The sequence below is a fragment of the Sylvia atricapilla genome, chromosome 13, assembly GCF_009819655.1.
Source record: "Sylvia atricapilla isolate bSylAtr1 chromosome 13, bSylAtr1.pri, whole genome shotgun sequence".
In the NCBI taxonomy this organism is placed as follows: domain Eukaryota; kingdom Metazoa; phylum Chordata; class Aves; order Passeriformes; family Sylviidae; genus Sylvia; species Sylvia atricapilla.
In genome coordinates, this window is record NC_089152.1 from 1,464,450 (window position 1) to 1,745,987 (window position 281,538).

Consider the following 281,538-nt stretch of genomic DNA (forward strand, 5'->3'; position numbering starts at 1 on the left):
AAATCGCTCCCCAGTTCCCTCCTTACTGAACAAAGGCATGACAGAAATTGTGATTTTGAACAAAACCAGTGAAATGTGGTCCTGGCCAGGTCTCTCTGCCTGTTCCCCAGCAGACCCTCATCCAACCAAACCACACCAACACCTCCAGCTCCACAGCCCTGCTCCAAGCCAGACTCTTTTGCTGAGACCAGAAATAATAAGTTTTAACCATTTTTCCCGACAAATCACACCAAAATTTCCACCTCCAATCCCTGCTCCAACTCAGCTTTTTTTGTTGGTACCAAAGAAGAACTTTTATCCCTTTTTTAGCCAAACCACACCAACATTTCCAGTTCCTGCTCCAGCCCAGCTTTTTTATTATTATTATTATTTCTGGTAAATCCTTAAAACCTTTGCTTGTAGATCCTTACAACCATCTCAGCAGTGAAAAGCAGTGAGCTCTGAGATGTTCCAAGCTCAGAATTGGCCTGACTTGCCTCATCTTTTCACTTCTCTCCCACCCAGAGCTCTCAGGAAGCTCCTGCCACGTGGCCCAAGGTCACTGACAGCATCACTAAAGATCCTCCTCACCCACTGACCACAGTTCCTCTGCCTACTTTTAAATAATCAACCTGAATTTGCAATCATTCTGGAACAGCAAAGGACAGCCCAAGCATCAGAGGTTGTTTCATTTTATTTTTTGGGGGAGAAAAGCAGAAAACAACAAATAAATTTATTTGCTCCACTTTTGTTTAAGGGCAGAGTGGGTCAGCCCAGGTTTGTTGTGACAGAAAGTTGTGGATAATGCTAAATATCAGAAAAATGAAATCTGGAATTCCTGTAATATCTCCAGGCCCAACACTGAACATTTCCCAGCAAATCACCCCCTGAATGCCCACGTGTAGCATCAATACCTGCAAAATCCCCCTCCAGTGTCACAACAGGAGTCAAAATTGAACACGTGGGTAAGGGAAGGTTTTCTCTGGAGAAACAGGGGCACACTGAGCCCTGTGGATGTGCCGGGAGGAGATCCAGGAGGGGATGCTGCAGAAATCCTGAGCTGCACACAAACACTGAGCCCTTCTTCAGGCTAAGGATGGAGTGGGGAAAGGGGATAAACCCACTCCCATTAATGAGCAAGAGGAGACAGATAAAAAAAGACGGACAAAAAAAATCACAGCAGGAAAGGGGCTGAGGGACAGGGGGACAGAGGGGACAGAGGGGACAGCCAGAGCCCAGCCCGGGCAGGGGAAATGCCACCACCAGCCCCAGGCCAGGAGCAGAGCCCAATGCTTCTCCTGAGCAAGGAATATTCCTTTTCCTGAGCAAGGAATATTCCTTTTCCTGAGCAGGAAATATTCCTTTTCCTGAGCAGGAAATATTCTTTTTCCCGAGCAGGGAATATTCCTTTTCCCGAGCAGGGAATATTCCTTTTCCTGAGCAGGAAATATTCCTTTTCCTGAGCAAGGAATATTCCTTTTCCCGAGCAGGAAATATTCCTTTTCCCGAGCAGGAAATATTCCTTTTCCTGAGCAGGGAATATTCCTTTTCCCGAGCAGGAAATATTCCTTTTCCTGAGCAGGGAATATTCCTTTTCCTGAGCAGGAAATATTCCTTTTCCCAAGCAAAGAATATTCCTTTTCCCGAGCAGAGAATATTCCTTTTCCCGAGCAGGGAATATTCCCGTTCCCAAAGCCCGGCTGGTGCCGTGGGGCTCCCGCAGGAGGGGATGGATGCCCTGCCCTGGAGGGGAGCGGATTTGGGGACTCTGAAGGTCCCTCGGAGCCCAGCCCACGGCACCATGGCACCTGCAGCACCGCGACCCTCCGAAAGCTCCGGCGCTGCCCCGGGATTGTGCCAAGCCCGACAAAAACCACTCTTCCCTTTAAAACCTTCCACCAAAACACCCGCCACCATCGCGGGAGGGATTCGGACACCCGGCTCTGCGCACGGGGCGCGGGATGCTGCCAGCTCCTGCACCCCCGGGATGGCGCTGAGGGGTCCCGGGGACATCCCGGGGCTGGCACTGAGGGGTCCCGGGGACATCCCGGGGACATCCCGGGGACATCCCGGGGCCGGCACTGAGGGGTCCCGGGGACACCCTGGGGCTGGCAGAGAATCCCGGTGACATCCCCCAGGTTGGCACGGCGGTCAATGTGACATCCCGGGGCTGGCACGGGGGTCAATGTGACATCCCGGGGCTGGCAGAGAATCCCGGTGACATCCCGGGGCCGGCACGGGGGTCAATGTGACATCCCCAGGGCTGGCAGAGAATCCCGGTGACATCCCCCTGGCTGGCACGGGATCCCGGTGACATCCCAGGGCTGGCACAGAATCCCGGTGACATCCCGGGGCCGGCACGGGGGTCAGTGTGACATCCCGGGGCTGGCACTGAGGGGTCCCGGTGACATCCCGGGGTTGGCACGGGGGTCAGTGTGACATCCCGGTGACATCCCGGGTTGGCACGGGGTCAGTGTGACACCCCGGGGCTGGCACGGGGTCCGTGTGACATCCCGGGCCGGCACGGTGCCGCGGTCCCGCACTCACCAGCACGTCCCTGAAGAGCAGCTGCGGCGCGGAGTGCACGGTCCAGTCCACGGCGGCGCCGTCGGGGACGCGGATGCGGATGACGAGCGCCTGGCCGTCCATGGCGCCGCCGGGGCCGCAGAGCAGCCAGAGCATCCCCGCCCCAGCGCTCACATGCTGCGGCCGCGCCGGGCCGAGCCGGGCCGAGCCGGGCCGGGCACAGCCTGCACCGCCCGCCCGCAGGAAGGAGCCGCTGCCCCGGAACCAAAACGGAGCCCCGGGAGGAGGAGGAGGAGGAGGAGGAGGCGGAGGCGGTGCCAGGCGCCGGGAGGAGGCGGCCCGGGGTGGCCGCTCGGCCCCGCAGCGCTCCCGGTTTGGGTGTTTTGCTGCCGTTGTGCCGTGTTTTGGGAGGGAAAGCGCAGCCAAAGGCGGATCCCGGCCCGTCCCCGGCTGGGATTCCCGATGGCAGCGGTGCAGGTCCCCGGGGACACAGGGAGCGGCCGGGGCGGCGCCGGCTGTCCGGGGATCCACCCCGGGGTTCGCTCGGGGTGTCCCGTCACACACAGACACACACAAACAGACTGAAACACAAACACACAACACAACACACAACACAACACACAACACAGACACACACAAACAGACTGAAACACACAACACAACACACAGACACGGGCTGACACACAAACACACAACACAACACACACACACGGACTGACACACAAACACACAACACAACACACACACGGACTGACACAGAAACACAACACAACACACAGACACAGACAAACACAAACACACAACACAGACACACACGGACTGACACACAAACACACAAATACAACACAAACACACAACACAGACACAACGCAACCGCGGGGTCCTGCAGAGCACACCGGGAAGTGGCACTGGGAATGGGCACCGGGAATGGGCACCAGGAATGGCACCGGGAATGGCACTGGGAACGGGCACTGGGGAGTGGGTACTGGGAGTGGCACTGGGATTAGGCACTGGGAATGGCACTGGGAATGGGCACTGGGAATGGGCACTGGGAATGGCACTGGGAATGGGCACTGGGAATGGGCACTGGGAATGGCACTGGGAACGGGCACTGGGAACGGGCACTGGGAACGGGCACTGGGAATGGCACTGGGAATGGCACTGGGAATGGGCACTGGGAATGGGCACTGGGAATGGCACTGGGAATGGGCACTGGGAATGGCACTGGGAATGGCACTGGGAATGGGCACTGGGAATGGCACTGGGAACGGGCACTGGGAACGGGCACTGGGAACGGGCACTGGGAATGGCACTGGGAATGGGCACTGGGAATGGGCACTGGGAATGGCACTGGGAATGGCACTGGGAACGGGCACTGGGAACGGGCACTGGGAGTGGGCACTGGGAACGGGCACTGGGAATGGCACTGGGAACGGGCACTGGGAATGGCACTGGGAATGGCACTGGGAACGGGCACTGGGAATGGCACTGGGAATGGCACTGGGAACGGGCACTGGGAACGGGCACTGGGAATGGCACAGGGATGGGCACTGGGAATGGCACTGGGATTGGCAGGGATGGGCACTGGGAATGGCACAGGGAATGGCACTGGGAATGGCACTGGGAATGGCACTGGGAACGGGCACTGGGAATGGCACTGGGAATGGCACTGGGAACGGGCACTGGGAATGGGCACTGGGAATGGCACTGGGAATGGGCACTGGGAATGGCACCGGGAATGGCACTGGGAACGGGCACTGGGAATGGGCACTGGGAATGGGCACTGGGAATGGCACTGGGAACGGGCACTGGGAATGGGCACTGGGAATGGCACTGGGAACGGGCACTGGGAACGGGCACTGGGAATGGCACTGGGAATGGGCACTGGGTATGGGCACTGGGAATGGCACTGGGAATGGCACTGGGAATGGGCACCAGGAAGGGCACTGGGGCCATTGATCAGGCTCTGGGACAGCCCAACACCGCAGGAGCAGGTGGAGGAAGGCACCTGGAGCAGTTGTGCCAGCAGCTGTCTCACACTTCACTGTTCCTCCACATTCCAGATCTCCGGAGTTGATGTCCAGGTCCAATTCTGGCATCACTGAGTTTTCCCTGTCTGTCAGAGGAAACCAGCCTGCTCCAACCACGATGGACGGAAAAGAAAATCCCTGTCCACCTCAGCAGCAAAGAACGTGTTTTGACAGCTCTGCAATCACAGAACACATAATTCAGCTTTTAAAACAAGCTTTTCCCTGCCACAAGTCACAGGGAGAGCTCTGCTCTGCACAGCTCTGCAGCATAAAACAACCCACTTTTTTTTTTTTTTTTTTTTTTTAACAGCATTAATCTCAATTGTGGGCTATTGATCTGTGCATTTTATCACACTCTCTCACATTATCATCTCTGACAAACTGGACTATTTGAGTTATTTTATCAATTTAGAGGGGGGGGGGGAGAATGGGAGGTATATTTAATTCCTGAAACGTCTTCAAGCTTCTTCATATTCGACTTCTACTTTGAGCTTTAGGAAAAAAAAAAAAAATTCAATGGCCATTAACAGAGATAAATTCTCTCTCTGTTCAATAACTTTATAATTTAGTTCCTATACTAAAAATTAATAGAGCCCCAGCTCCTAAGGATCTAAGGGACTGGTGGTGCCCACACAGACATCTTTCTGCTCAAATGAACCTTTTACCTGCAGTCCCTGTGTACCTTCCACTCAGCTCCATTTCAATCAGATTCATTTTCTATTAAATTTTAAAGAATAGGCCGCGAAATGATGGCATTTCTATAGACCTGCAATTTTCCTAAAATGTCTTCTTCATTTACCAGACTATGGGGAAAACCAAGTCAATTTGCCAAATTTGCATAAATATTACGTCGATTTTCCAGGGCTAATCATAACCTTAATCCCCCATTCTGATGTGTGTAATCAAACTTGAAGGGTTTTTATACTTGAAGAAGTACAGCACATCAAGCACGAATTTATTGACACAGTTTTGGTTTTGCCACTTCTTTATAAAGACTTCTGTATAAACCTCGAGCTGGATCAGAAATTTTCATTTGAGATACACCATTTGAAATAAATCTTTGATGTTTGTTTTGTCACCCAGCAGAAGTTTTGCTGTGAGATGTCACCAACATTTATTTTTAGATATTACTCCTCAATAATATCTGTGTTGGGGGGAAAATTGCTGTTGGGGGGAAAATTGCTGTTGCGAGAACACAACCCATGATTTTTTTTTAATCCAAAACTTTCTTCAAGTTCTGCATTTGAGTAGCCCAAGAATCTCCCCTGAAAAGGTTCAAATTCCAAGTACAAAGATTCCAGAATCCCCATTAAAAAAAGAAACAACAAAGCATTTGATTTTTCCATACTGATTTCCCTAACTAAATTCAGACAACACAACGTTTACAACCCCCATCTCCAAAGTCATCATTTACCCACCCCAAATCCGTGAAGGAAAAGAAACTATCAATGCTTTAATTACAGGATGGTGAAGCCCACGACTCCTCTAAATTCTCTTTTTTTGTATTTGTGAGGGGGAAACCTCCTCCTTTGGTGGCTCCCAGCAGCTGCCACTTGCTGTGTGCTGCTGCTCTCTGCTGCTTTCCAGCGCCGCTGGAGAGGGCTCAGAGCAGCCCGAGGTGGCCACGGCAAGGAAATAAATATTTATTGATAGGCTTATATATTTATTTCCAGGGGGAAAAAAGGCAGAATGCTGACATTCAGGAGGGGTGGGAAAATTGTTCTGATCTCGCAGGAGTCTCGGTGAGGATGGGAAAATGCTGCCTCCAGGGGGTTTGCCCAGCAGGAGAATTTTGCAGGGCCCTCCGAAAGTAAGGAAAGAAGTTATTTTTGAGTTAGTTCTTATTTAATTCCCACTGCAAAGGAAGTTGCACAAGATGAGCAGTTTTCTGTCTTTGCTCTGTCACAAATATCTTGGAGTTTTGGGTGAAAGAAGAGGGAGGAAAAGCAGAGCTGAGTCCCCTGGCCCTGCTCTGGAATATTCCAGGTGTGGATTCAGGTTTTCCTTGCCCGGAGGAGGGCGGTGGGAGCTCACTCTCAGGAGTGGGTCAGGTGGAAAAAGCCCAGCAGGAGCTGCAGTGAATCAAAAGCAGCATTTGGATTCCCAGTTCCTCCAGTCCTGCTCTCACCCCCTTGGATAAAAGGGCACAGGGAAGATGCTGAGGATGGAGACAGAAAATGCTCTGATTTCATCCTGGATCCTACTCAGCATCTCCATTCACCTCATAACTACCAGAATTTTTCCAGCTGTCACCTAGGAATAATGTGTATTTCTTATGTAACAGGCTAAAAAATTCCCATTTCCCTCATAAAAATATTTTGGAATTCTGTGTTACCAGTGCTGGGCCACCTTACCTGTAATTCAGAATATAAAACACACCAAATATAAAACACAGAGGAACTGGGATCTCTTCAATTTATCACCCCTCTTCCTCCCTGCACCCGTTTCTAGGCTGGAATTATAAATAACAAAGGACAAACTCTCGTTTTTCTAGAGAAAATGGCACCTGATGCTTGTTTCTGGAGCACACATTTTCCTGTCTTTTTGGGGAGATATTAATCCCTAACTTTCTGTGCTGATAAATAACATCTCATGGCGAATTTCACTTTTTTTTTTTTTTTTTCCCTTTCAATTGCCTGTGAGTGCAGCAAACTGAATTCCCTCGGGCTTGTGAAAAATAGGTCAGGCTTGCTGAAGATATTCCTCCCTGAAATGCATCTCCTGGAAAGACTCACCAAGTGCAGCATGGGGAGATGCCGATTTCTGAAAAATGGCATTAAAACTTCCACCAAACTTCCCACTGCCCCTCCCAGGCACTCTGCAGTTTCTCTGCAATGAGAAAAGACTGGGACACAAATATCGGGAAATAAATTTATTTTCTTTACTGTTCACTGGCCTCAAACAGATCTTTTAAAGCTCTTTGTTTCACAATAAACTCACCTTGGACTGAATGAAAACGTAAGAACAGTAAACTTGATTTAGGCTAAATAAGTAAATATTTAGGTTTTGCTTTAAATTATGAATAAATTTTGAAAATAAAAGCAGATTACACGATGCACAAGGTAACCCCAGCAGTTGGGCTGTGTGTGGTTAATGATGCTCCTGTACCCCTTCAGACCAGCTCCAGGGGCTGTGTAATTGTTTTTCTGTCAACCTATAAATTCTTGAGTAACAACAAAATTATTGTGATTTTTCTTCCCTAAATAATTCATCTCTCACCAAGTCCATAAGCAGGCCCATGAATCACTGAGTGTGTAACAATCACATCTAATGGCATTTCTTCTTGGAAGGGGAAAAAAAAAACCAGGTTTGACTTTGTCATCTGTTCCAAAATCAGGGCTCTCATCTCATATTTATGTTTAAAACTCCAAAGTTCCCTTGATTGGAGGTTTTGTCTGATGGACTGCTTTTAATCATGTTTTCCACTTTTAATTCTATTAGGGTTATTAATAACACTGCAAGTAATGAATTGGTTTTATAATGAACTACAACAGGGCTCACAAACTGTGCTTAAAGTGATGCAATTACTTTCAAAATCACTCAAAGTTGTTTGTATTCTACTTGTGAGGACTTAAATGCAAAACCAACACCTCATTTTTTTTCTAGAAATAGAATAAATCCTTTAAGCAAACTTGCAATATGTGAGTGACAAGTTTTATTCTATATTCCCTGGCTGCAATGCTGAAGCTGCCACTTCTTCTCAGGTGCATTTAAACTGAAAAATACAGCCCCAAATTTGAATCATGAGTTCTATTTACAGAAACAGGGACAGAAATCAAGCTAACTCTCAGAATTATTAACTTACTTTTCTGCAGTGAACATGATTAAGGGGTTACAGCAGGAGCCAATATAAATTAAATGGCCACAGTAAATAATACATGAAGCAAAATCCCCTTTGTTTCAGGAAAAGTTGCTCTAAACCAGAGGCCTAAGGGCATTCAACTATTAAAAAACACCTAAATTTCATTCAATAGTAATAACATACATCAGGGAGATCTATAATTATGGTTTGTGAGCAGATTTAGGTCAACACACAAGGTAAGGTGAGGACAGATTTAAATTCTGCCCAAGTCAATGGAAGGTCAGCAGGAGAAAAGCTCTGGATATTGCTCCAGGGAAAGAGAGGGGAGCAGGAAAAGAGCACAAAACCTGATTTTTCAGACAATATGAGAGTGCTGATCATAAATATTTAGGAGTTCCACTCCAATCTTTAAATCCAGAATTATAGTAGGGGGGAAAAAAGTCAAGAACTTCGTGTTGAGCTGGGTCCACCTGCAGATAGTTCATCCACTGGTGACAGAAAGAGTGATGTTAAACCTCAAAACATTTAAATAAAACAGATTGCTTGGACCATGTTTGCATCACCAGCCCCAAAACTTCAGGCCAACAAACCAGCCCAGCCACGTTTGGCCACGATTTGGAGGAGACAAGAGCAGAAAAGGGCCTTTCTTGGGGCAGCTCATTAGCACTACAGAGCCTCTGCTGAAACATTTATCAACCATACAAAAAGGTCTAAAAGTGAAATATAGTAATTAAGTCTTCTGAAAAATTACTTAAGCCACGCAATTTATCGATTGTGTGGCTTAAGTAATTTTTTCAGAGGACACGTAAGATTTAATAAGTGTAAGTAGTTAAAGATCCTGCCTTGGCTCTGCCCATTAAGAGTGTAATTGAAGCGGTAAAAAAGATCAGCTGAACGTGTGTTGATTACCACCTTATCTTTGAAAGGCAATTAAGCACCTCAATCATTGCAACAAGATTTGATTGTGCAAGCCTTTTATTGGACATTGATCTTTCAGCAAAGCAGCTGCATTTCCCATTAATTTACAGGAGCAGAGTTTAAGTGGGACACCCGAGCCCGCTGACCCGGCCCAGGGGTGACAGCAGCGGCTCCTGCAGCTTCAGCTGCCCCAAGAATCATCATTATTTCAGGAGGTGCTACAACGAGCAGCCACCTGATCCTCGGAGTTTGGTTTCTCTGCAGTAGTTAAGGGAGGTGGAACAAAGCTCTGGGACCTCATCTCTCCCTCGTTTAAACATCAGCAAAGAGATAATGAAGGAGAGGCTTGGAAGGGGAAGTGAACTTTATTTCGGGTGGGAGGCGGGGCAAAATCAAACCTGGATCAATTTTGTGGATCAGTTATTCCTGGGTGCTGCAGAAAGTTTTGAGGCAGAGTGGTACAAACCTTGCTGGCCCTCAGTATCTTGCATTCAGGCCAAAACTTGAGTGATTAAAAAAAAAAATAGATGCTAAGAAGTTGGTATTTATAGCAGAACAAGAGTGAAAGTCAGATGAAATGTTTTACTTCTGAAAACAAGCAGCTGGGTTTATATTCATACATGAGAATTATTTCATCATGATTTAATAACTGAAGACATCCCTCACAGGCAGCTCATTTTCCCTCTGAAGAACTCCCACCCAAGCCTCAAAGAAAGGAAATGAGTGATCCCATATCTGCACTGTGCCCTCAGACATCTCCCAGTTCATCCTTCAGCACCATCAACTTGCCAAGAGCAAGAGGTCCATTGATTTTCATGTAATACAAGAAAATATTACATTTGCTTAATTGTTACACAGTGAGATCATTGAACAAGAGATCAGGGCTCTGTTTAATGCTGCCAGCAGCACGGGATTGCAGCAATCAATAGGGCAGTTTGTCAGGGATGTTCTCCAAGGAGCCCTGCCCATCACTGCATTTATTGGAAAACAGGTAAGCCAAGTCAGCAGTGCCCATTATCAGAAATCAAACGAGCTGCAGTGAGAGGGGCTCCAATGAAGAGCTGTATTTATGGCCTGGTAATTAAAAACCATTTGATCAACCTCGTGTTGCCTTTACAGCCCAGGTATTGATGAGCTCTTGTGGCAATGAATGAGCACTATTTGACTTTAAACTTATGGGCTGCAGTGAGAAGCAGCTCTAGAAAAATGCAATTCTTCTTATTAACGAGGGTTCTTGTAATGCCACCTCTTCATCTGGGAGACATTTAACTGGTGGCAGGAATATTCTCCAGAATTTACCAGGGCAAGCACTTCTCTGATTGAAGTGTTCAGTGCTGCTTTTAGAAAAGCCACATGTGTTGCTTCATTAAGTGGGGAACACTTCTATTATCTGGGATTAAGTTTAAAAACTATTTAAATGATTACTACACTCTAGTCACAGCTTGATCATCATTTATTGAGGGGAAGTGATTTCCCTTCAAACCAGCTCCTGCCCATTTTATCTTTATTTTTTGACTAATGAAAACTGGAATGAGCCATTTCCACCAGCAGCTGTGGGATTTGGAACTGACAGCATGAACTGCTGCCACTAAATCCCAGCACCAGCAAAGATCCTGCACAGGTCTTCCTGTTTCCATTAATTCCATATTTCCACAATCCTTCCACAATCCAAACAGTTCCCCAAAAGTTGGGGTTTTTTTGCCCAGGTTTCCAACTGATATGAAGTCATTTTGTCATTGTTTGTGCTGGGTTACAACTGGACAAATCAGTTATTTTGCATGCAAAAACTGAGATATTCTTGTAGTATTCTTCTCATTAATTAAAAACACCAGCAATTTGTGAATTAGCACGGGGGACTAAATCTTCTCAGATTTAGTCACTTAGATTTTGTACTTACCTATAAAGCAATCAAAAGAATCATACCAACACACATCTGGAGCTCGAGAATTGCAAAAGATACAGGCATCAGAAGTATTTTGGATATTTTATTTAAATATCATTTAAAGAAATGTGATACAGCCATTTTGCACTTCTTTTTGGGTGGGTTGGTTTTTTTTTTGTCCCCAAAGGCTCTTCCAGGTGACCCCTCAGTGCCATTCAGACACAGTTACACCTGTGACAATTAATTAATTATGAAATATCTAAGGAGGATCTACACCTGAGCAGCATTTATCTTTGCTGGGACATTGTGAAAATGTCAGTGGATTCACAGTTCCCTTGCCCCACAGGCTGCAATTCAGTTCTCCAAGTTGATAAATGCATCTCTTTAAATGATCACAAGTTTGTCCAGCCCCTGACCTCCAGACATACCCTGAGCAATTCCAATTCTTCAGCTTCACACACCTCTCTGCAAAAATCCATCTCTCACGACCAAAAAGTCCACGCAGCTTCCTGAAAACAGCAGAGTTTGAGAACACAGGGTAAAAAACCAAGTTTTTCTCTGCTGTTTTTAGTCAAAGGCAGCAGATATTTGAGGCACAGAACCCACCAGAGGACAGCTATTGCTCAGTACATGGCTCCTTCATCTTCTTTATTCAGGAAATAAACGGTGACTGGCCCGTGGCTGGTGTGAACAGTCTCAGTGACACGGGCAAAGAACCAGGAGCCAATTCCATACAGTAAAGTTGGGATGCCTGAGGAGAGACAAAAACACATTTTACACACGCGCAGAGCCAGCCAGGCAAACCCAAAGTGCAAGTTCAGAGCGAGGAACGATGAGTCCAAAATGAAATGGGAGGGAAATACTCCTGAAAATAGAAGTATTTTGTCTTTATTTAAATGCAGCAATCAGGGCTTTAACACCTTTCCTGTGGACACCTGGCAGGAAGCAGCAATATGCAGGAATTATCAGAAAAATAAAATAGGAGGAAAACAGCGTGAAAGAAGTAAAACATTGCCACATACACATGATTTCTACTGATTAAATACATAAATATATATATATTTGTATCTCCAAATACTAAACTGAACTCCTTGAACATCCCCTTAAGTTACAGGAGTCTATGCCAGAGCAGAAATTAAAAATATAGGCGATGAATCCAACATAAATCTGCTCTGGGGAAAATCAGATCAGCAATCAAAGCTACCAACTCCAACAGAACTGCAATGGACAAAAAGGTTTTTATATATATATATATGTATATATATATATTTTTTTTTTAAGTGACATGATATACTTCAGCCCAACCAATTTATCTATTACAGACAATATTCTATTTATTATAGAGGAGAAAAAGAGAGCTGGATTTAGGCCCTGAATTCAGAAACACCAAATTTAACATGCTTGAAGCTAAGTGCTTAAGCAGGATTCTGAGGGAAATAAATTGCCTTTTTAATCATGTTTTCCAATCATTTAAATATGAAACATGAAGGGTAGTTGTGAGAGAAACAAAGGTGTGACTGCGTGTAGGGAAATCAGATTTAAACTTGCTATTAAGAAATTAATCTTTGTGATTATATTTTCTCCCTACATTCGTTTGGAAAGGTCAGAAGATTAAGACCAGCAGACATGCTTTGAAAAAAAGTCACTGAAGACTCGTGAAGAAAAAAAAGTACATTTTTAAAAATTAAATATGGAAATAAATGATGTATGACAAATTATGGCACTGTCACTGCTGGCATTCAAACAAGCATTGACTCTGCAGCCAAAGTTTTGAAATAATATCCCTCAAAACTTCACTCTATCTACTTTCATATTAACAAGGCACTGATAAAACCTCTTTATTCTAAGGATTTATATTCCAGCAGCACAGGAGGATCACAGCAGCACATCAGACACTGCCTGAAAGAGTTTCGCTGCAGAACTGCTGAAAGGACAAAAGTTCATCCACGGCACGGCGATTTCCAGCTGGAAAATGCTCCCAACCAAAGGCAGGAGCCGCTTAAATACCAAACGTGTGATCCGGGGCTGTCACAAGGGGCGGTGAAACTCCCCCGGCCAGGATCCATTTACTGCCCTGCCCGGGAATAAATAACTGCTCCGGAATTCCTGGGCCGGGGACGGAGAGAGAGGGGAAGAGGGAAGGAGAAAGGGAGGGGAAGAGAGGAGACAGGGTGAGGGGGAAAAGAGGAGGAGGAGAAGGGAAGGGAGAGAAAGAGAGGAACAGGGCAAAGAGAGGGGAAAGGAGAGAACGAGGGGAAAGGAGAGAACGAGAGAGGAAAGGAGAGAAGATGAACAGAGGAAAAAGAGGGGAAAAGAGAGAACGAAGGGAACAGGGGAAAGAGAGAGGCAAGAAGAGGAACAGGAGAAAGAGCGGAGAAAGGAAAGAGAGGTGAAAAGAGAGAAAGAGAGAGAGAGAGAGAGAGAGAGAGAGAAGGAAAAGGAGACGCAGAGGACTCGGAGCGGAGCTGCCCGTCCCCTCAGCGCTGCCCTGGGCCTGTCCCCGTCCCCTCAGCGCTGCCCTGGGCCCGTCCCCGTCCCCTCAGCGCTGCCCTGGGCCCGTCCCCGTCCCCTCAGCGCTGCCCTGGGCCCATCCCCATGCCCTCAGCGCTGCCCTGGGCCCGTCCCCTCAGCGCTGCCCTGGGCCCGTCCCCTCAGCGCTGCCCTGGGCCCGTCCCCTCAGCGCTGCCCTGGGCCCGTCCCCTCAGCGCTGCCCTGGGCCCGTCCCCTCAGCGCTGCCCTCAGCCCGTCCCCTCAGCGCTGCCCTGGGCCCGTCCCCTCAGCGCTGCCCTGGGCCCGTCCCCTCAGCCCATCCCCGTCCCCTCAGCGCTGCCCTCGGGCAGTCCCCGTCCCCTCAGCGCTGCCCTGGGCCCGTCCCCGTCCCCTCAGCGCTGCCCTGGGCCCGTCCCCTCAGCCCATCCCCGTCCCCTCAGCGCTGCCCTCGGGCAGTCCCCGTCCCCTCAGCGCTGCCCTGGGCCCGTCCCCATCCCCTCAGCGCTGCCCTCGGGCAGTCCCCATCCCCTCAGCGCTGCCCTGGGCCCGTCCCCGTCCCCTCAGCGCTGCCCTCAGCCCGTCCCCTCAGCGCTGCCCTCAGCGCCCCGAGCCGCACTCACCGGCGTTGAGCACCTTGAGGGCAGTGAAGAAGGCGTCCTGCAGCGCCAGGTCCTGCGGCGCGGCGCGGGAGCAGTGGTATTTGATGAAGGGGAAGCAGCCGGTGCGCAGCACCAGGTAGTTGGCGCCGTCCACGGGCCAGTTGAAGTGCGAGAGGCCGAACTGGTCGTTGCGCACCGCGCTGTACTTGACGCAGAAGGAGGTCCAGTGGGGCAGGCGGCGCTGCCGCAGGTGTTGGCTCAGCACCTCGGAGGCGGCGGGCCGGGCCGGGGAAGGAGCGCGGCCCCGCCACAGCAGCAGCGCCACGGCCGCTCCGTGCAGCCGCTGCAGCAGCGCCCGCATCCCGCGGGGCCCCGCGCCCGCACTGCGCCTGCGCGGCCCGGGGGCGGGACCCGGCGGGGCCGCGCGGGAAAGGGACAGGGCCCGGGAAAGGGACAGCGGCCCGGGAATGGAACGGGAATGGGACAGCGGCCCGGGAATGGGACAGCGGGCCGGGAACGGAGAGGGAATGGGACAGGGCCCGGGAATGGGACAGCGGCCCGGGAATGGAGCGGGAATGGGACAGCGGCCCGGGAACGGAGAGGGAATGGGACAGCGGCCCGGGAATGGAACGGGCACCGAGAGGGAACGGAGCGGGACAGCGGCCCGGGAACGGGCAGGGAATGGGCCCGGAGTGGAGCGGGAATGGCCCTAGAACAGCATGGGAATCGCTCAGGAATGGAGAGGGAATGAGCCGGGGAACGGAGCCAGAATCACGAGGGAATGGCCCCGGGAATGGAGCAGCAGTCACCGGGAATGGCGAGGGAATGGAGCAGCAGTCACCGGGAATGGAGCAGCAGTCACCGGGAATGGCGAGGGAATGGAGCAGCAGTCACCGGGAATGGCCCCGGGAATGGAGCAGCAGTCACCGGGAATGGAGAGGGAATGGCCCCGGGAATGGAGCAGCAGTCACCGGGAATGGCCAGGGAATGGAGCAGCAGTCACCGGGAATGGAGCAGCAGTCACCGGGAATGGCGAGGGAATGGAGCAGCAGTCACCGGGAATGGCCAGGGAATGGCCCCGGGCCCCTCGGTTCAGGAAGGACACTGAGCGTGTCCAAGGCAGGGAGCGGAGCTGGGAAGGGGCTGGAGCCCCAGGAGAGGCTGAGGGAGCTGGGAAAGGGGCTCAGCCTGGGGAAAGGGAGGCTCGGGGGGAATTTCTGGCTCTGCACAGCTCCCTGCCAGGAGGGGACAGCCGGGGGTCGGGCTCTGCTCCCAGGGAACAGCCACAGGAGGGGGACATCGTCTGAAGCGGCACCGGGGGGGCTCAGGTTGGACAGCAGCGGGAATTTCCTCACAGAAAGGGCGGTCAGGCATTGGAAAGGGCTGCCCGGGGGGTTTGGAGTGCCCATCCCTGGACGTGTCCAAGGAATTCCTGGATGTGGCACTCAGTGCTCTGGGCTGGCCACATCGGGCACAGGTTGGACTCGATGATCCTGGAGGTCTTTTCCAACCTCAGGGATGTGGCATTCCACGACAGACACACCAAGGCTGTGCTGGAGCTGAGGGGATGGGACACCCTGAGCCCTGCACGGAGCGAGCGAGGAGGGGGACATCACAGCAAAATCACATTTTTAGAAGGGTTTTGTTGGCTCCTGAGGCAGCAGCCAGGTTCCCCTGTGCCCAGCTGCACTGGGTTCACCTGGCAGACCTCCCTAAAAATCTTCAAGTGTCAGACCCCTTCAAAGAAATATTTTAAAATCACAGCCTGTGTTCTGTTTTACTAAGTAAAAGCTAAGGTTTTGAACCATTTTTTGTTTTATTTGAGAGGAGAGTGAACTCCCCTGTGCCCAGCAGAGTGTGTCCAGCTGCACTGGGTTCACCTGGCAGACCTCCCTAAAAATCTTCAAGTGTCAGACCCCTTCAAAGAAATATTTTAAAATCACAGCCTGTGTTCTGTTTTTCTAAGTAAAAGCTAAGGTTTTGAACCATTTTTCATTCTGTTTAAGAGGGAGGGGGGAAAAGGTCCAGAAAACTGAGAAATGGAAACAGATTTTTTTTCTTTCAATAATTGCCAGCAATATCTCAAACTCAGCAATCTTAGACCATGGAGTTATCCAGTATGAATATGCTAATTAATCAATTACTACCCAACAATATGCCCTGTTTATTTACTGTACTACATGTGTGTAGAACAAGTAATTATTAATCATCACCAGCAACAAATTTCCCCTTCAAGTTCACCTCCCTATAATTAATAGAGCATAGAGTTTAGCTTTAACATCTTTCTATGGCTGAGGATAGAAAAGTCGGAATCTGGTACTGTGGTGAAGGGTTGAAATAAAGTATTGAACCTCTAGAGTGATACAATGCTGTTGTATTTCATTAATTACACTAATGAAGGTTGTCAGTGATTGGAGTTCTTCATGGGTGTAACAAAATCTGCAGTCTAAAATGACATACAGGAGATCTGTACAGTGTAACAGGGGGTGCCTCAGATCTACAGTATCCCACTGTTAAATGGGTTTGATAGGAAATTTTAGGGAAGGCCTTAAAAATCCAGGGATTTATTACCTTAACCTAGAGGGGAGGTGTTAAATTCTCCTGATCTTGAGGTACTGCAGATCTTCAGTGGAAAAAGGGAGGGTGAACGTTTCATTTCAGAAGACATCTGGGAGTGGTTGTGTTGATAAACTGCTTTTTTTCCCCCTTTTTTTCTTTGTGCTCAGAGTTGCCATTCTAAATGTGGAAATGTGGGCTAAAAGCTTTTTTTTTCCTTTTTTTCTTTTATCCAGGGCTTTAAACCCAACTACCTAAAACAGGAGACCCAGTTTCCAGTATCATCAGCTCCAGGTAGCTCTTTCAGGAGAAATGACCTGAAGTGGTCTGTGCTACACTAAATTCTTGCTGGAACAAAACCCACCAAGTGCTGCCAGTTAAACAAACATCTCCATTTCCAGCTCTGACTCCTGGGGAGCACAGAGCCTTGCTTTTAATTGTCTGCATCCTCTGCAGTGGCTGCCAAACCTGCTGTCCCTCACCTCTTTCCATGAGCATTCCTCCACTCCCTGCAGCTGTTTTTGCCCAAATCTGGCATTTTTTTGGGCAGTTTCTGATGAGAAGCCACACTTGGGCCACCTTTAATCTGCTTCACATTTCTTCTGTTTTCTTCCCATCCAGCTCACGTTATGAAATTCAATGTACACTTCACCAACTCCATTACTCCTTTAATGAGTGGGAATAAATAATCCAGTAAATGTGAACAGAATTACATTCCCGACTTTTTAACAATATTATAATCTCACTTTAAATCTGCAGCATTGCTAAAAAAACCCCACATTTTTGGCACCAGCAGCATGGGAGCTGAATGTGAGAGACTGCAAAGCAGTTTCAATCCTTCCATCAGCTCAAGCCTCAGAAGTGTTAGTAGTAATTAAAAACTTTTTTTTTTTTCCTTCCCCCCCCCCTTCAAAATACATTTCACACTTTGCACATGCTGAGAAATCTCTCTCACCACGGGAACTTTCAGGTCACTTGTTTCCTGCAAAAAACAGGTACAGTTTTCTTTTGTCAGGGTAGAACAAAGGCAGAAGGAAGTGCAGGTTTCATTTCCTCCTAGGACACTGCAGTCTATTAAGTGCCAGTGAACTAATGAGCCTCTCAGACCTTATGTTGTTCTGGCTTGGATCGAGGCTTCCTTTTCCTTAACCCTTTGGAAACCAGCTCAAGTGCAGCTCAATTCCACCACCTTGGGAATAAATTCCACCTCTGTGGGTATCCAAACCCAACGCTACGTTGATGTAAAACAGCAATATAAAACCAGGAATTTAAAATGCTCCTGTGGATTTTTATTTGAAGCAGGGATTTGTGTAAATGATTTCATCTGCAAGGAATTAATTCTGTGACCAAAGCAGAAGAGGAAAAAGAAAAAAACTCCCACCAAAAATAATGTCTCATATGCTGAGGGATCAAAGATTTGCTGTCAGAAAAACTGGCTGCTGATCTCATGCAACTGCTTGGTCCCATTCAGAAGAATTTGTGTTAAAACTGCTTTTCCCTGAGCTTTCTGGGAAGTAATCACAAAAATACTTGCCATTCCTAGGATAACAGTTTCCATTCAATGAGATCTACTCTTCCAGAGCAAAATGTGGCATGTGTTGTCTCTTGGGATACTACAGATTGGATGGATAAAGATGATTTTACAAACATAATGTTGTCCTTTGACAACACTGCACAGCAGCTGTGACCAAAAGGGTCACCAGTATCCAAAACACAGATGGACAGACCTGCAAAAGTCATGGAATTCTGGGAATCATAGTGCAAGTTGAATTCTATTGATGAATTAATGCTGTTCCTGAGCTGTTTGATAATTTGCAAATGACCATAAAAGAACTGCTGCAAAAGCCTTCAGAGAACAGAAAAAGCAGCATAACAACAGAGATGGTTCTGCAGAGGAATGTGGGTTGCTGGGATTACTGATCAAGTGGGCTTTAAATTAAGGCATTTATAGGCAAAAGAACCATGGGATAGTTTGGGTTGGGAGGGACCTTAAATCTCATTTCATCCCAGCCCCTGCCATGGCAGGGACACCTTCCACCATTCCAGGCTGCTCCAAACCCTGTTCAGCCCGGCCTTGGACACTTCCAGGGATCCAGAGACAGCCACAGCTTCTCTGGAAAATACATTCCAGGGTCTCCCCACTCTCCTAAGGAATAATTCCTTCCTAGTACCTCAACCAACCCCAATTTCCTTCAGTTTGGAGCCATTCCCCCTTGTGCAGGCACTCCAGGTCCTTCTGTGTCTCTCCATCTCTGCAGCCCCTTGAGGGTCACCCCAAAGCTGTCCAGGCTGAACAATCCCAGCCTTTCCTCCCAGCTCCATCCCTCTGCTCATCCTGGAGGCCTCTGGACTCTCTGGCAGGTCTAACCCTGCACCTCCTTTCCTGCCAGGAGCCTCTCAGTGCACACAGCCTGTTGGAAAGGGAATTGGGACTCTCAGGGCTCTTTTCAGTGGATCTGCTGCTCCTGCTCCCAGTCAGTGACAAAGGCAGCATGACCCCAATTAATGAGATTTTTAACCCACACGCTGAACTTCAGGAATGCCACAGGGACCCGAGGAGCATCAGGATGATCCTGTGCTTTTTCAAGGAGAAAGGTGGGATGTTCCCAATGCCACAGCCAGCAATCACGGAGATTTTCTGTCCCAGTTCATGTTCCTTCACACAGCAACTCAGAGGGAAAACCAAACCTGTTCTTACACATGAGGAAGCATTTCCAGAAGCATAAGGAATGAGGCACTTGAACATTTTCTGTTAACTATTCTTTCAGAGCATCTGCTTCCCAAGGTTGTTCTTCCTCCAACCTCAGTTTGTTTTCTGCTGTAACTCCTAGAATTGCTTCAATATCTCGAATTGCCATCTGTAACAGATTCCAGGAATACAAGTTATTTAATGGGCATTATAATGGCATCCAGCAGCCAGGGTGCACAGCTGGCAGTGCCTGCCTTGAACAGGTAACGGGGTTACACGGGACAGGATGCACCAATTAAATTTAATATTACTTTGGGGACACTTGGAGGAATTATTAGTAAATATGTACAAATCCCAGGTAAATAAAAATACAATTTGTGCTCCTAATTAACTAACAGGTGTTTTATTTCACATATGTTCACTCGCAATGAAGAAAAAATTCTCCTTTATAATTTTCTTCAGTGGTTGCTTTTCATTCCCTCATACTGAAAAACGGGATTTTTTTTGTTGTTGTTCTTGTTGTTTATTCTGTAACATGTTGAAATTTAATTATGTCTTCCCCAAAATCTGTCATTTCACACTCCACTTGAAAATCTAGTCAGTCAGGGTGGAAAGAATCTGCTATAAATTATGTGACACGACTGAAGATACAAATCTAACACAGCGTTCACCTTTCACAAAACACACACAGACAGGAGCTTGGAAAGTTTTTATAAGTGAAAGGTTGATGCAGCTCAGCAAAAGAGGCCCCTGTGGGAAGCTGAGCAATCCTGTGGAATCAAAAGCTTTGTGAGGAGGGCTTGTCCCAGGGCACGGGGCTGGATTCCTGATTGTTTTCCCGGCTCCTGTGGCAGGAGGTGGGGGAACCTCCCCAGGGTGAGCAGCCCCTGGGCTTTGTCCTCCCCTTTGTGCTCCCCAGGAACAGAGCAAACTGGGAACAAAATCCATTTGGGGTGAGGGAAGGGAACGGATGCGTTAGTGGCTGCCTGCTTAAAAGGAATCAGTGTTAATAATCCAAGCGGTTATTATCAGCTGAGAAATTTGTTTCTAATTTAAGATTCTTACCTTGATGGTGTCCCTTTAAAATAAAGCAGGCAATTGTGACAGAACTGTGTGAGGCAGTGCCAACAGCTCCTTTGCTCTTCCAAAGGACACTCAGGAGCATTAGATTACAAATAATTTCACGCTCAAGGATGTCTCTTTTCAAAGCAGAAAGTTTCAAACTTAAATTTAACTAACGGGTTCCGTGGGAGACCGACTACACTGACCCAGACACTGTAAACCACACACAGCCAGTGAGAAAAAAAGGAATGGTTTAGCACTTGTTTATGATCCAGCATGAGGTATTTGCAGGCCTTGTACCGAAATTAACCGGGATCGTTAGTTAATTAACACCTCACCTTAAAATTGGTCTCGCCTTGCATATTAGGTGCTGATATTTCTTGATGGATGATGAAGAGATTGCGAGCAAAGGTCAGGAGGACCCCCTGGAGATCCTCTCCAATTGTTCTGTTAATGATATCCAAACAAATGAGTTTACCAATGATTCCCTTCACATGCTTAAAAACAATCGCCCTCTCATTTGTGCCTGCCTGGTGCTGGAATTTAATGAGGATTTTCAATCTCACAAGGTGAAAATCTTCAGGGAGATATGAAAGATGAGGCTCCATTTTAACTTGTCAACGGGAAGGATTTGTGTAATAAATAATTTTTATTAATCAACTTAGCAGAAGTAGAGCAGAGAGGTTTCAGCTACTCCAAGCAAAAGGTGACTGCTGAGGTAGGACTGAGGCAGCAGAACACTTGAAACACTCGAGTTAGTTGGGAAAAACTGTTGCTTTAGCCTAAAATTGGGACAGAAATTCCAGCAGGATCGACATTTCTCAGATGGTTGCAGCTTTTGAGGCTTTGGTTTCCTGGTGGTCCATACAGACCCTCCATACCTTATGGAGCAGGGAATTACACCGAGGATAAATGTGCCTCATTTACTGGCATCGACCACAGATCTCTGATGGAATAAAATGGGTAATTCTCAGAGATGTTTCAGGTATTTTAGTTACTTTATAAGCTCCAAGTCCTAGAATCTTGAAAGTATTTCCCAATTAAGGCTATGAAATTGCACTGAAAATGTGAGGGCAAACAGAAATCCTCTCTGCTACAGGTTGAGTTTATTTCTTCTTGTCCTGCGACCAAAAATTTAGGTTTTTTTCCTTCCTGCAGAGGCTTTTTCTGTGCTGGGAGATCGTTAGCAGATCCCATCTCTGCCCTCCCTCTCCTCTGTATTCTTTCCATGTCAGTCATGCTCTCCAGAGCTCTAAACATTTTCCTTGCCTCCCTCTCACAGAACAGCAGGATTTCTTCCAGCATCTCCCAGGATACACTGTTAACCTTTTTTCACAGGATCATGACATTGTTTAAGTCACAGATCCTCTTCCCAAAACCTCCTTGTTCCTCCTGTTCATTGCTGCTCTCTAAGTGTAATTTCTTCCACCTGGTTCCAACCAAAGCTAATTCTATTTCTCATATTGTTCCTTCAATTTGTGGGGATCATTCTGAATTCTGTTGCTGCCTTCCAGAACACTTGCAGGCACATCCAGCCCTTGAAGAAGCTGTTTTGTTATCCAGGTCATTAATGAAATAGCTGCAGCATCAAAGGAATACAGAACAGGCTGAGAGCAGAACGCTTCAGCTCCTCACTTATTACAGCCTATTTTGGCAGGAAACTTGGGCAAGAACAATATAAAAAGGCATTAAACTTCACCCTCCTCTGCCTGGTGGAAGTCAGGTTTTTTAATAATGTTGCCTGTAGGAGTAAGCCTGTGCTAATCCAAGGGAGAGATTGCTCCTGACAGGGAATGCAGCTCTCCTGAAGCCAATTCCAGCAGCTCCTGAGCCTGGAGTGCCACCAGCCCTTGGGCTCAGCACATCCCTGCCCTTCTTTAATGACTGAAATGCTTAAAACAACCCTAAAACTCTCCCAAAGGCCAACCTGGGGAGCAGTCAGGGCACTTGTGTGAGCAGGAGGTGACAGGCAGGTGCTCAAGGCTCTTCATTCCCTCCCTGGCCTTTGGCAGAGCTGCTCCAGTGTCACTCCCTGCACAGCCAGAGTGTCCCCAGCTGTTTGTCACCTTGTGTTAGGGACAGCTCACATTTAGATCATCCCCAATCTGTGTCCCAGTGTCCCCAGCTGTTTGTCACCCTGGGTTAGGGACAATCCACACTCACATCATCCCCAATCTGTGTCCCAGAGTGTCACCCTGGGGTAGGGACAGCCCACACTCACATTATCCCCAATCTGTGTCCCAGAGTGTCACCCTGGGTTAGGGACAACCCACATTTAGATCATCCCCAATCTGTGTCCCAGAGTGTCACCCTGGGGTAGGGACAGCTCACATTTAGATTATTCCAAATCTGTGACCCAGAGTGTCACCCTGGGGTAGGGACACCCCACACTCACATTATCCCCAATCTGTGTCCCAGAGTGTCACCCTGGGGTAGGGACACCCCACACTTACATCATTCCCAATCTGTGTCGCTTCTGGTCTTCATACAACAAAAAAATTGTTCCTTGTTTTTCCTGTTAATTAAGACAAAATTGCTTTAGTAAGTCCTAAAAGAGTGGTAACAGTAATTAATGTGTTACAGTAAGTACACACCCAAACTAAGAAGGGCTGGTTTAGAATTGTGTGTAAGGAATTATTGCTGAGTTTAAATAGATTTTTGCTCTAACTTATTGTAGAGAATGCAATAAATACAGCAGAGTCTATTCCACATCAAATATTTGGGTTTTAAAGCAGTCAGAGGTGGTCAAAAGTATCTTAAAAATGATCTCCTTACACAGTTATTTTTATCAAGAAGCAGGTTAACTCCTGAAAGTCTTACACACAGTTAAATTTGAAGAAAAGCAGGTGTATGTGGCACTTGAGGACATGGTTTAGGGGTGAACATGTGGATTGATGGCTGGATGATCTTAAAGCCCTTCTTCAACCCTCACAACTCCACCATTTAACATCGACATCGATAGAAGTGACTTTATCACAAAAGACTTTACAAACAAAAGTTCTGCAGAACGAAGAACACATTTCCTCATCTCTCCTGTTCCTACCTGGAGGTCAAATCCAACCCCACGAGCTTGACACAGGTGGAGGAGAAGGTTGTAGGAGATCCCTGAGAGGCTGCAGTGCCTCAGCTGGCTGCTGGCCACGGCACAGCGGGGGCTGCTGGGGGCAGGCTGCAGAGAACAACCCGGGAGTCCTCGTTTGCACACCACTTTGCATCAGAACACAACGCCTAAACGCTAAATTGCTGACTTTTCAAAGGGATGGAGGCACAGGACAAGGAGAAATGGCTTCAGACTGATAGAGGGTAGGGTTAGGTGGGATATTGGGGAAGAAATTGTTCCCTGTGAGGGTGGGGAGACCCTGGAATGGATTTTCCAGAGAAGCTGTGGCTGCCCCTGGATCCCTGGAGATGTCCAAGGTTGGATAAGGCTTGGAGCACCCTGGGATAGTGGAAAATGTCCCTGCCCATGGCAGGGGGTGAAGTGGGATAAGTTTTAAGTTCCCTTCCAACCCAAACCATCCTGGGATTCTGTGATTCTTTTTGCCAGTGAACTCAGTGTGGAGTAAGACTCCATTTGGAGGAATCCAACTGAATCCAACCTGACCTTGGACACTTCCAGGGATCCAGGGCAGCCACAGCTTCTCTGGGCACCTGTGCCAGGGCCCCTCACCCTCCCAGGGAGGGATTTATTCCCAATAAATAAATCCTGACCCTGCCCTCTCTCCCCCTTGGATAAAGGGCTGTGCTGGATCAAGTTTAAACTCCCAGCAGTGCTCAGGCCAGGACAGAGAGGTTGTTTTGAGGAGCTCTGAGCAGAGCTGTTCCAAAGCAGGGCTCTCCTGGTGTTATTTTTAATGCTGGGCTGTTCCCTGGGAGCAGGGACACTGCGCATCAAAGCCTCTAATTTCCAGTATTTCCCCTAAAATGATATTTGTTTTGACATTGACTCATTTAAGTTGACATAGCTGAAATCCTGATCTAATACATCTCTGCCTGAAAATTAATCATGTTTATAATATTCTGAGAATTAATAACACCCATTGCTCAAGTCATTAACTTAAAAAAGGAGCTTCCAAAATCTCTTTCTCTGCAGTAGGGGACCACAAACAAATGAATGCTTGATAAAATAATCCAAGCAGCAGTTTAACAAGCGTAAACTTGAATGTGGCTGCAATAACACAGAACTATTGTTTAAGGGTTGGCATCAGGTTGATGAGGTGCTTATTTCAGCTACAAAGCATGCATACACATGCATAATGAACTGCAGGATGAATTATTAATGTGTTGCTTATTTAGCCTCATCTGTCTAGAAGATAATGTATCCTAACTATAATGAGTGATTGGTTTTGTACATAATTACAGGAGCAGCAGTATCTAGGAAATTTGTTCTTTCAAAGAAGGAGTTCTAAAAATAAAATCCTCGCACAAACTCCGGGGCTGCTCCGTTTTATCAAAATCAACCCCACCAGCATGGAGAATATCTCATAAATTAAAAGGGACAGAATCATTATTAACATCATAATTTTACACAAAGTGTTTTACTTAATCATTCATTACAGATCATGTGCAGTAAAAACATTTGTCTCTCGGTTTGTTTCTTTTTTTCCTCTTTTCCTGGGAGACTGCAGTCTTGTAGTTAACTCTTCAGGAGATAACAATCTCAGAAATACAGAAAGAATTAAAAATAAAGCATATGATGACAATTTATGTTAATTCTGACAGAATTTTAATTAAAAAAAAAAAGTTGCTACTTGATTACTTTTCATTTCTAAAACTTGGACTACTGGGACTAATCAGATCCAATTTATTTCTCTCCAACTAAAAGTGGTTGCTTGACGAGAACAATGGATCAAGAGCTCGTTAACCTCTAAATTACAGCTCCATGACATTTTTGGAATGGTGATACATTCCCTCCTCTGTGGATGGAAAGAAAGGGAGCTGTGAATCTTCTGTCAAAATATGGCAAACAGAAGAATTTCTATTTCTGGATAGAAATAGTTTTCTATCCAGGTGTGTACATCCACAGACACACGCTTCTCATGCTGACTTTTCTAAAGACCTTTCTTCCCATTTTATAGAATCCCAGAATATTTGGGTGGGAATTAAATCCCATCCCCTGCCATGGGCAGGGACACCTTCCACTGTCCCAGGCTGCTCCAAGCCCTGTCCAACCTGGCCTGGGATTGTTCATTCCAGGGATTGTTCCATTTAACTCCTCCTGTGCTGTTATCCCATGACTTTCTGAACCTGGTAAAATCCATATCACCAGTTTAAAACATTGCTAGTTCCATGAATGGTTATATTTGGGAACACATCAATGCTTACAGGTTTTGTCCCCTGGTGCTGAACCTGTTGGCTTTTGCTTTCCTTTGCTCCCAGAGGTCCTTGCAGGCAGCTGGAGGCACAATCCAGATTTCCATCTGTCATGTACATCAGGAGCTGAGTCAGGGCCAGCTGGTCACTGTAGCAAAGGTCAAGGTCTGTTGCCCACACCTAACCAAAACAAAGAGGGGCAATTATTTGAATTCAAATAAATTTAAAAAAGCACAACAAGAAGAGTCAAATTCAGCAATTGTGAAGGAACATCTCTGCCTGTTGGGTTTTTTTTGTCCTGTGTGATGGCATTCCTGCTTTTGGCTTCCTGGTGCTGGGGCAGGGTTGGCAGAGATAAAGATGTGAGGAAGGAATTCCTGGCTGTGAGGGTGGGCAGCCCTGGCACAGGGGGCCCAGAGAAGCTGCCCCTGGATCCTGGAATGTCCAAGGCCAGGCTGGATGGATTTGGAGCAGCCTGGGATGGTGGAAGGTGTCCCTGCCATGGCAGGGGTGGCACTGGATGGACTTTAGTCCATCCAAACCAAACCACTCTGGGATTCTGCGATTCCACAAACCGCTTCCGAACAGGAACAAACAGAACTCTTCTGTAACTTCAGGGAGAATCTTTCAGGGAGGACTCACGAGGCTGAGGGAAGCACTGTGGATTGCTCCTGCAAGGCTCCTCCACCCCAATAACCACAGCTTGCTGCTTTTCACAGGAATTTTTCCCCACTTAAAAAAAAAACCCCTGTGCCTGCCCTGCAATGTTCCCACACCCCAAGATGTGCCCTGCAGAGGAACCCTTAAAACAAACCTCCCAGAGAACCACTTGCCTCAGCCCTGGAATGGTAAATGGACTCATTATAAGGATATTAAGGGGTCAGGCAGCCAAGGCCTCTTGGAAAAGTGGAGTCAATTTCCGAATCATATGCACAGAGTAATGCCCTTTGGATAATGGGGAATAAATCACCCCAGTAACAGTTGTTAATATCTAACTGCCAAGTATCTGTTGCTGTATTAAATATCCTATTTGTCAACTTAAATATTTCCTGCTGCACGGTCTAAAATGCAAATTGGATGCTAATGGCTGGCTTTACTTAGTAATAGGGGAATGTTCCCCAATTATAATACTTAATTTTCTTCAATAATTTATTGTTTATCATCACTTCTGCAAGACAGGAAGGACTTTGCTGTCCATTTCTCCTTTTGCAGTGTGTGCTAACCTTTTCAACAAGCCAAATAATAATTATAAACTATTCATATGGTGGGAGTGTTCCATTAATTTTGATAAATATTATCAACAAATCTGCGTCAGAATGTCCTAGATCTTGTCTGAGCTGGGTTTTACACTCTCAGTTAAAACTTTGCCCTCAGAAAGAGGTGGCAGAGCTTCATGAGGGAACCAGGGACTGGAAATCTTGGATATCTGAGGGCTGATCACTGGCTCCAAGTGAAAGGTTTGCTCCTAATCCAGCCCCTGACATTACACCTGACTTCAAAATCCACACCTGAAGCTTTGCTGAGCACAAACAGAGCTGCAGGAGGCAAGCTGGACTGAAGGGGGACCATAAAAAAGGTTAAGCAAAAACATCCCTGTGACTGAAATAGTCCCAGAGCAAAATGCAGGGAAAGGGGTGAGGATTTAACAGCAGATAAAACATTTCAAAAGCAGCCTGGCAAAGCTCAGCAGCCATCAGCAGTGGATAAATTCATCCCACCCTCCCAGGGATTCACACAGAGTTACTCCCCAGATCCCACCTGGATGAAAACACGTGCAAGTGACATTGTTTTAATGTCAGATGTAGAGAAAAACCCGTTAATTACTTGTGTGATCCGTTTCACATCCCCTAAACAAAGGCCCAGCATGCCAGCCTGGCTCCAGCATCCCCTGCTCCAGGGAATGGCTCCAGCTTGCCCAAGGAAGGGGCTGGGAGAGCAGAGAAGAACAGAAAAAGCTTTTGGCAGAGCAAATTTTGATTGCTTTTCAATCATGAGATTGACCAAATATTGGTTTAAGGAGTTTCTCTTTGCATACAGAGAAGATTAAATAGTTCTTGGACGTGGTTTCATCATCTCAGCCCAATTTCTGCTGCTGCCTACAAAATGAGGAGTTTGGATCTACAGGAAGGTGTCCATCCCTGCCCTGCTCTAACAAAGGAGAGCTCCAAAACCTCCTCAAACTCCTTAGGCAAAATCATTGCGATATTTTGCATTTTCCAATGTGAGGTGTGGGGAGGGGGAGGAGGAGAAGGAGGAGGAGGAATAGGAGGAAGGCAAACATGGCTGGAAGCCACCTGTCCACCTCCTTTCATCCCTGAGCCTGGGGCTGAACCACCCCTGTTGGAACAGAGAGCAGCCAAATGGTCACTCCTTGGTGCCAGCTGGGATCACCCCCAAGGATTGTTTTCCTGGCTCAGGACTCTCTGAGAACACTTTGATTGTGGCCATGTCCCCTCCTTCCCTGGATGTGTCCCAGAACATCCCTAATGTGGGGGAGGAAGGAAGAAGGATCAGATGGCACAAGATTTTCCAGCTTTATCCTAGCAGGGGATTCCCTTTTGCCATGGAAACACAAAAATGTCCTTTAAATCCCCTTTGTGCTGCTACAGAAATGGGAGAGGCCTGGATGAGGGGGCTCTGACCAGATAAATCATCTCCTCCAGTAAATCAGGAGCTCTTAGGAGATGACCTGTGCAAAGGTGACGTTTAAATAAAGATAAAATTCTACAGATTAACAAACAGCTATTATTGAGCCCATCCCCATTTTCTGAGCACGTACCATGAGGGCACAGATGTAATTGTACACATTTCTGACTGGGGGTGTCAAATCCTCACAGAACTGCATGGAAAAATTAGCAGAACACAAGGAGTTTTCACCTGAGAAGCTGCAGAATTTATGTTCAGAAATTAAACTGGAACAGAACAGCCTAGAAGTGAGATTTGATTTTCAAAGTTCGAAGGCAGGAGGTAGAGGCAAGAAGTTAAGATTTTATAGATTTAAGACTGGTTTTAGACAAGCTAAGCAGAGAACAGATTAGGACTCTCCACAATCCCACCCATGGACAAAGAAGGAGTTAGAAATACACCCTGCAAGAACTTGCTGGCTGTTTATCCAAGGAAATATTTGCTTCCAGGGGATTCTCCTTTGGCACACACAGCTTCAGAGCCTGTGCTTGGTGCTGAAGACATCTCCAGTGAATAAAGTCACAATTATGCTGGAATTCTTTACAGCTTCCATAAAAACGCTTCAGCTTTAGAATGTAAACTTGAGAAGGGAAGGAAACATAAATTCTTAAAGAGTTACTAAATTACAGCTCGGCTCTCTCCCGTTTAACTGTTTTATCTGCAGCTGGTATCCACGGCTGCCTCATTGTAAAAGAGCACCCGTGCTATTTTTAAAGAAGTGCTTGAGCGATACTGTAAAAATGTCAATTAGTAAAATATTAATGCAACCGGGCCGTCGGGAAGAGAGTGTCTTTTATGACTTTTAAAACAGGCACGGGGATGGATTCGGGCAGGCTCTCATCCGGCTGCCATCTCGTGGCAGCTGCTGGGATGGGCTGGGGCTCACCCAAAAACTTCAGTTTCGGGGCTCTGTCCTGCTGGATGGAGGGTTGGGAGATGGATGAGGATAACGCCGTGATTCTTGTTGGAAAATGGCGCATTAAAAATGTTGTGTCCTGACCTTTGGCTGCTGTGGGGATTGTCTGAGCCCAGCAGTTTATCCAGTGTTCCCTCACCACTGCTGGGAAAGGCTGGGGCTGTGCCAAAGCCATCAGACCCACGGAAAAGGTGGATTGGGATCCTGCTTCTCCAAATTATAATGTAAGGAAGTCGATGTGTTTAAATATTCCCACCGAACCCAGGGGATTTATTTGGGTGCAGCTCCCAGCTGGGATCTGACAGCCAACACTGGCCAAGGCTTTGCTTGGAATGATCATCATGGAAAACAGAGTGGGAATCACAAGGGATTCACTCCAAATGATGCTTCTCCACTTCCTCCCCCAGACACTGAAAACAGCATCTCCATCTCCCTTCCCCTCAGACCAGGGCACAGGTGTAACTGAGATGGGAAGAGATTCCTGAGGAAAACAGGGAATTTTGTGGAGTCCCAGATTTCCCTGGCCCTTGGATCTCATGGCTCTGTTTTCTCATGGAGCTGTGTGACAACACACATTGCTCCTCATCCCTCCTCTTCTCCTAGTGCTCCAAAGATCAACAGTCTCTGTAAAACACACTTGGAAAGAATTCCTGAGTATCCTGTACTTCCAGGAAATTCATCTGAAATGAGTGAGCAAACGTTCCAAGGATCTGATAGGATTTCTTGTTTGCCAAAAAACCAGAACACAAGCCTTTGTGTGATCTCTCTCTCTCCCAAGACAGATGGCCTCATTAATTGCCTCCGCATCCAGTTAAATTTAAAATCCTGTGCTTAAATAATGTTAAAGTTGTGTTGCATGCTGATAAACGTAGGAAATGGTAAGGTAAAAATCAGCTGGGAACAAGGGAAGAAAACCAAGAGGGAACAGAGAGGAATTCTAAGGAGCCACAAGAATCACTAAATGATTTAATGTGTCCTTGTTTGTGCCAGGAAATGTCACAACCTTAATAATCCAGGAAGCATTCCTGCATTTCGGTGACCTCCTGGCTTGAGTGGAGCAATTGGCAAAACTCCCACGGACTTCCTTGGGTGAGAATGTCATCCGTTAATCTTTTTAAAGCAACTTTCCATGGAACTTGTCCAGTTTGGCTTAGCCAGAGTTGTGATGACAATGCCTGTGTACATCCATTTTGGGAGTCCAGTATAACTGGGGTTTAAATTGCAGAGCTCACAAACTGTTGTGAGGGAGAGACCCTGGCACAGACAAGCTGTGGCTGCCCCTGGATCCCTGGAGGTGTCCAAGGCCAAGCTGGAGGGAGTTTGGAGAAACCTGGGATACTGGAAGCTGTTAGAATGAGATAATTTTTAAGGTTTCTTCCTACCCAAACCGTTCCCTGATTATTCTGATTCTCTGGTTCACCACAGCCACCCTACAGTGCTGTCAGTTACCAAAAACTGAAACACTGAAAGTTCCCCAGCTCCCCACAGCCTTAAAATTCAGGGATGTTCCCTTTGACAGTCAAACACATCCTAAACACTGAGGTCCTCAGTGAAGACACCAGAAGAAAATGCCAGGAGAGTGAAAACAAGGAGCTGCATCAGGTCTGCATTTGATGCTGTTAGAATACCTTCAGCTCACATGCCCCAGAGTTTGGAAATTGTTTGTTCCAAAGGGCAAAGCTTTCTCCTGATAATTTTTGGAGTTGGAATTTGTCAGCCTCAGGGGGACAGGGGGAGGTAACAAACCTGCCCCACTCACCTGCTGCTCCCTCGTCTGGGGATGGCTGAAAGCCACAAAGTCCACGGAGAAGTAGCCGAGCACCCCTTTGGATTTACAGGCCTCCCCAATTCTCAAGCAGAGACCTTTGAGGAGCTCTGGATCCACGGAACGCTGCGGGATGGTGGTGCCTGAAGCTCTGAGGGGCCCCTCAGCGTGGAGCTGATCTCCAGATGACACCAGAGTCACCTCCCCTGTTGGCTCTATCAGCAGATCCACCGTCACGTTGGCGACGCTGGCCGAGCACGGGAAGGCTTCGATCACTCCACCTGGAATTGGAAGGGAATTATCTTGGAGTCAAACCCACAAGGGCTGCCCTTCAGAGTGCACAGGATGGAGCCACCAGCTCTGGAGGGGATTGGAGAAAGGGCAAATAAATCAGTGCAAGGGGAGCAGCAGAGCCAGAATCGTGGATCTCTTGGAGGACAAAGGAGTTTAATCAGTGGCTTTTCTATCCCACTTATTAGTGGCTTTTTAATCCCACTTCCCAACTGGATAAATCCCACAGGTGACTGGAGAAACGGGCTCTGGGGTAGCAGGAGTGAATCCAGCTCAACTCCAGGCCCAGAACAGCTGGGAAATGCAATGTTGGGATTTGAGGGATTTAAACTCCTGCTGGGAGCTCATCTTGGAGACTCCCATCCATATAATGGTCTTAGATAAGAGTCTGTCGGTGGCATTCATCCACAAGAGGCATTTGGCATGGAAATAACAACTTGCAGCATGGTTTTCCAGAGGAAAATCACCAGGAGAACTGCTTGGCATTCTGGATTTGCCTTTTTGTTGCATGTAATGCCATCACCCAATTTGTTGGCACAAACTGCTATGTAATAAAATCAGTACTAGATGTGTTAAGTGGCATTATTTAAAAAGAAAAAATACCTTCAAGGCTTTGATTCATCCTTGTCTCTTCCACAAAGAAATCCATAAAGAAATTAAATACTCTCACATTTACCTCACGTGCTGGAATTCCCCAAAACCTTTCCCCTTTTGGGGCAGCACCCAAGGATTAAGGAGTTGGTGCTTTTGAATCCAGAATCCAGGACTGATATGGATTAAAGGCTGCGATAGAACAAATGAATGACAGAACAGTGGCCTATAATTCATTGGTAAATGAACATTTGAAGCATAATGGAGAAATAAAAGGAGATAAATATTTAAATGGGCCCAAGACTAACAAGAATATGGCAGACAATATGGCATAATTACTCCTTCTAACACTTCCCAGCGACTTTGCAGTCTTATTTACCTTGAGTAAGAAATGTTTGGAGGAATTTTTCCCATGTAGGGAATCGTTTCTCATTGACTGGCTGTACGTGCTGTGCTAAAAGGCCCGGCAGCTCCTGGGAGATCTTCACCAAAGCTAGCTCCTGCAGAAACAAATTAAATAGAACCACAAGCAATTTTACTACAGAAATGAAAACTGCTTGTGGGGTGATTAAAAACCAGGCCTCCAACAGGCACAAAAAAAAAAAAAAAAATGTGGTTACTGTTTACCCACAGTCAGGAAGCCTTTTTTAATTTTTCTGCTTGGTCTTCTTCCCTCCTCCTGCAAACTGTCCTTCTCTGAAAGCCAATCCTCCCCTCCTCAGCACTGCATCTCTTGCATTATAATTTATATCAATAATTGGATCTGGCATTTGAAAATGCCTGGTACTTGGTAACTGCTTTGGGATCAATAGCAGCAGTCAATAACTTGTACATTGCTTGTATTTTGAAGCAGCATATTGAAATAGTCACATATGCCAGCAATAGTTTCATTGGTTCTGTGTTTAAGCTCTTCTATCAACCCAAATATCCTTTAGCTAGGAAAAAAAAAATAGGAATAATCAAGCAAAAGCATTTCTAAAGCAGGAGATATCCTTTTAAATCTCTAAAATATCTGTGACAAACTCCCAAGTGCCTGTGTCTTTGGTGGAATTTGATTAGTCACTCCACAGCTAAAGCAGCTTTTTTTTTCCTAGTTTTAAATTCTTTATTATCACACACACAGCCCAGCCCCATTAAATACAGCAAGTAACTGCTCTGCTTTTACTGCTCCCCAAAGCCCCAGAAGAACAGGAGCATATAAAGTGCAAGGACCCTGACTGGATTGCTTCAGGCTCCTTTTCTTGCTGCTTCACGAGCCTCCCCCTGCTCCCCTGGGGCTCTTTCCTCTCTTCTCCATCCCGTCTCCTCAGCACCCCGTGCTGCAGCAAGGACCAGCCCTCCTCTGATCCTGCCACAGTCCTCAGCCACAACCACTTCATCTCAGGCTCTGGAGGAACATGAGGAAACCTTACGGCTGACAGCTAAGAAAAGCAAATAAAAAATTAAAGCTGTTTTGGTTTTTTTTTTTTTTTTTTTTTTTTTTTCTGGAGCAATGAGTTTGTAGGGATGGGCTTTGTCATGGAGCACGTGGATGTAAAGCGACCAAAAATGGAAATTCAAAATGACTTCACTGTGATTTTCTTAGCAGAACGAGGAGGATGGAGCAATGATTAGAGTCACTGGATGGTTTGGGTGGGAAGGGAACTTAAATTCCATCCAGTCCCATCCCTGCCACAGGCAGGGACACCTTCCACCATCCCAGGCTGCTCCAAGCCCCGTCCAACCTTGGACATCTCCAGGGATGGGGCAGCCACAGCTTCTCTGGACTATTGGGGAATCTGGGATTAACTCTGCATGCAGGAAAACTGGATAAATCCTGCTCCTGGCTGCAGCCACCTTGAGACTTCAGGAAAGGGATTTTCCACCTCAGCTGCCCAGTCATGAAAAAGGGGACAATTGCTGTCCCTGCCTCACATGAGGGGAAAAATACCTTAAAAATATTGAGGTGCTTAGATGGTGGTGCTGATATGGGACAGGTGGGCTCCAATCACATAATAAGGAGAAAAGGATGTTCCTGACTCAAAAAGTATCACCAGAAAAGGGGTTAAAAATGGTTTTAGTCAGTAGATCAATACACTAAGCAAAAACAAAGGAGCACATGAAACATGAGCTCCAAGCTCAGAATTTACCCAACTTCAGCTCTTTACCCTGCTCATTTCCTCAGGATTTGAAGGAGGAATTTTGGTTTTGGATGGCTCAGCTGACTGAAACAGCAGAGCAGTGAGCAAATATCCATTGGCCTTGTGTGGGTTTGTGTTTGTGCTGAATTATTGCTGAGCCAACAAGGCACAGGCTGAGGTGGCTCATGAAAATCCCCGTGGCTTTGGAGAGAGGATGTGAGCCGTGATGGATGTGCTGGAACTGCTGCCCCACAAATCAGTTCACAGCTGGCAGTGCATCCAGCAACACCTCTGTCACTCCCATCTCATCCCTGAGACCTGCTGACTATGGCTGTTGAGCAATTTAAACAGAAATATAAAAATCAAACAAAGCAAGAGGTGTGCAGTGGCTGCCTGAAAGATTTTGATAAATCACAGGAAAAAAAAAAAAAAAACCAAACCAAAATCTCTGCTGGATGTGGAGGCATTTGGGAGTGCTGTGCCCAAGCTTGTGTGAGTAACAATTAAACTGGGACACAACTTTCCAGTGTAACAATTCCCAGCTGGTTTTCCTTTCACACAGAGCTGGAGGAGCCTCCGTGGCTGGGGAAGAAACCTCCCTAAACTGGCTGCAAAATCAGGCAGAACTTTTTCACGGGGCTTTTTCTCTGCCTTTTGAAAGTTCTTTCTTGCCCATCTAAGGCGTGGCTGCTTGAGGCTGATAAATCATGGAATCCTGGAATGGTTTGGGTTAGGAGGGAATTTAAATCCCATCCCATTCCACCTCTTCCATGGGCAGAGACACTTCCCACTATCCCAGGTTCCAACCTGGCCTTCCAGGGACACTTCCAGGGATCCAGGGGCAGCCACAGCCCTGGAGAGTGTGAAGGATGTGAGCACCCAACCTGACAGAAACAGAATTAGGATTTTGAACAAATAATCAATTCGAGAATATTTGACACACTTTCCCCTGAGCTCCAGGCACGTGGCAGTGCTTTGAACAATGCCTGGGCAATGAAGGTGTTCACCCTTGAAGGATCAGCACCTGGAATTCTGGTTGGAGGGTTTTTTTGGTTTTTTTTTTTTTTTTTTTTTTTGCAACTGTAAGCTCTAAAAAGGCAATAATCCTGATTATAGGGAGTTTTAGTAGGCAAATTCAAGCCTGCATCCAACATTCACTCATGGAGTCAAACCTTTTAAAAGGATCAGTGCTCAGCTGGCTAATTTCATTTAAATTGGACAGTATCTCCAGCAGAGCCTACCAATGTTTTATCTCTTGATGTGGCCCCAAACAATCCAGGACCACAGGCTCAACAGAAACAGGGAGCATTTGCTCAAATCTTGCAGCTGATGTTTCTTACTAGCAGCAAAAATGGGCAGCCCAAATATTGTTTACATCGTGTGGAAATCTTTACATCTCTCCAAATTGGGTTTGCACCTTTTTATAACAATGAAGGAGCAGAAAAAATAAAATAAAAATAAAATAAAATAAAATAAAATAAAATAAAATAAAATATTACAGTCTTTTTCTCACTAAATGAGAAATAATTTCTCACCCTTCTGCAAGATGAATTTTGAAAGGTTTTCTTAGGCAGCTGAAACAAAAAATTAGGACCAAGCGTGGCAGATGTTGAAGGCAGTGGTGGGAAATCTGCTGGAGACAGAGCAGTCAGCAAAGAAAAGCCTGTTGAGAAGAGAAATAAATAAATAGGAAGAAGAAATAGAACCAGGAAGAAAGATTTGGGGAAAGAAAGAGGCTGCAGAGCAGGATGCCTAAGAGCCAGGGCTTTTTAGCTAAAAACCAGATGGAAAGGAAATTATTTAGACCTTGCAAGCAAATAGGGTGAAGAAAGGAACTCCAAATAAGTAAAGCTGAGTGGGCCAGAGAGGAATAAAATCAGCAGAGAGCTCCTGAGCAATGCAAAGTGCCACGATGCTGCAGTCAATGGAGCTGTGGCAATTTATGCCACTTGGATGGCACAATGACAATCCTACCATTTAAAAGTACACCCTTTCTCTTGTGCTCAGTGGAGCTGGGCTAACTCAGTCCAATCTGGACGGGAATTGGTCCAGCCCAGCTCATTCTGATGTTGTCAGTGACACCAGCAACCATGGAAGAAGCCAGTGACTGCTGCCCAAATAACTGCCATTACTTCCTATTTTGCAAATTCAACTGATTGGACACCTTTTTTTTTGTTTGTTTCCTAATTCAGATAGGTCCACCCTGGCCAGAAGCACAGTGTACCACAGTGCACAGAATAAATGGACAGATCTACAAAACCAGGAATAGCTGTGGAAGCAACACACTGAGCACCCTCTATCTACTCAAAGTTTGCCACCTGATTTAAAGTCTGAGCTTTTCCCTGGTAACTGCATTATTCTTAAAATTAAAAAAAGTGCCAATTTTGCCTTCCCCAGAGCAGGAAAAGCATGTTCTGAGCTCGGGACCCATCATGGCAAACAGCCGTCATTACCGCCTCACACAAATGTTTTTCCTATGTAAAATTGCTTTGTAAAATATTTGCTCCATCTGCTGAAAGGAGCAAAGACAATTTTCCCTGATAGCTAATGGCCCATTTCAGCTGCCTGGCATTGAGTGGGATGCTGAACACAGAGCTCAGAAAAAATCCTGCACTTCCCTGGGCTCATAGTCGCTCGGAGCCGGACACGGGGCCGGGATTGCTCCCACTCGAGGGGGGTTTTGTGGGGGCTGAGGCACATCTGCCACGCTTCAATAAACCCCACAAACAGCCCTTTTGCCAGACTCCCAGCACAAGGAGCTGAGTTCCCTTTCAAACCTCGAGCCCTTCAAGTGCTGTTCCTTTTTTCACACCACATGGGGCCACGCTTCTCCGGCCGGCTTCGAGCTGCGCGCTGAAGGTTTGGGTACAGAAATATCAAGCACTTCTTTTAATTCTAAATTCAACCAGAGACACACACACACACAAAAAAAAAAAAACCCACAAAACCCCCTGTGCCCTGCTCCAAACCCCCTCCCAACTGCTCCTTTCATTGTGCACTTTTCCTATTTCCCATCCATTGAAAAGCACGTGTTTACGCTGTGCCCTGAACTACTTCAACATCTGCTAACAGACCAATAAAAAATAAATAAACCAGGATTGTTTAGGAAGAGAGATCCTTCCTATTCCCTGCAAACACTCCGGAGCTGGCAGCAGCAATTTGCTGCCAGATCCCTGCTCGGAGAACAATCTATGGCAGGGAAAATCAAAAGATCGAATCTGTGCTGCCAAAATTCAGGCAGAAAAAGGATTTTCAAAGCGCTGTGAACTCCTCAAAGAATTCTGCTTGTTTAGCCGCTGATTGTTAATTTAAGATTAGGATGATTTTATTAGTTAGTTTGCTCTCTAATCCAAATAAAGATTCTAAATCGTGGCTTTTGTAAGGTGCATCCTGCCTGTCAAGGTTCCCCACATCCTCCTTCAGAGCAAAGCAAATATAATTGTCATGGTCTTCAAAAAATCTCTTTTGGAAACAATAATCATATATTTATTTTAAAGGCAGCATTTGTAAATTCAGGACACTGGGATGTTAATTCTCATAGAAAATGAGATCAGGAATATTTGAAGGCATTTTCCTGTATTTTACAGAGATTTCTGCAAGTGCATTTTCCTGGATTTCAGTGAGATTTCTGCAAGTGCACAAACAATTCTGATGCTCTCAGATGAAAATTATTTTCCCAAATAATTGAGTTTTCTCTGTTTCAATCTCTATAAATTTACCACACTTCTGTGGCTTGCTCTCCTTTCTGGTTTGTATCTCCAAACAAAATATTCTAATGAATTCCAAAAATGAGGTTTCAGAAAGGAAAAAAACCTTCTATAGAAAACCCACCGTCACTTCCCAGGAATTTTATGGAAATTGCTGTAATGCTAGAGGAATCGTCAGACAAAACCTGCATTGTTTTTCACAAACAACACACACTTAAACTCCCTTTATTCCCAGACTTGCCTATGTGTTACTTTTTGGATTTTAGCAAAACAAACATTTTTAAAATAATCCAAGCAGGCATTTTATTGGCTGCACCAACATTAAGGCATTTCAGATTTCTTTAGTGCTCTTGCTTTATCCTCTCCTTCCCCACTGTTATTGCTACAAACTGGCACTTAAATTCAATTGATTCAAAATATTCTGGATCCATATGGCCTCAAACCCTGGAGCTGAAGTTCTGATATTGCCTCACTGCTGTTTTCTAGCATTTGCCTCTCCTCCAGTCCCCAGATGGTGGAAGTAACATTTAAACCTCCTTTTCCTCTGCCTTGTACAATAGACCTTGGCACCATTTCAACTGTTTACTCCGGTAATTAACAGCACTGATACCACAACAATTACAACTCCTACAATCTTAGCACAATAATGCTATGAATTAGTGAGAGCTAATGGCTGGAAGGTATAGTGGTTCCAGACTGCGAGATCTGTGCATTTTTCGAATAAAATAAAAGGTAGGAACAGCACGCTGGCGGTAGACAATGATTACCTAGTAATTAGTTTACACAAAGCTTCCTATTTAATGGCAAAACGCTGTAATTAACGCGTGACAGAAAATCAAAGGGTACTTTGTAAGCATATGAAAAATTAACACTGCAGGCCTATAGCTTTATGTACTGATTAGGAGCATATTAAATCAATAGGACACACAGCCCAACAGCTTGCAGAGCCCCTGCTTGTGGTTCAGGGATGATATCCTGCATTTCAGCGAGCCCAGGGACACAATCCTGGCTTTGTTTCACCTCACATTTGCTCATCACGGGCAGATAATCTTAATAAACGAAGGATTGTTAGTGAATATTTCAGTTTTTTGGAATAACTGCTGTGCTCACGCTAAGAAACCTCCACAGCGCTGCTCCTTTCCATCACTGAGCTCTTCCTGAAGTCTTTGGGCTCCGCTTCTCTCCCTGTTAAACATGATATCAGTGAGAAGAAACGTTTGAAATGCATTTTCCTGGGGATCTGTCAGAGCTTCTGGCCCTCTTCAGGCTGGAAAAATACCACACCTGCAATTCCACGTGCTCCTTCAGAACCCCCTCCGTGGGCTTTGGGTGTTACACGGAGATCAATTCATAAAAAAGTCAGGAAGAAAAGCAGTGTTAAGGAAGCTCTGTGTTCAAAGGAGGTCAGAAAGGAGGGTGCTGGCAGTGGCAGGTTTCTGAAATTACATTTTTTGATGGATTGGCTTTATCCTGATTTCTTTGCAAACACATCCTACCCTGAATTCCTGGAGTCAGTGAAGAAATAAGCTGTGGAAACTCCAGGTAGTGCACAGAATTCATCCAAGCAGAACACAATCTGCTCCCCACTATTCCTGATTCCCAGCTAATCCCAAAATTCATCTCTTACTTAGTACAGGAGTTTGAACAGCTGACCCAAAAATGGTTCATTTAAAGGAACATCCAGCATTTTGCATTCCTATTTTCCAACAGCAATCAATGCAAAATCCTGCAAGCAGCATCCAAATCTTGTTTTAGGTGATTCAGACCAAAAGTTGCCCAGATTTTGTCACCTTTGGAAAAGATTCTGATTTCCTCATTGTAATAAATTAACTGAATTATAGCCTGTAAGGAAAAGAGAGACAAAAATCCTCTGACTCAACTGGAGGAGTAAAATTCAAATATTTTTCTAGCAGGGGCTGCCCAAGTGCATGAAATCCCTTTTTTTCCCCCTGTGACAGATATTTAATGGAGAGTTTTGAAATGGTTGTGTAGCTATCATCAGTTTTAAGGGCTTATTCAGAGAGTATTTGTTGCTTGTTTTTCTCTGTCTTGTTCTATCCCTGGATTTTCAGCTCTTCTTTATCCCTTCTTTTTTTTTGTCTCCAGCCTGATCTTTGTTATTTTTTCAGACTTGCTGCTAGATAAACTCACATCATGTTGTTGGTCCTGGTGGTTAATTAAGTCACAGGGTAATAAAAGATCATTCTAAAATTAATTTCAGTAGTAATTTAATCTAGTGATTTACTACAACTCCAGAGTTATACAGGAGGATGGGATCCTGCAGTCCTGTGTTATTCATATCAAAGGGAATTGTTAAAAGAAGAAAAATGGCAAAGCCAACAGGAAGGTGATGTTCTCTTTGCCCTAAAATGGAAGAGCTTTGGGGAGTTTTAGTTTTAAGAAAAAGGAAAATCTGAAGACAGAGTGAGCCAATCCATTCCTTGGATACTCTCCCAGCCTCCAACAAGTCAGAATCCCTCAAAGCCAGAGACTGTGCCACCAATAATGAGAATTTTCCATGAATTTAGGGTCTCCCAGCAAGTGTCCATAAAAGTCTGGGTGAGATTTTCTGGAATCTGAGCTGCTGGCTTTGAGCAGGAGTGAGATGCCACATCTTAATAAGGCTTATGGGTATCTTTATCTAGATATTCCAAACAATTACTCACTTACTCTTACAGCAGCAAAACCACTTTTTGTGCTACGCATGGACTAACTGAAGCTTGAATTAGTACAGAAAACCTGCAGATGTTAAAAACTAATTTATTTGTTCCCTACAATCATCATTCACCCTACAAGATACAATTAATCTGATAAGGAGACTCAGCATTATTAAAGTTTTTTTGGTGCACAACTGATGTTCTTTTTCCATTCTGGAAGATGTCTCCACAAACAATCCCACAAGTGCCAAATGTCCAGCAGCTCTCTGGATTCTGGGATTCTCAGGATGAAATTTCTCTGCTGACAGGCTCGAGCAGTGCACAGGAGGCTGAGGGACTTTTTGCAGTTTATGAATTCAACCCTTCCTGCAGTTGCAAATTAATTGTTCCGATAACTCAGAGGCTGCATTAAGTTAACAAGGTGAAATCCATCCATAATCCTGTCGGGCACTTGGGGTCTGCCCCAATGTTGCATTTGCAGTGAGGAATCGAAAATCAGCCTCATTTTTAGCTGGAACAGATTTTTTACACAGTTCAAACTCACCAAGTCCATTATTTTTAATCTGTTGCCTACTCCACGCCACTGAGGAAAATCTGGGTGGCGTGTCTTGAACTGCTATGCAAATGACGCTATTTGTAAGTATTACCATAATTTAGTGCTTACAGTCATGTTCTCATTTCTAATAATTCCGTTCCAGAATGGAGAGGCTTTTCACTGTGCTCCTAGCCTGCAGGATAGTCTTTCATCAAGAAGCTGAATTTTTTTAATAACCTGCCAGCCTCCGTTTGTGTGTGGCAGCCGCCGCCGTGACACGACGTCTTCATTATCAAAGGAACCAGGTCCCCGCACTGCACCGGGACATTAAAGCACAAACTCCTGCTTTGATGTTTAAATGTGGATCATTACAATGGCGTTTCCCTGACAAAGGAGCCTTTTAATCCTCTGCTCTCCGTGCTGAGGCTCGGGGAGGCTGCAATTCCTCCTTTCAGAAGAGGGTAAACGTTCCAGGCGTTTCAAAACAGCAGCGAGTTCCACGCTTTGGAATCGCAGAAAGGTTGGGATGGGGAAGGGTTTTCAGGATCATCCCATGGGTATGGACACCTTCCACCATCCCAGGCTGCTCCAAGCCCCGTCCAGCCTCTCCTTGGACACTTCAGGGGTGAGGAACCCAGAGCTCCTCTGGACAAGACTCTGCCAAAAGCCACTTCAGCATTGGCCTGGATTTCTCTGCTGGCTCCGGGAAATGAGATCCAAGTCGTTATTCCAGGTGTAATTCCCAACTTCCAACATGTGTTTGTATTTAAGGGCTTCTCCACTGGTTTTATCCGAGCTCGAGGTGGATGGAGTAAAAAGGAAAACCAAAGGAAGTCACAGCTCACTGTGGCCTTCATGCAGAAGGAGTTAGGAAAAGAATTAAAAAGGCACAGGAACAGGGAATTGCCACTGATATCAGGGATTTAGACCAGCAAAGACCTGGAGCTGGTCACTCCTGCTTCTGTCCTGACTCAGGTGCTGGGAGCAGGACCTGGACACATCCTGAGCTTTGTGTCCCACTGGGATGGATTTCCAGGGCTCTGCTTCCATCCTGCCTGACTTGCAGATCAGAGAAATTATCCCTCCAGCTCTGTATCAGGAGCTCTGTTTTATAATGGGGAATTGTTTTGTATCTGTCAAACGCAGCAGAACCGTAATCAGCCCAATTTGAAATTTTAATATACAATATAATTCAATCAACCCCAAATTTCAAACCCGTTTTGATTGAATTAAAAAAAAATCAGAGGAGCTATAACGAGTAGTTTATGTAAATGAAACAATTTTTCTGGATACATTCCTTCTGGCTTTAAAACCATTACATTAGGAATGAATTTGGCAAGATATAGAGAAATATCAAATGCTTATTGAAATTAACGCATTTAAATACCAATGAATATTTAAACTACAAATAGTCCTTGGAATGCCAGAATAATGAAGTGTGGTTTCATATGGATTTTTCTGCAGTTAAAATGTATCATCTTCCAGCCTCTCAGGGATTCTCAGGAATCCAGGAGTGCCTGAGTTCATCCTCTAATGTTAGTTAGATTTTTATAGATGGCTCTCCTTACCTAAACACCCCTGGAAATGAAACTTGCAGGACTTTAATGATCACCAAGACCTCAAGTGTTGTCTCAAACAGGTTTAAAAGTTATTAGTGAGGCAAAACATCCAGGAAAAAAAAAAAAAACAACTCCATAGCTAAAAAAACAATCAGTTTGTATGATTTCAAATTAGTGGTGTTCAGCTGTTTTAATCCCAATCCATCTTTGTTTCAATAATTCCAAATTTCTGTGTGGAGATTGGGCTGTGCTGCCCATGAACTTTCCTTTATATGTCCCCATGTGAGCTATAAAAAAAAAAAATGCATAAAATTTATAGCAAAAAATGCATAAACCCTGCCCATTATTGCCCAGGAAGTGTTAGGACACAACTCATCCCACAGTTGGCTGCCAGGCATTCCTCTGTATTTTGGAATATTTCCCTGTTTTATTTGAATTACTGCTGCCTGCTGCTTTGTGAAGCTGGGCTGGGCTGTGACATCAACATTTACCTCCAAATGAAGCCTCAGGGAGGAGATTCCCAGCCAGGAGGGAACAGGAAAGAGCCAAGACAACGAAGAAGATGCAGTTCTGTTACTCACACGAGCCTGGCTGTCTCTCCACCCCTCTGGGCTGTGTCCCTGCCGTTCCCTCAGGATCCAGGGGTGGCATTCCAGGTGGGAAATGACATCACAGAAGGCAGTGCCGTTTCCCCCACGCTCATCATCCACCTTGAAGAGCCAGCGCTGCACTTCCAGATGCTCCAGGACGAGGTGGCCGAGGGCATGGAGCAGCTGCAGAGCAGGGACACAAAATCCTGTGCACTGGGACAGCACCAAAGTGCTCCTCAGGCTTCCAGCTCCCAGAGACTTGGGCTTTATTTCTAAAATTTCCTTTTCCTAAAATCTCATTTTTTCTAAAATTTCATTTCATATTTCTAAATTCCATTTTAGAAACCACATTTCTTTTCTAACTAGGGTTTCATCTTCTCAGAGGTGTTGGTGCTGTCACAGCTGCTTGGGGATGGATTGAAAGGAACTTTTGAAGACTCCAAGGCCTTCATCCCTGTTTTCTGCACAGGGGAATTTGCCTGCCCAGGTGTTTGGTTCTTTTTTTGTCTGAGGTTTTGGATCACCAGAACTGCTCCCTAAACGTTTGTGACAGGGAACAACGTGGGATGGACGATGCTATTTGCAAAAATGTGCCAGGGTAACACCAGCCAAAACAGCTGGGAAATTTTCCTACTGGAGAGTGCATTCCGTGGTTATAAATGCATGGAGGAGGAACCAGGCAGGCTTTATAAAAATGCTAATTATTTATTTGTGTATGTACACAGATTTAAATGGCTTTCAAATGCCTTTTGCCCAGCTGGTGCAGGATGCAATTAGCTTCTTAGAAACTGCAAATGACTTTGAACCTGGTGAAAGTATTCTCAGATCTTGTTGCATTGGCTGGAGTCTTCTACATTTTACAGAGTAATTTGAGGGATTTTTGTTCCCTTTTTTTTTTTTTTTTTTTTTTTTTTTTTTAAGATTGACCTAAAATACAATTACATGTGTTCCATTTGTGGCTTTTGAGAATCACATAAATGTGTTTTTCTTGAGGGCTCCCCCTACAGTAATGAAAAGGATCAATAATCCTGTAAGGACTGTACCAATCACAAAGAATTATGTGCTATCTTTAAGTGAAAATTGAATTGTGCTTTACCATGGTGTCACCTCCCTTTGATTATTTAACCTAAAATGTCAATATTTCATACCAGCAAACAACAGAAGGAGAAATTCCATAACCCTGTAGGATGAACCAGAAGTATTGTTAAATAATTTACGTGAATCAAATAAATCAAACAGCTGTTTTGCAGGTCATTGATCATATATTTATTTCATCTACTGGAGGAGCTGCAATGGATTTGTGTAGCTTAGATTGCTCCGTGCTAAAGGTGATTAATAAAAACCAAAGCAATGTGAAAAGCCTCTTGAAGAAGCAGGAGCACCTACAGAAAACCTTAGCAATGATTATTTTCCTGGATGAGAGGAGTAACACCACCATAAAAATGGTGGGGTTTTGAATAAATACTTAGAGGTATCATTGCAAATTGCAAAATGAGCTTAGAGAGTAAAATACTGAGGAACTGGCTGCAAAATAAACACGTACAATGGAAGTACAGGAACCTCTGGTGCATGGTAATTTTAGTTCAACAGGACTTTGTTATTTTCCTACCAAAGAAGAGACATGAATGTACAAACTAAAACTGCAAAGATGAGCAGAGAGCCTCGGTTGGAACAGGCTGATTGAGGAGATTTCTTCCCCTTAGAAAAGGTTTTTGGAAAATGTGCCTCTTCAGTTCCTGGTAAAATGGATTTATTTCATGACTTCAGCCATGAGGCAGCAGCACAAACTGTCTCAAATGTTGGACTGAACACGTTGATATCCTCAAGCCCATGAAGAACCCCAAAGTAATTGTGTTTCTTCCTGCCTTGGGCACAAACTGCATTTAATTCAGCCAAAAAAGGACCCAAGCTCACCCAAGACTTGATCAAACCCAGGAGGGTTTGGGAGTTACTACTGGAAAAATAGTTGGGAGTTACTATTGGAAAAATAATCCAGCATCCAGAGAAAAAAAACTGCTATGACTGTCAAAGGTCAGTTTAAAAAGGCAAAAAAAAAAGGCAAAAAAGAGCAACAGGGCTTTAAGTAAAGTCCCTAAATGGGCCACAAAAATCAAATCCCAGCCAAGACAATGCAGGTTTAATATTTACAATATAAAACTATTATTCACTGTGAAAAGTCTCCACTGCACTGCAGCATTTTCAGAAACACTGAACACACTGTACAGTAATTAGAATTATTATGGATTTAAACCTGACTTGAACAGGTTTGGGACTAATATTTCTCGATTATTAATTATTATTCCAGAACTACCACTTTTGTAGCATTGGAGCTAATATATCTATCTATGTGTTTAATAATTAATATTCACAGTATAAATCACTATTAATTGCTGAGAGTCTCATCAATGGAGTGACACAAATGCTCACCTGCTCCCTGCTGTGGATGTCCCACTCTCCAGGAGGGGTTGGCACTCCAGCACTGGCAAAGATCCTCTTGCTGCCTGACTTGGTGCTGTAGAGCTGAGCCACTGCTGGCTCAGAGCCCAAAAGTGGCACCTGGAGCTCGTCAGCCACAGCCAAATCATCCAGGTGAGGAAGTCCCCCAACCAGGTAAGCATCTCTGCCCTGCAGCAGAACCTGCAGCCTCTGCAGTGTCCTGGGGCTGTACTTGAGCACAGTGGCCAGGCACAGATGATGCTCCTGTAAAAAACCAGAACATTTATTCTTAGAAAAAGGGTTTTTTTTTGGAGGGGTTTTATTCTTTTTGTGTTTTTTTTTTTTTTTCTTTTTTTTTCCTCCTCCTCCTGGTTCCTAACGTTGCCCACAATAAATGCATTATTAATAGCAGGCTGGGTTATGACCTATCCTGTAGCTTAGCAGTTTAAATTGATAAAAGCTGTTGGGGTGAGGCTCCATAATCGTGCACATCTTTAGTGGGTTGGGAATGGCCTCATTGGGAATAGAACTAATTACTCCACATCTGTATTTATTTGATCCATGTGGAATTATCCTTCTGTCAGTCGGCAGAGAGGCTGGTGGCCTTTGGATAACAGTGATTCATCTCAGCAACACTCCTGGCATGGTTTAACTCCAGAGCTCCTAAAAATCAATACAAAAAATGAAGAACCCACCCTCCCTATAGCAGGGAATGTATTTCACATACAGTGCAGGGGTATTTGAAGGGATTCTCTGAGAATAAAACACTCTGATTTACAAAAGCTTCCAGTGCTTACAGTAAATTACTGGAGATGCAGATTTCCATTCCATAGGGGCTCTGATAGCTGATCTCAAGGACCACTTAAGGAGAAGGGAGCTGTTTTGTAGTAGTTTTTTTTTTTTTGCTTAAAATACAAGGGTTCCAACTTTTTGGAAGGAATTTCTCATTTCTTTAAAATAAAAATAATCTATTGCTGAACAAGCAGCTCATGGCATATCCTGTAAGCTCTGAATTTAAATGAAGAATATCACTCATGGCAGGTGAAACTTCAAAAATGTTTTAAATAACACATCCCATGCATGGTCTGCATATATTCCAATTATTCTCCCAAAAATATACACTGAGGATGAGACAGGGATGGAGAAATGGCACAAGAGAAATCCACTGCAATAAAGAGTCATGAACAAATTTTAATCCCAACAAGAAGAAAATCATCTTTCTACTGAGATTCCATCTCCTTTAGGCCTCTGTGAGAAACTATCCCTATATTTTCAGGATAACGTAAATCCTGGATTTGCCAGGGATTTCCAGCACTGAAGAACACAGAATATTTTCCTTCCAAGTCCTGGATGTTCCTTGCCAGGGACTGAAGTAGAAATCCTGATTTCATGGCTTGGATAGGAAGGATGATGCTGGAAAACAACACAAGGAATCTCCTTCTGTCAGCCCCTTGGTGCTTCCTCACTTCAACCACAGCTCCAAAAAGTGCCCAAATCTCTCTGTAAAGGAGCTGGACACGCTGCAAGGACAGCAGGAATGGGACACTCCCCAAAGTTCCAGCAGAAAAAAAGGGAATTACAGAAGTTTAAGGCTGAAAAGAACAACAAACACGTTACCTGGAGCCCTTTTCCTTGCATCAGTTTTAAAGATTTAAAGTTAAACATTTAAAGTTCTTGATCCATGGGTTTTCCCTTTACCTGAGCACTGGTCCAAAAGCAGGGGGCTGCTCCATTCCAGAGTTCTGGATGCAGGGAACAGGATCCACTCCCAGCCTGGGGCCAGAGGGGCGTTGTAGGGAGGGGATTTGCTTTGTGTCCCTCAATAATGGATTTTACAGTTAATTAAGGAGGTCGGGCTGTAAAAGCTGCTTCATTCCTGCTTTTTGAGAGTGCTAGAGCTGCTGCCAGGAGATATGGAAGTGTGAGGGCAAAGCAGAACTGAGGGATTCCAGCAGGAACGGGGAACATGGAATTAACCAAAGCTCTTGGCTCTCAAACCTGTTGGTTTTTGTTTTGTTTTCAGCTTCCCAAGATCCCAGATGCGACCTTGGCATCAGGATCAGCAGGAGAGCAAAGCTGCCTCCACACCTCCAGTGGAGGATCAGGGCCAGTTGTGCCTTTTCCACACATTTCCCTTGCATCCACTTCCACCAAATGAGCTGGGGAAACGTGCCAGGCTGATTTGTGCTTCTGGAATTGCTAAAAGGAGCCCTCTGAAGTGGCCTTCAAGCCACACTTTCATTGATTGGGAATAAATTTCGATCCATTAGGTGCAATAAAAGCTCTTTATTCAATAACCCAGGAGAAAGATCCTTTAAAAGAACCTATAAAGCTCAAAGCCTTACACAGCCCAAAATGGTCACTGAAGCCAAGGGATGACCAGGAGCAGCTCTGAGCAGATTCCTTTCCACACAGAGGAGATATTAATGAAAAATATGAATTATTATATGGCAAAGAACAGATGTTTAATGAAAACAAGGTAGATTTGGCCAATTAAAAAGTGTATGGCACTGAAGAGCCAGGGGTTACCTCAACCTGGTTCACCTAAAATCTGCTGTTGCCCATTCTCCTGACAGATTTTGGCATTAATACATAGCTGGGAGTCACTATTGGAAAAACAACCCAACATCCAGAGAAAACACCTGCTATGAATGTCAAAGTGCAATTTAAAAAGAAAAAAAAATAGCAAAACCAGCAGCAGGGCTTCAAGCAAAGTCCCAAAATGTGCCACAAAGTTTGAGACAAATCAAATCCCAGCCAAGACACTGTAGGTTTAATAGTTACAACACAAAACTATTATTCACTGTGAAAGGCCTCCACTGCACTGCAGCATTTTCAGAAACACTGAACACACTGGACAATAATTAGAACATGGATTTAAACCTGACTTGATGGGTTTGGACCTAATATTTCTCTATTATTAATTATTATTCTGGAACTTATCCCTTTTGTATTACTGGAGCTAATACTTATGTATTATTCTGATCTGTTTGAAACTCCTATTTCTGTATTATTACCTAATTTTGTTTAAGCCTTGCTCTTTAAGGAGCTCTGCACTGGACTGAGTTGCAAGAACCACTGCAAACACAGGGATGATTGAATGCTGGGCTAGCCAGAGCTAAAGTTTTGAGTAATAAGAATGGTTTATTGCTATGATTTGCTTAGAGATATAAATCTATCAAGTTCCCAGTCCCAAGCACAGAGTCAGAAGGGACAAGAGCCTACAAATAGCCAATCTAGGACTATCTCAAGCAAGTCCATAAAGCTAAACCAGAATATTTATTTCCAATGCTCTAACTAGTAGTCTAATCAGTAAAGCCCTTAAACTTGCAATAATATTTCACTGATGTGTACCAGAGCGTTGCAAGTTATAAAATTTCCAATTTAATTTTACTGCATCCCTCAAGCTGTAGTAATTAGGAGACAAACTCACGGGGAAGCTGTTTATAGCTTCAGGGGTGAGAATTTTGAACCTGTCCTGCAGGTCAGCCATGTCCTCAGGGTTCCCAGATCTAACAGCTGCCTGCAGACCCAGGAGTTTATGGTAATACTGCAGTAACTCCTCACTCAGAGCAAGGGGGCAGATGTAGATGACGTCCACGTTGGCATCTGAAACAAAAAGGGGCACACAGTGATCACTGCTGGGAGAAAGGTACAACATTCCCATCCCAGCATTCCTGTCCCTCTGCTCACCAACAGCTTTCCTACAAAATAATAATTTAAAAAAAGCACTGGGAGGAAATAAAAATGAGGTTTAATTCCCAAATCTTAGTGCTTTTTTTAGCTGGGTTTCAGCATTTCCCTGAAGACAGGTCAGGGAGCCAAAGGAAGAGCTGCTTCCTGGGATTCAATCTGCACAACATATTGGGGGCAGGATTTGGGAAGTGGTGCAGGGGGATTTCTGAGCCCAGCTCCCAGAGACATCAATGGGAATTGAGCTGCCTGAAAAACACATCCCATCAGAGGCAGTAAATGATAAAAACTGAGCCATTCAGTTGAGGAAGCTGAGGAAATTGCAATTTTCTACGCTGCCTGGATTTTCCACGGGGCTCTTCCCACCCCTGTGCTGTCCACACAAAAGCTCCCACTGGGGTATCATTAATAACCAGGGGCAGCACCGTGAGGAAATCTGCTTTTCCTCATGGAAAACAGCTTGGACTCATGGGCTGTGTCCACACAGAGGGAAAAAAAAAAAAAATCTGCGTCCACACAGAGGAAAAAAAAAAAATCTGTGTCCACACAGAGGAAAAAAAAAATCTGTAATACAGGCAGTTTTGAAAAAATTTTAACCACTCTGTTCTGCTGAAATATTAATGTTAATAGACGAGCTAATGAATTAATGGGCCTTGAAGCATTAATAGGCAAAGAGCACTCCAAGATTTTGATCCCAATCAGTGGGAAGCCTTTCATTGTTTTATTGTGCACAAGTGCCAGGGATAAGTGCTTAGTCCATGGAATGACTGCAGCAAAGCAAGGATTGGATAAGGAAACCAAATGTGAGGAATAAGAGATCCCATTGCTTGACTTTGTTCTGCCAGAGCTGCAGGGAAATAATCCACATTAAAAATGTGAGGCCAGAACTCACATTTAGTACATAAAGTACCACAGAGCCCACGAGCAGAGTCTTTATATAATTATTCACCAGCTAACTTTTAAAAATAACTAATAGGAGAGTTCAGCACCATCCACCAGTCAACACTCCTGTGAAAAACTGACAACTCAAGTGAATTTGGGGGATAAAAAGCTGCAGCACATTTAACTGCCCTATAAAGAGAGATAAAGTCTCCTCAGGACACAGTGGGGCTCCAGGGACAGCTTCACTCACAGGAGGTCACAAGCAGCATGGAAATCCTCTGCTTTGCTAAAGAAAAACCAAACCAAAATGGAAAATCTCAGTGCTCCTCTGCCAGGCACAGGTAAAGCACTGATCCAGTTCATAATTCAGTTCATATTTCACTAGTTTCTGTCTTCCTCGTGGTCTGTTTTGCAGCAGAACCAATTGTCATGTTCAGAAATGAGGAAAAAAATAAATCTGTTTAATGTGTGACTTTGTCCCTTTAAGTTTCTATCATGTAAGAGCCAAAAAAAAAATCCACATTCAAAAATGAAAAAAATAAAACAGTACAGTGGAAAAACCCCCAATATTAGTGCCTAGATAATATATAAATGCAATTACATTATTATTTTAGGCAACTGTAAATTTCTGGGTCTAATATATTTTTGTTCCAAACTTACTAAATGGCATTTATAAAATAATCATGATCCTGAAATATACATGAATCATGTAAAATATGTCATTCCAGGGAGCCAATGGAGTTTGGTCACTGCTAAATAATATCCTTCCCTGCTTTGCTTAAAAGAAGCCTGTGAGTGAAAAAAAAAAAAAAAAACAAAAAAAAAACCCACAACAAAAACCCACAACTTTTTAAACAGATGCCTTTTGCCTCATTTGCTGATTTAAAAGGAAAAAAAAATAAAACTGGTTTAAATAAGGGCTTGGTCTTTTGCAGCACATCTTTCTCTCCCTGTGAGCAGTGACAGAATGAGCTCCCTCATTTTTACAACACTGAACATTTTGTGCTGCTCAGCAGGTCACAGGATGAAGCTGCTGTACCTTTAGCACAGAGGTACCAGCAAGCAGCAGGATTTTTTTTTTTTTAATGGATAAAAAACAGCCAGGAAATGGCACAATTCCTTCTCTGGGCTCTATATTTAATATTCATTAAAAAAATTAAAAAAAAAAAAAAAAAAAGAAAAGAAAAAGAAAGTCCTTGTGTTGTTTTCTTTCACTCTGGTTGTTTCTTTTTTCACTCTGGTTGGGGGGTTTTTCTGCACTCTGGTTATTTTTTTCTTCATTCTGGTTTTTGTTTTTTTTTTCCACTCTTTCTTGCATTATTCCATCTGGGGGGAATAATCAAGAGGCAGGAACTGATCACATACCCAGGATGTCACAGAGCCTCCCCATCTGCAGGTTCTGCTGGAGAGGGAGATCAGGGATGTGCTCACGGATGTGCTGGGGATAGCCTGGAAAACAAGGAAAACCCCCCTCAAACAGCAGTCAAAAAAAACCCTGGGACAGACTTGGGGGAAAAAAAAATCATCAAATTTCTAGATTTGAAAAAGCTGAAAAAAATTCCCTATTTCAAATTCCCCAGCGCTCATGGCAGCGTTTTTCTGAATTTACTTTTATTACTGATTTAACTTCCACGTTTTCCTGTCATTTTAAATACAGACCTGAATGTTACAGCCCTGCAGAGTTTTCTAATTTAACCATGCAGACCATTTTGTTGGGAGCCTTTCATGTTGCTGGATTAAATTTTTTTTTTTTGTAAACACTGAAGAAGAAAAAAAAAAAATTGAAATAAAAATGACACCATCATTAAGCAAGAATCCTGGTAATTTTGTCCTTCACACAGATAAAAGGCACCAAAGGCACTTCATTAAGGAGATGTCTCAGTGCTACCTGCTCACTTTGTTGCAGAGGAAAGGTGAGTGACAGCCTGTCTGAGCCTGGATTCTCTCTTTGCAGGTCACAATCCCAGCTGATTCCAAGCTCACGTTCAAAAAAGACTGCAGGAGATGACAGCAGCACTGTAACTATAATTCTTCAGCCTGTAATTTTCAAATTGGTGTCATTTAAAAGGAATTGTGGTGTCTGTGCAAAGAGCCACAAACTCCACTGTCAGTTACCACCAGTGATGTGAATTGGTGAATCCAGCAGGATTTAATCCCAATATTCAGTGTTTGGCATAAAAACTTGACTGAGCCAGCAACAAGATCCTTATATTTTCAATATATCTGCACCTGGAAAATCATCAGAAATTCAGGGAGGGCTTAATTTGGCTAAAATCTGCTCAGTATTTCAATGCTTTCATGTAGAAAACAGCAAAGTGGAGATTTCAGGCTCATTACAAAGAGAATTCTTACAAGTGATCAGCATTCTAAGGTGCTGTGGCAATAGCAGTTTGCACACAGAATGTGAGGAAACACAGAGAAATTAAAATTACCAGTTTAATTTTGGGTCATTTCTTACCAAACTTACACACTGCAGTCAGCACAGTGGCACCGAGGCACCTGGAGAACTCATCTAAGTAAAATATATTGATTTTATTTTATTTTTTACGCCTCTAGTATTAAGCTACGTTAATTAGAAAAAAGCTTGCTCGGAGTATTTAAACTTCAGTCTCAAGGCTTCATTTTGTTCTCTCACCCAGTTTTAAGGCACTAAAAATGCTGCCTAGTTTTTTCAAACCATTTAAATGTCAGCCTCAGAATGTAGCTGATTTCCTTACCCTAAACTGTTCTCTTGAAAACACTGAGTTTTAAAAAATGGGCCAAAAAATACCATGCAAATATCACTTGGAAAACCAGGAATTATTTGAAAGGAATAACCAAGTGGCAATTAAATAAGTTAAAATTTGCATTTTGCTCTGCTGGCATGCTGCAGAGCCATTGCAGCACTGTACTTTTCACAGGGAGGTTAATAAAACATCTTAAGCCACGATATATTAATTTCCACTGGCATGACCCCATTAGATTTAATGAGGAATATTCACTGCTGGTGAATCTTTGCCCTCCCAGTGGACAGGATGAACCACATTCCTCCTGATCCACCTTGAACATTCCAAACTCCACCACTGGACACCTGGGAAAGCTGATTAAAGGGTTAATATTCCTTTTCTTCCAGTTTTAACAAAATTCAAATTAAATTTAATATATTATCAGAGCTTGCATGTTCCAGTGCATCTGTGCCATCAGCTCTGGTTCCTGATCCTGCCTCCAGCCTGGGGAAGAAATTCCAAATGGTGGCTGGAATTTGGGATGTGGACAAAGGGACACTTGGGAATGGGATTGGGGTTTGCATTCACGGCTCCAAAGTGCAGGGAAGTGCTAAAACATGAGGAATTAATTTGTCCCCTTTTCAACCTCAGCCATGACCTAAACCACCCTTTAATTGACATTTCCTTAATAAATTCTGCTCATCTCCAAGTGGCTTCTCCCAACAAAGAATCCTCCAAGGCTCCTTGGAGGAAAGGAACAGCAGAGAGGGGGACAGGACGTGCAGGAAAATGAGCTGGGATCAGTCCCCTTGTGCTCCCCAGGAGCTGGGACAGCTCGAGGAATCAATCCCCAAGGTTTCATAAATCAAACTGAATTGTTCTCTCTGTACTTGGCACACTTTTGTGGCAGTAAATCTGATTTAAAGCTTCAAATTCATTTCTCCTCGCTCTGCCTGACAACAGTCCTTAAATACTGGGATCTACTTGGGGTTGGTTTGTTTTTTTAGCTATCCTAGAAATTCCAAGTTTTTGTCTGGGTGAAATAAATGGAACCATTTGCTCCTCCCAGCAGTACAATTTAAGCCTTTCACTCTTCCTTTTCCTGGATTATTTCCAGAAACTTGACATGAAGCTGAAACTGTTGTGAAATGAGAAAATCACCCTCTTGGTTCTCTCACCATTTCTTGGAATTCCACCTGCAAGGGAATTAAAATCACACTCGGATTTGTCCCAAATGCTGAAATCAAGGACACTGAGCAGAGAATTTCAGGTTTTATTTCTGATTCACAAAACTGAACAGAGAAATCACTGAGTATCATCAAACTTTGTGTCTTCTTGTTTATCTGCTCTGTCCCAAATTTTGTAGCTTAAAAATTTGTTTATAGTTGCAAAAGGCAGTAAGAAAATAAAAAATACTGCTGAAATCAGCTGGCATTTTGCATATTTTGTCCTTTCTGACTGAGCCAAATGTTTGTTGTTTAAATTTTCCAGCTTCTTCCAAGTCTACTTCAATAATTCTTAATTCAAAAATAACAAATGTGCCAGAGCAGAATAATTCAACATACAAAATTTCTATTGTTAAATTTCAGAGGTTTTTAGTGTAGGGATTTTATGTTTTCACCTTTTAAAATTTTAAGTATCAGCTCTTCTTAAAATTAGATAAAACCAAAATGGCTCAGTGTTAATATTTTTTTGTTTTGTTTCTCAAAATCAGTCTAAATTTTAACATTTCAAAAGAAGAAAAAAGAAAACCCAAATATTTCCATTACATTTTAATAAACTTACCAAGCTTTAATCCATGTAAAATCCCTCTGGAAAACTAGAAATATCCAGATATAGCTGCATGTAATAAAAACAAGCAGGAATAACTCTCCCAAACAGCACTTTCAAATCCCTCTTTTAAAGGGAATAAATTTATATGTTTTTAAAAATATTTTAACCTACTTAAATAGGTTTTTTAATTTTAAAAAAACCACCTGCACTCAAATTAACTTTCTTACTTTTTTCTTCCTTATTAAGGAGAAGATTCCATTCAAATCCTCCATCTCCAAATTCCTGTATTTACAGCACAAGACTCTGTAAATCCTGGTACAGAATCAGGGCCTGGGCTCCCTGTGAAGTGCTGAATAAAGTGGAATTTCCCTGGAGTTTCACCATTTACTTAAGAGGTTGAAATCATTTAAAAAACTTCTATGAATTCTCAAATCCAGCAGAAGGACAGGGACATAATGATTAATTTTTGATGTCAGCCTGTTCTGATTATACTGAGGATTATTTTAACACGACTCTGAAAACATCTGGTGTGCAACAACTCTGCTGACTTTTGAATTCACACACCTAATTAATAATTGCTTTTTTTCTGGCTAAATGCTCTCTCCTTCATGTTTTCACGCAGTTTAGAACACTGGAATGTCTAAATTCTTTTTAAATTATCCTGGATTCAGTTGTGATTTAACCTGGGATGGTCACAGGACTTTAGGACAGGTGTAATGAAAAGGAGCTGTTGTTCAAATGTATTTTTATCTTGAACACAGTCAGCAGGATCAGGGAATAAAGGGCTATCAGGGCTGCAAAACTCAGACTTTAAAACTTATTTACCATCTTCATTAATTCAGGTCTTAGCCAATTCACTTTACAAAATCCTGAAGCACTCAGGTCAATTAATTTGCTGTGTAAATACAAATTATAAATCCAGTTAGGAGCGTTTTGACAAGGGTTTCATGTTTGAGGAGATTATCGGTGAAATCCCCAAGAAATCCTCCTCCTCATTTCTCAACACCTTCCACTTGGCCATTACGTGGCAGAAACCAGCTTCTCGGCTCCCCCCAATTCATAAATGTAATTAAATAATTACATTAGTGCTAATTAACATGAAACTGCGGATTATTTAAGCGCAAAAAAAACCCACTATTCAACTTCTTAATTATTCTTGTTCACACAGCATTTCCTTTTGCTCAGGCGCCCTAGGTGCAAATAAAGCATCCCATCTGCTCGTAATTAGAACTAAATAATTTCAGAGAATGTAGCTTATCATTTTGACTGCACATTTGATTAAAATCAGTGTACAAGCAATAATCCTGCCTCCGTGCTGCACCAGCACCAGGCGTGTGCACGGGGCCTTTCAATAAAGGAGCCTGAGAACATTATCTGTTATTTCAGAAAGAGGGGGAAGAGGAGGGAAAAAAAACACGAGAGAAAAAAGAAAAAAAAAGAAAACACACAACTTTTTAGTTCATTTCATACAGATGAAAGCAAATTACAGCAAATCACCTCTCCACTGAATAGAGGCCCCCACATAATGACTTTATTTGCTTAATCCCCAAATTAAACGGCGTTTCGAGCGAGGGCCCTGTGTTATTACTCTCATCATGTCGAGAACATTTTCCTGCCGAGACCAATTTGAATAAAACAAGGGGCCTTCCTTGAACTCAATCAAGGAGTCATAATGTGGTGGGTAATAGAGGTTGCTGATAGATTTGCAGGCAAAAGTGTTATACCTAATGATGGGATATGGATAATAGTCCTCCTGGAGGTCCTGATGCGATTCCAGTTGGCTGCCAGATGCTAAAAATCAAGAAGAGCATTGATCAGTGACAGGAAGCTGTAGTGGATTCATCTAGTCAAACTTCAGCTGTTTTTTCCACTGTACAGTTAAGCCAGGCATAAATTATATTAATTGATTTAATTACATACTTAAAACATCTTCCCCAATTAATTTAATTAGGTGGCTACATGAAGCTACTGGCAGGGGAAGATTAGAGGCTGCTCACTTAATTAACAGAATATGAATGAAAAAAAAAGAAAGCAAACATAAATGAAATTGTGAGCACTAATTAAGAGGCTGTCTGCAAACTTAAATACTTTCTGACAAAGTGGTGACAGGAATGTAGACAAGAGAGGGATTTCTTTTTTTTTTTTTTCTTTTTTTTGCAGCAAATTAAGTGCCACAAGGTATATATAAGGAACTAAGGTAATGCAGTTAAAACATTGATTTTCTGACAGAACCACTGAAGCCAAAGAGAAGGGACATTTTCACCAGAAACACTGCGACAGATTTTGCAGCCACAAAGGCTGAATTGCTGATGAAGGATGAAATATGATCCTTGGACAAGCGAACGGTTTAAGGGAGGGGGAAAAAAAACCCCCAAACCTGGGAACAGCTTCTTGCAAGCACTGAAGCAGGAGATGTTTAGAGAAGCAGTAACAGCTGGTAGCACCACACACCTTGGCCCTGCTGTAGAAATTCTCCAGGTGTCTGTGGCGTGCTCCCCTCAGGGCTTTTCTCAGCCGTGCCAGGTGACTCCGGGAGCGCCAGCACGAGCTGATCACACCTGCTGCCCACTGCTGCTGCTGCTGCAGCCCGTGCTCACAGCACCTTTGCATCCCTGCACTGCTCCCCTGCCACCTGCAGCCCTGCCCAGCTCGGTGCAGGATCTTCTCCACACCTGACTGATTCTTTATCACTGACACGTTGTGGTTTTTGGTGGGATTCTCTTTAAAGCGCGAGTCCCGGGCGGTTTGTGCCGACTTCTGGCCGTCGGTGGTGGCCAAGGGGAGGGTGAGGCCTTTGGGCAGCTTTTTTGTGGGTTCCAAAAGCCCCAGAGCTCTCCTCCAAGAGGAGGGATGGTGGTGTTGGAGTGCCAGAAAAGCTGGAGCTTTCTGGTGAACAGCAGTGGCCCAGTCCAAGCAGGGATCCTGGAAGGGCTGTGGGAAGAGAAGAGCCACAGATGGTGCTGTAAATGAGGGGTCAAAATGCACTTTTTTTTTGGTTTTGTTTTCTTTTATGGCTTAACTGAGGGGATTTGTGCAACTGAAATACACTGATCCTGGTTCTGCCCAGCTCTACCATCATCAAACCCACTGCCACACAAAAACCTCCGAGGTCATGCAAAACTATGAGCAATTTTAAACAAATACATCCACTGCACCAAGGAATGCTTGATTTACCAAGTATAAAAATCCAACTTTACACGGATTCACTGGACTAAAAAGCAGAAAGTAACTGCAGTGGCACTCCTCCACTGAGACTGCCTCCACCTTTCCCAGGAGAATGGGAAACATCCTCCCATCAAAATGCAAATGGGGTAAAAAGCTTGGAATAGAAACATTCCAGCACTCCCTAATTCCTGGCAGCTTCGGCCAGCAACCCATTAGCTCTGATTTTCCATCTAAGGGCACTATAATCATACTAGTCTTAGGTGATGATTTTTATTTATTCCAACATCTCATTGACAGACAAATGGAGAGAGGGTATTACAAGGCTCCGGAGTGAAAGGACATAGGGAATGGCTTCCCACTGCCAGAGGGGAGGGATAAATGGGATTTTAGGAAGGAATTGTGAGGGTGGGGAGGCCCTGGAACAGGTGCCCAGAGAAGCTGGGGCTGCCCCTGGATCCCTGGAATGTCCAAGGCCAGGCTGGACAAGGCTTGGAGCAACCTGGGGCAGTGGGAGGTGTCCCTGAGCTTTAAGGTCCCTTCCAACCCAAACCATTCCCTGATCTCTATTTCTCAAGTTTCTCTTTCATTTTCACACCTCCTCAACAGCACAAAAGTCAAAAAGTCTGGAGAGATGAAAGAAAACTCCAGAGTGTTTGTCACAGAACTCAATAATTATCCATAAAAGAAAGAAATGTCCCTTTTCCATAGGGATCAAGAACAGGCACTGAGCAGTCAAGGTCAAAGTCCTCCAGAGTCTTCTGTAAATATAAAGGGAAACACCACATTTGCTTAACTGCAGTGAGGGAAATGGAGATGAAACATTCAAAAACTCTTTTATAACAGTAAAGATAGTTAGTTAAGCACTGGAACAGATGGCCCAGGGAGGCTGTGAAGTTACTATCACCTAAAGTTTTCAGAACAGGTTAGAAAAACAGCTGTCTGCAATATTACAGGTACAGGTAATTTGCCTGGAGGTCTGGATAACCTCCTGACATCCTCTCTAAACTGATTTTCTAAGATTCTGTGAAAAAAAAAAACCAAAAAAACAAAAAAACAAACAAAACAAAACAAACCACCACCGAATACACAAAGTATTTCTTATTTTATTTCAATATTTACTATTTACTGGATGTGGTTCAAACTCTCCTGTGATTTACAGTCACTTCCTAAACCAGCTCTGGTGAAGACAGTATTAAAAACACAAATAAAAACCTCATTATCCTCACTGAGTGATTCTTTCCATCAAATACCTGTGTCTGAGAGGGAATGTGCACCTCAGATTCCAACTGCTGAGCTGGATGCCTCCACTCTGGCTTGGATTTTTGTGTTGAATGGCTGGGTGGGAGTGGTGCTGTGTTCCCTTTACTAGAGGAATGTGGGCCATAAATTGCTTCCTTTGGCTTTGGGAAGGTGATGGTGTCTGTGTTCTCAGGGTCCAGTCTGCTACTGATCTCTCCTGTCCATAAAATAAAACATGGATTGAAGGTTTCAGTCACTTGTTACCAGTTATTTATTTAATCCCGTGGCAAAAGAGAGGCCTGATCAGATGGTGACACTCAGGACTTACAGCATCACTGGCTTAACACACAGCTTCGGATTTGGGGGCTTAAAATTTGAAATGTGCAGGTAGGAACTCAAGAGGAGCCCAGAAATGAACAGAAAACCCTCCCAGGGTTAAAGAAATCTGATTCCTACCTGGCTGCAAGACACAGGATTTTCCTGTGCTTTGTGCCCTGCAGAATTTGGTGAATGCTCATCACATCAGCTTCCCTTGGGAGATAAAACCCGAGGCTGAAGCTGCAGGTTGTTATCAATGCTTTGTACTCACCCAGAGCTGATTTCTTGTGCTGCCTGGGGAATTCAGGTGCTGCCCTGGACACAACAGGAGGGGCTGGCAGAGTTTTCTTTGCTGCTGCAAGGAAGAGCCTTTGGTCAGTGAGGCTCAGGGCACCTACAAGAAGATGAGACTCCTGAACAATTCCAGCTAGGAAAAAAAGGGAATTCTTGGCAACAAAGAAAGAATTAAGCAAAGGCAGACCCAAGTTCTACATCAACACTCTAAAAGCAATATTTTTCTTTAACTGAAAGATTCTTCTCTTTCAATAGTCAATATTTCACCTTGAAGGAAGGTGAGCTGTGCCTATAAAAATTGACAAAGACATGGAAGATATCGCACCAGTGCTAATTCTGAAAGATGTTTGTAGATCTATAATTATACGCTTGTACAACGCAATTTAATATGCAGGATAGATGAGAATTAACTCTTGTAAAGCACAATATAATCATGTAATTACGACTGCAAACTGATTGCTAAAACAGCCCAAGCCTAGTTAAGATTGAACAATTAATAACCAGCTGTTAATCACGATAGTTTGGCTGGTATTTATACAAGAACCTCCATCACACACAAAACTCTTCTCTGCAGCAGCAGCTGGAGCCTGTGAGTCCCAAGAACTGGCTCAGGGTGATGCTCAGCAGGACACACCCCACACTCCCCCTCACCCTAAACCTGCAGTAAGTGGCCTCAAGTTCATCCCTACCCTTGGCCACGTTTGAAATCTCAATTTTTAGAAGCCTGGAGGTGGCAGGAAATTCAACTCCCAGCTCTCTGCTGCCAACAGCAGCACTCAGGAGGGGTCTCTGGGACTCACCTTTTGGGGTGTCTTCTTCCACCAGGGGTAAGGGAGGACCCAGGGGGTGAAAGGCAGGCAAAGCCCAAGGCTGGGTGACACTGGGACCTTTCCCTGTCTTCTGCCTGCACATCTGGGAAGAGACAGAACCTCCTTGAACACATCTGGGACTCCCAGACACTCCCTCTGCCCCCTGCAGCAATAAATAATAAATATAATTCCTGCCCTGACTGTTTCATTAAGATTTAACAGTGCACCAACTCCTTTTATTACTTGTGAAAATGCTACAGTGTCGTCTGCTGTTGTTACTTCGGTAATTTAAAATAAAGTTAATTAAATTTAATTGATGCCTTGTGTACTATTTAATGAAGGAATCTCAGGAAGTTTGCTCAGTTTTAAGGAGAGGCGTGTAAATACAGCATTTACCCGACAGAAAAGTGTTAAAAATATAAAATGCATACACAGGCAAGGAATCAGAAGGAAAAAGAAATGCTTTAAAATATGAGCTTTTAGTGAGTGATTATTAAGCTTTTAGTACAATCCAGGCCATGAGTGGGATCTTGGAGCACTTTTGTGTCCTAATGACTGAATTACAGCACCCAGCAACTTCCACAAAAGGGAGAAGGAACTCTTAAGAGGGAAATGAGACAGATCAAAACGAACTCTTCTAATCTTTCCTCCCAATTTGTCTAACAACACTGCCCACAAGAGAGGAGGGAGAGAAAATCTGCACTTTTTTATCATCACAGAGAACCTTTCAGTGAAATCCCAGACCCTCAGTTTAGTTAAGGGCAGGATGGAACATTGTGTTTTAAGGGATGGAGCTGCCCTGGTGTTCCAAGAAAATAGCAATAACCATGGAGCAAAGGTTAACTTTATGCCAGCTGCCATCTAAAGTGGCTTGATACTGAGAAAAGGAAATTATAAACCACATTTTCCTGCTCACCCCTCGGCCTCAGCAGTTTGGTGAGGCCACAACAAAAATACATAAAAGGCAAGAAATTGAATTAAACAGTGATTTCTTGCTTCCAGACTGTTGCTGGAGTAGCAGTAAGGCAGCCCTGATTTTACTGCTGGTCAGTTTTATCCTAATTTAAATCCCAGTTATGAGGTTGTGTTGTGATAAACAGCACACGAAATATATTTATTTCCATTGTGTTCATAGAGCTGTAATAAGCTACAAGAAAAAACCAGTTCAGGTGGAGTGTGTGAGTTCAAAAGCAGCCTGGAGGCTTGCTTTTGTTTGGGTTTTTTTTTAATTGGAGATAGATATTTAATTTTTTGCTCTATCCTTTAATTTCCATCAAGTCCATGGCAGGTGTGATGTTAAAACAAGGAGTGATGCAGCAGAAATGTAATTCAACCTCTCATTGACACTGCCCAGTGCCATCATTCAGGAGGACAGGCAGAGAAGCACAGAGCTGATCCAAAACAGCTCCCCATGAAAATTCCACCCAATCCCTCCACCTTTCCACCTTCCTCCAGCACCCTGATTGCTGCATTGGCTCCCTCTGCAAGAATTCAGGGAGATACCAAAGCAAAACTGCCAAACTGATTCCATTTTGAGAGTTATTGTCACTAAAATTAAGCCAACATCATTATAGTAAGAGCTCAAAAATAACATTAAGAGTACTGCAAGGGGAAGGTTTACTTTTAACATCACTGCTTCATCATGAGCACTTTTAAAATGCAGTTTTGCAGGGCTGGAAGGGAGCTCTGAAATTGCAGGGCAGACCAAGGCTGACTTGCCTTAAAATATGCTTGGAGTGTGCTAAAAAACTATTTTTTCATTTCAAGTGCTTCTGAGTGTAATTAACCTGGGACACGAGAAAAAACAATTCTATTACCCTTTCTAAAGTGTTTTTCTCCTGTGGATAAACCTCTCCCATTTTATTTTTTCTTTTTTTTTTGCTTCATTTTAAATAGGGCACTTGTTGGAACACCACAGGGATTTTTCTGATTAGTTCTCAATTTGTTTTCTTTTTACCTACCAATATTTAACTAGAACATCCTTTTTTTGCTGCTGTTGTTGTTTTTTTTTTTTTTTTTTTTTTTGGCAAATATCTTTGTAAGTATGTTTTTCCTCCAGTAAAAAACAGAGACTGGTATTAAATACAGAGAAAAGATGAGCATTGTGTACCAAACCAGGAACAGAGAGGTGAGATTTGGTAAATAAATGTCAGAAAATCTGAGGGTTTGATAGTGATGGGAAAAAAAAAGGGATATAACAGAATAATTTATCATTCCATCTATCTGCTCCAAACTGTCACATTTGTCGTTGGGAAGTTCCTGTCAGCATTTGATGGACACAGCACTTCCCCTGTAAAGGGAAAGAGGAAGCACAGCAAAATAAAATCAGTGGAGCTAAGGTCACTTTTCAGTATGTTCAGGAAAGGGCTTGGAGAAGGCAAGTTTAATTGGAAAAATTTGGAATTGCATCTTTAACAACAGATCTTGTGTCATTCTTACCTTCTTTAAGCTCTTAAAGTAACCAGAGATGGCTCTGAACTGTCAATTTCCCACATATTTGGGAAAATCAAGCTTTGCCCCTTTCCTGACCTAGTGCTCTCCAGCTCTCCCAGAAATCCACATCCATCAGAATTCCCCCATCAGGGGGGATCAGATCCATATCCATCAGAATTCCCCTATTGGGGGGATAAATCCATCAGATCCTGATCCATCAGAATTTCCCCCATCAGGAGGGATCAGATCCATCAGATCCAGATCCATCAGAATTCCCCCAACAGGGGGATCAGATCCAGACCCATCAGAATTCCCTTATTGCGGGGATAAATCCATCAGATCCTGATCCATCAGAAATCCCCCATCAAGGGGAACAGATCCATCAGATCCAGATCCATCAGAATTCCCCTCATCAAGGGGGATCAATCCATCAGAATTTTCCCATCAGGGGGATCAGATCCAGATCCATCAGAATTCCCCCCATCAAGGGGAACAGATCCATCAGAATTCCCCCATCAGGGGGGATCAGATCCAGATCCATCAGAATTCCCCCAACAGGTGTGCAAGAGAATAGAGGGAGAACTTTGCTGAATCCCTCATCTGCTTTTCGAAACGGGCACCAGCAGCAGCACAGAAGGGAGTGAGGGAGATAATTGCTGGCTTGAACCACAATATGTTTTCCAGCTTCCAGCAGGCAGGGATGTGCAGGACCAAGTGATTGGAATTCAGGGATGAGCCTCCGTTCCTGTCCGGAGCCAGCTGCAAAGCAGCAGCCCATGGCATCCCAATCAGGCAGGGAGTTTTGTCAGGGAATGCTGAGATGCACACACACACACAGCTTCAGCAGCTCTGGCTGCACCCCTGCCTTGCAAAATGACACTCCATCTCCAATTCCAGATGACAAGAACTGGATAAAAACTTCAAACAAATGGTGACCTTTCCAAAGATTAATTTGTTTACCAACAAAGCGTTCTGTGTTTGTCAGGAGGGATGGGGGTGACCTTCACGTTCCCATTTCCAGGTTGAGAGGATGCTGACTGCACTCATCTGTTAACTCAGCTCTCCCTCACCAATTATTCCCTTTTTACTTTTAGTGACAAGAGGGTTTTATTCAATCACGGCGCTGCTTATTATGATTACACACCGTAATACAAATGCAAGGAGCTTTCTTTTGATTTACTGTAGTGTGACAGCAATTGGTTTAAGTCTCATCCTGCCACCACTGCCAAACTCTGCTCTGGCTGTAATTAGTTTAAAACACAATCAGGTTTGGGGCACCAAAAGACCTGCTTTTCTTCTGCAACTTCTTCCAGTCACTTGAAATGAAAGGGATTGCCCTGCCTCGCTTTATAATTTTGAAAATGAATCCACTTTCAGGGATAAGCATTAATGATTAGCAGCAGGCAAACGCTGAATAAAGAATGAATAATTGAAGATATGATTAGAATGGTTGTGCTCAAACAAGTGAGCTTAAAAAAAGCCTCAGAATCACTGCCATCACCATTAGAACCACACTAGATAAGATGCAACTCATAAAGGCTAGAAATCATCACCATATTAAATTCTAGCTCATGAATAAATGAAAAGGTTCCTAAGTTTACAGTATAATATACATTTATAAGGAAACAAGGACCCAAAAGTGCCAGTATAATTCTGTAACAGAACAGCACTCCTATGAAAACAGAAGGCAGAGCTGTGAATCTTTTCTACATTGCAGCAGTGCATCAGGATTATTTTCGCTGCAATTCAGATTACTGTTCCTTTGGCTGGATACTCCATGGGAAGTATACATATTTAATAATTATCCTCTCATCGTTTTTCAGCTCTTATCCAGATATAGGCTGCAAAAGAAAGTGATGCCCAATGTGTGTTTCAAACAGAATAACAGCCCTCATTTTAAAATAACTACAGAACTTAGAAGAGGATGAAGGATTATTATTAGACCCAAAAAGGTCCAAAAGGGCAAACAGTTAATTGTTCTTAGTTTCTATGATAAAATCCGGCATCAGCAACTTTATAATACCAAAAAGAGCAAGAAAAGACATCATTTTTGCTGAAACAATGAAATCCTGGACTAATAATTTTTCCAACTCCCGGCATGGCAGGATAATAAAAAGCCCGGGTAGATTTGTGCTCGACCCTTCAGGTCACCTCAACCCCCGACTTTTTAAGCTCACCACTCTTTGAACCGCTCAGCCCTCGTTGAAAACTCCTGGAACAGGCCTGAATGGCGCGAGACAAGCGATTAGTTTTTAATGTACTCGGGTGAGGAGGATTTTTCCAGGGATTTTTTTGGGGGGAGCCGCTCGTTGACCCCCAGGACACGGGAGGGAGGTCCGCGTACGGCCAGCGCCCCCTGCCGGCCCGCGCGCCCATCCCCATCCCGATTTTATCCAAATTTACCCCATTTTATCCTTTTAAAGAGCTGAAGCCGCACACAGACTCCTCGGCGTTGCTACTAATAATCACAACTATCATGCATAATCACATACACCACCTAAAATCCCTCCTTTAAGTGCTGCTAGACACCTTTAACAACAAACACATCTCTGCAGTGGATTTTTTGCAAATACCAACTGCAAAAATTTTCCAGCCAGCCCAGGCAGGACGTGCCAAACCACACATTGTGCCCTAAGATTCGAAAACTTAGAAGAGAATAAATAAGAGAGGAAAGATCTGCTCGGTTTTGAAGCCTGTCAGCTCCTCAGCAACTGTAAATATGTATCTGGGGAGCCTGAGTAATTCACATTAAATGCTTATAATTGAAGTCCCCAATAAGTTTTCTGTGCTCAGTGCATGGATCAGGGAGAGTGGTAAAACACATGGCTCTCTGCAGTCGGATAATATTCCTCTCTGTGAGCCTTTTAGAGTGGTTCTAAAAAGCTATTAGCCATGATGCTTTTCTCTAATTAACTCTATTATCACAGGGTTAGACAAATCACCTCTTTAGTCCGGGCAACAGCTTTCCTCCCCCCAAAAAAATCATTTTTTATAAGTGGCAGCTCACAACTGTGCCATCCACAGATTCCCTTTGTGTTGTTTAAAACCAAACCAGCCCAGAATTCTCTCCTGGAGCCCTGGCCTTTTGCTGCAGGATGCTTCTGTCACATAAATTAAATTGTAGAAGAGCATCCCCATGTGAGAACCGTTGGTTGTGTGGACCACAGCGCTGAGCTAAATTTGTGAACATAATTGATTTTTTGGAGGGATGGCTGTGCCTGCTCCTTTTTTTTTTTTTAGGCATTCTTTGCTATAAAAATACCATCTTTAGATTCAACTGCTGCAGAAGGATTGCAGAATTGGCAGCAGAACTGAAATCTGCAGTTGCAGGAGGGAAAGTTGGAAAAAAAATCAAAACTTGCACGATTTGAACATTCTCAGGGCAGAGAGAAAAATGGGCTTTTAATTCTTCCAGCTTTTTTGGGTCACATCCAGAAGTCCCCAAGCTCCAGTTTATCTCCTCTGCCTGATTTTCCTGACATTACTGACCATGCACGTCCCATGTATATTCATATTTTTGCTGGGTTGGGATCTTGGGACAGAAAACCTGTTACATTTCAGATTTCTTTTCCACACTATTACCACTCAAAATGTTTTGATCCTTAAATATCCATGCAGGATATTTTTATCAAAAGGATTTTTTTTTAGCATTTAAGATTTTTATCCTATTTAGGACTTTTGCATCAAAAAAGCAGGAAATTATGAGGAAATTACTTTCATGGAAATATTTTATTTAAGACTGATAAATATTAACTGTTACAGTGCAAAGCAATGCATACAATAACCACATAAAATAATAAAGTTACTTACAGGAGCAGATTTTTTCTTAGTTATAAGTGGCAGCCTGGTCTCATCATTGGGGTGTTTTAAACCACCTTTATTATCTGTGTTCTCTGGGTCAAGCATAATTTTAAAATCCACTTCCACCTGCTGCTGAAATATAGAATAGGGATAATCTTAAAATAACTGCACTGGGGCTGAAGTGTTCAGAGGCAGAATGTTGTAAACTTGCAAAATGATGATAAAAATTAATATTATTTGACTCCCCACAGACCTGGGCAAACAACAAAGTGCCTTTGCTTAGATGGAAAACTATGTAAGGACTTGAACTGTTGTCCAGATGGAGACTTCTGTCAGACTTTGCTCAATGAATGTCACTCCCAGCTGGGCAATTTCCATCTCTGCACACCTTTGGGTTAGATTTGGAGTGGGAAGCTCAGTCAGGTTTGACTCCCTGGGTTTTTGTGTTGCGGTTTGCACATTCCCCACCCTTTGGGAGGAGGTTCCCTGTGCTCCCCTACAGAGAAAAACAGGGATCCAATCTGGATCTGAAATTCAGGAATCACTGCCCTGGTGGACCACAACACCTCATTGACTCCACAGCACTTGATTATTAGTAAATGAGGAATTGAAAAACCCTGATAGTAATCAGAATTAAAGCATAGTTCTTAATGCACTCTGTGAGCTGCGTGGAATGAGTTAGACTATTTTGCTAATAAAAATCAGGATGATTTAAATCCTAGAGGACAGAAAAAGACTTTACAAGTTTCTTTTTTGTTACAAGAAATACTTAAGGCATACCTATAAAACCCAGAGGGATGCCCTATGTTTTTTTATTACAGCAGAAGTTTCTTAAGTTGAAAATATTGCGGTGCATATTCTTTTATATAAATGTAAAAATAAATCCAGGAAAACTCCGATTTTTTACAAGTAAAATAAGCCATAAAAAAGTTCAAGAATCATTAGATGTGTACTTGAACTACTGAACAACTGTGTTCCTCTGTGAAAGCACTAAAAATGGTTTAATTTATTTATCTGCACCACATATTCTCTCTCCTTTCGATGGTAATTACAAGCAGATGTATCAATGAGATGCTCATTTAGATTTGGGGTTGTAAGAACACAAGTTATTATCCAAGCCAATTACTCTTTTACCCACATGGCTGCACAGAGACAGAAAGTTCAATTTTCACCTCATCAGTGCTTTTGTGGTGTTTATTTTATTACTATAACACACCGTTATGCAGGGAGGAAACTGCTGGTGCTATTAAAAATAAAAAATAAAAAATAGAATTGGGGGGGAATTGAGCACCTTTCAATTAAAACAGGAGATGATTCCCAATGCAAACTCCTCACTCAGGCTGAAATGATCAATGCAAGGGAGGGAAAGTGCCTCGTAGGATAACAGGAATTGGAATTCTTAATAGGAAAACACCTGATAAAAGTGCCAACCCCACACCTGCATGGATGATACTGGAATCTTTCCAGAGTTTTCAGAGTCGTGTTAAAATAATCCTCAGTATAATCAGAACAGGCTGACATCAAAAATTAATCATTATGTCCCTGTCCTTCTGCTGGATTTGAGAATTCATAGAAGTTTTTTAAATGCTTTCAACCTCTTAAGTAAATGGTGAAACTTAAAATTAAAATGTTATCCTGGGCTGGGAGAAGGTTCCTGCCTCAGCTGCTCCTTCTGCTGAGGATTTTTTTAACACTTTCAATAGAGCTTTGCTGAAATGTCATGGCATGGGCAGTCAGGGCATTATGGGGTGCACAAGACACCAAACTGACTGAATGTGGACTCTGGCAGAAGGATGAGGGGCTGATTTCAGACCTGAGAGCCCTGGCACACACGTGGGGCTGATGTGCTGCACCTCTGCACAGTCAGGGGCTCAACTGGAGGCAGAACCAGCTGACAGGCACCAACAGGAGGGTTCCTGCTTGGGAGAGAAACAGGCACTGAGGTTCCCAAAAATGACTTGGATTTTACCTCTTAAACCCACTCTGCTTTCAGCCAGTCCTATCCAAATCACTCTATTTTTATTTAAACACGCATTTAGCAAAAGTAAAATCACAGGAGTTAGCAGAGCACTGCTGGAGCCACTTAGGATTGCCTTTACATTTTTTTTTTAAACTTAAAATCAAAATAGGAAATGACTAAACTAACTTTTTCTAGGTCAATACTCCCATTTGCTTTACGTGATTATGTCACCTCAGTTCTGGTGTCTTGCTGCAATAAAACATCTGTGTCACTTACCACTTCAGGGGCTCTTTGGAATTGATTTCTTTATCACCAGCTGAAGAAAGAGTTAACTCTTGGCCATTCACAACATTTAAATAATTTTCACCGTGTTTCTGTTAGAGGGAAAAAATTATGTTTAGCCTATTACAAAGACATAAGGGATATTAATTTTATTTAACTCGGTTCATTAAGCAATCCAGGTATTTGCTTGACTGAAAAGCTGATAAACTTTGTGCCTTTGTCAAACTAAAAATCTGGTTTTGGCTGATGGGCAAAAGATCAGTTCATTCTGATGACCCAACATTCTGAACTGTAATGTTTGAGTAATCTCAGCAGTTGCTGATTGGAAAGTGATCTTGAAAGACAACAAATAAGTGTCCCAAGTGAATTATTGCCAAAGACTTTAAAAACGGAATAATTTTCTGGATCTGTTCTATTTTACTTACTCTCAGCCCAAGTTCAGTCCTTTCAGTGGCTTTTCTGAAGTCACAAATATCCACAGCTTCTGCATTCCCTGTCAAGTTAGTTTTTTCCATTTTAAGCTTCTGAAGGTCTTCTTGAGTCTAAAATGCAAGTTAGGACAAAAATCATACCTGTAACCAAACGCCATGAGGTTAGGTAGGATTTAATTCGAATTAAATTATTCCTAAATACAGGAAAAAAAGATCCATGCGCCTTCCCATACTTCTATACTATTATAAATAAAGGAATACAACGCAAATGACTTGAAGTCATTGAGCGTAGAAAGGCTGGAAAAACTCAAATTTTCAAACCAACCTCACAGAACAGTGATAATAAACCTCAGGACAGAGACTCTCCGCTTAAGGAGCGCTGTTTCCTCACACGCGTGGCACAGGAGGTTTCACGGGGCGGGGATGCCAAAAGCTTTCACGAGAGACAGAAACTCCAGGCAGCCTGTGAGGAGACCACCCCATCCCACGTCAAAGCCATGTATTTGCGTTAATTAAACACCTCCGAGGTGACAAACCCCGCAATATTCACAGCTCTGCTCCGCCGCGCACCAGCCGCTGCCCCTCAGGCAGGGCCGAACCCCGGCGCATCTCCCCGTGCCCTCAGCCGAGAGACGACCCGAGGCGCTGTGGGACATAACCGGGGGTGCCGCAGCTGCTCTGCCCGGGCACGACAGGCCGATGTGAGGAGGGAAACGCCGCTCCCGGCGCTGTCCGAACCCGCCCGCCCTCACCACTCCCGCTCCGCCCGCGGCCATGGCGGCACCGCCTCACCCGGCAACGGGGACGCTGCGGCCGGGCCGCACCATCCGCCCCCGGGCGCGGGGGGGAACAGCGCACCCAGCGGGGCCCGAGCCCGCGCTCCGCCCGCCGCCGCCCCGCTCGTCCCCCCCGCGCCCCGCGGCCGGTGGTAGCGGCGCGGCGGAAGGGGCGCGGCGCGGGCGCCATGGCGGCGGCAGCGCGGCCGCTGGCGCTGCTCACCAGCTGTGCCGCCGGCTTCGCGCCCGAGGAGCTCGTCAAACGTGAGTCGGGGCCGCCGCGGAGCCCAAGCGGGCGGAAGGAGGGGCCGCGGATCGCCCGCGCCTGCGGGAATCGGGCTGGCAGCGGCTCACTCCAGCCTCGGCCCCCAGCGGGGCTCTTTTCCCCTCAGGATCGTAGTTTTCCCCTCAGGGTCGCTGCCATCCCCTCACGGTCCCAGTTTTCACCTCAGAGGCGCTGCCATCCCCTCACGGTTCCAATTGTCACCTCAGGGTCGCTGCCGTCCCCTCACGGTCTCGATATTCCCCTCAGGGTCGCTGCCGTCCCCTCACGGTGACAATTGTCCCTCATGGGCGCTGCCGTCCCCTCACGGTGACAATTGTCCCTCATGGGCGCTGCCATCCCCTCACGGTGACAATTGTCACCTCAGGGTCCCTCCTGTCCCCTCACGGTCTCGATATTCCCCTCAGGGTCGCTGCCATCCCCTCACGGTCCCAGTGTTCCACTCAGGGTCGCTCCCGTCCCCTCACGGTGACAATTGTCCCCTCAGGGTCGCTACCGTCCCCTCACGGTGACAATCGTCCCCTCAGGTTCTCATTTTCCCCGTCGAGGTCGCAGTTGTCCCCTCAGGGTCTCAGTCCCCCCTCAGCCAGGCGGCCCCGAGCCCTTGCAGAGGGTGTCCGGAGCCTCCTTAGCGCTTTTAGGATATAATTCGGCGGTTTCTCAATGCGGGAGGACTGAAAAGGGAAAGGTAAAACTTCTCCCTGTTCTGCAGCTGGCAGAAGCGCAGGTTACACTTCACACCGAGCACAGAATTCATTCAGCAGCGAGTGGCTTTGCCTGGGAAACAGGTGCCACTTTTAGGGCTCAAAAGGTGAACGCAAAAATAAGATCTGAGAGTAGAGGAAACCAGGGTGGGATTTTTGGTAGGTTTAAAATAAAGAGATTCCAGGAAGAAGCTGTTCAGAGCTTGGTGGGTTCCCCATGTTAGGACAGCCCTGGTTTTTAGGGAATTCAGGAACAATTTGCTGTGTACATAGAGATTTGGAACTGAACTCCCTCATCACTTCTCTGGGTTTGTTTTTATCTCTTTCTGAGCAATTCTTACTTAGGACCTCTCCAAGCACAGTGCTGCCCCAAGGAACTGGCTCCTTCCACCTCATTAAAGCACATTTTGAAACAAAAATAACAGTAAAAGGTCTGCAGTCAAAGGCTCCTCTGTCAAAGCAGCTGCACGACATTGAATTACTTAAAGATTCCACACCAAAAAAATGTTACTAGCTGATTTTTGAGGAAGGTATAAGCAAATTGGAAGAAATTATTCAAGGTTTCTCTAGGTTTCCCCTTTGATTATTTTGCATAGTGAAATGAAACAGGTGGAAAAGGTGGGTGAGCAAAAGGTACTTAATCTGAGAAAATCTTAAAATATAACTTTTTTTTAAACCAGTACTCACTTTGAAATGTCTCAGCTTCCACTGCTCCCGGTACCAAAACTGGAGTCTTGTCTGTGTAACCCTCTGTCTGGGTTACATTAAAACCCTCCTGAAAGAAATAAAATCATTTGATCAAACAAATCCCATCAGCATTTTGAGTCCCTGCTTTGTATGACAAATGAAATGAAATCGGGGGCAGCAGGTTGTAAAACAGCCAAGGACACTCTGGCAGGGATATGGGGCAGCAGTGGGAAGGGTTTGTGGGGTGAAACACCCTGTCAGAACTTCTCAGGCCAAGTCCAAGACTTTTTCCAGGCTTTTCCTCCTGTTAAATGGGAAATGGCTTGAGGGTGAGAAGCAGCTGATGCTACATTTGCTGGAGACATTTTTATTAGCTCAGGTTTCTGCAGAGTGCTCTGAATGCTTTAATTCATGGGATGCTTTGTGGCAAAACAAAGCTCTTTAAAGTGCTCAACATATAGATCTGCCTGGTTTTATTGGGATATATTTGTCACAAAACAGCAAATGAGATTGGGTTCAGTTTTCCTGCTTTCTGATGGGATTGTTCTTCCTTTTCTTTTTGGGTTTTTACCATTCCCCTCCTCCCCCTCCCCAGCCTCTTTGGGTTCTCTTTACTCCTTGGTGTAACTTGAGGAGTATTTTATATGGTTTATTCCACCAGGTGGCTCTCAAGGCCCAGAATGTGGGAGCTGCTCCTTGTACCTGACAACTGAGGATTTGGGAGCATTTGGGGCATTAATTCTTACAACACTTATTCAACCTGAAAGACACCAGGAAGGGTGATCAATACCTTATCCTTCTGGGGGAAAAAATTGCAGAAAGAAGTTTTAATAATAAAAAAAATTAATAATTATCAAGTACACAATGTGCTGGAAATGCTTAAATACCACTTGGGTATGAGAGAATAGGAAATTACTGCAAGAGAGCTGCATGTGGTTCTCTGATTATTGAACTCTTCTGAAAAGTTATTTCTGGTCTTCAACTCCCTTTTTCAAAAGTATTTACACTTTCAGAAGACTTAGTAAGACTCAGCATTAAAAATGGAAGGCACATGAGATTTGATAATATTGCTACATCCTCTCTGGTGTTCAAAATCATTCCTTCATTTCTCTGTCTGTATGATAAAATCCCAAATTAAAAGTCAATATCAAAGTCAGGAAAACGAGCAGACATTATTGTAGTTAGCTGAAAATCATTGCCAAAAATACTGGTCATAACTATGATCTGCTTTATTAAGATTTATAAATACCTGTGAGTGGGGAAAGGACACAAGAGATGAGCTGGCTGAGTGATGCAAGCCAGTGACACAAACCCTGGATCCAGCAGCCACTGGTGTCACTGGGAGCACCATCTCAGGACACAGCAGCCCCAGGAGCCCCTGTTCAGGGCACCCTGAACTCTGGTTTTGGTGACACCAGACACCTCTGCCAGTGCTAGGAGCCTTCCCAGCTGTGTCTGCAGGTTTTGGTGACACCAAACAGCTCTGCCAGTGCCAGGAGCCTTTCCTAGGTGTGTCTGCAGGTTTTGGTGACACCAAACAGCTCTGCCAGTGCCAGGAGCCTTTCCCAGGTGTGTCTGCAGGTTTTGGTGACACCAGACAGCTCTGCCAGTGCCAGGAGCCTTCCCAGCTGTGTCTGCAGGTTTTGGTGACACCAGACACCTCTGCCAGAGCCATGAGCCTTTCCTAGGTGTGTCTGCAGGTTTTGGTGACACCAGACACCTCTGCCAGTGCTAGGAGCCTTCCCAGCTGTGTCTGCAGGTTTTGGTGACACCAGACACCTCTGCCAGTGCCAGGAGCCTTTCCCAGGTGTGTCTGCAGGTTTTGGTGACACCAGACAGCTCTGCCAGTGCCAGGAGCCTTTCCCAGGTGTGTCTGCAGGTTTTGGTGACACCAGACACCTCTGCCAGTGCCAGGAGCCTGTCCAGCTGTGTCTGCAGGTTTTGGTGACACCAAACAGCTCTGCCAGTGCCATGAGCCTTCCCAGCTGTGTCTGCAGGTTTTGGTGACACCAGACACCTCTGCCAGTGCCATGAGCCTTTCCTAGGTGTGTCTGCAGGTTTTGGTGACACCAGACACCTCTGCCAGTGCCACGAGCCTTTCCCAGGTGTGTCTGCAGGTTTTGGTGACACCAAACAGCTCTGCCAGTGCCATGAGCCTGTCCAGCTGTGTCTGCAGGTTTTGGTGACACCAAACAGCTCTGCCAGTGGCACGAGCCTTTCCCAGCTGTGTCTGCAGGTTTTGGTGACACCAGACACCTCTGCCAGTGCCAGGAGCTTTCCCAGGTGTGTTTGTGGTGCTGCAGAGTCGAGAGTTTTTGCACTCCTGTCACCAGGGAGCTGCTGGTGCTCGTGGGCAGGCCAGGCCTGGCTCAGGCTGTGCTCACACCGTGACTCACGTGGTTTTCCAGCTCTCTGCAATGGCAAACCACTGACACTTTCAGTGCCTGAGCACTCTGACATTAAATAACTCACCCATAACTCAAAAGGGCTCAGTTGGACAAGCCATCTCCTTCTGCCATATTAATTTTCTAGATCTCTTTAAATCAGATACCAAACTATCCTGGCTGAATTTCCTGCTTTCATTACAATCCAGGCTGTCTTGGAAAGAAATTTCTGGAATGCTGGGGTGGTAAATACAACCCTTAAAGCTAATTCCTGCATCAAATGAGAACTCAGTTGGAGTTGCAGTGTGTATTTCTTTTGTAGTCTCTGCTTGTTTGCTCCAAAGACCAAAATCTGATTGTTCCAAGTGGCTTTTTTGGGAGAGAACTCGTGGCAATCTGCTCAGTTCCTGCCAGGAGTGATCAGGCTGCTGTGCAGCCATTCCTTACAACCCCCCAAGGAACCTGAGACACACCAAGTCTGAATCCTCTCACCGAGTTCCTGAAGCCCTTTGAGTTTAGTGTGCAACATCCATTTTTACTGGGAGAGAAATTTCACAGGGAACTGGCAAAATCTGGGGCTGAGGGATGGGTAATCAGCAGCACAAAGGGATGAAAGAAAATCCCTTCAAACACAGGAACAAGGAGCAGGTCATAGGAAATGGGGCATGGCCCCATTCTGGCACTGCTGTCAGCCCTAAATTTGTCCATGAACTCTTCTCAACAATAATCCCACACAAAGCAAGTGTGAAATTCATACCAGCTTTTGAAAACCTTTTATAAAAGTTCTTTCCCTTTGTATCCTTGTCAGGGTGACTGAGCCAGGTGACTTTAGAGCTGGTTTTCTTCCTCACCCCATTTTCCTCTCCAAGTCTTACTCCTGATTTCAGTAATTTCTGTATTTCCAGGGTTACAGTAATTTCTGGGGGCCCTTTTATTCTTAGCCTCTCATGGCACTGACTTGTAATTCTGCTAGCTCAGAGTGATTTTAATTTAGTTACTTATTTTTAACTGTCCAAACACTGATAAAGGGAAATTTATATAATTAAAAAAAAAACCTCTGAGAATACAAAGCTCAGAATCCAGGTTTGGTTTGGTGGTGACTCAGGATCTTTGTCCCCCAGCTCCAAAGGGAAGTGGATAATCTCAGCATGGAATATCACCTGATTTAAAGCCCAGCGACTCTGAAAAATAATTGCCATCCAAAATAAAACAAAATAAAACTTGAACCTGGAAAAGTCATTTAGATGTGGCACTTCTTATTTTAAGAAACCCAGAGAGGAGACTCCTGTTTCATCCTCCTGAGTAGGAAATGGCTGCAGGTTTCTGTTTCCAAGGTCACATTTCTCTTTGAGATTTTGTCTCCTCCTCAGGGCTGCAGATAATCCTGGTTTACAGCTCTCCCTGCCTCCTGCCCTGTGCTCATTCACCAGATCTATTTCTCAGCTTTGCAGTTCAGTTGTAAAAATCACTGCAGCCTTGGCAAGGAGGTTTTCCTGTCTTTTTACTAATAAGATACAGATAAATTCAAATTCATCTCCAGACTATTTGGGGAACAGCCTGTTCCAGCAGCTCCAGGAACTCTCTCTCAGTACCTTAAAATACAAATCCTTGAAAAGCCACGTGCTTTATCCTTTAACTCTTGTGCTGCCCAAGGCAATTCTGGATGACTCAAATCCATTTTATTAAATAAGTGTTCCAAAGTGTCCCTGAGTTCATCCAGCTTGAACTTTCCCTCAGGGGATAATGGGATGCTCTAATTCAGCTCCAGGAGTGTTCCTGGGCAGGTTCCTCCCTTGAAGGGCACCTGAACAAAGCATTGGATTTTAGTGGTTGAGCTCCTGCATGGAATTTAATGGGAATTCCAAGTGAATTGTAGGAAATTGTAGGTTTGTTTCCTCATTAGTTACCTTTGGGTTTTGATCACAGTTGAACAGATCTTTACATCCCAATGAACATGCAAGAGCTGCAATAAAGTTTAGGTTTTCTCTCCATACATCCTGTTTACAGGTACTGAGTTTGAGGTTAACACTTGAATAGGCATTTCCAGGGAAACAAAAGGCTTTCTGCACCTTCTGGGCCATATTTTATACTGAAAACCAGAAACTCTTTTGAAAGCTAAGCTATAAAATCTGGGACTGAGTAAGAAATTGAGCTGAATTTTTAAAGCTCTTCATTATAAACTGGTTTATTACAGTGAAGATGGATCTGTACTTTTCAAGACAAATTATTTTCTTGATGCTGGTTTTACCCTCCTCCTCATCCCTCTTTTCTCTCCTGCAGGTATCACAGGAAAAGATGACCTCACTGTGGGTGCAGTAACAAGTGGAAGAGTGAATTTCTACCCCTGGACTATAGATAACAAATATTATTCTGCAGATATCCACCTGTGTGTGGTCCCAAACACATTCCACGTGACTGGGGAGATTGCTGAGGCTGTGCAGGCATTTGTTGTGTACTTTGACAGCACAACAGTAAGGCTCTTCTGCTTTCTCTCTCCTGTAGCTCCTTACCACAGTGAGAACCATAAATCCCAGGCTCCATCCATCCCCTTTAGGCTGCTCTATTCATTGCCAGAAGATCAATATTAAATGTTAAATATTAAATTGCCCTGCTAACAATAGCAGCAGTTTCCTTCTCTCTTACTCCTCTTCTTCAGCTGGAAAAGGGGTTTCCAGGAGTCCTGATGCCACCTGGCAAATCCAGCTCACCATCTCCAGCTTTATTCCTAGCTGGTGCTGCTTCTTAAAGGCTCCTTTAGCACAAAATTTAGGGAGCTAAACATAAAATTCAGTGCATTTTACCCAAAATTGGTTCTACTGAACCAGCAGCAGTGAAAACTGGTTCAGCAGAAACCAGAAAGGTTAAGACAAAAAAAAACCCAAAGCCTGTTTCTTTATATAATTCAATTCTAATACTATTAAAAACTATAGTAGGATATATTCCAAAGAATACTTGTCTTTTCCCTTGTAGAAGACTGGCCTGGAGGGTGTCTCAGAATGGCTTCCCCTGACAGAGGAGTGGCTGCCAGAAGTGATGATCCTGGTCTGTGACAGAGTGTCTGAGAACGGTAGGAGACCCAAAAACCTCCCCTCCTCACCCAGAGCCATTAACCTGCATAATAATTAACTTCCTAATTGCATCCACCATTGCTTCTCAGAGTCTGGAGAGCTGCTGGAGCACAGGGGGTGACTCTGGGGAGCAGGAGCTGAAACCTTCAGTGGGATGTGGTTAAAAGTGAACCAGAATCTCACCAGATTGCTCAGCTCTGTGCCCTGCCACTGCAGGGGCAGTCAAAGGCATTCCTGCTGCTGGATGTGCATCATCCTGCTGAAACATGGGGAGGGCTTGGCTGCTTAATTCCAGTTATTTTTCTGACATTTGGACACTGCACACAGACACACACACACACCCCTGCTGTGGTTCTGGACAGCAGCAAACTGAGAGGTGCAGATGTGTCCCTGCAGCTTCATCCAGTGTCAAACCCAGAGTCAGCAGGAGTCTTCATTCACACTGACATTGTACCCCTGCAAAACCAGTTCATTCTGCTCCTCAATTCCAAGGAGGAGTTTCACTCTCTATTTCCCTCAATTCCAAGGAGGAGTTTCACTCTCTATTTCCCTCAATTCCAAGGAGAGGTTTCACTCTGTTTTTGAAATCCACAATGAATGGAAGGATTCCCCCATGCCAGCTCCTGTACACTTTCCCATACACTCCAGAACAAGAAACAACTTTGGAGGAATAAAACACAGCTAAATATTCTGATAAATAAGCTGATACTCAAATCTGCACCTTCAATAGCCATTTTTGTCTCCCAATTTAGGTGTAAACAGACAGAAAGCCCAAGAATGGTGCATCAAGCATGGCTTTGAGCTGGTGGAGCTCAGCCCTGAGGAGCTGCCTGATGAAGATGGTAGGTCTGCTGCTTCTCTTGTCATTTTGGGAATGAAAAAAGTGCCTCAAAATAATCATCTGAATGAAGTTATGCCCCTTGCAATTGTTGATGTGGCACATGATTGCAGCATGGAATGCTCCTGGTTGGTGGGGCTCAGTGTCAGCTATAAAAGGTCAGGAGGAGGAGGAGGTTATTTCCTCTGAGAAATTCCATTTGTCCCCTCCCAAATCCAGCTGCTGTTTATGCAGCACCTACGGCAAAATAATATCTGCTCCTTTTTCTGGCACTGCCCTAGGACTGCATTGATACAGCAGAAGATTATATTCCACTTGGAAAATCAATCTAAAGAAACATTTTGCTGCATGAGGGCAGAAAAATTCTGGTTTTAAAAAGACTTCAGAACTATTTTCTACTATCTTGATACAAACAGTGACATGATAGACTGAAGGTGGCAGGTTGTTAAAAGCATTTCAGAGCAACATGAGCTGTTACACAGGAAATAAACCAGTTTCAGAATCACTGGCTGCCCAACATTTATAACCTGGAAAAAAAAAAAACCAACCCAGCAAGAAGAGTCAGAAGTGTGATGTTCCACTCTTGAAAAGTGACTGTGCATTTCCTGACAGCCTTATCAGCATCAGCTTTATCTCCTCACTTCAGTGACACAAAAAAGCCTTTGCACCTTACCTCTCTGGAATAAAATAAGGTAACTGAGAGGAATTAGTCACTAACATTTGCTCTATTTCAGGTTCTCCAGGCACTGCAGTCACCAAAAATAATTCACTATAAAATCCTCAGCCTGAGCACATCCCACCCCTTTCCCCCCTTTCAAAGCCTGCTAAAAATGGATCTTGAGTAGCTGAGAAGTTCCCTTTCTCCCCACCATGCCTTTAAAAGTGTTTCCTTTTTCTTTTTAGTCAAGGAGGGAGATTCACAGATTTGATTCACAGAAACTGGGAAAATCAGAAGTGAAGACTCCTTAGACTAAACAAATACTAAGTGCTTTAAAAATAGCAACCTGAAATCAAGTTATTTTTCTATTGAATAATTGTTGTAAAGAACAAGCCCTTTACCATTTAAATAATGGGAATAATAACAACCCAGGATGTTAATTCTTGGACTGTTGGGATACATATTCTTTCCTAGCTGTTGAATCTGGTAGTTGATTCACTGTGACTCATGCAGAGGAGGAACTGTGTTCCAGTGAGTAACTTATTTACCCCACAAACATTCTGGGTGAGTTACAAAAGGCACAACAGATGCTGTAAACACACTGGGCCAATCTCTGTTCAAAATTCTGACATTTCAGGCAGCTCATCTCAAATAAACTGGAACTTTTGTGTTGACTCATTGTCAGTTGTTTGCAAGGTCAGGACAAGAGCTCTAAACTGAGACTCTTCATAATGACTCTGATACCAACCAAACAGCAGCATCACAGAGGGCAAAAAACCCTGATTTCGGCCTTAAATTCATTTCTAAAGGCAGTTTCCGTCACTGCACCTGTCCCTGAGTCACTGGAGTTTGATTTGTAAGCAATCACATTCTTGTATCCAAAGGACTGTTTGGGTTTTTTCCCTTTGTCAACCTGCACAAACATGGGAAGCTGACTAAACTGAGGAAGTGGGAAAACTGACTTGATCCAAAGTGGGGTCAGATCTTTTCAGTAAATACATTAAAATCTGAATAATGCTTTCCCTGAGCTTTCAAGTTCCTGTAATTCCCAGGATTACTGGAACTTTTGCAGATAGATACTGTGGGGACAGCTTTACAATATTCCTTTCCATTTTTTACAGGCATCACACCCTTTTTAAATGGTTGTCTCACATTCCTTACTTTCCAAAGGAAAGAAAAGTAATTCTAATATCTATTTTCTAATATATTTCTATGCTTTTACAGCACTGTAAAAGATCCAAGTTCCTTGTCTGTTACTATAAAATTTACTCAGATGTTATTTAATGTAGGCCTGCTGCTAAATATTTAATAAAAAGACTTTAGATATCTACAGAATGCTGAGCTCACAGTTCATTATCTCTGGAAGCTCAGCCCAAGAAGAGGCATTAATTCACATTTACTTGGCCTCTTATGAATCAAAGGTGAAAAATGTGTGATTTGTACCAGGCGCAGAATTGATAACGATTGAGAGAAGACAGGACAGGCCTTCAGCCCCACCACTGGAGGCACATCAGGGGTTTTTTGAGTTGTTTGAAGGAGTTTTTAGAGTCCCTCTCTGTGTTCTGGTGCAGATGATTTCCCCGAGTCCACCGGAGTGAAGCGCATCGTGCAGGCGCTCAACGCCAACGTCTGGTCCAACGTGCTCATGAAGGGTGGTAGGTGCCCCTGGGGCTGAGCCCTGAGCCCTGCAGGAGCCAAACTGAGCAGCTGCATCAGCACACACACAGCTGGAGCTCTCTGCTTCCCAGGGAACAGCAGGGTTCAGGCCCTGCCTCCAGCCTCCCTCCGTGTCCTGATGAGCTCAGGGGCAGTGGGGGAGATTCAGCACAGAGCCTTTGGGTTGGGATCCTGTTCTCTAGCCCAGGCTGCTCCAAGCTCATCCAGCCTGGCCTTGGGCACTGCCAGCCACAACTGCTCTGTGCCAGGGCCTCACCACCCTCACAGGAAAGGATTTCTGTGTAAAACTTCCTCCTGGTTTCCAGCCCCTGCTCCTGTTCCCTCTCTACTTGAGCTTTAAGTTAAATAGTCCATTAATGCTGCAGGTTGCCATGAAAGCTCGAAGTTTGTTCTACCAACCTCAAGTGGGAAATAGGGTGGGATTATCAGCTTTGGCAGATTAATACTTGATTCAGTGTGGAAGTAAAGCTTAAATTCCACATTTTTTGTAGGGAATTTTTGTTGTTTTTTTAAATTTTTGAACTAGGGATGTTATTTGGCAAAAGAGCCATGTCAAACATTTAAGAATTGTTTTTGCTACAGAAAACCCCACCTGAGTACATGGAGACCACAGGATTTTTTTATAACAGTGCAAAAAAATGGGCAATCCCAGATAATTTCCTGAGAAAGCTGATTATCAGGTCAAGTTAGAATTTTGGAAAAATCACTTTAGCCTTAGACTCATCAGAAAAGGAAATGCTGTTGTTGCAAGTGCAGATCCTTCAATTTACTTGAAAACCTTTAATTACCTTTCTAACCTCACAGACTGCTGCAGAAAATGTAGGAAGATGAAACTCTTAAGGAGTGCTTGGCCTGAAATTCCTTATTTACAAAACCTCATCCCACCACCAACCTTCCAACACCTCTCTGCTCCCTGATGCCCATTTCCCACTGCTGTGGCTTCCCCCTTCCTACACCAATTAACTGTGGAATGATGGAAAGCACTGAGAGGCTGCTGGTAATTTTGGTGGCTGCAAGGTGCTTGCTGGGACTCAGCAAAACCAGGATGAGAATTGTTAAACTCCATTTTTTAAATGCAGCTTTTTGAGGATTTCTCATTCCTCATCAGAACCCAGGCTCAGGTGGGGTCTGATTCAGTGTAACCATTGCAGAGAACCAGGTAACCTTGGCAGATGGTGTCAGCTTATCTCACTTGTGCTAAAAATGGGGTTTTTAACAACATATTTCCTGTATTTGGCAGATGCCACCTTAGAGAGCAGCAGAATTTAGTCACACGTTCAGTTCTTCACAGGGGGGAAATTCCTGCACAGCACTGCTGTGATCTGGAAAGGTCAAACTCCTTGAAAAATCCAGGTTTTTCTCTCTCCACAGCACCAACCCCACACAGCAGTGCTGTATCACCACAAACCCCTCAGGAAGTGAGCTATATTTGGAAGGTGTTGCAGCCTTCAAAGAGAAATCGCTGAGCTCATTTTGCTTAAAATAAAACTTTTTACAACCTGTAACATATCCTTTGTTTTCAGCTTCCTCCAGATCCTAGAAACTGGCTGCCATGTAAATCCAACTTCAGCTTTTCCACTGAATGACCTGCAATTCCTGGCTGGTTGAAAACCATGCAGGGAAGAGTCAGCAGAGACCTTAAGAGAGCTCCAGTAGTAAATGTGTAGTACCAAATACTCACAGCACTGTTAGGTGCAGCCTTAATTCAACAGCATTGCCTTAACTCAAAAACCTGTTTCCATGAGGATTTAAATTTACAGACAGAGGAGGAATAACTTTTTTCAAGCACAGACATCCAGCCCATGTTATTTCACTGCACTGAGCCTCAATACAATCCTTCTGAAGCTCTAGGTGTTTTCACACACCTATTAATTAAAATTTGAAACTTCAGATTTTTTTTCTCTCACCGTTAAATGCATCATTCTCACACAGATCCATAAAAAGGATTATTAAATGCAACACAGTAGAATTAGAACCAAGTTTACATCAAGTGACCAATCCCAGGTACTTTGTGAGTAAATAGTGCAGCATTATCTCTACTCAAAGCCAAAGAAACCCTCTTACCTGGGAGTCTCCCGGGAACAAATCCTCTCTGGGGCTGCTGTAAAGTTGGTTCTTGGAGCTCCCTTCCCTCTCTGCAAGTTTTCTTGTGCAGGAGAACGTGAGGGAGTCTCCAGGTAACACATTTCCCTCCCCACAGAGGCATTAAACTGCTGTCACCTCCTCTCCTCTATCCCTGCAAGAGCCTCTGTAGCAAGAAGAGAAACCATTCCCAGCCTTCTGGAGGAAGCTGCTGGGCTTCTTTCCTGCTTAAATCCCAGCCTGAGTGATCCCAGGTGAAGCTGCTAACCTCAGGTGGGGCCAGGAATGAGCCTGGCTCTAATCACAACCAATTAACCTGATTTAGGGAGGCCATTTAGACAAATGGTGACTTTTGATGTGTTAATTCCAATTTTATGTGTCAGGATCACCCTGTGTCAGCTGGAGACAGACTGGAGGAATGATAGGTGCAGGCAGTGGAAAACACTGGGCTACGAAACAGGAATCTGGGAATGCTGAATCCATGTTCAGAGCATCAGGAGTGATTCCTGTGAAAACACACAGAGCATGGAATCATGGAATGGTTTGGGTGTGAAGGGACCTTAAATCCCATCCCATTCCACCCTGCAGGGACACTTCCCACTGCCCCAGGCTGCTCCAAGCCCCAGTGTCCAACCTGGCCTGGGACATTCCAGGGATCAGGGGCAGCCACAGCTGCTCTGGGCTCCATCTGACTCCTCCAAGAAGTGGGATGAGCTAATTGTTGGCTTTGCAGCCTTAAGAACACTGTGTAAGGCATCACCCACTTCCTGAATTGCACCCACAAGTTGAAATAACTTCTACATCCAATAAAAGGAGTTTATAGGAAGGGATTTTCAAGGGTGTGCCTGCACTCAAGTGTTCTGTCTGCCTCCTCCCTACCCAGGGACAAAAAGCTGCTGTTCAGAGATCCCTGCTGCATCTTCCAGGCTTTTCAGAAAGAGGTGACATTTGTGATAAATCTGGCTGAGCTTCTGTAGTGTTGGAGGAGGGAATCTGGAGGCACTGCCATTTTTCTGCACAGGACAAACTCTAATCCCAGCCATGAACGAGCTCCATGATTAGATCACTGCATCCACCCCTCTGCCAGTGTGGGAATGTTCTCCCTCCAGGACATTGTGCACTGCAGTGTCCAACCTTGCTCGAGATGACTCAGAAATTGGCTCCATGTCCATCTTCACAGCTTCCCCAAAGCCAGCTCTGCTCTGCCCCATGAAACTTGGGGAAGCTGCTTTGCTTTGGGATGCAAAGCCCAAACTTTGATCCTCCAGTTCCTGTCCATTGACCTGACTGACTTCACGGGCAGCTGAACATTTTCCAGGGAATTCCTTCAGCTCCACTGATTCACTTCTTCCCACCCCTTTGGCCAGGGATCTGTCAGAGCAGCAAAAGGGGATCAAGCAGATGCAGTGGCCCCAAATACCTGCCAGGGCTGGGGGAGAACAGATCAGCTGCAGGAGCAGGGAATGGGGCTCAGGAATGGGATGTGTTTATGTCAGTGCTGGATGGGCTCAGTTACACATCCAGCCCCTCAAAATGAGAGTCTGGAGAAATGGCAAGGAAATTTGGACAGAGCATCCCAGTGACATCACCTCAACAGTTGAGTCTAGAGCTTAGTCATGAGCGTAATAATTTGGAACATACTTCTTTAAAAAAGTAATATTAAATCTTTCTTCTGGCAGAAGTCATTGTTTCCTGGCTATTTCTGGTACTATAACTTCACATCATTTCAGTTGTAGTTGACTAAAATACAAAGGTTTGCAGAAAAATCTCCCCAGTGCCTTGTCTAACTGCACATATTTACTACCCAGTGCAAGGCCAGTTTGTATTGAGTAGTAAACTGACTTTGTAAAAAACACCTCATCATATCACCCATTGTGCACATAGTTTTATATAAAACCGGTTTTAAAATACAGCCAGTTTAAATTAAAAATACTGCACCACATTTATTATCTTAGATGACTGTTTAGGTTTGAAATCACTTTTTAGGTTGGGTTTTAAAACAGCTTTGAGATACACCCTAGGCCAGCAGTGGGGGGACACCCTTAATTTGATGGATGAATCCACCCAGGAATTCTGAATTGAATACTGAACAATGTTTTTTGCCACTGTTGTCATGTTCAGACAATGTGTGAGCACAGTCTCTCGTTGCCTTTCCTGAATCCAGCCCCAAACTTGATGCTGCTGCCCACAGAGGTTAAACCTGGGCACCAGGAACAGCAAATTCTGCTGCTGGATTTTCCAGCTGCCTCGTTGGGAATTTCCCAGCTCAGATCCTAACGGAGCAGAGACTTCCAGCCAGCTTTAAAAAGATCCCACATCTCCTGTGGCTCACACATCTCTTCCCTGGGGGGAATATTTAACAGCAAACGTTGCAAACACAGTTTAAAGCTTAGAGATGATGTGAAATTTGTGCTAAAAATCTATTTTCAAGTGCACTGGCAGTTCTCCCTGGTGCTGTGAAATACTCCCACTCGGCCAGCCCCAGTATTTGCAGTAATTTTGCTCTTTGTGCTCTGTTTGCAGACAGGACCCAGGGCTTTGGTCTCCTCAGCACCTTGGCAGGAGCAAACAGGAGCCGTGGCTGTGAAGAGACCCCGGAGACAGAAGTAAACAGTAATTCCAGTAATTCCTGCTCTGCTCAGGCCCTCCCTTATCCATGGGCTGCTGCCTGGGACCTCCCCACTGTGCCATGGAGGAAAGGGCACTGAAAGCTCCATTCAGGATGGGTTTGATTATACCCAAATGATCTCCTTTTGGGCAGAACAAAACCTGTCATCTCATGGTGTTGTTTGAAAAAAACCCCCAACAAATCCATCCTGAAATGCCTTCCTGCAGCACCAATTTCCAGTGTTGCAGAAGTGACTTTTCATGGCAGTAACACTTCGAGATAAAGTGCAAGGTTTGGAAGGAAAAGCAGGGAGCACCTGCATTTGCTGCTGCTGTTTTTTCAGGCATTACAGGTACTGAAATGTCTTTGTCTCCTGACAGTCCAACCCATCCCCAGGAGACAGGGAAGAATCCCAGCTGGAGGGTGGAGAGGATGGAGCTGGCACAAACAGCCTGGAGCCTGACAGTGCTGCAGGTGAGCTCAGCTGGGAGCATCCACACCTGGCAGGGACAGACCCCCAGAGTCCTTCCATCACTGCAGCATTCCAGGAGATGGGATTTCCTTACCAGCTGTGAGGGAGATCTGAGTGGTGTGTTGTGGTCTCAGCACAGCTCATCACTCTTGGATTCACTCCGTGGCTGTTTCTGGACAGATCATTCTGCAATCAGCAAGAAATCTTAAATACTGGATGAGCTCACATGTAATGTGTCACAGAATCATGGAATCTAGAATATTCTGGGTTAGAAGAGACCTTAAACTCATCCCATCCCATGGGCAGGGACACCTCCCACTGTCCCAGGCTGCTCCAAGCCCATCCAGCCTGGCCTTGGACATTCCAGGGATCCAGGGGCAGCCACAGCTCCTCTGGGCACCCTGTGCCAGGGCACCCACCCTCACAGGGAGGAATTTCTTCCATAAAATTAATCAGCACTGTAACAGTTCCATCATTTGTCTGTGTGAGCAATCAGTAAATTTAATGTTTCTCTCTGATGACACTGGAATTTGCAAACGGGATCAGGCAGCTGTTAAAATCCTGGTTTTCTGCTGAGAAACCAGAACCATTTCTCTTCAACCAAGCTGTGTTTCAGATCCCATGCTGGATATGGACATCCAGGAGCTGGCCAGCCTGACCACGAGGGATGGAGACCTGGAGAACTTCGAGAGGCTCTTCTCAAAGCTGAAAGAAATGAAAGGTAACACAGCAGGAGAGATGGACCTGAGCTCTGGCACCTCCTCCCGGGGCTCAGAGAGAGCCAGGAATGACTTGGGAAGCTGTGAAACTCCTGTGCTCCTGCCTGAAGTCCTTTAGAAGTAGCTGCTCTTCCCATTCATTTGCCCTTCATCTTGATAATGCTCTTGAAAGCAGCAGATGTTGATCTGGGAGTTGCCTAAATGTGCAGGAAGTGCTCTGGGAGTTCCCAAATCTGGGTACAGGAGTGCTCTGTGAGTTCCCAAATCCAGGTACTGGAAGTTCTCTGGGAATTCCCAATTCCAGGTCCTGGAGATTCTCTGGGAATTCCCAAATCCAGGTACTGGAAGTTCTCTGGGAATTCCCAATTCCAGGTCCTAGAGGTTCTCTGGGAGTTCCCAATTCCAGGTCCTGGAGGTTCTCTGGGAGTTCCCAAATCCAGGTGCAGGAGTGCTCTGGGAATTCCCAATTCCAGGTCCTGGAGGTTCTCTGGGAGTTCCCAATTCCAGGTGCAGGAGGTGTTTCTGTCCCTGCTCAGTCCCGAGGTTCACCTCCCCAATGCTCTGTTCCCACAGACAAAGCTGCCACGCTGCCTCACCAGCAGAGGAAGCTGCACGCAGAGAAGGTGAGCCTTGGGAATTGGGGTGGGAATCAAGGAAATGGGGTTTTTCCTTTCCCAGCCACAGTTTCTGCTCCTGGAGAGTTCCTGGATTTAGAGTAGGGAGAACAAACCACACAGTCCTAGGGAAGACTCCTCAGGTATCTCCCAAAAACTGAATAACCTGGAAGTTTGAAATAGGAAAGGATGAAATCCTGGAGTGGTTTGGGTTGGAAGGGACCCTAAAGATCATCTCATTCCAGCCCACTGCTACAAAAAAAAACTTTCCCCTTTCTGAATTCTGAGCTGAAAGCCCTGCAGTCACTGGGGGTGCTGGGCAGCCTCCACAAGCCAATGGAAAAGTCTGGATCTCCTGGAAAATGTAATGGTGCCTTAAATAGCTCAGGTTTTGTATCACAGGTGCCTCCCATGACCTGAGTCATTGCTGAAATTCCTTACCCTCAGAGAGGATGTGTTGCACTTAGAGGCCTGGCTGCCACATTTAGCTGCTGCTCACTTTCTGCTCTTTGGCTGGGAAATAAAAAATCTGCAGTCATTTGATGGGAATTTTCTCCCTTTCCCATCTCTCTTGCCATTGTAGGTGGCCAAAGCCTTCTGGATGGCGATTGGAGGAGACAGGGATGAGATTGAAGGTCTCTCCTCAGATGAAGAAAACTGAATTCCTCTGTAGCTGGAAGTGCCAGAGCAATCCCAAAGGAATGATCCTTCCCTGAATTAGTGTTCATTGCCAAAAACCCCATTTAGCTGTAGCTGCTTCCCTTGGTGACAGCATTCCCCACATTCCACAACATCTCCTGGCTCCAGAGGCTGTGGCTGATTGTCCCTTCTCCTCTCCCAGAGGACTTTGGAAGGTGACATGTGTGTGGCTCAAGGAAATACTGATGAGTTTACATTTTTCAAATGAACATTTTTATGATTTCCTCTCTGGGCTTTAAGTAAACAAATGTGCTCCCAGTTATCTCTGCACACAGGGCTGGGGCTTGGGAAGTGACTCCTGAGTTCCAGAGTCCAGTTTGCAGCTGTAGGGCTCTGGGATGGTTTCATGGAGCTTTTCCCAGTTCAGCCTGAGCCATGAGGAGGAAGAGCTGAGCTGTGCCCTGTGGGGGCTGCAGTGCCAGGCCTCCACCCTGCCAAGTGCCAACACCACGACAAGTGGCCCTGGGCTCAGATTTTGGATTTTGGATTTTGCCTGCGTGAGGATGGGAGCCTTCCCTGCAACGTCAGGTGCTGTCCACACTCCCTGGATTCCCATTAGAAACCCAACGTGGGATGAAATTCCAGCTTGCAGCTGCTGCTCCAGGGGTGGGATTCCCTGCCCAAAGCTGCTCCAAGGCCTGGCAGAATGCACAGAGCTGCTCTGGGGAGCTCTGGCCTCAATTCCCAGCCCTGGATGCCAAAGTCGGTGCCCACGCTGCCGTGTGTCCATTAGGCACAGGGCTCAGAAGGAATTCCCTTTCCCTGGATGGAGCCCACATCACTCCCACAGCAGCACAGGGCACAGAGCCTCTGGAATTAGAGCATGGAAGGAAGGTGGAGCCTGGTGAGGAGCAGGAGGACAAAGGGGAAATGCCACCCTGGCTCCTCTGCTGCAGGCACAGTGCATCAGTGGGAAGAGGATCCAACACATTCCCATGTGGAAGAGTCCTGCTCCAAGAACTTTTCCTTATCCATCTGAAAATCCACCCTTTTGAGCACCCTCAATTAGGAATTTCAAAATGAACTTTTCTGACATCCCCTTAATTCCCCAGTCCCAGGACAGGGGTCTGCCATCAGTTCTTGGGTGGCTTTACATCCTGCAGGCACTTCCACAGTGCTCCCTGAATTCCCTTCTGAGTCAGGAAGCAAAGGTGAATGTGGATCATCAGTTTCTTCCCAGGAATGCTGGGAATCATTTCCTGGGCTAAAACTGCAGCCTTTAGGGACAAGAACTGAAGCCTCCCTGGCAGTTTGGGAGGTGAAACACCTGGTTTGGGAAGAATTCAGGAATACAGAGCCAGGAACAGGCTCTCAGGCAGCTGCTGGGCCTCGCTGTGACTCCTCCTCCCATCCACATCTTTTCCCAGCACACAGAATGTAACCCAGACCTGGAGGTGGCTCATTCCAGGCAGGGAATGGTTTCCACAGCGGTTCCTTGGTAGCTGAAGATTCTTTCTGCCCTTTCTAAATCGTTGTTGTGCAGTGGTGATAAATGGCCACAGTGCCAAGGGAACAGAGGGGAGGCAGTGAGGAAAACAACGGCCTTGGACACTTTATAAACCCATTCTTTAGACATGTGATAGAGATGTGACTTTTTAAATTTAATGAGATCATGTCAATTAAATCCAGTGCTTTGCTGCCTTTTTATGAGGTAGCAGCAGCTCATTCCCATCCTCAGAACTCTTTCAAACATGATTTATTGTAAATATGGGTCTTGTGGGGACACAAATCATGGAGGCGGGAAGTGTGGCTGGAGACACTGGGAAATAATTTAATGATCCTTTGAGGTTGTTGTGTTGTGGTTTCAAATCGAGGTTTACTTTGCTGGTGGTTGTTTTTTTTTTGTGGGCTGTTTGGGGGTTTTCTGAAGAGATCCTTTGGTTTTGGCTACAGAATTTCTTTACAAAGTAAGGAGTTACAGAAATGAATAAAAGGGGCATTAGTGGAAAAGCAAAGCTGCGTCTGTCACTCAGTTCCTTTTGTGTAACAACAACAAAAGAATTCCCAGTTGGTTTCCACAGAATCCCAGAGTGGTTTGGGCTGGAGGTGCCCTTAAAGGCCACCCAGTCCCACCCTGCCAGGTGTGACATCCTTGTCCCAGCTGGGAGCTCCAGTTCCAGAGCTGCTGCTGCTGCTGCATTCCCAGTCTGAGCTGCTATTCCCAGTCTGGGCTGCCATTCCCAGTCTGAGCTGCCATTCCCAGTCTGGGCTGCCATTCCCAGTCTGAGCTGCCATTCCAGTCTGAGCTGCCATTCCCAGTCTGAGCTGCCATTCCCAGTCTGGGCTGCCATTCCCAGTCTGAGCTGCCTTTCCCAGTCTGAACTGCCATTCCCAGTCTGGGCTGCCATTCCCAGTCTGAGCTGCCTTTCCCAGTCTGAACTGCCATTCCCAGTCTGAGCTGCCATTCCCAGTCTGAGCTGCCATTCCCAGTCTGGGCTGCCATTCCCAGTCTGAGCTGCCTTTCCCAGTCTGAACTGCCATTCCCAGTCTGAGCTGCTATTCCCAGTCTGAGCTGCCATTCCCAGTCTGGGCTGCCATTCCCAGTTTGGGCTGCCATTCCCAGTCTGAGCTGCCATTCCCAGTTTGGGCTGCCATTCCCAGTCTGAGCTGCCATTCCCAGTCTGAGCTGCCATTCCCAGTCCTGAGCTGCCATTCCCAGTCTGGGCTGCCATTCCCAGTCTGAGCTGCCATTCCCAGTTTGGGCTGCCATTCCCAGTCTGAGCTGCCATTCCCAGTCTGGGCTGCCATTCCCAGTCTGAGCTGCCATTCCCAGTTTGGGCTGTCATTCCCAGTCTGAGCTGCCATTCCCAGTTCTGAGCTGCCATTCCCAGTCTGGGCTGCCATTCCCAGCTCAGGCATTCCAGAGTTCCTGCAGCTCTGGGATGGCAGAGACTTCCCTGTCACCAGCTTTGGTGAACCACATTCCAGGCAATGGGAATTCAGGAATTCTCTTTAGTTTGGCTGAGATTTTTAATTCTCCCCCTCGCCGTTTCCAGCGGGACACGGATCCAGGTGACAAGCAGCAGAGCCCCCAGCTCCACACGGATCCCCTGCAGCCTGCTCGAGGTCCTGGCGAGCCCAGCACAAAGCCTGGACCAGACCCTTCATTACCACACGGCTGGAAAGCCGAGTGGAAAAAGTGTTCTCGTAAATCCTGTCAGGAAAAACAACCCGAGAGCAGAGAATTCCAGTGAAACCCTCGGGGGCCGTGAGGAGTTCACAGCACAGGATCACCGTGTGCCTTGGCTCCTTCCCGGGGCTCTTCAGAGAGCGCCTGCCCCGAGGCCTGGAGTGCCAGGGATTTGTCACTGTCCCCTGGGGTGGCACCTGCCCTCATCCACGGGCTGCTGGAATTCTGCCCCCGGGCATCGGGACACCAGGGCTCAGCACCTACAGCCGGAATTCCAGCCTGGGGGTTCATCAGGAAAACTCCACCAGGAACTCAGCAGGGAGCGAGCCTGGAATTGTTCCTTCAGGTTTTTCTCCAGGATTTACTGGCTGGGCTCGTGTCTGCAGCACGGAACTGCAGCTCCTCCATGGAAACAGGGCGGGAATTCAGGGGCTGCTCCTGACAGGACACTGCAGCTGAGCAGGGAATGCTCCTCTGCAGCTCCTGCTCTCCTGAGCTGCTAGCAGAGCTCCCCAATTCTGAGCTGATAACAGAATTCCCAATTTCCTGAGCTGGTAACAGAATTCCCAGTTTCCTGAGCTCATAACAGAGCTCCCCAATTCCCTGAGCTGATAACAGAATTCCCAATTTCCTGAGCTGATAACAGAGCTCCCCAATTCCCTGAGCTGGTAACAGAATTCCCAATTTCCTGGGCTGGTGAGAGCTCCCCAGTTCAATTCCCTGTGCCGGTAACAGTCCCCCAGTTCCCAGCCCAGTGGTGGAATTCCAGTGGCAGTTTGAACACGGGAATGCTCAGCTGTGTCTGACTTCTCCAGCAACTGGACAGTAAATCCTTGGAGCACAGAACTCCACTCCTACTCACCCCTGAGGCCTGTTAGTTAAATGCAACTTTAAAATGATTTTTTTATATATTTGGCTTTAAATTCTTGAACAAAACTGCCTCAGCTGTAAAAAGAAGAGGGTCTTACCTGTCCCTGAGCTCCTGTGTGCTTTACTGGGAACCTTCACTGCACAAACCTCAGGATGCTGCTGTGTCCCCACCACCTGTCACAGCAACACCCCAAACTGCCAATCCGTCTCCTGGAATACATTCCTCCAACAGTCTGATTTGCTCACGAGCCTCAGTTTTCAAATCAAAGTTTATTAAAATGTCAAAAACAGACTTTACAGTTCCACATGGAAAGGGGAGGGCGTACATGGGACAGGCCTCGAGTAACAAACGCAGTAAAGGCTGCAGGGGAAAGCAGGAGGTGGCACAGCTGGGCAGGGGTGGAGAGCCAGGGCCCGTTCTGGAGGGGCAGAAGGTGACCCAGCCCACTCTGGAGGGGACAGAAGGTGACCCAGCCCATTCTGGAGGAACAGGTTTTGGTTTTTAAAGCCCCATCAAGCCCCTCTCACAAGCTCACAGAGTCCCTCTGGGAGCCCAACTTGGTGCAGCAGCAGCACCGGGGCTCCCGAGGGCTCAGGGGACTTTGTGCTCAGCTCTGTTCTCTCATCACAAATTCCTCATTTCCAGCAATCCTCAGCAAGGAGCAGATGGAAGATTTAATGCTCTGGGTCCTTAATTGCCCCTTCTGCTAAAAATTAAATATTGGATTGATCGGAATATTTGAGAAAGACACATCAAGACCAAAGCAGGTACACAGTAAAAAACATTGAATTTCTCAACCACACCACTGGAGAGGGCCTGGTTCTCATCCCAGCTTAGCACAGCCAGGAAATTCCATCCTCCTGCCTCCAGTACCTCAGAGAACTCCTGGATGCTGTGAGATGTGGCTCAGCTCCTTCCCTGGCCTGGGTCCTTCCTGCTTTTCCAGTCAGGGAGCAGCTCAAGGCACAGATGTCACCATTGCTGCCTGAGGCGAGTCCTGAACATCCTTCACCCTGCGGGGTTCAACTGCCCTGATCCAAGGGGGAGCAAACTGTGAGTAACTCAGGGGCTCCCTCAGCCTTTTCCTGGGGCACAGGGGCAGCCAGAGCTCCAGGGAAATGCCTTCTGATGGGATTTCTCCATCTCTGTGCATATGCACACTGATTGCTGGAGATTAAATCAAATGGACAGCGCTGGATTACTCCTAAGACAAGCTTAACACAAAATACAACCTGCAATTCAATACATTAACAATAAACAGATCACAGAGCCTGTAAAAGCACAGAGCCCTGGGTGTCCTCTGCCACACCAAAGGTCCTGCTACTGACTCTGGAGGAACAGAAATGGGTGAAATCCTGGTGAAACCAGCCCAGCCTGTCATGGAATGAGAGGATATTCCAGCCTGGAGTTGCAGTGGCTGCTCCCATCCCTTTGAGCTCCACACCAAAGCTGCTTTAATCAAGTTCTAGGAGAAATCAAACAAAGCCTCCCATGCCCTGAGGGCCCTCCAGCAATCCCAGCCCAGTCCCTGCTCCCTGCCCTCGGTGGCCACAGGACCAGGAATTCATTTCCACCTGCAGCCACTGGGACCATCCCTGGGCTCACCCCCAGCCCCTGCCCAGGGCCAGGACTCTGCTGAGCTCCCCAAGGTGACTCCAGAACCTCCAGGGCTTCTCTGAACCAGGGAGCAGCAAACAAAGGGCAGAGAGGAAATTAATGCCGGAGTGGAGATAATCTCCCCTTTATCTCACTGCACCGCTGGGCCAGCTCACATTTTCCACTGCAAGTCATTTGACTTAAGGGATGATGAGGAGAGATTAACCCAAGTTTTTATGCATCATCTGAATCCTGGGTTTCAAAAGGCTTCAATTAATAATGGTCAGCAATTAATTATCCTTTGGCAAAGAGCTGTAGCTCTGATTCCCAGTGGAAATCCAGGTTGGCTGAGGAGGTGACTCTGTGTGCAAATTTCATATAAAAGTTGGGATTTATTCCCACTCGTGGCCTCTGGATCAGACTGGGCTCCTGCTCACACCATCACCTCTAATCCTGCCTCTGGAAGTTCAGGTGTCATTCCTGTGGGTAATGCAGCAGGCACCAGAGTCCAATTTCCTCTGTGATTATAAAGGACAACAAAAACATTTGTCACCAAAACAAGCAAATAAGACACTCATGGAGAAAACCTGAGGCCATTTTACAGAGCAGATTTTTTCCCCTCTCACTTTAAACTGTCAAAAGTCAAATATTTCTACAAAATTCAGGATAAACTTTTCTTTGCAGCTACGCTAGAAACCTGTGTCTGAACCAAAGCTGAACCAATTCATGGTGACAACAAACCTTCTTTGTAAATAGCCCCAAAAATCCGATTTTATACAGATCTCTTCTTACCCCAGTCTGCAGAGGTGTCACTCAGATCAGACACGTAAAATTTAACAAATTAAAAACCCTACAAGGCTCCAGTGCTGCTTCTGCTGAGCTGCAGAACAGCTCCAGTCCAGACCCAGCCAGAGGATATTCCACAGTCCACCAGGAGCACATCCAGCACTGAGAGTCTTCCTCAGCATTTACATTTCAGATGTTTCAACACGGGAATTCCTTGTTTCTGGAAGGAAACTCCCCAAGCCATCCCTTCACGTGCACTTCAAGCAGCAGCAGTGGCCTCTGGGATCTGTTCTGGTGGCATCTGGTGCCCTCAGCTCCAGGAGTGCTGGGGTTTGGCAAACCAGGAGAGGCTGGCACAGCAACGAGCAGTTGGAAAAGGAGGTGCATGGAAATTCCTGGTGGGTGTTTGAGCCAATCAGTTCCCCCAGTGGATCAGGAATAAAGCTTTGCCAAAACCATCCTCAAGTCCATCCCAGTCAGGCCTTCCCACGGCCACATCCAGCTTGTTTGTCTTTCAGAGATTAAAAAAAAAGAAACAAGGAAAAAAAAAAAAAAAAAAAAAAAAAAAAGATTTCCATAGGAAACTGATTATCACTTTCTCCCCTCCCCCTCTAATATTTTGGCACAAATGCATAAGATATTCACTGCAGATATAAAGAAACAGATAATTGGACAGCACTGACAAAGTTATGAGACTTATTTGGCAAATGTGAACCATAAAAACAAGTGCTAAGGGGTTTTTTTTTTCCAGTTGTGGAAGTTGTTTGCCACGACAGTTGCTGCAGGGATAAAAAATATTCAACAGTCTGGAGCATGTATGTTTAAAATGAACATTTTATAATACAAGTAAATACACACTCTCCTGATTTCTCCAGGCAAAAACACATCTTAGAGCATTTTCATCAGCTGGAACAAGTTTCACACAGAGGGCTGGTTGTGTCTGAGTTGTGCTGGCTGCTGCACTGACAGCCCAGGATCCCCCTCCAGGGCTGCTCCAGCCAGGCCTGGACATTCCACCTGGACACGAGAGGGAAAACACAGGCCAGGCCTGCTGCAGTTCATGCACACACTGCAGAGAACAGCCTGGAACTGCTCCAGGCAGAGCTCCCCACGGGACAATTGTCCCTCTGCGAGCAGCTCCAGTCAAAAATCGCTGCAGCAACACCCCAGAGAGCCTCCAGCTGGGCCTTTGCTCCATGTGAATCCAGGCTGATCCATGAGGGAATCATCATCCCTCGGGCACCAGGCAAGGCTGCAAGTCCAGTGTGGGGCAATTCCTTCCTTTTCAGACCATTCCTGGGGGAATTGGTTCTCTTGGGTGTTTGCAATGCCTCCTTCCCCCTGCTGCTGCAGTGCCGGTGTGGATCAGGTGGGTGGTGAAGGAATGCACGAGCCACCCCAGGGTGCCAGGGGCTCTGGTGTTCCCATCCTGGAATCCCACAGGCTCTGGTGTTCCTGGGGAGCTGCAGGAGCCTGGAGTTGTGTGAGGGAAGGGAAAGTTTCCTTGGAGCTGGGATGGCTCCTGTGTGCTCACACAGCCCGGGGTGAGGTGAGCACTGCCCGCTCTCCACTGAAACAACATCCAGCTCTTCCTCCTCCTCAACTCCAGCTCCAAATTCCAACTGCAGCGGCCCCGGAGCGTCCCGACCAAAGTGCCGACAGTTTCAGTGGAAGTGGCTTAAATGGAGATTTAAAAACAACAACAGAACAAAGAAAACCCACTTCTTTTTGTTTGTTTTTGAAGCAGATTTTTTTTCCTCATCGCTTGAGTAACTGGGGAGTTGTTTACTATGCCTTTCTAAGGGTTTTGCAGAGTCTGTGCTGCCCCCACGGGCCCCCAGGAGGAGTTTCCTTAGGAGACGCTGGAGCAGCGGATGCTGGGGGAGCCCATCTGGGTGAGGACCTTGTCCAGCCACTGCAAGGGGCCGTTGAGGTGCAGCTCGATCCAGCAGGGAGTGCTGGTCACAGTCTGCCTCCTGCCAGGGGGAGAGAGAGCACACAACACCACTGTGACCCACAGAACTGACCAATGGAAGAGTTGCCCAGCTCCTGAGCCTTCCTCCCTGCTCACACAACCCTCCTGCACAAAGGAATGTCTCTCCTCTGCAACAGCCTCTGGCCTGCGCTGCTGATTTCTTTTAAAAACCCACCTTGTCCCTTCCTATTTGTTATGATCCCACAGGAGCAACTTGCTATTTACTGCTCAGGTTCCTGGGAACAGGCAGCTGGTTCCCTGAAGGGAAAGGAAGGTGCTGATCTAAGCAAAATCCATTTTTCCTCTTTCCTAGTTAGACAGCAAGGTCCGTGTTCACCAAATACATTTCCCTATGCACAAGACAAGGATATTCACTTTCTGTTGTACCCTTGAGTTTTAGGAGAAGTGGAAATGCTGGGAAGAGCTCACCCCAAGCCCTCCAGACTGCTCCCTGCATCCACAGGCCCTGCTGGGCCAGAGCTCACCTGCTCTGACCTTCCCCTGTACAAACCCCTGTTCCCCTCCTCTGCCCCTGAGCCCAGAGCCCACGGCTATCTCCAGACGGCAAAGCACAGAGAGATGGGCAGGAAATAAAGGAAAGGGACACTAAGACATGGAGCCAGGGGCTCTCCCTCCTCTGCTGAGGCATGGCTGAGGTCCTGTTCCAGGCAGGGACAGCTGCTGTGGAGGAGGGAGATTACAAAGGCAGGAGAAACAGCCTGGAAACAGCCTTGCTTTACACCCCCATTTCCCACAGAAGCTGTCCTTGGAATCTGGTGGTGGGAGGGAGAACCTGAAATCTGTGGGACCCAGGGACAAACCAGGGGTGAAAAGGGGACCGTGTGCTCGGGGGGCTGCCCTGAGCTCCCACCACCATCCCTGCCCCTCTCCATCACAGGCTGCTCACGGAACTGGCTTCTCCCCCTTCCCTGCAGCAAATCCCTGGCGCAGAGGAGCACTGAACATCCCCACCCAGACTGCCCAAGCTGAGGCAGGAATCAGGGAACCGAGTGCTCTGGCTGCTCCCACAGGAACATCTCCATCTCTGACTGAGGTGGAGGAGTCTGTGGCAAGGCAGGGCAGGATGGGGAGGGCAGCTCTGGTGTGGGTGCAGCTCTCGGTGCCTCCGGAGCCCCGCGGGGTCCCTGACTTTCCGTAAGTCACGCTCGTCTGGAGCTCATTAGGGCCTGGCTGGGAGCCAGCCCTGAGCTGCTCTGGCCCCAGCTCAGGACGATTTCAAAACAAAATGGACTCCAAACATCTGGAGAAATGAAGAAAGGGGCAGAGCAACGTGCAGGGCCCGGGCTCCAGCTGATCCTGAGGCATCTCCCCTCCCGCTGAGCCCCTCAATGGCAGCGACCCCACGGAGCTGCGAGTGAGGCCACGGCTTTAAACAGTCAAATATTTCCACACCACTCTGGGCTTAAATCCTCACCAGCTTTCCCTCTCAGAAAACAACACCCATTTTCCACTGAATCTCATTTCCCCTGGTTGTACCATCCACCCCTGGTTGCTCTCCCTCGGATGTTTGCTCCAAACTATGGGATACTCTGTTCCCACAGCATCTCCAGTGTCCTTGTGGGGTCAGAGTAACCACATCACCCATCCCACACACCAGACCTCCTGCATCTCCATTTTAGCTTCAGTATTCACTGGGAAAAACACTGATCCTGCTGCTCCCACATTCTCCCACTTGCCCTATGGCAAGCCCCAAGGAAAGGATCAGGAGATTTAACTATAATTTTAACTATAATATTTAACTATCATTTTGCAGAACTCTCACGGTTGTTTCAAACAGAAATTTTTCAAACCAATCTGCTTTTATTTTAATTCCATTTAGTCCCTGCTAAAAGGAGCATTAAATCCAACCCATGGGAAGCACTCACTCTCACACTGCACTTCCACAAGGGATGGACAGATAGGACACAGAGAATTAAGGAAGGAATTCCTGGGAGGGTGGTGAGGCCCTGGCACAAGGTGCCCAGAGGAGCTGTGGCTGCCCCTGGACCCCTGGAAGTGAACAAGGCAGAGGTGGCACCAGATAAGCTTTAACCCAAACCATTTCAGGATTCTATAATCCTGTCTTGATAGAAGTGCAGTCTTAATACACTCAAACTATCCAATAAACATCCAGTTTTAAGGAATAAATGTTCTATTTCCTACATGGACCATGTGGATTTATCTGCACGCTCCAGGTAAAGCTTTTGGTTTCTTCCACATGTGGCCTCCCAGGTGTATCCCACAAAGAGAGCAGACCAACCCCTTCCCCAAGAGATTGGGAACAATCCATCCTTGTTCCTGGGCTGACTCCCCTTTTCCAAACAGCACCAACAGCTCTGCAGTGTTCTCCCAGCTAGGAGCAGGGGGAGCAGAACCTGGGGTGATCCCTGATCCCTTCCCAAGAGTCACAATCCATCTGTGTTCCTGAACAGACACTGGGCTGACTCCCCTTTCCCAAACAGCACCGACAGCTCTGCAGGGCTGTCCCAGTGGGAGCAGGAGCTGAGTGATCCCCAGGGTGATCCCCAGAGCCCAGGGTGATCCCCAAGCCTTTCCCAAGTTTCACAACCCATCCATGTTCCTGGGCTGACTCCCCTTTTCCAAACAGCTGTGAGGGCTGTCCCAGTGGGAGCAGGAGCAGAGTGCAGGGTGATCCCCAACCCCTTCCCAAGAGCCATAACCCATCCATGTTCCTGGGCTGACTCCCCTTTTCCCAAGAGCCCTGCAGGGCTGTCCCAGTGGGAGCAGGAGCAGAGTGCAGGGTGACCCCCAACCCCTTCCCAAGTTTCACAACCCATTTCATGTTCCTGGGCTGACTCCCCTTTTCCCAAGAGCCCTGCAGGGCTGTCCCAGTGGGAGCAGGAGCAGAACCCGGGGTGATCCCCAGCCCCTTCCCAGGAGCCACAGCCCATATCCGTGCTCCTGGGCTGACTCCCCTTTTCCCAAGAGCCCTGCAGGGCTGTCCCAGCTGGGAGCAGGAGCAGAACCCGGGGTGATCCCCAGCCCCTTCCCAGGAGCCACAGCCCATATCCGTGCTCCTGGGCTGACTCCTCTTTTCCCAAGAGCCCTGCAGGGCTGTCCCAGTGGGAGCAGGGGCAGAGCCCAGGGTGATCCCTAAGCCTTTCCCAAGTTTCACAACCCATTTCATGTTCCTGGGCTGACTCCCCTTTTCCCAGGAGCCCTGCAGGGCTGTCAGAGTGAGAGCAGGAGCAGAACCCGGGGTGATCCCCAGCCCCTTCCCAAGAGCCACAGCCCATATCCGTGCTCCTGGGCTGACTCCCCTTTTCCCAGGAGCCCTGCAGGGCTGTCCCAGTGGGAGCAGGGCTGGCAGGAGCAGAGGCCCACCTGTACTCGGCGCCCCAGCCCTTGACGAAGCTCATGCGGATGGTGCACATGCGGGTCAGCTGGTACACGGCCTCGAAGCCCTGGTTCACCGACTGCGCCAGCAGGGCAGCAAACTCCTGGTTGTTAAAAATCTTCAGGTTACAGCCTGGGGGAAAGGACACGGCAAGGACAAGGCGTTGGCTTGATGGGATTGAGGATTCGGGGGGCTTTCAGGCTGCTTCCCCGTGTCCTCAGAGCCCAGAGACAGGAACTGAGGCTGACACATTTTCACAGCAAGAAGGAAAAGGAGAGAATTCCCAACGCTGGAGCCCTCCAGCAGATTGTGACTGGAGAGACCAGGCTTGGGATCCTCCCGTGGAACCTTCTCCCTCCTGGACACTATTTCCTTTCCTGTTGTAATTTAAAGCCTGAACACTGAACAGCAGAGATCCCTGCAGGGCCCGGAGGGGAGGAATGCACAGGCTAAAACAGGAGCTCCCTGGGTTGACACAGAGTCTGTCACAGAAGGGGGAAGTTCTGAAGTGAAACCACTCAAGACACACCAGGGAGCAGCTCTGAGGGTTAAAGAGGCTGCCAGGGCTGGTGGCAGGGCAGCTCCTGCTAAAATCCTCTCTCCAGTTTCACTCTCACTGGCCAAACACTTTCCTTTTATAAAACTGAAGTCTTTCCCGGGATGTTTAGCCCCAGCTAAACAACTGAGAACAACTTATTCGACTGTTCTTAGGGGAGAAAGGTGAAATATCATAACATCCTTCATAGTTTACATAAACAAATAAATGTCCCACTCCTTTAAAAACTGTCACTACGTTTGCTTTCTCCCAGATAACCATAAACAAGTTAAACTCTGAAACCAGGCACTCAGCTAAGGCTCATTTGGGATTACACATGGGCCAAGGCTGAAAAAACAACATTTGGAGTGGGATGAACTGTGTTTTGCTAAAAATCACTTGTGGGCCTCCTCTCCTGGGCTGGACTCAGCTGGTGTGGAGCAAAGGGTGACCACAGCAGCTGCAGGGAGCACTGCCCACTCTGGGCACCAGGGAAGAGCCCAGGGGCTGCAGCCTCAGGAGGCTGAAGGGTGAAGGTGTCAGGGCTCAGGGAAGGGGGGAAAAACTCCAGGAGGATCCCAGTGCTGGATCCCAGCCCTCAGGAGCACTTGGGAACAGGTCTCTCCACGGGGAGGAGTGGGAATGACTCGGTCTTGTCAACAAGGCAATGAAGAAACTGCTTCAAACCCAGCAAAGATTTGAAGAAGAGGCGGCCAAAGACTGTGGCAAAAGTGGGGAGAGCTGGCATCCAAACACTGAGCCTGAGCTGGGTCCCGAGCAGAAATGTGGGCTTTTCATGTCTGCAGATGTTGGCTCCAGCCAGGGTGGACTCCTGTGATGTGGTGGAGAATTAAGTCATAATTTGCAGCACTGGCAGCTGCATCTGAGAAAGGAAACCCATTAGGATGGGCCAGAGCTTGGAGCATATGGATGTCCTCTCAAAAGAAAAGAATTCAAATATTTCTAAACAAAGAAGTTCTGTTTTTAAATATATACAGGCTTTTAAGTGTAGAAAGTCAGCTTGTGTAAGCTTAGCTAAATTCCATTTCAAACAGCATCTCCTCTCTTACCAGCTTTTTGCATTTATCTAACAAAAAAGCGCCTTTTCTTCCCAAATAGATGAAATAAATTATCTTGTAATCTTTCAGCAGAAACCTTAGACTGAACAACAAGGTGTCTGCAAATATGATTCCTTTAGAACAAACTAATTCACAGAGAGGAGGGAGGGGATTTTATTAGAGCTCTGAAAAAAGGAACCATTTAAATCTCTTATGGGTGAATCTAAATGAAGAGAAACTTCTTACCATTACTTAGAAGCACAAAGAAAATTACCAACGTGTCTATGAGCTAATTACAATACAACAATGATAAAACACCGAAGGAATAAGTGGCAGGTTCTGCTCTAAGCTGTGCTTAGATTCTGTCCTGTTGGATGAATGAAGTGTGACTACTGGAGCCTCCACAGCAGCTTCCTTCAGCAGCAGCTCCATCCCTTAAGCTATAAAAATGCCCTGCTGGAATCACCAAGTGGCTTCTAAAAAAGTAAAACAGATTTCCCAGAGATTTTGTGGGTTCCCCCACCTCTGTAAGCGCTCCAGGCCAGGCTGGATGGGAAACAGCACAGGCAGAGGATGCTCCAACCAAACCAATTCTATCATTTTCCAGCAGCCTGCAGATGCCCAAAGCCGTGCCCACAGTGCCAGGGAGCAGAGCTGTCCCCCAGGTGCTGTCCCCACAGGTATTGTCCCCCAGGTGCTGTCCCTGCAGGTATTGTCCCCTCAGGTGCTGTCCTCCCCAGGTGCAATCCCCACTGTGTCCCCAGGTGCTGTCCCTCAGTCACTGTCCCCCCAGCCACTGCCCCTAGTCACTGTCCCCGCAGGTATTATCCCTTCAGGTGCTGTCCCCCAGTCACTGTTCCTCAGTCACAGTCCACCCAGTCACTGTCCCCAGTCGCTGTCCCCCCAGTCGCTGTCCCTCAGTCACAGTCCCCCCAGTGCTATCCCCAGGCACTGTCCCCAGTCACTGTCCCCTCAGGTGCTGTCCCCCAGTCACTGTCCCCCCAGTCACTGTCCCCCCAGTGCTATCCCCAGGCACTGTCCCACCAGTCACTGTCCCTCAGCCACTGTCCCCAGTCGCTGTCCCCAGTCACTGTCCCCAGTCACTGTCCCCAGTCACTGTCCCTCAGTCACTGTCCCCCAGTCGCTGTCCCCCAGTCGCTGTCCCCAGTCGCTGTCCCCAGTCGCTGTCCCCAGTCGCTGTCCCCAGTCACAGTCCCCCCAGTCGCTGTCCCCAGTCGCTGTCCCCCCAGTCACTGTCCCCAGTCACTGTCCCCAGTCACTGTCCCCCCAGTGCTATCCCCAGTCACTATCCCCCAGTCGCTGTCCCCAGTCGCTGTCCCCTTACCTGGCGGGATCTTGCAGACGGTGGCCGGGTGCCAGCCGTAGCGCTGGTTGCAGTTCGGGGACTGCACGAAGATGGCGCTGTCGCTGAGGCACTCGGCGAACACCTCCCCGCCGATGTAATACAGCCTGACGCCGCGGCCTGCCACAGAGCGGGGGTCAGCGGGGACAGAGGCCGGACACACCGCCGGGGACGGCAGGGTTCCTCAGGGGACAGAACTGACCCGGGACGGGAGGGTTCCCTCAGGGGACAGAACTGACCCCGGGACGGGATGGTTCCCTCAGGGGACAGAACTGACCCCGGGGACGGGATGGTTCCTCAGGGGACAGAACTGACCCGGGACGGGATGGTTCCTCAAGGGACAGAACTGACCCCGGGACGGGAGGGTTCCTCAGGGAGAACTGACCCCGGGGACAGGATGGTTCCTCAGGGGACAGAACTGACCCGGGACGGGATGGTTCCTCAGGGAGAACTGACCCGGGACGGGATGGTTCCTTATGGAGAACTGACCCGGGACAGGATGGTTCCCTCAAGGGTAAATACACCAGGAAATACTGCCCCAGGGACTGGGATAACTCCCTCAAGGGTAAAAACACCAGGAAATACTGCCTCAGGGACTGGGATAACTCCCTCAAGGGTAAAAACACCAGGAAAAACTGCCCCAGGGACTGGGATAGGTCCCTCGGAGGGGGACATACTGATCCCAAGGTTGAGATAACTCCCTCAAGGGTAAAAACAGCAGGAAACACTGCCCCAGGAGCTGGGACAGTTCCCTCAGCCAGCTCCAAAGCAGCACTGATGGAAAGTGTCCCACACACACAGTAAACTGCTCCATGGGCCAGCTGAGCTGAGCTGAGCTGAGCTGAAAGGCAGGAGCACCAACTCCAGCTGGAATTGTAACTCCAGCTGGAATTGTACCTCCAGCCCCAGCCAGGTCCCTCCAAACCTGCTCCCTCCAGACACACTGCTGTGTCCTGTATGAATGTTCTATCAGTTAACACCTGAAAGTCGTCATTTCTATCACTTAACACGTGAAAACCATCATTTCTCCTGAAAGTCATCCCAGCTGGATGCAACTGTTAGTGGATTTACTCAATGATTCAGAATGGAATTCCACAGCACTTCCAAATCCTTGTCTTTTGCTGGAGATGACTTCGTGTGCAAGGACACATACACTGTCCACAGGAGTTTACAGAAATCATTAAAAAATCTCAGTTAATAAAGGAACAAAGTTGGAGAATTGCTCAAATAAACATTTGCTGTGGTCTCACATTTCTGTTTGAATGTGTTGCTTTCGTCCTTCCACAGAGCAGGATTTAAAATCTGCATTTAAAATCTGATTTCTGAACCTTGGTGGGTTTTGGGGATTGGAGTATAATAATCTTCAAAACAAGTCAAAAAAGATACTCCTGTGCGAGAGGGAGAATTCTCCTATTGCTCGGGAAAGGGGAGCAAAATTAGGACAAAAATCAGGTACATTTTTGATAGGAGTCAGCAGAAAACAGTAAAGAACAAGCAATTTACTTTCAGCAAAATTGCAGAAATTTGGGACGTTCTACTTAGCACAATTTTCACTGAAAACAAATTGGCTGGGACCTTGCAGGAAGAGTGGAAATTGAGATGACAATCAAGGAGCTCAGTTTCCATTTATAAAAGGTCACTCAGAAAATTAAGCAGTGCAGGAGGGAAAAGGAACACACAAAATTATCCCTGACATCCCTCCAGATACAGAGTGCGTGAAACGGTTTAAATTCTATGACACGCAGCAATTTTAGAGTTCCTTGGTGCATTTTTGTATTAGGATTGTGTGAAAAAAACACAATTAGTGTTGTTGTGTGGGCCATCAGCCTGCTGGAACCCAGATATTCCCCACCCAGGGTTCTAAACCTAGTAATTGAGAGAGAGGGTTTTGTGGAGGGGTTTTTGTGGAGGGGTTTTGTGGAGGGGTTTTTGTGGAAGGGTTTTTGTGGAGAGGTGTTTGTGAAGGGGTGTTTGTGGAGGGGTTTCTGTGGAAGGGTTTTGTGGAAGGGTTTTGTGGAAGGGTTTTGTGGAAGGGTTTTTGTGGAAGGGTTTTTGTGGAAGGGTTTTTGTGGAAGGGTTTTTGTGGAAGGGTTTCTGTGGAGGGGTGTTTGTACAGGGGTGTTTGTGGAAGGGTGTTTGTGGAAGGGTGTTTGTGGAAGGTTTTTGCGGAGGGGTTTCTGTGGAGGGGTTTCTGTGGAGGGGTTTCTGTGGAGGGGTTTCTGTGGAAGGTTTTTGTGGAGGGGTTTTTGTGGAAGGGTTTTTGTGGAAGGGTTTTTGTGGAGGGGTTTTTGTGGAGCGGTGTTTGTAGAGGGGTGTTTGTGGAGGGGTTTTTGTGGAGGGGTTTTTGTGGAGGGGTGTTTGTACAGGGGTGTTTGTGGAAGGGTCTTGTGGAGGGGTTTTGTGAAGGGGTTTCTATGGAGGGGTGTTTGTAGAGGGGTTTTTGTGGAGGGGTTTTTGTGGAGGGGTTTCTGTGGAGGGGTGTTTGTGGAGGGATGTTTGTGGAAGGGTGTTTGTGGAAGGGTTTTGTGGAGGGGTTTTGTGGAGGGGTTTTGTGGAGGGGTTTTGTGGGGTCCCCCATTCCCGAGGAGGCAGCAGAATTACCGATGTGCCGCCTGGTGAGCTCCACGGCGGCGTTCCTGTTGACGTTGGACAGCAAACCCAGGCAGAACCGCTCCGAGTTGGAGGGGTCAGTGAAGCCATCCACGGTCATGGAGGGCTGTGAGGCGTGGAAAGTCTCTCCCACCCTCTGGTTGAGCTCGTAGTAGGATATGGAGCACCAGAAGGCCGGCTCGCAGTAGGTCACGGGCTGCAGATCTGCACCAAACAAAAGCCAAGTCAGCCACAGCAAAGGGAAAGGGGGATGGAAAAAAAAAAAAAAACAAACCAAAACCCAGCTGGTTTGGAATATTGTTCTGCTTCATTCCTCAGGCTCACTTCGACCAAAGTTTCATTTTAATGGACCACAGCAAGGAGGTGACATCACCCCTGGAGCTTCTGGCACGTGGAGCAATCACAAATAGTCAAAGGCATTACTCACTTAGCAAGTGGGGTGTCACTGAGCAGCCTCACACTTGGGGGAAATGAAATAAACAAACTCAGCTTTACTGTGAAATGTGGGATCACTCTCAGCTAGCCAGTTCCTCAAAAAGACAAAGAAAAGGAAGAAAGAAAGAACAAAGAAAAGAAAAAGAACAAAGCACAAACCTGCTGTCGATAGCACAGGTGTGCTGCACCCTAAATGTGTGCACTTCCAACCAGTAAATGCAACTTTCCTTCTTACTGACCCTGCTGTGACCTCTCTGGCACTGGTAAAACCAGCAGAGTCTGAAATAATGCCCCAAACTGCCTTTAACACTGGCATCAAAGTGATGCAAAAACTTTCTCTCAGAGCACAGGGTCTCAAACCATCAGAGGAAAAATCCATCCTGCCAGCAGGTGAAGGCTCAGCTCTTCCCCTGGGCTCCTGGTTTTGCCTCGTGGATCAAGGCCCAGGGGCTGAAGGTGAGGAGCAGAGGCAGCCTCAGGAAGGCAGGGTGGGCACTCCAACAGCACTGAAGGATTTCACTGCTCCACTGAAGCTGAGGAGACTCCAGCAGAGCAAGGCTCGAGCCAAATTTCCTGCAAGTGCAGCACAAGGAGGTGCCCAGCCCTGCTGAGAGCCAAGCTGAGCAGGGGACGTGCAAAGCAGACCCAGCCAGTTCCCAAGTGCTGTTCCCCACATCCAATGCAAGAGAATTCCCTCCAGCCCTCCCCCCAGTTTATCACTTCATCCTCGTTCAAATGGTGCTTAAAGACAGAACAGAAGAGCTCCCATCTGGCCAAGGAGTTAACATCAAGCAGCAAAACCCAGCTTTTTCCATAGGCTTTCCCATCTGCTGCTCCTGCAGGGCTTAGGAGAATGTGGGGCTTATAAAATCAACTCAAAAAAAAAAAAAAAAAATCCCCAAGACAGGTTTTTATCATGCCAGCCTCCTCTCACACTGACCAGGGTCTCTGCAGAGGTCTGGGAGTCTTTTCTCATCTGTACCTGTTACTCCATAACCTTCAGGCACAGGTTGGAGTAGCCAAAAGATACATTGGCTTCCTCTCCACTGCTGGAAGAGTTCCCAAAGTAGCCAATAATCAGGAAAATCACTTTGGTTTCTGCTTTGTTACAAACTTTGGTTCCTGACAGCAAATAAGGAATTGAATAGAAGTGCATCTGGGGAACTCTGTAATCCTTAGCAGGCTTCAAAATCCATGAAATTTGGAGCTCATACCCACTCCCAGCTTCTTTTACCTACCACTTCCTCATGTTTTAATCTTACAGCTTAAAGCAAGCCCCTCTCTTGATAGAAACATTATTTCACAAATCCAGGAGTGGCACAAGTTTACTGTCCCTGCCTTTTTCTCCTGCATGGCACATTTGGTTTTCCCACTGGAAATTGCCACACCAGGCAAGTTCTTCCAGCAGCTGGGGCCACCTCAGGACTGCTCTGGGCTCCGTGGCCCCAGCACAGTTTGGAGAGAGGCCCAGCAAACACCAGCTCTGCCCAGAGCCTCCCAAGGTGAGTCCACCCACCAAAGAAAACAGATCAGTTCCACATGACTGGGCTCTTACTCCACAGCAAGTGCTTTTCTAATCAAAAGGCTGCTCAGCTCCAGAAAAATCAACTTGTGTTGATCCTTAAGTAATATCCTCAGGCTGGTGCTATTCAAGTTATAAAAACACTGAAACCTCTCCATGGTTTTGTGGTCCTTTCCTTCAGAAACCGCCTCCACCTGGTTGGGGCTCAAGGGAACTGTGGATTCCTCACTGCAGGATGTACAGAAATTTTATTTCTGCCTTATCTGCAGCTTGAGGAAAGACAGAAACCAACAAATCCCGGTTTGAGGGAAAGTCTGTCTCTAAAAACTGCAACCAAGTTTTTAATGATGCTGCTTTCTCCCGTGATTTGTAGTTTTAAACTTCAGCTTAAGCTGCTGTGGGATGGGCAAGTTCCCTCTTGTGTTAGAGCTGTCCTAAATATTCATTTTCAATTTATGGCTTCTGTGTTTGGGGAAAAGGAAGAGAACGCAGCTCTGCTAAAGCCAAAGAACAAAGAACTGCGTGAGGGTACACAACCAATGGAACAGGATACATGAAACCCAGGCAAATCCTGCCTGAATCATCCCTGCACAATTTCAGCCTTGACTCAGAAACAGCTTTGCTGTCAGAAGTGTCCCCGGGGTGCTGGGATGGTCCCACTCCTGCATCTTCCCTGCCAGATGAAAGTCCTGGGAAAAATCTGCTGCCTGCTCTGCTCCCCCTCTCCGAGCACAAGGGAAGTTGTTACCCTCGTTTCAGGGAATGTGTTTGATCACAGCCTGGCTCAGAACTCGCTGGGAGACGTTTGCAACTCCCTCTCTGGAAAGGAGGAGATGCTGAGAGGTGAGTGCTTCCCTTCCCTCTGCACCCAGGGAAGGGCTGGCAGTGGGACAGAGGGACAGGGATGTGACAATGTGCTCACTCCTCTGACAGCTCCTGCGTCAAGTCCTTCTGTGGAACAATCCCTGACAATGGATTTCCTGTGCTCCAAGGGTTGGCCCCCTGGAACAACAATGTGTGTGACCACAGGGCTGCTCCTCAGCCAGCCCCAGCTCCCTGACTTCATTCCCAATGCCCACAGAATGCTGGCAACTCTCCTTTCATTTTGTTTTCAGTACTTCCCTCAGTTCGTGTTTCAGCAATAGGGAAGAGATCCTTGGATATCTGTGACTTCCACTTAAAGCTTATGTTTGACAACTGAAAACTTGACAACTGTAATTTGGAACCAAAATTCAAACACTTTCCACTCCAACACACAAACTGAAAGGAGAAAATAAAAAAAAACCCCAAACATCCCAATATGTTACCTTGCTATGCTTTTGTGCCTGGGAATGGAAGGATGAAATTCCCTGAGCTCCTTCCATCCCACGTTTGTGCCTGACATGGAAAACCTGCCCTGCTCCTCGAGGTAACCCTGTGCCTGGTGTCACACTTGGTTTGCCTTGTGCTGCTTTATTGCCTCTGGAACTCCCTGGACTATGGCCATGGGATTTAAGAGCAAAGTTCAGTTTACACAGAGTGAACTGTCTTAAAAGCTTCAGGTAGTTCTTCTGCTCAAATAAACAAAGCAATCCTGGGACGTGGTTTTCTTCCTGGCAAAGCTGGAAATGCTCTGCTCGAGAGCTGAGAAACTCCCTCCTGCACACGCTGCTGTGGGGTTTGGATTTCTGTCCCATTTCCCCCACAAACACACGGAGAAAGCCTCAGGAGACTCCTGCAGAGCAAAGTCCAGCCCTAGACAGCGGAGTTCTGCTTATCCAGGAATTACAGGAGTGCTGCAGGTCACCAGCCACCAACAACAGCTCCAGGTGGAGACCAGAGAGAGCACAGAGGGCTGTGACCAACAGGCTGAAGGTCTGATTTCCCTGGGAGCAGCTCCTTGCTGCAGATAAGACATTTACAACACTCATGTGATGAGAGTTTTGCCCTTGGACACTTTTAAGTGTGGCTCTGCTGCTCTTTCCTTTATTATTTTGTAGCTTCCTCAAAGGCAAAACAATTTACAATGAAATTAAAAGCAACAAGAAGTTCTTCATTTATGGAAGCTCCTGCCTGAGAGCAATAAATACGGTTTGCAAGAATTTAAAGGTGCTTTTAAATGCTGGTAAATTAAAGTGCTTCTCTGCTGTCTGCTCCTCAGACTACAAAGAGATTCCTTGTGCTTTACCAGCTTCACCTGCTCCTCTTTTTTGTCCCCAGACAGCACCTGAGACATCTGATGGGTTAATAGTCAGTGTCCCTGTCAGGGAGGATATGGGGGGTTTGTTTCTAGGATCTCCTTTCTGCCTTATGTTGAGTTTGTTACACGGAATTGGCTTTTTATTTTTAGGTTTAAAAAAAAAAAAAAGGAAAAATTGCAAGAAAAACCTCATCAGCTCCCAGGCAGCACAAGTGGGGAAAATGAAATAAAGATGTCTCAGTCATGCATTCTCTTGTAGGGCTGTAGCAGTTAAAGAAATAAAAGTTTTGTGTCACTATGGCAATATTAAAAAAAAAACGAGGGAGGGAAAAAAAGAAATCCTCTGTTCAACAGCCCTGAGATATCCACAAGTCAGCCAATGACTGACAAATTTTGGAGCAGTGTCAAAGTCCTGCGTGCCAGGATTAAAAGCATATGTAAACTTTATGGCCATGGTTATTCCAGAGTAGTCTCAAGTGGGCTCTGTCTGCTGCCTTAATGAACAGTTGGGGAGCTGATCCTGCAGCCAGGCAGAGCTGGGAGGGATTTTTATGGCAGAGCAATTCCAAACAGGGCAGGAGCTCAGAGTGATCAGAATGAAAAGAGAGGGTGGAATTTCTGAGATAACAGAGGTGCAGAGAGAAGAAGCTCTCATGGTGTCTCAGAGGTTCTGCTGCTCTCCCTTCTCCTCAGGGTTCCCCCGTTTGCTGTCACAGGTGTGGAATGAGTCAGTGCCAGCCGTGGTCTGACACAGTCCTTGGGGCTGGAATGTGCTCCCTGTGCCCAGGATGGAGCTGGGGGAGGGAAAACAACTCCAGATCCCAGAGCAACTTGAGTTTGGGTGAGGAAAAGCAGCTGGTGTGAGGCAGAGCAATCCTCCCCTGCATCTCCCCCAGCCACAAACACCTCTGCTGCTCCAGGAATGTTGTCCATGACCTCTCCATTCACCAGCATTCCTGCACTTTCCCTGCTTATTTGGACTCTCCAACCCCACAGCAACCAACCTCCTCCACTTCTCTCTGCTCAGACCATGCTCAGGCTCACAGAATCACAGAATTCCAGGATGGGTTGGATTAAAAGGGACCTTAAATCCCATCCAGTGCCACCTCCTGTCATGGCCAGGGACAACTTCCACCATCCCAGGGTGGTCCAGCCTGGCCTTGGACACTCCCAGAGATCCAGAGGCAGCCACAGCTTCTCCGGGAATTCCATCCCAGCCCCTCCCCACCCTCCCAGGGAACGATTCCCTGCTCACATCCAATCCAAAGCTGCCCTCTGGCACTTTAGAACCATTGGAATATTGTTAAAAGTGCACAAGCTCGACAGCATCATTCAAATGTCACCCTCTTGACTGTAATTACACCTAGCTCCCAAGATCATGTGCTTACCCAGATTGTTGTGTGCTGGAGACATGGGGTTTGGTGATAAGTTTGGAGAACCTGAAAATCAAGATGGGATAATTATTGCTATGGAATCTGCACCAGGAAAAAACATTCACAGGATCTGCAGTGCTGCCCAGGCTTGTTGGAGGGACAGCCCACTGCTCACTGCAGTCTCCTTTTTGACACTGCAGCTTCTCTGATGTTTATTACTCCTTACAGGAGCTTTCAAATATCAACTCGCTGCCCCTTCACAGGGAATTCACTGAAGTTTAACCCATTAATTTTCCAAACTGAGCAGCACTTGGCTGTTTTACTTTCAGGTATCACCCTGACAAACGCTGGGCATTAAAGAGCTTGGGTGTACATTGCTTAGCAAAATAAAATGAAAACTGTAACACTTCATGTCCTCAATCCTGCTGGGTTTGGGACAATTGGATCAGGTTACACAGATCTGACCCAAAAGCTGCCAGAATTTTATCCTCAATCATGTAAATTTGCCACAAATTCTGGGCCTATATTTTCAATATCTGCACTTGGATGTCCCATGGATGAAGAGAGCTGGTGCAGCCCATTTCTGCTTTTCCTTTCACACTGTTCTGAACTGGTTTCTTTATTTTTTTTTTTCTATAATGAGGGAAGTCCACAACATGTGAACATTAATGTGGGCTATTTGAACATAATATATGGATTAATTGAACATAAATTAGGTATACCCTCATTCCAATCCTGGCTGCTTCTTTCTGTGGCAATGAGAGAAAACCTGGACATTCAACTTCCTTTGGGATCCAGCCATTAAATCAAAAACCCCAAAGGTGACTCACCTGCATCCATGCTGGGGTTCATCTGGTGGTCACTGGTTTCTCCATCCTCACTCAAATAGCCTGGAGGAGGGGTCTCTGGAGGCACAAAAACCATCACACTGTCAGTGCAACCGAAAAGTCTGGATTTTAAGCACCCAAAACATTCACTTTGCCATTCACAAGGAGCTCAAATTCTTTTTTTTTTTTTTTTTTTTAATTACTTTTCTTTCTCAAGCTGCTGGAGGGAGGAGCCAGCACAGCCAGGGTGATATCCATATTTGTGAATAACAGAGGAGGGGGAAAACAAAAAAATCCGGATTTTCAGTCCCATGAAACTTTAAGCCATGGAGGCAGTTTTCTGTCCACATATTTCTCTTCTCCTGGAGTGCAGCTGCATAACTTGTCCATGCAAATAAGGTGTAAATTGCTTGTAAAAGAGATACATAAATAGAAGAGCTCAATTCCATCAGAAATTTGGAGAGTTTTACTCAAAATGGCTGAATTTCATTCAAATCTCAACCTGGTAAGGGAACACCCAGTTTAGATTTCACAACAAACCGAGGCTGTACCACTGAATGAAGAGGTGAGTTAAAAAAACCAACAAAACAAAGCCGTGAACAGCCCTGGTTGAGTGCCCACATTTACAATTTCCAGCTATTTCTGCACTCCGTAACTCCAGAGGAACGACGGAAAGAAAAGATTCCCAGTTTGGGCTCCCCAGGCAGGATTCCCTGTGCTCTCTGCCCCTTCCCTCTGCTCCCTGAATGGAAGACACAAGGTACCTGGAATGTAGTTGCTCTGGGGCTCGATACCTGCAGGGAAGTTAGTGTTCTCTGGGATGGAGTGGCTGTAGTCATCCAGGGGCGGGAATTCGGCCGGAATTTCCGTGTGCCGAGGCACCAGCACTGGAGGCAGCACTGGGAAGGGAAAACAGGGAACAGCTTTGAAATCAAAGTGAGCAGAAAACGAGGAGAAACCAGTTTGGAGTGACAGCTTTGAATACATGGGATCCAAAGGGGGCTCGTTAAGGGACAGGAGTTGGTGTTTGCCTTTGGAATAAGAGCAGCAGGTGAGGACACTCTTTATTCCCAGCTGGGAATGGGAGAGGGCTTCTCTGAGCACATCTGGCCTCTCTACCCCCTTTCAGCTCTGCTGCAAACACCATTCAGGAGATGGTGCACCCCATGATTCCCAAGGAATGAGTTTCCCATAGGATGGAGCAGGCAGGTGGGATTAGCATAAACATCCTGCCTGGCTGTGCAGATCTGTGCTGACACGCAGCAGAAGCTCCTGCAGCTCCAGATCAAAGTCTCTTCCAGAGGCAGGAGGAGGCTCCAGAACAGGAAGTTGGGAGCTGTTCTTAGCCCTAGTTTAACAGTTTATTCTTCATTTAACCCCAGCAGTGAGGGATGCACAGAACACTGCTACGGCTCCTTCTGTGAGCTGTGGGCACACAGCACCACATTGGGAACCTGGAACCTGGATTTCACTGATTCCCAACAGATATTTTCCCACTGAGTGCAGGTTCATAAATTATTCTACTCCATACGGTGAGGGATTATGACCAGTAATAGAACCACTGTGCCTGGGAATGCCCTGGGAGATGTCTCCTGCTCCAGGAGAATCTGAGGAGGGCAGGGATCTCCTGGGTGCTGCAGGAGAGGCTGAGGAGGGCAGGGATCTCCTGGGAATGCCCTGGGAGATGTCTCCTGCTCCAGGAGAATCTGAGGAGGGCAGGGATCTCCTGGGAATGCCCTGGGAGATGTCTCCTGCTCCAGGAGAATCTGAGGAGGGCAGGGATCTCCTGGGAATGCCCTGGGAGATGTCTCCTGCTCCAGGAGAATCTGAGGAGGGGAAGGATCTCCTGGGTGCTGCAGGAGAGGCTGAGGAGGGCAGGGATCTCCTGGGAATGCCCTGGGAGATGTCTCCTGCTCCAGGAGAATCTGAGGAGGGCAGGGATCTCCTGGGAATGCCCTGGGAGATGTCTCCTGCTCCAGGAGAATCTGAGGAGGGCAGGGATCTCCTGGGAATGCCCTCAGAGATGTCTCCTGCTCCAGGAGAATCTGAGGAGGGCAGGGATCTCCTGGGTGCTGCAGGGGAGGCTGAGGAGGGTAGGGATCTCCTGGGAATGCCCTGGGAGATGTCTCCTGCTGCAGGAGAATCTGAGGAGAGGAGAGATCTCCTGGGAATGCCCTGGGAGATGCCTCCTGCTGCAGGAGAGGCTGAGGAGGGCAGGGATCTCCTGGGAATGCCCTGGGAGATGTCTCCTGCTCCAGGAGAATCTGAGGAGGGCAGGGATCTCCTGGGTGCTGCAGGAGAATCTGAGGAGGGCAGGGATCTGCTGGGTGCTGCAGGAGAGGCTGAGGAGGGCAGGGATCTCCTGGGAATGCCCTCAGAGATGTCTCCTGCTCCAGGAGAATCTGAGGAGGGCAGGGATCTCCTGGGAATGCCCTGGGAGATGTCTCCTGCTGCAGGAGAATCTGAGGAGGGCAGGGATCTGCTGGGTGCTGCAGGAGAGGCTGAGGAGGGCAGGGATCTCCTGGGAATGCCCTGGGAGATGTCTCCTGCTGCAGGAGAATCTGAGGAGGGCAGGGATCTGCTGGGTGCTGCAGGAGAGGCTGAGGAGGGCCGGGCTGTGGGGGTACCTGGGGTCTCCACTCTCTGGTAGTGGTAGGGGTTGACACAGACTTCGTCCTTCTTCATGTTGAAGGCGAACTCGCACATCTCCATGGCGCGCAGCTCGTGGTGGCTGTGCAGGTCGGGCCAGCGCCACAGGCGGCAGTAGATGACGTGGGGCAGCCCCTTCCTGTGGGACACCTGCAGCCGCCCATCCAGGGACCTGCAGGGGAGCACAGGGACGGCTGGTGAGCCCGGGACTGCCACAGGGGGTGGTTCTGTCCTGGCATGGTCACCGACACCTGGCATGGTCACCGACACCTGGCATGGTCACTGACACCTGGCATGGTCACTGACCCCTGGCATGGTCACTGACACCTGGCATGGTCACCGACACCCAGCATGGTCACCGACACCTGGCATGGTCACTGACACCCAGCATGGTCACCGACACCTGGCATGGTCACCAACACCCAGCATGGTCACTGACACCCAGCATGGTCACTGACACCCGACATGGTCACAGACAGCTGGCATGTGTCACCAGCCCCTGGCATGGTCACTGACACCCAGCATGGTCACCAACACCTGGCATGGTCACTGACACCTGGCGTGGTCACTGACACCCGGCATGGTCACTGACCCCTGGCATGGTCACCAACACCCAGCATGGTCACTGACACCTGGCATGTGTCACCAACACCTGGCATGGTCACTGACACCTGGCATGGTCACCGACACCTGGCATGGTCACTGACACCCGACATGGTCACAGACAGCTGGCATGTGTCACCAACACCCGGCATGGTCACTGACACCCGGCATGGTCACCAACACCCGGCACGATCACCAACCCCTGGCATGGTCACCAACCCCTGGCATGGTCACTGACCCCTGGCAGGGTCACTGACCCCTGGCATGGTCACCAGCCCCTGGCATGGTCACTGACACCTGGCATGGTCACAGACAGCTGACATGTGTCACCAACACCCAGGATGTGTCACCAACACCTGGCATGGTCACCAACACCCGGCATGGTCACTGACACCCGGCATGGTCACAGACAGCTGGCATGTGTCACCAGACCCTGGCATGGTCACCAACCCCTGGCATGTGTCACCAACACCCGGCATGGTCACCAACCCCTGGCATGGCCACTGAGCCCTAGCACGGTCACCAACACCTGGCATGGTCACTGACCCCTGGCATGGTCACTAACCCCTGGCATGGTCACTGACCCCTGGCATGTGTCACCAACACCCGGCATGGTCACCAACCCCTGGCATGGTCACTGACCCCTGGCATGGTCACTGACACCCAGCACGGTCACCGACACCCAGCACTGCTGGTGTCTGTCTTCAGGGCAAGGATTTACCTCTAAAATCATGGGATCCCAGCCTGGTTTGGGTTGGAGCTGATCTCAAAGGTCACCCAGTGGCAGCCCTGCCATGGGCAGGGAAACCTTCCACTGCTCCAAGCCTCAATGTCCAACCTGGCCTTGGACACTTCCAGGGATCCAGGAGCAGCCACGGATTTTCTGGGAATTCTATCCCAGCCCCTCCCCACTCTTACAGGGAACGATTCCTTCCCAATATCCCATCTAACCCCTTCTCTTTTAGTCTGAAGCCATTCCCTGTGTCCTGTCCCTCCAGCCCTTGTCCCAAGGCCCTCTCCAGCTCTCCTGGAGCCCCTTTAGCCACTCCAGGGATGAAGCATCCACAACAAATAATATTTGTTTCATACAATAGCTCTGCTCTGGATTTACTTCTGGATATCTGGATTTTTAGATTTTTTTCTTTTCTATTTAATGGTTGATTAGGTGGCAGAGACAAAAGCCACAGCCAGTAAGAACATGACAGTTCAGTGGTAGCCCTTAAACACTGACATGTCCTAAACAAGCAGGGTTTGCACAGCCCTCACCATCTCTGCTGTGCTTGGAAAGGTTTTACATCTTAAAACGTGTGTTAATAAACCTGGACCTTTAAAACACAGATAGACAAATTTATAGTAGATACCTTTTATGTAACTTTATCTACTATGTCTATATAAAGTTCAGGTACCTTACAAACAACCAAGACTTCCTGTTTCATTTTTCACGTTGCAGCTTGAAAGCAAATAAAGAGTTTTTACAGCACTGCTTATTTTTATTTTTACATCCACCCTGTGTCTCCTCCAGCTTATTTTTCACCCAATCCTATCCTCACCCCGAAGAAGTCTCTTCCTAGCAAACCTTCCCTTTTTTGGGGAAGCAGGACAAGAGTTTTCAGCTCCTCTCCAGCAGAGGAAAAAGCTGGAGCAGGGTCTCCTCCACTCTGGATGAATGGGAGCTGCCCCAAGGCACTTCCTTTGAAGCCTAACCCTTCATTTCCCTTGCTTTTCCTAATGACCCAAATGAAACACTTCAGGGCTTTGGTGAAATGAAATATTTCTCTTTTTTAATTTGTCAAGGAGAGAGAAAAATAAAGAAAATTGGAATTTTACTCGGAATTATTTCCCCTGGTTCTTTGTGTTGGCAGCTGAGTTAGAAAAACAAAGCAAACCCAAATCAAAACACACAAACAATTATTCCAAAGAGGTTGGGCTCATCTTGGCTGCCCTAAGAGAGTTTTCCCAAAAGTTCCTCTGGCAGAGCTTGGAACACACACCTTTGCAAACACTGCTACAACAACAGGGAAGGCAAAACACAACAGATTCCAGCCAAAATTAGGGAATATTCCCAAGGAGAGTGCCAGTGGCTAGACCTGAGCTTCTGGGGAAGGTGGGAACTTTGGTGTTGATTTCATTGGAGTGATGTGACCTCAAAATTCATCAGGTTGGAAAAACTTTTAAAAAATACCTATGAAAATATTGACTGAATTTAACAAAAAGAGATGAGACAAGGAATAAATCAGGAGTGCTTCTCCATTCCCTTCGTCTTGGCAGCATTATCTCCAAGTGAGGGGAAAAAAAAAAGGACCAAAGAAGATTCAGAGAGAATATTCCAAGGAAATATTCCAAGAATATTCCACAGGAGACACATCTGTGGGAAGTGTTGCTCCTGCTCAGTCTCCAGCAGCACATGGACGTGGTGGATTTGGGTGGAGCAGCTGAGGTGGGGCATTAACACAAAACGTGTTTGACTTTGGGGTTCTTCCCAAGGATGGGGCTCTCCCTGCATTCCCCAACAACAAACTTCCCAGTCAGCTGGAGGGGAAAAGGCTCTTCCTGCCACAGCCCAGGCTCTGCCCAGAGCACAGAAAGAGATGGAATTCTCTGCACTCTTATCTAAAGAGACTTTTTACAACCACAGAGCCATCTGGTTTATTTCCAAATCCAGCATCCTCCCCTTCTCCCCTCCAAAGGAGATAAGGTAAAAGGAATATTTCCCCAAAGCCCTGGGGGTTCATCGGGGGGGATTTTCTGGTTGGGAAATCTCTCCTCAGGCTCCACTTTGAGGCACTTGGGACAAAACAGACAAACAGAACGTGGCTGAGCATCAGGGCAGCTCCAGTTCTCCCTGCTGTCCTTCCCAACTCTCCAGGAGCATTCTCCTCAAGGAGTATTTTCTCCCAAGGAACAAACTCCTGGTGTGGCTGAGATGGGACAGGAGATGAGAGGAGCCAACTGCTGTGCCCAGGGCACACCCAGGAGTGACATGTGTCCCATGTGCAGAGCCACCCCATAATAAACACAACCTCTTCCCTCTCCTGGTCCTGTTCTGAAGCATAGGCTGATCCTAATCCATCCAAGAGCTCAGCACATCCAGACTTCATTAAAATTAGCAGAATCCAACCCCAAATTTCCTCTGGGATGCTGAATTGCTGCCCCCTTTTCCCTCTCCTTGAAGCAGCCTGGGCTGAGCAGCTCTGCCCGTACAACTGCCTTGATACATTTATTTTTCCATACTATTTAACAGGACTTCTTTTGAAATTACCAGTATTTTCTGGGCAAAATTTAATACAGGATTGTTCTAAAAAACCAACATATTCCTACACTGCTTGGAGTCCTTGAGAACCAAAACCCCCTCAGGCTGAACACCTTTAGGATGGATCCATCCTTAAAAGCCACTTCCTAAGGAAATTCACCACACAAATCTGCCTCTCCAAGGCCAAACGCTGCTCAAAGAGCAAAAGGCAACAGTAATTTTTTTAATGGCAAAACCAGAGAGGGGAGGAGAAAAAAGGCACAGGAACATTGAAGCTTTATTTTTAAACAATCTGTCTGAATTAAACAGGAGAACATTGCACAACCTGAATTTGATTTCCAGGCCTGATTGGTTTGGTTTTGTTTTTTTTTTTTCCTGCTTGTTTGGGGTTTGTTGTTGTTGGGGTTTTTCTGTTGGGTTTGTTTTGTGGTTGCTTTTTTAAACTGGTATTTAATTTGTCAGATCCTGGATTGCAAAAGACAAAAAAACTCACCCCACGTTCTGAAAGATTTTGGTTATTTTATTTGTTCCCCTTTCAGCATTTTGCTGCTATCTTTAGATGAATAATGAAACTCTTCCTTGCACCCATTCTCCTGCTTTAAAAGCAAAGCTAAAATCAGGGATGCAAAAACTAGGAGAGAAAATCAAGGTAAGTGATCTAAGCAATCAAATATTTTTGTCCAGGTAGGAAAAATTCAGATTTATTCCATTAAAGATCCAATCCCTTCCCCAACAGTTTTATATCCCTATCATTAATCTTGCAAGAGAGCAAAATAGTTGAAAAACTCAAGTATCCAGTAACACCAACAAGTGCAAAAAGGGAGAAGGAAAAAAGAAAAACCATCAGGAAGAAAAACTGAAAATATTAATTTTAGAAACCATGAGCAGGAGCTGGTTTTTAAACTCATGACTAATAAGTTGCCAGTTGCACTAAAATTCACCAAGAACAGTGGCCACAGGCTGTGATTTCCTCCTGAACACAAAACATGATAAGTAGCTCCTTACTGGCCCTGCATCTGGGCTACAGCAGGAAAATTAGCATTTATTCTTGTAGCAGAGCCTGGCTTTTGTGTGCAGAGCTCTGTAATATCCACAGGGCTTCACTGAGCACTTGGATAAAATCTCAACTTTCCCTCAACAGTGGCCAAATCAACAGGAGGGAATTAAAAAATGACCCACACAGCACATTTGTAACTCCCAAGCTGATCCTTTGCCATCTCTTTCCCCTCAATTTGCCCAGAATCGCTGAATTTTCCCATTTCTGGGGCACTTTTAACACTGCTGTCATTCAAGGTCTGGAAATAGAAGTTCCCTGTGTCAAGCTGAGGTTTGCAATGTGCTGCCAGAGAGGAAACCAATAATTAACACTCCCGTTTAACTTTTATAGAAGATTAAAATAATTAATAAATGTGTAATTTTCAACATCTCTCTATGGAGAGGGGAAAGTTTGTACAGCTTTGAAATGAACGCAGTTAAAGGATTTTCTCAAAAGCAAAAGAGAAGTTTGTGGCAGAGCCAAGACCAGGAGAGAGAAGAATGAATCTCTGCCTCAAAACTCTCAATTGATCATCCCTATTTTGTGCTGCTAACTCTCTCATCTGGGTTTTCCTTCCCACTAAAATCCTCTTTTGGATCTGCAAGGAAACCACACATCCTTCACCAAACAACCCACAGCATCGGGGTAAAGCTTTTTAAAGGTAAAGAGAAATTCACGTTTTCTCCCGGTGCTGCAGAATTCCTCTGCTCCGCTCTCGTTTGTCCCGGGTTTGCAAAGGAGCTGACAAGAGCAAAATGAGCAAAATCTCTTGTGTGAATGGTTTTTTACCTGCCTCTTTCCACCCCAGTCTGTGCAGCCTCCCCTTCCCCCTCTCTGGAGCTGAAGAACTCCAGCCCTGGGAGTTGATGTCAGGATCAGATTATGACAGCATGAGTCATTTATTAAGATTCCAGTAAGCTCTTTAGCAGGTGCCTTGAGACCGTATTTTTCAGAGTCTAATTTCACATTCAGACATAAGTACATTTTATTGGTTTACCATAAACTCTCTGCCCATTGTTGCTGCTCCTGGATCCACAGAGCCTTGGCCCCCATCTCGCTCCCAGTTTAATTTTTATTTCTTTCAAAGCTATGGAGAGATCTCTTTTTCTTCTTTCTTACCAACTATTTTTTCCCTCTGTATTTTTTACTATCTCTGTTATTTACACCTCCTTCCTTTTCTGCCCCAGCTACAGGATGTTGGTTGGTGGCCACCAAACCCAGCTCCCTCTCCTCTATTTTTAGCCATTTGGTAATTTTATGCCCCTCCATTTCTTTCAGCTCCTCCTTATCCTGACAGTCAGGAGCACAGCAAACAAATTAGACACCCCAGAGACCCAAACACACACCCTCCTACCCCCAAAAGGAAAGAACAGATCCTTGTGCTTAATCAAGCCTTAATCACTTCCAAACTTCCTAATATACAGTCCAATATTTCTGCCTTTTCTCCATAGAAAACAAGGGGTAGAAGTGTAATTTGAGGCTGTGTTTCTGAAGTTATTGTATCTCTCTAAATGTGAAAACCCAGTTTTTCTAAGCACTCCTGGTCCTTTTATTGATTTCAGCCAAGTTTATTGGCCCAAATCTGTGTCAGACTAATTGAAACTTATTTGTGCTTGAGCCTTAAGGGCGCAGGGAGTGGACACAGGAGAGGTTTCTGAACGTGCCTTTTTGAAAAGTCATTTATCAGAGCTCGTCATTTCTTCCCAGAATCCCGTATTTAACTCCAAAGCTGAAAGCCAAAACCCAACACACTCTCATCCAAGCAAACCAGCAACTTCCCCTCTCCCAGGAGATTCCAGGCATCCTGATGGGGCTTGGATGGGCAGGGCACTTTCATGAGGAGAAAAGGGATGGATGGAAATGCCAAGGAAATTCAGATAATCATCCCTAACCAAAAGCATTTCAAGGAAGACTGAATTACTGGAGCACATGGCAATCAAAAAGAAGAAAAAAGAAAAAAAAAAAAAAGCTGCTGTAAAACTCAGTTATTCTGTCAGCCTCCATATAGTACTTACATTGATTTACATTTAATATCTAGTTTTTGTGTGCATCTTCTTGATGCTGTAGGGGGGGGAAAAAAAAAGCTCCTATTTGCACTGAAATCAAGAGAGTTCTGCAAATCAGCATCAGCCGTTGATATAATCCAGATAAACCAGAGCAAGAGAACCCGGGAAAGAAAGGAAAAAGAAACTCATGTGCTGCACAGTGCTTGGACAGAAGCCTCACACCAAGAACTGCTGCCCCAAATATGTGTGTGCTAACAAATGCAGCAGGGATTATCAGAGGGAGTGTGGAAAAATGACAGTTTTAAGACCTTGGCCTCCCCTTCACAATATATACAATTCCCAGTGCCTTCAACAGAACCTTCATATAAATACCAGAGTCAGAACTGGCTCCTCAGACAAATGTTTGTGCATTCTATCAAGTTGGGACTAAGCCAACATTTCTTATGGAAACATTTCTGGTGGTCCTGGACAAAGAACATGTTTACTTTATAGCAGATATAGCTAAAAATACATCGTGCTCCAGCCTCCAATTATCTTGTTTGGAATAGTTTGAGGCTACTCGAGGCCCGTTGCTGTTATTTTCTTTATTATATAGTGAAAATGTTGCTGCTTTTCCTGTAATTTGAAAAGGAGCTATTTCCAGGTTTGCCCATCTGTGTTTGGACCTCCCCCGCACGGATAATGAGCTCCAGGGTGAAATTTTCCAGAGTGTGCCCATCTCCCATTTTCAAAAGCAACTTAAGGCACAGATCAATGCTCTGCTGGAATTACAGAGGCCTTTCAAGTCTTCCCCTTAATGCCACTGGCTCTGTGTTCCATTGCTTTTCAAGCTGGGTTAGCAGCTCACTCAGGTATGTAATTATTTGCACAACCAGTAGCAATTAACAGCACACCACAAACAAGGGGCCCTGGTCCCACAAACTTCCTCCAAGCTCCTCCCCAGCCCCTCTGCAGGGATGTCCTTTGGGATCCATCCCACACGTGCCTGATGCTCTGCTCTCCTTTAAATAAAATCCAAATAAAATCCAGTTTGCTCACAAGAAAAAAAAAACCAAAACCAAAAACAAAACAAAACAAAACCCAAAAAAACAAAAACAACAACAACAACAACAACAACAACAAAAAACAAACAAAAAAAAACCACAAAAAAACCACACACACACACACACACACACACACAAAAAAAAAAAAAAAAAAAAAAAAAAAAAAAAAAAAAAAAAAAAAACCCAAAAAAACAACTTTCTGGGTTCCTTTTCAGCCTCTCTCCCCTTTTCCCCAAAGAATTCTTTCTGCACCTCTCTGTCCCAAAGGAGCTTTCCCAGCTCCAGCACGGCAGTGAATCAGTTGTGGGTGAATCATTTCCCATGAGCTTCACCCCAGAGCAGATTCCCAGAGGCTTTTCCCCCTAATCCCGATGACACAGAGCGACCCAAACAAACCCCGGAGTTTCCAGCAGGAGTTTCCACCAGGAGCTAACACAAGGTGTGTGCTGAGGTGAAAAGGGAACTGGAAGGAGGCTCTGTTAATTTTACAACTCTTGAGTTCCTCTGCTGTGAGTCACCAACGATGGAGGAGAAATCCAGCTCCCAGAGCCAACCCCGGAGAGTGGGATGTCTTTGGGGAGCGCTGCACATCTCAGATGGAAGGGCTCATTAAAAGCTGACACGAGTTAATATTTCACTGCCTCTTCTGTCTGTAATCACCAGTGAAGTCAAACCCCTCTGTCTCATAATCAGCTTTTACAACACCTCTGAGGAGGCTGAGGGCAGACAGGAGGTGCTGCTGCTTTGGGGGTTATTACTCTGATTTGGAGAGCTGGTTCTGGACAATAAGAAAAAAAAAGAGTTCTTTGGACCAGAGAGGTGGACAAAGCTTCAGCTGAACTATTTTCTTGCCCCATCTCAAACTCTCAGCAGCAAAAAGGAAGCTGTGTATGGGGCCTAGTGAAAGCTTCTTTTCCTCCTGTGACTCCCCAGAGCAGGGGTATGGGTTGTTTTCAGGCTGCCACTTGCAGCAGAAGTCACTCCCTCAACCACCCCTCTCCAGCCAAGATAATCATCTTATTCATGGAAGCCAAATTCTGCCTCCCTAAATTACAGGTTACGTTGAAAAAAAAAACCTGAAAAACTTTGAGAAAAGGAGGGAGAAGAGTATCTTATCTTCCCCACGCTGCAAGACACAAGGAATGCTCTGCTGGCCAAAAATGTGATTTTTCCACGGTGTCGTTGTCTGGATGCAGAGTTTCCCTCTCTCCTCCACTCTCCCCTGCCCTGGTGCTCCTGGAGTGAGGATGTCTAATCCCAAAGCTGAGCTCTGACTAATGCAGGATGTGTGGGAGAGCAGCTCCATGAATAAGAGCTCAGCAAAGCACCAGGATCACGCTAAGTGACTCTTATCACCCAAACAGGATCTCCAGCGTGTCCTGGGAGGCTTGGATCATTGCTATTGCTCCGTGCAAATCCAGCCGGGGTGACAGAAAAACGCAGCAGGAAAAAAGCAAGTGGCTGAAATCAACGTAAACAAGGATCTTATTTTCATGTAAATGTCAGTAGTAATAAAAGCTTGACGCAAGAAGTGATTAAAGAACAACCCAGAAAAAAAAAAAAAAAAACAAAAAACTAAAAACAACCTCAGCATGAAAACAGGTCACCTTTCAACCACCACAGGACACAGAGCTGTTCCCAAATGAGATGTTTTTCAAAAGTTTTCCATGAGGTGTCCATTACGAACGGCTGAAAATACCAACTGCATCCAAACTCACATTTAAGGAACAGAGAGGCATTTCAGGTGCCTTTTCTCCCCCTTCTCTCCCTCCAAACTCAAAAGAATATTTAATATTCACAGCCTGGGAACCTCACTGGATAATAAATGCTTAAACATCGAGCTTCAACCAGATCTCGACTTGCCAAGGAGAGGGAATGAGGGAAGCAGACTCACAGGTAAATATTAGTTTGTACTTGAAAAAGGCAGAGCACATTTTAAAGCTGCTTCTGATTTTCCTGCCAGCCTCACACGGTCCTCTGTCAAGCACTGGAAGCCAAGGTGACATGGAGGGAACAAGCATTTGGTGTCTCTGGCAGCTGCTGCAGGGGGACAGGGACAGGGACAGGGACACAGCCATGAAAATGGCCAGCAGAATTCCAGAAACGAGGGGTGTTTTTCCTCCTGATCTCCTTTCTGGCCCCTCTCGGCTGGTGCCAGCACACAGGAGGTGGGCTGGGCTGTGTGTGTGGGTCTGGCACTCTCCAAAGGGGCAGGGAATGGTTTGGGAATGTTCTCCTCCTCTCTGCTCCCTCACACCTTCCTGGGCAATGATGCCACATAAAGGCTGGGAGTTCTCTGGACACACAGGAGAGATCCCTCCTGTCCTGAAGCAGCAGCCCAACACTGTGCCCTGAGTGGGAACCCAGAGAAGACAAAACAATGCCCAGTTCTTTCAAACCCTTCAGTGTTTTCAGCATTCTGCAAGTGCACAAATAGATCTGTCCCATCTCTGTGGTGCAGCCAGGATGAGAGGGACACCAAAACTCTGTGTGACAGCCAACACCAACATCCCAGCACTTTGATGTCACCATGAGACCACCACTGCTCGCCCCAAATCAAAGCTCCGGGGGAACTTCTGAGCCAGCCATAATCACTGTGCAGATGAAACGCAAACAGGAGACCCAGGAAAATACCACCCAGCTCCTCTAAACCAACACCATGAGGCACAGAGGGGTAACTCTCAATTATGGCCTTTTTCTGTCTCCTCTGGAGCAGCACAATGCACTTGCTGGGTGCCTGGGGTCAGCAGTGACTCAGAGGACACAGGGCTTTCCATTGAATCATCCACACGGTTTTTAAGCAGCCTCAGGTTCTGTTGATGGGAGATGTCTCACTACCTACACCTTCCCTAAATACTGCCTGGGCTGTCCGGGGCAGGAGAGGGAGGGACACAGCTCACACCAAGGGTCTGCAGCAGAGCAGGAATCCTCTGGAAATACCTGGATGCTACACAAAGGAAAATAAGCAAACACAGGTGGAGCAGCGCTGCTCACTCCACAGCGTGTGAGCACGGACAGAAACTACACAAAGGTCGGGGAACAATGGGATAAGTCACAAATATTTGACTTCACAAGTCAAGACAGTTTTCTTTCCCCTCCCCTCGTGACTAAGCCTTTGGTCCACACACCCACTCCATCCTCAAAAAAACAACTCCGTGAAACAAATGTGATTGCTCTAAAATACACAGAGGCAGTGACCAACCTCCCTCCCCCTCACAGCACTCAGCCTATTTACTAAGAGTCTGCAGCAGTCTGCTCTGTTTGTAACAGGATCCAACTCCCCCTCTCTCAATGAGACATTAAACACCAGCAAGTCCAACCCCTCTCCACTTTCCTTATCCCACTCCCAAAGCTCCAAGTCTGCAGACAACCTCGTTGTCCCAGGTGAACGTGCTGCCATCACTGCTGGGTGCTGCCAGGGGCAGGACACTGCAGTGTGCCAGCAGATCCCAAACCAGCACTCACACCCACGCCAAGGGCTGTGCCAGGGGCTCTCTCCCCTAAAGGACAGCACTGGCAGCTCCATGCTCTGTCTCCCTGAGCTCGAGCTCTGTGCCATGCCTTAAACTGGCAGAGGGGAGATCTGGATTCAGCATAAGGAAGGAATTCCTGCCTGTGAGGGCGGCACCTGGCACAGGGTGCCCAGAGAAGCTGTGGCTGCCCCTGGATCCCTGGAATTGTCCCAGGCCAGGTTGGACATATAAAATACAAGGCCAAGCTGGATAGAGCCTGGAGCAGCCTGGGACAGTGGAAGGTGTCTCTGCCATGGCAGGGGGTGAAATAGGGTGGATTTAGGGTCCCCTCCTACCCAAACCTTTCTGTTATTCTCTGATTCTGCACCTCACCTGTAGCTGTGTCTCCCTGTGCTGCCCCAGCACTGCTGGGGGAATGGCAAAGCCACTGTCTGCACCTGCAGCCACAACCCCCAGGTTCAGCCCCATCCTGGCACAGATTTCCTGCATCAAACCTTACTTTAGAAAATACCCATCACCCAGAAGCACTGCTCCAGACCACCCCTAGCAGCCTTCCCAAGGGCTACAAGTCCAAACCTCCAAAGCCAGCGAAGATCTACCCCTTCTTTTTCCTTTTAGCAATCAAGACAACTTGCCTGTCCTCATGTCATCCCAGCTAATCTCTTCCTCCTCTCTGGCACACCAGATAAATATCTTGTTCCTCCAACCCATCAGAAAACACAGTTGCTAAAATTATCGCTCTGACCCATCAGTCACCCTCCTCTGTCACACTGTCCCATATCTTCTCAGAGGTATTAAGTTCAAAACCTTGTCCTCAAGGCACTCCAGCTCTCTTTTATAACACACTCGAGAGCTCACACCAACAGCAGCTTCTCCCAAACTCCATGTCCAGATGGGACATCCCCCACACGCTCCCTCTGGCTTCTCCTTCCCTCCCACCTGGGCCCCTCTCCCTGCTTTTGGCAGCTTTCAGCATTACAGTGGTGCAGGAATTCCTTCCAGCCCTGAAGAGATGGGAGGATGATCCTTTACCATCTCGTTTCCTTGGGAAAGCTGATTAAACTGAGAGCACCAAGCAGGATCAACACGATGCAAGCAGACAAAAAGGTTTGCAGGGAGCAGATAGTGCAAAAATTATCGAAGTAATTAATACAGCCCGTGGTTACAGTTTTCCCTGGATATTCCCAGGAGTGCTGCCTTGCATCTTTGAGCCTGCCAGCTCCTCAGTACAGGGACAGCCTGTATTTTTCCCCCCTTTTCTAAAGCAATAAGCACGTTCTTGGCAGCTAAATTATTAATAAGGAACAAATGGTAATTGATTTATAGATGAGCCTGAAAAAAGAGCATTTGTCTTCTTCAGTCTTTTAAGTCACCATGCCCACATGGCTTCGTGCTGGTTCTATCCCCTCCACAATGTCCCACCCAGACCTGTAATGCAGCACATCCAGCTCCAAACGAGCTGTGGTTATGTGACCCCTTTACCTCTGTTGTATCTGACCACTGACCAGATATTGCAAAAGAGAAAACAAAGTGCTCATTGTTCCTCCTGTCTCCCTCTCTTCTCAGCCGGCAAGAAAAAGCTTAACTGGATTAGTTCTTAAGATTTTATTTTTACCCATTGTGAGCTTGTGAGAAAAAAAAGAAAAAAAAAACTCCTGGAAAAGATGAGTTTTGAATTCAGGCTTTGAATATGCTGAGCTTGGGGAATTAGCTCTCAGTGCTGGTGGAAAGTTCCACAGTTCTGGCCCAGGACTTCACACCAGAAGTCTCTGTCCTGCTCCTTAGAGCACGACTTTCTCACATTTCAGCTCCCAGCACTTGCAACAACAATCTGCACTCCTGTTCTGCTGCCTGACCCGAGGATCTCCGGGCAGGTCTTCCCCTGCAGGGATCTGGGCTCCCTTGGGAGGCAGGAGGAGAGGAGAGCAGCTCCTCCACAGGCTGCTCTGTTCATTGGAATCACCGGCACCACGCTCCCCACGGCTTTCACAACATTCCCCACAACTTGTTTGGCACCAAGGACTGCCACAAACTCAGCCCTTCTGAGGCAGACCCGTGGCTTTACTGAAAGCAACCCAAAGTTTGTTTCTAGAAACATTACGGAGCTGACATGTAAAGCACACAGCACTGCTGCTTAAAGGCTGGCTGAATCCCAAACAATGGGAGCTCTTCCATGAGGCAAAAACAGACCTTCAAAGGCTTGTGGGCAAATATACTGTCACTGAATATTTTGTCATGGAAGCAAGAGCCTAAAAATATACCAGGAGCAGATAATGCAGTGAGACAGCCCGGCGCACATCCTGCCTGCGCTCTGTAAACAGCCCGATGTGAACTGGCACCATTGTGCAAATCAGGCCACCCATACCAGAAAGTAGGACAGTGGTTTGTGACCAACTGCAGCTCCATCCCACAGCCCTGTGCTGCTCCAGCTCCATCCCACAGCCCTGTGCTGCTCCAGCTCCATCCCACAGCCCTGTGCTGCTCCAGCTCCATCCCACAGCCCTGTGCTCCAGCCTCCATCCCACAGCTCTGTGCTGCTCCAGCCTCCATCCCACAGCCCTGTGCTGCTCCAGCCTCCATCCCACAGCCCTGTGCTGCTCCTACAGCTCCATCCCACAGCTCTGTGCTGCTCCAGCTCCATCCCACAGCCCTGTGCTGCTCCAGCTCCATCCCACAGCCCTGTGCTGCTCCAGCCTCCATCCCACAGCCCTGTGCTGCTCCTACAGCTCCATCCCACAGCCCTGTGCTGCTCCTACAGCTCCATCCCACAGCCCTGTGCTGCTCCAGCCTCCATCCCACAGCCCTGTGCTGCTCCTACAGCTCCATCCCACAGCCCTGTGCTGCTCCTGCCTCTATCCCACAGCCCTGTGCTGCTCCAGCTCCATCCCACAGCCCTGTGCTGCTCCAGCTCCATCCCACAGCCCTGTGCTGCTCCTACAGCTCCATCCCACAGCCCTGTGCTGCTCCAGCTCCATCCCACAGCCCTGTGCTGCTCCAGCTCCATCCCACAGCCCTGTGCTCCAGCCTCCATCCCACAGCCCTGTGCTGCTCCAGCCTCCATCCCACAGCCCTGTGCTGCTCCAGCTCCATCCCACAGCCCTGTGCTGCTCCAGCTCCATCCCACAGCCCTGTGCTGCTCCTACAGCTCCATCCCACAGCCCTGTGCTGCTCCTACAGCTCCATCCCACAGCCCTGTGCTGCTCCAGCTCCATCCCACAGCCCTGTGCTGCTCCAGCTCCATCCCACAGCCCTGTGCTGCTCCAGCCTCCATCCCACAGCCCTGTGCTGCTCCAGCTCCATCCCACAGCCCTGTGCTGCTCCAGCTCCATCCCACAGCCCCATACTCCTCACCCCACAAATCCCACTCTGTCTGGGACCAGCACTGGGAAGCTCTGGGGGAAGCTCTGGGGGAAGCTCTGGTGGGAATGTGGCTGGGCTGTCTCAGGAATTGGGAGAGGTGAGGAAGGAGCACTCTGGGGTCCCATCCCTGCACCCAGAGCTGCACCACGTCCTGCCCACAGCAGGAAACCCAGCCTGGGGATGTGCTGATTCACCACGGGGTTGTCATTCTGAAAATACTTCTCCTCCTCCTCCTCCCTCCCGCCAGGGAAGGGCTCTTGGTATCTCCTTTCTCTCAGCACAAATCAAAGATAAAACACGAGTGCCCCGGGTAACTGGAATACATCATATTCTGCATTCCTTGCTCCCATTTGCAATATTTGGGCTTGAAGGGGAAAATATTTTGTTTAGCATAAATGAGAGAATGGTAAAAGTCACAGCAGATTGAAAAAAGTGAGGCTCTGGGGACACAGTTCTCCAACAGAGCAAAAAGTGAGATGAATTTCTTCTCCTAGCATATAAAGCTTAGCTGGATTTCATAATTAAACCCAAGTTCTCAAAATCTTCAGGTGCTTTTAAAATGTTTTATCCTTTTCAAAACTGGTGCCATTGCTCTCATAAATACAAGTGGCAGGTCCCTCCTGTGCAAATGTGTAAGGACACTGGAAACACTCCAACACCACAAAAAATAGATGTCCAAACTTGAAATCATTAATGCAGTCATTCCTAACAGTTCCCAAAACAAAAAGCCCTGAACGAGGCTCGGGTAAAAGCCAGGAGCATTCAGACACTTTAATCTGTGCTCAGAACCTCCCCTGTGCCCAGAGCTACGGAAAGTCCTCGGGTTGAAGAGGGTGTGCAGGAACCAAAAGCGGCCTCCCCAAACCTGAAAGGTTTGTTTCTTTGCAGAAGAGCCTCTCCACTGAACCTGTGTGTGCTCCTTTGCACAGGAATGAATTAAACAAATTCCATTCCGGCCCTTCGCACCGCTGCCCCTTGAGGATGGGGATTGTTTTATGGCAGTGGTCGCTAATCCCATCGAAACCCCGACCAAATATCGGGGCTAAAGCACAACCAGCAGTGAGAAGAGAAAGTCCCTGAGCCAGGAATTTCCATTTCCAGCAGGATGAGCAGGTAAATGAGACGGACAAACAGGAAGGAGCAGTTGTTGTGTGCCCGGGTGTGAAGCGGCTTCGTGGGGAAAAGAAATTAAAAACATCCCCGTCCCATTCTTCCTGCAGCAATTAATCAGATTTCACTTTCAAAACTGGGGTGCTAAAAGTCCAGGCGGGCAGATCCTGGGAAATACACGGTTTCTTTTTACAGGCAGGGAAAGAAAAGAGGGGGAAATACATGCTAAGAACTAAAAATACACTTCTTTTTTCTGAAAATCAGAGTGGCATCAGGAAGGGAAGGCTGTGGGGAAATGTGTGTGTGAGTAAAGCAAAGAGCACCAATCCTTTCTGCTTTCCTCTGCTGATCACCTCTGATAAATTAACATGACTCTTTGGGGATTCTTTGAGAATCTGCTTCTTATTATTTACTTGCATTTTTTTGAAAGATAAGATTGTCTCTGCCTTTGAAACTTCCACAAGGGCCACACACTCCCACACAGAAGGATTTCACTGCTATAAACGCTCTGGCTGCTCAGCCAGCTACTACTTAGTAATAAAAAAAGGCAACACGGATGGCTACAAGAGGCACTGATATGGAAACCATGCAAAAAAAGGTGGCATTGGGGTTTTTTTTTTTTTTGAGCACTTGATGTTAAGGATAAAATAAAAAAATAAACGGAATAAAAACGAAATAAAATTAAAAATAAGATGAGAAAGAAGACGAAAAATAAAATGAATGAGAATAAGTGAGAATGAAATAAATGAGAATAAATGACACTAAATTCAAATAACTAAAGTAAAATTTTAAAAAAATAAAGAAAATAAAATTTTAAGAAATAAAATAAAATAAAGTAACTGAAAGGGCTGGGAGCAGGGCCAGGGTGCCCAGTGGGGGAACCCTTCCCTGACCAAAGCTGCTGCATTCCTGACTCCCAAGTGAAGGTGCATCCAGCGGATGTGTCAGGTGCTGGCTTGGCAAAAGCATTTCCTGCTAATGGCTTCTTAATTGTTTTCTGAGAGCCGTGAGACATTCCCCGGAGGGCTGTGGTGCCATTTGTCACAGGGCAGTGCAGCAGCAGCCACCTGCTCCCCGGCCCTGCCATCCCCAGCTGCTGATGTGCCCAGGGAACAGCCCTCCTCCTTCCTCACCTTGGCATCCCACAACTGGAATTTGGGGCCACTGGCTGCACTTGGAGCATCAGCACCTTTAATTTAACTGCTCAGTCTGAGCCTGGCCTCAAAGGGCCCTGCAGAATTCCTGGATGGAGGCAGAGCTTTGCTGTGCTCAGTCAGGATGAAAGCGACTTTGAAATCTTAAAAACGCTGCTGTTCTCTTAGATAATGAAGTGTTTTAACAAATAAAAATAACATTTTGTTTCAGCCCCAGCAGGCAGTGCTGTCTGAGGTACCTCAAGGCCACGGCTACGAATTCTGATTTAAAGGGAACATTTCACCCCACTCTGCTCTAAGTCTAGCTGAGTAAAAGCCAACTTATTTAGCATTTTGCTTCCTGCTGCAAAGATTCCAGTGTTGTAGGCCTGCGAGATGAGGAAAACCAACATGGAATAAATATCATGTGCCACTTCTTCCTTTTCATCCCATGCAAACCTGGGCTCAGCTCAGGGGTGGGGACAGGCACCCTCCTTTCACCTCAGCTTTCAGGCACAATAAATTAACGAGGGTGAGCCTCCACTCAAAGTGACTTTTGTCTAAAGCTCATCAAACCCCCTCCAGAACGAGTTCATTTGAATGTATTTCATTTTACTTGGAGACTGATAATAGCTCCAGTGTGTTGCATCATCTTCACCAGAACAGTAATGTCTTTTAAGTTTCTTTTTAGTAGCTGCCTCAGACATGCCTTAGATAATTTTGTTGGCCAACTGAGGACTAATGCAAGACATATTCTATGAATAAATGCATTTCCAGAGCCTCAGTCTCAGAAGGTGATTTTGCAAATGGCCAATGAGAAGTGCCTGCTTTGAAGTGTTCCTGGAACTTAAAACCGCTCATCAAATTCGACCAAAAAAGGCTCAGTGAAACGTTACTTCAGACTGGGTTTATCTTTCCTATAAATGCAAACTACTGCATTAAAACCAGAACTTTCCCCTATTAAATGTGCACTTTGACAACTTGGGAGTATTTAACCGAGGTGCTTAAAGTCAACATTTCATTTTCTTTCTTGGAGCAGATGAAAAAACCTAAAGCCAAAGTTTTCACTGGATGGAAAAGGTAACTCCAAACGTCTTTTCCCTCAAAATAAAGGATGAATTTGCAATTTGCACCAGCCTGTGTGAAGGACCCAGTGACACAGAATTAACACCACTCCACTTTGCTCTAGAAAGGATTTCCCAGCCAGCAGCCTCCTGGTTTTTTTCCTCATCCAAAAAGTTCCTGATGTTTCCTCCGTGGCTGAGGATCCAGAGATTTCTGCCCTGCTGGTGGAAATCATTGCACAAGGTCCATGGAAAGGGGAGAAGAGAATGAAATAAATGAAAATCATAAGGAGAATGAAATAAATGAAAACTTTGGGAGCTCTGTAGGCACTGCCCAAACCCCCAGCAGGGCATTGACTCTCTTGTTTCAACACATTTAATTTAATTGTTCACCTCCTGAAGCAATCCTGGCCCAAACTGCCCAAGCCCAGCTGGGTTTGTACTTCACCAGTGAAATCCCAGAGTGCCCAAAATTCAGCACAGCAGAAAATGCACCAGGTTCATCCCACCACAGCACTCTAAAACCTGTCTGGAGGATAATTTGGGGAGGGGATTGTGGTACATAGAGGGATTCATTACATTCCTTTTCTAAGATTATTTTGCTCTGCTTTTGTCACAACGTTAAACCTCTCTGACTTATACTTCACACAGAATGTTGACAACACGAGGGGGGCAAATTTAGCCATTTCTGTTTCTCAAATTTGATTACTTTCACACAAGAGATTCCTTTAATATTCCTTTTTACAAATGCCAGGAGTTTCCATATGCACAAAGCTCCAGAATGGCACTGCTGGCTGGGGTTAATGCACACCGAGCCCCTGCATTGCTGAGAACCTTCAAAAACCCCACCGAGGGAAGCCACAAAAATACACCAAAGCTGCTCAAACCTCAGCAGATCAGAAGAGCCTCCCTTTACATCAGCAGACATTTCAAAGGAAGCACACAATGGTGCTGCCAGCTCGCTCTCCATGGAACATTTTGTTTTAAAAGGCTGTTTTACAAGGAGGCTGTTTTCGCCTGTCAGGATCACAGGAATCCTCGAGACACCCGTGCTGAGAAGTGTCAGCGCTGCACAAAGAGGCTTCAAGGAGGACCAGAGGCTTTCAAACACCTCCTCAGGGAAAAGCCACCTGGGCTCTTTCCAGCGCTGGTGCAAGAGTGTTGTTACTCCACCTCTGATGGCATTATTATTCCTCGGGCACACGGCTCTGCTGCTCTCACTTTGCTGTGGTTTTCCCAACATTTGGCTTTTATAGGAGACTTTTGCAGCAAGTTTGTGGGAAATGACATCACCAGCCCACAGTTCAATCGGTTTAATACAGAAAGCTGCCTTCAAAAGAGCTTTTAAAATACTTTTTTTTTTCTTTTTTTTTTGATGGTTCTTTAGGATTTGAAAAAACACTAGCGCATCCAAGGCTATAAAGTTACATAAAGACCTTCCAATTCAAACATCTGAACACTGATCCATATTCATTCTCTGTGCTGCTGAGAATGAAGCACATTTATTAACCCCCAGGTGATTTCCTCCAGCACCGTGTTTATTTGAGCAGTGTGGCTGTCCAGGATCCACCTTCCCCAGCCCCAACCAGGTTCCATCAAACACAACCTTCACTGCCACACTGGAAAAAAAATCCCATGGAATCACTGCTTTGGCTTCTGCCAACAGCACAAAAGGCAGCGGGGCTCTGGAAGTCTCCAGTCACAAAGGGTGAAATACCTCTCAAGAAGCTGATTTTGGGAGAATAATCAGGTTTTTCAGTACAGAGCAGACGCTGAGGGACTTTGTGAGCAATAAAGAGGGCCAGGCAGGGAGGGAAGCTCAGCTTTCCTGTGCCAATTGTCACAATTTGTCCCCAAAAAAGCAACTAAAGCCCGAGGGAGCAGCCGAGTTCCAGAGGAGCCCTGTGGTACAACATCTGGAACAGGAAAAAGGCACAAAGGAGCAGGGACAGGAAGGGCAGAGGCACAATGGGCTCTTCTGAAAGCGCCGAGAAAACGGCACAGAAAGGACAAAATCTCAGCGCTGGGGCTGCAGCTGCTGGGCAAAGAGGTTTGGAGAGGATCAATCTGAGTTACCTTGGGAGCTGCGTGTCGGGATGAAAGCTCAGCCTCCCTGGCACCGAGAGGAAAAGGATCCCAGACCACTCCCTGCTTCTCTTCTCACATTTCTCTTTCTTCTTCCATGTGGGATTAAACATTCCTTCACAGGAGAAGCTTCCATGCAGGATGCAGAAACGGAGCACACTTCTAAAAGAGCCACTCGCTTTGTTTTGTTTACGGCACAAATCGCTTCTTAAATGGCATTTTGTGATAGATTACAAACAATGAAAGCTCGAAGCCTGGGTATGAAGGGTGATCAATGAAGGTCAGTGTCACCATGAGTTTAACTGGTGCTAATGGCCCAGCAGGCAGCAGTCACAGAATATTCCAAGCTGGAAGGAACCCACAAGGACCACTGAGTCCAACTCTTAATTAAATGGCCCTTATGGGTGGCACAAGACCAGAAATATCCAAGTGGATGTTCTCCACTGATGAAAAGATGCACGTTTCCAGTCACGATGCCCAAAAGTCACAAAGTAAAAGCAACTTGCTTTGCCAAAAAACCAAACCCGAGCCCCCCAAAAGAACAAACAGAGAACAAGCCTTGTGAAAAATGGATGGTTTGACCCTGTCAAAATTGTGGGCTGCATGTACTCACCACTCCTTGTGGGCTCACATTCCCAAAGAACAAGCTCTGCCTCATGTGGGGTGTTACTGATTAAAATGATTTAGGAAGACTTTTTTTTTTTTTCTTTCCCTCCTTGTTCTTTCTCCCACCAATTGTTCCTTGTGTTTTGGTTCTGTTTATGCAATCAAGGCCTTTCACTCTTAACCACGACCCTGCTCCAGCTCCATTGAACATTTGGGCTTTGTGTTATTTGCTGGTGGGCAGGGGAGCACAGGGCTGGGTTTCAAACTGGCAGAAATCCCATGCAGAGCTTTGGGACTCTCCTCTCCCCCCACTAAACTGAATTTAAGTGTGTTTTTTCGCGATCCCTTTTTTGCCAGAAGCCCTACTACTGCTGCAGCAGTATCACTAAGGATGGCTTTTAGACCACGATAAATTAATTAACATTTACAACTGATATAAAGTTATACCGGCAGACTGTTTAGTTACCTTGGAGAACATCACTAAGGCACAACGCTCCACAGTAAAACTCAGCTTTTTGGGGTTATTTCCAAACTTGGTTAAATCCTTAAAGCAGGCTGGAGGTGCCCAGAAGCCAAGGCAACACAGAAGCAGCTCTGCAGGGAACAGCCTCACTCCCTTAGCACAGGAGCTGGACAAAGCATCTCCAGAGGTCCCTTCCAGCCCTGTGGGATTCTGGAATCTCTGTTTTAGTGAGGACTGAGTCCTAGAGCTCCAGAGCAGATCCCCACTGCTCTGTCCCAGGGCCTGTTCCCTAAAGATCCTTCTCCCCTCACTCACCTGCTGAGAGAGGGAAAAGGGCTCTGCTGGCTCCTGGAGCTGGGCACGGGATGATCCCTCTCCCTGCCTTCTGCACCAGCTCAGCACTGAGCCCCTGCCACAGCCACCGGCAGCCTGAGGAAAAACACGCTCCAGGAAGAGCAGGAAACGCTCAGATTGAACAGAGTCTTCCCTTTGACACCCCTTCCCTTGCCTGTTGCTGTCCCAGCGTGGTCCTGCCCATCTGTGCACACAAAAACCCATCTGAAGGGTCAGGTCTGCACTAGCAGAGGTGCAGCCAAAACACCGCATGCCTCTGGGGAAACTCCCACAGAATTCAGTGGCAAATCGGGACACAGACTGATAAAAGATCCTCTGTACTGAGAGGGCAGCCTCCCAGGAGGCAGAGTTATACAAAATAATTGACCAAAATTGTCTGAGTGAAGTCACTGAGAGACCAAACGCTTCACCAATAAAATTTTAAAAAATACTCGCGACTCAAAAGTTTAACTCACTGGCTTCACTTCTTTGCCTTAAAAATACCTTACCAAGGAACATGTTTAGTCTCTGCTCTTTTCCTCCTCCTCATCTGCCCATGACTCTTGGTAAGCTAAGTTTTGATTGCTTTTCTCCTAAAAATTTGGATTGGTTTCTTTGGAAAAAAAAAAAAGTGAACTTTAAGTAATCCTGCTTGATCATCCTCAAGCAACCTGCAAGGTATCTGATGCTCTTGTAACTGCTCACACTCCTGCTGGTCCATCCTGACCCATTATTAGCAGGGATTTCCCCCAGATCAGTCCTACTTGAGCCACTCCAGGATGCAGTTTGGGTTTTAGGTCAGCTTTCTCTGCAGTTTGCTCCCTGCCATGCCACAGGGGTGCTGCAATGCAGCCTCTGCACACTGCTCTGTCCCCAGAAAGAAACATTGCTCACCGCACTGAAACTCTACACAATGTTTTCAAGAGCATTAAATGTTCCCTTCTTACACCATTACGCAACTTAATGCCCACAATAACCTGAAAAATAAAATTTTATCTTAAATGTAATGACGAAATTCTCTGGCCTCCATTTCATCAGACACGTCACGTCCATTTCTGATACACTTTCACTCACTTCTCTCAGTGCCCTAAAGAATGATTTGCTCCATTTCAAAGCAAGGAAACCGAGGCACAAGGACACCCACAGACGTGGAGGATGACAAGAACAGAAGTGCAGTGACTTGCCCAGTTCTCTTGTGCCACATGTGCAATGCTGTCCCCCTATCACGTGTGTGATCTTTGAGAAAAAATTAACTGCAACAAGAAATTATAATAAACTTGATCTTATATCTTGCAGTGACAAGAGATTCTTCATAAGAACTTACAGCAGTGAAAATTAACATTTTTTACATATATTCTATTGTAAAATAGACATTTCTAATTTTCCCCCTGGTTGTTACAGTCCTCCTGCCTATAAAACCCTGGAGAAGTGTGTTTAGAGCACATGTGCAATCCTGACATCCTTCTTCTCCCAGCACAGCCACCCCTGCTGCATCAGCCAGAGCCCAGGACAGACACAATCCCAAAAAACAACTCCCTTGCTCCTCTCTGCAGACTTAGGACTTGATCCAAAGCTCAGGAGGAGTTTGGGAAATGCACGCAGACTTTGGATCAGGCCAGTCATGCCTGTGTGTACAGAGTTGCTTACTATAACTTAAAAAAAAAAGAAAATCATTTTAAAAAGTCTTCTCACAGTCCAGGGCTTCCACGTCATTCCCACGTTGCTCCAGCAGTGAATTCTGCAGATTGCCCTTGACCAGTCACCCTCTCTGGGTCTCTCACAGGTCACTGGGAAAATGAAATCCTGACTCCTCCCTTGCTCATGTCTCTGTCCCATCTATTCTGTGTGGTTTGGCACAATCAAATAGATTTTGAATGAGTACGGAGTGAGTCTTTACAGCAGCAGTCTCTTATTAATTGGCTGCTGTTTCAAAAAAAAAAAAATTCTTTTGGAGTGTCTCTTGTGGGAATTCCATGTGCTCAGGCTGTGCAGGAGGCCTCCAGGGTTACTCAGAGGAGAAGAGCTCCACTGGAGCTTCTCCAAGAAAGCAAACACAAAACCAAACTGAAGTGCCCACGTTGCAGCTTCGCACTTCACCAAACAAATCTTCCCCCTCTGCTGACAAACAGCACAATTTGCCCTCCAAGGAGTCAGGAAAACACAAGTGAAGCACACCCAGAGTGAAAACCACAGGGTCTGGACAACCTCTGAGTGGCACCACTGAAACCGAGGAGTTCATGGATCTGTGGAGCCAAGGTTAGAGTAGAACAAGTAGAACAATTTTCTCCTAAAAATTTGGATTAGTTTCTTTTGAAAAAAAAAAAAAAAAAAAAAAAAAAAAAAGGCGGGGGGGGGTGTGAAGTTCTAAGTAATCCTGCTCTTCCCCACCCAAAGGCACCTGGCTGGCAAAAGCTGAGGCTGTCCAGGCTCTCTCCACGTGGGGATCTCGTGGGGACTCCCCTCCTCTCTGAGTCAGGGACTCCAAACTACCCAGCCCGACCTCAGGGGTCTGCAGCAGCTTCACTTTCACACCCTGAGTTACTCATGTGCAAATTCCAGCCCAGGCCACAAACACCTCTGCACCTTCTGGGCTGCCCTGGGGTTTTCTGGTCAGCCAAGCACACCAGGCTGCAGGCACAGCTTCTTCCTCTGAGAAGGATTTGGCTGGAAGGATTTGGCTTATTAATTTCAATCATTTTAAAAGTATTAATGAGGAACCCCCCCTATCGATTCTGGGAAAACCAAAACACCACTGGAAGTGACAGCAGAGCCCAAAAACAGGAGGGATCCTACGGCTTAAAAAAGCTCTGTGACCTGCAGGAGTGACAGGGAAGGTGAGGTTTTTACCAGAACAAAGGAAATGGGAGGTTCCCAGCATGGAGCTGCAGGTGAGCACAACAAAGAACAGAGGGGAAGCTCCTCTGGTGGGTCCAAACAGCCTCATCTCATCACACCGGGGTCCAACTGCAGTGGTGCCATGGAGTCCATCTCCCCTTCCACTGTCCCCACCAACGTGCTGGGATAAAGGGCAGCTGGCACACATCTCCCCACAGGCTGCCAAGACACCAGCGAACACTCCAAGCTCTGATTAAAAACCCCTCCTGAAGCCAGAACTGAAAGAGTCCTAGCACCTGTGAGAAAGGCTGCACTCACTAAGGAAAGAATTTCCCAGCTTGTTAAGTGCTACTTTTCTTGATATTCTTTCCAGTGCAGGGCCAAAACACATCAGCACCTGTAAGGAAACTCCAAACTAGCAAAAAAAACCCCACTGAAAAACCTCCCCACACAAATATGCACACAAAAACCAAGAGAGCATAACAAGAATAGGAAAAAAACCCATCAAACCACCAGCCATGAAGACAGGGTGGTAAAGTTTAATCGTGTTTAAGAAGAAACACGTATCAAGTGAAGTGATTTACAGCTTAAAAAGTTTAAAAGTTTAGAGGAACAACAGAGTAGTAACCTTCACAGGGAAGATATTTTGCTCATATACCTTCTCTGGGGGAAAAAGCAAACAGAAAACCTGTGAGCTTAAGGATATTTTTACTTTTCTGATAAGCATCATCTCAACAGGCACATATAAAATCATTTCAGAGCTTGGATGCATAAAATAATGACTTAAAGTCTTTTTTTTCCCAGCATTGTACAAACTACACAGGGAACAACGTCAATTTTAAATAGGGTGCCAGTAACCTTCCTCTTCCTGCTCTGCTAAAGCCTCTCTAAAAATTGGATAATATTACATAGAAACTGTGTTGCAATTCCTAGGCACGTCAGGGTCAGATAAAGTTCACTCTTCCCTTTGAACTTTCTTGCCTCTGTGGGCTATAGTCAAATTCTCAGTGTTATTTTAACATGGTTTTTAAAGTTTAATTTCCTTTTTGTGGCTTTGCATTATTAACATCATTGACGTTAAAAGCGATAGGCAGGCCCCTTTTCATCTCTCAGAAACCAGGGAAATATCTGTGGGTTTCTCTCCCCCCACAAAAATTAATTAAAAACTTGCCTCAGCGACCCTCTGTAGCTGCTGCACGGAAGTCAAGAGCAGGAATCCTTTTTCCTTCAGTGGAACTGGGATGTCTCAAATCCACTTTTGCCAGGATGTTTAGCAGAGCAAGGAGTCAGTGCTCAGCCTGATCCAGAGTGTCCTGAACTGGTTCATTTCAGCCTGATCCAGTGTCCTGAACTGGTTCCCTTCATTTCAGCCTGATCCAGAGTGTCCTGAACTGGTTCCCTTTGCTTCAGCCTCATCCAGAGTGTCCTGAACTGGTTCATTTCAGCCTGATCCAGTGTCCTGAACTGGTTCCCTTCATTTCAGCCTCATCCAGAGTGTCCTGAACTGGTTCCCTTCATTTCAGCCTGATCCAGAGTGTCCTGAACTGATTCCCTTGGTTTCAGCCTCACCCAGAGTGTCCTGAACTGGTTCATTTCAGCCTGATCCAGAGTGTCCTGAACTGTTTCCCTTTGCTTCAGCCTCATCCAGAGTGTCCTGAACTGTTTCCCTTTGCTTCAGCCTCATCCAGAGTGTCCTGAACTGGTTCCCTTCATTTCAGCCTGATCCAGAGTGTCCTGAACTGGTTCCCTTAGTTTCAGCCTCACCCAGAGTTTCCTGAACTGGTTCCCTTCATTTCAGCCTGATCCAGAGTGTCCTGAACTGGTTCCCTTCATTTCAGCCTGATCCAGAGTGTCCTGAACTGGTTCCCTTTGCTTCAGCCTCATCCAGAGTGTCCTGAACTGGTTCCCTTTGCTTCAGCCTCATCCAGAGTGTCCTGAACTGGTTCCCTTCATCTCAGCCTCATCCAGAGTGTCCTGAACTGGTTCCCTTCATTTCAGCCTGATCCAGAGTGTCCTGAACTGGTTCCCTTTGCTTCAGCCTGATCCAGAGTGTCCTGAACTGGTTCCCTTTGCTTCAGCCTGATCCAGAGTGTCCTGAACTGGTTCCCTTTGGGTCTGAGGCTTGGTATTTGACACATAATTAAAAATAAGCAAAGCCAAGCCCAATTTTTAAACAAGTCTCACTGTTGGGGCTGAGAGGAACCAAGCAGACCAGCAAAGATTTGCATGGATCTGTTTCAAATCAACATCATCTGAACCCCTCTTAAACCTCTCTTTGTGCCCTTCTGGAGCTGCTGCACTGATGTAGTTTGGATTTTTTTTTTTTCCCCCCAAAGGCAAAGCCTGTTATTGGATTCTGCACCTTGGGATGCATCTTTTGGGCTCTAACACCAAGTTAAGGCAGGTATTACAGCTGGGAATTCTGGGCACCTGGCTGAGAGCAGCAGGAGAGCAAAAATAGTGGATCCAGAGGCAGTATCTGAGTGACCCAGGCACTGGGATTAACCTCAGCCAGGCATGTGATATGAATAAAATGTAAGAGATTCCCATTTTCTTACACAGTCTGTCATTTGTTAAAAAGTTGTACTGTTTCAAATATTATGCCAGTTGTAAACCGGTCTGTTAAGCTGTTTGTACCAAAGTTTGTACCCTCAAACATCTTATTCCAAGTTGTATACCCCCTCTAAAACCCCGGGGTCCCCCCCCCCCTTCCGTCGGGCTAGGCTGTCGCCGTTCCCTGCCGGCTCCTCGAGCTGCCGGCCCCGCCTAATAGGAAAATCCAAGGACTTCCATGGTGCACCGCTCCAAACCGAAGTGTAGTTGCCGGCAAACGGACCCAAAAGCCGTGACCCAGCACAAAATCCAGATAAAAGAGAGACACTACAACACCGAGAAGACCCTCAGCTACCTAAAGACTGAATTCTGCTTCTGCCGCCTCGCCACGACCACAAAGAGACTGGGAAGAAGTGACGCCCCTAGACCACACGAGCCCAGTTGGGTTGCCGGGAATTCCCGCGAGATCGGAGCCTCCCGACTCTGCTGCGGCGAGAGCAGAAGGTCCGACTGACACCTGATCCTCAGCGGCGACAGGAGCGAGGGCGGCGACAGGAGCAGCGGCGGCGCAGGCGACCCCTCGAGTTCCCCCTTTAAAGAGCTGACTAATAAAGGCTTTTCAAAGGAGCAGGTCTCCTGGCCCGTTTATAACAATTTGGGGGCTCGTCCGGGATCTAAGCCACGCCCAGAAGAGGACCAGGACGGGAAGGTGCAGCCCGACCTCGGACCTCCTGGACAGCTGGACATCCCGGACCAGAGGACAACGCTCGCCAGCCTCGCGGGACGCCACTGAGGGAGCATCGGTAAGAATAACCGGTGGCGGGAGTGGAGACGAGCGAATGTGGAGTGAATGGGGGGGGGCCGGCAGCTCGGACCCCCCAAAGCAGGAAGCGAGTGAACTGGGAGAGACTGAGGCGTCTCCAGGGGCATAGGCGCCCCCCTCCGGACGTGCGGAGGAGAGAGTGAGTGGCATGTCAAAGCAGTGGGTGACAGAAAAGGCTTGGGCCAATTTCAAGCGTGCAAAAGGGCTCGAGCAGTGTAAAGCACGCACCACACTGGCTGAGGCTACGGCCCAGAGCGTCTGAGTACCGGCTGGGGTAGCAAAGATAAGCTGCTTTTGGGGTGCTTTGGAGACTGGCTGGGGTAGCTGTCGGGGTGCTGGGACAAAAGAGTCTGCATTGGTCGGGGGTACCCAGAGAAGAGGTACGCTGTCCGGGTGCAGAGGAGTAAGAGTCAAGGGAGTCCCAGAGTGTGAGGGACTTTTAGGTAGGGGTAGTGGCTGAGGCCCTAAGGGCGGGTCACCAGGCTACCTGTGGGGAATTCCGAGCACTGGCAGGGGTAGTGCCCAGACCCTAGGAGAGGGTCCCTGGGGCTACTTACGAGTGTTCAAAGAGTGAGTGAGAGTTAAAATTTGGGTTGCCCGCCTTTAAACTTACGTGTGTGTAGGGGCACCTTAAAGAAGTTTAGTTAAAACAAAGTCAGATAATTTTGCTTTGTATTGCCCTGAAGTAAAGTTTCTGTCAGGGTAAGAGCACTGTAGTTTTTATTTGAAACCCAGTGAAAATGGGGGCATACATAAGTAGAGTGGAGCCAGTTGAGGAGAAAAGAGAGAAAAAGATAAGAAATATTCCACCAGACAGTCCACTAGGACAAATGTTAGAACTATGGGAGGTTGATGAGGCCACTAAAAGCTTAGACAGAATCAAGATGATCCATTATTGCATAGAAGCTTGGCCTAACCTAAATTTACCTGCAAAATGGCCATGGTGTGGAACTAGAGACCCCTGGATGTGTTCACAATTAACTCAATACTTGAAATCTCGAGGAGATTCAAGTATTGAACAGATACCCTATGCTATCTGTTGGCAAAAACAAGTAGTCAAAAATAAAACAACAAAAATATGTAAGTTACAGCAAGGGAAACAAGGGAATGAAAAGCAGAAGAACCAAAAAGAAGCTAGCCATAATTGGGACCCCTTAGAACATTTGCCTCCTCCTACAGTTTATCCCGAAGTAATCCTCCAACCTCACCTAAAAATCATACCTTCCCAAACTGTAATCCCTGTTCCTTCCCCAGCTTACCCCCCTCCAATTTATAACCCCTCTTACCCTCTGCCATTCCCTAACACTGGTCTAACCTCCTCTCCTTCACCATCCACAATCCCTGCACCCCCTCACAGCTGGGAGTTAGGTCTGGCACCTAACAATGCATCCTGTCAGGCAATAAAAAACCCAGAAAGTTACCCTTACAGTAACACCAGGTCAAAAACCAAACTCTTTCCCCTAAAGGAGGTCCCATTGGGTGGGGCAGTTGGAGGAATAGGATTTGTCAATACACCTTTAACAGCGTCAGAAGTCAGAAGTTTTAAGAAAGAGCTGGGGAATCTAGTTGAAAACCCAGTGAGAATTGCCAACCAGATTGACCAGTTTTTGGGCCCAAATATTTATACATGGGGAGAACTAAACTCCATCTTAAATATACTATTCAATCCAGACGAGTTTCGGTTGGTCAGGGCAGCAGGGATGCGCATCTGGGAAAGAGAAAACCGAATGGGCCCACCCGGTGACCAGAAGTTGCCAATAGCTGACCCAGGGTGGGACCCAAACAGAGGAGAAGAGAGGAGAAATATGGAAGATTATAGAAACCTAATGATAAGAGGTATTAAAGAATCAGTTCCTCAGAGTAGCAACACCAAATTAGCTTTTAACAGGATGCAAGAGAAAGATGAAACCCCAGCAGCCTGGCTGAGCAGGCTCAGATGGAATTTCCAGCAATATTCTAATTTGGATCCAGATAGCCCAGAGGGACAGATATTATTAAAGTTACAATTTGTCACAAAATCCTGGCCAGATATCAAAAAAAAACTTGAAAAGATGAAAGACTGGCAAGACCGAGAAATAAATGAATTATTAAGGGAAGCCCTAAGAGTATACCTTAAGAGAGAAGAAGAAAAAACAAAGGCAAAAACCAGGATTATGGTAGCCGTGGCCAGGGAAAGTGTAAAGGATCTCAGAAAAGATACTAAGAGTAAAAGAAACACAAAATCTTTACCAGGAAAGGTAAGAGAAAGGAACCCACCACCTTGGGATACTCTTCAGAGACCAAGAGTGACCCGAGCCTGTTATTATTGTGGAGAAATAGGACACTTTAAGAAACATTGCAAAAAAATGTCATTTAATGAGACTGTCATGAGGGAACAAGAGGCATTAGAAAAATTATTGAGGAAGGAGGTCAAGGAGGATTGGGGGTGTCATGGGCTCTATGCGTTAGGGGACCCCATGAAACATCAAGAAGGGCCCATAGTAAATTTTGAAGTAGGTCCCCAACATGAAGAGTTTGAGTTTTTAGTGAATACTGGTGCAGATAAATCATGTATTAACCAACTTCCAGCTAAAATTGCGATTAAAAGAAAGACATGTGGAGTCCTAGGAGCAGAAGGGGAGCCTTTCGAAGCTTCAGTTATAAAAAATGTAGAAATTAAAGAAAATTCCAAAAGATGTGTCACTAATTCGATATATCTACCCAAAGTAGACAGTAGCCTGCTGGAAAAGGACCTGCAAGTTCAGTTAGGAGTAAGGATTCTTCCTAGAAAAGGAAGAATGGTGCTACAAATCATGAGGCTGACTGTTAGAGACTTAAGAGAAGTCAAGCCAGAAGTCTGGGCCGAGGAGGGAAAATATGGATATTTAGATATCCCACCTATAGAAATAAAAATGCAAGAAAATACGCCTCCTATAAGGGTCAGGCAATATCCTATTTCTCTGGAAGGGAAAAAAAGGACTAACCCCAGTTATAACCCATCTACTCACAGAAAGAATATTAGAACCTTGTACGTCACCCCACAACACCCCTATTCTGGCTGTAAAAAAAGCAGAAAATAAGTTTAGATTAGTGCAAGACCTAAAAGAAGTAAACAAAAAAACAATTACCAGGCACCTGGTGGTACAAAACCCCTACACACTCCTGAGCAGGATCCCTAAAGAACATTCCTGGTTTACTGTAGTAGATTTAAAAGATGCTTTTGGGCCTGTCCTTTGGCAGAAGGAAGCCGAGATTGGTTTGCTTTCGAATGGGAGTGCCCTGAAAGTAAGAGAAAGCAGCAACTAAGATGGACTCGTCTTCCTCAAGGGTTCCCTGAAAGCCCAAACCTTTTCGGGCAAGCCCTAGAAGAGTTACTAAGGCAGTTTATCCCTAAAAATAATGTACAAATCCTGCAGTATGTAGATGACCTCCTAATATTGGAGAGAGAGAAAGATGAAGTGAAAAAAAACAGTATTAATCTCCTAAATTTTCTAAAGGAAAAAGGCCTCAAAGTGTCAAAGAACAAATTACAGTTTGTAGAATCACAGGTCACATGCCTCAGACACCTCATTGGGGAAGGGTGTAAGAAATTAAGCCCTGAGAGAATCTCAGGTATACACTCAATCCCAGCTCCAACCACAAAAAGAGATATAAGAAAATTATTAGAACTATTTGGTTATTGCAAACTATGGATAGAAAAATATTCCCAAAGTGTTAAATTTCTCTATAAAAAGTTAGTCCCACCTGAACCTGTAAAATGGACAGATAAGGATGAAGAACAATTGAAAGACCTAAAGACAAAATTGTCTTCAGCCCCTGTCCTGAGTCTCCCAGACCTTAAGAAAAAGTTTGACCTATTCATTAACTCTGGAGGGGGAATAGCTTATGGAGTATTAACCCAAGAATGGGGAGGACACAAAAAGCCTGTCGCATATCTTTCCAAACCTTTGGATCCAGTTGCAAGAGGGTGGCTGGCTTGCCTCCAGGCTGTAGCAGCCACAGCTGTTCTTGTAGAAGAAGCACAAAAACTGACACTGCAGGGAAAAATCATTGCACACACACCCCATGATCTCAGGACAGTGTTGATCCAAAGGGCTCAACAATGGCTGACTGACTCTAGAATTTTAAAATATGAAGTGATTTTAACCGGCACCAGTGATTTGGAGCTAATCACATCAAAAAGTCTAAATCCTGCCCAGATCCTCTCAGGGGAACCCACACCAAACTTAGAGCACAATTGCCTGGAAATCATAGATTTACAAACAAAAGTAAGGGAAGATCTTGAAGATACACCTCTACCATGTGGGAGGGTGCTATTTATTGATGGATCATCTAGGATGACAGAGGAAAAGAGAATATCAGGCTATGCAATAGTCGAAGGTACAGAAAAGGACAATTTAAAAGTTATAGAAAAAGAAAAACTGCCCCCCCATTGGTCTGCCCAGTGTTGTGAAGTCTATGCCCTCAAGAGGGGATTAGATTTATTAGAACAAGACCAAGGTACAATCTACACAGACTCAAGATATGCATTTGGAATAGTACACACATTTGGAAAAATCTGGGAAGAAAGAGGCTACCTAAATTCAAAGGGGAAAAATCTGATACATAAAGAATTAATTAAATTTGTATTAGAATCTCTTATGAAGCCCCAAGAAATAGCAATTGTACATGTCAAGGGACATCAAAAAAAGTACACATTTGAAGGAAAAGGCAACCAAGTAGCTGATCAAACAGCCAAACTAGCAGCTCAAAGGCTGGGAGAACCAATAAAAATTCTTACTTTAAATGATGTACCAGCTAACAAAGTTAGTGAACCCATATATGATGAAAATGAATTAAGAGAAATAAAAAAGTTAAGTTTACACCAAGGGAAGCGGGGGGAATGGCTGACCCCAGATGGAAGAAAATTCCTAAATAAAGCAATAGCTCGAAAAATGCTGGCAGAAATCCACAGCCTAAGACACTGGGGCACCCAAAGGTTGTGTGATCATTTCCTGAGAGAACACCTATGTGTTAGAATCTATAACCTGGCCAAAGCAGTTACTGAAGGATACCTAATTTGTCAAAAAGTAATAAAAAAGCCCACACCAGGAGGAAGACAAATAGCATTAAGACCCTTTCAAAGCATACAAATAGACTTCACAGGAATGCCTCCAATACAAGGACATAAGCATCTTTTAGTTATAGTTGATCACTTAACGCATTGGGTGAAAGCCTTCCCTACAAAAAGGGAAACAGCACAAGTAGTAATAAAGATACTACTAGAACACATCATCCCCCGATATAGACTGATAAATAACATCGTTTCAGACAGAGGCCCCCACTTTGTAGCACAAGTCCTGCATGATATTGTTAAAGCCTTAGAAATGAAATGGCAGTTACATACACCCTGGCATCCTCAAAGCTCAAGAAGAATTGAGAGAATAAATAAAACCTTCAAAAATGTATTAACTAAATTAATAACAAAAACTGGAATGAATTGGCTAAAATGTTTGCCCCTAGCACTCTTGAAAATCTGAGTTCGACCAAGGTCAGACATAGGGGCTTCACCATACACAACTATCCCGAATAAAAAAACCATTGCCACTTCCCAGTGACTCTGATACCCCAGCAAAGACTCCCTCCAAATAGACCACCATTAGAGACCCAGACACACTTAAAATAACCTTCAAAAGACAACCAAAGCCCAATTAGAAACAAACAAAAAAAAAACAACAAAAACCCGTTGTTCAAAATCTTTCCAAGTTGTTATCAAAAACTGTCATTTAAAAATGTTCTCTGTAAGTTGTTCTAAGTGTTAAGCTGTTTTAAAAAGGTTGTGATAATAATATCATTACAGATCTCTTATAGGGCACACCACAGAAAGCCTAATCAAAAACTGAACAAGTGGGGGCACACTGAAAGAAACTCCATAAGGCCAGCTAAATAACTTCCCAACCCAAGAGGCAAGACCAGGTGAGATCGAGATAATGGTTCATACTGGACTCTTGGGAGGACTAATTATAGTCCTATTGATGAGCAAACCCACCGAAGGAGCATGCTCTAAGAATGACTATCCCACTTCCCTAACCCAAGAGGCAAGACCAGGTGAGATCGAGATAATGGTTCATACTGGACTCTTGGGAGGACTAATTATAGTCCCATTAATAAGCAAACATGCCAAAGGAACATGCTCTAGGGGCTACCATCTCATCTATGATGAAGAGAATCTGCAGTCCCTTATAAGAGTTCACACTCATGTGAGTCCCACGTGTTTTAATATAACCCAAGTAAAAAATAAAAAAAACAATATTGGATGGCAAAAATTGCTGCAACGTTTATGCAGCACCTAACGAGAGAGTGCCCTATAAGAGAATTGTTTTACCAAAAAAAAAAAAAAAAAAAAAAAAAAAAAAAAAAAAAAAAAAATTAGACAATCCAAAGGGAGTTGCAAATTTAATAAAAGAAAAGCCACTGAATGAAATTGATGAACCCCTTAATAAAAACTTACCTATTGACTTATTTATTGTAATAAGCATCCTTGCCAGCTTTCTACTCCTTCCCTGCATATTCCCCTGTTTAATTTGAACTGCAACCATTCAAGCAAGCCCCAAACCTACTGAAATAAAACTAGAACCCCAAACTGAAGAACTGAATAAAGCCAAAAGAATATATAACCAATACCAGAAATTAAAAAAGATATACTCCCATGAATCAAAAACTGCCAATTGATGCGGGCAAAGGCCCGATCAAAGAAATAGAGGGGGGACTGATATGAATAAAATGTAAGAGATTCCCATTTTCTTACACAGTCTGTCATTTGTTAAAAAGTTGTACTGTTTCAAATATTATGCCAGTTGTAAACCGGTCTGTTAAGCTGTTTGTACCAAAGTTTGTACCCTCAAACATCTTATTCCAAGTTGTATACCCCCTCTAAAACCCCGGGGTCCCCCCCCCCCCTTCCGTCGGGCTAGGCTGTCGCCGTTCCCTGCCGGCTCCTCGAGCTGCCGGCCCCGCCTAATAGGAAAATCCAAGGACTTCCATGGTGCACCGCTCCAAACCGAAGTGTAGTTGCCGGCAAACGGACCCAAAAGCCGTGACCCAGCACAAAATCCAGATAAAAGAGAGACACTACAACACCGAGAAGACCCTCAGCTACCTAAAGACTGAATTCTGCTTCTGCCGCCTCGCCACGACCACAAAGAGACTGGGAAGAAGTGACGCCCCTAGACCACACGAGCCCAGTTGGGTTGCCGGGAATTCCCGCGAGATCGGAGCCTCCCGACTCTGCTGCGGCGAGAGCAGAAGGTCCGACTGACACCTGATCCTCAGAGGCGACAGGAGCGAGGGCGGCGACAGGAGCAGCGGCGGCGCAGGCGACCCCTCGAGTTCCCCCTTTAAAGAGCTGACTAATAAAGGCTTTTCAAAGGAGCAGGTCTCCTGGCCCGTTTATAACAGCATGGAGCTTTGCTTTTTGAAAGGAGCAGTAACAGCAAATCAACAATAAGCAAATGAAGCGTTTAGATACCAAAGTTAGCCGGAAAATAAAATTTCACCCTTAAACAAGTTCTATGCCTAACCTGCTCTTTGTTTTTTTTTCATGTAGAACTCCATCCTCATTCCATATTAATGCACTAAAGTAACCTGAAAAAATCAGGTCAGCAGTGTGAGAGAGACTGTGAGCCCTCAGCACTTGGGGGAGAAATAAATATCAAGGTGTTCTGTCAGAGATACTTTTAATACTCTAGGAATGCAGCTTCAAGCATCTGATTTTGCAGAATCTTTGATTCCAGACTGAAAATAAAAAGCCCCAAAACTAAAGCAAACTAAAAATAACCCAGTGCACAAATCCAGTTAAGATCCTAGAAGCTTTTCTGTGGCAGCCACTATGTGCCATAGGAAAGCAGAAATGCATCTGACTCTGAAGCACTGAAAAAAAAAGTCACTTAAGAGAACCAAGTTAGCAAGGACAGTTTGATGACAGTTTTTCCGTGATGACAGGCTCCTAAAAGATATGCCAGTTACAATAAATATTTCCAAACTAGATATCTGGCATTAAGTCGAGAGAGCCAAAGGCTTAGAGATGTCACATAACATAAATGCAGCTCTGTTTAATTTGCAGCTTCTGAAGCACTCAAACCCTGGGCTTGCTCTCTCTTTTCCCTTGCCCCTCTTCCCTTTTTTTGATATGCCAAATCCATGACCAAACACAAGAAACTCCTTTTGCTCGGCTCTGACTAACATTTATCATTTGTGTATAAAGTAGCCATTATTCACCCAAATGCGGATTCAGCAAGTGCTTTTAAAAATCACCCACCCCCCAGCAAGAACCGCAAACCAAACAGCCGCCCACACCCCGGCTGGAGCAAGGCTCTGCATTCCTGAGCGCTGAATAACAGCAGCCTCTTTCAATCCAGGCTTTTTTTCTTGCTGCTCCCAAAGCTTGGGAGAGATCTTCCCGAAATGCAGAATTGATGCTGCACTGCCAGCTCGGGTCACACCTCAGCTTTCACCTTAACTGCTCGCTAAATGCGGCTTAAAGATGCTCCTGATATCGTTTTCTTGCTGAAAATATAAGTAAAAAAGGGAAAAAAATAAATTCCTGAGTGCTGAATAACAGGAGTCTCTGAATTTAGGCTTTCTTGCTGCTCCTAAAGCTTGGGAGAGACCCTAAGATGCTGCAGTGCCAACTCACCTCAGTGTTCACCTTAACTGCGTGCTAAGTGTGGCTTAAAGATGCTCCTGATGCCTTTTCTTATTGAAAAAATAAGTAAAAAGGAAAAAAAATTCAATTCCTGGGTGCTGAATAACAGGAGCCTCTTTCAATCCAGGTTTTCTTGCTGCTCCTAAAGCTTGGGAGAAACCCTAAGATGCTGCAGTGCCAACTCACCTCAGTGTTCACCTTAACTGCTCGGTAAATGTGGCTTAAAAGATGCTCCTGATGCCTTTTCTTATTGAAAAAAGAAGTAAAAGGGAGGGGAAAAAATCAGATTATTTCAAAAGGTCAATATATGTACATACGTGTGCATCTAAGCACTAAAGCACAAAGGAACAGGAAGACTGAGGATCAGAAGAGCTCTCAGATGCAGCTGCCGGGTGATCCAGCCCCGAAGTGATGCCAAAGATGATGCCACTGCTCTGTCAGCCGGGCAGGAAAGCCACCCCTGACAGGAGCAGGGCCAGAGCCACCCCGAAGAGATTGCTTCACTCAGCAGCAAGCAGAGCCCGTGCCCCGGAGGGAACGGGAAGCCCAAAGAGGCCGGGTGGATGTGGGATCTGTCCTGGCAGCACTGATTGAGTTTTTTTGGGATTTGCTCTGCCCATGGCCCCCAGAGAGGCCCCTTTACAGTGCAGGACAGAATTCAGCTCCAGGGGCAGCACACGCAGCTGCTCCCGGCTAAAACGGGACAAAAATCCTCGGAAAAGAGCAGCAGCTCTGGTTGGAGAGCAGGGAAGGCTCACGGAGCCTCCAGCAGCTGCAGCAGGAATTTGGGGCAGTTGCCCTCCCCACTAGAACTCCCCTCGGAGTAAAACCACAAATATTTCCAAACAGTGAAACCCAGCCACAAATAAATCCTCAACAATATGCAGATAAATCGCTCGTGTTTGAAATCACTTCTTTACCTACCATGAAGTTGAGTCAGTTCTCAACTTCCACTTGAAGTGGAACAACACAACACCTTCACACTTCCACGGCTGAAAAGGGAACACCTGAGAAGTTCTTTTGCACACAAAAGTCATTTCCAGGTTTGCAGCAGCAGCAGCTGGATTTGAAGATTTTTTTTACCAGCAAACCTGATCTCTCTCTTGACATAAAAATCCTGTATTTTCCTTTTATCCAGTGTTAATGTAACATTTCCATGCTAAGGGAGTGAAGCATCACCACCCAAACACTGTTGTACCACAATCTGCAAAACCATTTAATTATTTATTAGGCTGGGGAAAGCATCAGATGCTTTGGGGTTGCTGCTCTACTCCATTCATGTTATGCTGTAATTTGATTGGACTTTTGTAATTGTTTGAGGGGGGAAAAAAAACAAACCAATAAATCCAATACTAAAGACATTTAAAAATGTGATTGCCATTTTGGTTAATTAACTAAAACTAGGTAAAAATTTGTAATTTTTTTTGCTGTAGAAGGTACTCAGACATCTTATGCTGGTGCTGTATCAAGGTCCAGAGAGTTGATTTTCTTTTGTTGCCAGCTTTGCCAAGATCTTCTCAGGAAGCCTGGAAGCTCCTGTGATGCCTCACACGCCTGCAGGTACCCGAGGTACTGAGCCAATATGATAATCCTGTATTGCTAAATCCACTCTTTCCCTGAAAAACCTTGAATCACATTCAGGACTCACTTGGCCAAGGACGCCGGATGTTACTTTTTGCAAAACCTGTCACCACCACTCCCAAGTCAGCAAAAAATTGCTGGAGAGAACCAAAATTCCCCCAGGCACTTCCTCCCCTCACCTTTGTGAGCCTGAATGTGAACAGTCCGGGAAAGAAAGACAAAAAAATTCAAGAATACAAATTTTGGCTGCTATAAAACCAAGAAGTTTTTGTCCACAGATCAGAATCCAGGTCGCACACAACAAGTTATCCTGGTGAATAAAAGAACAGCCAGAGAAAGTGATGGGTTAACTGAGTGAAAGCTTCCAAGGAGCTGTGTTTTGTACTGATGGAATATCCAGCACTTCACCCCCAGAACGGGCCCAGCACAATCAATGGCTCTCCAGAACTGTCAGCTGCTGCTAATTTACACTTCCATAGTTGCCATCTGCTGTAGAGCCCTTTGTGCCACAGCCACCAGCCCAGGACCTTGAACCAGCACGGGCAAAACAAAACTACTCCAAAGACACAAATTTTATCCGTGTCCCCCAACGGTAAAGGAAAACATTTAATCCGATTATGGTTTCATCACTCCTAGTTTGGGTCACGCAGCCAGGAAATTGTGTGGCAGTAGCTTCTGCCATCAGCCCTGAATTTGAGAGAAATCAAAGATACTCTCACTCATACCTAAGGTAAATTAATGAAGAACTGAGAATTCCAAATAAGAAAAAAAAAATTTAAAAAAAGCTAAATGATCCTCAGATGCATGAGTTCCTGATAGCCTCCCATCATTTTCAAAGAACATTTTATGTACCATGTACCCTCGTGGAATAAGGAGATGCTGAGCTTACACTAAAAGCAAGTGCCACCAGGAGGATTTCTTTGCTCCTTTCAGAGTATTCTGAAAATTGTTTTCTACATTCATGCTGTTGATCTGTCATCTATTTTTTTTTTTTTTGAATCTGCATTTTATTTCCCTCTGAAGTCCCTGCTGGTAAAACAAAGCCCCATGAAAAACTGCAACAGAACTAACTGCTTACACCTAAGAGTCCCAGCACCTCTTGGGTGTGCAGGGCTGGAATTTCCTCCTTCAGAACTGCTTCCCAACTCCAGCACAGGATGCAGACCCCAGATTGGATCAGCAAAGAAGGGCAGAGATCAAAGATTCCGCAAACTGGATGACAAATATCCAACTGTATGAGTCACCCCCAGAAGAATCAGCATGATAATGCTGAGCCCTGTAGCCAGGATTATACCCGCGGTGGAAACAATGGGACATATGGGCACAAGGAATATTCCTCTTTCTTTAAAACTGTCTATTGTTTAAGAACAAAGCAAACCACATCCAAATACATCTGGCATCAACATCTAACAGTTCTGCAAGCCGATCCTCCTTTTCAAGACCCAAAAAAAACCCAACAAACCCTGTACATCCGAGCATCCCATAAATTTTGCTGGAGCAATATGATGAGGCTTGGCCATGTTCTGGAGGAGGAAGTGATCTCCTGCATTGTCCTGTCACCCCAGGCTGCTCCTCCAAGAGCCAAGTGGCCCCATCTCATGTCCCTCCTTCCCTTTCCTGCGGCCTCGGGGACACTTTCCCTGGGAAACACGGTGGTTGGGAATGGGGCTGGCTGTCCCACCATTCCCCATCCCCTGCTCGGATCTGAGGAGTGCCTGGGAAGGAAGGAGGGCAGCTGAGAGCTGGCTGAGGTTCTTCTCCCTGGAATGTGATGGCAGAGCTGCTTTTAAACCGCATGGTTCCTCCTGCTGCCAAAAGGAAACGGCTCGTGTGCTGCCCAGAGGAGTAACAGCGAGGAAAATGGCAATGTGCTCCCACAAAAAAACCAAATAAAATAAAAACTGGAGACATCACAAACTGCTGCATGTGAGCACCCAGGAAATCCAGAGGTTTAGAAAATGCTGGAGCACTTCCTTGTCTGTGTATCACACCCGGGATTTGATTTCTGACCGAGGAATCCCAAATGGGAACAAGCCAACCCTAAAATCTCCCCAGAGAAATGAAACGTCATTAAAGGCACATCAGGTTTACTTAGGGACAGGCTGTGACAGTCCCCCCACACTGAGAGAAAGAACAGGGCCCACTTCAGGTCCAGTCAGGGCAAGTTGGGCACCAATTTCCATTTGTATGAGCTATTTTGAGCAGAAACAAGCCAAAAGGTATGCGAGCAATCTCCTTTCTTCTCAGCCTGCATTGAAATGCTTGGTTCCCAGGGTGCAGCTCTTGTCCAAGTATTGACTCCAGCTGAAGAAATGAAGTGGAAATTAATCACTTTGCCATTTCAAACAGCTTCCAGGTTTTCCCAGATTCATCCAAAAAAAAAAAGTCTTTGGGCAGAGCTTGAAGGTTTTCCTACATTTCTTTGTGTCAGGTCAAAGCTACAGGTTGTGGTAAGTCCAGAAAGTCCAATTATGTCACTGCACATGGGGAACAAGTCTGACCCTGGAGAGGCACCACAGCTCCCATTATTTTTGTGGAGTCAAATCCCACTGTGAGACCATCCAGGCAGCCCAAAAATCTGGGGCTGAGCTTTCCCATCCTGCCAACTTTCTCCGTGTGTGCAACACTGGAGCTGCACACACGTTTCTGTCCCAGAAACCCCGAACAGAAACACAAGTGCCCCAAGCTTTGCCTCCAGCGTTTGCATCACAATGAACAATGCAGCTCTGTGTTGGCCACTGTCCACACACAGTCACAATAAACAAACAGCTTCCAGCATTCATCACCTCTTGACAATTTACACCGCAACAGTTTATAATCTTACCTACTTTCCTGCCTCCCAAGTGTCACAGCTCATTCTGCACTAGTTTAAACGCAAGAATAAAGTAAGTCAAAGATTCCACGGAATGGCAACCACCTCAGAGTAGGAATCCTTTTTATCTGACCAAATTCACAACAGTGAAAGTGGAACCCTGAAATAACAGGCACGGGGAGCTGCTTTTGGACCTCAGAAAGACTCAGGTAAATACTAAATAACTCACCCTTCTGCTCACAGACCTTTAAGCTTTCCAAGCTTATCAGTTTATCCATTAATCAGAAGGAATACTGCTGACTATTCCCTGGAACTGCAGCGTTCCAGGCACAAGAAGCTCAAGGTACCAACCTCAGTTCAGCAGAATTTATTGCTCAGCTGGTGTTCAGCAACCCTGGGCTCCACCTGAGGATCACTCTGCCGTCATGAGATGTATTTAAATACATCTTCCAGTGCTCCTGCAACACCTCCCAGCCCTTGCTGGATGCCAAAGGACAGGCAGATGTCTTCTGCTGCCTTAAACCACACGGGATGAAGGAAAATTCCTTGCATCTCCTCAAGAGCGTGTGCTCCTCACTGAGACTCCGAGCTGCTTTGCTTTGCTAAGCACTTGTAAAGCATATTTCAAATAATTATAATCCTGAGGTCTCCTCTAACATTACCACAATGTATATTTATTAAGTTAAAAGCACGAGCTGCTCCCAAACACTTATTTAACATTCATTGCAGCTTGTCCAAGCAAGCCCTCCGTGCTCTGCAACCCTGCTCTTCCCCCAGGGCAGAAATGCTAAGTGCAGCTTGAAACAAGACACTGTTCTGTCCTGAATTTACCCATAAAAGAAATATTTGAAGGATTGGTAATATCTGCCTTTCCCACACCCCTCCTGAAAAGGTAAAGTCCTACTAGGTCTTTAATAAAGACCAAGATAAATAAGAAAGCAGATAGATGGTGTTAAATTTCTATTTTTCCTAAAATTGTGGGAATCACATTCAAATCTCACCTCTGACTTGCTTCACTGCTGCTCCTACCCCTAGCACAGGTGAGCTGGTTCATCACCCAGCACTGCTCTGCTCCTCAGGGGTGAGGGTTGGTTTTTTTTTAAATGAAACTTTATCAGAGACTTTTCTGGGCGATTTGCCCACTTTCCTTCAATAGCTCTTACTCTCCAAGACTATTTCTAGGCAGAATTAGAAGTGATGGGGAGAAGGAAACCTCTGCAGTTGTGTGTGGGCTGCCCCTGCAGAGGAATTTGGGAAGTTTGGGTTTCACAGAAGAGTCAGGCCATGGGGACACCCACATCCCCACATCCCATCCCTCTCCAACACGAGGCAAATCCCAGGTTTTCATTTAGACTCAATCAGCAACAAGGATGTGACTTCTCAAGTGCCTTTACCCCCCTGGAACCAGGTCCAGAAAAGTCCTCTGAAGAAGCACAAGCTACAGGGGCACACAACACAAAACATTTAAATAAAACATCCATAATGAGATCAAATTTACCATCACCTGATTTAACACCATTTGGTGGGAAACTTTTACAGGTTAAATTTTCTCTCCAGTGAAAAAGATAAGACCCCCACAGAATCAAGGTGCAATCTAGCTTTAAATCTTCTCAACTTTAGTTTAATTCCCTTGTTGGAGGAGAAATTTAGTTGATAAAAGATAATTTTCTAAACATAATGCTTTTAGACTTCTGTGAAGCAATCAGCTGTGTACAGCTCGGTAAAAATAAACCCACAAAAACAGTTCAGGGCAAAAGAAAACGTCTTAAAACAAAAGATATGAGAGTTTCAATCCGTTGTTTCGATTAAGACAATGATGAGTGAGGTCTGAATCCCAGCAGGGTAAGAAGTTTGTTTGCTGAAGGGGAAAAAGGGAATAATGCAGGATTTCTCACTCTGGTCAAGAGAGGTAAAATGAAGCAATGCTGTGAGATGACTCTGGGCCAATTGCAGCTGAAATGTGGTACTTTTTTTTTTTTTTAAATAAGAGGACATTATATTAGCTGTTAAACAAAAAAAAAAAAAGAGCAACATAGTGGAATGTCTGTCCTGGTATCTTGAAATAAAGACAGGATGCATTTCTGAAAGACACACTTGTCCAGGTTACCAATTTTAATAGAGGTCAAAACTCTACCCACAAGCTCTGATTTAAGAGTGCACCATTTACAAGGCATTAGAGTGGGTGGTCTTGTTGCCATAAAGATAAAAAGAGACCCAGAACTGCAGCAAACTCAGAGACAGCCAGAAATGGGATTATGCCTTTTAATGGTGTTCTACCACCGGCCTAAATCAGTGCTGTAACATGAAGCCACATCCTCACTCGGGCCCGGAATGCCTCTTTTTGTTTTACATTTGCTGGCCCAGAGAGACGGGATTTCTGGAAACAAGGAGTTAAACTAATAATTACCTGATGTTCCACTTTCTTTAAAACCCGAAGAAAAGAAATAAGTAGATATTTAGTAAGCAGACTGCAGTCACTGCAAGCTGAAAAATCACTTTACGAGCAGTCCTGGCCAAAATGCTTTTAGAGGCCAAAGAAGCAGCAACCCTGCTGTTAAATAGATCTGCTCTGAAGAGTGAAAAATCAAACTGAAGCAATATTAGGGAAAACACCTCTCAGAAACACATGGATGGGAGACAACAGCTCAGGCAGTGCCACAGCCCTGCACAAGCAGCTGCAGATCTCAGGAAGGGAATGACATGGTTAAACGCAGAAATTACACGGTTCAAGTCAGACATGTGATCGGTTCCAGTGACTTTACAGGAGGCTCAGTCTGGCAAAAGTCTTCAGGACATGCAGGACTTGGTGCCCCTGTGATTGAGCTGGGAGCTTTATTACTCACCCTAAGGCTGCACAGGGCAAAGGAGCTTCCTCCAGCTCTCCATGGACACAGGGGTGAGCAGGGGAAGGTCTGCAGCACCGAGTGTGTGGATATCTTCATTTTAAAAAAGCAGTTCTTAAGGTGGGGATGGTGATGAAACAACAGAGTGCAACATCCCCAAGGAAATTTCAGTGTTGGTGTTTAGAGACACATCTTCACCGCACACCCCCTTCCCCCACAGAAAAAAAAGAACGACAAAAATAAACCACGAAGGGAAGGAAGGGAAAACCTCACGATTTTTAAAGTTTGTTTGAGGCCTACTGCAGCAACGGCTTCACTTGGCTTTTATCTGCTTTTGTGGCATCCTCCAGCCCTGGACTGTAAAAGCAAAGTGCTCCACACACACAAACAGCAGTTTAGAGAGCAGAGCCCTTTGTTTCTGCTGGAAATCAGACAGGTGTTGATCTCAGAAGGGACAGAAATTGCCATGCACAGGGGACCTGGGAAGCAGAAATACCAGAGGCTCTGAGCCTTTATTACCAAGATAGCTGTCAACTCCTGCCCCAGGCACAAAGCAGAGCAGTCCGTGAGAAACTTGGCTCTGCTGATGACTCTGCTTCACACACACACACATCGGAATAAACACTTCCAGATCTCACGTCTCGCAGCAGCACACCATCGCTGTTATTCATTATTTGCTAAGAGATGACAGAAAGCAAAGTACCATCAACAAAAGACCAGAAAAACTCCACGGCTCGCCCCTAGAATCCTTAGCCTGGCTTTGCACAGCTCCCTCCAGGGTGCGAGTCCAGGCTGGTTTTCCTCTGTGCCTTTCCAAGAGGAGAAATGAGCAAGTTGAACAGCTTGTGATATTTGCATGACTGCAGCGAGAGCATCGGAACCGTCTGAACAGCCAAAGTCGGAAGAGTTTGCAAGGAGTAAAAAAAAGCAGTTTGTGACAAAGCCCTCTGAAGACCCTCACCTTGCTGGAGTTCCTACAAGGATTATTATTAAATCTGTAATGACAAGCAAGGCCTGTCATTTCCACAGTAGGCTCTTTGGACTTATTTCCAGCTCAGAGATAATCCCCCTTTTATTAGGTGCTGATCTATCACTTTATGGATTGCGGAGGAAGAGCCCAAATTCCAGGCAATGAGAGGTTTTAGCTGAAATAATTTCATGAGTGGCTTTAGTGAAGGTAAAAAGACAAGGAAAGCAGTGCGACGTTGATTGGAGCTGCATATGGACACCACCAGCCGATGGCAACAATATGTTAAAATTAGACAAGAATCTTTTGATGTAAATTAAAGGCAAAGCATTTTAAGGAGTGTATTTTCAGTACACTCCAGGCACAATTCCTGTCATTGACATTTGCACGTCCACATTCTGAAACACTCTCATCTCTGACACAACCCGATGCGCTGCAGCCGATTCTCAGTAAATTAAACGAGTGCCATAAAGTTATAGCATTTCACATCTGCATTGTCCAACACATCTGGCTCGCAGATCATCGCACGTGGGGAGGAAGATTAGGCAACTGCCAGGTAATGTTGCCTCTTGTTCCATTCATTATCTGATCTGGGTGCAAGGAATGCCCGAATTGCAGAGCCAGACTCGTTAGTTAGATGGAGCAGGATTTCATTTATTCATTGCACAAGGGTCACTCAGCTCCTCACGTTCCGCACGATGCCAAATCCCTGCTACACCCAGGCAGTTTTGCACCCACGTTTGACTTTGTTGTGACACCTTGCTCCGGCACAGAAACGCTTTCAACACTCGGTAAAAGTGCCAGACTAAGGATAATGTAAGAGCTCAAGTTCTTCATTAAAGGACATGGCCACTAACAGGCCGCTCACCTCACACAATGAACAGCGTTTTCTTTGAAGGGGACATCAAAAGGCATCTTGAAGTTTGCATCTTCAGTGCTTGTCACCTCCAGCCCAGTCCCCAAATGGCCAACTGCAGAGCCTCTGGCATGTGGTTAGGTGCCTATTCACCATGAAATCGAGACAAACCGAGCCGCTGCTGAAGCCACAAACTTGTATTGAACAATCCCTGGTAGCGATGGTGACAGGAAACTGCCAGTCCCTGGCGTGGGATGTGAGAAAACAAACCCCTTCAGCACAGTCACACTCTTCAAAGGCGAGTGGTTCAGCAGTGAGTAACATTCCTGCGGTGGTTTTGGAGGTAACAGGAGCTACACTCATTGAAGTGGAAACCAGAAATAAAATTATGTTACTGATGTATCATTACCATAACACGGAGAGATAGGACAGTATAAAAGGACGTGGAAATCAGACAATTCCGAGCTGTCATTTCTGTCACAATCAATTCGGCTTCCAAACAGCTCAGCAGCACAGCCAGAGATGGCTGCTCGATCCAAATCCACTCTTGCCAATTACTGGCATATGAAGAAAATATTTGGGTTTAAAGTAAAAGATAAAAAAGTATTGACAAATGAAAGCAGGGGTTATTGTTATCTCAGCTTCCACCAACGTAATGCCCCTTGCTACACCAAGCTGCATCTGCCAGCCCAGTGCACGCATTCACAGTGGCTTTTGGCTCCTTCAGCCTGGCAAAAACTTTCATTTAAAACTTCCCAAGAGACACCCCCCAGGAGCAGTTTCACCCCTGTGAGCTGCTGCACAGCGCACACACGCTTGTGGTTTCCTCAGTCACCTTCTTCAGGCCTGAAAACCACTGCAGGAGATATAAATATAGACAAATTTTCATTTGAACGCTTGACTGGCTCTCTCCTCCGCTCCTTTGTGCCAGGAGATAACACCAGAAAACTAAACTGGAGAAAGGTTATCCTATGGGCAAGGCTGTGCACTGAATTTCCAAAGGACTGCCAGCTTCAGATTGGCAGCGCTCCTCAGTGTCCCTGAGAGCCACAGAACAAACTGGATCAGCTTCTGTGAACCACAAGACTTGTTTGTCTCCTGTTTATTCTAAACCACATTTATTCTAAAGGGGGTAAGTACCTCGGAGCGACAATCCTGCTGAAAAAAATAAAAATTCTATTTAAAAATATCCTGCAACCTGGCACTGCCTCCAATTCAACGTGAGGCACAATTTTAAACCAACAGGAATAAGTTATTGAATCGCTGGTAGAAAAGTTATGAGCTGTGTTTTGAAATAATCCTTGTCTTCCAAAAACAATTCCTGGGTTATTTAATTTATAGCAACACATTACACGTGCAGTTACACTGGACCAACTTTCAACCACCTTTTGACAACATTCAACCCTGAAATGGGCCTAGAAAAATATCCTTCAGAGCTCCAAGTAGCACAGGGACTGCAAAGCAAAATTAAGAATTAAATGCGACAGGATTTGTAAAATCAAGAGGTGATCCTAAAGCAAAAGTGTGATCGAGTCTTCTGTGCTCCCCCAGTTCCTCTCTCGGTGATGTAAATTCAGAGCTGCTCTGCACGTGCAAAAATGATGGCCCCAAACTCACACAGGTGAAAAGAGTGACTCACTGAAGTAATAACAAAAATCACCCCCCAGTCAGGGTTCAAACCCAAGAACCTGTGGCTGGATTGTTTTACACATTCCCACTGAGTAACACCCTTTTTGCTTTCAAAACAAAGAACATTTTTGTTCTCTTCCTTGCCCTCCCAATAACCATCTTTCCCTGTTGTTTAAGGTTCTCAGCCACGGCACAAGAGAGAAAAATAATATTTAAACAAACAAAAAAACAATCCCAAACCCCATCCCAACCCCTGAACAAATAAACAAAGAAAAGCACAGAGAGGAGAACACAAGTCACAAAGGCACAAATGAACCAAGAGCCTCTGGGCAGCTGCAGCTCAGGGCCCTTCCCAGGAGGGGGGAGGAATGTCACATCCATAGCCACCAGGGGATTCCTGAAAATTCCCTCTCGCTGCTTTGATGCCCTTCAAGCAACTCTGATCAGTATTAGAGCTGACTGGAAAACCATTATCCCGTTATTTTTTTTATGTGACACTAAACAAGGGGGTTGTTCCAATGGTAATAGACCACTAACATTTTTCTAATGAAGTTACAATACTTTGTTTTCTCCATAGAATGATTAATTAAATACCATGTTCCACTTGAAGCTAATGCTATGGGATACAAATTTTCACATATAGATTAAAAAACCTAAATACACACACACATATAAAAAGTACAAAATCGTCCTAAAACTTTTAGTGGCCTCCCTCCAGTCCTAAACTTCCTGCTCTTCTCTTTTTACTGAAGAGATTGTCAAATGTACATGATGGATGGCTTCAAGCACGAATAGATCTTTTACTGGCCATCAGATAAATTGGAAACATATAAACTTGGAGCACAAACTCAAAAGGCAAATTACTAACAGTGCTCATTAGCTCTACCTCCCACCTTTCCTCTTTCTTCTGGAATAGCTGGTCTGGCAGTAGAGCAGAAACTCTGAAATGCCATCCTAAAAATAGAAAGCAAGAAAAGAGGAAAAAGAAAAGGGGGGTGGGGGGAACAGGAACTGAGAGAATACAGAGTGAGAAGCTCTGTAATATAAAACTGTCTCCAGCTTCAAAGTCATCAGCCAATCATAATCCAATAAATGCTTTTCTTTCTTTCTAAAATCAGAACACTCCAATGGCTATTTTTATTCCTGTTTAGAAGCAGCTCCTTCAGCCCAGCTGAGCCTGGTGTGCAGAGCAGGGACTCCAGGACCCCATTTCATTTCAGCATTTCCAGGACCTTCAGGGGCTCCATGGCTTCATCTGTGCCTGGCACCAACTTTGTTTTACACCAAAACCCCATCAGAGAACAAATGGAGAAGTAAAGGGAGGAAACAGAGGGGATTGTTCACATGGAACTATTCTTTCAACCCTTCACGAATTTCTATCCATCCAAATGGCTGCTCTGTTCTTCCAAGATCCTAATACAAATATTTTCTACGTGCAGCCACCAGGAACTGCAATATGGATAAGGTTTGAATTCAAGCTGGTTCTTGGGTCACTCAGACACTCCAAAATGAATTGCTGGAACCCTTAAGGTACTGAAAAAATCATGGCAGAAAGCTCCATGCTTATCCTAAGTCTGGGAAATCTTGACAGAAAATAAAATAGCATCTCTTGAGGTGTATCCTCAGCGTTTTTCTTACTTCTTTTGTGTGGAGAAGCTGTGAATGCCCCACCAGGGGAAGTGTTTCAAGGGAGGTTGGGGTGTGCTTTGAGTAACCTCAATAAAAGATGTCCCTGGACATCTGGGGAGCTGGACAAGACGAGAAGAACAAGACCTTGGAAGGTCCCTCCCAATCCACACAATACTGAAATGCTAGAGGCTTCTTCCTCTATTTAACTGAAAAATAATTTTCTGAATATAAAACCCCCATGCTACAAATTTCTGGTGTAACAGAGAGAGCAGCTTTTGAACTGATTCCTGTTTTCCATCCAGAGCACAGGAAGATGCCACTTCAACCCTGGATATGGAAAACTGCAGCAGGCCTTAGGATGTCTGCACCAAAGTGTCCTTTGCCCTCATTAGCCTCAGGTAAATCAACCCAATTCTCAGGACTTCACTCTCCCCACCAGCAAAAGAGGGTAAAAATCCTCCTGCTATAAAGGATTTAAGATCAGAGCTCTGATACAAAATGAGAGGCCACAAATGCACAAAAGCACATAATGAAAAGGTCTTTAAGAGGACTCAATGAATATTGTATAGTAAAGATTTATTATTATTATTTTTAAATAGGAGTAGCTGCCAGCATTGGAGCTTAATTGTTCTCCTTCTAGGAAAGTAACCATGTAAAACACACAGGGAAAAAATCCAGAGGCTGTTTTGCTCTCAGCTTATCTAAGTAACCCTGCTCTCAGAGGTTATTTCTCCGTCCTTAATTTTAGCGAGGAGATACATTAAATACTCTGTTTCCCACAGCAAGGCTTCAGATTCATCTTGCTTCACTAGCTTTGAAAAGAGCATTTGTTTCAAACTTGTAAATGATTTAAAAGAGAACGTTTAATTAATAATGTTGTTTCCAGCCAGATGGCCAGCTATTAGTTTTCAGTCATCTCTTTCAGAACAATTCCCCACAAGTCTTCAGAAGCAAAGGAGCTTCGAAGCAAATAGATGTGAGTGCTCAACACTCAGGGGCTGCCAAAATACTCAGTAAAAAGACACAGCTATAGGTACACAGATCACATTTTTCCAAGCGGTTTTGCTGCAGGTCATGGTTGTAAAAGTCCACCAGCCACAGACACACATTTCTTTCATTTACCATCCTGTGTTTGCATGGCATTAAATTCACATATGGCCATAGAATATTACTTAACTGAAAACATGAGGCTACATGTATAGAGTTTCCCCTGGACTTGTGCTAACAGACCTCAGACTGGAAGCTCAGGAGCAGAACTCTGTGGTATGATGTGTATCGACCAGTCAAAATATTCCATGTGTACAGGAGGCACTGCTACACAGATGAATAGATAAATATTAGGCAAACCCAGCCAAGGTTTACCACTAAACATCTGTGGAATTCTAATATTCTCACTGACGTAGCACCTACATACTTTCAAAGAGAGTTTCCAACAAAAATTAAAATTGCTCTCTTAGTACAAATGAGATGCTGGGCAGCAGCAGAAAGCTTTTTAAAGCAGCAAAGTAATGAGGTTTGCAACAGTTTTTTGTTTTTTTTTTTAAACCCTGGGATTTTAAGAGCTTTCCCAAGTGTAATTAAATTCCCTGACAGGCAAGGACTGCATTTGGGAGGTAGTTAAGGTACAAGCAGGGTGCAATGTTTTGCTCACAGTTCCATGGTGTGGAACAAACGCTGATATTTTCAGACTTCCCTAACCACGACGTGCATTCATTATGCAGCAATCCACAACCAAAACCCCATCTTTATTCAGTTATGATTGGGAAAAAAAAAAACCAAACAAAGATGCAACTGCAATTCTCTATACCTGGACTTTCAGCCTGTAGTTCTCTCAAATAAACAAAACCAGGCTTGGGGAAAAGCTTCAATGATCAGCTGTCTACCTACACACGAGTTATTTATGGCATCTAATTCAGAGCAAAGCTCAGCTCAGTTTGCAGAGTGCCAGCAGACTTCCAGTGGCAACAGAAACCAGCTCGGAAGTTGTATCAGCTCCAGTCAGTGGGCAGTGATTATCTGCTCTTTAAAATTTGCCATTTTGCTGGGTAAAGCTTCATTCTGCTACAGCGGTTTCACATCTTCTGGTTTGCACTTTCTACCGTTTCTTGTGCAAAAACTGGATATTAATATATATATATATATAATTTTGAACAGAGAACAACGACATGAAACAGGCCAATAGGACAGATGTAGACTGATGGTGAAGCTTATACTGAGTAAATCAGGTAAATTTAGGCCCCAGAAGCAGCTATGGAGAAAGATTAGCCAAATCACCTCTAAGTCTGCCCATTCCAAAGCTGTGAAACTCTTACAGGGCCATCAACCCAGCATCTCCAGTGCCCACTGGAGTTTTGTTTGCAGGTCCCAGGCCCACATCAATAACTACTCCAGACTTTTTATCCCACAGGCTGCTGATTGTTGGGAAAGCAGAGCCAGATGTCATCAGCAGACCTTGTGCTCTCCTGAGTTCAAGGCCTGGAATTGTGGGGGGCTTTATCTAGAAAACATTTCTGCTTCCTGAGCTTGTGTAGCTGTGGGGCAGGGGAGGGGCACATTGGAATAAAGGCTTCACCAGTGGTCTGAGAGCTGGTTAAAATGGGGAAAAAAAGAAAAATAACAAACAAACAAACAAAACAAAATAAATTAAAAAAAAAAAACAAAAAAAAAAAACAAAAAACCAAAAAACAAACACCACAGAACAGTGCTGCCTTTTGCCCAGGCACAGAATCACCCATTCCAGAGGTGCTACAAATGTGGAGGGGTCTCTGCCCAGCCCCACCAGTGCCCATCAGCAAATCCTCACTGAAACATGAGTGAATTCCTCTGTAAAATTAAGTGTTTTGCAGAGAAGTATCATTTTCCCCAAACTTCCAGCTAAAGCCTGCCTGGCTTCCTGCCAGATTTCCAGCCCAGACCTGACCAGTCCAGTCTTGTGGGGCTGGAGCCCCCAGGTCTCACAGGCTCTGCTGGGCAGGCTTCAAACCCTGCAAAGAACCCACAGAAGCCACCGACTCTCTGAATTTAAAAGAGAAAAGTGGACAATGTTCAACCTACAAACATTCTCCCCTGTTTTCAGCTCACTGCTCTCCTGTGCTGGCCTGATTCTCCCTTCACTTGCCTGTATATTGGAAGGGAATTTACTGAAATCCAGGTAACTACACAAACACAGAAAGACTGGGAAAAGCCTCCAGCTGCTTTTTAGCCTTTCATTTAGACTGAGTGCTTTTTAAACCCTGATTGAATTTTTCAGATATTGTCTCTTACACATGTGCTACAAACTGCATGTTAAGTCCAGGGGAACAATAGTTTGTTCAACAAATAATAAGGATCTTTCTTACAGTTCCATAGGTATGGAAACCACAGATTTCATATCCCTATGGAAAAAACCTACATCTGGTCTCCCTCAGAACACCAAAATTAAAGGTTCTTGTAGTTGGGTCTTTGTCTTCCCACGCAGCAACATAAAAATTCCAGTTAATGGAGGGAAAGGAAATTTGGGGGGGAAAAAAATCTGCAGCTATTAAATAGATAAAGCAACAACAGTCAGACATTCAACACAGAAACAGAGGCATTCTCACATGCCACAGATGTCTTCCTCTCAGCCCAACACTTCTGTGAACCTTAACTGTTCTACATGTGCAAAGAGGAGGTGAATTTCTCTTTTCATGTTCAGGCAACTAAAACAGGAAGAACAAAGTTTCTCCTCTTTTGTTGTGAAAAAGGAGAGTCACTGTCAGCATCCATCATTCAACCACTGCTGGCTGCAACTTCACCACAAAGGAGGAAATTTCTGCTTTGACTTCCTTTTTAAACAAAAAAAAAAAAAAAAGATTTGAGTTATGGTTAATGAACGTCACCATTTCAGAGAGAAATTCCGACCTTTCCTATGACGCAATTTGTAAGGAAATTTTACTGAAATTCTCAACTGCAAGTTATTAAGCGAGCTAAGCAGGGTTCACCCAGTATTTCCACCCTGAGAGCCCTGGAGAAAGCAAGAATCGAGGGAGAGGATCAATCTCCTGACACATCACCCACTGCAATCCTCTCTCCAGGACTCACAGGTTTTCCAGAAGCTGCCCATATTCCTGCGGGGCTGGAAAAGCAGATGATCCCATCCCGGGCTCAGGCACCCAGCTCACCTGTGCAGGTGCTGCAGGACACTTTGGGCACACACACAGCACCTCTGCAGCACCTGAAATGTGTCCCCTCCTTGCCCTCACAAGCCAGTGCTGAACAACAAGTGAGCCGTGAAGGTATTTTCTTGTGACGTGTAAAACTTATCGGGATCATCTCTTCACCTTTCCTAGACTCACACAGGTTACATTTCTCACAGGTAGCTCTGACTGCAGTTTTTTAAGCACGTTTTTTCATGAGGCTCGCCAGGAGAAGATATAGTCCAGGTTTTCCACAGCAGCAGCAGCTACTGGCAGAAATCTCTGCAGCACACACCAAAACCTCCTTTTGCTGTTGAAGGAACAAATCTGGGAATCTGGAACTGTGTAGCTTCAACATCTTAGGTTTCCTTAGCTAACAAAGATTTCCTACGGGAGCTCAGACGACCCCTTTAAAAAGCGGGGTGTTATTTCTTACCTGGGCTGGGCTCTTGGGAAGATAAGGGTCACCCTTGGTTTTATTTGGTTGGCTTCTTAATAGAGCTGCTACTACCAGGCAGGAGTAGTTTATTCCCATTTGTGTCCTCTGAGGAGCTGAGTCTTTAAGACAGGAAAAAAAGAGCTCTGGCTTTGTGTTATTTCTACAGAGCCACAGTACCTGGAGTAATCAAACTGCCCTAAGGGCAAAGGGATGCCAGCAAATGACAAACAGGTCTGAAAGGCTTCAGAGCACCTTTAAAAGCAGCATTATTGCAACAATCCACACATTAGTGGCTCCTCAGCTACACGAAGTTGTGCTCCGGTGCCAAGAGCCCAATTATCACCAATTCCAAAAGGAACTGGCAAACATCTGCTGGCCCTGGTGGGATCTCCCCGTGGAACTGCAGGGTCTGGACAAAACCTCTGCCCTGGCTTCATTCTCCTGGCTCTCGTCTCTCTCCTTTCTCATCAGCACGGACTGCAACTGCAAAAGGGTTTTTTTACTAATGCATCAAGGCAGACAGGGACAAAAGTTAATTAGGACTATTCATAAGCCTGGCTGGAGGAGTGCTGCATCCCATCCCTGAAAATTTAATTGCACTCAGTAAAGCTAAAACATAGTAATAATAATTAAAAAAATAACCCAAACAACAAGAAGAGATAATTTAGGAATAAAATCTGAGTTCAATTTAATTCAAGCACTTGTTGGCCCTATTTATTTCATCAAGTAGCTCATGCAGGATAATGGCATTGCTGTGCATCTAACAGCATTAGAAGTTCCTAATAAATTAACGAGTGAAAATTAATGGCTGCTCAGTCCATTAAATCTTGTTAATTTTATTTTTTGTTGTAATAATATAGCAATCACAAGTTTATATTATTAAACCAATATTTATTAGAAGAACTCCTTTTAATTGGATCCCTGATGTGATAGTCCCGTACAGTGTGTATTTCTTTATTTCATCATTTTTTTGCATTTATTTCTCATTATATTTAAATGACTGCAATATTCAGGGTCTTTTCCTAATACTATGAAAGTTAAGCAACCATTTTAAACATTTTATTTCACACAGATTCAACACTTACTACACAATATAATGAGAATATCATGCGTCCCTTCAGAAGCTATTTTAACTCTTTCAGTCTCTTGAGAAAGGCCAGAAGAACGAGAGGCAGAGATATGAATATCTAAAATTTCCATTAACAAATGGTAAAGTCCATTTTTTCCTCTTAGCCCCTCAGTGTCCTGGAAAAACATTCTGGTTGTTCCTCAAGAGAGAAGGAGTTTTATTACTGGTTTTAATGCAAAGTGTGAGCTGGCCTGCACAACTCAGGTAAAAAATAAAATAAAATAAAATAAATATATATATATAGGGAAAAGGGTTTGAATTGTAGTTACTGCTTGAGAAATTACAAAACTGAGGAGACACCTTAAGAAAGGGTTGCTGTGCTCTTCCAGCAGCAATCTTTTGAGGGGAGGGACCATAACTCCTCCCCAGCCTCCCTCCTCTCCCAGCTCCTTGTCTCTGCCACGATAACCGAGTGTGCAGTTGCTCCCTAACTGGTTGTACCAACATTATTGCTGCAGCCTGACAGCAGGGCTTTGTTTTTTTTGGGAATGGCATCGTGTGGAATACAACTCCACACACATTATTACCCGGGCTGATGTAAGAGGCAGGACCAAGTGCAAGGGGAAGAAGAAAAGTCGGAGGGGCTGCAGGCAGCAGAAACTTGTGCCCAGAGAGGGAGGTTTGACCTGTGAGGAGATGAGAAAGGTGGACATGGAGGACTGCAGGCAAAAAGTCATGGAATCCCATAGAAAAAGCTGAGTTGGACGGGACTCACAAGGATCACTGAGTCCAACTCCTGACCCTGCACAGGACCATCCCCAAGAGCCACACCCTGTGCCCAAGAGCATTGTCCAAACACTCCTGGAGCTCTGTCCAAACACCCCAGGAGCTCTGTCAGGCTCGGGCTCATGCTCACTCACTGTATCTTCACCTTCAGACTGACCTGCAAAGTCCCAGAGTCCCACAGCTGGGCTGGGGAGCAGCTCCTGGTGCCACAGGTGACAGGGACACCGCAGCAGCACAAAGGTTGGGGCAGGGCTGTGAAAGCTGCCCATAAAGCTGGGGCAGGACAGAGGTCACCGACGCGGGTTTGCAGCAGGAAAATCCCCAGCGGGCTGGAGCTGAGCAGGGGGATGGCAGCCAGAGGTGTCTGCACACAGGGACTGCACACCAGGGCCCCTGCAGGCGCTCCCAGACAAAGCCATGAAATATTAAAACTCCTCACAGTCGGAAAACCGAAAACAAGGTCGTTAGAAATTGGCATTGAAAGATAAGATATAGAATTTTACGCGTGGACGCACGCAAATCTGTGACTTTGCTTACTGCAATCAGATGGGCAGCAGTCCCAAAAGAAGAGCATGGAATCGAATATCCCGAGCTGGAAGGAGCAAGGCCAAGGACCCCAAAATCACACCATGATGTGAAACCACAACATCCTTCGGGGCCTTGCAGACAGCTTTTAACATCCTCACCATATTCCTATTTTTCCTGGTATCACCTCAAACCTAAGAACACGACCAAACCCTGTAAATATTGTGTGCTCAACTCTCAACACAACAGAAGATGTGCTCACACCCGAGATGTTCCTGAAATATTTATGTTCCTTCTTTATTATCCTTATGCATTATGTTCCTGGTGCATTATCCCTGGTTTTCCCCACCGAAATGTAAATCATTTAAGGAACACCTTGTTCGGTGGCTTTTAAGAAGCAAATGGGCCTTGTTTCCATTTCAATTGGTACATACTACCCTTATCAGATGAGATCCACAAGAAATAACACCCACCTCTCTTCAAAACTGTTTTCTAAATTAAAAAAAAAAATCAACACCAAAAAAACCCCACAACGCACCACTTAAAAAAAGATGTTCTTTACATACAGGAATCCTGGCTCCCCTAAAACCACTGGTGATACCAAAACAAATAAATACAGTAATGAGTTCAAAAGAGAAATGTGCATATGAAAATATATTACAAAACGCCGGGAGATTTATGTCTTTGTGTGTGTGTAGCACCATTAAAGCTCTTGAAGCAAAGCATTTATTATCTCGTATAGCAAGCCTATAGATACTGCAGAGCTTTTAGAAATTACTGAGTGCCCGTCACCGTGGGCTGGTTTCTGCAGGTCAGACCCTAAAAATGTTGAGTTAAACACTCATCATACTTCATTTCCAGGGTAACTGCTGCTGGTTTCTCAGCTGCACAGAACAGTGATAGAAAGTCAGGTTTTTGCAGGTTGGAATGAATGTCAAACGTAGATGCCATTTTTACCACGTTTTTGGGTCTTCGAAGAGAAAAGAACCACCAGAAATTCAAAAATTCTGCCAGCAGCTGGAGCAGATGTTTGCCTGCCCACAGAGCAAAGCAGAGAGGTCACAACACATGGCTGGCTGTGCTGGGAAGGTGTTAATGGCACACCTGTCCTCAGGTTGGCCTGAAAAGTGACAAAAATGCTCCTCCTGAAAGCTTTCAAGGTAACCAACTAAGGATGCATTTTAATGGGCAGAAGAATGTGTGTCTCCAGCTTTATCACCCAATACAGGATGAAAAAAAAACCCTTTCTGCCAGGGAGACCCCAGGACTCACTAGGTCAGCTCTGACACCAAAAGGCCACCAGCTCAGGACACAGAGGTTTAAAGAAAGGTTTAAAGAAAGGTTTAAAGAAAGGTTTAAAGAAAGGTTTAAAGAAAGGTCCTGCTGGGGCAGGAGGAGCTCTGGCAGCTGTGCCCAGAGGAGGAGGGAAGAAGATCCTCTAAAGGAACCGTCCTGTGCAGCACCACGAGAAACCATCAGATGGTCAGAGTTTTCTCCAGGTGGAAATGACTGCCTCCTCTATAAAAACAAGAAGGAAAAAAAAAAAAAAAAAGATCTTTCTTGCCAGGAGAGTCACACTGAAATCCTTGAAGGCCTCTCCAGCCTTTTGCTGGATCTGCCACAGGTTCTCCCGACAGAAAAGCTGGAGTGTCTGTCACAGCACCTCAGAAACGGAGCACTTGGAGAAGTACTACACGCTGAGCAAATACACAAGCAAATAAACTAATCCCTGTTTACTAATCTGTCAGGAGATAGCATGCAGTACATGTTTCCAGATCCCAGCAGATAAACATGACAGCAGGAATACATTTGTTATTCTAATTCCTTAGCCCTACAACTAAACAAATATTTTTTTTCCCCGTCCTTTCTTCCAACAACCCCACCTGAGGAGTGCAGGAATCCGCTGCGTAGCCCTCATTCCCACAAGCAATGTTTCTGCAAAGCTCGAGCCCTTTTCCACGTGAAACTTGCTCCGTGTCTCATGGATACAATAGCTAATTTTGGACTTACTCTGCTCCTGCTGGGCCAGAGTCATCACTGGCATGGCTCCACTGTAATTCAGTCTACTGATGCATTACAGACAATGCACAACATGAGCTAATCCTTAATGATGCTTTTGCCCCTTCCCCCCCTTCCCCAACATATTATTTGAGTAAATAGTAAAGTGACATATGTAAAAATTATTAAATGAAGAAAAACAAACAAACAAAAAAAAAAAAACAACCAAAACCAAACAGGAAACTAAAACCACGCTAAAACCGTCTTGCAAGCACTAATTTCAGATGACACAGTAATCAGATTCACAGATACATTAGGACAAGCAGTGCAGCCCAGAGGAAAAGGCACAGCTTTTAAAGTCACAAGGCCTGGTCAGGGCTGCAGCTCTGCACTGACTTCTGAGACTGTTCCATGTTCCCACACCATTCCCCAACCTCTGACACACAGATAGATCATATCTCAGCACAGAGGACACAACCACGCTCCTTCCTAAACGATAATAAAAGCACCCATGAAGTTGTGTTTAAAAAGCAATGCCAAGGTACAAGGCATTGTACCAGCCACCAAAACAGGCTGATGCCTCCCCCACACCGAGCTTTAAGATCTGCTCAGTGTCATAAATTAACATCAAAGGTTTTCATTTCTGCACGGATTTTCTATAACAGTGGAGGAACAGACGTTCAGTAGGAACAGCCAGGACAATCTCTGAAGGTGGGGAATATTCATGACTTGTGATATGTGTGTTGTTATTTATTTTATAACTTTTTTTTTTCTTTTTAAATAAAGCACTGTGTTTGGCTCGACTCTCTTCTTCCTTTAAACCATAAAATATCAAATCCTTCCTTATCTAAACCACCTTGTCAGGAGTCAGAGAAGTTCCACGGGACTTCATGCTCTGCTCCCTAACGGGTCAGCATCAGCCAGACACAATGCCCAGGTCACAGCAGCAGGGCTGCTCCAGCAATTTTCTTCTTTTGAAATGGTCAGTATTTCAGGGAAGCGTTCTAAAAAAGGAATTATTTAAGTAGAAAGCACGCTGCTTACCAAGAATTTTAAAAACGTAAGTTTTAAGGCGTTTATATTGTGTGCTGGCTCCACAGGTTTTGATTTCTGCTTCAAGTAGAAGCCGGAGCAACTCTAACAAAGGCTGAGAGAGCTCTCATTTGCATTGCTGGCCAAAATCTTAGCCACAGTCATTCAGCACCAAAAAAGATAAGGAGGCTTTATTTTGCCTTTAAAAAAAAAAAAAAAAAACAAATCTACTACAGTTGTTGGAAGAAAATTTTAGGAGCTCCAAACATCCACATTTCTAAGCCACTTGCTTCACTTTTTCATGCAACAGATGCTGCTTTGTATCAGCTCCTGCATATTAAATCATTCTGACAACCAAGAAAGCATACATTTGTTTGTGCCAGGGAGAAGCATGAATACACACACACACACAGATATCTTCTCACGCAGAAGCACACAATTATGCAGCATTCAAATATTTGGGATGAACTTTGGCCTTTGCTTTAAAAAAAACAATAATAATAAAAAGTACTCTCAAACAACAATCAGGAACAGACCCAGCAGTCATCTGGCTGAGCTCACAGAAATCAACAATCTGCAGCAATAAAACATCACTTGTGGGCAGCCATTTGAAAGTTACTTGGAAAATTATTCTTACATGGGATAGTTTTATACACGTCTTTTCTGATTTATGACGGCCCTATGGATCGAGCTCGGAACGGAGACTAAAAATAAAATCTATGTTCATTCAAAAAAATGGAGGAAAAAATCAGTTCTATTCACCCTCACGCGTACGGGGTGGTTTTTTTTTTGCACTTCTAAACAACCTCCTCCAGCTCTGCCATTTGCATTCCCGATTTAAAAAGTAACTGGAAAACACCAGCAGAGCAGGGCTCTAAATCACCCCTTCAGAGCAGTAACGTGGAAAGAGCCAAACAACCCAAACAAATCCGTTTTCCTGACGCACTCATCGCACACGAATCGCAAGAAAAGCTTCATGCAGCAGCACTGGAGGACACGCTGAAACTTCTGACAATGAGAACAACCCTCTCAGCGAGTGCAACCGACCCGCAGCGCTTCCAACTTTTTTTTTTTTTTTTTCTTTTTTTGTAATCTCGTCTCGAGGCATATTTTCTCCACTACGTTTTTTGTGTCTCGTTACTAGAGAGTAATTCAATTCTGTAGCCAGTTACGGGGGTTTTGTGAACTAGCTAAGGGGCAGGCAGAGAGGACCGAGTGCGGCAGGGCCGGGACGCGAACAAGCGCCGTGCCGGCCGTGCCGGAGCTCGGGGGTCCCTGGGTGTCCCTGGGTGTCCCGGGGTGTCCCTGGGTGTCCCTGGGGGTCCCGGGGTGTCCCTGGGTGTCCCTGGGGGTCCCGGGGGTCCCGCTGCTCCCCGTCACCCGCAGGGCCCCGGCAGCCGCGCCCTCCGGTACCTGGGGATGGTGATGCACTTGGTGTTGATGTTCTGCGTGGTGATCGCCTTCTCCAGCTCGTCCAGCTGCCCCGTCTTCTTCAGCTTCTTCACCAAGCTCTTCACCGCCTTCTCGCACCATTTCTCCTCCTGCCCGTTCTGCTCGCCTTTCTTCCAGCCCAGGAGCCGCTTGACGATGGGAGGAGTGAAGGGCAGGATGGAGGACATGCTGGCTGCGCCGGCAGCAGCGCCCCGCCGCCGGCTCCGAGCTCTGCCCGCCGGCCCTCGCCTTCTCTCCTCCTCCTCCTCCTCCTCCTGCCGACACCGGGCGGCCCTGCCCGGCCCGGCCCCGCCGCTCCCCGAGCCGCCGCTGCCTCAGCGCCGCGGGCCCGCGGCTCCAAACTTTGCCCGGAGTTCGCCGCCTCTCCCCGGCGGCGGCGGCGGCGGCTCCCTCCTCCTCCCGCTGCTGCCCCGCTCTGTGTGCGCGGAGAGGCGCCCACTCCAGCTCATTCCCAGTCTGTCTCTCATGCAAATTGCCTGCTGGCCGCCCCGGCCCGGCTTCCACCCCCTCCTTCCCTCCCGAGCACGCCGCCGAGGGAGGAGGATGGAAGGAGGGCGGGGAAGGCGGCCGCGAACTCCGCGCCTCCGTCGCCGCCCGCCGAGGCCCCGGCGCCCTGAGCAAAGCCCGGCAGAGGTGGCCGGACAAACCTCACCCAAAATAAACACTAATGTAAAGCCCCCACGCGTGTAAAGCCAGCTCAGTGAGGGGAAAGGGATAAGAGGGTTCCACAGCGTGGCCGCGGTCGCTGCCACGGGCGTTTGGTCCGTGGAAAGGTGCGTTCTCACACGGATACCTGAACGCATCTTGGCCGGCCGTGCTCACACAGTCAGCTGCTTTTGGTTCCAACCTCTTGAATTTACTATTCCATTCCCTCATCTTTCCACCCGGAGCAACAGGTACCCGAATAATTTTTGCCCTGTATCAGACAAAAAAAAAAAAAAAAAACCAACCCGACACCCTGGAGGTGTTTACTGCCGGAGCTGGTCAGAACTTCTCAGACGGAATATTTTTGTCAGAGGACGGCAGTTTGTTCACATCTAGGTGTTTTGTAGAGATGCTTCGGTTTGGGCTGACTCAGGGTGGCATCCAGGTATATTTCCAGTTTCTAACTTTCCATCACTGGGCAGACGGGGTTGTCACACTCCCCGGTGCATGCTGAAAAGGTAACCCCGGTCCTAAAAAAACCCCAAATAATGATAAACTTGAGCTCCTCAAAGCAGCAGTTCTCTGTAAAACTACCCCAAAAAGGTGCTGAGCAAGGAGGCTCAGGAGGCACCTGCAGAGTCACCAGGGGCCTCCAGCCAGGCTGGTTCCTTTTCTGAACTCCAGCTGTTCTCCTCTCCCTGCAACACCTGCCCAGGAGCAGCAACAGGGGGAAAGTTTTGTGAGGCTCCCGAACTCGTGAGTTTTCAAGCTGAGATTTGCTTCCCGGTTCTCTCCATCCCGTCAGAAGGGATGATGGGCGAGCCCCAATTTGGGAAGCCTCAGGCAGCTCCCGGACACGCGGGTTCTTGCCAGCCCACATTCTCCTATTCCAGGAGCCGGAGTAACCCGGTGGGGAGACTCCTCGAAAGCCGGCATCCCAAAGCTGCCCGTGCCTGTGGATTTGGAGCAGCCATCCATCCGGATCGCCTCGTGGCAGCTCAGGAACCGATGGCATCAGGCAGCGGCTGAGGCTCTGAGGCAACTGCCTTGGCTTTCAGAGGCATTTCAAACACGGGCTTTTATTCCAAATTGACAGTACCAATTTTTGAAATGTTAATATTGGATGCAAATTAAATACGCCCTTCTCTTCTCTCTCTCTCTCTTTTTTTATGATTCCCCAACATGCATTCCCTGAGCGTCTTGAATTTTGGAGGCTCACCACTAAAATTTTGGACTGTTGCCCTGACCCAGTTTTTGGCTGCTTTGGTTGAGATGCCTGAAGTACAAAGATGATGTACTCCTGAGATGATCTGAAGTGCAAAGATGTGGAACCCCTGTAGATGATCCCAACATCGTTTGAGGAAATATCTCCTCAATACGTCTAAAGCAATGCAAAAAAGTTACTGATATTATTTACACTAAAAGCAGGATGCCTCAATTACTGACTTGCTAGTGCTGTTGAGTTGCTGTATATTTGTGTTTTTCTGAAAAGGCCAAGTTTTTGATAGTTTGTGATTATTTAAGGATCTGAACTCTTATTTAAAAGTTGTTGTTCACAGCTTTAGAAAATGGCTTGAATATGCGAACCAAGTGAAACACAGATGGGGAAGTTAAATACATTTTCTTAATGCAGAAATGCATTCTTAATATATTTTCAATTGGGGTGAAGTTAAATAATCTTTTTCTATTTTCTCAATTCTTGGCCCAGCACATTTTGTAAGCCCAGAGGCTGAAAGACCTGCCTCAGACCTGCTAAGTCCATATTACATCAGGGTGATCTCAGAGCAGATTTCTGTTCTGGGGACCAACATTCCTTTCTGGCTGTTCTGGATAGAAAACCATGGGCACCATTCCATGCTCTTTTCATCCAGAAAGATTTTGATAATACTCAAATCTCATCGCTACACTCAGAATTCATGCCGTGACCTTGGTTCAGCAGAGCTTCTAGAATTTTCTGTCCATATTCATGGGCTGATCTTCACTCCTCACAGTCATATCACAAGTCATGGCCTACGTACATTTGAATAAGGGGAAGGAGAGGAAGAGCTGAGTGGTTTGCTCATGCTTGTACAGTGATTTAGTGGCAAAAGGGTGAAGACAATTTGCCAAACACTAAACCAAACTGAGTCTCACTTGCTTACAACCTCTAAATGAGGTGTAGGCAGCTAAACCACTCATCTAAACTCTGGGCCACAGCAGCACTGAAAACACTCCTGAAAACAAACAAACAGTTGGGCTTGGGATGTGGGATACGTTTTTAAGCTTAAGGCCATGACATTTCATGGAACAGCTTGTGTGCTTGCTGGGGTTACCTGTCAGAATGAACTGTTCTATGAAAATATGACTTTCTGAACCCCTAGACAGTAATCCTTTCTTTCAGAGAGTTTTGGACACTCTCACAGTGGAAAAATTAACAGGAAAAGCAGGACTGTCCCAATTCTGCGTGGTCTGGATCCGATTGCTGGTTTACAAAATGTCTGACGGCTTGGAAGCCACCACCAGGCAGGAGAAGTTTATGCTTCTTTTTGTCATTGTGTTCATTTTTTTTTTGTTTTGTTTTTAAAGAACAATATGTTCTTTACTTTTAAAAAGTCATTATCTTTGCTTGTGTTTGGAATTGTAGAGGTTCAGGGTCACAGTTTGCTCTTACTGAGAAATAAAGATATATGCAGGCTGCAATAACAGGAGGAAACCAAACACTTCAAGAAGAAACCCAAACCCTTTACAGCTATTTTGCATTTCTTAACCTTTTACTAATACACTAGTACCTTAAAATTACTGAAAAATAAATCTGCATACCTTGGGTTTTGATATGATTAATGAATAGGACCAGAATTAAAATTCTCCTTTCACAAAGAGAAAAATCAGGCTCTTCTTCAGGAACAATATAAAATTAACATGAGAAATAAGAAGGTGTTCACTGGAGCTCAGCTGTGCATATATGTACCTTTCTCAAAAATATTTGTAACGGCTTCAGAGACTGAAGAATTGTTCTGTGCTTTGCTCCATGCTCCCTTTTCTATCCTTTGAGTAGCAAGAAGGGATTTTTGGGGCAGACAGGAGGGTGGTTCAGGGCGAGCTGGGGCAGGCAGGATGGAGGCAGCGTGGTCAGAGCACGCTGTTCCCTGCCTGGGCTCGGGCTCTCAGGGAGCCTGGTGCCTGCTCAAACAGCTCCCAACGTGCCACTGTGGCTGGGCTGAAAACCAGGGAGTGGTTGAGAAGCAGCTTCTGAGGTGCTGCCCCCATTTCTACCTCACTGAAATATTAAATGTGATTTCCTACCTGTACGTGGAAAGGGAGTTTTACAATTTTACAAGCTGGGAAGCTCACAGCAGACAGGGTGGTGGCCTCAGCTCCTCTTGTTCAATGTTCTCCACGAAAGGTGAGATGGGCAGCACTGAAAATGAGGAGTTTTAAATTGGGTTATCTTGGTAAATAAGGGCTGTGACATTTAATTTGGAACCTGTGTCATGTATAATGTGCATAAACAAGGGAAAGTGTGGGAGCTTTCCCTGGTGAAAGTAATGTATATATATCCATATGTGTAGAACAGCATTTATATGCAAGGAAACCTATCTTAATCACTCAGAACAAACCTACAGGAAAATAACTTCTGGCATGAGTCATGAAAAAAGCGAGGCCTTTCTCAGTTAATGTCTTCAGAATTAATGTCAGCTCTGTGAAATACACAGCTCAGTCAAATCTTTGACGGGTACCACAGCTATTCTTCTCTGCAGATGAGAAAACACACACACACACACTAAAAAGTTGTTTTGTTGGAAGTTCCTAATGCTTCATACACACAAGCCAATTCACCTGCGCGTTCCAAGAGGCTCAGTGGTGCAAAAATCACACAACCACTTCTAGTTAAGCCAGAATCCTTTCTGTTACCACGGCAGCACCTCTCGCCTGAGGAAAAAATACAAGGCAGCAGCACGTCCAGAGTGATCCTTCTAAAACACTCTCCCAGTTCCTGGCAGTTATTTGTGTAGCGCTCCTGAACTGGAGCTGACCTCCCTGGAGAGCCATGGACAGGCCATTCCTGCACTCCAGAACCTCTCTGCTTCTGAGTTACATTTCTGACTAGCCTTCCCCAGGCCCTCATGGCTCATCTGGGGCACAGGACAGAGCTGCTCTGAAGAAGAACTGAAATTATCCTCTGAAAATAACGATTCCCTCGTTATTTCCTCGTTATATGAACTGTACGGGGTCTTGGTGGGAAGGGAAAGGGCGATGCAGAGGTTGGGGCAGGTGAGTGATGTCCCAGGAGATGCGAGATTTCTGTGTGTCAGAGTGAGATGTGAAGCAGCCTGGGCTCGGGGTGTTTGTGGTGTGCAGGGAGCTGGGGGGCCCTGGCTGCTCCCCTGGGGTCGGGGCTGCTCGGGGCACTCGCAGCTGCAGGGGAAGCGGCCGAGCTCTGCTTCACTGGCATGGCACATCCTGCTGGGCAGGGCCCCAGCCCTCCTCAAAACACCTTCAGAGGTGCACAGGGAACCCCAGCTCTGCTTCATCCTGCTGGGCAGAGCCCCAGTCCTCCTCAAAACACCTTCAGAGGTGCAGAGGGAACCCCAGCTCTGCTTCATCCTGCTGGGCAGGGCCCCAGTCCTCCTCACAAACACCTTCAGAGGTGCACAGGGAACCCCAGCTCTGCTTCATCCTGCTGGGCAGAGCCCCAGTCCTCCTCACAAACACCTTCAGAGGGTGCAGAGGCAATCCCAGCTCTGCTTTTCCTTCCTTTTCTCCCAAGGCTTGGCTTTGAGATCTTAATAGGTCCTTACGTGGGAACTCCTGGCATGGTTTACAAGTGTCCAGTGTGTGAAGGGAGACTGAAGGCAACAGTCTGGAGGGCAGCTCTTTGTTTGGTTTTGGAGTTTTATGAGAGAAAATAAAACATCTTGAGGAGGACACTGCAGCATCTTTCCTGCGTGGCTGTCAGAGCACAGGAAAGGGACACACAAGGACACAAAAGCCTCCTGAGACTGAGCCCTCTCCTGAACCACAGTCACCGGGATAAAGCCTGATCTAATCTTTCCAAATGTGCTAACAGCCTGAAATGAAGATACTTGTAATTAAGCTGGAGATAAAACTGTCACTAAGGTGGCCACCCAGTGGGATGTGCTGGTATCCTGAGGGATGGAATGAGGGATTTTCAACACCTGGGTGTGAGGAGGCAGCACCTGCAAGCTCGGCACTGCCCAGACTTTGCATACAAGGAGCTGCTGTCAGGCTGCTCTAGGTGTGACTGCACACACATGCAAACATGGCCCTGTCCCAGGCTTTGCAAAATGAAATCAACCTGGAATTTCATGAGGTTTAAGTATAGCTAAGAAATAAAATCCAAATTCTCAGTTTTAGGGATGATCCTCCTGAGGAGATGTGTCCCTCCTCTGGTTGCTGGAAGGAGTGAGGTGCTGGTGAAATTCCACATGTCTCCTGCAGTACAAAAAGCACCAAAAGCTGCAGTCAGGAAATAAGAGAGGAATAGGCCAGGCCCCAAAACCAGAGGCTCATTACAGGTAACACAAAATCTCCAGCTCCCAGCCACAAACATTTATTTGAGATTCCTTTCCCGTGTCCATATATGACTGTCTGTCCTTTCTCAATTCCTCGCTGTGTCTGCACCCTTTTCTTCGCCAGGGCACATCTGTTAAAGTCTTTGCTTTGGTTTTGATGTAGGCATTTTCTATCCAGCTGAACTTGAAAAAAACTCCTGAGCAAAGGCTTTGAAGGAGTAAATATAAATACCTTTTTTTTTTTTTTTTTTTTTTATGAATAGGCTCCTGTTTTCACACGTTCCACTTGCAATGGCTTCTTGTCCACAACTGCTGGCATGTCTGGCCCTCTGCAGGAAGAATCCTCTTCTGGAGGAACACACTTTTCTTTGTGCACAAGGGATATTCTCAAGGAACATTTAAATGGAAAAAAATTCACTTGTATTGAAGGGGTCAATCCCACCAGTCTTGGAGAACAGAAACCAGCCTGGCCAAACTGAGCCCCCAGCACTGCAGGGAGATCCTGATCAGGTTCAAACTCTGTGCCTGACACTGTTTGGTCCAAGACTTGTGCTGAACCTGGGCAGAGCTCGAGGCTGCTCACAACATCCATCCATGCACACAGCAAGGAACAAATCCTTTGGATCCCAGCCCTACCTCACCCAAGTCAAGTGGGAGTTGACTAATTGCAATTACTATAGAGTTTAGTCAGTAGTTTTTATGTGGTGGTGGCTCCCCTACATTAAAACCAACAGTTAAAGGCCACTTCTTCATTTTTGAGGTTTACTTAATTAAGTTACCCTTTCTCTCTTTTCTTTTTTTTTTTTTTTTCCCTAAATTCTTTTAACCTAAAATGCATTGAAGGCCTCACAAAGGGACTGTCACTCTCATTTAAACCAAGAATCCTCTTTAAGGCAGCAGCAGCAGCAGCAGCAAGGAGTGGCATGGAATTATTTGCCCATGAATAATATGTTAATATTTATACATAGCTTGCTTAGATAAGGGAAACAACTTGAAGATTTATTGGAGAAGCTCTGCATGGCCATGCTCTGTGGAGCAACGTTTCAAGCTCTGTGGAGAACCCCAAGTGTTGATTTTGCCTCCTGACAGTTTAATGTGTAACCCAAGAGAGTGCATTCTTCAAGATGAAAAAGGGGGGAATCAAAGCACCACAACCTGCCTGTTTTCCCTTCCAGGGCTTTCACTGCATTCTGAGCAGAGCACAGTCCCTTTTGCTGTTGGGATCCTCAAACACAGCTCAGCTGGCCAGAGTCCACAAGCTGTGCATGGAAACAAACAAAAAACCCTTGGGTTTATTTTTTTCCTTTTGAGTCCTTACCATTGCAAAAATGCAGCTTTGGCTTTTCATAACATTTTCATACAGCTCAAGTCCTACTTGGGCAGTAGAAATGGCACAAATGGGAAGAGAATGACAAGGAAATGTTCCGTGTGTGTGAGAGGAGGGATGCTTACTCCTTGTTTATTTGTTCTGGGGAGAAATAAAGTGCTTTGTGTGAAGGCTCTTTGCAGGAGAGGCTGAAACACTCTCTGGGCCCTGTAAAAGCATTGCCAAGTTTGTCAGCAGAGGGGAAAGAAATCTGGGCAGGCTGCCCTAAATTAAAACTAAACTTAAATCAAATTCAGTTTAAATACACAGAGTAGTGCTTGGTGTGGGGGCCAAAGGCAGCATTACCAACTCAAACACTGAAAACTCCTCAGTGAGACCTGTTCAAATGGGTCTGAAATTTAGCAAAGAAATTAAAATAATAATATGGTTACCTTCCTTCAGCTTTTGCTGTGTGTCAAAAGGTTCATGTTTGTCTACCTTGTCCTGGCCCAGGTAAGAGATGAGATGAGGTGAGGTGAGCTGGAAGTGGAGGTTCTGATGCAATTCTGTCCTTCTGGGAATTAAGGATTTCAGGAACATCACCTGTGTGAGCCTGCAGTCAGCTCCTGAGGGGGAGGGACAGTGCAAAAGAAACCAGAGCTGTGGAGAAAGTCCAATTAATCATTAATTTTAATTTACCTGAGATACCAAACAAATTAAAGATGCTGCTTTATTGGAACACATTAGAATCCCACACATTTATTCTTTCTTTTAGGATAAACTAACCAGCATTACTTGGATCTGGATCAAGATTTCAAACCAAACCGCAGTGCTGCCTGCATAAGGCTTCTTGTTGGTTTTGATAGGAGATTTTGGGATCTTTCTAAATGAAAATGTCACACCACTAGTTACAAGGCTTTCTGTAATACATCAAAGTCATTTTTGCAATATTGGTGGTCTTTCCCCTCCCAAGTTGTTGGGAGTAGAATTGAAAATCACATGCTCCAGCACTTAGAGAGACCCTGTGAAGTGAATGGAAGCCAATTTAGGCAGCTGGGTACAGCCTTGACAGAAATTTTCAAAGGCACACGTGATTTTATGACCTTAGGACTATTTCTTGCCTCTGGAAATCTCTTTCATAGCCTAACTTCAGATACCTCTTCTCAAAACGCCTGTCCTCTGTTGGTTATCAGCACTCACAGATGTCCTTTAGAGATTTACCTACTTGAAAGTCCCTGAAACAAACTGTGGGTACTGGAGGAGGGAGTGCAGAGCAAGGAGACAATTTCAGTTACCTAACATTTATTTGACTTAGTCATGCAGAACTGGATCAGTGCAGCTGATAGGGAACGATGATTAAACCAAAGCCTGAGTCTTTATTCCCATGTGATCAACTGCCATTATCTCTGCTATCAAGGTTGATCTGACAGTAACTTTTATTTAGAACCAGCCACACTTCTTTTCCCCGCCTACCCCAAAGGCACCAGAGTTGTTTGCAGCTCCACAACTTGCAGAAAGTAAAATGCAATTTATACCTCCAGTGCAATGAGGGAGCTGGGGAAAAGAGATGTGGCTTCTTTGTTTTGGGAGGCCTGATAACCCATCACAGGCAGGAAATCAGGGTTTGTAAAGAATCCCAGAATGGTTTGGTTGGAAGAGACCTTAAAGCTCATCCCATTTCATTATCCCAGGTTGCTCCAAGCCCTTTCCAACCCAGCCTTGGACACTTCCAGGGGTGGAGCAGCCACAGCTTCTCTGGTTGGTGGAGAGTTTGAAGGTCCTTGGGTTGAAAAAACCAGAATGCTGTATGTCAGTTATTAAATGCCCATGGATTCCTTGATTTCTCATACACATTCATATTTCAAAATTCGTATATATTTCAGTATCCCTTGCAATATTGCATAATTGTTGTGGTGTAAGCCCAGAACCTTTGACCTTTCTAGGCAAACTCCTGAAAGTAAGGATATTTTTATAACAAGAGAGTACAGAAAATATTAATAATCATCACTTTAGAAATCTCACTATGCTACCCACTTATAGGATGTGCAATGTGCCGCTAGATAAAGGTTAATGAACAGGTCCATACCTCAGCTCTGGTCCAGAGGGAGGGACCTCGTGGCTGACCTTTCTTTTAGTGAAGCTGCCTCAGGAGAAGTGATTCCCTCACCTCCTGTGCCGTCACTGCCCAGATGCAGCAATGACAAAACAAAGGGTTCACAGAACTTTCCAAAAGAGCTGCTCCATTCCTGAAAGAAAGGAAGCCAGGTTAGAAACTAAATTTGCAAAGATGGTTGTCTGCAACTCTGGTTTCTGGTTTGGGGTTTGCATTGCTTTCTGGGTTGTTTCTTAAAACCTTAACCAAGCTTGCTGAGGTGGAGATTGAGGCATGTTTGAAATGAGTCAGCTTGTTTTTAGGTCTTCTGCCAGTTCTGAGAATTGTGACTCTTCCTCAAAGACTCCTGAGCTGTGACCTGAGGGTCTCCTGGGTCTGAAGCATCCAGATCTCCCCAGTGACTGTAGGAAGAGGGCTGGGGAGGAGGGGGGAGAAGGCTGTGAGGTGCTGTGAGCAGGAAAGAACACCCAAAATCAGTGTCATTTCTTCATCATCAACTGGGACTTTGATGGAAGGAGAATCCTGAAAAGAACCATTGCTCCTGAGGCGTGGAGAGCTCTTGCCAGGCAGGATGATCCCAAAGCTGCTGCAGTGCAAGGCAGGATTTGAATGGATTTATGGAAACTGAGAGTTCAGTCTTTGCTCTGCTTTGGGTTGGTACCTGGTAACCTGAGGGACTCTTCTACACAGCAGTTTGGATATTCTGGGCCCATTTTTTTATGAATTATTGGCTTCATTTTATAAAGTATTGACTTCACTTTATAAAATACCTCTGAGGCAAGAAGGGAGCTGGGGCAAGTTGTGAAATAATTCTCTGATCAGCCACTCAAAGCCCCATGAGATCCATTACTGTGACAGCAAATCTCCCTGTGGAGTGTGCAAACTCAACCTCCACTTCTGTGGATCCATCACACCCTCCCAGCCCCTCCAGGCCTTGGCCCATTTTGGGCTACCTGAGCTATGTGAAACAATGTTCTTTCCCTGCTTTTGGGATGTGGAGAGGCCTCCAGTCAGGGGAGAAATGTGAAGGCAGCCACCCAGATGTTGCTGCTACAATGAGGGAGACAGAGCCTTTTCTCTGCTGTCACTAAAGCTACAGAACAATTTATCTGATCTGTGCATGGAGCAGCATTATGTGTCTTTCCATTGTGTGCAAACATCTCTCTTGCTCAAAGTGCTTCATGGAGCAGTTAGCCCTGAAAGCTACAACGTTTTGTATTTCTTCAGTGTAATTCGTGCTGGAAGGGACCAAGTCACCAGTTTGCCAATACAGAGGATTAAACTTCCTGTTGCTACTTGTAGAACTCCGTGGATTATGTGCAGTGCTTTGCACAAGAACAGTGAGACCCAAATACTTTACAATCTATTCATCTCTCTCAGATAGAACTCCCTCCTCAGCCTAAATCATTAATAAATGTTGCCTGAGTCATGAATGCACCACAACTGATGAACACTGGACAGTTGAGATAAATTCAAGGAGCAGAAACTTGACAGAAAACTGTCCCATTCCCATCCACCCGTTGTCACCCTCCCAAAGGAAAAAAAAAAAGAGAAAGAAAAACGGCAATGGATTGTTCAAAGGACAGTGAGGTGAGGATGAAGGCATAAAGCCCTTTGAGAGAGAAGAAACTCCTCATGAATAGACTGGAAAAGCTGAAATTCTGCAAAGGGAGAAGGGCAGGGCTGAGATGCAGCTGAGCTACACGGGATCTCAGAACCATTAAGAAAAGACCTCCAAGGTCACGGAGTGTGAGTGTTAACCCAGCACCACGGGAAAGGCAGAGGGGAGGAGGAAGGGAAGGATGAGGGCAGCAGGTCCAGCCTGGCAGGGAGGGATGGTGGTGGGATGTGGGGAGGGTACCCAGGGCTCTTCCCCATCCAGGATGATGCAAGGCAAGGGCAGGAGTGGAAAAAGACACCGTGGTGGAGGAGAAGACCAAAGTCAACAGAGTCCCTGGTGGCAGTCCTGGGGGAGCAGGGCAGGAGGAACTTCTCAGGGAGGAAAAAGATGTGCAGATAGAGAGGAAAAGAGATGCTGGGTTTCTCCAGAGCTAACAGCTCCAGAGCTGGTGTGGGGACAGGGGGTGATGGACAGACAGGAGCCACAAACAGGAGTCTGACAACACACAGGGTCTACCCTCAGGGTCTCTGTACACAAACTGAGAGGTGAGTGGCAGAATTGAAAAGCAAAGAACACAGGGAGGCAAAGGGGGAGCTGAGGAGGGCTTGGATTTCTCTGCCTTTAAGAGATTTTATAGCCAATGCTATGTTAATTTTGTGTGGTGCCAAAGTCAATATAAACTGCAGAGAAAATCAGATCTGTAGTGGTCGAGGATGTGGAGAAACAGTCGATTGTATATTTAACAGGAAGCCAGGGAGATCAAAGAGTTTTCAAAATGGTTTTGTTTTTAACTGATACCCTGGCTTTATTTTGTTTAGATTGAGCTGGGGGCCTCTCTGAAGAGGATGAAAGGAGAACAGAAATGTGTAACAAAGACATTTCCCTTCTCCTTAATAGTCAAGGGAAGTTGACATCCCTGTCAAGCAATAGCACCATTATATGCAGGAAAGGAAGCTATTTTATCCTTGGGAGGACAGAGAAATGTTATCTTCTAGCAAAGAGGTGAAGTTCTGCAGAAATTCAGGGCTGTTAATAGACTGTTATGACAGGGTGCAATTTGATTTCCAGTGAACAATGTGTGTCCCAGGCCTGAGCACTCCCCAGTTAGCGCAGATCAAACAGAGCACAGGCGCAGCCTCCTCTCTGGTAACACATCCTTCCAAACACTCTGCTCGTTTCAAGGGTTAAATTAGATTTTTGCTTTTAGCTATTTTCAGCTCGACATGAAGGGATGGTTTTGCATTAATGGAAGTGGCAAAGTCTAGTCTGTAATGAATTAAGATAGAATAACATGAGAGTCTGCAAAGAGAATTCTCTAAAAGACCTTCTGTAAAAAGGAACATCTTATAACACTTTTAGAGCAGGCCTTGGGCACAAAATTTTTGAATTAATTAAGTGCATGCTTAAATCTGTCTTTGCTGATCAAAACAGTGAATCATCTTTATCCTTTTTTTCTTGGTACAGAATGGATTTGAGTGAATACTCGAACATTTGTATTTGTTTTGCAGGACTTAGAACTTGATGTGCGACAATGCCCTGCTTCAGTTTCATCCTCCCAGTTTGTAGGCAGCCTTATGAAGCTAAAATCTCAACTTCCAGTTAAAACAGGATATTGAAGATTACAGATTAGAGGATACAAGAGGAAGGGGCTGTGCCACGGGAGGCACATATGCCCTCCCTGCTTCAGAATGAGGAACAAACAAGAGGCTGTTTCCCATTTCTGCAGCCCCAGCTGCTTTGAGTACAGGAGCCTCAGCAGCCCCTGCAAAGTTGCTGCAGTTAAGGTGGTGCCAGCCTTTCCACCAGAAACCATTTAATAACTTGGCCACAAACACTTGCTTCAAGCTTAGCATTGAAAATGATCAGTCCTTCAGCAACTCTGAAGACATTTCCCTCCTCCCCTCCCAAAAATTCCACAAGTATTTTCATGCAGAATATCTATGATTGATAAAGTTTCCTTCTGGGTCGGTACCCCCATCATTTCCAAACCACTTTGAACCTCTCTGGGTGAGCTGTGCCACAATCCTGCTTATGGAGAGCTGCAATCTTGGATGAAACCTTCAGTGCAGGGAGCACGGCAGGAATCACACTTATGGTAGGAATTACAGCCTCTCAGGGAGATCCTAAATCCATGTATATTCATGATTTCCCTTCTGCTGTATCATGCAGCTGACAGAGCAATCTCAACATCATCTTCACCACCACAGGCCCTTTCTCTCTCTCTGTTCAGGCTGTCAGCTCCAAATTCACCCAGTTTGTTCTTTTTCTGCTCATGGATGACTTTCCATTTAATTTAGCGGCTTTAGGAGTGTAGGAGGCAGCCATGCCTCAATGCCTTTGCCTGCTGGCAGAGCCTTCCATCCCCATCCTTATCCAAATAACACAATTTCAATTCAGCTCCACCAGGGGAATGGTGCAAGGCTGTGTCCCAGCTCCGGGAAATGATGCCAGGCTGGGAGCAGTGTGGGGTTCCCCCTGCTTCTCTGAGCTGTGCAGCCCTCATGTGCGAGCAGAGAGGCTGTGAAACCCCATCTTCCTTTCTCTACCACAGCTGTGGTTGAGTTGATGAGTTTTTGTTCCCCTTTTTGGCATGTGCTCCTACTCCTGGCTCCGAGGGATGAAGCTGCCTTCCCTCTGCTCTCCCATGCCATGGTGGCAGGCCGGTGACTCAGGCAGCCTCTCTCACCCACAGGCAGCTGCCTCTTGGCTTTGTGGTCTCCTCTGAAAAACACGAGGGACCTTCATTTCACTGAGCCCAACCCAAGGCTCTCAGTGCTCCCCGTGGGACTGAGCTTGCCCTCGCTCCGTCCTTTTGTTTTCAAAACCCCGAAGGCTCTTCAGTTTCGGGATTACCCCGTGGCTCTCTCCGGCAGCTGCTGTTGAGCACCTGGGGATGTCCGGCTCTGCTCCTCGAGGCCGAGCCCGTGGATCGTCTGATCCGTTTGATCCCTGCTTGGAGCCAGAGAGGGCAGAGCACGGGGCAGGCAGGAGCCAGCGGGAGACATTCCCTGCTCTGCCCTGAACCAGAGCCCGGGCTGTGCTCAGAGAGCTCCCGTCCCTTCCCGAAAGGGCATTTCTTCCACGCAAATACTCAACAAATGGTTTTGGCCATTGGCAGCTCATTCAGCTCATCAGCTGGAGGGAGAGGGAGGTGAAATGGCAATGGAAATCCCACAGAAATGCTGAGAAAAAACTGCCCTCAGAATACTTGGAGCTTTTTTTTTTTCTTTTCTTTTTGTCTCGCTGAATAAAGAAATTTTTTCTACTCTCATCAGAGAGGGGAAGAATATTACATTGCCTGTAGTAATGGTGCCCAGAAGGAGGAACTACCTGGTTCAACTCTGGTGGAACAGAGAGCACAAAGTTGCTGAGGTGTGGAGGACTCCCTGCGCTGCTCACACCGGCTCCTCTGAAACAACATCCACCAAATCAGCACAGAAAAAATGCCTGGCACCAGGCACCACCCAGCATAACACAGCCCGGCAGGAATGCAGCCCTCAGCCTGCACGTTCCTCTGAAGATGTCAGCGTTCCCTAATTCCCCTGACTTGATTTTAAGGAATACAAATAGGTTAGACCCTAAAATCCCCAATTGTACATCCATGACACCTCTCAGGGCTCTGAAGTGACCTGGCTGCCTGCTCCTGTCTGATTCCCTGCTCCTGGGTGGAATTTCGCTGGTGACTGCACGGGCAGCACGGCTGGTCTCACATGGGAGATCCTGCAGCTTTGGGAAGGGTTGGATCTACCACAGGCACGATGCTGGGGCAGAGCAAACACCTGCCTGGAGTTTCCAGCCCTCCTGCTGCCACCCAAAGGTCTGGGGAGCCCCACGATCCTTCCCCGTGCTAAGCAAGCCTTGAGGGATGGCCGTGCTTTGTCTGGAGGGGTTTTAGAGCTCTCAGCGCCCAGCTGTGGTCCCCAGAGACCAGACAAGGCTGAACAGGTCACATTGTCATGGGGAGAGCTGTCTGGAAGCCAGGAAGGGCAGAGGAGCCCGTGGTCTGGCTGGGGGCTTTGGGAGATGACAATCTGTACACTCAGGAGTTTATCATTTCCGAAAGAACACCTTACTCTATCGGTTCCCCCTCCTTTGTCATCAGAGAGAAAAACTCACACTTCCTAACTGAAAGTTCAGTCTAAACATAAATGTCACTGAAAGCCCAGCGAGACCTTTGCTTCTCTGGTTTCACTCTCCTGAGCTGTGGGGAAGATTATGCAACAGGAACACTGGGGTGACTCATCTTCTGGCATTGCAGTAAATTAGGAAATGTTTGCTGCGATGTTGTAGGGCTTTCTACCGGCTATTTGTGGGCTGCTTTTTTCTCTGCCAGTGTCTTCAAATCCCAAGCGTTGCCTGTTGCCCTTGTCTGAGCTAGGAAAAGGCTCCTGGGTAGGTGCTGCAGCTCAGCTCTGGAGAAGAGGGTAATAACACCAGCTGTTGGAAGGAAATGATATTAAAGAAATTCTGAATGTCCTTGCTCAGCATTTTTGCCCCCCCCTGTGAATATTTCTGGTGAGTCTTTGAATCACTGGTTTGTTTCTTTGCTGTAATTCTCAACAACATTCTCAGCCATCAGGCACTAAGGGGGTCAAGGAGATTTTCCTCCCGTGTTTGTTCCTGAAGCACAAGGCTTGTCAAGATCACAGAGACTCTTCTAAGAGAGTCTGAATGTATCAGAGGAAGGACAAATTGAATATAAGAAAAATCCTGTCGGGCTCATCCCTCCTTCTTCGCAGCTTCTTTTGGTTTAAGGCTCAAAATAAATGTATGCTTGTCTTGAAGGATGAGGATTCACAAGGCGAGCTTTCCCTTTCCAAATCTGTGGCAAGAATTAATTTTTGGAAGGAAAACTGCAGAATAAAGAGAAATACTATTATTGTGAGATTGAAAGTAAAATCACGAGGATGGAAACACTATGAAGGACATTAACCAGACTTGGTTAAGATGTCTGATGCCATAAATGACCCTGATGTAAAGATGTGACCCTTTGTTGCAATTTCATTTCTGGTAATTCTTGGTACATATTCTTAAAGGATTAGAAGAGAGAAAGTCAAAGCTACCTCAGAAATTCCACAAATGTCCCCTTGTTGTTTGAAAAGGCCAATCCCGAGTTAGGACTTTTCTGAGCTACACAACCTATTGTGATTGATATAAACTGAAATTTTGAGCAAATAGAAAGGGGCAGGAGGGTTCTCAGCTTGCCTCTTTTTGCCAAAAAAAGAAACTCTGAAGTTAGTTTGCCATGGAAATCAAATAAGGCATCAAAGCCCAATTTCCTAAGGCCAATATCTATCAGTTTCTTTGAAGCAGACATTTTTATGACCAGCAATGTTAACAAATCCAAACTAAGTATCCAATCTGTCAAGGAGAAAAATAAGTTTAGAATGAAAGTAAGTATTGCTCGTTAAACTTTAATGACGAGGCATTTAAAAGAAGAAAACATCCATTACAACGTTGGTGGAATAGTGTGTTGTCAATCCCCAGAGAGGACTCTTATCGTGATGTTTAAATATATTATATTAAGGGATGGCTGTTACTCTGTTCTCTAAACAGGAGACTTTTTAGAGGAAATTTTAAGAGCAATAATATCCAGTGGTGAAAATTTCCCTATTGCCCAGCAATTAAAATGAACTGTTGGATATTAATCCTACCTGTCCCAAAGGATGTGCTGGGGGAAGAGTTCTGCTGATGCAAAGCTGAACCAAGCAACGTTTTTCCATCCAGAGGGGAGCACAGAAGAGCCTTGAAGGGGTTATTCCATTTTTGGGGGGATCTGCAGGATCAAGGACTTCTGTGATTAGTGCTTTTCACTAGAAAGAAAGCCTTTAGGCTTGGTAATGAGTTTAGACCCACACTGGTAAATCCTGAAGCTGGAGAACCTTTTCCTGCTGATCACGGCCCAAGTTTTGTGTCCCAGCTTTTCTCTGGTTTATGCAGGTGCACACAGCCAAGGCACATCACCAGCATCTCTTGAGCAGCGTTTCCTACTTTACTGGAATGCTCCTCTTGCCAGGACTCCATCCCCCATGTTGAGCACACTCTCTTCCCTGACTCCCATTGCCTTTTTCAAGGCAGAACTTGTTCCACGTTTCCTCTCCTACCCCCTCACTTCAGTGATCCCACCACGAGTCCCTGACTCAGGCCAGCCCCACTTCTGCCAAAGCAGAGCTTTCTCTTTAAGGCCTGTTTATTTTTAAAAGCTCCATGGGAGGGATTCCATTTTAGTTATAAGCTACTTCCACACCCAGAAATCCATCATAAGAAATGAAAGGAGAGAGCTGCAGAGCCTCAGCCCAGCTTTCTCTTGGGGAATCTCAGTGCTGTAGAGGCCAAGAGCCCCAGGCATGGCGGTGTCCCAGCTGATGGATGCAGAGCTCAGCCCTATCTCCAGCATCTCCACCAGCCTTTGAACCAAAGATTACCACCACTGCAGTCTTTAATGATTTAATACCTTTAATATCACTGTCTCATCTCACTTTCTTTGGTTGCAAAACGCTGTGAGGTCACTCCAGCAGTCAAACGTGGCTCTCAGAGTCGGTGCTGCAGCTCTGCCCTGATGCCAAGACTTGCTGAAATCTTTGCCAAACTTTCATCACTTGAGCTGAAAATTTCATGTCAAAGGCCTGCCATAGTCTGGTTTGCCTTGAGGTTTTATTTACTCTTTTGATCTAGATTAATTCAAGTGAAACCATTCTGGAAGGAGCCAGAGAAGACACAGACCTGATGAGCTGTCTGTCAATTTGCTGTGACCCTCACAAAAGCATTTATCACTGATTTTATTGCCACGTCCTTGTCTGCTCCTCACTTTCTGTCAGCGTGCAGGCAAGACCTTATTAAGGGGTGAATAAAGACTGCAAGGTGATGGAAGCTATAACCTGATAGCTCCTGCTCCATTTGCTGCAGGAGATGGAAGCATGTGGTGATTAAGGAGGAATCTGAAAGAGAACCAGTTAATGCAGCTGAAAACCAACTGGGAAAAGTCTGTAAAATCCTTGCCTCCACCACAGAATTTCTGAGCAGAAGTAGGCAAGTCCTTGGATAAAGATTCCCAGATCATCACTAAATATGAATTCTGCATCCAGCAAGTTCCTGAGGGGATGTGAAGATAGTTTAAGAAGCTGCAGCACTGCAAGGGACCATGACTGCTCACACATCGTGGTCCAAACCCAGAGCTGGTGAATATCCTTAAACGTGATTTTTCTCTGCCTCAAATCTCTCCTAGAACCCAAGCAAATGCCACCCCCACACATCACAGGGGAATGTGAAGAATAAATCTGCTGCTCCTGTCATCAGTGCTCCCAAGGAAATGAATAATTCTGTGTTCAGAGCAGGATTTGAATAGTGAGCAGTAAGTGAGGCACGGGGGCTCACATTGCACAAGCAGGAAGAACAAGAGGGTGAATAATGGTTCACTGAGCAAGCTGGTACATGAAAGAGACAGGAGCCCTACCAGGAAAACTCTGCAGAGCCAGAGTAGGGAATAACAGTGTAAACACAGGGGCACAGGAAGGTTCAGACCCGGGGAGCATCCTTCCTTCCTCAGTGGCACTTCCACTTTTGAGAACTTGAATCTGCTGAGTGCTTGATTTTGATATGCCAAAAGGAGGCTTTCTCTGAAAAAGAAGCATTGTTGAGATCAGAGACAAGGTAAGACACCTTGCACACAACAAAAGGGGTTGGGGTCACTTTGGGTTGGAAAAGATTTCTTGCTTTTCAGTCTCTGCCCACAAATGGTGCCCTGCCTACACCTCTCTGAACAATTGTCTAGAGAGTTTCCTGTTCTCAGAGCTGCCACAAACCTGGGCACAAGCTGCTGTGTTTGCCTGCTCTGGTTGTCACCCACTCTGGGGACACCAGTGGGCAGTGGACCCCTGGACATGTTCCGCACACGGATGAGAGTGAAGGCCCACAGCTCCTCGCTCAGCAGTGACACAGGCTGGGGTTCATACAACACATCTCATTTCCTCTCCCTTGGGATTTGAGTAGCTCTGTTCCCCCTCCATCAACAACAGCCTTGATCCTGCCCGTGGCAAATGGCAGAACTCTCACTCGTTGCACAGGGAGCAGTGTTGGAGCACTGGATTTACTTTTCTCAGCTGGGTTGTGCAGAGACTTTTTGTCAGGCTCAGCAGGAGCACTGGGAAAATCCAGTCATCTGTGCGAGTCCAAGAGCAGCCAGATTATGAGCAGGCAGGAATCTGCTGCTGTGACCCACTGTAAGATTTTGGAAGCAGAGAATGATGTCTCCCTTAAGCACCATCCACTGCAACTGTGGAGCTGTGCCCTCTGCAGCTCCCATTGTTTCAAATGGATTTCAAAGTGCTCATCACCTGCCAGGCCTGGGCTTCTGGTCCCGTCAGCTGGCTAAAATAAAAGCATGAAAATGGAGTAAATTGGAACAATTATTTATCATACCATCTGGCAGCACAAGGACTGTCTTTCAGGATTGGAGTCCCTGGAGAATATGCTTTCCTGCCCCCACTTTCCTTGGAGATGCACACAGTCAGTCCCAGCCACTTAACTATGTGGAAAAAAAATTGATTTCTAAAGCAAGTGACCTTAATCAAGAGGACCTGTCAACCTTGGACGTATCTCAAGTTTCCTTTCCAAGGCTGCTGCAGTAATCCCCAGTTCATAAAGCTGAAGGCTGGGGAAATCAGAGACTCGAGGTCCTTGTGCGTGGCCTCTGCACAGCTGCACAGTTGGCTTTCCCCTCCTGGGTCAGTCTTTAAAAGGACTTAACAAAGGCTGACAAACCTAAAATTAGATTTGCCAGCTCCAGGAGGAGTGTGAACATGTCCCTCCCTTCTCAAGGCTGCATCTGTATCCAGCCAGGGCTGACTGGGAACCAGAACTGTTGCATATCAAGGAGCTGTGGGGACAGACAGGCAGGAAGGGAGCACAAATAAATGTTGGTTTTGAGTTGTGTCCACGCTTCCACTGACTCCACCAGATTTTGGAGCAGGCCCCTCCATGGGAATGAGGGTAGTGGGAGACTGTCCTTAGCACAGAAGTGCCTTTACACTCACAATAAATGCCCTTAATGACAATTTCCTGTCCGCTGGGTCCTCTGTGTGTCTTCTCTGCCAGCAAATCCCACGGGGGAAGGGAGTGTCTGTTATTCCATGTTTGTTTAGTGCCTCGTACAATGGGCCTCTCTTCTAGTTGGGGCCACTTGATGCTGCCACAATACAAATAATAACCATTCTAATAATAAAATGCAGACTTCAATGGGCCAAGCTGCTCAGCCAGCATTGGCCTGTCTTGCTGACTTGCTTCCTCCCACTTCCTCGCTTCCTCCCCGGGTAGAAGAGCTCTTCTACATCCCAATTCCCAAAGGTGGTACTCCTCAGTGTTGTTTGGCTCTGCAGGAAGCACTGTTGCTTAAGACACTTGGCTTTCTTTTTTTAATTTTTAATTTTTTTTAATTTTTTTTTTTCCCCCCACTGACGCGCTGCAGAATTCTTCCACACCCCTTCACTTCCCAGGACATCCGTCCCTTGTGATCATCTGGCACACTTGCACTTTCTCCAGCCCTAAAGACAGGGGAGAAGAGGAGATCCCAGCCAGGGGCACAGGCTGGGAGGAGCTGGCAGAGAACACAACAGAATCATGGAATCACTGAGCTGGAAAAGCCCTCCAAGCCCAACGAGGCCACAGGACAACATGAGCCGTGTCCCCAAGTGCCACATGCACAGTTAAATCCCTCTTGGGACTCCTGCAAGCCCCTCCAGGAGTCCCAGGAACCCTCCAGGGGTTCTCAGCAAGGACAACACCCTGGGCACAGGATGGGGGAGCAGTGAGTGCTGGGGGAGAACTCCTTCCCACAGCACTCTGTGGATGCAGCCAGTTCAGCTTCGTGTCCAGGGCTGGTTTCAATTTGGCTGCTCACAGAGCACTCTGTTGACAAAAATGGCTCTTGGCTAAAGTTCTTCTTTGGTTTTGGTTGTGATTTTCCAAGTTTTCGGACAAAAATGCACATGAGGAGGGTTTTGATTTTCTGTCACTTAATCTGTTCCTCTGTTGGAAAAACGGAAGCTCAGTGGAAAAACTGACAGTGAAATGTATGTGAGACCTCAATAAAAAGGTTACATGAATCAAGGAACAAAAAAATCTGTGAAAAAATTTTAACGGCACAACCATTTTTGCAGAGAATATATTTAACATTTTCCAACCAGCTTTAGCAGTGGCCTGTAATTAAAGAAGAGTCCAAGCCACAGAGTTCAGAACCAGACTTTCCCAGAATTTATGGGTGTCTGGGTTTGGTTGAGTCCAATATGAACCATGGCAAGAGCTGGGATCCAACTCCCACCTCTCCCAAGGCTGGACAGAGGTGGTTTGGAGGCATCTCCTCATTCAGGGCATCCTGCTCTGGCTCAGAGGAGCTGCCACCCTGCCCAAGCCCTGGGAAGGGACAGCAGGACAGACAGAGGTGTCTGTGCAGCTCCCAGCATCATCTGGGAATGCTCCACACCATAACACAATAACCCTTTGGAAATTAAAGTCAACTACAGACAAAATCAAGAGTGAAAGAAAAGAGAAAAGGCAAGGAGAGGGAGAAAAAAAAAGAATTGCACAGGTATTTTTCAAGAAATGACAGGAATTGCTGTCAAACCAGACTGCTGAGTCAAGGGATAACACAAAAAGATTCCTCACTCACCTCTGGCTGGGAATAGGAGAGGTCGTTAGCACTGCCAGGCCGTGTCCAGGGGCTGGAGAAGGGTCCGAGGTCTCCTTGCTCCTGTGCAGTGGGGAAACATTTGTGCCACCCTCAAGGTATGTATTCTCTGGCTAGATCCCATCGGGGGACAGCTTTATTCACGCTGGCTCCACACCTTGGGTGCTGACCTCCTTAGCAAATCTGTCCCAGCCAGGGTGCTGCACAAGTTCCTGAAACACTGGCCCCTGGGCGATTTTGGTAAATGTGGCCACACCTGTCCTCGTTTCGCATCACTATCAGCTCCTGCATCTTTAGCTTGGCCTGATTTCAGCGGTGTTGTGAATCCCTGCTCTGCAGGTGTTGTTTGGGGAAACACTGTCATGGCCACAGTCGCATTCTGTCTCAGAACAACTGCATCTTGTGTTTGGCCCCAAACCAAGGGGCCCTTCCTACAGGCTCATAGAAAATGCTTGGTTATTGTGGGAACACACCAGGCTGGTTGGAAAGAGATCCCAGAGTGTGATAAAAACAAGGCTACCTGTCTTGCTCCCTTGTCGAGACTGGTTGGGCAGCTGCCAGTAACAGCTGTTTCTTAATTGCACAGCACACTTGTCTTGTTCTGACACCACAAGCAAACATTAATGTCTTTCTGCAAATACGGATTTGGAGAGTCCACTCTGTGGGCTTTCAAAAGCTGCGTGTATTTCTTGGTCCATCAGAAGAGATGGATGGAGGGGCAGAGTCCTGGGGACACATCTGAGCAGAGACACACACCTGGTGTCACCGGGTGAGCTGCTGACACAAATGGTCTTGTAGCAACATTTTTTCCAAAGGCCAGATGCCAAAATCAAAACAAATATGGGTCAGTATCAGTAGTATATGGAAGGGAAAAGGTTGGCCCTAACATGGGCGGCGCACAGCACACTGCCAGGAGGCTGTGGGAGATCATCAGATCCCAGAATGGTTTGGGTTGGAAGGACCTTAGAGCCCATCCTTTTCCGCTATCCCAGGGTTCTCCAAGCCCCATCCAGCCTGGCTTTGGACACTCCCAGGGATCCAGGGGCAGCCCCAGCTTCTCTGTGCCAGGGCCTCCCCACCCCCAGGGCCGTTTGGTCCAGCCAGCAGCACACAGCTCCCACATGGTTCTCCCTGCTGCCTCCAGGGCTTCCCCCCGGGCTGCCTGGGCTTGGCCAGCCCCCCAGGCCCTGCTGCTGCTTACACCAGAGTAGGACACTGGTTCCTGGAGCCCCAGACGTGTCTGTGTCAGGGCAGCCTCGGTTCCTGTGAGTCCTCCGCCAGCGCCCCTCCGCCCACGCCTGCTCAGTGCCCATCTCTAATTTTCCACCCGAGGAAGCCCGTCTGGCTGCTTGGGCGGGAGCCTCTCTCAAGGTTCCCAGCTCTGCCTGGCTTCCAGCAGCAGAGAGTTTTATTTTTGGTGCTGAAGCCCTAAAGCCAAAACCCCGCTCCTCCCTTCGCTCCGACCGCTGGTGCTGGGAGGCTGCTGTAAACAGGGCAGGGAGCAGAGAGGGAGCAGAGCAGAGCCCCTGCTGCAGGGGGGCTGCACCGATGGTGGGATGCACCCCCTCGCTGTTCCTAGGATTTGTAATTAAGGTCTCCCTGCTGGAGACATGAAATCACCAGGAAAAGGGACCTGGAAGTGTCTCTGTTCCTTGGTCGAGGCGTGACATTTAAGATTGCCCCTGCTAAAGAGAGAGGCCTTGAGGAGAAAACAGCAGCTGGAATAGCCAGTGTTGGTCATCAGCTGTCTGTCTACCTCTCACTCATCCTCAATCCCGTGAGAAATCCTATGGAATTTAACAGCTTAAACAATAGCTTCCACATAGATTAAATTGAGGCATTGCTCTAAAAAACCCCCACAATGTATGAGAGTGATCTTTCTAAAGCTTCCTTTTAAAAATCTGTAGTGGGTTAATCCTTCTGCATTACATTAAATGTATGATTTAAATGATTCATAAACAAAGGTCAGGTCTGCTCTGGAAACTTTGCCTTGCACAGTTTCTCTGCCTGGGAATATGGATTTTCACCACATTTATGGACCAAACCCCCACCCTGTACTCTTGCCACCAAGCCAAGCCAGACTTTTGGTGCCAGACTTTATGGTGGTCTTCTGTAAGGAAATATTTCCTTTATCTGTACAAAAGGCAAAGGATCTGATAAACCCATTTCCCTTCCAGACCCTGACACATGATGCATAACCCCAATGGGCCTGAAATGATCTTCACCCAAATTTGTTTCCCAATTTCTGTTTTCTTCGTTGCCCTGGGCTCTTTTGCTTTTCCCTTTCTTTCTTCTAAACAAATGAATGAAACTGTCACCCCACACACGGCACACTCTGTTTGCACAACGTACAACTTCATAATTTCCCTTAAAAGCAGGAGTGAAACTTTGCAGCTGGAGCAGAATGGGGTTGAGCAAGCATTTGCTGCCCAAATGATAGAGAGGGAAGCAGGCTAAAAGGGAATAGCACATACAGGAACTGTATCTCGTGCCTGAGCCACTAAAATAAGCAATTGTGCTTCACTGAATCTCGAGTAGACTCAGTGTTAAATATACACTGAAGGACTTGGTTGGACTTCATGATCTTGGAGGTCTTTTTCAAACTTAACCGTTCCATGACTTTGCTGAGTGCCCTGGATGACACAGGGAAGCAGCAATTTGCCTTGTTCCTGCCCAGACTGGCATTTGGTGGGTGTCTGGGAGCTCGGTGCCTGCTGGTGATGCTGCTGTCCCTACAGCACCAGTGCAGCTTGTCCCTTTGAACTGGGACTGTGTGCTGGGAGCAGAGGAGCAGATCTGGGGTTGCTTTCTGCCAAGCCACGGGGAGCTGATGTTTCTGAAATGGCTCCTCTGAGCAGATGCAGTGAAAATTGAAGTCCAACAACTTGCCCAAAAACTTGCTTTTCCTCCTAACCCCAAATCTGTAGCCCTGATAAAAATCTGGGGTGTTAACTCTTGGGCGGTTTTAACCCCTCAAAACCACAGTGTAGTGAAAAATACCTGGGCACTGGCTGCAGCAAAGCCTCAGCAAGGCACTGTCATTCTGGCTGCTCCTTCCAGGCTGGAAAAGGTGCAAATCTTCAGGTGCAATCCCACTTGGAAAGCATCTTGTGCTTCGAAGCCTGCAGCCGGGGCCAGGAGCTGGTGTCAGCGCATCCCCGGCGGTGCCAGCAGAGCCTCTCTCACCTGGCTGCCCCACACACTTGGAGGGAATATTGTTGTTGTGTCAGTCAAATCCTGGGGCTCCACTGAGGAATATTTTCCGTCTGCAAGGGAGAAAAGCCTCTGTGAGTTCCAGCCAGACGGAGGGGAGTGATCCAAGGTGCCGGCTTTCCACATGAGCACACTTCCCTCTTGCAGTGCCCTGCAAGGGACAGGAGTTGTCCCTGCCTTTGCCACGTGTGGGCCAGGGAAGTGAGGAGAGCACGGGCAGGGCATGAAAGGGAGGGGAAACAACTCCTCTGTTAAATTCGCAGCATTTTTTATTAAATCTGCCCCTCTCTCCTGCATTCCCAGCATCACACAGGCTCAGGCTATATGGCTTACTGGAACTGGATTGCCCAAAAGCTTTTCATTAACATTTTACCCGTGAAAAAATCCACACATCAGCCACACAGGCATGTGGTTTCAATCCCTTAAAACACTGATTCATTACGTGTTTAGCAAACATTTTCTCCTGCATCTGCAAACAATAGCTACTTCCAGACTTTCACTGGCCCGTGGTCACTGCTGCTATAACGCCTTGGCTTCCCTGAAACCGAAAAGGTGAAATTCCTTTCCAAAGGGCAGCCGCCCCTCTCAGTGGGTCTGTCCTTCTGCAGCCACCCCCAGCACCTCAGGGGGGGCTGGGATTTAACCCTCTGTGCTGTCCCCCTCAGAAAACGGGAAGGTCACAACTTTCTTTAGGATATTCTTTAGGGCTGCGGTGGGTGAGAGGCTCTGAGAGCTCCGCAAAGGGCCTCGGTCCGTCTGAAATCCTTTAAAAACAGAGGTAAATAGAAAGGAGCCCGTGGCCAGGGTCAGGCACACGGCTCTGCCTGTCTGGGGTAACCGAGCACCCCCGAGCAGGGCAGCCTGTCGCCCTTGGCATCCCCGCCGGGTCTGTGCTTTGTCCTTGGCAGCGGAGGTGAGTCACCGGCAGCGCTGAGATCCCAACTCCCGCCGGCACCGCGCGGGGCAGCTGTCCAAATAACCCGAGCCCAGCGGAACCGGCCATTCCCTGAAAAACAACAACCGCCTCTTCTTCAGGGCCGCTTTCCTGCAGCGGTGAGGTGGCACAGCTGATGGCGCAGGGACCAGGTAACCCCCCGAGCCGCAGCAGGGAGGCACCAAAGGCAGCGAAATTCCTACAAATTCCCTAAAAGCCTGAAGCCCTCCTTCCCTGCAGCACACACACACACACACACCGAAGCAGATTTTACTCACTCCTCTGAGGAGGCAGAATTACTCACAGGTGGTTCTTTTCAAAAATACATATGGGCTGAGGCTGAGAACATATGGTCTGATGGCATATTAATAACAGGGAGATGAGGTTCCCTGTTACTCACACGGCAAAAAGCAGATTGAGGGAAGGACACCTTTCAGGAGGAGTTCCTGCTGCCCTGGCTGCATGAATCACCCCTAAGCAGGTCACCCTGTTCCCTGCCTAAGAAAAGCAGCCATTTATGGGTATGAGAGATAAGGGGGCTTTTATCCCTTGTGGAGACGCCAGGGATGAAACCACAGACTTTCTCCCCCGTTATTCTGGGATGAAAGCACATTTTTGTGGGCTGCAGAGAGCAAAGGCCGGGATGTCTGGAGGAGTTTTGGTCACGGTTTTCCTATGGTCACCCCCAATGCTGGTGGTTGTGAATGAGGGGGATGCTCCACCACAGTTCTCTATGGGGGTCACAGTGGTGCCAACCTGGGCATTCCTTACTCCAGAATATCCTTCCTCCCCCAAGTCACCTCTTCCTCCTGTTTCTTCTCCCTTTCTACTTAGAAAGGAAGATTTATTCCAGGGGAAGGTGGGATGACTTTGTAGACATTTTCCTTGACCTGCTCTGCTCTCAATTGCCAATTACAAATGAAGGAAAGGGGCAGAGCAGCCCAGCTCCCACACTGGCACACACAGCCCCAGCTCTGCTGCTCCAGGGCATCACTCCCAGCTCTCCAGGTGATCCAGGGTTTAAAACTGCTCCCCTGACCCCTCCCTGCTTTTCCCTTCTGAAGGAGCAGCCTTGGAGCTGTGATTTATGGGACTGTAAGGAAAGCAATCCCTCCCTCGAGGGTCCTAGTCCTGCACAGAGCCTTCTCCTCACTCTGCAGAGCAGGGAGGATTTCCCAACTCCGTGAGGATCCTGCTTTTATCTCCTCAGTCCTGGAAAAGATCAAACACTGCAGCTGGGAGCAGCCCTGCCTCCTGCAAACAAAGCCTGGAAGGAGATGCCTTGTCCAGCTCATGCCTGGCAGCTGGGGCTGCACTCCTCCAGTGGGATAAATACTTGGCAAAGCCAAGGGGTGGCCTGTGGCTGTCCTGCAGGAGAACTGGGCTCCTCCAAGGACAGGGAAAGCTTTTCCCTAAGGGTGGGCCCAGCTCATACCAGCAGTACCCATTTCTGGACCCACAGCTCGGAGAGGCTTCTTGCAAACGTGCCCAGGATCTCACTGCTGCCAATAAAACCAGCTCAGGGTTGATGTCTGAAGTGCCCTGACATGCATTTGCCCAATTTATAAACTGGAATAACTGTGCTGGAGTGGGGAAAGAGAATGGGGACTGGAGGGGATGCAGGAAGCAATACAGATATTATTTTTTCCTGGGTTAAAGGCAATGACTTGTTTCAGGTTGCAGCATAAGGCTGGAAGAAAGAGCAAAGGAGCTGAGAGCTGAAGTTTGCTGTGGAGAACCCCAGGGACACCCAGATGAACTGAACCAGAAAGAAAAGGGGCCACAGCTCCAGGAACAGCACCAGAGATGGGGGGTGAGGTGCTCCCCTCATTGCTGCAACATTGGACCAATATCCCTCACTTCAGCTAAATGTGCCTGCACAGCCAATTGATTTCCTAAAATAAAAAATAAAAAATAAAAAATAAAAATTATTCCAATTCCAACCTCAAAAAGTAGTATAGAAATCTAAGGGCCTGTATTTCCAGGGATCTGGAGTGCTGCTGGTAGGACTGGGCTTCAGGAGAGCAAAGCACAGCAACCTCCCTCCCTTTTGATCCATCCTGTGGAAAACTCAGCGTGCCCAGGGTGAAAATCCAGCTGGATAAAATCCATGTCTAATCTCTTACAACACCCAGTAAAACAAAGGTGCACGGAAGATTGACTTTTATCGCGGATTTGCCACAGTTGATTTTTCCAGCGAAGGATGTTCCTTCTCTGCTGGGCCTTAAATTTGTCTGCAGGAGAGGGCTGTGGAGAGGGAAGGCAAATGAGTGAAGGTGTGAAATCAATGTACATAAACTCAATGGTGCTGAACCTTGATGCTGAGGCTATAGTTGGTTGCTCTTCATGCAAAACGAGAGCTGAGACCCCCTCTCTTTGACTCCAGGTGAAGCTGCAGACAGACCTTTCACCTTCCCCCTCTGCTAATTCATCTTGGCTTTGTGTTAATGGGGCAACAAATTCAGGTTTTTGCCCCCACAGTAGCTGGAATCATGGCAGGTGTGGGAGAGAAAGGGCCTGCCAGCCTGGGAGGGCAATCCCTGCCCCAGATCTCAGGCAGGACATTTCACTTTGATATCAAATTCCCTTCCAGCTCAAAAGATACCCCAGTCTGTCCACATGCATGTTCTGAGCTGGAATGTATCAGTGAACTCCCATGAGTTTCAAAAGGCAGGGGTACCCATTAATACTCCGGCTTCCTAGCAATTAATTTCAAGAGGCCCAGGTTTAAATAACCTATGGTTAGTACAAGGGAGGAGGAGAGGAGCCAAGAGAGAAGACTCCAGGGAACCTTTAGAGGCTCTTTCAGGGCCTAAAGGGCTCCAGGAGAGCTGGAGAGGGACTGGGAACAAGGGCTGGAGGGACAGGACACAGGGAATGGCTTCCCACTGGGAAAGGAGAGATTCAGACGGATCTTGGGAAGGAGAGTGGGGAGGAGCTGGGCTGGAATTCCCAGAGCAGCTGTGGCTGCCCCTGGATCCCTGGCAGTGCCCAAGGCCAGGCTGGACAGGGCCCGGAGACAGCGGAAGCCCATGGCAGGGGGTGACACTGGCTTTGAACTCGGATGGTTTACCTGCTCCAAACGCAGCCGGTGCAGCAGAGAGGGCAGAGCCGAAAGCCTCGGGACCTCTGTGGAAGCCGCAGCCGAGCTCCAGCCCCAGTCCAAACCCCAAACCCAAACCCCGGCTCCAGCCCCGACCCCGGCCCCGCTCCCTCACGGCCCCGGCCCCGCTCCCTCACGGCCCCGCTCCCTCACGGCCCTGGCCCCGGCCCCGCTCCCTCACGGCCCCGGCCCCGCTCCCTCACGGCCCCGGCCCCGCTCCCTCACGGCCCCGCTCCCTCACGGCCCCGGCCCCGGCCCCGCTCCCTCACGGCCCCGCTCCCTCACGGCCCCGCTCCCTCACGGCCCCGGCCCCGGCCCCGCTCCTCACGGCCCCGCTCCCTCACGGCCCCGCTCCCTCACGGCCCCGCTCCCTCACGGCCCCCTATCCCTCACGGCCCCGGCCCCGCTCCCTCACGGGCCCCGCTCCCTCACGGCCCCGCTCCCTCACGGCCCCGGCCCCCGCTCCCTCACGGCCCCGGCCCCGCTCCCTCACGGCCCCGCTCCCTCACGGCCCCGCTCCCTCACGGCCCCGCTCCCTCACGGCCCCTCTCCCTCACGGCCCCGGCCCCGCTCCCTCACGCCCCGCTCCCTCACGGCCCCGCTCCCTCACGGCCCCGCTCCCTCACGGCCCGCGCCGTTCCCGGGCTCCGGGCGCCCTCCCGTGGCCGCGGGCCCTCAGCGCAGCCGGGCTGGGCTCGGCCCCGCTCCCGGCCCCGCTGCCGCCTCGTTTATCTCCTTGTCCTCCTTTTCCTGCTTCTCCTCCTTCTCCTCCTTTCCCTCTTTTGCCTCCTTTTCCTCCTTTCCCTCTTTTGCCTCCTTTTCCTCCTTCTCCTCCTTCTCCTCCTTTTCCTCCTTTCTCTCTTTTCCCTCTTTTCCCTCCTTTTCCTCCTTCTCCTCCTTTTCCTCCTTCTCCTCCTTTTCCTCCGTCTCCTTCTTCTCCTCCTTTCCCTCTTTTTCCTCCTTCTCCTCCTTCTCCTCCTTTTCCTCCTTTCCCTCCTTTCCCTCCTTCTCCTCCTTTCCCTCTTTTTCCTCCTTCTCACTTTCCCTCCTTTTCCCTCCTTCTCATCTTTTCCCTCCTTTCCCCTTTCCCTCCTTTCCCTCCTTTTTCTCCTTCTCCTCCTTTCCCTCTTTTTCCTCCTTCTCCTCCTACTCCTCCTTCTCCTCCTTTTCCTGCTTTTCCTCCTTTTCCTCCTTTTTGTCCTTTCTCTCCTTTCCCTCTTTTTCCTCCTTTTCCTCCTTCTCCTCCTTCTCCTCCTTTTCCTCCTTTCTCTCCTTTCCCTCCTTTCCCTCCTTCCCCTCCTTCCCCTCCTTTCCCTGCCCAACACAAAGCGGGATCTGCTGATGCGGCTGTTCCCGGCGCTCCCAGCCCTCATGGCTGCGCGCCAAGGCCAAGGCCAAGGCCAAGCCGAAGGCAGGGAAGGAGCCTGGCTGCTCCTTTTGTCCCTTCACCGGCCCAGAAACGTGTCCCCCATGAGGGAGGGCAGCCCAGGAGCCCTCTCGGGTCAGGACACGGAGCCAAGGGGGTGAAAGAGGCTGCTGAGAAATGACCAGCAGCAAACCCGCCATGGCAGCGCCTTCCAGGGCTGAGCCCCGAGCTGCAGCTGGGCCTGAGATAATTCGAGAGAAAATAAAGAGTCCTGAAGTGCCACTTGCCCAGGCTGGGGATGGGATGAGCTCTAAAGCGCCCTCAACTCAAACCATTCCGTGATTTTGGATATCTCCTGGTCTCCTTCCAGATCCACGGAGCGCATCCTTCCAGCCCTGCTCTTCCCTGCACTGCATCACATGGAACAAATTCACCACAGCAGGTGCATTTCAAACCCAGGACAAGCTGCCCCTCAGAAGATGAATTTTACAGCTGCCCAAGCTGCTCTTCCCTGCTCATTTGCCATGAACAAGCTGCACTGGATATGCCAGGCGTCCCCAGTGCCGTATGCAATGCCAACAATATCCCTGTGCCTCCATGGAAAATACCTCTCTGGATGTGGCCTTGGCTTTGTGTTTTCCCAGCCTTGGGCAGGCTCCGAGCTGCCCTGGAGCTGATTCATCCACGGATGGTTTTTCTGTCCCACTATTGCTCCCAGCAGAACTCTGCTGGGATTCATATCCACCCCTAAGTGCTGCATTCCCAGCACTATCAACAGGATCATAGGTTATCCTGAGTTGGAAGAGACCCACAAGAATCACTGAGACAAAATCCTGGCTCTGCATAGAACACTCCAAAAATCCTACCACGTGCCTAATAATCCACAGCAGATATAATAATAATAATAATAATAGTCCACAACAACACTGTGGACCCTGCCAGGTCCTGAGAGCCCCAACCCTCCCTCCTGGCAGCCCTGCAAGGGTTAACAGCAGGGTTGATGCCCAGGAAAGGTGGAAAGTGCCCACAGCAAAGCAAGTGATGTTCCAGGATAGTTTTTGTCTGATCAATGCTATTAGACTGATAGATTGTTTGGGGAAGCTTTTTATCTCAGCCCTCACATCTGTTCTGCATTTGGAGGCAGCCTAAGAGGCTGGGGGTGCAGAGCAGGTGCTTCGAGTGTCTGGTGAACATTAGGGAACGTTCACTCAGAGGCTCCAGAGCTGCCAAAAAGTGCACTGATTGGACAGATGTTACTTCATTACTGTCAACTCGTCATCCTGGATGTTTTAAGGGAACAGTTGTTTGTTAAGGAAACACAGCTGTTACCAAGAAATTTGTTTTTTCCTTTCCTTTTCTTGGCTGCAGGGCAGCGAAAAGCCCAAGGTACCTGGGCACCTGCAGAGCCCCTTTCTGGGCAGCTCTGTGGCCAGGGAAGGGGCACAGGACTGGAAGGACCTTGCCTGGTCACCTGCCACCCCATTGCCCCAGGGCTGATCCTCGTTTAAACTCTCTTGGATGTGGTTTTTCTTACCTGGTCTTCAGAATTCCAAGTGCTGGAAGTCATCTGGCACTGATGTTTCGTATTGTGGGGTCCACTGCTGGGTTTTCCATGGAAGTGCCTTTGACCTTCCTCCCATCCAGCTTCAGGGCAGATCTTCCAGAAATTATCTTCAAAGTACGATTTGTTTCAAGGAACTGCATGGGAGGGGAATTGGAGCACAGTTTGCCCCATGGAAAATGGGAATTCCCACCTGGGGAGCACAAGCAGGAGGATTGGATCTGGTTTATCCGATCGTATACCTTCCAAAAAGGGGTCTGTAGGCTTCCCTCTGGTGTTCAAGCTCTGTTTCATCCAGAAATACTCACTGGGAATGTCAAACCTGGGCCTTCTAGGGCAGCCTGGGGCAGGAGTGTTCCTGTCTCATCCCACAGCAGCAGTGCTGGGAACACTCTGCAAAAAAACGGGAAAAACTTTGTGCACGGCTGTTCTCCTGATCTCTAGTCTCTTGAAGCGAGGTTCAGCAACAACCAGCTCTTCTCCATCCTCTGGATGAGTCTCAGGTACTTCACTGTGCCCGTGCCCTCCTCTCTCCTTTGGACAGAGCCAATTCCAGCCCACAAGGGTGTCAGGAGGGTGAATTTTTTATCCCTGATGTCCTGTGCTGCTGTGGTGATACATGGATAAACCAACAGCCCCTGGATCCACGCCACACAGCATGGAGTGGGCAGTGGAAATCGGCTGGAATACCGGGAGCACTGATGAGCAGAGGCCTGCTTTTTGAGGGATCTAACCCCAGAGCCAGGCTCATTTTGCTTTTCCTGTCAATAAACCCCCGCAGCTGAGAACTGTGCAGCTGATCCGAGCATCCCTCTGTAGATCTCCAGAGCAGGATTCTGGAGCCACCGAGTTGTATCAGCTCAGGCAGCGTCTGATCAATTCTGAGTTATCATCCTGCCATCAATTAGCACAATAACTGATTGCCCTGCCCCTGCCCAGCTCCATCCATACGTCTTCCCACAGATCCGTTCTCCCTTATCGATTTTTACCCTCCAGCTTTTCCGCTTTGATCGATTCCGAGAGGAGCGTGCAAATGAGGAGTCAAACATCTTTATGACCTGAGAACTTATCAAAGGAATTCGCTGCTCCTAATAACCCCCCTCCTGGTGCTGGGTAAGCATTTAACAGCCGATATGTGCTGGCAGGAGGAGCAGAGGGATGGAATAGATCCTTCTTTTGCCTCATCCCATGGATGCAGGCTGGGAAAGAACGTGGCTCCATTTGACACTCCTTTTTGTTTTCCCCACAGACTCCAGCTCAGGTGCGGATTATGTGGCCATAAGTCCCAGAAAACAAGGTTTTATCACTGGGGTGTCCTGCAAAGCTCCTAGGAATGGGTGGGATGCTGCTGCTGCCTGAAAACAGCTCCCTGCTGTCAGGAGAGGCTGGAAGATAATCCTGAATATCAGCATTTGTGCTTCAAACCCAGCAAGAATCAGCCTCTGGAAGGAGATGCTGAAAGAAGAGAGAGAACACCGACATAAGTGTCGTGCAGTGCTTGCTAATCATAGAAACAGTGTCATAAAATCACAGAATCATAAAAATCATAGAACAATAAATCACAGGATTCACAGAATCATGGAATCACAGGATAGTTTGGGCTGGAAGGGAACTTTCAAGGTCACCTGGTCCAACCCCCTGCCATGAACAAGAACAGTTTCAACCAGAGCACCTACACCAGAGATGAACCAGTGAGTGCTTTGGTGGGATTACAGCTGTGCCCAGCTTCTCCTTGCCAGGCAAATCACGGGTTTAAAGGCTGCTGAAACTGATGGTTTTATAGGAACACAGGCATTTGGATGGAGGCAGAAAGGCTATTGATTAAATGAATTAATAAAATCTCCTCAAAACCAAGACACAACCACCAACCTGCCATGGGAGCAGCTCCTGTCCCAACACAAGTCACCTTTCAAACGTGAACCTCAGCCAGGTCACGGCCTGGAGAATCCTTCTCCTGGAGCAAGGTCTCCTCCTCCAAGCAGGGAGAAACAGCCAGGAAAAGAACCCCACCAGGCTTAGAATGAGAGGTCATAGCCCCCTCAAACTGCTTAAGATTTGCAAAACCACCAGGGACTGTTGATTTTTAGGAGTCCCCAGTGGTTTCCTATTGAAAATATGCAGGACACTATGAGCCAGTGTTCCCTGCCAATCCTAAAATCTGGGAATTACCAGCCTGATGTTCTCTCCTACCCATGTCCCTGGAATGGCAGGCAAGGTGCTGCAGCACCTGAACACCAGGATTTCCTTGGGTTATTAATGTTAAATAAAAGTTGAAAGCTCTTTGCAGTTACAGCTGGAGCCGGAGACTTCGAGGAGGAATCTGCTGAAAATGAGTTTTATATACTGACTGGCTGAATGGATAATTAAACAAATAACAAAAGTGAAATGCAATTTGTTCTACTCCTGGGAACATTATTGTTAGTTTATTCTTTTTATCAAAGACTTAAGGAAAAAAAAACAACTAGCAAAACAACAATGCAATTGAACAATATTGCTTTTGTAAACAATTTGAAAATCCAATAACTGTAAAACTTATGACATGTTATTAAAATGTCTTATTTTTTTTTCCCTACAAGTGAGAAAGCAATTTCAATCTCAGATGTTATAATTTAATTATACACTTTAGGTTCTAAAGATACCATAATTCTTAGCACTGAATACATTCCATTTAATGTCCTTCTGGCATGTTTGAGAAGCTCAGGCATTGCTGAGCATGTTGGTCCAGTTCCTCAAAATCTCTGCTCACTGAGTGCCTGGATCCTCCCAGGGAGAGCAGGAGGCCACCACACCTCCCCAGTGTCCCCACACCTTGTTGGGGACACACACACAGCCCTGGGAGTCATGGGAGGAAGGTTTGATTTTTTTTTTTTTTTTTTAACATCCTAAAAGGTGGGAAGCACCCAGCAAAGCAGTGCTGACTTCTGGGGCTGCCAACAGAATATGGACATGGAAATGTTGGAGCAGTTCCAGAGGAGGCCATGAGGTGGGTCAGGGCACCTCCTTAGAGAGACTGGGAGAGTTGGGGCTGCTCAGACTGGAGAAGAGAAGGTTTTGTGGACACCCCACGGCTCCTACCAGGATCTGAAGGGGCTGCGAGGAAGCTGGAGAGGGAAAATTCATTAGGAACTGGAGTGTCAGGACAAAGGGCAGTGGGTTCAAATTGCCAGAGGGTAGGTTTTGGTTGGATTTGGGGAAGAAATCCTTCCCTGGGAGGGTGGGGAGGCCCTGGCACAGGGTGCCCAGAGGAGCTGTGTCTGCCCCTGGATCCCTGGAAGTGCCCAAGGCCAGGCTGGACAAGGCTTGGAGCAGCCTGGGACAGTGAGAGGTGTCCCTGCCATGGCAGGGGGTGGGATGAGGTGATTTTTAAGGTCCTTTCCATCCCAAACCATTTCAGGATTCTGTGATTTGGGAGAGGGGAGTGCAGGTGGTGACAAGCCCTTGCTCAGGTGATGATGGGCCCTGGGTGGGGAAATGGTGGCAGGACAGGAGAGCTCATCCAAGGCCACCCAAATCCCACAACTCCAGGTCCCTGTCAGTGCTGCCACGATCCTGCTCCCTGTCTGCCCATCCCTCCTCCCTCTCCCTTCCCACTCCCACTCATTGGAGCAAACACAGATTTGAGGGTCTTCAGCAAGACCCACCCCTGCAGCAAGAGACTTCCCAACACAAGAACTAATTGGAACAAAATTTAAATGCTAACAAATAAATAAAGGCAAGCTACAGTGAACTAGTAATAAGATACCTTTGGATGTTCATTAGGCTGGATTTCCAGGCAGTTAAATAGTTTAATGCATTTCCCTTTGGCTTGCATATCAATCTTGGAGGCTGTCTGGAAGCTGTTTCCCATCCTCCCCAGTCCTACATTACTGGAAAATGCCTCGGTGGCACCAGCAGTGACTCCCACCAGGTAGGGGCTGTGATCCACTGACAGCAGCAGCGTGGGGATAATTGATGGCAAGTGATTGCCAGCATGTGATGATTATCTCGTCGGGTTGTCTGCGAAACAATTAATGGCAATGAAAAGAATTCCTTTAATTAATCATTTCCTGTAAATAAATGCATCAGAAGAAAAGAAATCACCGAGCTGTTGCTAAAAATGGGTTGCTGGCAAAGGCTGCCACGTGTTAGAGATGGAGCTGATGGTGTGGAAGAGGCAGCAGAGAGGCTGAAATGTTCGTGGGTGCCAACTGTCCTCCCTCCAAAGTTCGGAAATGTGGGAATGGCCTGTACTCGGGAATGGGTTGGCTCTAGGGGCTCCAAAAAGAGTGGGATGATGGGGCTTGGGTGGCTGAGCCATGAAGCCACAGCTTCTCTGCTTGGGGCTGATCCCTCCCTGCCCCTGTCGTGCGGGAAGCAGGTTTGGTGGGGAACAGGAGGGATGTTCCCCACTGATCTGGTCTCCGTGGCAGCAGAGCCCATGGGAATGGGAGCACAGCCTGCTGCACCCCACAGGTAATCCCTGCCCTGACCACAGAACCACTCTGGTTTCTGGCCGAGCTCCCAGGACTCGGATTTCCACGCTGTGGTGGTCTCAGCCCAGATCCTGCTGCAGCAGAGCCCCTGTGGCTGCTCTCTGTGCCCCCGAGACTCAGCCTTCAACCCCCAGAGCCACAAACCCTGCCACAAACCCTCAGAATGCTGAATATCCATGCTGGTGCCACCTGGATGAGCCCCATCCAGATGAGGCAGCAGCACCCAGCATCCCCAGAGGGCATTTGGGGGTTTGAAATGCCTGAAGGGCTCCTACTTACAAAAAAAAATTGGTTATGATAAAGCATCTCCTAGTGATGAGGCCACCTTTAGCTGCTGCCAGGTTATGGGGTGTAAATCAGGGCAGAATTCGACCTTCAGAGAAAACAATGGGAAGAGAGAGAATAAAGAAAACAGGTAGGTGTTAAAAATAATAATAAATAATCCCGACCAGAAAACCACACAAAACGTGTCGCAAACCGAGAGCGTTTTAAGAATGCTGAAAGTTTCTAAAATTAATTTTCTTCATTTTACTTTATTAAAATTGCTTTCATTTATCTCCCGTGTTAAATATTTTATTTTTCCATATTAATGGCTGCAATTTCTACTGCAGCTTGTTTCTGTCATTAACACTGTACAAACTTAATATCATTAGTAGTTTTTTCCCTTAATTATGTGAGTGGAGAAGAAAAACATCAAAGTTTCCGTGAAATTGGAATAGTATATCTAAATTGCCTCATGTTTATTTTAACATTAACAGTAAATGAAGCTAATGGGCTTTTATATTATTAAAAGCAGCCATTTGTGTCCTGCCTGCTGTAATATATAGCAAAGCTTTAAAAGATGTTAAATAATTAGTTATTTAATAGGGATGCGCAAAATAGATCAAACAAAAGGCAAACTTCCTGGAAGCAGCAACTTTGGATCAAGCCAGGGCCCCTTTGTGATGCCTCAGAATTGGGGTTTTTTTTTCCTGCACACGGCTCGTGTCCCACTGTTATTCTGATTGCTTCCAACTCCTGCAGGCCCAGAGGGAGCTGTGTGCCCAGGGGTGATGGAATGATGGCATCGATGGAGTGATGGCATCCATGGGAATGATGGCATTGAGGGAAGGATGCCATTGAGGGAAGGATGGCATCCATGGGAATAATGGCATTGAGGGAAGGATGGCATCCATGGGAATGATGGCATTGAGGGAAGGATGGCATCAGTTGAGTGATGGCATCAATGGAATGATGGCATCAATGGGAATGATGGCATTGATGGAATGATGGCATCAATGGGAATGATGGCATTGATGGCAGTGATGGCATTGATGGCAATGATGGCATTAATGGCAATGATGGCATTGATGGGAAGGATGGCATGGATGGGGTGATGGCACCCATGGAGTGATGGCATCAATGGAATGATGGCACCAATGGCAGTGATGGCATCAATAGGAATGATGATGGCATCAATGAGAATAATGGCATTGATAGGAATGATGGCATCAATGGAATGATGGCACTGATGGAATGATGGCATCAACGGAATGATGGCATCAATGGAATGATGGCACTGATGGATTGATGGCACTGATGGAATGATGGCACCCATGGAGTGATGGCGCCCATGGAGTGATGGCACCCATGGAGTGATGGCATCGATGGAATGACAGCACTGGGAGCGGCTCCTGCCCTCACCAGGCCTCTCACGGACAGCAGTGACCTTCCCTCATCCCTGGAAAAGGCTCCCCTGCTCCAGGAGGTGAAGGAGGAGATGCCAACAAAACAATCCCACAGGTTTTCCCTGTAGGATTCCGAGGGCAGCCTCGAGCTCGAGGGGTGCTCGGTGTCTCCATGCAAGGCAGCTCTTGCCAATCATAATCCAGGAGTTATTTACTCCAAAACTCACATTAATAAGGCATCCTCCCTTCCTGGGAAAAGCCTCTCCTGGTGTCAGCAGCAAACAGCAGTGGCAGGATCAGGGCTGTCACCAGGAGCAGCAGCAGCTCTCCCTCCATCACTCCTCCCTCGGATGAACCTCTGCATTTCAGCACAAGGACGAGCTCCAGAGCGAGCTGCCAACTCGTGGCCGAATTACAACGTTTGAAGACAATATTTGGCTATTTGGGCTGTCTGTGTGACGGGGAGGAGCTGCAGGATCATCACCACTTTCCTGGGTTCCCATAAGGCAGCAGAAGCTCGATTCCCTCACCACCTGTGATGGCACAGGATGATAATTTAACACCTCCTGGTGTCACCTCTCACCCCCTCGCACCTCAGCACTTCAAACCCACCGTGAACAGCCTTTATCTCCTTTGCCCATTTTCTTTTCTGTGCTGGGGAGATGGATGGACTTAAATCACCTCCAGAGAGAAGGGGTGTGCAAATGAGAGCGCTTCTCTCTTCCAGCCTATTAGTGCCGTTAAAAATGTGCCTGGAATTAATAATAATAACAAACTGCTGCAGCTTAAATAAAATCAATAACAAATGGCAGATCAGCAGAAGGCCTCGGGAAAAGGCTGGAAGAAGGGAGGGAGGGACAGAGTGGGGAGCACACCTGGCACTGACAGAAAGCTCTGGTGCCCCCCTGCTTAACTGAAGAAAGAATTGACTCCCAGGGGTTATTTTTAGTTTGCTGCTCATCTCTAAACATCTTCCCAAGGGTTTTTTGAGCCTCAAACCACCCCCAGCCCCAGCCTCCAGTGTAACTCCAGCCCTGGCAGGCGAAGCAATGCTATTTCCTGTGCCTTGGAGAGATGGAAAACCATCGGGATAGGGATCACTCTGCCTCTCTGCAACATGGGCTGCACATGTAGGGCTGGGAGAAAATAAATAAACTGGCCCTGTACTGCAAGCCACAGGAATCTGTCATGTGAGGAGGAGTGGAGAGGGGAGAAATCACCGTGTGGTTGTCAATCCCATCAAGGGAAAGTAGTTCACACCAGCAGAGCGTGAGTTTGCACCCGGCTGAAGGGCCCAGTTGCTCTTTCATCACTCACAGGCACATGGCTGCACTGGAAAAAGGAGCCCCAGAAGGCAAACACGGCTTGGACAAGCCGGTCCAGCAGAGGAGGGAGCTGGGGGAATCCGTGTGGAGAGAGGAGAGGTTGTGCCAAGTGGTTTTGCTGTAGGGAAAGGAGGAGGTGGAGTGGGAGAGGAGAGGAATCGCTTAGGGAGAGATGAGGTTTCTCTAAACCTTCCAGACTGCGGGTCTTGGGATGTCACCACGCTTGGAGCTTGCAAGGCACAGAGTTCTCTGAGCCTTTCGCCCTGCGTGGAGCACAGCAGGGTCAGGGATGCCACGGCTTCCCTCGCTGTGAGCCAGCTCAACCCAACTCCAACCCAAAAGAACTCCAGCAGCCAAGGAGACCCCAGGAGGAAAAGGAAAATCCATCCCCCCTGGTGTGACTCCGAGCATCCTGGTCCAGTGCGAGGTGTCCGTGCCCTTGGTTGGAACAAGATGAGCTTTAAGGTCCCCTCCCACCCAAACCATGCCGTGACTGTGACCTGCTCCTGTTACCAGCTGCAGTTCTGGGGACGTTCTGCCCCTCCAGCTCCATCCCTGCTCTCCACCCTGCCCGTGCCACGGTGGGATCTGCTGTTCTCTCAGCCAAGGCAGCAGTGCCCAAGGAGCCACAGCAGGAAGACAGATTTGTCCCCCCGTGTCCCACTCCTCCGGGCAGGAGGAGGCACGGGAGGAGCGCGGCCCGATGGCCAAGGGAGAATAATCACAGGGAAGTGGCAGCTTTCCTTCTGCTTAACTTGCTTTGGAAGGAACAGTTGGGGGTACTACAGAAACTAATGTAAGGTAATGTAATCATTTACAGAAGATTTGTGGTAAATGAATGTTTGGCCTCTGGCCAGGCGCGCAGCCAGGGCTCATTACGCCCGAGGAGATGGCAGGGAAAGCTTTCCACGGCCACTGTTTGTCTTTCATTTCATCTCGTGTCTGACCCTCCTGACCTCGCCGAGGCCGCCGAGGACTCGGCTGTTCCAGGGCTGGCTTTCAAATGGGATTTCTGCAGGACAGCTCTGCAAAGGCTCCTTGTGCCGAGCCCTTGGAGCAGTAACGAGCCGCAGCTTTCCCAAACCCCGCCACTTCAGTGAAGAACAGATTTTTATTTTCTTTTTTTTTTTATGATTATTATTTTTTTTTTCCACATGAAAACAGCAGCGAGGGCCCTGGGATAGGGTAACTTAGCAACTCCGCCGCAGGGATTAGGAAAATTGACTCCAGACCAAACTAAAACAGCAGAGTTTCCTGTTTTGAGCCACTCTGGGCTGTATTAAAATTATTTATGAAAAGAGTAAGAAGGAGGGGATAGATGGGGAGCTGGGGCTGCTGCTGGGGGAGATGAGCCTGGGGGGATTTTTTTCATCCCACTGCTGAGCTCACAGCAGAGACAGGAGGGATGTCAGGAGATGCTGAGCAGGGGCTCAGCACCAGCACCAGGGGTCACCTGGCCATGCAAAATCTGTCCCTCCAACCCAGTTAGAAAACCACCGGGAAGCAACCCAGCACTGCGGGGCAGATCCACCCACATGGTGAAGGAGCGGGGATTGGATGGATCTGAGTTTCTGGGATAAAGAAAAGGATGGAGCCCATGGGCAAACACTGTCCCTTTACCCCGTGTGGGGATTCTCCCACCCCAGGGGCCGCTCATTGTGGAAATATTGAACCGGGGGCAGCAGGAATGGAGCCACACAGATTTTCAGGGAGCTTTTACACTTTCTTTGGCTGTTTCCATTCCAGAGCCCTGGAGATGTGCAGGGAGAGACCAGGCTTGAGCCCTGCCAGCTGCAATTTTATCTGGGAACCCCACCAGATCCCAGAATCCCAGAAAGTTTGGTTGGAAAGGATATTAAAGGGACACCTTCCACTATCCCAGGCTGTTCCAACCTGGCCTTGGGCACTTCCAGGGATGGGGCGTGTGGGGATGCCCACCAGTGGAGTGGCACAGTCCCTTTGCTCCCAGTTTTTCCCTGCTGGAAATGGTTCTTCCACTCCTCCCACAGTGCCCCTGTGGTCAGGATGTGGCAGCTCCCTTATTTTGGCTCTGCCTTTTTTTTTTTTTTTTCATTGTTATAGATTTCAAAGAGCAGCTTTTGTTGAAGGCTTTTTTGTGGGGTTTTTTTTGGGAAACGAAATTGAGCAAAAAGCAGTTCTGGTTTCAAACTTCCCAAGTGGGTACAAAAAAAAAAAAAAAAAACCAAAAAAACCCCAAAAAAACCCAAAAAAACCCAAACCAAGGAGACCCACAGGCAGCAAAGAGCTTCCTTAAAATTATCAGATGGTTTGAACCTGGAATGTCCATGTCCCAAACCTTCCTGTAAGGTTTGAGTTACAGGAACCTCTAAGGCTCCTGGAGCTATGGGAGCCTCCTCAGGGTATCCCAAAGATGGTGACTGTGCTGGAAAGGCCCACAGAGGAGAAATGAGCTGGGAAATGTCACAGCACGTTGGTTAAAGTGGGCTGAGGACACTCCTGGTCAGAGTCCACCTGACCACAGATCGCTGCTGGAGTGCCCAGGCCAGGTTGGAGCGGCTTGGAGCAGCCTGGGATAGTGGGAAGTGGCTCTGCCCATGGCAGGGGTGGAATGGGATGGATTTTAAGGTCCCTCCCAACCCAAACTACTCCAGGACACCGTGATTTATTATCCTAAAGGAGCCACGCCTTAGACGTGCAAGAAGCAAATTCAAAAGGCAGAGAAAAAGTCCCTTGTCAGAGCCCAGCTCTCCTGCCATTTATCTTCTAGTCCTTAAGACATATTAAAATAGATTTAAAAGGACTTTTAAGGGTTTTTTTCTCTTTAAGGAACACATTAGTGGCTTTTGTTTTAATTAAAATAGGTATTGAAATCCTCCACAAAGCTTCAGTGGAATTGTTACAGACTGCAGTTTCCATACGTGCAGTGCAGCCAAAATATACTGTAGTTGTTATCTTGCAACAAGGCAGAAGCCTTATTAATTTAGTTCAATCAAATCAAAGCTGCTTTAATTTACAAAGCAATAAAATCTGCAAGCCTCACTTTAGATCAAAGAACTAAAAACAGCCTAAACACAAGTGGAATGTTTATTTTGTACAATGGTCCATAACTGCATTTATGTGATTTAAAAGCTTTTTGAAGCATGTGATAATATTACATGCATATAGAATTGTGTCCTTGTTGTGGATCATTACTCCCCACAGAGACCAAAAAGCATTTGCTGTTCAACTCCTACCTAAAATATTTCCTTTTACATTATTTTTTTCCCCTTGCCTTAAATGGGATCTCTATGGTAATTTTTTTTTTTTTTTTTTTTTTTTTTTTTTTTTTTTTTTTTTTTTTTTTTTTTTTTTTTTTTGCGGTGTTGTGATGCAAAATCATTTACTAAAAGGGATGGCGATGCTGGATGGCATAAAGAAAACTCAGCCAGTTTTTCAACTTTGGATGAAGGAGATATTTAAGATTTTCAGCGGTTTCACTCGACCCTTAGGAGCCCAACCTCACCACGGTTGTGAGGAGGAGCCCAACACCAAACAAAAAGCAAATCACACTGCTGCGGGGCCAAATTCCATCCTCCTGTGGATCTCAGCCGTATCTGGATGATGCTGAGGAACAATGGGGACAACAGGGTGGTCCCATCCTGCTGGCATCAACTGGGATGCGCCTGAGATGCTCCAATCTCCTGGTGTTCCAAGGGGACACCAAAAAAGGACCAGAAAGAGCCCCCGTGTTTTCAGCTTTCAGCCGGCTCTCTGTAAATCATCCGGTGCAACAATGTGCAGTCCTCTACTGTACTCGGCGAGGAATGAAAAGTATTTGCACGGTAACAAAGGGATTTGAGGGCTTGGGAAAATGACTCCGGTTCCAAGCGCTGGGTTTGAGGAATCTGCACCGAGCGCTGAAAAACTGAATGCTGGTTCTCACCTGACCCATCAATCCCTGCAGGTGTGGGCAGGAGGAATCCCTGGAGGAGCTGCCCCAGAAACCTGGCAGGTTTTGCCAGCGTTAAAAACACTAATGTTTTTTAACATCAGTGTAGCATTTGCTCCCTGTTGCACATTTTTTGTAGGTTTGGGACTATTGCAGCCAGAGTTTCTTGGATGATGCTTCACACCAACATCCCCGATGGTTTAAAACCCCAAACCCGGAGCTGAGCATTTTCTAGAACGAAACATTTCCAGAACTAAACATTTTCTCCTCCTTCTTTTCCCCTCGATGTTTTCCTCAGACCGGGAGGTGGTGGCAAAAACAGGGACTTGCCACGAAAAAGACTTGAAATCCAGACCCCAGTGTTTATATATCAAACAAATGAGCCCTGAGAAAAATCAATTGCAGTCGAACGATGGAAAACTCATGGAACTGCCACGGCTTTCTAAGAAAAAAAAACCCAACTCAGCCAGAGTGCTGTGTGCCATGGCTGGGTCTGTGAGCTGTAACTCACCCTGCCAGAGCTGGAATAAAGGAGAACTAAAAAGGGCTTTTTAGCTTTTTTTTTAAAGCAAAGCTCGATGTTTTTGTGGACTGTTCCCAGACCCAGAGGTCCAGACGTGCCGCTCCGTGGCTTTTGTGCCACTCTCCCTCGCTGACATCCCCACGGCAGAAAAAGGCAATTAAGCCCGAGTAGATTTTTTAAAAAATTTTAGAGTCACTGTAAATAATCTGGAGCATGAGTTACGTGATGAGGGCAGCAGTAATTGCCGGCTTCTTCACGTTTTTATTAGCGGCAGCACCCTGGGAGCTGGTTTATTGGCGCATTGGGCTGGGAGAGAAGAGCCCTGCTGGGCACGTTCGTGCCCTCCCGAAATGTGCCTGCGGGCTCTCCGCACTTTACCTGCCTCTCCCCACTCCTGTCCCCACCCCAGCCGGCATTTAAACATTTCAGGCCCCCGAGCTCGTATTTTCTCCGAGTCTCTGGGTGTTTTCATCCCGTTTCTCCGCGATGTATCTGGACATCGAGCGATGCTCCTGCTGCAAATCCAACCCGGCTGCAGCCGGCAGGAACCGAGCTCTCATTCACGGATCTGCTCCATTCAAATCCGAACCCTTCATTCACTCCTCCCGGCTTTGGCTGAGGGGGTGAATGAACCATCAGCACGATCCTGGTGTAAAAACAGAGGAGTTTTTTTACCCGCCCCGGCTGCACCCACAGCTCCGGCACATCCCCTCCACCCCGTGCCAGCGTTTGCACCAGGAAAAAAAAAACCAAAAAAACAACCAAAAACCAACCAAACAACCCCAAAACTCTTCCTGTCACGGTGGGCAGATGTAAATGCCAGAATAATGACACTCTGCGCGGAAGTACCCGCTTGTTTGCGACACTCAACCCCGTCCTGGTCCGCTACCTATTAATAAAGGCGGGAGCATCTCCTCCCTCCCCCTGCCTGCCCTTGACTCCGTTCCTCTCTCTCCTCGAAGATGGCTTTATAAAGGAGAGCAAACTTGGATGGCAGCAGATGGCAGATAAGTAGGAATGGTAAATAGTTTTAATTACTGCATAATGTAAGTGAGACAATAAAGGGGGAAGAGAGTGGGAACAAGCTGCTGCCATGGCAGCCCTGGAACTGTTGCGGGGACCCAATTTGTCTGGGAGGCAGCATGTGCTGCTCCGAGTCTTGGGAGGGCTTTAAAAGAGAACGCCGAAAAAAATATTAATTGCACGGCTCATCTGCCCATCCATCTTCGCAACCGAGTCACACGCTTCCTTAATTTCAGGGGAATCGTTTTCAAATGGGAATCATGCAAATGAGTATTTTAGCTATTCATTTGTTTTACTGCAAGCGCTTTGTGAGCAAATGGCCTACAGCTTGCAATGAATTAAAAGACACGGGCACTGGAGACCGATTTTTAATACAAAGTCTTGACACAGAGACGACCCCGACCGGCAACACAGAAAATGTTGGCATAGCAACTTTGGGCATTTTCATGCAAATTGGCTCCTGTATAGATGATACCAATGCAATGTTTTCCTTCAACTAATCATCATAAAATTAGTTTCACTATATTTAAATGCTCCTACTTAATGCATTATATCCATATGCATGAAATTGCCTCGGCTAATGCGGTAACATAAAACGCCAAAGATACAATGAATAGCCAAATTGCAAACAGTTATGTTATCTCCCATAAAAACTCCTTTTTTTTTTCCTTATTGAATGCGTGGGCCCCAGAGGCATCTATCACAAATTGCTATTAATGCACACACACACACACATACACACGGGAGCGTGCACCCACACACTAAACACCTACGTTTAAGTAACACTGAGGCTGTTATGTGACCTAAGACAAGCCCCAAAAATCGAAATTCAGGCTTTGTGCTTGGTGCTGTCTGCATCCTGTGTGTTCGTCAGTGTGCTGTTTATCAGAACCTGAAGTTCTAGCGTTATAAACAGAGTTTTCCAAACTTTAAGAAATGACATTTTGCATGGAACTAACCCGCTGTGCACGTCCCTGGGTTCCATCCCGCTGCTTCCTGCAATGCTCAGGTTGCTGAGAGGAAAAGGAGGAATTGCTGCTGAATTTCCTTGGCTTTGATGATTTCATCCCAAATTCCGCTGCTGAGCTGCACTTAGGGGCTTTTAAAAGGATAAATTAATTTTTTTATACCTAGACAACAGTGACTGAAGGACAGATTTGTCCCGCACATGTTTTTGCTTTACATTTGCTCTTCAATTTGGGACAGAATCTGCCAACAGAGGATGGCAGGGGCTCCTGGATGTCTACAAACCAGAGATGTTCCTCTCTAGTGGAGGGCTCTGTGCACCAGACAAGGTTTGCAGTGTCAGCCAGGACACACTGCCAGCATATTTCGTCTGTCTCAGACACTGAGGACCATAAATCACGAGGAAAACTTTACACCCTGCTAAATGCTGCTGGAGGGGTTGTGCCTTCGGAAGCACTGGGCCATCCATCTCCTTCTGCAGCACAAAATCCCTAGGGAAGTGAGCGGGGAAATCTCTGTCCCACCTCGGGGAGGTTTTGGGTGGATCTCTGACTTCTGTGTGTCACCGTGGAAGGGACAAAGGGCAGCATCACACCCACACTGCTGTGAGGGGCTGACATCTCTCTGCCCCTAGAGAACAACAACAACAAAAGAATCCCTAAAAGTGCAAAAAGAGGAGCAGAGTGAGAGTCGTGCAGCTGGGAAGATCCCAAAGGATCAAATCCAGTATCTGCACTCAATACTGTGCATCCTGCTCATGACAAAGCATCTGACTGAGGGCATATTTTCATTTCTCTGTCTATTATCCTATAGAATCAGGCCCCAGTGCACTTCCAGGAAATAGACATTTCGGTGGAATCAGTCTGAATGCCGTAAATATTGGTGGTCCCCAGCCAGCAGCAAAGAGCTCTTTGGAGGCTTTTAGGAAACCTCCAGTTGTTGAACCACTCCCCCTGATTATGAAATCACAAAATCATGGAATGTTTGGGTTGGAAGGGACCTTAAAGCTCATCCAGTGCCATGGGCAGGGACATCTCCCACTGTCCCAGGCTGCTCCAAGCTCTGTCCAGCCTGGCCTTGGGCACTGCCAGGGATCCAGGGGCAGCCACAGCTGCTCTGGGAATTCCAGCTCAGCCCTCAGCACCCTCCCAGGCGGGAATTCCTTCCCAATTTTCCACCCATCCCTCCCCTCTGCCAGTGGGAAGCCATTCCCTGTGTCCTGTCCCTCCATCCCTTGTCCCCAGTCTCTCTCCAGCTCTCCTGAGGCACTGGAAGGCCTCAGAAAATCCTGGAATTCCCTCTGTGTGCATCTCCTCGGTGGTTTGGTGCCACTGCACGGAGATAAACCACCTTTACCTCATCACTCAAGGACTAATTGCGAGATGATTTAATTAAAGTATACCTCTCCTTCCCCCAAGTTAGTTGTATTTCATATTGCTCTAGTAGGAGTAATTTGCAGAAATTAAGCATTGCATGTCGCTGGAATGGTACAGGTGCAGTGGAAGAATAAAAAGCCTTTCCTGCAGCAGCAGGCAGTGCCACCAGAGCTCAGTGAAATATCTGTAATGACTCATTAATTCAGCAAATGCTGCACTTTGCAGCGAACATTCAAATTAGCCACAAAAGAGGCTGTTTCTAAAACTTGTGGGTTATTCATAATTGCTCAATGAACACTTCATGCAAATGTATTTTAGCCCATTGGGCAAAGCGCTGCCTTTGAATATTTCCTGCAGAACGCACAATTAGCCCCAAGGATTTATGACATCACGGGAGTTTTAAGGCCAAGAGCAGGACGAGGAGAGGAAGAACACGGACAAAGGAACACTGAGGGCTCTTCAGGGGAGCAGGAAGAGGCGCAGACTCAGGAGAAACCCAGTTTTGCCCCAGCAGTTGGGAAGAAATGACTTTGTGGCTGGCGTCACGCACAGACGGCCTGGGGATGCTCCTGGACCTGAGCAGTGATTTCCACACCCACAGATCCGTGCGCAGCTGCATTTGGCACGTATGAAACACCCCAACAACTCCAGCAGCCGTGAGGAAGAGGCAGAAGGGAGATGATTCCTTGTGGGAGCCACGGCACATCCCACGTGCACCATCCCCTGCTGACAGCCGTGGCACGGGGGGAAATAATCCCAACATTCACAGCTCCGTTTCCTGCCAGGGCCAACAATTTTTCAAGCTGTTAATTCGCTCCCTCTTACGACTCACCAGTGCCTCCCAGATATTGGCAATCGTAATTTTTATTGCCGGTTATTGCGAGAGTGGAGGCCCCTTTGTCTCCGTGTCACCCCCGAGAGCCACGTGGCGCCAAAGCAGGGTGGGCAGAGGCTGCTGGGGTGATGCTGCCGCTGCCCCCAGAGTGCCACCTCCAGTGGTGACACTGCCAGTGTCACCTGCCAGCCCTCCAAGGCCACCAGCAGGCAGGGGGCTGTGCAGGGTCAGCAGAGATGGGGCCTGGGTGGGAATTCTCATCCCGCGGAGCAGGGAAGGGCTGGTGGCACTCTGGAGCATTTCCCAGTCCCAGTTTGCCCCTCACAGCTCAAGAGGCAGCACAGGAGGAGCTTTGGCCTTCACTGACACCTCCTCTTTGCTCTCTGTCTAACACAACAATAATTCCTTTCTCCTCTGCTCACGTGTGACAATGGATCTCTGAAGGCCACACAGATTAGAGCCAAATTCTGCTGAAAGACAAAAGAGAGCATTTCTTTGGCTTGATGGAAACCACGTTTGGTCCGCAGGCTGCAGCAAGTCGGAGAGCTTGGCAGGCACCTTTGCAAACGAAATTAAATCCTGACACAGGCTCAGGACAGGCTGGAATTCCACAAAGCCAGGAGCAGGGTGTCCAATCCCACACCCAGCCCGGGCAGATTCCCTGCTCCAGGCAGGCATTTGTGAATATTTCTGCATTCCCAAGCACTTGAGGGGTGAGCACTTCACAGCTTCCACTCTGTAGAGTTGGGAATGTGCAATTTTCCAGCCCCTCCTGACTGTGGGCTGAGACACCAGCTCTGTAATTCCCACAATGAATGTGCCACTGCCACTTCAAGTAGGGAAGGGATGACATTTTGGGGAAATTTGACACAAAGAAGGGTCGTTTTCTATGAGATCCTCTGTGTTTTCCTGGCTGGGGAAAGCATCTCTGGTGCTGGTCAGGCTCTCCCCATGGAACTGAGGCAATGGGATGGGGAAGGAGCCTGGAAAGGGAAGCGCTGCAGGGTGAACATTGAGACCCTGAACCCTTCTCATCCTGGATGGTTTCCTCCTTGCAAAGCCTCTTTCTCCACAGGCACAAACAAATAAAACTGAGCCAAGTCTCTCCCTGCCATCCCTCTGTTCTCCAGCCCAGGTGACAGGAACAGGGCAACTCCCAGCGAGGCCTCTCTGCCACTCACACAAAACATAATTTGATATCTAGTAGCTCATTAATCTATTTTTATTATTATTATTATTATTATTTAAATCCCCCTTCTCCCCTCCCCCAGACGGGGAGCGCTTCTGCTTCTCCTCAGCTAAATAACTCAGGTCATAAAAGGTAATACCATGGGTAGCAGAATGTAAACAAACACATTCTACCTCAATAAAGATGCTAATTTCCAGCTCTAATATTCACAAGTAAAATATCCATCACACAGCCCCTATTTGGCAAAGGCAGCAGCCCTCATCAGTCAATGAAGTAGGCTCCTGCCAGTTCACTGCGGGAGGCAAATAGTACAACTTAACTCACTTGATGATGCCCTTGGGGGGAAAACATGAGCCTCATAAATGAGTCTGGAAATGTGATAAAAGGATAATCTTGCATAAATGAGCCTAGATCATCATTACCTGCACGAACCCGGGGTTGGGTGAGTGATGTGGCCGTGTCTTAGGGAAATTAAAGGAGGGAGGAGGCGCTGCTCTGGTCTGGGAGGTGCTGGGGATGGAGGAGTTGGGATGTTCTCCTGGATCCCCCAAGGCCAGGGCACAGCCCCCGAATTCCCCACCCTGAGCCTGGGAGCTGCTGCTGAGGGGCAGGGCTTGGATCTGGGGCTGAGACCCTTCGGGTGGGGTGCCTGAAGTTCTTGTGGGGTCACAGCAGGCTCCTCCTGGCTCTTGGACATACCTGGAGGTGCCTTTGAGTCCTGCTCCTAGCACAGGATGAACAACCAACCTCCCCAAACGGCATTAACCAATGGAAACCACCCCAAATCACCTTGCTAAGGTGCTGGAACCCCGTAGAACAGGAGATGACACCAAAAGGCCAAAAATCTGGAATACAGGGGGTGTGACTCCATCTCCCCTGCAATTCCCAACGCTGAGCATCTCTGCCTGATCTCAGGGCCCACCCAGGGCTGGTGGGAAGCTGGGGTGGCCCAGCCCACTGGATTATCTGGAAAAGTCCCTTCCCACCCAAAGCATTCCCTGATTCTGGGATACTGTCCCAAATTCCAAGCCTTTAGCACGCAGGAGCTCCACACTGGCACAGCACCGTGCCAAAGGCTGCTGAGGTGCAGCACTCCCATGGCCAGGGGTGCACGTTTTCCCAATGTTCCTCCCCCCAAAAAAGCATCTTTTCCACCCATCGTGCCCCTTCCCAGAGGCACATGAGGATTTTGCTCATCTGAGCATCCCTCTGTGTGCATGGGGATGAGAAACAGGAGACAGGACAACTTCCAAGCCACTTCTTTATCAGGTTTGATTTCCAGCTGTGGTTAAATCCGTTAAAAAAATAGCCAGACAGGATAATTTTGACATCAGATGCAGAGGAACATCCAGCTCATCCCAGCAGGCTGCTCAGCTCGTTCCCTGCCGGAGCACTTGGGGGATAACATTGCTTTTGGGAAGGGTTTTAGTCCTACTGAGCAAAGGGAAAAAGGCAAGGAGAGCTCATTGTTCCTGCTCCCCTCCCTCAGCCCCGTGCCTCAGTTTCCCCAAGTGTTGAACTCACATTGGAGCCACACGAGTTTAAAACCTTTTGATTCCTCCAAAATCACAGAAATTCGAAGGAAAAAGCCCAAAGCCTCCAGAAGGATAAAACCAGTTGGGCTTTCCTTTCCCTCCCAGGCTCATCTCTTGGATCTCAGACAGTGATGGTTCCTCGGGATCCCCCTGGAGCTGCCAAAAACCTTCCACAAACACGAGGCACTGGCTGGAATTGTTTGGATCAGTGTCTCTGCAGCTGCAACCCAAAATCTATCCCAACTGCTCCCCACATCAGGCACCAGGCAGCTGATTTAGGGAGCATTCAAAGGGCTTGTTGAAAAGGCACAGTTAAAAACACGAGTCTTAATTCTTTGGACTGTATCTCGATGTTATGGTTCCATCTGCTGCACGGTGTCAGTGGGAACCCAGGCTCACATCAGACCTGTTCCTGGGGAAGCAGGAACAGCAGGAACCACGGGGAAGGGGGAAGAGAGGGTTTGGAGGGGCAAGGACTCCCTTCCAGGTGTGTGACATTCCCAAACTGTGCCCTGCAGACACAAAGCCACCAGCCCCAGGCTGTCCCCTCTGTTCTGCTGCTCCAGCTTTTGCTGCCTGAGCTCCACCAGGGATGCATTTCTCCTTTCTGGTTAATGCCCCATGAATGTGCGTGTGCATTTATTACCTGAGAGTTCTAAATCCAGCAGAAAAACCTGGAAAACCCCTGAACTCCACAGCAGGGTTGTGTTTTATACTCTGTGTGCCAGGAGACAAAATATTCTGTGTGTAGGGTATCACTGAACCCGCTCCACTTCCAACCTCAATCCCATTTATCTGATGGGATCTTCCCGTTCCAAGAGCCTTGAACAAACATAGTGCAAAATATTCTTTCATACTCTTTTCTTGGGAGGGTTTTGTGGTTTTTTTTTTTTTTTTTTTTTTTTTTTTTTTTTTTTTTTTTTTTTGTTGTTGTTGTTGTTGTTGTTGTTTTTGTTTTGGTTTTTTTTTTGTTTTTTAGTTTCTATTTGCATTTGCAGCCACAATCCCCCTTTTTAATTACACGATGCACTAAAGGCTACAACACTTGAGAAACTCGGAGCTCCTTGGAAATGAGAGGCAGGATTATAAATTAACCTCTATTTCCTGAAGATTCAGACCCTTTCTGTTTGAGAAACCCACATTGGCAACTGGGAAAAGCCAGGACACCTCGTGTGGAGCTGCTCTCACCCCAAACTGAGGGATCTGAGACAACCTGAGGAACTTCAGTGAGCACCACCATGGGATTGGGGAATCCTCTGGATTAGCACCAAGGAAGAAGATGGAGCAGCTACTTAGGGGTTAAATCTATTTTTGTGAAGTGGCTATTTGGGCTTGTGAAAATAATAAGAATAAAAAAAAAAAAAAAAAAGAAAAGAAAAGAAAAGAAAAAGAAAAAAAAATCAATGGAACAGAGGAGCAGAAGTTTTAGTTGCAAGTTGCAAGCCTTGGCTGAGAAACGAGGTGGCCGTGCCAAAAAGTGACACATTTAAGCCGGTGTGTAATTTTGATCTCCGTGTTTAAAATACTTCTCCCTGTTTTTGTAAATGGAGGGTTTGAACGGGGCAGAGGGAGGGGAAGAACATTGAAAACTCACATTTCTAACCACCACAAGCCCGGGCTGTAAAATGTCCTGGCTGAAAGCGGCGGGGTTAAATAAGAGAGGGTGGAAAAGGTGACTCAGGAGTGCTGGAAGGACGGGATGAAATGCTGACAGAGCTCTCCTGAGGAGCTGTGAGGCTTTGAAAGGGAAGGCCAGCAGCTGGAACAGCCCCAGGGGTGACCTGCATAAGAGCTGTGGGTGCTGCTGGTGGTGCTGCAGGGACCTTTGGGTGGATCCTTCTATCCCAAGTGCTCCGTGCATGGAGTGAGTTCGTAACACAGGATCCCAGAGAACATCACAACACAGAGCCAGGCAGAGAGAAGGCACAAATCCCCTCCTTGGTGGTGATGATGATGATGATGAGCTGCAGGGAGCCACCAACACAAGCTTCTTTTGGGTCACTCATAGGAAAAAAAAGAGGTTTTTCCCCTGTATTCCCTGAGATTGCCATGCCAGCAGTGCCAGCAGGGACGGGTCCCATCCCAGGGCAGGGTGCAGGGACAGGTGCCAGGCCATGGTGGGTGACACCAGACCCTCCCAGGTCTTACATGGTGACAGAGACCTGGAGCAGGCTCAGCCCAAGCGCTGAGAAATTTTTTAGCAATGAGAAGGATTTGCAATATGGAATCCGGCTCTCATCCTCCCCTAAATCCCCAGCAGCTTTTGCCAGGCTTTTAATTCCTCACATCAAGAGCCAAACCAAGCCAAAAGGAGCTGCCCCTTCTTCATCCTGGGCATTCCCCAGGGCTAATTCCTGCTTTTATACCCCCGTGTGGACAGGGTGTAAATAAATGCTGTTTCTCAAGGAATCCTTCCCTCTTGGAGCTTCCTTCTGGACATTTCCCTTCCTCCCACTACCTCCCATTTGATGAAGCCCTTTGAATGCTGCTGCTTCACCCAAGTGGCTTCCAGCAGGATTTTTGGAGGCCCTGCCAGTGGTGCAGGTCCATCACCACAGGGTGGAGATTGCCTGACATGGAACATCCCAAAAAATGCCGTTCAGATCAGGATCCCAAGCGGAAATCCACCGCTCGGGCCCATCGCTAATTTTACTATTTCCGTTGAAATAAATTATGGACTTAATTGGAATTTCTGATTTGATCCGTCTGCTCCCCGTGCTGCATAAATATCCCTCAGCATTTATTTTTTTTCCCCTTGCCCATAGCTCATTATATTTTTCCCCAGCTTGGGACTCGGGTTTGTTGGGTTTTTTTTTTTAAATAGCAATTTTCTCCCATCTGTCGGGGAAGGTCCTGGAGGAAATGAAGTTATTTGGGGGCTCAGCTTCCTTCCCTTGCTCTCTCAGGGCTCCCCAGGAATGTGCTGGGACACGGAGGTCCCCGGGGAGCTGCTGGCCCTGGCTCCTCCTCGTTCACATCCACGATTAATTACCATGGAAATGACTCTGTGCCCTGTTTTGGGAGCTGCTTTGGTGCCTCTCCTGCAGCTGCACCCCCTGAATTTGCTCCGTGCCTTAAGGCACGTGTCGAGAAATTGTTATTTTTGGGCACCAAAACGCCCATTTTCTCACCCACTGCTGCTTTGTTGTAGGAGCCTCGATCCGTCTGGCAGACACCGCTCGGTTTAAGTGCCCACTTCGGTTCTAAAATCTCATTTAATGCCCTCACAAAAGCTTCCCCTGTGCCTCGGGAAGATGACAATGCACAGCAGAAGGTGGCAGGGGTAAAGGAGGACGATGAAAACACCCTAAATACCACTTTTAGACTCAGAAAATGTCACGGAATCATAGGGATCTCGTGAAGAAACCCACAAGGATCATCTCATCCAGCTCCTGGCCGTGCACAGGGATCCCAGGGATCCCACCCTGTGCCTGAGGATGTTTTTTCCAGCTCCCTCATTCCTGCACATCCCAGGGCTGGACCTGCCTGGCTGCTCCAAGCCACCACCCAGTGCCATTCCTGCAGCAGGTGTAACACTGGGAAAATCCCCAATTATCCACCCAAACCTTCCTCAGTGCGGTTTTTGCAGCCTCACGTCCTGCAGACCTCACATCCCTCAATCCTTCCTCTCACTCCCATCGCCTCACCGACCTCACCAGCTCTTGCAGGGCTTTGGAGGACGTCCCCATGGAAGCTTCAGCCTTGGACTGAACCTCCTGAGCATCTCTCCTGCTCCTGTTCCAGGCAGCAGTGCCCTGCTCCACACCCCTCGTGCTCCCTTTCACCCAGGACATGTGCTCGGCAGGGAATTGTTCAGGATCAGTGCAGAAACTGCGTTTTTCCTAGGTGCCTAACCCTCAACCGCCTTGGCTCTGGCTGCAAGCTCAGTTTTGTGCCCTAATCCCACTGATTGTCCCCTCCTCAGCCACCAGCAGCGCCCAGAGCCAGCCAGAGGCAGATTTTGGCTGAGCACAGGCTGTGACAGCTCAGCCTGGCCAACAGCTTTGCCTTGCACAAACCACACTTTTCACCCCATCTCTGGGTTTCACTGAGGCAAAATTCCAGCTGTCGGGGCTGAGGAGCACAGGAAGGGGTCGGGAAGCTTTTTTTTTCCTTTTTAAGAAAAAAAAACAACAACACAAATCCATTAAAATAATGGATCCCAAGCAAGGCCACACTTCTCAGCCTTTAATCTCGGTGCGCAGCCCTCGCGGAGGCCTGACGGGGTATCTGGTGTTCCCTGGCATTTTTCTTAATGAAAAATTAGCCAGCAGAAGGAATAACTTGTCAAAAAGAGAGGGGAGCATTTCATGCATGACAGATTTTTGCAGACGCTGTACCAGCAAGGGAAGCCAAGACAAATAGCAAGAAGAATTTTCATTGCCTCCAGTTGAATACGATCAGGATAAACTGCAGCCACATTTCCAGGAGAAATTAATGTGCTGGCAGTAATCAGGCGGTTTGAGCTCTCAAACCACCACCCCTTTTCCGAATGAAAATTCAATTAATTAGTCCGTTTTCCCCTCAGAATGATCTGTGGCACAAAGCTCCCCTTTGCTTGGGGATGAAACGAGCTCCCTGAGGCTGCTCTGAGGGGTTCTGGGCATCTCCCCCTTGGTCCTCTTGGTCATTATTCCTTTTCTTGTGATCCAAAGAACATTGTGGCCAAGCTGGAGCTGGAAAGCACCAGCCTGGAGGGTTGGGAAGGGTTCCTTGGCTCAGGAGGAGGCAGGAGAAGCTGTCAGAGCTCCTTGAGAAGCCTTTGCACTTCCCACAGACCCCTCGCAGACTCAGACAACCCCTGAGGTTGGAGAAAACCTCTGAGATCATCAAATCCAACTCAAAAATGTCCACCTGAGGGTGGAGAAACACCCAACCACCGCTTCTGGCCCAGCACTGCCTCCCTTTGCCCTTCCAGGTGAAGGAGAAGGGTGCAGACACCGATTTTCCTGGGAACAAGAGGCACACCACCTCTTCCCTGCATGTCCAAAGCTGTTGGCAGCAGCCAGAGCCGAGCCTCTCGTCCCTGTTGAGATAATAAATCATGGGATGGGACAGTCCCAGCACCAGTGCAGCTCCTGCACTGCCCAAACTGCTGCCAAGCCCTGTTATTGAGTCTCTGACTAACCTCCCAAGCTCACAGGATCCTTTGAACCAGCTCTAAATTTGATTACTGAGATTAGTTTTATTCACGTTTTTGGGTTCTTCGCTCCCAGCTGGCAGAGGAGCCTTTGTTTCACAGCAAAAAGCTGCAGCAGGACGTGGGGTATCACATCCCTGTGCCTGCCACGCTCCCACACCAGCACAGACCCTCAATTCCCAGCCTGGAGCTTCTCCCAGCGCCCTTTTGGGTGGCACATTGGGCCAAGGGCTGGCTTTTCCCACTGCTGGACGCACTTTGGACCTCATTTCCTCTCTCAAACCTTATTTCTCGAGAGCAGCGGCAATTTGTGGGGATGAGGACGGTGCCGCTCCTCGGAATGCATTTAACAAATAAGGATTCACCATGCCCAGAAAATTTCGGCGCAGCCAAGCCTGGCAGTGCCATCTGCTCCTCGTTTGGTGCCACACCTCGTGCCACGCCCTGCTGTCAATCCCAAAGGGCTCTCAGGGCTGGGGAAGGCAGAGCCCAAAGAGGTTTTGTGTCCATCAGCCCTTGGAGGACCTGGCTGGGTCTCAGTGGCTGTGCCTGGCATGGAATTGAGTCCAAGGAGAGAATTCCTGCAGCAGGCAGGCAGGGCTGGAGTCAGGAGTGAGGCTTGGGATAACACAGCCAGGCAGGAAGATTGATTGGAATCGTGTGAGATAGCCCTTAGCTCACCCGTGATTATAATTACCTTAAATTGCTATTTAATGGTTTTCACATCATCTTTGACAGTAGGTTATTTTGGTAATCCTTATTTAAAATAAACTCTTTTCCTGCCTTGTCGCTGAAACCCTTCCCTGCTTCCTTTTGTGCTTGGCGCACGAGGAAATCCGTTTGTTTTCGTTATCCCCGGACTGGTGTGTCATTCCATTATTACCACGAGATTAGAAAATAAGTAGCTCCCCCAAAAGGGCTTCTGGGTGAACAAACTTTCTGCTCAGAGCAGGATGAAGTGGAGCCTTTTCCCAGTGCTCTCCCGACTCCACGGCCTGTCATTCCCTCCCGTGTCAGAGCACCAGGAAAAGCTGGCCTGGGCTGGGATTTTCTCCCTGCAGCTCCAGCAGAGCTGCTGTTGAGGTGCTCCAGAGGGAGTTGGGAGCTATGGGAAATTGTGCCAGCTCTCAGGGTGGGAACAGAATCCAAAACTCCAGCCCAACGAGTGGAAAATTAATATTTCAGCTCCAAAATGTCAAGGGCTGGGAGCTGTGATCCATCCCTGCTGCTGGGACATTCAGACCATCCCAAGCTCCAGCCATCCCTCCACCTCAGAGCCTGGGGTTTGGAGAAACCCCACCTCGAAATCCAAAGACCTTCAGAATTTATCTGAACGCAAAACGGGAGGGGGAAAACAACTCCCCGGGCGGATTTGTCAGCCGGGAAGTGCTGAGCTGGAGAAGCTGGAGCATCCTCACGGAATGCTGAGTGTCCAGCAGCATCCCTGCAGCCACTCAGCTGCACCACGGGGTCAGAGGCTTTTCCCACATCCATCCATCCATCCTCAGCACGGACCAAACTCGCCGCTGGGATGGGAACCCCTCACGGCAGGAGCTTCATCACCGGTTCCCACTCGGGGAAATGAAAGGCCCCCTTCTCGCCCCAAGTTTAAGGATATCTTCTTTAAACGATTCGCTGTTAATTGTGGGGTTTAATTAATGTGCAGCACTGGTTTGAAAAGGGGAAAAAATAAACACTTCTTGTTTAAGGATATTAGTCCTTAATTCCTACTAAAAGAGTCAGATTTAAACAGTAATTTTCTTCTGAAAGAATTACAAGGATGTCTTTTAGGGACTCTCTCCTCTGGCCACATGGGCAAGGATTTTTGTCCCAGCCCTGTCCCAGCTCCATCGCTCACTGTCCCCTCACTGTCCCAGCCCCGGCCCTCACTGTCCCTCACTGTCCCAGCCCTGTCCCAGCCCTGGCCCTCACTGTCCCTCAGTGTCCCAGCCCTGTCCCTCACTGTCCGTCACTGTCCCAGCCCTGTCTCCTCTGTCCCTTCAGTGTCCCAGCCCTGTGTCTCACTGTCCCAGCAGTGTCCCTCACTGTCCCTCAGTGCCCCAGACCTGTCCCAGCCCTGTACTCGTCCTGTCCCTCACTGTCCCCTCACTGTCCCAGCTCTGTCTCACTGTCCCAGCCCTGTCCCTGCTGTCCCCTCAGTGTCCCAGCCGTGTCCCTCACTGTCCCAGCCCTGTCCCCGCTGTCCCCTCAGTGTCCCAGCCGTGTCCCTCACTGTCCCAGGCCTGTGTCTCACTGTCCCAGCCCTGTCCCCGCTGTCCCCTCACTATCCCAGCCGTGTCCCTCACTGTCCCAGCCCTGTCCCCGCTGTCCCCTCAGTGTCCCAGCCGTGTCCCCTCAGTGTCCCAGCCCTGTCCCTCAGTGTCCCAGCCCTGTCTCCTCTGTCCCCTCAGTGTCCCAGCCCTGTGTCTCACTATCCCAGCCGTGTCCCTCAGTGTCCCCGCTGTCCCCTCAGTGTCCCAGCCGTGTCCCCTCCGGGCAGCCCCATCCCCGCTCCCGGCACATCGCTGACCCCGCGGGGACACCGGCGGCCGGAGCAATTAGCGCTAATGAAGGGCTCATTCGCAGGGGGGCACGGCGCTGGATGCCCGAGGACCCTCAATCAGCAGCGGCAGTCACACTTGTCACCCGCACTTGGGGCTGGGTCCCGCTAATGAGCCGGACCCCGGCAGAAAATGACCTCACAGGGGCAGGACCCGGGGGAATCGGCTCTTTGTTGTCGCCTCCCTGCGACCCGCCGCCAGCCCCCGGTGTCCCCGCGTGGACTTCACATCTCCCAGAAATGGCCTTTGTTCGGGCACCTCGGGCAGGGTTTTCAATCGCCAACCCTCCGCCCTTCACAGTTTGTCCGGCCAGATGGAAAAAAAAATAAATAAAAGGAACAACAAAAAAAAAAAAATAAAAGGAAAAAAAAAAAGTGTTTCCCACCTGTATGGAAATGTGGGGGATATACACGGCTCTTTCTTTTCAAGCTAAAGGATTAATTTATCACTTATCAATCAGATTATTATTCTCAGTTAGGCTTTCTTTATTATTATTATTATTATTATTATTATTATTTTAAATGTGATGGAGTCATTAGCAGGGGCTTTTCCCTTAACTAAACGTTTTCTCTGTGCAGGTTCACCGAGAGCAGCTGAGCAGAGAAATACCTGAGATACCAGCAGAAGGCAGAGAGGGGGAGAAAAAGTGTTAAACTGGAAGGAATATTTAGAAATATGAAATAATTCTAAATCCCTGGTTTTGGTCGTATAGAATCATTGAATTCTAGAATGATTTGCATAGGAAGGGACCTTAAATAGAATATAATAGAATGGAATGGAATGGAATGGAATGATATTCCCGTGGAATAAGAATTCTCTGCACTTGGCTCTCAAGAAAAGCAGCAGCCCAGAAATGCACCCTGTCATTTGGGGACCTGGAAAATGCCTGAGGATCAGGAGGGTTTTGCTCTGCACCTACCAAGGGATCAGGTTTATCACACACACAAATGTGTGTGGTTTAACACACCTGGTTTATCACGAATAAATAATGAACCAAATAACCCTCCCTGGACCGTGGGGATCAAAACTGAACTCCTGACACAACTGGGCTGGGCTGGGCAGTGTCTGACCTGCACAAGGCACCAGGTTTGCTTGTGTTTTGTTGCTAAAGTGGCACTGGGACGCTTGTCACCTCGCTGGGGTTGTGACACGCATCTGGCACGGGGCATCTGAGCTGCACAAAACCTGGATGACCCCTGAGGGCACTCCTCTAAACCTCCAGCCCTGGTATCGCCCAGGCCATTAGGGTAATGCACCAGATAAGGTTTCACTGCACGGGTTTGTCCTCAGACTTAATGAAAACACACCGGTGTTACATTTATAGCTCCAGAAACCACCGGCTCCAATTCTATATGCCCTGGAGAGACCTTATCTGCAGCCCAGGAAGCAAAGATAACCATCACATTTAGGTTTTCACTTCCCCTCCTCCAAGTTGTCGATGTTTTTTTCCCCTCAGCCTCGGGGTGGGGGATCATATCCTGGGGGGAAATTTGGGGCTGTGGTGGCTCTTGCCACGGTGACAAACCCCTGGGTGTGTCCCACCGGCTTTGTCACAGAGTCCTCCCAGCCACCACTGCCTAAAGAAAATCACAGTTCCCGTGTAAATACACCCAGAGAGGGAAACTCCCCAAAAATCGTTAAGGTTGAGGAAAAAAAAACCTCCAGGAACACCGAATTATGGGATCCTGGAATGGTTTGGCACCTGAAAGCCCATCCCATTCCAAAGACAGGGACACCTTCCACTGTCCCAGGCTGCTCCAGGGACAGCCACAGCTCCTCTGTGTTGGAGTCCAGGACATCCCCTTGGATGGCCTGGGACCTGAGGAAAGGAGTTTGAGCCCTGGACAGGGGGGTGTGGAGCCGGTCCAGGGGGCTCAGAGACCTTGGCACAGAGCCCAGGGAGACACCGGGGTTCATTTTAATCCATGGGAGAAGCTTTCAACATTGCAGAAGTAATTACAAACTTCCAGGATGTGAGAATTGTAGTCTAGCACAGTAGATGATGTAGAATTTAATAGTCTTAGAATTTTTAGAATAGAAGTAAATGGGGACAAGATGGTGGAATTTGGGTGGTACCTTATGTACTTCTCCTTCTTCCTCGTCCTCCATTTTTTGGGGCGGTGATGGCACAAAGTAGTTAGAGTGGATTGGACCGAAGTAGAATGTCACTTCTGGTGTGGGCACTGGGCATTGGCACAAAATAGTAAATAACTAGCACGTAATAATCTGTATAAATGTTAGGGGACGTCCCATCTGTGGGCAGTCCCCTCGTGTCCCAGCTGCTGTCCAGACCTCGGCTGGGAGCAGAGAAAATTCTGAGATACCAAATAATAAACACCACGAGAAACCTGAAAACAAACCTTGAGGACTCTGCTTTTTTACACCGACGCGACTCGGGGCTTTTAGAGGGCCAAGGACTTTAAACCACCTAAAGCTCGGGTGAGGAAACCCCCCGACACTCTGGACAAGGTCACCAAGCCAAGGTCTGACTGAGCACCACCACAGCCACTCAGAAGCCATCACACAGGACCACCAAGGGCTTTGCTGTGGCCTCCAGGAATATCCTCCCTTGTCTCAGAAGCACGGGGAGCTCCCAGCCCTGTGCTCACTGTCAGCCCCCTCTGACCCCCAGTAAAACCCACACCAGCCCAGTTTCACCCAGCACAACCCATGGGCAGACTCCAGGAGGTACCAAAGCCCCTCCTGAGGGTGACTCAACTGGGCTCAGAGCTGCTTTTCCTTAAATCCACATAATTTAAAGGGCTTGGCTCCTGCTCCCCAAGGCCAGGGAGAAACCAGGAGAGCTGGAGCCCCTGTGGTTTGAACTGGAAGGGTCCATCAGCAAAACCCCTTTGGTTAAGGGGCTCCCCCAGGCTCGGAGACCCCAAAGCTCCCAGACCCAGCTTTGCCCCACACCTTGCAGCTGCACTGCCTCAACATCCCCCTTCCAAGGCAGATCTGAGGCTCCCTGGTGAAAATAAACTCCTTTCCCCTTCGTCCCCTTGGCTGCAGGCTGGGAGCAATCCCAGCCCCTGGCATCCCCCATCCCACAGCCAGGCTGAAAACCCACCCAGGCCGAGGGCAGGCTCTTCCAGCCACCTGGAGACACGTGCTGAGAGCTCTGTGGGGATGGAGCAGCTCCCACCGCTCACCTGCCATCCTGAGGTGGCAAAAAAAAATGGGAATTTGGATGTTTGGCTGATGCCTTCCTGCTGTCACTCAGTTTGGCTCTCGAGTTTGTCGGGTTCTGGTGTTTCCACGAGGTTGGCAGGGTTTGTGCTGTGAGCTGATCGCCAGCTCTGCGGGGATAAAAAGGGGATTTATTGAAAACTCACACTGCCTGGTCCAGGGTGCCACGCTCCACGTCCCACCAGGCACCATGGAAGGATGTCCACAGCTAAAAACCCACGCACAAGGCATCAAAACCCTCCAAATTCAGCCACGGGAAGGTTCTTTAAGGGGTTTGCTTTGCAGAAGGGATGTGTTAGAGCAGAAAGCTGAAGGCTGCTGAGTGTAGCTGGATGAAAGCACAGAATTCCTGTGCTGCAGCCTGCACCACGGGATGCTGGAGGCTCAGCAATCAGCAGGGAAGGCCCTGCCAGTGTGTGTGGCCACAAATTCTCCTTTTCCTTGGGGTAAAGGGCTTAAAGGAAAACCCTCCTGTTTTTCTTTCCCATCAGTTGTGGGCCAGTGGGACCTGAGCTGAGTGGCCACTGGATTGGGACGTGCCAAAATCCACGGGATTGGTGCTCTCAAGGTGCTTTAAAGGCAAAGTTTGCACCTTGCTGAGGCTCAGCTGTCCCAAAGTAGGATTTTAGGTGAGATAAAACCAGACCTGCTGCTGGTGGTGGCACCATGGCAGAGCCATGACCTTGTTACTTTGGGAAAAGCTATGGCTAAAGTTTATCTTTTAAAGCAAACCCTCACCTCAGCTCCTGCAGACTGAGGGGTTAAAAGCAGTGAGGCTGAGCTGGAACATTTCCCTCCACCCACAGGCACATCACCAACATCCCACTGGGCACAGGCAGGACAGGGCTGATTCCTGCCAGATACAAAACCCCTGATCCACTCATTATTGCTAATTAGTGCTGAGTGCTGGGCTGCTCTCAGCTCCATCAGCAGGGACTCTGATCAGAGCACGATTTCAGCTGGAAATCTCTTTTCCCAATAAATTTAATTCACTTTTGCACCATGTTCCTAGTCACTGGGCAACAACTTTCCCCTGTTTATGGGATCCTGCCTCAACACCCCCAGCAGGACCAGGAGCTTGATTTTGGCCAGAGAACAAGGTCATGGCTCTGCCATGGAGCCACCACCAGCAGGTCTGGTTTTATCTCACCCAAAGTCCTGTTTTGGGACAGCTCAGCCTCAGCAAGGTGCAAACTTTGCTTTTGGAAGCACAGAAAGCTGGGCAAAGGCACGGGATGTTCCCCGGGAGCAGCCAAGGGGTTAAAAGCAGCAGAAAGCCTTTGAAGGAAACTCGCTGATGGGCTTGAAGGAATCCTTTGAGGACAGAGGGGACACAAACCAGTTCCTATAAAAATGTTTTTCCAAGGTATTTTGCAGACTGGGCCCGTTCACAGGAGCACCAAAAGTGCTGTGGGAGATGAAAGGCTCTGTCTCCCTGCTCCAGCATCCTGTCTCCAAGAGCAGCCAGCTCCGGATGCTCCGGAGGAAGGGAGCACAACAATAGGAGCACTCAGACCTGGGATAATCCAGCCTCTTTCATGCAGCCCTCTAAGAAAGATCAGTTCATATCCAGCAACTCGAGATTAAATGGGCTTTAATGGTTTTTTCTTTCCTGACAGATCCCTGTGTTCCTGCCACGGTATTTTCCATTTCTATTTCGGAGCAGTGCATTGGGGTCACAAAGTAGCAATTGACTGTTTGATTTTTGGGGGGAGGCCTGGCAGGTTTGGTGCAAAGGAGGTGGTGGGGGGAAGAAATGTTTGCTTGCAGGAGCCTGAAGGGTGACGCTGTGGGCTTTTAGCGGGATAAAAATAGGAATTGGTGACTTTCCAAAGGGGAGAATAAACTGCAAAGTTTCCACTGACTTGAAGTTGCAAAAATGCATCTCGGATTCTGGAGCACTTGGTAAAATATTGTGGTTTAGGCTCGGTAAATAGCAGAGAGCATTAGTTTGGAAATAGCAGTGTAAATACCCAGCTTAATGGGATGGTTTGTTTCGGGTTTCTTTTTTCGGGTTTTAGACTCAGCAGCCTGTTTTAGCCTCGTGTTTCAGGTTTAAGGGCAGCCCCTGGCTGGCCACACACCTCAGGTGTTCATGTGCTGCCCAAAAATGAGCCAAATCCAAAAAAAGATTATTTATCCTATCTGGGAGAACACAGGGAAAAGGATTAAACTGGGAATCTTTGCACATTGGCTGCCCTGCAAATGCTGCCAGCCCCAGGGCCCTGCCCTCACCTGGCCAGGTGGGGTTTGTGGGGGCTGGCCCGGCCCAGGAGCTCCATCCCAGAAATCCAGGCTGCTCCCAACAATCCAGCACTCATCCAGAACTCTGCCGACAGTCCAGGACTCTCCCAGAAATCCAGAACTCCCCCAGAAATCCAGGCTGCTCCCAGAAATCCAGGACTCTCCCAACAATCCAGGACTCTCCCAGAAATCCAGGACTCTCCCAGAAATCCAGAACTCTCTGAGAAATCCAGGCTGCTCCCAGCAATCCAGAACGCTTCCAGAAATCCAGAACTCTTCCAGAAATCCAGAACTCTCCCAGAAATCCAGAACTCTTCCAGAAATCCAGAACTCTCCCAGAAATCCAAAACTCTCCCAACAATCCAGGATTCTCCCAGAAACCCAGATCTCCCCCATAAATCCAGAACTCCCCCAACAATCCAGAACTCCCCCATAAATCCCGAACTCCCCCATAAATCCAGAACTCCCCCATAAATCCAGAACTCCCCCATAAATCCAGGACTCCCCCAACAATCCAGGCTGCTCCCCGCGCTGTCCCAGCCCCGGCTCCAGCCCCGCTTTGCCACTAGATGGCACAGGCCATTGAGAAATGTTGATTTTCATCGCTATCCCGCGTTTTCCCGCAGCCCTGGCTTGGGATGGAGCCACAGGAACCTGAAAAGAAAAGGGGAGAAATCCTCTCTCGGGCAGGGCTGGACGGCTCCAAACCCCAGCTGGTGCTGCACGGCTCTGCCCCAACACCTTCCCCATCGTTATCCCACTGCCAGCCATCTCTGCCAGCCGGGAAACCCTGGCTCAGGCAGTACAAAACCCTTCAAAGTTAATTTCCACGGTGCAAAAAAACCCCAAATTAACAGGTGAGTAGCGAGATTTTTTTTTTTTTTTTTTTTTTTTTTTTTTTTTTTTTTTTTTTTTTTTTGTCTTTATTAATTCTACAAATTCCGGATTTCACCTGCATGGATTGGACCCGGGGCTGGGGGGAAACTCCTGAGTGTGACCCCTGTGACCCCTGAGTCAGGTCCTGGGCACAGCAAAGGGCAGAGCAGAGCTGCCCCTGGCTGGGAAATGTCCTGATGTGGAGCCAGTCCCTCTCCCAGGGGAGACAGGCAATCACATTCCTCTGCTATCAGACTGGATTTCAGAACTCCCCCTCGCTCTGCTCCCAGGGACTTTCTCGGGATCAGGTTTTACCAGAGAACGAATTTCCAATTCGTGGAAAATCCATTTTTTTGGAGTCTGAGCTCTCCCCAGCATCATCCAAGTGTTCATCTGATCCGGGGCTGGGGCTGTCACCCAGCCCAGCACTGAACTCTTCCCCAAAACACTTCTGGGAACATCAGACAGCGCTAAAATAAAATTGAAATTAATTTCATGAGTTAATTTCGTCTCTTCAATCAGTCCCTGCTCACTTCCAGGCAGTGTGTGCACCGCCCTTGAGCTTCCACAAAATTCAGAGTTTGTTGGGAAATGCAGATGGGGGATGATGCTACTTCCAAACACCTGAGAGCAGCTGAAAGACACATCCAAGTGTTGCCCATGTTATGGGTTTGAAATTCGTAAATATTGCGGAAGTAAAAACAGTTTTCTCCTCTATGTGGGGAAAAAAACCCAGGATTTGATCAGCTGCGTTTTGGATTTTTATTTTTTTTTTCATTTTCTCTCTCTATAAACACAGTCAGCACCCAGCCATTTCTGTGCCAGTTTTGCCTTCCAGGAATGAAGGAAAAATGTGCATTTTGGGTTTTTTTTGAGCAGCAAGGCCATATCCCAGGCTCTGCCACCCCTGCACCGCCTGCATTCCCCTTCCCAGGGCCGGGCTGTTCCGTCCTGGCTGCTCATTTATCCCTCGCAGCTCACTTTTTCCATCCTTTCCTTCCCTCCAGCCCCAGTCCAGCCCCGACCCCAGTGCTGCGGGCAGCAGGAGTTCGCTCGGATCTCTCTGCTCTCTGGTTTTTCCTCACACCCAGCAGCTCCCACCTGCGAAGGTCCTGGCAGAGCATCTTCCCTGCCGGAATTCGGGGTGATCTCTGGATCCCGGGGTGATGCTCAGCCCCACCTGGCTTCAGCAGAGCACAGCTTGGGTGAGGATCCCCCCAAAAAACCACTCCCTGCGCTGTGTTTTTTAATGGGAATTCCTGGCCCTTGCATTTCAAAGCAGCCTCCATGCATTCGTGTCCATCAATTACTCATGCATAACATCGCAACGAGCGCAAGAATTGGCTCGTTTGAGCCCAGCAAACAAAACCCCGAGTAACCGAATTCCTGATAAATCTGCTCCTCGGCTCCATTTGCATCACTAAAACAAGGCGAAACAAACCACACGCTCAGAGCTCGGAGTCCCTCTGGGCTTGGCTCAGAAGAAAACTCACCCGATAACTCCGCTTCGTGCTGTAAATCGAGGGTTTTATGAAGGGTTTTTGCACTTTCTGATGTTTGATTGGAGAGCAAAGGAGCCCTGAGCAAAGCAGGCTCGGAGGGTTCTGGGTGATGCTCTGGTTGTGTTTTGGGGTAGCTCTGAGACACCTCCCCAGCCCAGCTTTGGAAAGCAGCAAAAATATTGATTTCATGCACCTGAAGAAGAACGTTTGCAGATATTCTGGACCCACGAGTTGAAATTCTTCCACATTCCAAGTGCAAATGCTCTTTAGTATAAAATAGCTCGGATCAAATGTGTTTCAGGTTACAGCTGGGGTTAGGGTTGGGGGTTGTTTGGCTTTTTAATAACCCTCCTGCCAATGCCATCCAGTGCTCCGTGAGAAATGTTTGCGGCATTAATTGCAAATGGAAAAAAAATAAAATTAAAAAAAAAAAAAAAAAAAAAAAAAAAAAAAAAGAGGGGAAGCAGCAATCTAAACCAATGTCTGCCTGGAAAAGGCTTTAAAGGAGAAAATCAAGCAAATGGTTCTCAAGCTGCACTGGTTCCTTTTGGTGCCTCTGTGTGGAAAACACTCAGCACCTCCTGCCAGCTGTGCCAGGGGTGGAGTTCTGCCCTCGGAGGGTGGGCAGCCCTGGCACAGGGTGCCCAGAGAAGCTGTGGCTGCTCCTGGATCCTTGGAATGCCCAAGGCCAGGCTGGGAGCAGCCTGGGACAGTGGGAGGTGTCCCTGCCATGGCAGGGATGGGATGGGATGAGATTTAAGGTCCTTTCCCGCCCAAACCAGTCGGGGATTCTCTGAAATAGCACCCGAAGGCTGAATAAACACCCAGAGAAGGGGGAGCACCGCTCACGGGGTGGCTCTTATTTCACCTGCCTCCCCCAGCAACATCATCACAGCAACGTAACTGCACAGGCAGCAAATGCAGGGAAAGGGGAAAATCAAAGCACAGGGGATTAGGAATGACACAGCATCAGAGACCTGGGATTCTGTCAGCCAGCAGGGCCAAGCACTCATTTAAAACCACCATTTTTTAAGTCACAAATGAATTTCCGGGCTCTGAACTGAATTTATGGGTAAGTTGAAGCGATTGTCACAGGGGCTGGTGTTGGATCCCCTCTGCAGGTGCCAAGGACAGCACGAGGAGCAGAGCAGCAATTCCTGCAGCTTTGCCTTTGGAACCAGTTGGCTCTGACATTTCCCCACTGCGGTCACTGGCCGGGCTGCACAGCCCCTCAGCAGAGCAGCTGGGGCAGGGCTGCAAACTGCACTGCCTCCTTCCACCCCTGCCTTTGGGGTGCAGGAAAGGCAGGCTGGGATCTGTGGGAAGAGCTAAAATACCTGGAAAACTCCCCAGCAAACAGAGGCATATCAAGGAGATGGGAATTTCAATGTCGTGCTGCTGCCCCTGATCCCAAATCCTTGCCCATCCTCAATCCCACCCCGTCCAGCCGCCCACCGCAGGCACCAGCACCTCGCAGCCCATCCCAGGGCTGTGCAGAACATCCTCAGCCATCACCCAAGGGAAGGGATGAACTCCTTTGGAAAGCTCAAGGCCAGCTTTTCCTGCACATCCCGGCTGGAGCCAGAGCAGGGAGATGCTGCAGAAGCACCACCCTCAAGCCACGAGCCCTCTTTTTATTTTCGTTCTCCTTCAGTAAAGCCAAAAGCAAAAGAAAAGGCACAACAAAGGCAGACGGGGAACCTCTCCTGACTTGGGTCGTTCCCAAGCAGCTCCTCTCAGATTTTCGCCTGCTGAAGTGGTGGAGATGGAAAAGGGGCTTTGCACCGAGCCTGGCTGCGGGGCCAACGCTTCCCACGGAGCACCACCAGTGCTGGGAGTGTCATTTTCTTAATTGATGCTGCCAAACATGGAATCATTAAGGCTGGAAAAGGTCTCCAAGGTTGTGGAGTCCAACCCTTAACACAGCAGTGGCAAAACAAAAAAAACAAAAACCCAAAAAAAACAAAAAACAAAACCAAAAAATAAACCCAAAAAACAAAACCGCCGCCTGTTTTCTAACCAAAATAAGGTGGGACACACACAGGGAGCCTCGAGGGAAAGGACAACTCCCTTCTGCACAAGAACCAAGCTTGGGAGATGTTGGTTCATCGCTAATCTGTGTCACAAGAGGCTGACCTAAACCCTGACACCTCAGAGGACATGGACACCCACAGCTCAACCAGCACAAAGGGAAACTGAGGCACGTGGTGAAAGCCAAGTTCTCCCCTCCAGATCCCCCAAACCCCCAGCCTGGGGAGCAGCCCCAGCACCCTCCCCACAGCCAAGCTCTAATTGTTTTGAGGCTTAATAAGTTGTAACTTAAAACTGGTTTATGGCTGTACATAGGGGAAAAAAAAACTTAAAAAAAAAACTTAAAAAAAAAAAAAAAAAAGCCCTGTCGTAAAGTATTTATTACACTTCCTTTGGAAATGATGACAGTCCTCCAGTGAATGTTTTTATTGTTATTCATCATCTTTCGAGAGGGTTGGACAGCTCTGAAATACAGCTTTAATATGAGAGCCAAATGAGAAAGTGCAGATTTAAGGGAAACCTCGGCAGATCAGGTTTCACTCGGTGCCTGCAGCACTCACAACATGTGTTTCTGATCTGCAGCTCCGCTTTGTTGTGCCCAAACTGAAACTGCATTCAATTCGCTTCGCGGGGATTGTGAAAGAGCGAGAAACACACACACACAAACCCCGGCTCCTTTTCCACGTGCCACTCCCGCCTGAGCCACGACCTGGAGACGGAAACGGGATTTATCCAACATCCAACATCAGCAGCGCTGCTTCCCCGTCTTACCGATGATTCTCTGATCCTCCTAATCACAGAATCTCTTTGGAAAAAAACCCTAATTTTCCTCGTGGAAGAAAACCCTGTGCACTCTCAGCCCGGATCACCCTGCCACGAACAACATCTTAAAACCCAAAGGTGAGGAAAAAGGGTTCAGCTCTCAGAAATCCCCTCTCTGTCCCTTCACACAGCAAAATGGGGCTGGAGCGGAGGAAAAACCCAGGACAACAGAAGAAACAACTTTGGGCTTAAGATGCCATGAGACACCGTGGCCTTTCATTAAACAGAGGTGTTAATTCAGGAGTGCCTGTCTGAGGAATGAGTTGCTTTGCCAAGTCCTGGGGAAAAAGAAAAAAAAATAAAAAAAAAAAAATTGCCCTGGCAAAAAAAAATAAAAAAATAATAATAATAAAAAAAAAAATCCAGAGAAAGACAGTTCAGCAGCTCCAGGGAATCCTGAATCCTGTTGTGTTTTATCAGCCTCTCCTCACCAAAGGCAGCAGGGGAGGTGAAGTGTGTGCCCCCAGAACCAGCCTGTGCAGGGGATGGCAGGAGGCAATTCCTCCACACCTCATTTAAATCATGGACAGGACGAATTCCTGAACTTTATGGCCACTATAAATACTCAGCAACAGAACCCTGCTCCCCTTCCCTGTAACATCCTGCAGTGATTCCTGTCAAGACAATACCAGAGCAGCCAAACCTGGCTGGATGGAGAAATGCAGATCTGTGTGGGATTTAAGCAGAGGGTTGCCTGGATAAAGAGGAAAGGGAAGGGAAAACCCTTTCACCTGCACAGAGGTTTGTGGGAGTTTGAGGGTGGCGGGAGGAAAAGATTCCAAGTGGATCACTCTGGGTACCACCACATGTCAAGGACAGCATCCCAAATGGCATCACTGGGGTTAATCACTGCATCCCAAACGCATCACCATGGGTATCACAACACCCCAAACACATCACCTTGTTTATCACTGCATCACCCTAGTTATTTCAGCATCCCAAACACATCACCCTGGGTACCTCAGCATCCCAGCTACATCACCCTGGGTACCACAGCACCCCAAACACGTCACCTTGTTTGTGACTGCATCCCAACTGCATCACCCTGGGTACCACAGCATCCCAAACACATCACCCTGGGTACCTCTGCATCACCCTGGGTATCTCAGCATCCCAAACACATCACCCTGGGTACCACAGCATCCCAAACACATCACCTTGTTTATGACTGCATCCCAACTGCATCACCCTGGGTACCACAGCACCCCAAACACATCATCTTGTTTATCACTGCATCACCCTGGGTACCACAGCACCCCAAACACATCACCTTGTTTATCACTGCATCACCCTGGGTACTTCAGCATCTCAAACACATCACCCTGGGTACCACAGCATCCCAAACACATCACCTTGTTTATCACTGCATCCCCCTGGGTACTTCAGCATCCCAAACACATCACTCTGGGTACCACAGCACCCCAAACACGTCACCTTGTTTATCACTGCATCCCCCTGGGTACCTCAGCATCCCAACTACATCACCCTGGGTACCTCAGCATCCCAAACACATCACCCTGGGTACCTCAGCACCCCAACTGCATCACCCTGGGTACCTCAGCATCCCAAACACATCACCTTGTTTATCACTTCATCCCAACTGCATCACCCTGGCTACCATGGCAACCTGACCACATCCCTGTGGGTACCAGCCCACCCCACTGCCCACACCACCCTCCCCAAAGCCCTCGGCTCTTTTCCCTGTTTCCCCAGGCGCTGCTGGGGGAAGGAGGATTCCCTGGCTGGCCCTGGGCAGCAGATGGGGCAGCCCCAGCCTCAGTTGTCTGTTTTCACTTTGTTTAACAGCTGCCCTTTGGATCCTGCTACTTCCCAGGCTGTGGACAGCGCGGGGCCGGCACAGGAAACTCAGCCAAACATTTACCTACCCCTCTTTGATTTAAAACAGCTTGGGAAGGGCTGGAAGGCTGTACATCAACATCCAGCTAATCCGACCTTTCCTCCTGCCAGAGAGAGGCAGCACTGAAGAGTTAATGAAAAGAACTCCTCTGCCCTAAAGAAATCACAGCTTGGATGCGGAGTCACGCAAACTCCAATCGCCCTCGCTTAACACTTGCACAGAATTATTTTAACATTTGATTTGAACTTCAATAAACACGCTCGGTGTTCCAGACAGGGGCGTGGGAGCTGCCTGCTGCTGGGCCACCAAAAAACAAGGCAGGAGGTGTCTCCTCTGCCTGGGCAGGAGAGGTCAGTGGCAGCTGCACCGCCGGGGCACAGACACCGTCCTCTGCTTTGCTCTGGCTCCACTCTGTGACAGATGAAGCTTTTTTTTTTCTTTTTTTTTTTTTTTCTGCTTTTGTTGAGCTAGAAATGAAAAGAAAAAGGCTGCCTGGTGCTAGCCCAGAGTTCTGCTGACTGATGAAAAGATGCAGCTCATTCAGAGGCACCCTGGAGACATCTGCAAGACGAGACAGTGCCCGGTGATTTCTGTGTCCAGGACAGTCCCAGCTGCAGCGACCCGCTGAGAAACGCTGCCCTGACGCCTTGGCCAGCAATTTGTCCAGGGCTTTTTTTGGGGACAAGAGGGGTGGAGGGGCTGCCCTCAGGACTGGGCTGCTGGGAGGACAGGTCTCGCCTCCCATCTGGGCTCGGGCTCCGAGCGGAGCCAGCCGGTCTGACGGCCACTGCCTCTTCCTTGCTTATAAATGCTGAGAACATCAGATAATCCGGGGAGGTCGGGGTCAGCTGCTGTCACTGCTTTATCTCAGCCCTGGAGCAGCTCTGCATGTGTCCCAGCACCAGCCTCTCTGCCTCTTCATGCTCAATATTATTTTAAAAACGCCTCCTTTATTAGATCTTCTCGCACGGTTCTGTTACAGCCCAAAAGGGGAAAGGCCACAGCTCGGCGAGCACCGGCCCAGGAGACTTCCATCTTTTCCCTGGCTCTACACAAGAGCAGGAATCCTGCTTCCCTCCCATCTCCCAGCCCTGCTCTTTGCAAACTAGAACTTGCTTGTAAAATTTAAGGTCAGGGGGCCTTGGCTCGTCTCATCTTCCCTGCTTTATCTCGCAGAATTGCTTTGCTTTACAGCATCCTCCCTGCCAGCTCCTGCAGGAGGGGACTGAGCTCTGCTGAGCCAAATAACTGCTTGATTTAAGCACCTTTGTCAAAAAGTGGGTGCATTTGTGCTGCTTAAGCTCTGCTGGCAGTTCCTAAATCCGGCCTAAACGCAAAGGCTGCAGAGGGATTTTATTTTTAGGGTGCAGGTTACCTGGTAAAGCTGTTTTCCCCAGATCCTCTGGGTTTCACACATCTTTGCTCCATGCCAGGAAGAGAGAATAGCTGCTGTTTATTGGGTTCTTTTTTGGTTTGGTTCTTTTTTTTAAGACTCTTGTGCTCTCTAAAACCTTGATACGGATTTTTTCAGCGTTGGGATGAACTTTTTGGGATCACCCTGACCTGTCCTGCCTGGTGGAGGGTGATGCACTTGCCCTGACATGTGGGAGCCACAGGATTAAATGTTGCATTAGGCTGAGTGGATATTTAGTAGGGCCAAAGCTGAAAAAAAAAAAAAACCAGGGAAAAAAAGATCCCAGGGTGCCCCAGCAGAATGAAAACAAATGTTCAAACCCTGAAAATTTTCACAAAACCCCCTAAAACTGTAATTCTGCAGCCACCTGTGCTGCAGCATCTCTTGTCTCCAACCAGTGGCTGTTTCATCAGCTGCAAAGAGGAAAAGGGATTTGAGGAAAAGGGGTTGGTGCCGGGGTTCAGAGTCCCTCCAGCACTCACATTTAATGCTCTTCCCTGAAAACAGTCAGAACAACAAGTTTTTCATTCTCTGAGCAGCACCTGCATTCTCACATGAGTTTTCCAGGAGTCAGCAGGTGAAAGTAAATCCTCACATGATCCAAAAACCTCCAGAAGAGCAGGTGAGGGACAACAAAGAGAGGACTGCAAGCTGGAGGTGCTGCAGCTCATCCCCTGCCCAGAATCCAGATGATAATTTCCTCTCTGCCACATTCAGCCAGGGTTCTCCAGGGAATCTGGAGCAGAGCTGAGCTCTCCCATGTGGCCCAGGCCCTATCACCAGCATCACTTCCCTCCCACAAACCCAGATCCCAGACAGATAAGAAACACTTAAAAAATATTTATGGCAAAAGGCACATTGACAAGGAGAAAACCAGGACTGCTGCAATAAAGAGAGAGGAAGAGCTGGGTTAAAGGGGAACAGCAGGATTGGAACTCAGACCTGCAGAGGAAGAAAACCTCTGTGTCACTCCAAATCCCACACTCAGGGAACTCGGGGGAAAACCTTTTCCTTCGGAGCAATTCAGCACAGACCCGCTGCCTTGATGCTTTTGCTTTGCGTGCAATTAAACATCTTTTCCTGCGCCGTTTTCCTGGGATGAGGAAGAGCAGGGCTGGGCAGGACACTCAGGATCTGAGGCTTTTGTTGCCAGCACCTCCCGTGCCTGCACACACATTCACTGCCTGGGAGAGAGCTCTCCCCTGGAAACTGGCACAAAACCTCATCGCCACAGCGTTCTTCCTTCTTCAAATAAACACAAAGAATTGCACTCTGCAGCCGGAAACGTCAGATGGCCAAATGCAGAGTTTGGGGGATGTGTCACCTGAAAAATTCGCCTGGAGCAGCGAATGGGCTGCATCCCAGGGAAGGGGCATCCCAGGGAAGGGGCATCCCAGGGAAGGGGCATCCCAGGGAAGGAGCATCCCAGGGAAGGAGCATCCCAGGGAAGGGGCATCCCAGGGAAGGGGCATCCCAGGGAAGGAGCATCCCTTTATTTTTACAAAGGGAATCATTCCCGAAGGAGGCAGGGCTTGGCTGCTCTGTTTAGATGCAACTCGTCCCTTGTGGCTGGAGTTTTTAAAAGGCTGAAGGGCTCTTGGACACACAACCCTCCGTGAGCATTATCGGGGTGAAACCTCCTCTATCAGCACTTGATGATGAGCAGGAAAGCACTTCCCAATAAAAACCCACCCCATTTCGTGCTGGGAACCTTTCCCCTGCCCGTCAGAGTGGCCACAGTGGGCAGATGGGCTCCTGGCTGAGGCTGCAGGTGGGCTGGAAGAGCCCAAGGCTCCGTCCTTCCCTGCAGCTCCTCGCTGGAAGCAGATGGCAGAGGATTTTGCATTTCCATTGCAGTCAGGCGTGAAGGAGAGCGTGCACTTCACTAACAAGAGATCAGCTACTATTTATCTTACACGGGTGGCTGCACTGGGGAAACAGCAGCGAAGAGAGGTTTAAACCTTACTCCTCACCAAACCACTTCTCCCAAACAGCAGTTGGGAAATGAGCAGAGCTCGGAGGACAAAAAGCAGAATTTTTTACAGACGTGCACCTTCTCAAGCTGTCGACATTTCACAAAGTCAAGCCTTTTTCTTATATTAAAATAGGGAAGGGAGAAGTTGACCACGTTACATCACTTTTTAAAATCTTTCCATCCCTGCTGCGGGTCCTCCAGCAGCAACTTGGCTTCTATTTCTCTGTTTACCACGAACTACCAAGACATTTGCTTGATTTGCTTCAAGTCGCCCCACAGGTTCATGGCTTTTTCCAGGAACCACAGGTGCAGCAATCCCCTCACCCAGAGGTCAGCCCATAGCTCCCATTATTATTGCAAATGCTTCCTCAGAGCCCAGCAGGACGGAGCTGGTGGAGGATGCTGATGGATGGAGCTGTGGGCAGCAGGGAAATACCTGCTGGCCGTGCCTGGCCCCGGGCCAACCCACGGGATGTGGAGGGAGCAGAGAGGGACAATGGCAGGAAGTTGTTGATCAGTGACTCGCCAGCTCGCTAACGACATTGGCTTCCTTTATTTCCCTTTATTTCCCTTTATTTCCCACCTTTCACTACCCCGGTGCAGTGACAGCATCGGTCTGGCTGCTGCTGCCACTCAGCAGCCTGAAAAAGTGGGGCTGAGAGCAGGGCTCCAGCTGCTTTTGATGCTTTTTGGGGAGGATGAGCTGGAACAGAGACTAAATAAAGAATAAACTAGGCATTTAGTGAAAGGCCTTTAAGGTACACCTTGGGCAGGGCAAGAGCCTGGCCAGGGCTACACCCAAAGGTGGATCTAAAATGGGCACAAAAATGGAAACAAAAATGGTCCCAAAATGGACACAAAATGGTCCCAAAAATGGACACAAAATGGACACAAAAATGGACACAAAAATGGTCCCAAAAATGGACACAAAATGGACCCAAAATGGACACAAAATGGACACAAAAATGCACCCAAAAATGCACCCAAAAATGGACACAAAAATGCACCCAATAATGGACACAAAAATGGACACAAAATGGACCCAAAATGAACACAAAATGGACACAAAATGGACACAAAAATGGTCACAAATTGGTCACAAAAAATGGTCACAAAATTGGACCCAAAATGCACCCAAAATGGACAAACAGTCACAAGGCCTCTCATTTTATAAGTTTTGGTCCATTTGCACATTGGGGTTTAATTGTCCAATTACAGCTTCAGATTAGGAACCCCCATTCTTTTTGTTTTCTCTCTGCAGTCCACAGTTGTTGGTATTTTTGGGCCCAAAAACTTGTCCCAGTTGCCCTTGGTGTGCAGCAGGAGAAGGATTTGTTTTGTGTCCCTGCTGTGTGCAGAGCTGAGTGACACTGACTGTGAGCTCAGAGCTCACCCCTGGGCACCACAGAACCCGACAGCTCCATGGCACATTTCCTCCCCCTGATTTCTCGAGGTGCCTTGCGTGGTCAGAGCAAACCCCCATAAATCTGTCAGTGCAGGATGCTGGAGAGTTTCCTCAAGGAAACCCTCCTATATCATCCTCAATCACCCAGCACAATTTGGCAGCTCCACTTCCCGAGGTTAAAGGCATGGCTGAGGTTTAAATGAAGACATCCTTGGCTGGAGTCTGCTTGGCTTGAATTGAAAAATTACAGCCCCCACCTCCGGGGAGGGATAAAACCCTGGGTTTGGGAGGATGCAGAGCACAGCTGCCACCACCGTGGTCAAGGTCTGAGTGAGCAAATCGGTGAAATAAAGCTGGAGATGCTCTTTGGCTTCCTCTGCCAAATCCCTGCCCCTGGACTGCTGTGGAAGACCCTATTTCCAGAGGTCCCAGAGCCTCAAAATCCACATTGGAAACAACACAATTAGCCCAGGCTTTGTGCATCCAAAGACGACTGAGGCCTTTCTGACTGCTGGAAGACTTGGAACTGGCTTTTGCATATTTTGGATGACCTATTTATCCCAGAATTGGCAAGGCTGGGGAGCAGTTTTCCTCACCAGGCAGGTCTGGGTCACGGGGAGTTGGTGAGAAGGAAGGAAGGAGGCGGAAACTTTGCGTAAATAACAGCCCTCAACCTCTCCCAGCTCCCTGCTCGTGCCCATTCCTCGGCAGGGAGGAGATGGGACTTGGGCCTTCGCTTTGAAAAAAAGCGAAAAATTCCTTTTTTCAACTCAATTACATAGCCAAAGCCTCAGATCTCTGGCCAGAGGCCTGTTCTCACCGACAGACAGGCTTTAAAAATAAATATACTCCATGTCTGCCAATAATGGGGGTTTCTCTAATTAACCAAGTGTCCTGATGGCCTCTGCTGAGCAATTTGGGGTCCCTGGTTGCCTTTAGGGCTGCTCCCCATCACACAGGGCTTGGATGGACTCTCTGTGTCCCTCAGGAGCCCAGCCCCTCTCCAGAGCACTGTCCCCGTTTCCAGAGAGGAAGGAGATGCCAGGAATATGTTCATGGCGTGGCAATCCCTTGAGTGACATGCTGAGCCCACACAACACCTCAAGGTCATTTTTACACATATGTACTGCACTCTTCTAGTAGATTAATGATTAAGAACAACTTGACTTCCAAGTGCAGGAATTTCCTTGCTCGTGGATGGTTTGTGCCAAGGAGCAGGAGTGCACAGAGGAAAGGGCTGTGCCCACCCCTCCCTCCTGGAGAATCCTGACAGGGACACAGGGAAAAGCCCAGGAATCACCCCAAAAAGGCAGGCCCAGACTTTCCAAGCCACACCACCCCAGTGCAGTCCTGTCCCTGCCTTGGAACTGCAGGACAGACCTTGGCCCACCACATCAGCTCCAGCACCCCACTGCCCATGCCTTCAGCTGCCTACAAACAGCCCCAGGCACGGCTCAGGACCCCATCTTTAAAGATGATCCCATCTGTTTTTAACCCCAGCTCTGCCATTTCCCTGTTCTTCGCTCCCTCCAGACAAGCCTGGGAGCTGCAGCTCCACAACAGCTGCTGGGTTAGAGATTTGCAAACTTTGGCCCCCAAAAACCAGTTTAAAGAGTTAAAGGAATGGTTAAAGGTGAAGGACAGACCCCCTCTGCCCCTAGTCCTGGTCCAGCCCCTCTCCTGCTACTTTTTTTTATATTCTTATTTAACAGCTTGTCCTTTTCTCACTAGTTACACTCAAGGCCTTCAAGTTTTGGAAAAAAACCCCATTATTTTCTAGGTGATGAGAAGTTCAGTGTCCTCAGCCGATGAGAGGGATGGAGACAGGAGAAGCCAGTGAGAACAGAGACAACCAAGCTCCTGTTGCTCCAACACCCAGAATAGATGGGAAATTATAATCCCAGAGATAAAAAAGAGGCTTTATTCCAGCTGTCACTCAATCCACCTCCACTCCTCACCTGCCCTCAGGAGAATACTTTTAAAGGCCACAGCCTTGTAAGTGATGATGTTTTATTACATCTCAGAAAAGAAAGAGGGCAAAGGAAAAAAAAAAAAAGAAAAAAAAAGACCAACACACAGAGGAATGCAGTTTCATTTGCAGTTTCCTGAAACCTGAGCAGAAAGTTTATAAAAACTTTGGGTTGTGTTTGGAGTTAGGAAGCAGAATGAGAAATCACTCTCCTTTTCCTCTTTCTGTTTGCTGAGCAGCACCACCAATCCCACAACCTTCCCTCCACTTCTCCCTGGTTTTTTTTTCCCTCAGCAGCATCAAAGCTCCAAGCCTGGCTCTGTTGGCTTGGATGTAAATCAGCAAGTGAGGGGCTGAACAAGATCCTTCTTGTAGTTCACACACCCTCACTGAAAAAAAAAAAAAAAAAAACCCCACAGGATTAAGAAAGAAATTTGATTCCCACTTCCTAAGTCTGAATTGTCTGAAAACTGCTGTTCCTTCAGGTAAAAAAAAAAAAAAAAAAAAAAAAAAAAAAAAAAGAAAGCAGAAACAACTCCCCCCTCAACCTCTGAACATCAAAACGAACAAACAAAAGATGTTTTCCCTAAAAAGTAGGGGCTGGTGGAAAGAGAGACTGGAGCCAGTCTGAGATGTTTTTCTCACTCATGACCCTCACAGGATCTGGACAAAACCAGACCCTGGAGAGTCCCTTTGCCCCAAGGACTGGCTGTGCAGCGAGAGGAGAGAAAAGGGACACTGCTGATGGATTTGGGCATCTGCACCCCAAGAATGGCCAGCCCTGGGCACAGAGGGACCTGCTGCAGAGTTTGTGAGGCCTCCCAGGAGCAGGGATTAGCAAGGGAAGCCCAGGAGAGTGTGATGCCCTAAGTTTGAGCTTCCATGTATTTCAGGTTCTGTGGTGCCCAGGGCTGCAACTCTGAGCTCACAGTCAGTGTCACTCAGCTCTGCACACAGCAGGGACACAAAACAAATCCTTCTCCTGCTGCACACCAAGGACAATTTCAGCCCCAAAGCACAAACAAGGGTGGGCTGGAGGGAGAAAATGAGAAGGATGGGACCTCATAATCTGAAGCTGTAATTGGACAATTAAACCCCAATGTGCAAATGGACCAAAACGTATGAAAGTGCGAGACCTCATGACCATTTGTCCATTTTGTGACCATTTTGTGTCCATTTTTGTGACCATTTTGGGTTCACCTTGGGTGTAGCCCTGGCCAGGCTCTTGTCCTGCCCAAGGTGTACCTTAAAGGCCTTTTAATAAACCTCTACTTTATTCTCCAGCTCTGTCCAGCCTCTGTTCCAGCTCAGCCTTCCCAAGGCATCAAGGGGCCAAGGGGAGGCCAGACCAAGGTGTCTGTTCCCTTCATCCCCTCATGCTGGTGACTGAGCTCATGTTGGGCATCATCCAGCCCAGCTCCATTTCATTCCCAAACAATCCTCCCATGTGCTTTGAAGGCTCCAGGAGTCCCAGGGCAGATGCACACCAGCCAGGAGACACCATCTGTCCCCCTGAGCACGTCCCCAGAGCCACCCCAACACATCTCCCCCCACTCCCATGGCTACACCAGCAGGAGCATCCCCCTCCCCAGCCCAGCTCCCAACAGCACCATGCTGCCAAGCCTGAAAACACAGCAGAAAAAAAGCCATGTGGCCTCTTCCTTCCATCACTTCTTCCATTGATGGCCAGCAGCAGCAGAGAGAAGAAAGCAGGACGGAAAGCAGAGTGGGTTATTGCACAAGGAGGCTGAAAGAAGTATACAAAAGCAGCTTTATTGTACTGTTTCCCAATTTTAAGGCCTAAACTCTGCATCCTTCACATTCTTTTTGATGGAGCTTTTTTTTTTAAAGTGTGGTTTTAAAGGAAATCCTTTGGAGGCAGCGCTGGAGCCGGGCCAGAGAGGCAGTGCTGGGGTGAGCCCATGAAGGACCTGTGATATTTTGTTTTGGGGAGGAATGTCACACCTCTCCTTCAGGCCAGGAGCACTTCATTCTGGAGACTGATCTGGCCAAGGAGGCAGAGCTACTCAGGAAAATTAATTTACTATTTCTTACTGCTAAGCCTTAAAAGCCAGATCAGCAGTAGCCACGACCCCAGAGCTGCACCAGCGCCAGTTCTACCTGCTCCACACTGAACAGCAGCCAATCTTTTAGATAACAAGCTCAAAGATGCCAAAACACCAACTCTGGGAAACATGAGCTTGGAAATCTTTGGTTTTCCACTCCAGCAACTCACCAGCACTGGGACAAGTTGCCGGGGCCCAAGTTTGCTGACTCTTTTATGGGATTTTGAACCTCAAGTGCCACAGCATCCCTGAACCCCCAATTTCTGGTCCTCCAGGACTTCAGGCAGGGTCACGTGAAATCCCTATTCTAGCAGGAGGATGGTGAGCCCAAGTGCCTTTGGATTTTGTCCCATTTTGCCACATATTCATGACCACTTTACACAGAGAGCTAACAGACTTTAATGACTCTGTGATCACTTAGGCCACAACCAACCCTTGTGGTTAAAAAAAAATAAATCCAAAAATAATCAAGAAACTCCGTGCCACAACTACCCAATCCAAGGAACTTAATGATCCCTGTAAGAAAAATGTATTTTCACCTCCTTTCCCTGCAGGAAGGTGCATCAGCCTGGCTGAGAACATACTCCTTGGCACGAGTCCCACCAGCCTGGGCTCATCTTTGCTTTCCAGCTTCCTCAGGTTACACCCAATTTCCTCCCACTTTCCCACCCTGCCAGAGGAAAAGCTGGGCCTGGTGCTCAGGTTTCTGAGGGACAGCAGAGTTTTAACTCTGAGGAAGCCAGGCCAAGCTCAGCTGGAGAGCTCCTGGACACTGGAGAAGCAGAGGCAGAGAGCTAAGCCAAGCTGGGTAATTACAGCACAACCTCCTTCAAATCAGCCCCTCCCAGCAGCCACACTGGAAAAGTCAGGATGCACCAAAATGTGCCCAAACATCCACAGAGGCTCCAGCAAAATCCAGTTTCTCACACCGAGGGACCTGAACTCCTCAAAAAAAAAAAAGCTGCTCACAAACAGCCCCTCTTTCCACAGGGGTTGAAAAACTCCAGCTGGTTTCAAGTAGGACCAGCCAAAATCAGATATCCACGTGGGAAAAGCAGCATCCACTTCTCAAAGTCCGTATTTCTTTTGCTACCACCCCGAACACCCAACCCACCAATGCAAGGAGCAACAGGGAAATGAAACATTTCCATCTCCTCCCCACAAAGGTCTCATTACCCCTTGGCCCCTGTGCTGACTCCTAGGGATTTTCCAAGTGTTTTACCATGTAGGGTTGGAAAGGCACTCAACCAGCGCCGTGTGCCTCGGATTGCTGCTTTCAGATGGACCACAGCTGTCTCCAGGAAACGGAGCAAAAACCCAGCGTGTCTTGAATGAAAAGTGTCTCTGACAGGACAATCTATTTTGCTTTTATTTCGTTTTTTTTTTTTTTTGTCTCAGATTATGAGTTGCCAAAAGTTCTGCTGCCTGAACAGGTCCAACCAGCTTTCCCTGCATTCCTCTCCTGAAACCAGCTTGGAATGGGAATGGTAATTATGTGTTGAGGGCAGAGGAGATCATTAAAATAAATGACTTGGATTCTGAAGCCTATAAACTGTCCTCCTCTGCAATTAAAGTAATTTCATATTTCAGTTCACTTTGTCACCTTGTCTATCTTTCCCCAAGTTGTAAATTAAGCTCAGGAAGGTTCATTAAAAGCCTGTGAAGTTCTCTGTAATAAATGGGATTCAGCATTGGCAGGAGGAGCAGATACAATGCACGAGTCACAGCCTGGGGGCTGCAAAGCCCCTTGCTCTGGGCAGCTGGCACAAGGGCCACCAAGCTGGTGGCATTGGCCCCTGGCACAGTGCAGGGCTCTGGCCTCACCTGAAACTGCCTCACTTGGCCCAGAACAGGTTAGAGAGCATTAATGATGTCTCTGCACCACTGAGATCCATCTCAGAGCAGAGATTTCACCACATCCTCAACCCACAGGGTCACGGGAGCAGCTTGTACCGTAAACAACATGGAAAGTGCACGGACACCTCTCCAGTGCTGGGAATGGGGGACCCGGGAATGTGGAAAGGCATTCGGATGCACAACGGCATTAATGATGGATGGTTGCACTTCCTTAAGTGAAGCCTGAGAGAGGGTTTGAGCAGGATAACGGGATGCTCAAAGCACCAACTAAGGCGAAGTCTGTCCCTGGCCCTGTCCATAGCAAGGGGTTGGAACTGGATGATCTTTCAGATCCCTCCCAAGCCAAACCACTCCAGCATCCCTTTCCTGCCGGTTTTGTGTGTGACACCTGGCTGGGGCCACAACGGCGGCGCAGAACGCCCAGCTTCTCCAAGCTCCATCCCACAGCAGCCTTCACTGCTCTGAGGAGGAGCAGAGACCTCATCTGACCGCCCTGTGCAAACCCAGAACAAACATTTGACATCCCCCGGCTCGGCTCATTCATCCCTCCACAACACATCCCTCATTGTCCCCCGGGACAAGCCGCGCTGTGTCAGCTTTGCCCGGCCTTTCCAGAAGCCCCCGGTGCCACCTCGGGGCCACATTCCGCCTGTCCCCGGCCACAGTGACGCTTTGTGACGGCGGGCAGTGCCCGTGGCCGTGCCAGCAGACCGGCCGTCGCCACCACGGCAGCGCCCCGGCGACATGGTGGGCAGCGGCCTCAGCCCCGCCGGACAGAAATGCCCACGGCTTTGGATGGAATCAGCGGGGCTGGCAGCCCTCTCCACGGCGTTGATTGTTCCCCAGCACAAGGGCTCTTTGGGGAGGAGAGCTCCCGGATCCCTGCTCCCAGATCAAACTGCCCATGGCGGCTGCAGCGGCCGCCTTTGTGCGCTCCGGCCCCCGCAGCAGGAAAAGCCACCCCACGGTCTGCAAAAAGGGACATTCTCCCCGTGGGTGACAGCCAGGCCGCGGCTCTGCGGCGGCACTGAGCTGTCATGGCTCAGCCAGAACAAGGGTGACTGCACTGGTGACATCTGGGACCGTTTGGGAATCGCTCCCTGTCCCAGGAGCGAGCACTGGCTGGGGAACAAATCCCACAAGAGTTTTCCTTACCCAGGAGCTTCTTATCCGGGGAGAAGGCTGCAGCCTGCTCTGAGGGCTCAGGGGGACATTGGTTCTGGTGGGATTGTTCAGGAACCTCAGCGCTGAGTTATTTTCCAGCAGTCACAAGGGTGATGGAGCTGCCTAGCTCTGACTCAGTACATCTAAACTTTTTCCTTCTGCTGGGTCACTAACAACCCGATGATAAACTTAAATCATTTCAGCCATTTCCATTCTGTAAAACAAGCACATCACTGACCTCCTTCATCGAGATCCTTCGCAAGACACACTTGTTGAGTGTTATTTTTTGGCTCTACCCCCTCAAAACGATCCTGTATTTAGCACATGCTGAAGAATAAAGCATACATGATCTAGGAGACTCCAGCCCCACGCCACCAGCTCGACTCCAAAGGAGCACAGAGGCCGAAGGACACGGGAGGAGACCAAGAGCAGTGTGAAAAACGAGATTCACTTTTTGGTAGATTTTAAGAAATAGGTTTTAATAAAAAGATGAGACAGTTAGGAGATAAGGAAAAAAAGCAAAGTACAGTCAGCTGGATGACTTGGCATTTAGCCAAGTCCACAAATTGCTACTTCATAGGCTTTCTTTAAATACCCTTTCTATTGTATCAGTCTGTTGAATATTCATATTTTTCCATAAACTAGTTTCCATATTCCAGGGACTGTTTTGCATGGCCCCTCCTTGGGTCCGCCTTTTTAGAGCTGCGTGTTTCTGGGCTGTGTCTTCATCATCACCTTCATCATCACCTCCAGCTCGGGCCTTGGTCCGTGCTTCCTTCAGATGGGAGATGCTGATAGTTGGTGTATCAACAGCAGAGTCTTCTTTACATGTTCACTGGATGTTATCCCGGCCAAACAGACAGTTTAAACATACCCTATCACTACTACCACTATGCCTAATTTTCTTTACTAACAGCAGAAAATAAAAACTTATATCCTTACCACAAAGTTATTAATCATATAGCACACATCTTGCGAAAAGCCAACTTTATAACAGTCATTTATAACAACTCCCAGGCCTTTGCCCCCATGTCCTCTCCAAACAAATCCTCTGTTGGCTTCCTCAGTGCCCCTCAGATAAATCCAACCCAATTCCTTGTGGAGATGAAGGCTCCTGGCCATTCTAACCATGGAAGTGGCAGATCCAGAGGAAAGCTACAAATCCAAGGTGGGCTTTCCCAACACCAGCCTTGCGAGATGACAGCCAGACACAGAAATGCCCCCTGCCCAATCCCTGAGGCAATAAGGAAGGTAAACGAACTCGGAGATAACAGCAGAAAGCCCAAACAGCTCTGAGCTGGTGATGCAGAAGCAAAGCAGTGTTTGCCCAAGAACATGCTCCAAAGACATCCTAAATACAGCCTCAACCATGTGGAGCTGAGCCCCAGCACGGTGTCAGCAGCCCAAAGAAGCTCTGCAGGACAGCCACACAGCACCAGGGAGCCAGAGCAGGGTTCAGCAGCCTCTGCACAGCAGCACAACACAATTTCCCTTCCCAGAGTCTGGTCAGGGCCAGCTGATCCCATTTTTAACAATCCCACCACACCCCACTCATCATCAAACACACAGGGTGGCCTCAGCGGACAAGGTACAAGAGATAAAAGTTCCCTCATCAGATAAAACAGGACAGATAAATTTGGTATATCTCGTTCTCCAGGAGCTGGAGGAGTCCTTCCAGAAAAAAATTTGGCATCCGCACACAGCGAGTGCCACCAGAAAGGGCAGGAGGTGACACACAGACCCTAAGGGAAGGAGAATTTTGGAATTCTGGTTAAAAAAAGAGCACCACCACTGCCCTCAGCTGATGCTGGCAGAGGCACCGGGCTCAGTGCAATGAACAGTGTTGTGTCCATAAAGCCCTGATAACATGGGGGTGACAAAGGAACACCACTATCCCTAAAATTATTTCAGATCTTTCCTGGCCCCACAGAGCCCTGATTGGGGAATAAATCCCACAGGGGTTTTCTTTATCCAGGCTGATGTCTGGCAGAGCTGAGAAGTGCCCAAACGCTGCTTTGGGGCAGCACCAGCTCTGATTATGAGCACAGCAAATGTTCCAGGGCAGTTGTACTTAAAGGGCTGAGCCCCAGGACCCTGCAGGGCTCAAGCAAGCACAAAGGGCACAACACTCTTTCCAAAAACAAGAAAAGGATTTTTGGGGAAAAGCCCATAAATCCCGATTTAAATGGAAAGCACTCCATGCAGTTTGGTTTGGTTTTTCCATACAGTTTGGTTTGGGTTTTTTTTGTGGTTGTTGTTGGGTTTTTTGGTTTGGTTTTGGATTTTTTCGTGTTTGTTTTGTTTTTCCCTACACTGGGTTTTGTGAAGATGTTCAGAAGGGCAGAACCAAATGGGTTGGAAGGGACCTTAAAACTCTCCTCATTCCAAACCCTACCATGGGGCAGGGACACCTTCCACAAGCCCCACCAACTCTCACCAGTCATAAAGGAGAAAACAAACAGATGCTCTTCAGTGTCATCATCTGTCCCCAGCATTAACAGCTGCTGGCACGTTAATGAACCTAATTAACAGAAATGCTGCCCATCCACCACTACTTGGCTCCACATTTTCAAATCCTCAGATGTTTGGATTTTAGTGCAATTATAAAACCTGCTCCTAACCCCCATTCACTATGCACAAAATGTCGTATTTAGAGTAGAAAAATAGCTCTGAGGCACAGCTTGGTTTAACATTTTAGGGATGGCACCTTCAGCTCTCAGAAGTCATCTCTGCTCTCTGAGCCTCCCCAAACCAGCTCCCATCCCTGCAGCTCTGCTCCACACCGGCCAAAAAAAAAATCCTTTGGGGTGTCTAGCAGTAGAATTTCAGCCTTAATTACAGAGCACTATTAAGTAACGCTATTGTTCCTCGACAAAGCCCGTCAAGTTATTTATTAGGCAAGGATTTGGCAAATGGAGCCAACCTGCCAAAGCTTTGATGAACTGAAAACTCCTTTTCCCTGTGATCTCAACGAAACAGATTTTCTTCCCCTGAATGCTTTGAAATCTGAAGTCTGAGTAGTTGTCACTAGGTGACGATGACAAAGGGCTGTTCTACTGCCGCTCAGAAGAACTGAAATTTCACTTGTCTTTATACCGACAAACGAGCAGGCCAAAGCCAAACCGGGCACTCCTCTATTCCACATCTGCACCGGGATGCCTCTCACCTGTGGGCAGGAGGAGGCACAATACACTGTCACTGCTTCAGGAGGTGGCAACTGCAGAAAAAAAAAAACCAGAAACCATTTTTTTTTTCTGAGGCGGCCTCTGTCGCCCCGATCCTTTAGCCTTCTGATGATCTTGTTTGCATATTTCTAGTGGAGCCTCTCAGGAATGTAACATAAAATAAATTGCTTTTGCATACCTCTCTGTGATGGAGCGCTGAATTGACCACTGGGGTCAGAGAGGTGTTCCTCTCATCATCCAATCCTTGATCAAATCCCAAATCCTATTTAAATCCCAAATCATAATAAACTGCCCCTTCTTTTTCTGTTCACCTCTCAACCTGACTGAGTGTGGATCATTCGTGTTGTGAACAGCAACGGGCCTCTTTCTCAATTAGAGTTTATCCTGATATATAAGAGCAGGGCTGCCCTTTGTCAAACCCCACGGGCAGGAATGAATCCCTCAGAAGCAGCCCACAGGGAGGATTTCCAGGTGACATCACAACCCAAATTGCTCCTGCTCCCACCAGCAGCAGTGGCTGGACACCAAACCCCACTTGGGGACCGCTGGAGAGGTTTCCCAGCAGGACAACAGTTCTTCCATGTTCTTCTGCAGCAGTAAGGGACAGTTCAGCCTCCAGACCACTCCATTCTTTAAACACTTCTAGATATAAATTCATCTCACTCCCATCAGTGAAAAAAATGCCTTTTCCCCTCAGTGAGTGCTGATGATTATGACATTCCTGAATGGAATAATCAGGGATGATTATGACATTCCTGAATGGAGTCACTTGTGGCTGATCCCACCCAGCATCCCGTGAGGAATCCTGCAATGATTGTCAGGAGGACAAGTGGAAAAGGCTGGATTTCCCTTCCTGCACTGCCCAGGACAGGCTGGACCCTGCTGGGCAGCTCTGCTTCCACACGAGGAGCTGCTCTGCACTGCCAATAGCTAATTCCTAAGCAAATTCTTTTCAAATGTTAATTACAGCCGAACATGTTTGAATTTTACTGACCCCATCAAATTTGACAGGCAACTTCTCATGTTACCCAGAGCCACTTAAAAGCAAAATCAAGCTGAATATATCTTCAGGCTAAAATATTTGTTAGTCTAAAACCCTGCAAGCTTCAACCATAACCTTGCAATTTCCCTTGCATGTATCTCTGTTGATAACAGGTTCAGGACAGCAATTACTGGGCTTGTAAATACAAGCAAATCTCAGGTCTCAGGGCCAAAGGCTGGAACCAGAGCGTGGCTGGTGTTCAGAACACTGGGAACTGATTGTGCTCAGTGACACACAGACAAAGGATTTCCCTCCTAGATCAAGGCAAAGGACAAGATAAGAAGTTGCTTGAAGATCAGGTAATAATATTTTCAAGAGGGTGCTTTTTGGAGTCAAATCTTTGCTCTTTTAGGAGCAGGGTCAGGCACTTTCCCTTGAGGGCATGGAAGTGGCAGACAGAGCATCCTTTTGGGGTTGTGTTTTTTAGACAATATTTGCCCTCCAGCCACCTGCCCATTTCCCACCAGCATCTCACTGGGCTGTGAAGATTCCATGTGGCAAATCCTGCAGGAAATTCAGGGTGGGGGGGATAACTGGGACCTAACAGTTCTTCTGATATTAAAATCCATTAGACTGCCCCAGGGAGAGGGTGGGTGCCCCAGGGACACTCCAGTGCTGTATAAACAGGACAAGGAGTCTCTCCCAGCCTGACAGCAGCAGGTGGCTCAGGTCCAAACTGGTCCAGATGGGCCTTTCCCATTCCTCAGCATTTCACACAGGCAGCTCTCCCACCACAATCCCCAGCACCACCCTACAAACCCCAAAACGCCTCCAGGGGTTCACTCACGTGGCCACATTTGACACTCCTCCCACCTGCCAAACTGAATTCCCCTTCCTCTTTCTCCCCAGCTTTGGAAGAAGCTGCTCTGTGCCACCACCCCAAAACCACCCCCAGGCTCACCCAGAGCTCCCCACACCCTCAGGGTGCCAGATCAAACCCCAAAATCCCAGATGTGCCCTGTGCTTCACACCCACACCTTTTACCCTTCCGCAGGAGAAAGGTCTCTGCTCCCCCCAAAGCCCCCAGGATTGTGACAGATGCAGTAAAACTCTGCCCCAATAAATCTGCCCCAGAGCAGCCCTGAAGCTGAAATGACAATTCCTCATGGGAATTCCGGGCTGACAAAGGTTTGGGAGCAAACAGGACTTGGTGTCACTGGAAAACAGCTCTTCTGATTGTCAGCTCCAGGCTGCAGCCTGCAAATCCCTCCATTCCCAGATTCTCCAGCACTGAGGTTCACGTGGGGTCAGCCACGAGCTGCTGCCCCATTCCCAAGGCTCTCCCACCCCGAGGGCAGCACAGGGAAGCTTTTCCTGCTGCCATCCATCCCCACTTCTCTTCACTCCCACCTTTTGGGAAATCAGAGCTGCAGGAAACTGAAATGACCTTCAGCAGTTCCAGAGCCTAGCAATTCTCCTCTCCCAAAGGAAAAAACACCAGCTTTTGTGAAATTGAGATTATTTCCCTCCCCAGCATCCCCAAAGGCTGGTGACCAAACATCTGCCAGGGCCTGTGGAATCCCAGCAGCTCCAGGCTCTGCAGTCAGGGTTCCCATCTCACCCTCCCCATTTGATCAGGAAGAATTCAAACCATCTGCAAAGCCACCAGCTGTGTGTTAATGGCAACTTGCAGAACACGTTCCTGTTTTATCTCAAAGGCTTCTGGTCTCAATGTGAGGCGTTGAAACCATCACCAGAACTTCCCACCCGGCTTCCTGCACTGCCTGTCGCAGCACAGAACAGCTTTTCCCACCAAAAAGGCAGCCCAGATTTGCTCTTCACTGTCCAGGAAAGTCAAGTTGTTTGGAAGCATCAGGCACTCACTGCTTTGCCTTCTGATCACCCCAAAAATCTAATTTTTGGGCAGTCCCAGGCTAAAAGTCGAGTTCCCTCCAGACCTTGAAGAACAACTGATGACATCAGCCTAAACTGATTTAAATAAATTATTGCAACTTGCACACGGAGGTGTGGCCTCTAAATTGCATTTTTGGTTTTCTAACAGGAAAAGAGAAACGCAAACCAGGAGATGCCTTTTTTTTTTTTTGTTTTTTTTTTTTTGAAGCTTGATAGGAACAAATCTGGGAGTGGTTTATCAGACATATGCACAGCACGTGGCCTCTGGGTTTTCTCGCGGCTGAATCCTTTCTTGAGGTTTTGGGTTTGGGCTGAGCAGCCTTTGAAGCTGCTGGCTGAGGCTGCTCAGCAGGAGGAAACGTTCAGGACCCTGAACCTGGGGGAGCTGAACCCGTTTTGTCAGGGAAAGCCACATCAGACACATCCCAAATGCCACTTCCATCATCCCTCAGTCCTTGGGATGTCTGTGCCACCAGCACAGGGATCACTCCCCTCGTGCCCCAGCTCCCTCTGTCTTGATCCAAGCTTCCCCAAAGAGAGGAGGATTTCCTGGAGTTCATTTCCAAAAGGCTTTTCAGTGCTGACCACAAGTGAAACAGGACAAGAACTCCCCAGATTTATTCTGGCTGGTTCAAGTGTTCACTTAAGGCTCAAGCTAAAAATGGGAAAACTCCCAAAAATCCGTAAGAAATAATTCCCCCCTGGAGTTCTCCTCTCTAACGCCTGACAGATTGTTACCCACACACCTTTTTCACCTCCAGCTGCAGCTTGGTTGTTCCCATTCAATATAAAAGTGCCAAACTTCATCTCAGCATCTCGATTTTCCACGAGGATCCCTAAACCCACCCAAAATCAGGGTTCAGGAAGCAGAAGTGGCTGCCTCCTTCCATCCTTGCTGTCGCTGCTTTGCTTTTCTGACACTGCACAAATAAATCCTGCTTCCAGCGCCGCTGAAATGTTTTGTAAACAGCTTCCAAGAGAAACAGAATGTTTTTTTGCTGCTGGTTTCATTGGAGCTGTTTGTACACGAGTGGATTCCTGAGAACTGCAGGGATCTGCAGCCTTAAATAGCCCAGATTTTTCCTGTCGGGCCCACGAGCCGCAGCGAAGTCACTCCAGGGATGGCTTTGGTCCACGAACAAACATTTTACACTGAATGGTTCAAGGCCAAGCCCAAAGCCTTTGGTAAAGCTTCGGCAACACCACCACTAAGATTAGGATTATCAAAGAAGAAATCTATGTTAGAAAAGCCAGGTTTATTTCTCCAAAATCATGTTGTCATTTAAGTCGGAAAAAGAGTTCCAAGATCATCAAAGCCAACCATTCCTGAGCCTTGTGCTCTCAGATAACTCAGGGGCTCATTAATACTTTTATCTTGTATGAGTTCAGAAAAAAAAGAAAAACCCAGAACAAAAATCATAGAAAAGATTCTGTAAAACACATCAGCTGCCTCATTTGTAATGTCAGGCTTTAAACAAATTCCTATGGGGACAAGTGAAGTCGTGAACAATCCCCGTTGGCATATTGGGATTTCACCCTGAGCCACGAAAGTGAAACCACCACATTTTAGGCTCATTCACATTTGCTCAGCAGTCAATTTATTCAGCTCGGTTTGGGCCAGTTTATGTTCACTTTGGAGGCAGCATTCTCTGTGAGGCTCCATTTTTATCACCCAGATCCCAGCACGGATCCTGAGCTTCAGGAATCACGCCTGGAAAGGTGTCAGCGTTCCTCTGTCTCTGCCACAGCAAAGGCAAGCCCTGTAATTGATGTAAAACCGTAAATTAAAAAATAGAATCCAATAAAACCGCTCAGGTTTGTCCCATAGATTTGCTGCTCATGCAGCATTCTCCAAGCCAGGAATTCTAAACCAAAGAATCCTCTACAAACCAGGCAGGGCCACATCCCTGCCTGACACAGGACCAGCAGCTCCACCGTGACCAGGGCAAGAGGAACTTTCCAGGGATCTTTTCCCAAAACACAGAGAGAAGCTGTTTGTGATGGAGCCAGCAGGAGAGGGATTTGTGCTTCAGCCTCTCATACCCTCGAGAGGGCAGCTCCCCTCTCATCAAGGCTGAGCTCTGCCCCATCTCCTGGTTTTCCAGCTAATCTGCCAAAACCTGCATTAGAAATTAGCAATATTTCTCTCTCAAAAAAATAGGATTTTTGAAACTTTGTGCGAGCTGCCGAGAGGAAACTGCAATAGGGAGGACAGAAAGGTCAAACCCCAGCTCAGCACAGGCCAGAAAAGCCACCTCTGCAGCACCTTTGTGAGAAAGCCGGGAGAAATAAGAAAGTTTCCAGTTTCCAAGCTGCCCCTGTTCACCTACGGAGCTGAACAGATTTGTAAAGGAAAAAAAATGAAGTATTAAAAATCAGGATTTGAAGCCCATCGCTGCCACAGCTCACTGTGATCCCACCTCTCCTCCCCACACCCAAATACTTCATCAAGAGCAGAGCTGATGGACAATAATCAGAGCACTAAATCTCCTCTCCCATTATCCCCTCGTTTCTGCCCCTTTTATTTCATACCCAGTCTCCAATCAAACACTTTCAGGCCCTTGTGCTACTCAAGGGTTAAAATATTTGCTGCTCACACCCCTGGTGAGGTAAAGACAGAGGCTTTGGTGCTGATAAATCATTAGCAGTTTCCTCAGCATTATTAATTAAAATAATCACACCGAAGTAGCTGCTCTAAGAGCTTTTGTGGTGCTTTAAGTCGTGAAACATCACAAGTGCAAAAGCAGCTTTTTAACTTTTTTAATAATTTTAAACTGGATCAAACTCCCTGCAGGGCCACCTTTGGCTGAGATAATGCACCTTGCAGCAAGCAGATCTTTGCCCCATGAGGGATTTTGCACGTGGATTCTCATTGTGATTTCTGCATAAAAATGCTGGGAAATGCCCTTTTTTTGATTGCATTCATATTGTTACCCAGGACATTCCTGGCCTACAAGTACAAACCTTGGCTCCAAAGCATCCCTTGAGGAGAAAAAGTATCTCAGTGGATTCATTCCCACCATAAAATTAAGGAAAAGATGATCTTCAGGGGCAAAAAGCAGTGAACAGAGGCTGGAGCCATCACTGCCAACCAGGCACAGTGATCAATATTGACAGTGCCTCATGGTAACTCCCTGCCCAAACAAGAAATTGGTTTGGTTTTCTCCCAGATTTGCCCTAAACCAGGACACCCACCCATCCTGGGGCTGTCCCGAGGCACTGGATGTACTGAAACCTGGGAGACAAAGCTGGAAAAGTTGAATATGAGCAGATCTTTTGCAGTTTTTTTTTTTTTTTCACGAGGCTCTGGCACTGACAGCAGCACAGGGCACTTTGCCCCTCCAATGCACACCAGGACAGAGCTGGAACATTCACCTGTCCCTACAGGCACAGGGAAAAGGAGGTGACTGATCTTATGAAATCTGCTAATTAATGTTTGTGGAGATTCCCAGAGGAGAGTCCCTAATTATTTCACAGCACAGCCAGTTCCTTATCGAGGGACCTGCTCATAAGCCCACGGCCCAGAACGCTGCTCTGGTTTAAGGCAGCCCTTTTCCAGCCCAATTTGGGAGTGCCCAGGCTGCTGCAGTGCACAACACAGACTCAGCCAAGCCCTTGAAGAACAAATCAGGGTTTTTAGAGCCCAGCCCAGGCAGGAAGATCAAACCAAATTCAAAATGCAAGATCTGCTCTCCATTAAGAGTGTCGGGACCACGTAACCCTCACTGACCCCATCTAAACCCACCAAACTCCTGCACAGCCCTTTTCTCCTCAGCCAGCTGCAGCCTGGTGGGAACTGGCAGCAATCCCATTGTGGTGTCTGCCCTGGGATCCCTGGAAAACCTGCACAGCTCCAGAGGGTCCCAGCAGGGAGCAGAGCCCATCCCTGCCTGCACGGGATGGATCTGCTGGAATTGCCAAGGGGGAAAGGCTGTGAGCAGGACTCCATGCCCTGGGAATCATCAGCCCAGGAGCTGGGATGGACAAAGCAGCCAAGTGATTCTGAGAGGAAGGTGGTTGCTCAGGTTGAGTTCCTAATTCCGAATTAATTTTTTTTTTTTTTTTTTTTTTTTTTTTTTTTTTTTTGCATTGCTCAACACACCTCTCCTTCTGCTCTTGGAAAAAAAAAAAGAAAAAAGAAAAAAAAAAAAAAAAAAAAGGCAGCATCAGATTTTCCAGCAGGACAAGGCCTGTGTGTCAGGAACGTTTTCTTTCAGCAATGTGCTAAAGAAGTGCAAAGGGTCACGGGAGCTCTGGGATGACATCAGCCTCTTTCCTATTAATCCTGTGTTGAATATTATCCAGGAGAGAGTAATTTTTAATGGGGCCCTGGTTCGTCTTGTTTAAACTTGCACATACCTGAGCTACTTTTAGGCCTGAACCCACAGAAAAGAAAATAATGCAGCTTGGCTTTAGTGCAAGCGAGAGAAGTGCTAATTCCACCTCCTTTTATCTCCACATTTACTCAGTAGTACAGAGTAAATAGACCCAAATGGAGATTGTTACATTAAGGCACACCTAATAATACTACACCGTCCTTAATGCCAATTAACTCTGGGGCCTTTCAACGCTGCACTCACTCAGAGCACACTTCAGATAATGCAGCTGATATAGAGGAGGTGAAAAAAGTGGTGTGATCAGCAGCAGCGGGGAAAGCTGAGCTTCCAGGAGTGGAACGAAAGCATTTCTCCTGGCAGCACACGGAATTTTTTTGTCCTGCAGGTCCCTCCAGGGCTTTATCAAACTCGAACCCGTTTCCAACCCCTCCACGCTGTTATTAAATACAAGAGATGAGCCCCAAGCTGCAGGAAAGGAATTGGGGAACCGGGTTTTGGTGCTAATCCCAGATTTACAAATGAAGCTGGGTGTAAAGGAGCTGAGCGGCTGCGCTGGGCTTGGCCAGAGAGTCACAGAATCACAGCCTGGTTTGGGGTGGAGGGGACATCAAGAACCAGCTCATTCCACTCTCCTGTGTGGGCAGGGACACCCTCCACTGCCCCAGGGTGCTCCAAGCCTTGGCCATCCTCACCTGGCAGTGAGGAGAGACTCCTGTCCCCAGCACACCCAGAGCTCTCTTATTCCACAGGAGCCACAGCCATTTGTGTGAGCAAAGGACAGCAGGAATGGCATTTCCCTGCCGGGATGGAGCTCACACCCACCTTTCCGTGTGTTAGCAATGCACCAACACAGCTCTCCGAAGGTGCCCCAGAAAAAGCCCCCAGGAAGTGTAAAGTTGTATTAATGAGCCAAAGAGATTTTAAAAAGGAATTTTTTTTTTTTTTTTTTAAACCATCCGTCTGCTAAAAATGGCAAAGAGTCTCCCAAAGGAATTCAGCTCCCAGTTACACAGCTGGTCCCTGTGGCTCCTTCCACACATCCCTGCTCCCACATAACCCACAGGATGCCCAGAGCTGAGCAGGAGGAACCCGCAGCCAAGCAGGGAAAGCACGGCTGCCGAGCAACAGGCTGCAGGGAATGCTGAACGCTCCGCACTTAGAGAGGGAGTTTTTAATTTTCCTGCTCTAAATTAAGTCATCCTCGGTTATTTCTGAGATGGAAGGTATGATCTCCTTTTCTAAATATACACCTGGAAGGCTGCCAGGGGAACACAGGCCTCCAAAACCAACAGGCAATCCAGCCTGGAGGAGAGGAGAAGCCCTCGGAGACCTCGGGAGCTGCTGGAAAGGTTTTTCACAGCAGGGAGAGGAAACCTTGGTTGGATTGCGGAGCAGGAGAGCCCAAGGTCCTGACACAGAGCAGGGAGGAGCTGAGCAGGCAGAGCAGCCCTGGAGTTCAAAGGGATCCAGAGGGCTCCTGGGATGGTCCTGAGGAGGATGGGACGAGCTGCTGCTGCTCAGGATCCCTCACAGGGGACGAGCTCAGCTCCTTCCAACCCTGCTCATGGCAAGGCCCCAGCTGGCACTGGCTCCCCAGGGGGACAGGGGACAGTCTGACACACTCCAGGCTGTGACAAAACCCACTGGAGGATCCTCACAAGGGTGGGATGTTCTGGGAGCCAAGGGCAGCAGCGCCAACATCCCGAGATGCACCACAGCGGGGGCAAGGCAGAGCCACAGCCTTGAGCTGCATCCAGGGAAATACAGGCTGGACATCAGGAAAAAGGTTTTTTACAGCAAGGGTGATACAGTGCTGGAATGGCCTGCGCAGGGAGGTGGTGGAGTCACCATCCCTGGATGTGGCGCTCTGTGCCATGCTTTAATTGAGGTGTTGGGGTTGGGTTGGACTCAGTCCTGGAGGTCTCTTCCAACCCAGTGAATTCTGTGAAAAGGCAGTGCTGTGGGCATTGCAGGAGGCCCTAGGAAAACAAAACTCCCGACTTTTTCCTTGCCCATCGAGTCCGAAGAGTGATGATTAATCAGGGGAACGATCACTAATGGCACCAACCCTGCAAGGATCCTGAAATTCTAAATATCACCTTCATTTTACGATTCCTTTACAAGAAGAGACTTGCCTGAAAGCAGACTTAGGATTTGGGCCACAGTCCATTATTCCCCAGTTTACCAAACTGGGGCATGGATCACTCCAGATCTCCCATCACAGCAGCTCCCTCTTTTCTATGCTGCCAAAAAGTTTCTCCTCCATGCTTGAAAATGAATTAACCTAACGAATAATGTGTCCACATCTCCATAAAAAAAACCCCTTATTCTCCCAAAAGACTGCTGGATTTATAAAAACCTGCCCCAAACAGGGGTAGGAGACAGGGCCATTGCTGCTCCCTGCTAATGGGGTGTTAAATTATCCCAATTACAAGCGCTGCTATGTCACATCTTTAGCTCCGTAACAAGCAGCGAGCTCTTGGCACGGCTCTCGGCCAAAGGCAATTGCTTATCAAATCCAGTGCCAGAGAAAAATGATAACTATTTCCTAATGCATCAGAGGAATGCTGCAGTGGGCTGCAGAGCTTCATTAGCCAGAGACAGGCCCATTGTGGTGTGGTTTCCATCGAGGCAGGGAGGGCTGAGGGAAGGGGAAGGAGAGGAGCAGAGCCACGTGTGCTGGGGTGTGTTAATTCACTCCCTGCTCCTCCTGCTTGGTTTAGAAAGTCCAGGTGGTTTTTTTTTTTTGGGTTTTTTTTTTTTTTTTTTTGTTTGTTTGGTTTGTTTTGTTTTGTTTTGGTTTTTTTTGGTTTTTTTTTTTTTTTTTTTAATTTTATTCACCGAGCTGAATTCCGAGAGAGGCCAGAAGATTTATGGAAGAGGATGGAAAAGACCCCCAAGGTCAAGTCCGACCATTAACAAACAGCACCAAAAGCAGCCTGGCTGCAGGGGGAGCCAGCAAAGCCGGGATGGGTGTCCCGAGTGCTGCTGCCTCCAGCAATCCTTCAGCACCAAGCTCAGCCCCGCCTGGAAAAGGAGGGATAAAGATCCACTACCCTGAGCAACATCCAGATCCTTGTCAAATACAGGCGCAAGGATTTATCCTCTTTGGAGAGCCAGGAGCACATCAGGATTGCTCCAAGTCCTGCAGACTCCCAGATTTAGGTTAGGCTTGTCTGGAAATCCTGCAGCTACAGCTACAACCCCCCAGCAGCTCTGCATCCCAATCCTGCCGGAACCTGGATGAGCAAAGCCTGTGCCGAAGGGGAAAAATAACACGGGGGGAGGAAGAAAGTCAGCTGAACTTTGTTTAACCCCACAACGAGTGCAAAGGGATTTCTTATTTTCTTCCCTCTGGTTTGTCCATCCCTAATTAGTATCTCAGAGAAAGCCAGGTCGGAGTTTCGTAACCCCACCAGCTCAGCCAGGACTGCCTGAGGTTGCAGAAATTCGGAGTTTTTGCTCTGTCCTCCCAGCACTTCTCCTAGGCCAGACCCCAGAGTGTGCCAGGGACCAAACTGGCAGACACCACAGCACTCTTGGGCCCAAAAAGGCCTCAGAAGGTGACAAAATTGGATCATCTAGGAGCTGGAGCTCCTTGGCCTGAAGCCAGCACTGGGAACATGGGACCAGCTGTGGAGGGATAAGGACTTCACCACCCAAAAGTTGGCCCATAAAAGACTCAACTGTGGCCTGCAGTGGGGACAATTCCCCCAAATTCTGTCCCTGTAATCCCAAGGGTGAGGAGCTCAGCTTTGGAAGCTGCATCCACCCCAGGCACAGCTCCTTGAGGTGCAGGAGAGTGACAGGGAAGGATGCAACCCCCTCTCCATCCCAAAACACCCCAGGGCCAGCAGCTGTCTCAGGGGATGCAAATACTTCTGCTACCAACCACTGAAATCAGGATTTCTCATCCCAGTGGGTATTTATTCCCAGGAGCACTGAGGCAGGGAACCACGGACACTGCCTGGGAAGCTCAGGGAAGGCTGAAGCACTCTGAGCTGCAGTTGGATTTTAAGGGCTATTTCCTGGCAATGGGAAATGTTCCTGTGCCAGGAACATTCATTCATAACAAGCAGCTCACACCAAAAATCCCAGACTTGCCATTAGAGATCCACAACAAAAGTCAGGTCTAAGAGCTGGACCAGGCCAGGGAACAAAACCAGCGCTGAGTGATCCATTATCCAGGCAAGGGATTGAAATGAAACCACCATGACTTCCTGACAAGCCAAAATATGAGACTGCTCATGTAGAAACCTTTGATCCTCGAGGACAACAAGTGCTTAAAAGGAATCTCATCCATTCACCAATTCCTCCCACTCACGGGCTACCAAAACCTGGCCAGGACATTCCTTTGTGGAGAGATGAAGGGTTTCACACCAGATGTTGGGAGATTGATCCTCAGAGCAGCACAGAGCCTGGTGCACCAGGACTTGGGGCTGCCTGGAAGGTTCCAGGGGTGTCCTGAACCCACATGAGCCCCCCGGAGCACACCCACCACACCTCCTGGAGCCATCAGCAGCCAGAGGACAGGGCTCCATGGGAGGGATTCACTCCAAAGGAGACACATCCTTCCCGATAATGTGTTCCAGCTTGCTTTTCCCCGTTCACATCTGGCCTGGATTTCTAGGTAGCCAATGCAGCTCCGTGCTTCCACACGTGGCACCGCAGCATCGCCTTCCCCGCGCGGAGAAAAGCCTGAAACAACCCCCAGCAGCTCCTAAAGCTCGGCAAGGAGTGGCCAACAAGAAGAAACAACAGAGCAGGGGTGTGTGGTGGGGGGAAAAGCAAAAAAAAAAAAAAAAAAAAAAGGAATAAAACACTGAATTGAAGCAGTGCGACAGCTCTGGAAAAAACCGAGCAGAAACGATCCCGTTTGTATAAGATATTCCGAGAGCCGGTGTCAGTCCATCATGGTTTGTATTAAACCCAGATGGAGATCATCTCCTCTTCAAAGAGAAGTGGCTGTAGTTGTTACAGTCGGCCAGCTGGTTTTAAGCTCCCCTTTTCCCTGCAGTGTAATATATCCCGTGCTCGTTGGAGCTCACGTCCCATGGAATATCTGTGCAATTTGTAAGCAGCGCACAACGCGGCTCAGCTGTAATTCCATAAATCACCCCGCAGCCTCCGTTTGATAATAAATCTTCTGATAGCTCTGCCTTGCGAAGGAACAAGCAAAGGTTTGAAAGGGTTTGGGGTTTGTTTTGGATTTTTTTATTTTTTTCCTCTCCTCGCCTCTCCAAGAGAAAAAGAGATTCAAAGACATTTGCAAAATCCACAAGGGGTCAGTGTCTTGGCAGAAATCCTCCTCCGGCGCTGAGGAACACAGGCATGGCCCCAGCTCCAGGATGTTTTTAATACTCCGAGACAAGGGAAGGATTTGTGGGGGCAGGGGGTTGATTTTGATGTTTCTCCCTGCCTCCTTTTTTTTTTTTTTTTAATGACAAAAAAAAAAAAAAAAAAAAAAAAAGCGCAACTCAAGCAGCAATTCTGCTTTGCTGCACTGTTTTTTCTGCTCCGGTACGAGTGACCTCTGAGGAGTGGGAGAGCCCTGGAGGGGGATGCTGACCTTGGACCTGCCTTGCTCAACCAGGCTGGATGCTGGGGCCAGGCAGGGAGAGGGCTGAGCCACAGCAGTGCTCAGAAACGTCCCCTGTGGGGACACAAAGGGACAGTGGGCTCACAGCCCCTTGGATTCACCTCCCCACTGGTGCAGCTCCATGGGCAGCTCAGGGCTCTCCAGGGGTTCCCTGGTGCTCCCCAGTTTGGGGACATCACCCCAGCCACACGGAGCGAGGTGAGCCCAAAGCTCAGCCCAAATCCACATCCCACCACGGGGCTGCTGTTGCCCTCAACTTGTGCACACAAAAAGCCTCGGAGCCTTTAAACAAAGCCCAGTCCTCAAATCCTTCCCTCTCCTGATCCACCTGAGGGGTCTGAGACCAAAAGCAGGTCTAAAGGAAGGATGGAAACTTCAGCCTCTCCAAGGTCCCTCCCAACCCAGCCCAATCCAGTGGGGCAGTTCCCAGCCCTTCCCAAAGCAGTGGCCCCGGAGGTGTTTCTAAAATAAATCACGGACGTGTCCAGTGTTGCTGCTGAAGCTCATTCATGACCACATAAGAAGCAGGCTGAGCTTTCCAAGCCCTGCTGCTGCTGCATTTTCCTGCCCACGTGGAGGATTCAGGGTTGTTTTGCTGGTTTTCCATTGACTCAGGGGCTGCTGCCCCAAGGGGTGATGATGCCCAGGGGACCTCAGGAGCCTCGGTGTCCCTTTGTCAGGTGTGTGGCACCACATCAGCCCAAAGCCACGGGAGGAGTCACTGAGGGGGAACTGTGGGTTGGTGAGAGAGGAAGGATTGCCCAAGTCTTACTCAAGGAGCAGCTCTGACCTCCCACCCTCCCTTCCACGCACCACCACTGACTTATCTTGGAGGAAACATTTCACAACATCACATTAAAAAAAAAAAAAAATTCTTTTACATTTAATAACCCAAAGTTGATGACCATCGAGCTGCTATCAAAAGCCTTCTGGAAGTGTCATCTCAGCTTGTCTAATTTCAGGCTGAAAAGCTCCAACCATGTTGGTTAACTCCAAAAATCAGCACAGAACCCCTTTCACCTTGCTTGACCCCAGCTCATGTGCACATTTTTGTGAGAGGTTTCCTAGGCAGGAATTCAAGGCTATCAAAGTTTGTGTTTTTGAAGGGAAAAGCTGAGCTCAGTCCCTATCAGGGCACCACACATGGAGCCACCTCAGGTGCTGGGAGTTCCTCCAGCTGCACTGCAGTTCCACAGGTCCCCAACAGCAGCAAAAATCCTTTAAAAATCATTTTACCCCAGTACAGGGGACAGCTCTGACCCAGCTGGGCGACAGCTCCGGTTCCAGGGGTTGATAAAACTGGGAAGTACGGGGGAAGAAAGTTCTCCCATCGCATTCCCCCAGCTGGAGGGAGATGTCAGATGTTCCCTCCGGCCACTTTCTGGAGAGCAGAGCTTGGATCCCATCAGGGATTTCTCTGCCAACACAACCAGCCGGAGGAGGGGACGATTTGCCCTCATGAAACAGCAGAAGCCACGAGCAGAGGGGATCTCATGCAGCAGAAACACAACTCAGCAGGGACTTCCCTGGTGGGAGACTCGGAGAAAAGCAGAACAGCCTTTGTGACCATCCTCCTCCTGCAAACAGAGCTGCACCTCCAGCACCAAACCTCCCACCCAGAAACCCGCACCTTTGGCAGCTCCAAGAGGCAATGATGGGTTAATTACGGACTCGCCAAAGCTATTTTTAAGCCGCTGCTGTGACAGGAGAGCTGCAGGAGCTGTTCCAGCAGCAGCTTCCCTGAGCTGATGGTCCCAACTCCATCCCCACCATGAGAGAGCTGCACCATGGGCTGCCGCACAGAGCCCTCAGAAGAAAGAGAAAAACACGCTGAATTCCGCAGCATTTGAATCACGGGAGTGTTTGCCAAGAACGGGCCTCCCTCGTTACAGTTTCATAATTCTCCAATGCTCTCAGCCCCGCTCAGACCCCGTTTGGGTAATAATTAACTGTTCCCAGCACAGCCCTGCCCGCTCCGGCTTGGCGCACAGACCTCCAAAATTAACAGCACCGAGGAGTTCATTGCTGTTAATGATGCTATTTTGGAAGGAGGAGAGGAAGGAAAGCAATTTCCAGTGTGGGGGTTTTCTTCTCACCCTTCCCCTCCGGCAATCCCTCGGGAGAAGGAGCTTCACGCCCAGCGCACGGAGCTCCCCCAGAAATGGGTTGTGGTTTCAATTCTGTGTCCCCAAAGCAAACCCAGATCCTGCTGCCAGGGGAGGGGGCCCAGCCCTGCTCCACACACAGCCCTGGGGTGTGCTGGGGGCTCTGGTCCCCTCTCAGAGGGGTTTGTGTCCCCAACCTGGAGAGCCTCGTGTCCCAAAGGAGCTGACCCGCCCAGGGATGGACATGACAGAGGATGTTGGGTGGAAGAGACCAGCAGGGACAAGGAGCAGAACCTCCTCCCTCCAAAACCTGCAAGGGAGGCTCTGGGACTCTTCCTTTTGCTCCCATCCCTGTTCTCTCTCCCACTGCTCCTGCTTGTCCCTGGGCTGCCAGGCTGGAGGACACACCCTGGGGACACTCCCTGGGGACCTGCTGCCACTGGGACTGAATAAAAAATGTTTTGGGGCCATTTCATTTGGTTCCTGCCCCACCATGGGGTGCGCTGGGGGACCAAGGAAGTGCCACTTGGATGGGCCAAACCCATCCTGGACATTCTAGGAAGAGGCAAAAGGTCAAAGACATTTTGTTATTATTAAAAAAAAAAATAAAATTAAAAATCACTCGATAAAGAAGTTTCTGTGAATGTTTCATAGGAGAGAACAATCTCTTTTCCTCCTCCCTGTGGGCCCAGGTGGGTGCCCACTCTCTGTCAGCACCCAGACGGTGCCACCACCCCTGGCACAAGGCCACCAGCTCCTCACCCAACCCAAAGTGGCAGCTGGAGGCTGCTGAGGCTCCCAGCACTGCCGGGGCTGTGCAAGGAAGCACAAACCTCTGAGGAAACTCCAGGCAGCAGTTTTAGAGCACCAAGGAAACCTTCAGCTCTTGGGGTTCCTCTCTGTGGCCACCAGCCCGTGGCCCTGGCACTCCAGTGCCAACCCCTCCCACAGATGTGATCACCCCAAACACAATCCCATAAACAGCATCCAGAGGTGATTTGAGAGGCTCCTCAAACCTTCTTGGATCTCCTGACAATGGTGCCCAGGAGGATTTGGAAAGGTGACACAAAGCTTTGAAGTTTTATGGGATGTTCTTTGGCCATCCCCAGCAGCAGCTCCACGGTCCCCATCCCAACTGAGCACCCTTCTCACAGCCCAAGGTGCTGCTGGGGCAGGAAACCTGCTGGATTCAGGAATTGGGGAGCTTGGGGGGCTGCCCTGCCCTTTATCTCCACCCTGGACATTCCCTCTGCTTCCCTGTCCAGGCTGAAAATACTCTGGGAAAAAATTATTCCCAAGAAAAAAAATTTGGTATCTCCAATCCTGGCAGCGAGCAGAAGGAGTGAGAGGCAGGAAAAGCAGCGGAGCAGAACTTCCCAAACCCAGAGAGGAGCTGAGGGGTTCATTTTCCAGCCGAGTTTCCTCAGGAAACACGGGAATGAGCCTGTCCATCCCCACAATCCCTGAGCCCCTGGTTTGCTTTTAGCCAGAACTGGGTGAGGATGGGACGTTGCCAGAGACATTCCTTGGGGTCTGACGTGCCACCCCACGGCCCCTTCCTGTCCCCGAGGCGGCAGCACCAAAATCCTGCTTTATTTAATAAGGAACCACAAGAGATGTCCCAGCCTCCAAACCAGAGCCTGCATCCTCTCAGACAAGCAGGAAAATCCGACCCCCAGATGCAATTCCACGGCAGCTGGAGCTCCCCAAGCCCCTCCTCAACACACACCTCGATTTTCTCCAAGCTTTGCCTCTCCACGAGTGGGGTGCACTTCCCACCGCCCTCCCAGAGCTCCATCCCACTTCTCCAAAGTCCATTTTCAGCTTTGTCCCCCTCAGCCCGGGCTGGTGAGAGTCACATTTCCCCAAGAAATTCCGGGAAAAGCGCTCCTGCTTTTAATGAGAAGGCTTTTTTCTCCCCCTCTTCTGCTCTCTCCCATAGCCAAGCTAATAAAAAATGGAAAGCAATAAGAAATTCTAGCAGATGGGAGGTGTGGGGGAGGAGCAAAGGGAAGATCCCACTCGTTTAAACCTATCCTAAACAGAAGATAATTAGCCACATATAGCCCAAAAAAGAATAGCAACAGTATATGCAATTATTGGGAATGCACACTTTAAGAGCATTTGCCAAAAATGCCTGTTTTTATTAAAAAGGAATGGTTTCACAAAGGCCCAACTGTAAGAAAGGTTGTAATTTGCCCAAATAAAACTTAATTTGATCCATGAAATAGCTGTGGTTTATTGTGTAATATATGTGCTATGTGTTTTAATTTAATAGAATCCAATATAATTGTAAGCCAGTTGAGTTTCAGAGCAATTTTGGGTTGTTCCCACAGTGTGCAGAGCACAGATGCCACTTTGTGCATCGCACCAGCACATCCATAAATCAGGACTACAGGAAGGATTATCCACAAAGCAGCGAGTAATGCCTCCTCACGCCCCAGACAGAAAATCAGACCTTTGAGGGAAGCAAAAGGAGCTCTTTACAGGAAATAACTCGGGATGCTCTGCACTCAGCCAGGCTCCTGGAGGCAGTTTTGGGGTGCTGCACCAGCCCCAGTGATGCCATGGACCCCACTGCAGTGCCCTCAAATGAGGAGAGATGGAGGTGAACCCTTGTTTTTGCTTTCTGGTCCCTGCTGGCCATTTGTGAGACCAGAGCCGTGTTCTCCAGCAGGGACACTGAGGGGAAGGTACAAGCACAGCCACGCAGCCCCCAGCTCCCATCTCCTCAGAAAGCTGAGCTGAAACCAGGCAGGGAGCAGCAGATTCACCCCCAGCCTCTCTGCCCAAGCCCCCAGGCCATGCCCCGCACCAGCAGCACTTCCCACAGCCCTGTCCCTCCACGAAGAGTGACATTTGATTTTTCTGTCCTGGTGTTGGTCAGGGAAAACCCCACAAACCCGCTGAGGCTCATCCCACAGCCCTCAGAGGCAGCAGCAGCTCCATCCCCTGAGCCAGCAGCACCCTGGGCAGCTGTTACAGCCCTTCCTCTCCTTCAACCCCACCCCAGAGCCTCAGGCTGGAGCACCCCGAGGTTTGGGGAGCACAGGCTGGTGTGGGAGCAGCTCTGCTGCTCTGTGAAAAGCATGAAGCCACATCCCAGAGAGCTGGAGACCTCCCACCACTCACACAGCCCACGGAGCCAGGCAGCATCACCCCCCAAAGCAAACCTCCATCTCCTTCCTCTGCACCAGCAGGGAGCTCTGTCTGTTCCCTTGGTGGCCCAAACACAGCCCTGAACTTGAATTCCAGCTCTGAACGATGCACTGAAGGCCCTCCACTTCAGCTGTGGGCATCAAGCCCTGAGAAGAAGGATTGTGGCCTGAAGAATGGCAGCCCCATAAAATTGTGGCCAAACCTATGCCAGGTCAGGGCTCTCACAAGAGCTGAGTGGAGGAATTCTGCAATCATTTCCTTTCCATTCCGGCTGGTGAAAAGCGTTTCTCGGTCACAGCAGCAATGGGAGTCAAGGACTGGGATGATGAATTTCTGCTCACAGGAGGAGCAGCAGCCTCTGGGACCCACCAGCAGCAACTGGCTGCTCCTCCTCAGCCCAGTGCACACTTTTAAACCCCATTATTGCTAAATGAAGAGGATCCTGTCAAATAAACACACTCCACACACCAAAGCCTGCAAGGACTCAGGTCCAATACCACAATTACTGATCCAGGACTTGCCAGCACAATCCTGCTGAGGGGCTTCTTTGATTCCTTAAAATGCTGTGACACCACACAGACCCTAAAGGAACAATAACAGAGAAAGTGCCACTTACCTGGGGGTGCTGGGAGACCCCAACTCCTGCAGGAAGGAGGAAAAGCCTCACTCGAGGCTGCTCAGAAGAGAATGGGGCTGTGCCCATCCTGCTTTTATGTGGACTAGGGGCAAAGAGCAGCAGCTGTGGGTGCTGCAGTGCAGCATCCCAAACCCAACCGTGCCCAGCTGCTCCTGCAAACCCGGCAGGGAACGAACCCCTGTGTCCCCATGGAAGTGCCCTCCACCCACATCCCCCAAAGGGCTGCTCCAGGTGCCAATTCCCAGCCCCAGATCCAAACCCTGGCGCAGGGGATGCGCAGGGAAGGCTCCAGCTGAGCTCCCAGAGGGTCCGGGGTGGAGCTCAATGGCTTTGAAGTCCTAAAGCTCCTTTTTAAAGAGTTCTAAGTTTCAATGATTATAAGGTATTAAAGGGGCAAAATGAGACAGAAAAGGATACTTGATGTCTTATTTCATTGCCTCACCATAAAATCCTTCTTTATTCCCTTTAAAGCCCCGCTGTCAACTGAAATAAAACTCCAGATTTATTCCTGGGGAAGCACATGAGTAATGAAGAAAAGAGAATTAAGCACCATCAGTGGATTGCACAAGGGAAAGCCCAGAGTTAACCCTCAAATCTGTCCTTGGTGCTTTTTTGTCCAGAATATGGATGAAGGGGGTAGAAAGTGGGAAATGGAGGAGAACAGGGAGCGAAGGTGTGAATGTGGTGGTGAGAAATGCTGGGGGGGAAAAAAAAAAAAAGGAAAAAGGAAAAGCAACTTTTGCTGGTGCTTCCCAGGTAAAATGAGGCCAGTATTAAGAAAAATCTCTTAGAAAAAAGTCCCCAAAACATAAAAATGGCCTCTTGATGGACTGTGTGTGAAAGGGATACAGCAAAGGAGGTGGGTGGTTTGGCAGGACCCACCAAACCTAAGCCAAAGGGACAAAAAAAACCCCAAAAAACCCTGCAAAGCCCCTGAAAGCTGCTTTAAATGAGAGTGACATGTTTTGACACCGTTCCCTAAGAATGGCTGTAACACAAACAAAACATTAATGATGTCAAGTATTAATACTGATGCTGCAGGAATTCAACCAACGTGGTCCCAATTAAACATCAAATATGGTTATAATTTGAAAAAAAAATGACTGCGGGAATGGCATTGCAACATTCCCTGCTCGGATCTCCCCCAGAACCCACCCAGGTTTCTGTGTTTCCCTGTGGGATGCAGCCCTCACCTTCCTCCATCCCTCAGTGCCCAAGGCCAGGTTAGAGGGGGCTTGGAGCAGCCTGGGACAGTGGAAAATGTGAAAAAAGATGGGACTTTTTTTGGATTTTTTTATTTTTCCTCCAACCCAAACCATTCCAGAATTCCACAATTCTGTGACTCCCCATCCTCACTCATGGCTGTGGCAGGAATGTCAGGTCCAGGTGCCAAAATGCACCAGGAAGGGCTTTTGAGGAGTAAATTTAGGCCCTATTTAACTCTTGGAGGTCTCACTGAATCTTTTGCTCTGCAAATATGAAGGTGACAAAAACATCCTCTGCAACCTTGGGAGGTTCCCAGTCACTGGGCTCCAGAGGCTGGGATTTTATGGAAATCAGAGGCACAGGGATTTGTAGCAAAACTCTAAGACTTGGCAGAGCTACTCCCTGGCAATAAATAACTTCCCTGACCAAGCAAAGCCCGTGTCCAACCTGCCCCTGCCAGGCCCAGCACAAGTCAGAGCAAAGGGGCTGATTTTATCCAGGATTTCCAGGGAGAGTAAATCAGCTGAGACAGGCACATCTGACCAGGACATTTTTTTTGGCTTCAGCAGCTCCTCAGAGTAAATATATTCTTCCCAAACACGCCTGAATCATTTATTGCCTGGATGACAGACTGGGAGATCTACAGGACAAAGCTGCTCACGACTCCTCTGAGGCACTGGAGACGTTCCTGAAATCCAGGCCATGCTCCAAAAGGAGGATCCACCCAACCATGAGTTGTCCAAAAGCTCCTTTTGTTTCTCAACCATCCAACAACACGTCTGGGACACGCAGGACTCACAGACAGCCCATGGGGTAAGGCTGAAAAATCCAAACTGGTCCTGCTGGGCAGCTCTGTGGCCGTGGGATATTCTGCTTTTCCCCAAAACCAACTGATGAGCAGTGATGAAGATTAATCTGCACAAACATGAATGTGCAGCCTCATCCTCACCGTGCTCCCATCGTGTATCAGAGAGGTCAGACAACTCTGAGTGAGGAGAGCTGCAGATCTTCCTCTCATCTCCTCCCAGTGCTCTCCAAAAGGCCTCACTCACCCTCCCCTTGGAGCCAGCTGCAGCCTTCCAACTCTTTTGTTGGTTTTCCAGGATCCTGGCTGAGATGGGAGACAGCAGCTGCCCCTGGAACCCTCCTGACTGCTGCCAGCTTCAGCTGGGGGGGGAAGAAAAAAGACAAATCCCCCCCCATAATGCGAATACTTTATTATCAATGAGTGACTG

General features: G+C 47.3%; 5 protein-coding genes across 8 annotated transcripts in view; 1 reads left to right on the forward strand and 4 right to left on the reverse strand.

Annotated features, from left to right (window-relative positions):
* Positions 1–2,750, reverse strand: part of MAP2K5 (mitogen-activated protein kinase kinase 5) — a 131,950-nt gene extending 129,200 nt beyond the window's left edge. Inside the window, exon 1 of the mRNA XM_066328064.1 lies at positions 2,527–2,750. Coding sequence (XP_066184161.1) covers positions 2,527–2,661 — 135 coding nt within the window. The 5' untranslated portion in view covers positions 2,662–2,750. The remainder of the gene's footprint in view (positions 1–2,526) is intronic.
* A 6,917-nt stretch (positions 2,751–9,667) lies between these two features.
* Positions 9,668–14,589, reverse strand: C13H15orf61 (chromosome 13 C15orf61 homolog). Of its 3 annotated transcripts, none has more exons than XR_010744599.1 (4): positions 14,248–14,589; positions 11,744–11,888; positions 11,566–11,646; positions 9,668–9,757 (listed from the first exon to the last, which is right to left on the reverse strand). XR_010744599.1 is itself a non-coding variant. In XM_066328186.1 (3 exons), exons 1-2 carry the CDS (start codon positions 14,585–14,587, stop codon positions 11,761–11,763), a joined length of 468 nt encoding a protein of 155 aa, XP_066184283.1. In that variant the 5' UTR covers positions 14,588–14,589; the 3' UTR covers positions 11,228–11,646; positions 11,744–11,760. The 3 variants fall into 3 exon arrangements, 1 of the variants encoding a protein (XP_066184283.1); XR_010744598.1 differs by lacking the exon at positions 9,668–9,757 and adding an exon at positions 10,621–10,645; XM_066328186.1 differs by lacking the exon at positions 9,668–9,757 and having other exon boundaries at positions 11,228–11,646.
* Positions 14,590–19,341: 4,752 nt separating this feature from the next.
* Positions 19,342–69,946, reverse strand: IQCH (IQ motif containing H). The gene is made up of 21 exons (XM_066328196.1): positions 69,809–69,946; positions 69,478–69,594; positions 69,047–69,144; positions 68,624–68,726; positions 66,820–66,942; positions 60,568–60,679; positions 59,745–59,867; positions 59,167–59,372; positions 57,203–57,682; positions 56,476–56,542; positions 51,639–51,722; positions 49,132–49,307; positions 45,690–45,962; positions 43,254–43,445; positions 32,474–32,594; positions 31,207–31,493; positions 25,859–26,026; positions 23,577–23,702; positions 22,987–23,048; positions 20,872–20,980; positions 19,342–19,640 (listed from the first exon to the last, which is right to left on the reverse strand). Exons 2-21 carry the CDS (start codon positions 69,565–69,567, stop codon positions 19,539–19,541), a joined length of 3,102 nt encoding a protein of 1,033 aa, XP_066184293.1. The 5' UTR covers positions 69,568–69,594; positions 69,809–69,946; the 3' UTR covers positions 19,342–19,538.
* Positions 69,947–70,429: 483 nt separating this feature from the next.
* Positions 70,430–89,707, forward strand: AAGAB (alpha and gamma adaptin binding protein). Its single transcript, XM_066328195.1, has 10 exons — positions 70,430–70,523; positions 76,598–76,788; positions 77,288–77,384; positions 78,138–78,227; positions 80,453–80,536; positions 85,164–85,246; positions 85,629–85,722; positions 86,337–86,441; positions 87,013–87,062; positions 87,637–89,707. Exons 1-10 carry the CDS (start codon positions 70,448–70,450, stop codon positions 87,712–87,714), a joined length of 948 nt encoding a protein of 315 aa, XP_066184292.1. The 5' UTR covers positions 70,430–70,447; the 3' UTR covers positions 87,715–89,707.
* Positions 89,708–94,146: 4,439 nt separating this feature from the next.
* Positions 94,147–174,443, reverse strand: SMAD3 (SMAD family member 3). 2 transcript variants are annotated; one of them, XM_066328193.1, is made up of 9 exons: positions 174,191–174,443; positions 113,998–114,191; positions 112,165–112,269; positions 111,374–111,448; positions 110,559–110,609; positions 105,026–105,238; positions 102,407–102,544; positions 99,456–99,600; positions 94,147–96,111 (listed from the first exon to the last, which is right to left on the reverse strand). In XM_066328193.1, the coding sequence occupies exons 1-9, from the start codon at positions 174,394–174,396 to the stop codon at positions 95,988–95,990; spliced, it is 1,251 nt and encodes a 416-aa protein (XP_066184290.1). In that variant the 5' UTR covers positions 174,397–174,443; the 3' UTR covers positions 94,147–95,987. The 2 variants fall into 2 exon arrangements, with proteins under 2 accessions (XP_066184290.1, XP_066184289.1); XM_066328192.1 differs by having other exon boundaries at positions 112,135–112,269.
* Positions 174,444–281,538: the final 107,095 nt, after the last annotated feature.

Coding starts and splice junctions, on each gene's coding strand:
- SMAD3 (XM_066328192.1), bottom strand. CDS start 174,396: ATGTCCTCCATCCTGCCCTTCACTCCTCCCATCGTCAAGCGGCTCCTG. Junction 114,192..174,190: donor AAGTGCATCACCATCCCCAG/GTACCGGAGGGC, acceptor GCTCCCCTGCAG/GTCCCTGGATGGGCGGCTGC. Junction 112,270..113,997: donor CCAGAGAGTGGAGACCCCAG/GTACCCCCACAG, acceptor TTCCCTTCCCAG/TGCTGCCTCCAGTGCTGGTG.
- C13H15orf61 (XM_066328186.1), bottom strand. CDS start 14,587: ATGCGGGCGCTGCTGCAGCGGCTGCACGGAGCGGCCGTGGCGCTGCTG. Junction 11,889..14,247: donor CCTCAAGGTGCTCAACGCCG/GTGAGTGCGGCT, acceptor GTCTCTCCTCAG/GCATCCCAACTTTACTGTAT.
- IQCH (XM_066328196.1), bottom strand. CDS start 69,567: ATGGAAAAAACTAACTTGACAGGGAATGCAGAAGCTGTGGATATTTGT. Junction 68,727..69,046: donor TCCAAAGAGCCCCTGAAGTG/GTAAGTGACACA, acceptor TCTCCCAAGCAG/GAACCCTCCTGTTGGTGCCT. Junction 43,446..45,689: donor ACATCCACAGCAGGGAGCAG/GTGAGCATTTGT, acceptor CCTGCTCTGCAG/CTGCTCCATGCCCTCGGCCA.
- AAGAB (XM_066328195.1), top strand. CDS start 70,448: ATGGCGGCGGCAGCGCGGCCGCTGGCGCTGCTCACCAGCTGTGCCGCC. Junction 85,723..86,336: donor GGAGCCTGACAGTGCTGCAG/GTGAGCTCAGCT, acceptor GCTGTGTTTCAG/ATCCCATGCTGGATATGGAC. Junction 86,442..87,012: donor AAAGCTGAAAGAAATGAAAG/GTAACACAGCAG, acceptor CTGTTCCCACAG/ACAAAGCTGCCACGCTGCCT.